The sequence below is a fragment of the Prionailurus bengalensis genome, chromosome C1 (genome assembly GCF_016509475.1).
Source record: "Prionailurus bengalensis isolate Pbe53 chromosome C1, Fcat_Pben_1.1_paternal_pri, whole genome shotgun sequence".
NCBI classification, from domain to species: Eukaryota; Metazoa; Chordata; class Mammalia; order Carnivora; family Felidae; genus Prionailurus; species Prionailurus bengalensis.
In genome coordinates this window covers 12,437,907-12,722,550 of record NC_057345.1, presented here as the reverse complement: position 1 = coordinate 12,722,550, position 284,644 = coordinate 12,437,907, and the positions used below count along the sequence as shown (strand labels likewise).

Below are 284,644 nucleotides of genomic sequence, written 5' to 3'. Positions count from 1 at the left end.
AAGTCCCTCGTGAACATAGATACAAAAGCATTCTCAGTGAAATGTTAGCAAACCCAGCAATATACAAAGAGGATAAGCCACCTCAGCTAAATGGGGTGTATCTCAGAAATGGAAGGCTGGCTCAATATTTTAAAGTCAACAGAATTCGACCTAGTAACAGATAAAGAAGAAAGACCACTTGACTATTTCATTGGCTAAAATCCAATGTGCATTCACAACAAAAAGTTTCAACAGCAAGGACTAGAAGCGAATTTCCTTAACCTGATAAGGGGCATCTACAAAGAACCGACAGATAATGGTGAAAGCCTGGAACTTTCCCCCCTAAGATCAGGAACAGTAAGGACATCACCTCTCACTGCTCCTAATCAACAATGAACCAGAAGTCCTACCCAGGTCAATAAGGCAAGAAAAAGAAAGAAAAGGCATAGAAATTGCAAAGGAAGAAAGAAAACTCTCCTATTTACTGAAGACATAATTATCTTTTTTTTTTAATTTTTTTAATGCTTACTTATTTTTGAGAGAGAGAGTCAGAGCGTGAGCAGAAGGGCAGAGAGAGAGGGAGACCCAGAATCCGAAGCAGGCTCCAGGCTCCGAGCCGTCAGCACAGAGCCTGATGCAGGACTCGAACTCATGGACCCTGAGACCCTGAGCTGAAGTTGGATGCTCAACCGACTGAGCTACCCAGGCACCCCAGAAGACATAATTATCTATGTAGGAAATCCCAAAGAACCTACAAAAAAAAAGATCCCACAACTAATAAATGAGCTTAGCCAAATCACATCACTCAAGTTCCATGTTTTAAAAATCATTCTATTTTATGTACTAGCAATGAACAGCTAGAAATCAAAATTTTAAAAACAGTGCCATTCATAATGTCATCAAAAACCGTAAAAGACTTTGGCATAAATCTAACAAAATGTGTCATGAAATATGCCGAAAACTACAAACACTGATGGAAGAAACCCAAGAAAACCTAAATAAATAGAGAGAGATACCGCGTAGTCCAGACTCCAACAAATACAGCCAGTGATTCGGACAAAGGTGACAGGTAGGACATTGCAGGGACGAAAGATGGTCTTTCCAACAAACAATGCTGGAAACAAATTAAACCTCTCTCTGGGGGAAAAAAAAAATAACCTCACCCATTCCTCATCTCTAACACAAAAAAAATTAACTTGAAATATATCATGCAAACTGCAATTACAAAACCCCAAACTATAAGGCTTGTAAAAGAAACCGTAAGAGAAAATCTCGTGACCTGATCTAGGAACATCCCGATGCCCTTAGATACCACACCACCAGTGCAACCCATAAAAGGAAAGATTTTAGATTTATCAAGATTTAAAAGCTCTGCTCTTTAAAAGACACGACTATGGGAATGAAAAACATTAGCCACAGGACTGGTGGACAATATCTGCAAATCACACTTCTGATGTAGGACTTATATCCAGAATATATAAAGAACTATCAAAAATCAGTAATTTAAAAAAATGAACGTTTTAAAAAGGGGCAAACATTCGGACACTTCATCACAGAAGCCGTATGGATGATATAGAAGCACACAAAAAGATGCCAAACATCGTAAGTCATTAGGGAATTGCAAAGTTAAACCACAATGATGCTACTATATACATTCTAGAAAGGCTAAATTTTTTTTAAAAAAGAACAATCCCAACTACTGGCAAGGATTTGAAGAACTGAAATTCTACGTACACTGCTGAAATTCTCATACACTGCTGGGGGGACTACAAAAAGATTCAATCAGGAAAATAGCTTGGAAGTTTTGGACAGAGTTAAACACCCATCTACCAGTCAACCCAGCAACCCTATTCTTTTTTTTTTTTTTTTTTAGTTTTTTTAAGTGTTTATTTATTATTTTGAGAGAGAGCAAGAGAGACAGAGTGTGAGCGGGGGAGAGGCAGAGAGAGAGGGAGACACAGAATCCGAAGCAGGCTCCAGGCTCTGAGCTGTCAACACAGAGCCTGACCTGGGGCTCGAACTCACAGACCTTGAGATCATGACCTGAGCCCGAGTCGGATGCTTAACCAACTGAGCCACCCAGGCGCCACTCCAGCAACCCTATTCTTAAGAGAAACCAAATTTTATGTTCACACAAAAGCCTTTACACCAGTGTAAATTACCCAAACCTGGAAACAACCTAAATGTTCTCCAACTGAGCTATGAATAATAAATGATAGGTCCATCCAACTGGTGAACCAGTGAGCGGTAAAAAGGAGAAACTATGGATACGTACAATAGTATGGATGGCTTCAAAAATCAGTGTGCAAAGTGCAAGAAGGCAGAATTTCTGGGTCCTGCAAAGAAATCTGTAAGTTTGAATTTCTAGGACATTCCGCAAAAAGGCAGAAACCATAAACACCGAGAACTGACCAGTGATCGCCCAGAGTGCAGGGCTGGTAGAAAGGGTTGACTACATAGGAGCCCGGACGAATTTGGTGGCGGGGGCGGTAGAATTGGATTATATCTTGGTTTACATGTCTGCATGCATCTGTCAAAATTTAGAAGCACCCATCAGAAAGGATAAACCTTAATGGCATGCAAATCTTTTAAGTGAATTTTTAAAAAGAACACTTTGGGAACTATTGGTGGTGATATTTGAATACGGGTTGTATCTTCAATGTTAAATTTCCTGCATTCAATCACTATATTGTGGTTTCGAAGGAGAATATCCTTGATTTTAAAGAGATACATGAAGAAGTATTTAAGGTAAAATGTCATGCAATTTACTTTCAAGTAGATGGGAGGAAAAAAAAAAAACAGCGTGTGTATATAGAAGCAGCCTCAAAGCAAATGTGGTCAGAAGATAATGGCTAGTGCATATAGGTGAAGGGTTTTTGAGAGTGCATTGAACTGTTCTTGCACCTTCTCGAAATATGAACGCTTCTTAAAATTAAAAGCTTTCAGGAAAAGAAAGGCTGGGAGAACAGAAATCAGAGACGGCAAGTATAGACGATTTTGATGAGTTCTGCTATGAAAGCAAGCAAAGAAATACAACAATAGATATGGAGGGATATGGGGCCCCAGGAGGCTTGGAGGGCTTTTTTTTTTTAATAGATGAGAAATAATATGTTAAGGTTTTGTGCTGATGGGAATAATCCAGTGGAGAAAAAAGTTGAACCAAATCAGAACAAACGGCAGTTAATTCTGGACTCTGTATTATGAAGCTTTTGCCTGCTTTTCCAATACTATATTCTACCCTCTCCCACAGAGCACAGGCCTCCAGCCTTTTTCTGGTCCTTCCGTCCCTGGGCCATAGCCTACGCTGTTCTCCCCAAGAGCCTTGGATTCCCTTCACCTTCCGTCTGAAACACCTGTGTCAGCTCTTCTGGAAACAGGTGCTTCTCGTCAGGCAAGTCTGAGCTCAAGGGTTGCCCCGTCGGAGAAGCCCTCCCCTGTCCACTCGCTCTGCTCCCAGCCGTCACCACAGCAGTGACCTTTACGAGTCCCGCAGCCCGTATCCAAGTACACACGTTGTATGTCTTCTGGCCTGTTCTGTCTTCCAAGTGCCACCAGAGTCCAGGCTCTAAGGCGGACAAGTTTTTGTCTTTTGCTTCCATGGTCCCACCAAATGGCTGGCATGTTTTTGTTAAATCAACTTGTGTTGAATGAATACCGTTCTTTTTTAATATTTATTTATTTATGGAAGCGTGCAAGCGGGGGAGGCACAGAGAGAGAGGAGGACAGAGGATCTGAAGTGGGCTCTGTGCTGACAGGCTGAGAGCAGCGAGCCCGATGTGGGGCTCGAACTCGTGAACCATGAGATCATGACCTGAGCCGAAGTGGGACGCTCAACCGACTGAGCCATCCAGGTGCCCCGAATGATTACAGTTTTTGAAACACATTGGCATGCTGGCAACATGATGGTTCCATGCGGACTCCGCTTCCGTATCCCTAAAACATTGGTTTCCTCCATTAGCCTCTGGTAACTTCCCTGGTCGAAACCCTCCACCAGCTCCCACTGCCGACAAGAGAGGGTGTGAACTCTGCTGGAAGGCACCAGTCTCTAGCCCCCTGGCTGGCCTCACCTCTCGCTCTCCTCCCCATCCGTGCACCTGGGGTGAGAGCCACGGGGTGATATCTGCTTCTTGAGAAGTTTACCCGTTTCACATCTCTTCTCTGTCTGAAATTCCCTTCCCTGAAACGTCTCCAGCCTTGAAGACCCAAAACCAAAGCTTTACTCCAGAAAGCTTCTAGCATCAGACAACTTTCACCGGGGAGCTCCCTCCTCCACGGACTACCACAACCCAGAACACCTGCTGGGGCTTACTATGTGCCAGGCACCGGGCAAGGCACTTCCCCCATATGATCTCATTTAACCTGCACAAGAAGCCAATGACAAGGGCATTGACCCGTCTCCAGTGTATGGATACAGTCTTTATAGTTGACAGACGTGAAGGAAGGCATCCAAGACACCCAGTCCACAGGGCGCTCGGGATTCAAATCCATGCCTGCGGTTTCCAGAGCCCAAGGTAAGCGCCGCCCTGACTAACCATGTGGCCTCAGGTTAACCAGTTCACTAAGCCTTCGTTTTCGGATGAGAACAAAACTACCTTTCACGGACGCTCCAAGGATGAGTGATATTGCCTCAAGGGCACGGCACAGAACCATCACACGTTAGCTCCCGTTAGTTGATGGAGCCTCTTACTGCTACCTGTCTACCTGGGGGTCTTCGCTCCCACGGGGTCTGCACGCTATGTGTGCACGAGAGCCCTCCAGGGTTTGTCCATCAAGGCTCCCCCTGGGGCCCATGCCCATTACTGCGTTTGGTTGGAAACATTTTGCAAGGAACTCGGCATCTTCATCCCCACTGTCACTGGCTCCTGAGGAACCTGGTGACGTGGGCAGCATCACCCCGGCTTTACACCCCCGCGTTCGGATACTGGCGCTTGACTGCCGCTCACCCTGAGCATATGTCCCAAGATCCCTGTGCCATGCGGGCGCTTCACTCCCTATCTCGTGAGCACAACCACCCTGTGGGCTGGCCACCAGCACTGTCCTCGGGTGTTTATCTAAGGAAACGGAGGCACAGGTAGAAAATCTACCAAGTTCCCACAGCCGTTGAGCACTGAACTAGGGCATGATCCCAGAGTCTCTGGCTGCAGAGTTCATGCCTCGAACCAGACAGCCACGCTGCTCTCAGCCTCCCGATGCTACCTACGGTCGGCACAGCACAAAGACGTCCCTGTCCCGCTCCCCCGACCTGCAGACATGTCAGCTTATGTGGCGAAGGGGCATTAAGGTTACAGGTGGGATTTGGGCTGCTCATCATCTGATCTGGGCGTGTACCCCGGATTATCCAGTCGAGCCTAAGGGAATCACAAGGGTCCTTTAAATGTGGAGGAGAGAGGAAGAAGGTCAGAGTCAGAGAAAGATCTGGAGAGGCAGCAACACTGCTGGGGAGCACGGGGCCGCGAGCCCGGGAGTGCAGGCGGCCTCTAGACGCTGGGAAAGGCAAGGAGATGGGTCTTTCCTCAGGGCCTCCACGAGGAACACAGACCTGCCAACAGCTTGATTTCAGCCCCTGAGACTCACTTCATGCTTCGGGCGTCCAGAACCGTAAGTTAATAAATCTGTCTTGTATTAAACATGAAGTTTGTGGTCATTTGTCATAGGAGCCATAAGGAACTCATACAGACGCAAAAGCAGCTCACGTTTCTTTCCTGTTTGTGGCTGACCAGGCCACGGGGGACCCATGGTAGGGCCCAGAGGCAGAGCGCCCACTCCAAGCACCCTGCCCTTGCCTCCCGTGGGGAGATCCACCTGCCAGGCAACCAGGTGAAACCAGACATTTCATCATGGGGCCAGACATGGCTCTCAGCTTCTCTGCAGATCAGAAACCAAGCTGGGGGACAGAAGCCGGGGACCGTCAATGGCTCCAGACTCCCCCTTCCAGGGGCAGGGAGCTGAGCAGACCCCGCCTCCCGGAGGCAGATGGGCTGAACCTCTTTAGAGGAAGTCCAAGGGCAGGGTAGAGCGGATCCTTCCAAGGAGTAGCTGGGTTCAGGGAGTCCCTTCACTGAGGCTGGGACAGGGGAGGCAGAATGGAGAGAGACAGAGACAGAGAGAGACATCAAATTTGCATGAGGAGAAGACAGGGTTTTAATTACTCCTTTTCTTAACTCCATTGTACCTTGAGGTATTCTAACATTACTCTCCCTGGCAGGGAGGATTGATTGATTGTCTCTTGGCATTCAGAAACCCTGATTAATGTAAAACTAACCAGTCGTTCTGAACTCTGGGGAATTAATCACTTAAATGTGGGAATTACTCAATAAACCATTCAAACATGCAATAAACCAAGCCATTAAAAATTAATCGCTCGACATCCTGGCCGTGTAAACAGGGCTAATAAGATCCTGGCAGCCTACGGTGAGAAGGTGGGGGGAAGCAACGCCTTTCCCCAGGTGCCCAGCTGCCCCCCCAGGATCAGAGCAGACACACCGATGTCCGGGCCACGTGTCACAGATCATTGGGGCAGGTGACCTCTCGTCCCTGGGGCCTCCTGCCCTGGTCCTCGGACAAGGCCGGCACGTGAGAGTGAAGCGCTCACTGGGCTGGTAGCAGGAGAGGGCGGGGTTAGAGCTACAACCTCTGACAAATTATCGAGCGCCTACTGTATACCAGGCACTGTGCGGGGCCCGGCAATGGAGCAGCGGACAAGAAAAGAAGGCCACGGAGCTGCCCTTGGTGTGTGCGTATGTGCCAGAGGGAGGCAGGAAACAGATTTGTTTTATAAAATATCGGCTACAAGGAAAAATAAAGCAAGGGACAAGGGGTAGGGATACGGGAAGAAATTCCTATTTTAAACAGGCTGATCAGAAAAAGCCTCTCCAAGGAGGAGCCACTTGACCAAGACCTGAGGACATGGGGACACAAAGCATGCCGGTATCTGGGGAAGAGAGGGGTAAAGGCCCCGAGGTGGGAGGGGATACAGCGTGGCTGGAAGGGAGTGACCCGGGCGTGTGGGGCAGTTTCCAGTGGGGAGGAGGACAGCAGTGGGGAGCACGGAGTGCAGAGCATGTAGGGCCTGGGCAGGAAACCATAAGGGAAGATGTTGCCCCTGAAGGTTTCTGAGCAGGATGAGAGGGGTCGTGCTCCCCACCCCCCACGTTAGGAGAACCCCACTGGCGCTAGACTAAGGATGGGGGGCGGGCACAGACGGAAGCAATGCCAGTTAGGAGGTGGCCACAATCAACAGGGGCAGCCACCGCGGCCTCACCCCATCCGGTCAACAGCCCCTGCACCTGGCTTCGGCTCCACCCTGTACTTAACCCTCAGCCCAGGGCTGTGTCCCAACCCCCTGACCACAGTGACTGGTTTAGGGAAGGACAAGTGACCCAATGTAAGCCAATGACGAGGAGACACTAACTCAGGGCTTCTGGGAAAGAAATTTTTTCTCTCATCGCAGAGGGCCGCCCCCACGAACCATTTTCTGCTGCTTTGCATGCACGTGTCAGATCCGCAACGCCCACGGTCCTTTACGCGACCGCCTGAGGATAAAGTGGGCCTGGGGAGAAGGGCAGAGCCGAGAACGTCCCAGAGAAATGGGGCCAGCGGGCAACGTCATACACTTCTGGATCAAACCGTTCCTGAAGCCAGGCTCCTTCTGGGGTTTTCAGTTCTCTGAGCCAATCAATGTCCTTGTTTTGTTTGAGCCAGTTTGGGTCGGTGAGATTCCTAACTGACACACAATTCCTATGCTGGGTGTATGACTTCACCTAGGCCTTACACATACCCTTTGAGGTCAGTATTATATGCAATTTTCCAACCTATAGGTAAGAAGACAGAAAAACTTCCCAATGGCATACCGCTGGAATTTGACAAAACTGGAATTTGAACACAAATCTCACGGGCTTTAAAATCCTTGCCTTGAACTACCTCTACAACCACAGGGGCCTTCAGCGGGACCGAATAGCTGAAATCAGGAACAGCCGCACAGCACGCAGTGTCGCCTGCTCACTCCCTCAGCACGCACCACGGCCAACAGGCATCACTAACCTTCTGACGAGCCCTTCCCGCAGGGACTCTCTCTCCCCCGCTTACAGCCACCTGGAGGCCCCACATGACACATTAACCGTACACAGTCCTGACAAGTTCAAGAATGAATGCTGGCTGCTGAGTCATGGCTCCCAAGCCAGCCCAGGCCCCTGCCGGGAACCCCAGGAGACTGACCTCCATGCCGAAATCCAGGAGAAGCCACCAGGAGCCGGCGGTGGCCGGGCCCCTGCAGAGAAACCGCAGTCCGGAGGACAAGACCGCGGCAGCACTCACAGGGGAAGCCAGGAAACCCCACCTGTGCCCCACACTGTCCTGGGCAGGTCACGAATTTGAAAACCAACAGAAATTCCCAGAAAAATATAAAACGCCAACATCGGTAAAAGAAGAAACAAAAAAGTTGAGCAGAATAAACCATTAAATAAATTGAAATGGTAATTAAAGATAAGCCCCCCCAGAGGGCTGTGGCCCCACGTAAGTGTAGAGGTGAGCACAGAGGTCAGCTCTACCGAATGGATTATCCCTCGGTTATAGAAAATAGGGAAAAAGCACCAAACTCATTTTATGAAGTTGGTACAAGGTGAATTTCACAACCGAGTAAGGATATGATAAGCAAAGAAAATCATAAGCCCATTCCACTCATGAACGTAAGTGAATGTAACTCCAACTTTAATATCAGCTAACCGGGAGTGCCTGGGTGGCTCAGTCGGTTAAGCGTCCGACTTTGGCTGGGGTCATGATCTCACAGTGCGTGAGTTTGAGCCCCACACCAGGCTCTGTGCTGACAGCTGAGAGCCTGGAGCCTGCTTTGGATTCTGTGTCTCCCTCTCTCTGTCTCTGTCTCTGTCTCTGTCTCTGTCTCTGTCTCTCTCTCTCTCAAAAGTAAAAAAATTTTAAAATAACATTAATTTTTTTTATTTTTTTAAATTTTTTTTAATGTTTTTATTTATTTTTGAGACAGAGAGACACAGAGCATGAGCAGGGGAGGGGCAGAGACAGAGGGAGACACAGAATCCAAAGCAGGTTCCAGGCTCCGAGCTGTCAGCACAGAGCCTGACACGGGGCTCGAACTCACAGACCGTGAGATCATGACCTGAGCTGAAGTCAGACGCTCAAAGGGCTGAGCCACCCAGGCGCCCCTAAAAAACTTTTTCAAAAGGATCAGCTAACCAGGGCAAGCATCAAGTTCAAGCAACTTGGTAGAGAGGCAGCATGGGTCAGATCAGGTCGGACAGCCTGGGTTCCAATGCCAACGACCCCTCCATTCCTCGCTAGCTGCCTAACTCCCCTGGATCCTGCCCTGGGCCCTGGGCTCCACCCCCAGTATGTGTGCACATGCAGACATGCACACACAACACAACACATGCATACGGGCACGCTTGTGCACACACATACACACACATATGCACACATGCACTCACTCACACGCACACCTACCCGCGTGCATGTGTGCATCCTCAGTCACTTGGCCACACGACCCAACCTCCACCCTGATGACTAACACCGTCCAGGCCCTAGAGAAGCACGTGCAGAAGCTCCTGTTCGACATCACAGAAACGAGAGGCCACCCAAGCGCAAAGGCCAGGGACCAGAAGGACCCAGCTTTGAGGGGTGACAGGCACTGAGCAGCAGAAGCACTTTGCTAAGAGGAAACACAAATTAACCAACATCCCAAACCTCCTCCCAGCCCCGCCCCCATGCAATAGATGCCCGCGGAACGAAGGACCGTTCCCTCCCTTCCTTCAGGCTCCCATCTGTGGGAGTAGAGGCACTCATGAATTAGCCGGACCACAGCACCATTCACAGCCGCCTCATGTGGCAGCTCAGGGACACTCGAAACACTGACCAATTTCTAGGACTCTTAAACATCCCAATGTGCCTGGATCTCAATGTACTAAGGGTCAAAGCATGATACTAATTATTTACATTGGCAACTGGATGGACATTGAGGGCCAGAACTATATATATATTAAAAATTTTTTTTAATAAATTTCATTTATTTTTGAGAGAGAGACAGTTTGTGTGTGTGTGTGTGTGGGTGTGTGTGTGAGCAGGGGAGGGTCAGAGAGGGAGACACAGAATTAAGAGCAGGCTCCAGGCTCCGAGCTGTCAGCACGGAGCCCGACGCGGGGCTCGAACCCACGAACCGTTGAGACCATGACCTGAGCCGAAGTCGGACGCTCCACCGACTGAGCCACCCAGGCGCCCCTGCTAGAACTATGTTTGTAAAGGGCAGATACATTCAAGCTTCAGATAATTTGGAATTTAAAAATTTTATTGATGTACACTTTGCCACATCATGTGCACAGCTGATTTTGGATTTCAGATCAAAAACTTCTAAAAGCTAAAGAAATTCTTTTTATTTGTTTACATTTAATTTATAGTTCATAAAAGTCTAATTCTGTATACTTTGTACGTAATGTTTTGGTTTTTTATCTTTTATCTCGCTGCTATCAAGAGAACACAAATCGTGTGAAAGCCTTGATTACAATAAAATGTAGTTATTGTACTGAATTGGAGGCCATGGAAGTAAGTTCTCTGGAACAAATAGGTAATGTATGAATTATGTGTGACTTCATCACTCATCCAGATATTTCTGACTTATTAATAGAATACTGAAATGTCTGGTAATAATTAAATTCGGTGATCTTGGTATCTTCTGGACTTGATCTTTATTAAGGTAGATTTCTCAGGCAGGAGGGCAGAATATATTTTATTTAACCGTTTGTTAACTCGTTTTATAACTTGATTTCTAAATTGAAACGAAATTTAAGTTATATATGAGTGGGTTTTTTTGTTTCAGGATAGTTTTCACGTTTTTTTATTGAAGACAGAGTTAATACACAGTGGTAGATTACTTTCAGGTGTACAATGCAGGGATTCCACAATTCTCTACACCACTCAGTGCCCTTTAATTCCTATCTCCTATTTCCCCCATCCCCCCCCCCCCACCTCCCCTCGGAAAACCACCGGCTTGCTCTCTACAGTTAAGACTCGGGTTTTTTATTTGGCTCTGTTTTTCTTTGTTCATTTGTTTTGTTTCTTCAATTGCACACACAAGTGAACTCATGTGGTGCTTGTCTTAGACTTATTTCACTTAACATTATACCCTCCAGCTCCATTCATGTTGCTGATTTCATTCTTTTCATGGTTCAGTAATACTCCATTGTATATATATTTAGAATTGATATATGACTATTCATATACACCCTTTCCCTGGCCCTACAAATGCTAACGTTGGGCCCAACAAGCTGTGCAACTTTGGGCAAGTTAATTAGCCTCACTGTACCGTCCTTTGCCCCATCTAAGAAAGGGATAAAAAAACAATGCCTTACTCAGACTTGTTAAAAGAACGGAGTTAACATTTATAAAGCTCGCGTAACCCAGTCCAGCACACCAAACTTTATAATTACTTTTATTTTTTTTATTTATTTATTTAAAAAAAAATTTTTTTTTCAACGTTTATTTATTTTTGGGACAGAGAGAGACAGAGCATGAACGGGGGAGGGGCAGAGAGAGAGGGAGACACAGAATCGGAAACAGGCTCCAGGCTCTGAGCCATCAGCCCAGAGCCTGACGCGGGGCTCGAACTCACGGACTGCGAGATTGCGACCTGGCTGAAGTCGGACGCTTAACCGACTGCGCCACCCAGGCGCCCTTATAATTACTTTTAGACATGGTAGGGTTTAGCACACAAGTGCGAGAATTATAACAAGAGATTGGCAAACACCTCTGGTCAAATTTGACATCTATGTTTACAAACTCAACAAGGAACTGAAGAGAATTTCCTTAACTGGATCGATGCTACATCATAAAACCTACAGCGAATGCCATCTTTAGCTGAGAATCTTAGCCCTGTTCCTTTTAAAACTTGGAATAAGGGGCGCCTGGGTGGCGCAGTCGGTTAAGCGTCCGACTTCAGCCAGGTCGCGATCTCGCGGTCCGTGAGTTCGAGCCCCACATCAGGCTCTGGGCTGACGGCTCGGAGCCTGGAGCCTGTTTCCGATTCTGTTTCTCCCTCTCTCTCTGCCCCTCCCCCGTTCATGCTCTGTCTCTCTCTGTCCCAAAAATAAATAAAAAACGTTGAAAAAAAAAAACTTGGCATAAGACAAGAAGCCTGCTCTGACTGCTACTACATTTTCGATATGGCACTGGAGGTGCTGGCCCATGCACTAGGACAAGAAGAAATAAAACATAAAATAATTGGAAGAAGAGAGAGAAAACTATCACTGTTCACATTTAAGATAAGAATGTCAGCACTGATAGAACAAAAGCCCAACAGGACTGAAACATGTTCAAAACAATGAACTTAAAAATGAACTGCATTCTTCTGCACTGGTAATAACCAATGAGACATGCTGCTCATGTTATCAATTAAAAGATAAAACCTAGTTTAGAACTCACCCAAATGCTCAGGACTTGTATAAGGAAAAGTCTTAACTTATCAAATGACAAAAAAAAAAAAAAGATATAAATGTCATGTGACCGTCATTAATACGTTAACTCCCCAAATCAATCCAGAAAGTTTAATGCAACTTCAATAAAAATTACAGCCAGTGTTTTACAGAATTTGACCAAGTTATTCTGTTTTAAAGTTTATTTATTTATTTAGAGAGAGAGCAAGTGGGGAAGGGGCAGAGAGAGAGGGAGAGAGAGAATCTCAAGCAGGTTCCGTGCAGAGCCTGATGCGGGGCTCAAACTCACAAACCGTGAGATCATGACCTGAGCTGAAATCAAGAGTGGGACGCTTAACCGACTGAGCCACCCACGTGCCCCTGTTCAAGATAATCTGGAAGAAGAAAGTTGCTGAATCTTGGAAGAGAAGAACGAAGTCTCTGGACTCTGAGGAATGAAGAGCTATCCCAGGGGAGTGATAATAAAAACAGCTGTAATACTCGTATGAAAACAGATGGATGGCAGAACAGCGGAGAGAACTCAGAAACAGGAGCCTCCCTCATGAGCCAAGTTGAGTCCTGATAACGGTGGTCCCTAAACTGGAGGAGAAAGCCTAAAATGCGGGCAGTGGGGGGTGGGGCATGGGACTGATTTATGGCACAAACTACAGTACAGAGAACACAGGACAGGATCCACATGGATCAAAGTCCTCAATTTAAAAAATAAAACCATGGGGCACCTGGGTGGCTCAGTCGGTTGAGCAGCTGACTTCAGTTCAGTCATGATCTCGTGGTCTGTGGGTTCGAGCCCCGCGTCAGGCTCTTTGCCGGCAGTTCAGATCTTGGAGCCTGCTTCCGATTCTGTGTCTCCCTCTCTCTCTGCCCCTCCCCTGCTTGCTCTCTGTCTCTCTCTCTCTGTCTGTCTCTCTCTCTCTCTCAAATAATAAACATTAAAAAAATTTTTTTAAGTAAAACTATAAAGCTAAGCGGAAAAATCATAGGAGAATCTTTTTGGCTTGGCGTAGAGGGAAGGGCTTTTTAAACACACACAATTTCTAAGGCCAAAAACAAAAACCGGGAGAGATGTAACAACATAAAAGTGATCGATTTCTATTCTGTGAAAGCACAGATGCGTTTAACAGACACGTATCACAATGAGAGAAGAACCCAGTGATGTCTAAAAGTGATAAGTAAGGAACTCTCACAAACCATCACAAGAAAAAGGACCAACGCATGGGGCAAAGGGGAAAGCATACGACTAGCCAGCTCGGGGACAGGCAATCCAGACAGCTGGTGTGCAGACAGAGGTGTTCACCCACACGTCGCTCAGCAACACCCCTGGTAAAACAATGAGATGTTCTATATGTACCAGATGAACTAAAAATCACCAACAGGTGCAGGGAGGATGCAGGGGGGTTGGTAAGGGAGGGCGGGAAAGAAACCTCCGAGCCCTACTGGTGGAAGAGAGCCCAGGAGGACCTTCTGGAAGGTCATCCAGGGCAACCCAGTGACTAGGCATTCCCACTCTTTGGTCTACACCCCCAGAGAAACAACCCCACCAGGCCTGTGACGGGGCTTTACAAGGACATTCCCTGAAGCCCTGTTTGCGGAGCAGGACCTGGATGGAGATGTCACCAACATGGGTGCCCCGTAAGGACAGACCAGAGTCCCGGGTGCATCCACGGATAGCTTGCTGGTCCCTGGACTTGCCAGCAACAGACGGAACTTTGAAACAGCTGCTGAGTCGAACCGGTTAACAAATGAAACGAGCTCATCAGGAGCACAATACCGGTGACATAAGTTAACACGAAAGCCTACATGTTTTATATGGCTGCACACGCATCAGGACGGACCAGAGGCACGAGTGTTCCCCTGGGGCGGGTATAGCGGCCAGGCTGGAAATGAAAGATCTGTAGAAAGTGAAACCAGAGAAGGGCCTTGACCAGACAAACGATAGAATGACATGAACTTGCCTTACCTGGGGGACAAAAATAGAAGATTTTTTTCGACATTAACCTAGTTTGGGCACGAGAAAAGCGTGTGAGGGATGAGCACGAGGCAATTATGCCAGATTCAATCATTCCTGGTAGAAATTAGGGCACGACTCAGACTAACAAATCGTGAAATCAGAGCTCCTAGTAAACTCTGTGGGCCTTTCAAATCTCAATCTCCGTCCAAGTCTTTCTCTCTCTTTTTCTCTCTTTCCCTCTTTTGCTGGCTTAATGTCCTTCCCGCCAGGTAAGCGGTTAGTGTTCCCCTGAGAGCCAGCGCTCCCTCCCCGCTCCAGAGGCCACCCAGTCCTGCCTCGCGGCATCAGAGGGTCCCCCTGCCCTCGCAGACCCCGCCCGGGCTGCCGGTCCCCACTGTGCGTGCGCTGCGCGGCTCCCCCGCCTGACCGTGAGCTCCGTGGGCACCGTGCCCTCCCCGGAGGTGGCATGGATGTGGGGGGGAAGGGAAGCCGCGTGCTACACCCTGAGGTACCAGCATCCGGTCTGTGTCGTTCACGACGTGACAGAAGACAGAGCCGTGGCCGATTAAGTCGGCTTAGTTCCCCTGCACACTTCACAGAATTACAAGCCAATACGACCTCTGCCTTCTAGGCAGAACCAGCCTAATTAGCTAATTCTTTGAGATCGGGAGAGAGAACTCAGGTGCCCCTAAAGCAAAGTCGTGGTGGGGGAGGAGCTGGACTGTGAATCCACCCCCCCCCACCCCGGGATTTGGCTACACAAAAGCCTTTATGGAGAGAGGAGAAATCCCCTCTACCCGCCCACCTCTGTCCTCTCCCCATTCAGATCTGGTAACTTTCCAGGTCTCCCCATTATTCCAGGTCCCACCTCGTCTCCGTGGAGCCAAGTCCTTGGCTTCTTGGACCCCCTCTGCCCCCTCTCACACCTCCCGTCTGCTGGTAATAAGGGTTACTGCTTCCTGGGCCCCCACTGTATGCCCGGCCCTGTGCAAACAGCTTCAACATCCCTGCCCCGGTGAGACACCCCTGGAAAGCAACATGCCCGGCAGCTTCCGCCCCGAGCAGAGCCAGCTGCCTGCTGGTCTCCTGCACTCACTAGCTCAGCTTTTAAAGGCCCCAGAGGGGCTCCTGGGGGCTCAGCCCTGGCAGGAAGCGGGCGTCAAGGGAATGAGAGACTCCCCAATGCTGCACCCCGTGCCAGTTTGCTTGGTGTGCAGCCTTGAAACTGCCCATGCTTGCCTTGGGGGGGAAAAGAGCGAGACAGGCCTGTGCAAGCTCTGAGCGCCTATAGGGAAGGCAATCACGGCCATGTTCAGGAACCGAAGGGCAGATGCCGTCCTTCCAAGCTCATTGGGTCCCCACCCCATGTCTACACATATCTAACCGCTAGTGATCAACATGGGACCCGGGCCCTGCTTCTTAGTTTCTGTTTTACAGCCTCACTGATTGCAGCCAAAGGGAATCTGTTACCCCAGCGCTCCGGGTGTGTGTGTGTGTGTGTGTGTGTGTGTGTGTTGCAATATTTTCTCTTTTTTTATTGCTCCTAAATCTTTCCAGTTGTAGCTAAAGCTTCCCTCTTCCTCCCAAGTAATGGAGGGAAGGGAGAACTAAAAATAGAAGGAAATTTACATTTGCACAACACCTGTTATATTTTACTATGTTCTTATTTAATCCTCTTAAGAGCCCTACAAGGTGGTTGGTGTGTTTATAGTGAAGGAAAGGGGCTCGGAGAAAGCCAGGTTTGCAGGGATGAACCCTCCCTGGAGGCTAGGCGTGGCTGTAAAACGGGTCAGTGGGGAGAAAGATGGGGGGGGGGGTTCTATCTGCAGCTTCTAGAAGTATCTTTAATGGGAGAAAGCAATGCCCTTCTTCGTCCTTCCTCCCTTCCTTCTGCTGGCTGAAATGCAGACATGTTGGCAAGTTCCAGTAACCATCTGGGAGCAGGAGGGGCTTGGGGAGTAGAAGCTATGGCATAGCAGAAATAAAGAAGAGGACTGGGTCCCCACACTGTGGGCCCCGTGCCAGGCCAGGATGGACCCCACCTCTACACTTTGCTTAGTCCTCTTCTTTGGCTTTTCTGCATCAACCTTAAGCTGATATGGGGACCTATGAGATAATCCTCCTTTTGCAGACCTTATCAGCGCATTGTCCTACTGCCTTAGCATTCAAAGGATTAAAGGGATTTTCTAGTATTGCTCACCCACTCCTTCCCATGAGAGTGGTTCAGTTTTCAAACACCCTTTTCTCTGAGGGGTAAGGACTAGGCACCATCTGGAAGAGCAGCTTTCTAGGATCTCTACACTGCCCTCAACTTCCCCTGTGATGGCAACATCAGTCTGCGACAACCAGGAGAATGTTATGTAACTTCATAGGGTAGGCAGTAAGACACAGCGACATGAAAAACATTACAGCAAAGGGAAAAGTAGAAAAAATGAGACCGGGAAGGTTTATATACCTGCAGCAATTTGACTGAGCTTCCTAGCAGCCAAAGCAAAGGGGGAAACACAACTCATGGTGACTGCTGGTTGCTCAATATCTGTTTCCCAGACTTTGAGGCCTGAAAGGCACTTCTCCTGTGGGACGTAGAAGTCAATGGATGACGCCAGCAACAGTCCTTGTGGCAAATGTAATAAAGCGTCTTAAGGTATAATGTATTTAATCCTTCCAACAACCCTGGGCGTTAATTGTCATCCATGTTTTACAGATGAGGAAACTAAGGCAAAGGAAGTTAAGTGAGTAACCCTGCCCAAGGCCACACAGCTAGGAAATGACCAAGCTAAGATTCAGGAACTTGGATCCCGGGCTTTTATGTGAGGGCCTTAAGGTGAGCCAGACCTGGGTTTAATTCTCATCCACTGCCTATCGCTGAGCAGCCTTGGACAAGGGACTGCACCTCTCTGAGCTTCTGTTTCCTCACCTGTGGTGGGAATAACCCCATAAACCAGAGTGGTTGTTACGACAAGAGAAATCTGCAGGTAACCAGTATGGGTGGGACTTTTCCTGGTGCCTTGGAATTACCCCTGAAGCCAAATGAAAGATAAGGAGCTAAGTACTCCCAGATTCTGGAAAGAGCTGACAAGGTACAGCCCAGAATTGAGGTCGGACTACCCCCTCCTGTCCCCTGCCAGGATTTACCAGGAGGAAGCAGAACCGGTCTTAAATGCCAACTCTCCCCACACGTGCTGTGCACAGAAGGGCAGCCTTACAGAGAGCAGGGTGTTGGCCATGGAGAGGTGGCCTTCCTTCCACCTCTCCCGAGGATCCTGGGGAAGCTCGGGGACTTTCGATAGGACATGACATCGGAGGTCCTAATACAGATCGGATGACGCTCTAATAACTGCCAGGGCCCAGAACATAGTGAACATTGTCAAAGACATTAAGGTCCAGGAAAGGAGAATTTGAAGAAACCCTATTAAGGGCAGGAAGTGGAAATGTCAAAATTGTTTCCCATTTTTACCCACAAGGTGCTAACACTCCACAGCCAGCAGGCTCCGTGGGCAGAGCCCTTGGCACAGGGCCTGTGCACATAGCAGGTGGTCACATGCGTCAGCTCCACGTCCACAGGGTCAGAGAGCCCCCGTCAGCCCTTGCAAACCCCTCCCCCAACAGGGACCCCACAAGGTCAGCCCTTCGCCAGGGAAGCTGCTGGACTTGAACATTCCCACAGCAGAATACACGGAGTCCTCCCAGGGGACCTGTGCCTTGGGTCCACCTCCTCCCTCACCCCGCTGACCTCTGTTTGGCTCTCCTTGACCTTGAGTCTGCCAGAGAACTGGGTGACTAGTGGTGGCAGGACGGGGTCCTCTGTCCTCTGTCCTCACCTTCTTGTTTCTTGGGTCTCCCGTCTTTATTGCTACTGGAGAAGGTCTTGGCAAAACCCCAGAGTCAAGCCCCGGGGAGGCCGCCTCCATGAGCAGGAAGGCAGACGCTGCTCAGCCGAGAGGCCCATGGACTCTGGGAAGAGACAGGAGCCACTGTCCCCGATGCGAGCCTAAAGGTGGGGGCAGGGCAAGCAAGGGAAGGGATGCGTAAGAAGGAGCTTCCCACCATTCACCTGAGCCCGAAGGGGGCAGAGAATAAACGTTGGACACAGACCCCGGGTCTCCACGTAGGTTTACATTCAATTCTGAGAAAGACTGGGCTCTTTGCCGTGCCCAGTGCAACAGAAAACCCTCCCAGGACATCTGAAGGCAAAGCCACGCGGTTGCACAACACTCGAGGAGTTTTCTTAAATGCTGGCTCTTCCCCACCGGTTGGATCCAACTGGCCCCAGGCCTGTGAAACCTACCTCTGAGCCTCAGTTCCCTCTCCGTCAAGGACAGTTGAAAACCCATCCCATCTGGGAAGATGGGGATAAGGTGGGTGAGGCCACCGGGCAGGGACATCCACCTACAGTAGGAGCCTAATAAGTGCTTGGGCAGCCCTTTCTTGCACTCAGACTGAGGCCGGGGTCCCGGCTTGGCTGAGCTACACGCTGCTCTGATGCAAAGGAGAGGGGGTGCCGGGGCGCCGAGGAGGCCCTGGCTGCAGCCCAGCAACGGAGGTGCGGGATCCAAGCCGAGGAAGCCGGAGTCACGCACTCGGCAGATGGCGGAGAGGAAGGTGCCGCGAACACGCGTCTCGGCTCTCCAGTTAGTTGGGATCAGCGTGGAGGGAGCTCTTTTTTCTCCCCCCCTCTCTCTTCCTTGTGTGATGTGTTTCTGACACTAATCAGGGATCCGTCCCCCTGGGAGCCAACAATAATGATTAATGGTGTTAAATATAGCCAGAGACTGCCGGGGCCAAATTAGGCGCCATGCATAAAACATCACTCGCCTCGTCAGGCAGGCAAATCAGCCGGGCGTTGAGGCCTGGTGCCCGTGGACCAGCGCCCACCGTCGGGAGGCCCGACCCAGCCACCTCCCCGCCACCGCCCATGGGGGAGTCTGCCGGGGACCCCGCCATATAGCGTGTGCCCATACGTGCCCCCCCTCCCCCACCAGGCCCCTGAGTTGACCCAGAACAGAGGAATTGCTATCGAAGGGTGGAAAGAAAAAGTGCTCGGGACCCAAACGGACGTGGGTTCAAGTCCCAGCGCTTCTACTTTGTGGCTGAGCGGCCTCAGGCAAGTCACGTCCCAAGGCTGAATCTCAGTTTACTTTTTGTAGCCGGTAAGGGGGTATCGAGGTGTAGGGAGACCGGCCCTTTATTTAGTGGGCACTCAGAAACTGTCGGCTCGCTTCCTCCCCGTCTCGGGCCCAAACAGCTGTGTGACTGTCAACAACTAACTTGCCCTCTCTGAATCCAAGTGTCTCAGCTGCGACATGAGGTCCCCTGCCGCGGGGCACGGGAAACACTTCGTACGTGCTAACAAACACATCCGTTCGTTATGCCATGGCTGTGTACGAGCACCAGCTCTGTGCCAAGCGCTGTGCTAGATGCTGGGTTACCCCAAAGACGGGGACATCCGGTGCCCGCTCTCACGGAGCATGCAGGCCAGTGGGGAGACAGGCGGTAAGTCAAACAGATGAAGTAACTACAAATTATAAGATCCTCTCTAAAGGACACAAAAAGGCTAAAAGAAAACGTGAGTGGGATTGGAAGGGGGCCGTGCCACGCAGGGGACAAGTGAGAAGGGGCGGGCCCTTCTAGAAGCGCGGGAGAAGTTACTCCCGTCTGGGCACCCGCTCTCCCTGGTCTGCCCCACCCCCGGGAGGGTCCCCCTCTTCTGTGACATGGGTCCCCTCACTCTTAGGGGTGGCTGGGGCGGCGGAAGTAGCCCATCGCCTAGGATCGACGGACTCCCAACTTCTGATTGGGCGCCGGACCCAATAAGCATTTGTTGACAGTGATAAACGCACACTCCTTCCTGACATCGTTCAACATACCTCAAAACACTCCTCGAGAGGAGGAAGTGAGGCTATAAGTGGGAATGGAGTTCTGATTCTGTCTCCCGTGTTCTGTGGCTCTCTGCACGTGGGATCCACGTAGCCCACGCTGGTGACCACAGCACAGAGGTGGCCCGTGGCACACCAGGAAGTAGCTGGCGGACGCACCGGCCGTCCCCTCCCGCCACAGATGCACCAGGAAGCGGGGGAAGGCCCCGTGCTCTCCTCCACCACACCCGCTCACGGGGCGCATCGACTCCGGGTCCTTCCCCAGCACGCCTCCCCGGCCCCCTGCAGCCATTCCTGTGGCCCAGGCGGGGACCCCTCCAGAGGACAACCCTCCTGCTGTTCCTTCCCCCTCAACACCCTGGTCCTCACCCGGCTAATTCAGCCATCATCCCCGAAGCATCAGCTAAGGCAGCCCCACAACATGGAACATAGAGAAAATGATGCTCGTAGGAGCTCAATGGATGAGGCTGCCCACAGCCGGCGGCCACCTTCCTGGGGATGTGGGCCACCCCGGGCCCCTCCTGTCTGTGCTGAGGGCCTTAGGCCTTGACGGTCCTGCACCCTATATCCTGACCGGGAGGCTCTGAGCTGAGGGAGAAGCCCCCTGACCGTGGCCGCCTGCTCTGTCACGCTGGTTGCAAATACCTATGTGACACTGAGCTCCTTGAGTGTGAGACTATTTACGCCACATCACGAGAGCTTGGCCCAGGGCCTGGCCCAGATGATATGCAGGACAAATGTCTGTTCGACTGAATTGTCATAAAAGTAAAGCAAACTTTGTGTGAGTGAGGAAGCCTTCTTTTTGTTTTTTAATGCTTTTTATTTATTTTTGAGAGAGAGAGAGAGAGACAGACAGAGCACAAGCAGGGGAGGGGGAGAGAGAGAGAGACACAGAATCTGAAGCGGGCTCCAGGCTCTGAGCTGTCAGCACAGAGCCCCACGCGGGGCTCGAACTCATAAACCGTGAGATCATGACCTGAGCCGAAGTCGGACGCTTAACCGACTGAGCCACCCAGGTGCCCCTGGGTGAGGAAGCCTTCTGAACCAACTCTGGAGACCCAGAAACCACAGAAGACAATGTGGGTGTTTCTAACCACGTATCGATTCAGAACCTCACGTGGCAAAAGGTACCATAAACACAGGTAACAGACAACTGAGCATCTCAGGCGAGAGAAGCACTCTGCCGAGGCCAGGAGAGGGTTAATACCTACACAACACGGAATGCCAACAGGTCCACGAGAAGGGGACAAATGACCCCACACACAAACGAGCAAAGGATCCGCAGAGGCAATTCACAGGCGAGGGCGTCCAAATAGCCAAACAGATAAAAAGCCACTCAGACCCACTGCTGGCCAGGGAAATGCAAATTAAAAGCAGTGATGAGCTTTCACTTTATGCCTCTTGACTTGGTCAAAACTAACAAGGCCAATAACGACTCTTGCTGGCGGGATCCAGGGAAAGGAGAACTCTCAAATTTCCGGGGTAAACGTGAAGCGTTAAACCTCTGCGGAAATCAGGCTGCGACGGCTGTTATAATTAAAAGCACACAAACCTCGTGGCCCGTCGCACGATTCGACTCCTGGAATTATACCCCAGAGAAAGATCTAAGGACACACCTAGGGATGTATGCGTGCACAGAGCTTTACCATCATGCTGCTTACTATGGTAACAAACAGAATACAAATGACAATCAACCGGGGAACCAAGCAGTCCAATGACAGTATATCTACACGCTGGAATATTACACGGTCGTTAAAAAGAATGTGTGGGAACTACAGCTCTCCGTGGAGAAGGGTTGCTACAGGGTCCAGGAATCAGAAACCATTACTATATGTCTGGGCGTGACTCTAAGAACATGGGAAAATATGAGAATATCTATACAAGATGGTCTCGGGGTGGGAGGGTTAGAGGATAAACAGACTGAAGAAAAATCACGCTAAAATGTATAACAGTTACGCATGTATATAAAACTGTCTGTAAAAAGGCATCGACACGCGTGTGCAAAGGGAACAGACGTACGCATTCCCCGCGCCCCTCGATCGCTCTCGTCCTCCCGCTCGCTTTCATCCCCGATTTTCTCCACTCTTCCTCATACGTCGCATAATTCAGGCACGAAAAAACAAACAGATTTCCAAATAAGCGGCTAAATGCCTTATTTATCTGGCGCCCTTAACTCTCCAGAACACAGCCCAGAACTACAAAGCAAAACAGAGATCTGATAGCCAAAACGGATTATACATTCTTCGCTCAGAGCGAAGTGCTTTGGGCTAATTACTCTTATTTTATATAATTTAAATAAGCTTATTAAGCTCAGGGTGGCAGACATGCCTGAAGGTGACCCCCGATGATCCACATCATTGAGTGTTCCCCTCCCCTTGCGTGGGGGTGGGGCTTGCTTCCAACCAACGGAACATCGCAAAGGGACTCCTAGGATGGCGTTTCATTCTGCATTCGCAGGCTGAAGGGAGGGGCTCTCCTGGGGGCCTTGAACGAGGCATCCACGGGGTCTCCGATGGAGAGCACCACGAGGCTGACGACGGCCAGGACCCCAGGGCAGTACCAGCCACCAGCCAGAAGAGGGCGTACGCCCTGGGTCATTTAACCACAAGGAAACCAATTCTGCCGACAGCCTGAATGAGTCTGGAGGAGATTCTTCCCCGATCGAGCTTCCCATGGAGCACACAGCCCGAGGAGACGTTCGACTGCAGCCCTATCAGATCCTGAGCAGAGGGCACGGCTCAACCGCGCCTGGGCCCCTGGCCCACAGAACACACGAGACGGTAAATGTGCGCTATTTTCTGCCTCTGCGTCTGTCGTCAAGTGGTTATGCAGCAAGAGAAAACTAACACACTCATCAAATTCAGAAATAAAAGGTTGAATCGAGGAAAACCTACCAGGAACTGTAAGACACGACTGTATAGCAGATACAAACCAGCTAAGAAGTGTCTGGGGGGACGCCTGGGGGTGCCCATCGGTTAAGCAACCGACCCTTGGTTTTGGCTCAGGTGGTGATCTCACAGTTTGTGAGATCGAGCCCCATGTCGGGCTCTGTGCTAACAGCAAGCAGCCTGCTTGGGATTTCTCTCCCTCTCTCTCTCTCTCTCTGTGCCCCGCCCCTACTCACACTCATGCTCTCTCTCTCCTTCTCTCTCAAAAACAAAGGAATAAACAAATGGGGCACCCAGGTGGCTCCGTCGGTTAAGTGTCCGACTTCAGCTCAGGTCATGATCTCACGGTTCATGGGTTCGAGCCCCGTGTTGGGCTCTGTGCTGATATCTCAGAGCCCGGAGCCTGTTCGGATTCTGTGTCTCCCTCTCTCCGCCCCTCCGCCACTCATGCTCTGTAAAAACAAGTGTTTGGGGCCATTGTGCGTCACGGTCGGGGACTGATAGCTAAGACCCTGAGGGACCAGAAGGGGGGGTGAGGAGATGGACATTTGAACTCTCAACAACCCTGGCAACAACCTATCAGATGGGTGCCTTCACCGCCCCCTGGAACAGAAGGGGTGAATCCAGATCCTGTCATCGTCCACCAGCAGCACCCTGCAGAACAAAACCCCTCTGGTGAGACTGCCCCGCACGTGTTTGCTGCACTCACTGAGCTCCTGGGGCGGGCGCTGCGCTGGAAGGGACAGACCCTCCGAATGGCGGGGATGACTCCCACCTCACAGGTGAAGAGAACAGAGAGGCTCAGCGGTCACCCAGCCAGCGAGCGGCCTGATGCCCACCGCCGGCCGGCCGCCACCCCCAGGCTGTGTCTCCTCTCACTCCGACTGCTCTTAATACACCGTGCGGCCTCCCTGGGCCTCAGTCTTCCCCATCCATAAAATGGGGCGAAGCACGGTGCTCATCTCACGGGGAATATAAATGGTTCACGGGTGTAGAGCATTCAGCAGAGTGCCTGGCGGGGTGGGGGTGGGGGGAGAGCCCGATCTCTTTCCTATTATTCTAGACTGCTCTCAAAAACGCAGATACAGGGGCGCCTGGGTGGCGCAGTCGGTTAAGCGTCCGACTTCAGCCAGGTCACGATCTCGCGGTCTGTGAGTTCGAGCCCCGCGTCGGGCTCTGTGCTGACTGCTCAGAGCCTGGAGCCTGTTTCCGATTCTGTGTCTCCCTCTCTCTCTCTGCCCCTACCCCGTTCATGCTCTGTCTGTCTCTGTCCCAAAAACAAATAAAAAACGTTGAAAAAAAAATTAAAAAAAAAAAACAACGCAGATACAAAGAGCAAAAGTTCGATCTCTGAATACTGACAACTCCTGGGGAAATGGGTTTTTAGAAATCATTCTTCCCGACAGGTGGTGTTTTTTCTTCCCCTGGAGGGGTCAGTGCCACCAGCCTTCCAAGGCTCCTCTGAGGCACGTAAGTGAGGGGCTATCGTCCCACATTAAACACAAGACCACAGGGTCTGACACAGTTGAGCGCTTGACCCATGTGCACAGTGAGAGGCAGGCAGGCTGGAGGACAGACCCCTGTTTAGACCTATAGGGGCGCCCGGGCCTGCCTCGGAAACCCCACGCTCCCGCCAACGGCCCGGAACATCTCTTTGGATCAGCTGGAGCCAAGAGCTTTGTCATTCCAGAATTCCAGGCCAACAGGGCCTGGGAGACACAGCCCCCAGAAAACAGAGCTTCCCTTAAAAGGGGGTGAACGCTTGTATGCCGAAAACCCCAGGAGACCACAGACACCCCCAGCACACGCTGTGCACCTCTGGGTCCCCCTCAGGCTCGCGAGAGACCAAGAGCTCACATCTAGGACATGCCCGAGGGCCACGGTTGCAGGGCCTGCAGAGGGCCAAGGAGGACACTTTTTCCTCAACTCCCAGCCAACTCAGTCTTAGGCACAGCGTGAAGTTGTGAATGTGGTTTTTTTTTTCAAGTTTATTTATTTAAGAGAGAGCAAAGTGCTCGCTTCGGCAGCACATATACTAAGAGAGAGCATGGAGGAGGGGAAGAGAAAGGGAGAGAGAGAATCCCAAGCAGGATCCGCACAGAGCCTGACACGGGCTCGATCCCACGAGCCACGAGATCGTGACTTGAGCTGAAAGCCAGAGTCGGACGCTTAACCAACTGAGCCACCCAGGCGCCCTAGGGAATGAAAGTCTTAAATGACCCCTTCACAGAGAGCTGGGCCCCTTCACGGGGACCCAGCGAGGATCCCAGAAAGCATGAGAACTGGTGCCTCGCCCTCCGCTCTAGGCGCCCCCGCGCCCCCCAACTCGCACCCCATGCCAAAGAACGGTTTCTGAGATGGGTGCCTCAGGAAGGTGCTCTGCGCCTTAGGATTTACGACACGCCTCCCCCTCCAGAAGCAGGGACCCAAAAGACGCTACAGGGATGTTCGCAACGCAATTGTTCATAAAGCAGGAAAGGCAACGGGGCGATGTGTCCAAAACCAGAAGACGGGTGACGTTATATGGAACGTCCAGACAGCAGACCCCCGTGCGGCCCATACGGATGCTTGAGGGGCGTTTCTTCGCACGAGAAGGTATTAAACATTTTGGGTTACAATGTGAGCTTCCCTATTATGTGTATTATCATCCCTTTGGTGTCAAATAAAATACAGAGAAAAGGGTTCGGAAGGTCACAGATCAAGGCAGTCACGGTGGCTGTCTGGGGAAGGAGATTAAAGGGATTTTCCTCCTTTTGCTTATCTGCATTTCCTCATTTTTCCCTACCACGAACAGATACTGCTTTGTACAGCTGAACAAAAAAAGAAAAAAAGACGAAGTAAGTACTTTAGCTTCTAGAACCGGGGAGCACTTTCACCCGCATTATCTCTTATAATCCTCAAACCATAAGCAGATACAGCAGCTACACCCCGGCCTCCTAAGTGCCGAATCCGACTCAGGCCCTCTGTGCCATCCACACCGTTTCGGGCTGTTTCCTCCCATTCTGTTCTACTGAAACTCTTCCGCTCTGGTGGGGGTGCTGAGCGGGGTCTCTGGGTTCCAGGGGTGGGCACACGCCCCCAGAGTTATACACCAGAGGTGGGAGTTCATATTGGACATTTTTCTGGGGAAGGATCTGGAAAACTTTGTATTCTTTTTTTTTGAAGTGTTTATTTATTTTTGAGAGAGAGAGAGAGACAGAGCATGAGCAGGGGAGGGGCAGAGAGAGAGGGAGACACATAATCCGAAACAGGCTCCAGGCTCTGAGCTGTCAGCACAGAGCCCGACGCGGGGCTCGAACCCACGAACCGTGGGACCGTGAGCTGAGCCGAGGTCGGATGCTTAACTAGATTGAGGCACCCTGGCACCCCTGGAAAATTTTATATTTTTAGAGATGCCTATGACTCCTGAGAGGTACGACCCACTGTCCTGGGCCCTCCAGCACAGCCCCTGCCCACCTCCTGTGTGTTCCAGCCAGCTCCATTGGTGACCCACTTTCCAGATCCCGGCTCCTTCCTGGGTTTCCTGTGACCTGTCCTCTGTCCTAACAGTCCCACCTGCCAGAGATGTGTCCTGCCAGAGTGCTGTCCTTTATCTTGTCCCTTATCTTTGGACAAATCAAAGCAAACTATGAGTCTTTCTAGAGGGAAACATACACAGTGAATTTTATTATGGATCTGGGTGATTTGCACCTCCTGAAGCCCACCCACCAACGGCCCCCTGCAGTTGGTTGAAAAGTGTCCCCTAAAAATTCATATCCACCCAGAACCTTAGAACGTGACCTGACTTGGAAAGAAGGTCTTTATAGATGTAATTACTTAAGGATCTCAAGATGAAATCATCCTGGATTTCGGTTGAGCCCTTCATCTAATGACTTCTAAGTTCTTGGGATCCTGAGAGAAGGAAAAGACTCAGAGCCACATGGGAACAGGGGACAGAGACAGAGGGTGAAGGGATGTGGCCACAAGCCAAGGAGCACCCAGGAGCCACCAGAAGCTGGAGGCAGCCAGGAACGATCCTCCCATAGAGCCTTTGGCGGGAGCATAGCCCTGCCCACGCCGTGAATTTCAGCACAGTGATCCAGATTTCAGACTCCTGGCCTCCAGAACTGTGAGAGAACACACTTCTGTTGTTCGAAGCCAAGTTTATGGTCGCTTATAATATCAGCCCTGGGAGATGGACACAGCCTCCAATCCCAGAGGGCCCGGAGGCTCCAGTTTAAACGAACCTCTTTGATACGAGCAATAGTCACCCGGTCTGCACATGCTCCCTGGACCCCTCCCTGTGGCTACCTCTTCACCCTTCAGCCTCAGGGCGCCCCCACCCCTGCTCTTCTCCAATGTGCCTGAGGCAAGACTGGTTGCATCAAGCCAGGCTCAGCAGCTAGAACCTTCCGCCACATCTCACACCCTTCCCTCCCCTCCCACGTCCTATTAATAAAACAAAGTAAAAATTAAATTACTTCTAACACACCCCCGGTCTGCTTTCAAGAGGGCTGGATGGTTTGAAATTCTAATTTGCTTTCCAAGGTCTTAAAATAATTTCACAAGAGCCCTGGCGAAGCCGCCCCCACCCCCGCCTGCATTACACAGCGGGATTAGACTGCGGGAGCCCAATCCACAGCATCGGGACCGGGAAGTTGGAAAGGACGGTGCCCGGACAACCGGACAAACAGGAGAACTGGGGTCCACTTCCGGCCCCCCTGCAGACTGCAGGTGCCATCTCAGGGGAGACCCCACCCCTCTCTGGACCTCCGTTCTGCCGTCTGCAATATTCCGCGGGAGGCATTCGGAGGCTAATGCCACATCTTGGCCACAGTCAGTCTCAAAACCAGGGGTTCTAATCCTTTTTGATTTATGGACTATGAGAGTCCCTGGTGCTCGGCCAGACCCAGGCCCCGCTCCCCAGCTCATGGAAGACTAACTTCCCGGCCCCAAGCAGGGCCGGCCTGTGAAGGGTGAGCAGTTCTGGCCTGTGAAGGGTGAGCAGAGGACATCAGTCCTGGGCAAAGGCATCTCAAAGGCACAGGGCCATCTCCACAGGCTGCCCCTTTAGCAGTGACCACAGAGGCCCCACGGAGAGATGTGGGAGCCACAGATCCGCCCTGGAGCTCTGAGTTGCAAGGCGGGAGAGTCCCCCAGATGATCTCGGACTTTGCACGAGCATAGAGCTCGTGCTCTAGGCTGGTTTGTTTGAAGCCACTGAGACTTCAAGGCGTGTTCATTAATGCAGCACAGCCCGGCCTAGCCTGACTAACATCAGTACTATTTCTTTTCAAGGATCCGATGATGAGAAACCAGGGCAGAAAGTAAAAGGGACTTTCCCGAATTCACAGACGGACGGCAGGTGCACGGCAGGGGAGGAGGGGTGGACTAACTCAAGCCAGGTGCGTGGCACCGGGCAGAGGTCGGAGACAGCTTTCTGAGGAGAGCCACCCACGCTGATGCTGAAGGGGAGGGACCGAGGAAGGAAAGGGAGACACAAGAGGGGTCAGCAGGTGCACATGCCCAGAAGAGAAATCCAACAGGAAGCTGCAAAGCGTTCAGCGTGGCTGGAATCTCAGGGTGTATTGGGGTTGGAGAGGCAGAGAAGCGACCACCGGGGACGCGGAGGCTCTTCCGTGAGTCTATCCCACCTCCAAGCAAAACCAGCCGTGGGGAGGCGGGGGCAGGGGGGGCGCCAGGGATGGGGCCGGAAACATGCCCAGCTTCTCCTGACCCTGAAGAGGCTGTGTCAGCAGTCCCTCTGTCATCTCCACACCAGCACTTCCTCTCCGGCAGCCCCCGCGAGCCCGCCCAAGGGAGCAGGAGTGCGCCAGCTAGCCCACCGCTAGCCTTCGACCCTCAGACACACCCCGCCCGAGGCTCATCAGACACAGGCTGGTGCCCAGAACGGCCCATTTCCACAGCTAGAGCAGAAAAGGCCTTAGACCTCTGGGCATACCTCTTTGCCCTACCGAGAAGAAACATGGGCCCAGAGTGGGGAAGCAACGTGCCTAAGGCCACACAGCAAATCCATGGCCCAGCTGTGGGACTAGAATATAGACTGGACCCTGAGCATGCTGCTCTTTCTTCTACCCCTCAGCTTCTTCTTTTTTAACGTTTATTTATTTTTGAGAGACAGAGAGAGACAGAGCACGAGCAGGGGAGGGGCAGAGAGAGAGAGAGGGAGACACAGAATCCGAAGCAGGCTCCAGGCTCCGAGCCATCAGCACAGAGCCCGACGCGGGGCTCGAACTCACGGACCGTGAGATCGTGACCTGAGCCGAAGTCGGACGCTTAACCGACTGAGCCACCCAGGAGCCTGTTTATTTTTTTTTTAATTTACATCCGAGTTAGCATGAAAAAGCAATTTCTTTTTTTTTTAATTTTTTTTTTACCATTTATTTATTTTCGAGACAGAGACAGAGCATGAACAGGGGAGGGTCAGAGAGAGGGAGACACAGAATCTGAAACAGGCTCCAGGCTCTGAGCTGTCAGCACAGAGCCCGACACGGGGCTCGAACCCACGAACCGCGAGATCATGACCTGAGCGGAAGTCGGACGCTTAACTGACTGAGCCACCCAGGCACCCCACTATGTGCTTTTAAAATAAAATCAATGTATGTTATTTTTTCAAATGATTATTTATTTTTGAGAGAGAGGGACAGACAGTGTGAGCGGAAGAGAGACAGAGAGAGACACAGAATCCAAAGCAGGCTCCAGGCCCTGAGCCGTCAGCACAGAGCCCGACGCGGGGCTCGAACCCACGAACCGCGAGATCATGACCCAAACTGAGGTCGGATGCTCAACCGACTGAGCCCCCCAGGCGCCCCTCTTCTCCCCCTCAGCTTCTTAAGATCCCAGGGCCCTGGGGATTTCTGTTTCACCAGAAACTGGACCTTCCCTGAACCAGCAGCTTCACACAAGAAAGCTTCAGCCAACCGGGTGTCACTTCTACTTTTCACGCGGGAAGGAAGGAAAGGATCCAGGGTCTCGGTGGGAACAGCTCCACTCAGGGTCTTTTGTAGGTTCTGGTGAGACCCAGGCCTGCACCCCTACCCCCCACCGCTCCCCACGAGCCTGAAAGGCATCCTGGGGAGCCACCCATGAAATGCTGCAGCCCTGCGGCCCCTCCGCCCCGTGAGACCCCTCCAAGGACAGAGCAAGCCCTCGGCACCACAGCTAGAAGAATCTCAAGGCTTGGTGCCTGGATAAACCCTCCCTGCTCACCCCAATCTCCCAGAGCTGCCTCAGCTCCCCTGTTGGCATAGGGAGCACACCCTGGCTTGTTGATGGTGAGGCACATGCCTTTGGATCAGCACATGTCTCGAGACAGAGCACTTTCTACACTGTTCCCCAGACCAGCTGGGACCACTGTGTCTCCCACCCGGCCCCCCAGGCAGCCACCGGGGACCACTACCCGCTCTGCCAGCTTGATGAGCGAGGAAAAGGCAAGAGGAGAGTCCCCCAGCCTCAGAAGGAACCTTCTAGCACATACACCACCGCTCGGCTCCCTCACTGTCACGGCAGACATCACAAATTGATCATCAGATTCTTTCCCGCCGAGCCCAATCGCAGCCTGGGATCTCCGCGCGCCCCGCTCCAGTTAGCAACGGCCATTTGTCAGAGCAGGTGCACCAGGTGAAACCACCTCCCCACACCCGCTATCGCCGGCCAAGGATCTCTGACACCGGGCTGCTTTCCACCCCTGGGCACGCATTTATCTGGTGGCGTGAGTGAAAGAATCAGGACACACGTGAGGAGCAGGAATGACGCACGCCTGGGGCCCTGGGGTAAGGAATTTCAAGAGGCACTCGACCAAGCAAGGGGTGCTGAACACGCAGAAGACGCTGGTGGGGAAGGTGGTGTTCCTGCGATGCGAACAACCCGTCAGCACTCTGGAGAGGCGGAGAGGTTCCTCAAGAAGCAGCACGTGGTATCTTAACGTTTCCTGGAGGTTCTGACCCAGCACAACGTGCACGTTGTTTGCATTTTTTAGGAGACGGGCTCGTTCCGCGTGGTTAGTTTCCCGCCTTAGGAACAGAAGACAAAGAAAAGGGACAAATGGGTCCCTCTGGAAGGAAAAGTGTAAAAAGAGAGGTCACCCCAGGGATTGGTGCTAGAACCAGTCTTATTTAAAACCCTCGCAAGTGAGCTGAGCAGAAGAACATATGTGAGATTGATGGCATTGACCGCCTGGGAGGGAATAGGAGGCCATGGGGGACACATGGCAGGGAGAAGGGGACAGAGTAGCATGGAGGGGAAGTCGAGTCTGCTCCGGAGAGACAGGCTCTGGGAGAACCCAGCTGCCCAGGCTCCTGGGGACGCTGCAGGGAGCCTCTCCCCCACCTCAGCGGCGGGGAGCAGACGGGCGCAGAACAGGAGGAAACAGAGTTCAGGACCCACACACAAGTCCTGGCTGCCCGCTCTGGGCACCGAGCAATCTGACTCATCGACCCAGAGAATCCTTGCTGTCTTCCAGGTCCGTGGCAGTGCCCGTCAGAGAGGACAGCTCTCACCAGAGCCCAGGGAAGGGGCAGGATGCAGGCTAGCTGGACGGGTCCTCTCCTGCCCAGGATCCGGGTGCTGCCCTCACCACGAGCTTCTGTCCACACCTCTAAAGCTTGCTATGACTCCCTGTGGCCCTTAGGGGCAGGACTCAAATGTTGGCTGGGGAGAAGCAGCTAAGGGGTGCCAATCCTGTCCTGTCATTTACAGGCTACGCGACCTGGGCCAGTGACCCACCCTTTGCACCCGGGCATCTCCACAGTGCAGACTATGACACCTGCTCCTAGAGTAACAGACAAGAGATGGCAGGTGACCAGCACCCTGTGGATACTCAAGGGGTGGCTGTTGGGTTATCAGTGTCCACAAGACCTTCAGTGAGTTTTCTGTGGAGCCTCCTCTCTGGCACGCCCCCCTCAGCCCTCAGAGATTAACAGCAGTCATATAGAACCCTCTGCAGTCTCTCGGGCATGCCGCACTCATATCTCCGTGCCCTTCTGCCTGCAGTGCCCTTCCCTCCACCCTGCCTTAGACTCCCACGTAACTGCTTCTCTGCCAGTCTTCTCTTTGAGTGACGCCTCCTCCAGGAAGCCCTTCCTGACTCTCCCACGTAGACCAGACCCTTCCCTCCACCGCCCTGGGAATCTCCTCTCCTAGCTCTAAGACCTCCCTTCCCCACCCTGGGTTCATCAGCCCTGGTCTGTCCACCCCACCAGCCTGAGGGCACCCATGGCAGGTGAGTGCCGGGAGGGAAGGGCAAAGAGGGACTTAAGGGAGAAGCCTCAAGGAGTTCCAAAAACAAAAGTTCTCAAACGCAAACAGGGACACGGAGTTGAGGCAGGCCAGAAGACGGAGAGCATACCTTTCGTGCTGAATCAGGATGAGGTCTAAAGCAGCTATCAGATTTAGCTCTCATTCGTGGCAGGTGGCTCTGGCCGGGGACAGCACACTCCCGATCCAGGTCTGCAGGTGTTTCCTTTTGGGTGTCACCCCTGGGTCCACCTGGGCTTTTAAGGCTGACGGCAGAGCCCTGGCTGGACATCCCGGCCTCTGGTACCTCCGTGTGGACTTCCCTCTAGAACCTCCCACCTCCCCAGTCCAGGGCTGGTAATGAACTTCAGGGTCACTCCCATCCTAAGAGCCAACTCTGTTTCCTCCACTGCCAGGTAGAGAGAACTCAGGCTCCAGGAGCCAGTCAGTAGGGTGGGGAGGGGCAGCCTCGGCAGGCTTCTCCCAAGACCCCCATTTCTGCCCCCGTCCACCTGGACCCCTTGGGCCCCAGACTTCCTGCCTGAGGTCAGTCCCGGGTCTCTCCTTTGCTGGGTGAACTCGGCCAAACCCTGCCCCTTCTGGCCTCAGTGTGCCCTCCTTTTGTTGAGAGTCAGACTTGATTCTGCTCCCACCTGACAAGTCCTCTCCAAGGAGACAGTAGGGCCACCCTCCTGGAACTCCTGGGGGAAGGCATTTCCCAGGAACCTCTAGGCCTCTCGCCTCACCCCCAGGCTCTCGGGCCAGGCTTCCTGCATACAACCAGGTAAAGGAGGAGGGCTAGAGGCCATGTCAAAGGAGAAGGCAATGCCTGACCTGGTAGAACATTCAAGTAGGTTTTGAGAGGGGACACCTATTGCCGGATACAGGACACGCATACTGGCAGCAAGCTTCCAAAGAGGGCATTCCTTGGCCTCCTTCCAGCTGCCTCCCTCCGGCCTGGAGTCTGGTGCCGTCAGCTGATGGCAGAGCAGGGGGCGCTCACGGCCCTCCGGGATCCCTAGCTCCCTTCTGTTCCTCAAACACTCCAGGCATGTGCCTACCTCAGGGCCTTTGCACTTGCTGTTACTTCTCCTGGAACACCCTTCCCCCCAGACAGCCTTGCTCCTTTACCACCTTAGGGTCTCTACTTGGATGGCACTTTGCAGTGGGCCTTCCTTGGTCCCTGGGGAGTTAAAATTGCAAACCTCCCTACACAGCCTCCAGTCTCCCTGTTCCCCAACCCCTGCTTTCTTTTTCCCCGTTACACTTATCACCAGCCGCAGACTGTAAGCTTCATACAGACCGGGGTGTTTGCTATTTACTGAACACCTGCTATGTGCCAGGCACCGTATCTGGCCCTGAGGACACAGCAGTGGACGGGACGGCCCAGCCCCTTACCCTCAGCTCTGCCGTGTGAGCTGGTGACAAGCCAAGACGCCGGGCAGGACTGAAGACGTGTGCCCCAAACAGCCCCTGCCTGCGAAAGGGAATGAAGAGACCCCCTGGGGTCACCGCGGGCACCAGAAGACCGCCACGACGATGCACAGAGACTACCCCGCCGCGCCCTCCAAACGGCCCTGCAGAGGCGGCACCACGCCCCCCACTTTATAAAGTAGAAAACAAACTCAGACATCCGGTTGACCCGACGAGAACCGGCCTCTGTGCGGCGCGGGCCAAGCAGGGTCCTACACGCTGTGCCGGGTTTCCCTCAATTGATCGTCTCCCTAACCCTAGGAGAGAGGCCCTCTTATCACCCCCATTGGACAGACAGGGAAACCGCAGCACAGAGAGGTCAAGAACAGTGCCAAAGCCACACAGCCGATGGGAGAGTGGAAATTTTGAGCCCCTGCGGTCCCATCTCTTCTCCAACCGGACGAGACTGCCCCCCACCCCAACACGCTGCGTTACTGCTAGACCGTAAAGCACAATAAATGCCTAAGTGGAGGCAGAGCCCAGTTCCCACCACACCTGTATTTGGCCATTTCCGACGCAGCCCGCATTCAACGCTTGCTACGTGCGAAGAAGGTGCTTCCCGGGGCCGTCGTTCCACTGGCATGCCTCGTGTCCTCTCATCTCATACAGGAGGGACCAGAGAGGTGAGGCACCTTCCCAAAGCTCACACAGCAAGGCGTGGTGAGAGGTGAGCCCCTGACCCCCAGCCCAGTGCTCCCCTGACTTCCTCAGCTGGTGGCCGGAAGCTGCCCGAACAGAGACATTCTCCGCTTCCCTTAAACACATAAAACAAGTCCCTAATCCTTGTTATTAATGTAAATAATATTCCGGCAAAGGAAGCAAGCTCCCTGCCTCCCCAAGGGGCTTCGGGGATTATGTCTACGGTGCCCGACGCAGCAAGGACAATAACCAATTGACTCTTATTAAAACTCCAATAATGCTAGTGTGATTGCGGCTTTGATAAGAGCCCTGCTGTGAGCGGGGGTCAACCACATTAGGAAAATGTAATTAGACTAATAAATTCCAGGCAATCCCTTTTCTTTTCTTTTTTTTTCCCCCCCTCTTTGCTCCAAGGAGGAGCCACTTATAAGACCTCATTACTCACATGGAGGCCCCATCGTCGGCTCTGCTGCAGAGGAAAGCAGCTTCTCAGACTGCCCGGGTCTGACCACGGAAAGACCCGTCGGCTCCCGCAGCGCCCGAGCCTTTGGGACTTACTGGCCACACGGGAGAAAGTTCAGGGAGCCGCAGAGGCATGGGCGGGATGGGGGTTATTACAGACCCCAGGGGGGGGGTCCCCTGAGATTCCAAAAGACCAGCTTCTGGGGGCCAGCGAGGGGCAGACTTTACCGGAGGGTCAGCCTCACCCGAGGCCCAGAGATCGTCCTAGCCCCGCACTGCAGAGGGCAAGGCCATCTTCCAGGGCGAGGCGAACCTTACGAGGAAGTCCCTATCTAGGAAAGGCCCGGCCACTCCTCCTAACTCCTGACCTTCCAAAGTGTAGTCAATTCTGCTGTCACGCGGGCTTTGAAAATGCAAACGTGCTCTGATGCGACCCGGATATCAGGGAACAATTGGAGCACTGCACGAATGTCTCGTTGGCTGATGCATCATTCCGTCCACCGGAAACACCGGGCAAACAGAAATCCACACCGGCTGAACGGAGCAGCCCGGGGACACACAAAACGCACACGCCTCCCAGGACGACGGCCCCGACCATCCACACCTGCGCTGATGATGTTCCACCCCATTTCCCATCACTTTTCCTTCTGCCGCGTCAGCAGCAACCTAACGCCCCCTCCCTGTTTCCGTCCCGGCCTGTTTTGTGGTTTCTTTTGCTCTGTCCACGCTTTTTCTCTCCTTACCTCTCCTGTCTTCCTCTTATACACAGGGTGACACGTGTGGGAACCGGGCGGGCAGCCGGCAGGTAGAGTGGAAAACTTCAGATCGTTTTCAAGATGAAGCACCACATTTATTTAGTGCGTGGGTGTTTCCTGACCCTACACGTGGATAGAATTCGGCTGCCTTTTCATTAGATTCCCGCCCTTTTGTGTGTGTCCCCGTCGCACAGAAGGGAATGTAAAGTCCAGAGTGGGTCCGGACCCACCAGTCTCCAAACAAACTCACGCTGGCCCCTTGGTCTCGGATGTTTATGTGTATCGTGTTATCTGCTCTGTGTCTGACGATAGGCTAAGCACTTTACAGTCGAGTTTCAAGGCAAGAGAACGGGGTGAGAACCCGCTTCGGGGTTACGATTCCTGAGTTCCAATCCCAGCTCTACAAGTTTAGCTCTGTGACCTCAAGCAAGGCACGTAACCTCTCTCTGCCTCAGTTTTCTCATCCGTGGAATGGGAAGAGCTCACAGGGAGGTGGTGAGGGTTATGAGATTTAAAAAAATGTAAGAGGGCATGTATGGTTTTACGCTGTGACCTGGGCCAGGGTCTGGGGCACAGGAACCACCCCAAAAGCGTTGGCTGCTCTCATGTTTAGGGCTTACACTGCACACCGTGAACTCCAGTGCCGGCCGAAAGGGGACGGGGGATGGGGACGTTGGGTCGAGGGGTGAGGCTCTTGCGGTCAGACCCAGCTGCAAAGCCCGACTCACCAACTTCCTCCTTTGTGGCCCCGGATAGGTGACCTGGGCTCTCAGTCTCAGTCTGCTCATCCCTAAAATGGGGTAGCGGTTACATGCCCCTCATGGGGGGGGGGGTTGTGAGGATTCGTGGGATTCCCCACGGAAGTCACTCGTGCAGAGGGCCCAGCACACGAAGCAGAGACGAGGAGGGAGGTACGACCCTGGGCCACCCCTGCCTGTGGGCACAGGCCCGTCTCAGCTGAATGCACCTGTTCTCCCCATTAGACTCCCCGGCGGTCCCTCCCCTAGGCCCCCGCGTGTCATGGCCGCACAGGTGCAGGAGGAGGATCCATGCTGGCTTTCTGGGCTGTCTGGAGGTCACCCTCAGGACCACAGACCCCCCCCCCCCCGCCCCGTGTAGATGTGTCTGTATCTCGGTGGAGAAGGTCCCTGGCTTGTGGGCCCAGACTCTGCCCTGACACCCATCCCTCCCCGAAGATGCCAGCATCCCAGGCCTGGGGGAGGAAGGCTCCCCGACATCAGACTGCTGGTGGACAGACCGCATCCCAGAGGACAGGCTCCTCCCTGACCCTCTCAGGCCACCCAGCAGTCCCGGACCAGAGGCCGGGACTGTGGGGGACACGAATGAGCACTGTTGGAAAACCTACCGTCCACCAGGTACCACACTAGGCGTTTTCCATACAGTAACAAATACTTTGTCAGGGAGATCCTGTACGTCCACTTTACGGATGGGGAAACAGAGGCTCAGAGAGGTTAAAGAAGCTTTCGACCCAGGAAACAGCAGAGCCGGGACTGGACCCAGATCCAGGACCACAGTCCATGTGCCTCAGCAGGCACGCCTCCCCACCTAGCGGGCAGGCCTCTCTGCCCGGACCAACCGGTTCAACGGGGACAATGCTGGCCCCGTACACATCACTGGATTGTTCCGGAAGCAAGAAGGTGGCAAGGGGCCTTGAGTATTAGGAAAGGGGACCATGGGAAACCAGGAAACAGGAACCATCTCCCCAACACCGTCCCCACTTGGCCAGAGCTGCAGGAACCCAGCTCAGACCCCACAGCCAGTGTCTGTTTTTCCCGTGAGCCAGCCTCCCCCCAGCAGCGTGTCGGGGGCTTCTGGCCTCTGCTGGAGCTCTTCTGGTGACAGGAGCTCACTGTGCCCAAGGCAGTCTGTTCCAACTGGCTGCTAGAGGCCTCAGAGCCAAAAAATTCATCTCCCTGTCAGTTCTGCCCACAAACAGCCGAAGATACCCCCGCTGGGATCCCATCTTCCCTGAGTGTAGTTAATATGCACCCTTAGCCCAAGTCATTTCTTTCTGGGCCAAATACTTTCCTGCCTCCAGTCCACCCTCCTAGGACGAAAAGAATAATGGCGAAGATAAAGGTAACATCAGTGACTGACGTCTAATGAACGCGAAATCGGCAGTATTCTACATCAGGGGTCAGCAAACCACGGCCCGGGGGCCAAATCCGGCTCGCTGCCTGCTTTCATACAGCCGCCGCAACACGGGTGGTTTTTGCACTTTTAAGCGGTTGGGAAAAAATCAGGACAAGAAGGCTCTTTCGCGACACGTGAGAAGTATATGAAATTCAAATTCCAGGATCTATGAATAAAGTTTTATTGGAACACAGCCACGTCCATCATTTACATATTGTCTATGGCTGCTCTCAAGTCACTACAGCAGACGTGAGGAGTCTGGCAAACGATACGGCCTACAAAGCCTAAAATGTCTCCTCTCTGGTCCTTTACGGAAAAGTTTGCTGACTTACGTTCTATGTGTTTTACACGTACCTTCTCAGTCCTTTCAGTAACCCGTGAAGAAGTTAGCGCGACGGTCTTCGTTTTGCAGACAAAGACGCAGAAGCTCAGAGATGTTCAGTAAGTTGCCCAAGGCCCCACAGCCTCACAGCGGTGGGGCCAGGATTCGAACTCGGGCAGTTGGACTCCAGCGTCTGTGCCTTACCCACTCCCCTCTTCTTCCTGGTCACTGCCTGGGACTGATAGTTATGGCACACCCCAGCCCCAGGGCAGCCACCTCCCTCCCCGGTCTCTGGGTCCTCATGGCTTCACCTGGGCATGGTGGGAATGACCAGAGCCCCTGCTCAGCTCATTGGCCACTCTGACCCCCATATCCTCTTCGAACCCCGCTGGCTTTTTTCAAGTCTTTCCCAAGCCCACCCTAAAAAGGACCAATAAACCCATTGATCTCTGGATACTATGGGATTGATCCACAGGCACTCTCCAACCTGGGAACGGTAGCCGACGTGATAAAGTCAATGGCTCTAAAGGGAGGTCTCGAAAAATTCCGGAGAGCCAATAAATCTCGCTCTTGGGCTGCCCGCAGGCTTCAAATAAACCTGTCCCGCCCATGATCTTGCAAAGGTACAAAGCAGAAGTCCCTGGGTCCGCCGTCCAGGTGAGGGAAATCTCAAGGCCACCCGCGCCACTTTTCTCTCTCTGAATATACAAATCTACGAGGGGAAGAAGGTAGCATGCTCTGTTGCCATAGAAACCAGGCTAGGCTGTGTCTGCACCAGGAAGGATTAAAGACAGACATAAGAGGCAGAAGTAACCCAGAGGGACAGAGAGGGACAGGCCCACGGATTCCTAATCTGTGATTAAAGTTTCTCAAAGAGGTCTCCGCCCCGTCATTATTTCTGAGCTTAGATGCCCGTGATAAACCTCAGGCTCATCAATAAATACAAATCAATACCTCTAGAAGGCAAATAGTTGATTTTTATTTATATGCATGTTAAGCGTAGCTGTAGCTCATCCAGCTGGAGGAAACCCGAATGACCCAGTCCTGGCTTTGGCAGCTGGTGACCCCACAGGCCAACTTCAGCCGTGAAGCTCCTTTTATGGGCCTCCGCAAATTTTTTCCCCCAAGATTTCTAAATAAGCTGCTGACATTTAAATTTTGAAATATTTTGGAGCGCAAGTCAGCTCCCTGGCTTTTCTTAAAATAATCCAAGGACCCGGCAATCGCTGTCCCACGCCAGCAATAACCGGTCGGCCCCGAGCAGGAGCTGCCCCGATGGGCAGGGCAGCTGCCCGCCGGACCACACATCCCCAGCACCGCTGGTCTCCCACACCTGGCCCATTTCACACCTTTGTCTTTCTTGGCCGGTGGAGGGCCCCCCATAGGCACTTGACTTTGCAACACCCCACCCTGAGGACCGGTCCCTCGCATGTTACCGGTAGAAACACTGAGGCCTATAGAGAAGAGGCATCTTGTCTAAAATGCGACAGTGAATTCGCGACAGGGCTGGTGTCCCAGTGTCCAGGGCAGGACTCGGCTCAGACCCGTCTAGAGGGAAAGTCTAGAGGTTGGGTTAGTATCTGTCAGCTACAAACGTGTCTGAGGTGAAAATTAGATTTTTTCTGCTGACTCCAGTTTTGACAGCTTTGTTCCAGCTCTCTGCAGGGGGAAGGGAGGGAGGAGAAAAAAAGGAGAAAGTCACCTCGGACCCGCCCCCAACCCGCCCCTGCATGCTCGATGGCGCCTAAGAATACGGAGGAAGGAACATGACTGGGGCAAAGGGCCAGAGCAGGTCAGCAGGCTGCCCAACTTCACAGCTGATGAGTCTGTAACCCGGACAAGGAGAGACCGTTAGCCGAGCCTGGGATCGAACCCCTTCTCGGCTACTTGCTGGCTGTGTGACCTTGACCAAGTCACTTAACCTCTCTGAGCCCCTGTCTCTTCCTCTGTGTAGTAGGGGTAAATAGCAGTAGCTATCGAATAAGACTGCTGTAAAGGTTAAGTAAGGCCACGACAAAGCGCTTAGCGGAGCGTAGGTACATAGTAGGTGCTCCCCAAAGCACTCCTCCCCCGCCCCCCGCTTCTGCCCCAGCCAGATGCCATCACCCTCCCCAGACTGGGGCTCGGTTGCATGCTCAGCCTGCAGCTCCAGCAGCACTCCCCACTCCCTGCCAGTGACTCAGCGGCTGCTCCCACCCCCACGAAAGCCAGGAGGCCTCCCTGACTTTGCCTGAGCAGTGAGCCCCACTCAGAGCACCCCTCCCCCTCGCTCTCAAGACCACCCAGCCCTCAAAGCCCAGCCAGACCCAGCGTTGCCACAACCTCCCCAGACCCGGGAACCTCTGTCCTCTCTGAACTCCACCCCACCATTCACTCGGAGGAATCCGACCCCCTTCTCGAACATTCCACCCGGGACAGGCTCTGCCCTTAGCATCCTGAAGGCGAGGACAGCTCACCCATCTCTGAGATCCTTGCCGGGGACCCTGGGCCTCTGTTAGCAGCCAAGCACCTGTCTGTCCCCTCTTCTTTGGATACCGGCACCCCCAAATGCCCTTCCAGGGCTGACCGCGCCTCCAAAATGCACTCCTGGCGGGACTATTGATCATGAGGCCCTGAACACAAACTAGGACTGGTCACGTGGCCAAAGCCCCGTCCGTTAGAGGCCCTCTCTTCCCCCCCAGACCTAGAATTCCAGCCTGTGGAATCATTCCGAGCTGACTGGGGCCACCCATCCCAGTGGGGTCTCAGAAGGCTTGTGGTTCCTGGTCTTTGCAAACTAGTCCTTCGGCCAAGCCTCCGATTCTGCGAGCTGAGTGGTCACTTCCTTTCCTGCTCATGTCAGCCAGAGCCTAGTCCTGTGGTTTGCCCCGAAGAGAGCTCCCACCTGACTCTCTAAACCTCACCTCACACACATGTATGCACCTGCCTCCCAGAACCAGACTTGCTAGAGGGACTTTGGCACAGGCAGACACGCTGAGACTTTTCCCGCTTTCAGGGAAAGGCCAAGCTGCCAACCGCTTCAGTAACACAACTGAACTCCCCCCTGTATCGGCCAACGGAATCCAAGCGAGCCAGGCTCGTCTTCCCTCCCTAGCTGTTTGAGCCCCCGCCCCCACCCTACATCTCCCCACTCAGCTTCCTGACATCACTTCCTACCACCCTCCTTGCAGGTCCTCAAACACACCTCGCACAGACCTACCACAGGGCCTTTGCACACACGGCTCCCTCTGCCTGGAATCTCTTCCGCGTGGTGTTCTCATGCTTCCTTCTGGTCTCTGCTTAGCCCGTCCCTGACCACACTGGCTAGTGTCCCCCTCCCAACACCCCGCATCTCCTTTCTACTCATTCTCCTCCATCGCTCTCCCAACCCAAATTCGTCATTTGTCTGGTTTTGTGATTTGTCTCCCCCAGCTGGAATGGAAGCTCAGGAGTAGAATGGAAGCTTGTACAGGACTGAATCCCTAATACCTAGAACAATGCTTGGTGTTAACAGGGACCCACAAACAAGGCTGGATGGATGAATGAATGAATGAATGAATGAATCAATGAATGAATGAATGAATCAATGAATCAATGAATGAATTCACAAGTGAACCAATGAGCAAATGGATTGATGAGGAAGAAGGAGGAGGAGGAGAAGAGGAGGAAACACTACATGTTCAGGAATGCTGACTTTCTGCCATTTGCACAGCAGGAGAGACCGGAGGTTGGAGCTGGAGACTGCTTCGGCTCCAGTCTGGGCTCTATCACCTCCTGGCTCCCTGGCCCTCAGGTCAGCACCCCCTCTCTGGGCTCCAGGTCCTGCATCTGCAAATTGGGAAGCATAACCGTGACGGGCTGTGGGAGGTTAAATGCGTTCCCGCTTACAAGGCGAGGTGAGCGGCCCGGTGAGCCGTCAGGGCCCAAGGTCATGATTTTTGTGCTCGTTATCGCTCTTCTCTAACGCACTTGAGCCCAGGTGGTAGAATCGTCCAAACATCCTCTCTAACAGGGCGTCTGAGCAGAAGGGATGGGAGGCAGCGAGCGAACCCAGGAGCCCCGGGTTCCAGCCAGGCCCTGCTGCTCCCACGCTGCACGGTTTCGGGGAATGCGGAACCCTCTGCCCAGCTGAGTCAGGGCCACGCACCGCCCCCGGTTCACGGGGCTGCCACGAGGCTCCAGATTGGACCAGGGATGTGAACACAGCCCCGAGGACACAGTGAATCAATGCATCCCACTCATTCATCATAATTGCATTTGAAGAGGCGCCAGAGTCAAAAAGCCAGGGTTCAAAGGTGACGCCTCTGACACACGCCGCGAATCACCAGCTCCCTTTGGAGATGTCAGCAGCGCCTGCGAAGCCGCAATTACCAGGGCAGGGAGTGTTCCTGCTTCTCCCATTTCGGTCACAATACCATCCAAGAGCGGAGGGTTACGCGGGGGAAATTATAGTAATTACTCTGCGGGAGGGCTGGCTGCGTGAACTGCGGCTGATCTAAACCTGGGCTGAGCTCGACCTCCCTGGGAGCTGGGGGAGAGAGCAAGCCAGGGAACGTCTGCCTCACCCCAGGGCCCCGGGCAATGATGCCGATGTCGCTTAATGAACTCACAACTGTCATCAGGCCACGCGGGCAGGAGAGCCTAGTGGCTGCAAACACGGGCGTCAGGTCGGGGCAGCTGGTCCACCACGAGCCAGACCTTAAAATCCAGGGCAGTGGAGACAGCACGTTTACACAAGCTGTGAAGGCAGCAAAGATAATGGGGGTGTGTAACTGTCCCGGGGCTCAGAGCACACCCCTCCGAGGAGGCGAAACCTGAACTGGAAGTGGAGGGGCAGCCATGAAGAGGGACTTCCCTGGGCCTCAGTTTCTTCATCTGCCAAATGGGTGTGATCCTCGTGCCTGTATCCCGGGGCCATCGGGAGCATCTGAGGAGTTAATGCACACAAGGCGTCCGGCACAGGGCCTGGTCCATAGCGCTCAAGCAGAGGTGGGGGCCAAAGGCAAGGAGGGGCTGTCCCGCCTTATGAAGTTCATTCCCACAAAAGTGGTGAGCCCCTCCCTCACACCAACCCCTGGCCTAGTCACTGGGAGACAGCGGTGACCTAAAGTGGTAAAAATCCCGGTCCCTGCGGACCAGGACCAGGACGGTAGGAAGTCACCAGCCATGCACTCTGCAGAGCCCCGGACTCACTGCCCTTTACCTACTGCTTTTCACGGATGGGGAAGCGTCCAGCACCCCCAGTCGGCCCCCTCCTCCCACCTTCCCTGGATCCCAACGGCACCCCTCCACCTACTCTCTGGCTGGAGCCCCCCAGCTGCTGCACAGCTGTCCACTGAGAGTTATGAGTCCCCAGTTCCTAAATCTAGGTCTCAGCCGTGATCCCCTGGGGAGCTTGTGACAAAGTACAGATGCCCAGACCCACCCCAGGTGGCTAATTCTTTGGTCCGAGCAAGGCCAGGACTTCACTCGGATGCTTGGGAACCACGGGCAGAGCCCCCTATCCATCACACTTGACCGTGAGCTCACCAAGGGCACAAATCTGCCCCCCCCACCGGGGCCTGGCACACAGTAGGTGTTCAGGGGAATATAAGTGCTTAGCAGAGTAAGTGAAGAAATAGTTGACCGGATCAAAGCCCCCCTTCCCCACCCCCAAGGCCACCAATGGCCCACTATGCTGCCACCAAGCAAGACATGGGGCTGACATGCCCAGAACCCGGCCACCTGGGATAAGTGGAAGAAGGGGGAGGAACTAGCGATCGGGGCACAGAAATGCCTGCTTCTGAGCCTCAGTTCCTGTAAGTGGGATCACTGGCGCCATCTCCAGTAAGGAGCGGGGAATTCAAGACTCAGGGGACCGTGATCCTGAAAGGTGGACGCCCCTGAGACACCTCTCAGTGTCATTTGCGAAGGGTCCCCTCCGTCTCCCTGAACGACGGCCATCAGCGCCTGCTTGCCAACTCCCAGCAGTGGGACGCTGAGCACATCCACTGGTCCACGGCTGGAAAATTCTCGCTTGGGAAGCCAGCCCTGCCCTTCGGCCCCACCGCACGAGGCTGGTCCTTGTGTCATCTGAAGACACGTCACAGAAATAGTATCACGTAAGGTCGTGGTGAGGACTGGATAAACAAGGCACGCGGGTGCCGAGCCCAGAGCCGGCAAATCTTAAGGGCTCAAGGCCTTCCGCTGCATCGACCAGAGGCCACAGGAGGGGAGGGGAGGACGTGGGCAGGTCACAGGGCCTTGAAAGCTGGGGTACAGACACTGGGTGTGTCCTCAGAACAGCCATGGAGGGCCTCCCGTCTCTCCAACCTTCTGTCATGGCAGAGCGGTTGGCCAGACAAGCCACGAATAAATGACCAGGCCCCGGAAGAGAGGGGCCCTCAGGGGACCCTCAGGAGGCTGAGCCGCTGAAAGACAGAGGGACGCCCCACAGCTGCCCACCGAGGGGAAGGACCCGCCAGAGGCTCGTGCACACATCAAGGCACCGGGACTTCCGTGAGCCCTGCCGCGGGCCTGCGGAGCCTCTCTCGGCTGCGCCCGTGTGGCTTTGTTTCCACCCACTGTCGTCTGGGTCTGGGGCACATCACCAAGAACCATGACGGGGAGTGTGGAGCACTCATGGCCTCATTTAACCCTGGTGACAGCACTGAGGTTACCATCCCCACTCGGCAATCAGGAAACTGAGGGCTCAGACTGACCATAGCTGGTGAGGCACGGAGCTCCGTCCCAAACCCGGGTTCCCTGGGCGGGGGGTGGGGGGGCCTCCCCACCCCTCCACACGCTCCAGCTTGTCAGCCCCAAGGCTCCCAGCCTCTCATTCTTGGCAGGGGGGCGACGGTCGGGGGGTGGGGAGGGACATTAAGGATCATTTTGCTCTAAGCCTTCTTGTGCCCAAGGCAGGCACGGGCACAAGCCCAGAAGCCCCGGGAACCCTCTCACAGAGAAGGGCTGTGGCTAACGAAGAACTGGGAAGAGGAAAATGTAACCAGCCCCTCACAACACTTCTCCACGCAGAGGAGCTGCGCTCCTCCTTTGGGGAGGAAAATCACCAGACTCTCCTCCCAGGCCGGAAGCAAGGGGTCCTGAGGGCGCCGGAGAGAGGCTGGGGTCTGTCCGGGGTCCAGCAACGGCCTCGAGCTCCCTGGGGCTCCCAATGCCCTGGCCAGGAGGAGGTGGGGCGCACAGGACCCAATCTTCCCCCAAGTTTGAGATGGGAGAACCGAGGGGTGGGTGCATACGGATGTGACCGTGAGAGAATCAGGGATGCCACCTGCTCAAGGGGTCCTTCTGATGACCCCAGCACCCAAGCACCCCCTCCCCACCCACCTGCAGACATCACAAAACCCAGGCAGGGCCGAAACCACCAAAATTCCCGCCGTCCTGGAGCCCACAGGCACCTTTTCCCGGTGCCCACCCCATCACAGGACTGGGGAGAGTTCCAGAGACTCGGCTCACTCCAGCCCCAAAAGCCTCCCCTCCGCAGAGGTCTCAGCCCCAGAGACAGGAGCCTGAAGCAAGGTTCGCACCTCCGGGCCCTTCTCCCAGCCTGACCAGAAGAGAAGAGCGAGGAGACAGCCACATGCTCGTTTCATTGTCCCCCGGACCCTATGACAAGCCCGTCTTATTATCCCCACTCACAGGGAGGGAAACTGAGTCCACACAAGGTCGGGGTCCTGCCCAGGTCACATAGCCAGAGGCACGGCCGGAAGCCAGGTTGTCCCCTCTGCAGCTGACAGAGTGACCAAGTCATCAGGGAGGACCCAGGGGCTGGGGACGCGCAGGGAGATGACCTCCTCGTGGGCACAACCAGGCCAGAGGCCTCAGCTTCTCACGCAACTCAGCTGCAAATCCGAACCCACAGCTCTGCTGGCCCCGCCCTCCTACCTCAGCCCCAGGCCTGTGGTTCCAGAATCAGACACCAGGGGACCCCGGGCCCAGGGCAAACCACCGCTAATCAGTCACACTGGAACCCCCCCGGCAGAGAGGAAGGAACCCAAGGAGAGTTCCCTGCCCAGAGCAGAGCCATGGCGGGAAGGACTGAACTCTGATGGCTCCTGGCCACACATGTGGGCTTTTCTACAGCCGACTCTGAGGAATCAAAGTGTGGCCGGCCGCGGGGGCCTAGGCATGTGCCTGTGGTTTTAAAGGGCCCAAGGGGCAGGGGGGGCTGGTTTGTGCTTGACGGACAGGTGGGCAGGGGAGGCAAGGAGGAACAGCCTGTCCATGAACAGACCCCTGGCCCAGCAGTCAGGGGACTGTGTGCCTTCAAGCATTTGAGGGTTTGGACCCTGCGAACCCCTCTCTCCGGGGGTTCTCAGTTACATTTGAGCCCCTTCCAGCAAAACCACCCACCCCACTGGCCCCCGTGCAGCCTCCTGAGCCCCAGGTGCCCCCAAAGTACAATCTTGTGTTAAGCATCACAAGACAAAGAAGGGGGTGGACTTCTAAAACTCTTTCCCCCCAAGAAAGCAGGAGCACCTGAGCCAGGTGGCCTCAGATGAGCCCCTCAGCACCCCAAACCCTCCTGCCCACAATGTCTCCTCCGCGCCGCCCCCCCCCCCCAGGTGCTGAGGGGTCAAAACAAGTCAAGCACTAGAGGAAAGCCATATATTAGCAGCAGAACGATGCTGGGCCCACATTCCCCAAAATCTCCCCGCCCAGTGTTCCTTTGGGATGGACACCTGCTAATTCATTGTCCCATTTTGAGGGCGAAGCTCGAGGCCCAGACCTTACGTGGAGCGGTCACACAGAGTCTGTGACAGCAACAACCCGGCCCCGAGAGACGCTGCTCTGTCCAGGAGCCTGGCTCAGGCCCCAGGGGGAAGAAGGAGGGAAGCAGGGAAAGCAGAAACGTGCATCCATTAAGCACCTGCAGTGTGCATCCATTAAGACCTGCCGGGCCTTTACTAGGCCCTCTGCATCCAGGGTCTTCCTCAATGCCACAACGACCCCCAAGATTCAAACACGGCGCCCCTCTTCTTCTTCCCTCTACAGAGAAGGACCCACCCCCACCAGCCCAACCCCCTCCGGCCCAGACAGCGATGGGGGTCTGGCTCACTCTGATAAGGACATCTGCAACCTTATTTAAAAGTCACTACTGCACATAATTAGAGGCACTTACCCCCTCAGATCCATCCTTCTCCTCCGATTGCTTTTATAGCCAGTAATAACTCTCGAAAATTCCTCAACAGATGGAAATTTTATTTGACTAATCATGGCTGTCTGACTAGCTGGGGTGCAGCAGCTCAGGGTTCAGCCTGGCAGGATGCCAGCTGAGGTAGCTGTCAGGGGGCTGGGCAAAGAGCCCAGAACCCAAGGCCACCTTGAGGGTCCACTCCTCAGAGGGAAGGCACAGGAGGGCGTCAGAAAGCGCCAGGCACTGGGCAGCCATGGCAGCCGTGTCCCAGCTTTCCCGGGTCCCGACAGGGCACCGAGACCCTTTCCCACTCCTCTAAGCCCTTGGTCTCTAGACACGTGACGGTCGGTGCCAGGGAGATACGGGGACATCCCAGCGTAAGCACCTAATAACAGCGGTATGTTGGCTGCTGCCCATTGTGTACCTACTCCATGCCAGCCCCGTGCCAAGCACCTGTGCGCGTTATCCCATTCGGTCCCGCCAACAATCCTATGGAGGCACGAGAACATTCCCATTTCACAGATTCACAAATAGACGATGGAGCAGAGCCACGTGCACAAGGTCACCAGGCTGGGCTGCCACCTGCATCTGGGGAGTTAAGAGTTGGTGCCTTTGCCCCCATTCACCCAAGGCCGAGAGATCCTTCTAGAACCCACGTCGAATTTTATCACCGATACAAAAAAAAAAAAAAAAAAAAAACAGACCCATGGGACACCTGGGTGGCTCAGTCAGTTGAGCGTCCCACTTCGGCTCAGGTTGTGATCTCATGGTTCGTGGGTTCACACCCCACATCGGGCTTTGCGCTTTCAGCCTGGAGCCTGCTTCGGATTCTCTCTCTCTGCCCCTCCCCCGCTCATTCTCTCTCCCTCTTGCTCTCTCAAAAATAAATAAACATTTTTAAAAATTTTTAAAAAACAGACCCACAAAGCTCCCGGTGACCCCGCAGCACCCTGTAGGCAAAATGAGCATTTATCCACGGGATAAAAACATGTGCACAGAAAGGCTGGTGCATTTGAGAATACGCATAGCAAATTATTCAGAACAGCCCCAAATTGGAAATACCAACGTGAAAATGCATGGACAAACAATGACTTATAACACACAGCGTGAGTCACTTTGCAACCAGTCAGGAGGGAGAATCCACCCAGTAATCTGAATGGGGAAAGTTCCGTATAAAGAATTATTGCCTAAACATACTAGAAGACCAGACAAACAAGGGACTGGCTAGAAAGAATTAGAGAGAACTCTAGAGAATAGTATCCAGGAAGAATCCCTCTAGGGCTGACACAGAACCCCTAAGAAGCAACAACCTCCCCCCCCAACCTGGGCTGAATAGAGCCCCCAAGGAGGCACTCGCTACCCCAGACTGAGAGGAGCCCCTCCCCCGGCCACAAGGTTGAGACAGAACCCCCCAAGGAAGTACACACACACACACACACACACACACACACACACCCTCCAGGGCTGCCAGCCAGACTCTGCGGACCAGACCATGGCTGTGGCCCACCACATGGCAAGCACTTGGCCTGGTGCCATGCTGGTGGAACTTGCTAGAAATCCACCCCGGGGGACTCACCAGAAATCTGCCCTGGAGGATACCACAAAAGCCGCCGCTGGTGACACACCCCACGTCAAAACTGCCAAAACTGCCTCCAAAGCGGTGCCGGGGGGGCCGCGGGCCGTGCACTGCAGGAGCCAGGAGCTGGGGAAGGCAGAAGCCCGGGAGCACCCAGAATCAGGAAGCAGGGCCCTGTGCGGCCACATGGGCCTCCCCAGCGCCCTCTACTGACCAGGCTGAGCCGGCTTGCAGGGAAGAAATTTAAAGGGCCCAGATCCATTTCCACCCGGCAGGCAAGAAGGATGGCTTCGGGGCAGCACAGGCAATCATGGACACACAGCACGTCCCGTCCCCTTGACTACTGAGCTTCCATAGGAACCCTGCTCACACCATTGAACTCCTGACAACACAACTCTGCATTCCCACCCAAGGAGACACAGCCATCATTCTTAACACTTCTCATAAAATGAAACCAACAGCCCTAGAAGTCACCACTGACTGTATTTATTACTCCTCAAACCCTGTCACAGTTCCCCAGGATAGTCTGTCACATAAAGACAAAATTGTAAAGTTAACTTCCCAAAACTCGCATATAAAATAAAAACGGAAAGGGGAGAGAATGGTGAGTCGCTAAGTCTGTCCATGTATTGTAATCATTCGTTCAGGAACTGGAGGAATGACCTTGGGGCAGGTCCCCGAGCCACCTGGACCCCTGTGTGTCAGCCACCACCTTCTATCACCTGACCACCATAAGCCCCCACATTGACCTCTGGGCCAGAGTGGCACCGTGGGTCCCCAAGAATCAGGGTTTATTCAGAACCAGTGCATAGCGATCCCTGACCCATCTGTGTATGTCCTTTTCCCCAGTACACAGCCACCCTGGTAAATGGCCCCAGGTCCCTTTGGGGGAGGTTTGGAGGAATATTTACAGTAAGTGCTTGCAGAAATGAGAAGGCTTCTTCCTCAAAGGGACCTGGCCTCCCAAGGGATTTTTCTGGGCTCAGGAACTGACTGAGGTATAGAAACTGGAGGAGAGGCAGAGACTCTCCGTCACGGCGGAGCATGCCCGGTTTTGGCTAACCAGACCCAGAACTTTTTATGTTATGTATCTATCAAGCTGCCATTTATTTCATTCCCGGGGACACTGTGATCCACTAGCCACCACCAAAGATCCCTGTGGGCGAAGGCGTTCCGATTGCCTGCACCTCCCTGCTGCCTTACGGTAGATGTGCCCACCTCGTCCTTGGCAGTGATGTCCTGCCCCTTGGTCTCTGCTATTCCAGGATGCCCTTATACCCGCTGCAACCAGGGGGCCAATCCCAGCGGAGGCAGCCTCTGAGGTCACACCCAGCCTACAAAAGAGAAGCCACGCAGCAATTCAAGAATGCTCCCCTCACTCGTGTATTTGTCAACGCCTCTGTCTCCCGCTCCCTCTCGTGGAACATTGTTGGAGGGGGTGCAGATCACACACAAAGTGCCCAGTCCAGCATTCCTGTCTCCCCACGCCTTTGGATTCCCTCTTCCGATCATGACGCTGCAGCGTCATTAACTGTAGGCCACCGTTGGGTCCAGATCTCAGCCAATCAACCAAGTAAGCTGTTTCAACCACCTCTAGCGCACATGCTAATAATCAAACCCAGAATCTCCAATGAGTGCATGCGTGACAATTCACCAACCCAGTGTTATCGCCTGCCCTCTTCGGTCTAAAACCCTTGGAATCCACTCCCACATGGGTTCCCCAGAATTCTGCTGATATGTGTTAACAAAGTCTTGCAATTCTTTGGGTGTGCTAGTGTGTCCCTGCCACGATGCTGAGATCTGGCCCTGGTTAGAGTCTAGTGACAACAGTAAGCAGTCTTTGTAAGCCTTCAGGAAAATGGGCATTCCTTATCAAGGTATCTGTCCCCACCAAGGGTATTACAGGGTGTTTGTTTGAGAAAAAGAGAGAGAGAGAGAGAGAGAGAGAGAGACTGTGTCTGCACCCAAGCAGGGAAGGGGCAGAGAGAGAGAGGAGAGAGAGAATCTTTTTTTAAAATTTTTTTAATGTTTTATTTATTTATTTTTGAGACAGAGAGAGACAGAGCATGAGCAGGGGAGGGGCAGAGACAAAGGGAGACACAGAATCCAAAGCAGGCTCCGAGCTCCAAGCTGTCAGCACAGAGCCCGATGCGGGGCTCAAACTCATGGACTGCGAGCTCATGACCCGAGCTGAAATCAAGAGTCGGACACTCAACCACCTGAGCCACCCAGGCACCTTGTCACAGGGTTTTTAAACAGAGGGGAAATAGCCTCAGACACAGGAGGGAAAGCCACCACCACCTACAAGGGAGGCTCAGAGCCACTGGGGTTTAAAGATCGTCCGTTTCATCTGGGCCCATCAGATAGATGTCCCCATTCCATGTTTCAGAACCCCTTTCCTTCCCCGTCAATGCCCTAATTTTCACATGAGCAATCTGTCAAGATGTGAATTCAATTGTGGTTGTAATTCAGCAACCGACACAACTAAATTTTCTGTTTGATTTTCAGCAATACCAGCCCTGCAGCTGTAAAGTAATAATAATAATAATAATAATAATAGCAGCTTCTCGAAAGGCTGTCATGAAGGCTTTCCAGTTCTCAGACCGTGACTTGAGCTGAGCCAATGGACCTGAGCTTCTCATCTTCTCTCTGTAAGCTCAAGAGCCCTCAAAAGAATCAATCCCACACCCCCACGGTCCTTATACTCGTCACCACTGCCATTAACGGCGAAGCACAGCATCACTCTGGCTCCCAAGGAACGTGCCTCGGTGGCACTTCATCTCAATCAACCACGGGTGATAGCTTGGTTAATTGCAGGGCCACTTCATGCCCTGGGTTACTAGCACCCCAGTTCCCACTGGCTCAGCACCACGTTCAAGCCCATGAGAAAACCAGTCTGGAAATCTCGTCTCTGCAGACCCACCCTCCCCCCGCCCCCCGTATCACTGCTGACACCAATTCTATACTGGTTTGGGTCTGATCAGGAAAAAGAAACCACACAGTAATTCCAACAGGGAAAGTTCCATATGAAGAATTATTCACTTCTAACAGGGGACCGAATGAACGGAGCATTGGCTAATAAAGAATAAAGAGAATTATAATTAATGTAAGGTTAGAAGCTAAAGGAATAGCCACGGCCCAAAGAGCTGAGACAGAGCCCCCGAGGAAGAGACCCCACCTGGAGCAGAGACAGAGCCCCTAAGAATGCCACCCCCCCCCCAGGAACACCCCCTGAGGGGCTTTGGTGAGAGCCTGGAGGATGAGTTTCCCCACCCTACAAAGGTGAAATAAAGTTCCCAAGGCCTGAGGTAGAGTTCCCAAGAAAGAACAACCCCCCCCCATGCAGGGGCTGAGACAGAGCCCCAAAAAGGAGCTTCCTCAGAAGAGATTCCCCCACACCAGGCTGAGGGAGAACCCACAAGGAGAATCCCCTACCCTGGGGTGACGTAGAGGCCCCAAGAGGAGCCCCCACCCTGGGATGATATTGAACACAGAGCCTCCCCAAAAAGAAACCCCCACCAGGCTGAGCTAGAACCTGAGCTCCCCCCAGAGCTGAGGAAAAGCCCCCAAGGAAGAGCCCCCACCCCCACCCAGGACTGATGATAGAGAGCCTCAGGGAGAACCCTAAGGCTGATACAGAGCCCCCAAAAAGAGACCCCCCATGAGGCTGAGATAGCTGCCCCCCCGCAAGGAGAAACTCACACCCCAGGCTGAGATAAGGCCCCCAAGGAAGAGTCCCCTCCTAAGGCTGAAAAATCTCCCCAAGGAAAAGCCCCTGAGCTGAGGAAATGTCCCCTAAAACACACACACCCCCTCCAGGGCTGCCAGCCAGACTCTGCGGACCAGACCATGGCTGTGGCCCACCACATGGCAAACACTTGGCCTGGTGCCATGCTGGTAGAACTTGCTAGAAATCCACCCCGGGGGACTCACCAGAAATCTGCCCTGGAGGATACCACAAAAGCCGCCGCTGGTGACACACCCCACGTCAAAACTGCCAAAACTGCCTCCAAAGCGGTGCCGGAGGGGCTGCGGGCCGTGCACTGCAGGAGCCAGGAGGTGGGGAAGGCAGAAGCCCGGGAGCACCCAGAATCAGGAAGCAGGGCCCTGTGCGGCCACATGGGCCTCCCCAGCGCCCTCTACTGACCAGGCTGAGCCGGCTTGCAGGGAAGAAATTTAAAGGGCCCAGATCCATTTCCACCCGGCAGGCAAGAAGGATGGCTTCGGGGCAGCACAGGCAATCAGTTATAATAAGCAGCGGAACAATGCCCAGCAATGAAAAAGATACGTGGCTTAATCTTAGAGCTATTAGGTTGAATGAGAGAAGCCAGACTCAAAGCCAGCGCCTTCTGTAAGGTCTCATTTACACCAAAGTCAGCAACAGGCAAACTGATTTACTGGGACAGAAAAGTGTTTAAAAACAGGGTGGAGAGGGAGGCGTTTTACTGGAAAGAGGCACACTGGGACTTTCTGGGGTGACGGACGTATTCTCCGTGGTGAGTGGGACGGTGGTAATACAGGTGTAAACATTTGTGAAAACCCTTCAAACTGAATATTTAAGGTCTGTGCATCTCGTGGCAGGTAAATTATACCTCAATTTTTAAAAATCAGCCCCCATGGGGTGCCTGGGTGGCTCAGTCGGTTAAGCATCCAACTTTGGCTCAGGTCATGATCTCACAGCTCATGAGTTCGAGTCCCGTGTCGGGTTCTGTGCTGACAGAGCCTGGAGCTTGCTTCGAATTCCATCTCTCTCTCTCTCTCTCTCCCTCTGCCCCTCCCCCACTCGTGTTCTGCCTTTCTCCCTCTCTCTCAAAAATAAATAAACATTAAAAAAATGTTTGTAATTAGCCCCTGAATTTTTGGTTTCAAATTCAGTCACTGTTGGGGGTGCCTGGTTGCCTCAGTCGGTTCAGCATCTGACTTTGGCTCAGGTCATGCTCTCATGGTCCATAAGTTCGAGCCCCGCACTGGGCTCTGTGCTGACAGCTCAGAGCCTGGAGCCTGCTTCTGATTCTGTGTCTCCCTCTCTCTCTCTCTCCCAAAAGTAAATAAACATTACATTTTTTTTTCACATCTGTGTACCATCTTCCACGCAGATATATTTACTCAAATATATTTGAGTAAATGAGTACAGGCGTGAATCACACGCTCTTTGCTTTCCTCCCATCAAACAACGTGACAAGACCCCCAAGTCACTAAGCTGCAGCAGTTCCCCCCCCCACCACCACCTTACCTGCAGCATCACTTTTGGTTCTAGTTACCCACAGTCAGGCCCGGTCCCGTGGCAGGTGATTTTCCGACGCACTCCCAGGAGGCCGGTAGCAGCCGCTACGTCACACGCCTACGTCATTCCCCTCCACTCCTCACGCGGCCATCTTATCATCTCACGTCGCCACAAGAAGGGTGATTACGGCACGTATCGGCTATTTTGAGAGACAGACCACATTCACAAAACTTTTATGACAGTCTATTGCTATGACTGCTCTATTTATTATTAGTTGTTCTTAACCTCTTATTGTGCCTAATTTATAAGCCTTATCGTATGTATGTACGGGATAATTTGGTACCATCCACAGTTTCAGGCACCCACTGGGTGCCTCGACCTTCCCCCCACCCCAGATAAGGGGGGACTACTATCCCGGCCTGCTTTTCTGCTTTTCCCATAGCTCTCTGCTTTGTGTTTAGTAGCAGCTCTTATTACGCTGACATTAGCTTCAGAGAGGCAAAAATAATAATAATAATAATAATAATACTCCCAGAGTGACCAGCCTGTCTTGAATGTTCTGTGCCTGACCCTGTTTTCAATACTCTAACGTTTGTAACAGCCTATGAAGTAATTACTTCTCTCATCCCCTTTTTGCAGAGGAGGAAACCGAGACCCAGTTTGTCTCAGCGTCTACACTCGTAACCACTCCGGAGTCAGACTGTCCTAGGTTCAGATCCCTGCTCTGCCGCTTGCTAAGTGCGGGTCTTCAGCAAGACGGCACGTCGCTCTGAGCCTTGCTCCACTCAGTCTTTGAAACAGGGCTGCTACTCTTTCCCCCTCATTGTCTGAGGTGCAAGCAGGTTTACCCACATGGAATGTTTAGCACGGGGTCCGTCCCAGAGCAAGGGCTCACCGCCATGAGTGAACAGTGGATGCCACCAGTTCTGAGAATCAAAACACACGTTTCCGCGTTTGAACACCCCTGACATCGGAATGTGCAACCAGTGACATCTCGCCATCTCCTGGGACGGTGCCAGTCCTGACACAGGGGTCAGAGCCGGGGCGAGAGCAACCCTGGTCAAAACCGTCCGTGCTGTTGTCACTTCCACATCCAGGGATCAAATAGCTTTCGATAAGAATAAGATAAAAATATGATGAGCTGAGAAAGCATCATGTCACCCTTTAGTTGGCAGCTGCTTTGCCTTCTTAGAGACACCTAAATTACTGGTGTGTTTTACAGTTGATGGTTTCTTGGATTTGATGAAATGCACCCCGGTGTTGTCATCCCAGTCTGTCTTCCCTGCTGCGGACAATTGGATTATCGTACCCCATTCTTCCTGCCTCCCTGTTAGACAGTCAGACGGCCATGCCTTCATCAGGTGCCCGTAGTGCCTCCCCCCAGGGTAGAGCTTGGCCACGCAGCTCACTTTGGCAGGTCAGCAGCAGGACAGTGCACTGGTTCCAAAACAAAGCCTCAGGAGACATCCTGTGTCTCTGCCCAGCCATGGGAAGCAGACCCTGCATTGCCACTAATACAAGGAGAGCAAGAGACACATGTGGTCCACCCGCAGCCTGAAGTAGAGCCACCCGGCTGCCCAACCACCCTGAGCAAGAGTAATTGCCTGTAAGCCCCTGAGATTTGGGGAGTGCTACTTGTTATGCAGCATTGACATCGTAGCAATAGCTAATTCATCCATTGAACTATGTGTGAGGGCCAGTCCTCTGTATCTCCAGTTTCTAAACTGACCCCTGGACATAGTGGGTGTAGAGGGCACTCAGAGAGACGCTCAGAGGTGGGGGGGGAAAGCAGGCTTGGGAATCACACAGACCTGGATTCAAATGTCAGCTCTTTGGGGCGCCTGGGTGGCTCAGTCGGTTAAGCGTCCGACTTTGGCTCAGGTCATGATCTCGCGGTCTGTGGGTTCGAGCCCCGTGTCGGGCTCTGTGTTGACAGCTCAGAGCCTGGAGCGTGTTTCGGATTCTGTGTCTCCCTCTTTCTCTGACCCTCCCCTGTTCATGCTCTCTCTCTCTCTCCCTCTCTCTCTCTCTGTCTCAAAAATAAATAAATGTTTAAAAAAAAATGTTAAAAAATGTCAGCTCTGCCCCTTCCTAAGCCTCAGTTCCCTCACCTGAGAAGTGGAGCTTCTAGATTACAGGAGCGATGGGAGGTGCAACAAAGGGGGGTTCACCCAGTGCCTTGTTCTACTGGGCACTCGGGGAACACATCACTTCCCCCTTCCTTAGTAGGTGCTTGTGAGTGAATGTATGACCGAGACCCCTGTAACCCGCTTCTGCACCCCAGGACCTGCCAGAAAACTCTCTTCCAGGTGTTGCTGGCACAGGGCAGGCAAGATAGGAGGTCTTAGCAGGAGCCAGGGGAGGCATTTGCCAAGCTGCTCCAGCGGTTCACCCCCCACCCCTCGCTGAAGCCCCTGCTACCCATTCTATTCCAACCTGCTTGGCATCCAGGTGCCCAACTGGTGCCAGGCTCAAGCTTGGCAGGCTTTGTGCTCCCCCAGGATTTCCTTCCCCAGTTACTCCCTGTGATAAAGGCAAGGGTGAGGAACACGAGGGGTGAAAGAGCTGCCCATCTGGTCCACACAGGGGGCGGGGGGCGGCCAGCTCTCCTAGCAGATCCCAGGCATAAGGGCCACGACCGCTATGGACCAACACATCCTAGGTCGCCCCACCACAGCCCCTGTTCTGGGCCAGCAAGGAGAGCTGGATTCCTGCCCAGACTCTGTCCCAGCCTGTTGGCGACCTGAGGCAGGTCCCTTAACCTCTCTGTTACCTCCATTTCTCTGGTCCATACCGTGAGTGTATCTGGAAAGTCTCCATGGTTCAGGTCACAGCCTCAGGTGAGAACCTGGTGCAGCCATGGATACCCTCCCAGGAACTGTGTAGAAACATCTACGGCTCAGGCCCTTGGAGCAGGTGACCCCACGGGAGCCATCCGTTGGGCACTAGGAGCCCTGTGCTTCCTGGAATACTGGGGCTGGAGAGTCAGGAGCTTGTCCCCCGCCCAGACCCTCTCTGGTATCACTCTACCAAAGAAGCCCCACAGGGCCAGGAAAATAAACCCAGTGGACCTTCCCCCTGAACTTCTCTTCTCGTGGCCTCAGAGATACCCAGGTTCCCGGCCTCCTCCCTCCCGGCTCATTAACCATCCCTTTGTTGCCATGGTGTTTCTGAGCCTTCCTCAGACAGCAAACCCAGAAATAAGCAGCAAATCAGATAAGTAGCCAATCTTGGGCTGAAGGGTCTACAGAGGTGACCTAACACACACACACACACACACACACACACACACACACACCCTGTACACACATATCCATGCACATAAATGCACATATCTGTACACGTGCATGCACACCTACAGGGGTGCCCCATGCGTGAATGCACGTGTGTGTGCAAATTTGCACACATGTGTACACATACCTGTGTACGTGTGCATACGTAACGTGCATGCACACACTGATCCTGTGCCTCAGCCCTGCACCACCCCACGCGTACCATGGCGGCTCCAGAAGCCCAGTGACTGTCACTGCCACCGTCACATTTTCTGCCCCTCCACCCTCTGACTCTGCTGTTTTCTTTCTGGCAAAGCCTTCAGTGCCCACCAAAGTCAGTAAGGCGTCAGGGGCACAAATAGTTAAAACTGGGCAGCTGGGAACCATAGGATCATCAACCTTGTCACACCCTTGCTGTGTGACCTGGGGGGGGGGGGGGGGTTGTCAATGATAATATTGCTCAGGTGGTCACTGCTTTGTCACATTTCATTCAGCTTTCAACATGTGTCAGGTACTACAGAGTGCTTACCTCAATTTCGTCCTCACAACAAACTTACAAGATAGACATTATTATCACTGTATGTTATTTATCCACTACTGGCTACCAAATTATTCCAAAACTTAGCAACTTAAAACGACAAACACTCGTTACCTTATGTAACTTCCAAGGGTCAGGAACCCAGGAGCAGCCTGGCCAGATGGCCCTGGGTCTCCAGCGAGGTTGCAGCAGGCTGTCGGGCAGGGCTGCTGTCCCATCATAAGGCCCGACTGGGGCTGGAGAATCCACTTCCAAACTCGTCCATGCGGCTGTTGGGAGGCCTCCGTTCCTCACCAGCTGGACCTCTCCATGGGCTGCCCGAGCAGTCCCACGACATGGCAGCTGGCTTCCCCTAGAGCTAGAGATCAGACAGAGGGAGAGAGAAGAAGAGAAGGAGAGGACCCAAGACAGGAACTGCAGAATCTATTCCAACCTAGTCTCTCAGCCTCACAAATGGACACCACCCCTTCTGCCGTATTCTGTTGGTCACAGACTCCAAGCCCGGTACAAGGTGAGGAGAGACCAATGAAGGGGGTAAACACCAGGAGATGGGGATCACTAGAGGCCATCGTGGAAACCGGCTATCACATCGCATTTTACTGATGAAGAAATTGAGACTCAGATGAAGTGACTTGCCTCAGGTCAAACGGCAAGTGACGGAGGGGACATTTGGAGGCAAAACTTTCCAACTCCAACATCTATACCCTTCACTCCAAACCTTCTCCTCCCTCTGACATCAAATGCTTTCCCGAATGTTAGAGGTGTTAGAAGAAGTCAGGCTGGATTATCTTTAAGGGCTCATCAATTTAGAAAGTTCAAAGGCTTAATTAGCAGAGCGGGACCTGAATCTATCTCCCGCCTTTCAACCACCAGGCTCTTGTCTATCTCAACATAGCAGCCCTCAACCCCAGTCTCCAACCATCTCTGGGTGTTGGTTGCCTCACCCCTGCACACTTGCTAGAACTTCACAACCCCCGCCCCGGGGGAAGGACACGCACAGCTGAGTCTGGGAAGTGTGCAAACTTCCAAGAGCAAGCACAGCCATCCAGAAGGGAAAATGGTCTTGTCCCCACTTTGCAGGTGAGGAAGCTGAGAGCTGGAAAATTTCCAGCCAATGGGAACAGAGCCAGAATAAAGGTCCTGATCCTCACCCTGGACGCTTCCCACTCCTGCCCCTTGGGCTGGAGATTCCACCCGATCCTGGGTGAAGAGAGGTCACAGCCTGGAAGTCTGGTCCTGTCGCCTCCTCCATCGAGCCTGGTGTGTGGCCTCCTCCATCAGTCTGCCTCCTGCTGCTCACATCCCCTCAGCCTCGCTGGGCTGTCAGCAGGCATATCAAAGGCAAGGAAGCCTGCCTGGTGAACACTGACCTTGTTCCAAATTACTCCGGGGGAAGGACACTCAGAATCAAGAGACAGCATTCGGCACAACAGCACGCAAACAGTTCAGAAAGAGGGGGAAAAACTAAGTCTTTGAAATAACATTAATCATGATAATGCTTTTGCTGGTTCCCTCCCTCGGTGTTTGTAGATGTTCTCTCTCGAGGCAGGCTTAACCCTGGAGGATCCGGGCTCTGCTAGAGTCCCCAGTGTCACATTCTCTCCCTCCCTCAGCCAAGAAGCTCTCCCAGTATTGTCTTTGCCCACCTTCCACCAGCCCTTCGGGGTCCAGGTGTCCCTCCAAGCAAGGTCAGAATGCACGGGTGAGGCAGGGAAAGTCACTGAAGGAAGCGGCTGTAATCAGGACTGGGGTTCCCCCGGCTCATCCCGGTTTGCCTCATTTTATGGCCGAAAGTCTGACATCCCAGTCACCACCTCTGTCCCAGGCAGACCACCCGGAGGAGCCACCCTCAGGCTGATTGCTAGCACGTGGTACCAGGGGTGCAACTGTACCCCCCCACCTCCATTCACATGCAAAAGCCCTAACCCCACCGTGACTGCGCTGAGAGACAGGGCTCTAAGGAGGTGAGTAAGGCTAAGCAAGGTCAGAGGTAGTGGGCCCTAATCGTGTAGGGCGGGGGGAGAGACACCAGGAGTGCGCATGCACCCAGGAAAGGCCACGTGACGACCCAGCGCGAAGGCGGCCGTCCGCAAGTTCGGGAGGGAGACCTCAGGAGAAACCAACCGTCCTGACACCTTGATCTCGGACTTCCAGCCTCCAGAATGGAGAGAAAAATCAGCCGTACTGTGTTAGGGCAGCCCCAACGCACCGACAGACACGGGGGGAAAATATAACAGTAGCGAAAACCAATACCGTAAGACCTTGGATCGCGAGGAACCTGTTCGAATGTTCCGCAAGACGAGCAGACATTTCCAATAAATTTTCACTTGACAAACGAGCGACGTCTTGCGACATGAGTCGTATGTGATGCCAAACGTCACGTGATCACAACTGAGCCGATGGTTCTCGAAAGTCTCTTTGGTACACGCGCGCTTTGGATGGCAAGCGTGTTTCCGGAGCGAATCTTGCTCGCAAACCAAGGTTTTACTGTACTTAAACACCCCTCACGGTGTTCCTGGCACCACTCTAAGTCCCTGCACGTGGTGACTTCATCTTCATTGTGACCCCATGAAGTAGGTGCTATTATCGTCCCCATTTTGTAGATAAGGACAGTGAAACACAGGGTTTCAGTAACTTTCTCCAAAGTCTCCAACTAGGAAAAGTCAGCGCTGGGATTTGAACGCCTTTGGACTTACTGCAGAGCTCGGCTCCTCCCGGCTATGCGAGGGAAATTGAAAAATTGCCTGATTTTCAAATGCCGGCTGCTAATTAAGGAAAAAATAATATTTATGGGCATGAACAAAAGTGTCTAACTCTCAGCTGCCAGCTTGTAATTGCTGCTCTCGGAGAATTTCAGCAAGTCAGAATTAAAATTTCGGCCACCGCCACCGCCGCAAGCTACCTCTGCCCTCCGGCGTGAGTGTGGATCTTACAACTGTGGGGTCGAGAGACGAGGAAAGCGGGGAATGCAAGGGGCCCACGGGGAATTTGGAGACTGTGGCATCTAAGCCCTCCTTTCACGACTGGCACCACCAGGCTCAGAGAGGTTAAATGGATCACCGAGGTCACACAGCAAGCCAACGATGGGGCCACAGAGGCCTGTTCACCGGTCACCCATCAAATCGAGGACAAAGGGGGTATTGTGTGGCCTCATTCTGCTACTTGGCTTTCTCTAGGTCTCTGAATATGGCTTTCTATCCATTCGTCTGTCTGTCTGTCCGTCCATCCATCCATGCATCCATCCGTTCATCCCATCAGCCAGCCAGTCGACCCGGTGTAAGGCCTGCCCTGCCTGTGGCCTCCTTGAAATCAGGGATTCTGCCTTACCTGTTTTTGTGTTCCCAACTGCCACACGGTGGTTGTCCTTCACACAGTCTCACCCGAGTTAACCCCTTCCCGGCTGTAATCCTTGGAAAAGGCACCTCGCATCTCCAAGCCTCAGTTTCTCCGTCTACAAACCTGAGGGCGTAACCGCACCTGTTCCACGGTATCATGAGGAAGAGGCAAAGTGGGCGTGTGGCAGGTGCACAGGAAGAGCCAGCTGTGACCACCGGCTGCCATGAGGGGCCGGCACCCACCCGGCTCCACACTGCTGGCCCTGTGCTCTCCGAGGGATGGGACAGGCAGCTGGGAAGCCTCGCTGCAGGACGGGGGAGGGGGGGGAGGGGCTATAGCGGATCATAGAGAAAGGAGCACAGGGCAAGGCTGCAGAGAGCGGACTGGAGATTCGGCACCGCAGGACGAAGAGGGCCAAGGGTAGGCCTGTCTGCAAGGGCCGCCGATCCGTCCGGGTCAGGGTCGACGCCCAGCCTCAGCGTCCTTGCTGGGACTGCACAGGCTCTGGGAGGGCCACTGAGCCAGCTTCCAGAACCACACAGACCTGCGCCGGCTTCCCCATCACCAGCTTCTGCGGAAAATCGACTGTGATAGGTTAACGTCTGCTCCGTTGCTGTTATCGGCTTTTAATTATACCTTTTTGTTGCTGTTGTTTAAAAACTCAGGGACCAAACTGGATCCAGCCACCTGAAATTAATCTTGGCGTCACATGGTGGTGTGGAAAAACGGGCCATCTGCTCTCGGGCTGCAGGGGAAAGAAAGGCAAGAAGAGGCCAGAGGGGAGGTGGGGACTTAAGGCCACCGCTCAGTGTTTCTGCCTCTGACACTCTCCATGGAGAGAGCCCTTCCTCGGGCGTCTTTGATAGCTTCCTTCTTCCTGCAACTGCTTAACAGCCCCTCCTGGGCACCGTGTTCCCGCTGGGCAGTCGAGCTACAGCTAAGAACCACCTGGTCCAGTTTCTCGTCCGAGACGTTTGCCATCTGACTCACTCACTGAGAATCTTAAGACATCTGACTTACTCACTGAGAATCGTAAGATTCTACAGGACGGGGTAGGGGCAGGGGTGGGAAATGGACCATTCATAGTCACGGTTTTCTCCAGACCTATCAGCCCGAGATGTAGTGCAAGATTATGTTAATGTCCCCAGTGACATTTTATCAAAGGAATAAAAGCCACTCTACAAGGCACTCTACAAGGATCATCTCATGGGAGCTTTAGAGGGCTAATACTACACCCATTTTACAGACGAGAAAACTGAGGCTCATATGGGACCAAAGTTGCCTCTGGGGAAGGAAGTGACAAAGCTGGGACTTGAACCGAGACCCGAATGATCCCCAAACCTGTTCTCATCACCACGAGGCTGCTCTACCTCTCACAGGAAACCGTGGCGCTCCGGGTCCCTTCCCGCGCCCGCATTGGACCTGAGCATGATCCCAGAATGCCGAGGACTGGGAAGGAGTGAGTGAGAGCCAAGGAGTGTGTTGGCGGTAGTAGGGTTCAGTGGGCACAAATCTGGCTTTGGCGGGGGCAGTGCCCCCCAACTCCAATGTAGGGATGCTCAGCTCACCCGGTGGCACTTTGTTTCCTCCTCTCTTCTCCATCCTGTCACTGCTGGGAAAGGACGTTTTGTCCTCCGTGGAACTGAGGCTGAAGAAAGCCGGTGTTTGGGGATTTGGGCTCCTGGCTCAGGGCACAGATGGCATTAGGATCTACAAGGGGAGTCAGGCTCCCTGCACCCCCCCCCCAGCCCCCCAGGGAGCATGGGAGCCTTGGGGGACCATGGGAGCCCTTTTCTTGACCGGACTTCTCTCTCCCTCTTTGTGCTCTCTTTTTTCCATTTTTTGATGTATTTTTGCTCAAGGGGAAGGGTGGGGGAGGGTAAGGAGCTCTTTCCCCGGTATTTAGGGTTTTTCTTAATGAACACTCTTTTTTAGTTTATTTATTTATTTTGAGAGAGAGAGAGAGAGAGAGAGAGAGACAGAGCATGAGCAAGGGAAGGGCAGAGAGAGAGGGAGACCCAGAATCCGAAGCAGGCTCCAGGCTCCGAGCCATCCGCACAGAGCCCGACGCAGGGCTCGAACCCACAGACCGCGAGATCATGACCTGAGCCAAGGTCAAACATGTAACTGACTGAGCCACCCAAGAGCTGGATGGTTAATTAGACTGTGCCACCCAGGCTCCCCGTAGGTTTTCTGGAAAGGGTGTTCCTGCTCCCCCAGAAGCAGGCAGATCAGCCCAGGTCCCAGTATCCTTATCTGCGAGAACCCCTTGGAGCAGCCAAAGAATCTGCATCCTGTGTGGCTCAGGATTCCTTCTCCCACTGCCAGGAAGACCACCATCAGGGCTGTGTGAGGGTCCCCACTGCACTGCTGGGCCAAGTTCTCCCTAGCGACCTCAGACCTCCCACTGGCCAGACAGAGCTGGCCTGGCTCCCCCCTCGGATCCCTTCCACCCACTGGCTCATCCTCCCTCGGCCTGGCCCACAGCACACACCGCCAAAGACCGCACGCGGTTGCCCAAGAAGGAACATTGGCAGAAAGAAAAGTCCGCGTGGTCCATTTCTTGTCTCCCTGGGTTCATCTGCCAGCGCCCATCTCCAGTTTTCTTTTCGGCACGAGTCAACTTGGGACTCAAAATATAACAAACTCAGTAAATATGTTCTGCACGAGATGACCTTTAAAGAGAATACAGCATTCAGGGACGCCTGGGAGGCTCAGTCGGTTGAGCGTCCGACTTCGGCCCAGGTCACGATCTCACGGTCCGTGACTTCGAGCCCCATGTCGGCTCTGTGCTGATAGCTCGGAGCCTGGAGCCCGCTTCGGATTCTGTGTCTCCCTCTCTCTCTGCCCCTCACCCACTCATGCTCTGTCTCTCAAAAAAATGAATAAACGATAAAAAAAATTTTTTTAAAAAGAGAATACAGCGTTAGGATAAAAATATATACAGACACTAAACTGTGAACAGTGGTTGTTTTTAAGAAGGAGGAAGGTTACCAACGACTTTCACCTTCTAATATATTATATATAAATATTCACTCTAAGTAAACATTACTTTCCTAATCAGGAAAATGAAATCGAGCTATTTCAAAAAGAGACAAGAACAAGAAACCCCTCGGTTTGACAACTGAGTGGTCTAGAAGAAAAGTCGGTAAACTATGGTGAGGGGGCCAAATCCGGCCCACCACCTATTTTTATAAATAAAGTTTTATTGGAACACAACTGCATCCATTCACTTACGGATTGTCAAAGGCCGCCTTAGCCCTACAGCCTTAGAGTTGACGAGCTGTGACAGAAATTGTATAGCCTGCAGAAACAAAAATAGTTACTGTTTGCTCCCTTCCAAAAATAAGTCTGCCCTGGTCCAGAAAAACAGAACTTTGTGAAGGAAAAATTAGTGTCCAGTGCCAAAGCGGGCGTCTAATGCATTTATAGGCTGACAATCCAGGCCTCACAGAAAACTGGATCCTTCAGGATTCAGGGTTCATCCTCTGCCTTCTTTCCCCATAGATGAGAGTCTCCTGTGCTCTGATCAATCACCTAGGGAGAACAATACCAGAATCACCCTCCGACAAGGTAAGTCCTTCCTTAAGTCTAACCTAAATCTTGCACGCACCTTCCCCCCCCCCCCAAATCCTCCTGCCTCAACAGCTCAGACCCTTGGCTCAACCCTGGGCACTTGACTGGGTCTCCCGTTGTTACTGGCTGAGTCTTGGATCTCGCTCAGTGCCCCATCAAGCCAGCAAGACCTCAGCTACCGGGAGGGAAGGTGGTGCTGTGGACAGCCGGCCTCGTCCCTTCCCTTCCGAGGCTCCAGGCCCTCGGGGATGTGCAGAGGCAGGGGCTGACCAGTGGGGTCCACCACACCAGCATTAAGAGAGCGCCGATGGCTCTGGAAGCAAGTGTCACCACTTCTGGAAGAACAATTACTTTAACGCTGCATAAACACCCATCCAGACCCGTTCCACGGGGGTAAATGAAAGCATGAGAGCATCTGGGCTGATTTATCTCAGCCAGAGGAAGCCAGAGAAATTCATTTCCCCCTCTAAACGATCTGCTCCGGGTCCTAAATATTCAATAATTTCCTAGCTGGGAAATGGATTTCCTCCCCTTCCCCATGGCAGGCGGTTTGCATTCTTATGCACGACATCATCGGGGTATTAGGGGGCACACTTTATAGCAGGCTCTGGGCCGCGGCCCCTAACCCTTTGCCAACTCAGGGAGACTTAGGAGCATATCAAGACCTCAGATCCCCTTTCCCACCCCACCCCCCACCCAGCGCCGTGTCAGGGCAGCCCCACCCGGTCCCTGAGCCAGGCCTACAGTGACTGCCCCAGCCCAGCCCGCCTAGCCCACCACCAGATCAGCTCAAGAAGAGGTCTGGCTGGCCAGACCTGGAATCTGGTGGGGGCTCAGTGCCCCTTAACTGTCCATTTGCTTGTCTGTCTTTCCCACGAGGGGGGTGACTCTGAGGGCAAGGATGGTCTCAAGTTCATTCCTGTATCCCCTGGTGTCTGTGCCACAGTGGGTGGGCAGTTGTTGTGGCATGAGTGAATGGAGAGATGAATGAATGACAAAAGAATAGAGAGGTAGATGGATGGCACTTTGAATGTTATTCACTTGAGTCCTTAAAGAAAGGACTGTGGTTTATTTATCTTCCTATCTCGGTGCCTGAAACATCATATGCTGCCCATAAATGTTCGGTGAACTAATGTAGATGAGCCAGCATCACTGCCCTAACCAGACTGGAGGGCTGGGCTTCCTGCCCCCACCAAGATCGGGAATCGGCTCAATGCAGACTCTGACCCTTGAGTAGCCCCTGCCCCCCGTCAGGCCCTGGCAGAGGGTAGAGGCAGGACCCTGCAGTCTGGTCTGCGTGCCCTGGCCAGGGAGGGGGTTTTGCATCCACTGGCAGAGGAAGGGAAACAAATGTGTTTGGGGCTTGGAATCTGTTCATCAAGGAAAGGGATGTGGCCAGAGAGGAGAGGTCTGATAGGGCGAGATGTTTCCCAGTGTCCTAACGGGGTCAGGGGTCTAACTGTGCCTGGAGAGATGGAGACAGGCAAGCAAGGAAGAAATGGAAAGAGAACCGCAGAAGGAAGGGGTCAAAAATAAGGAGCAGAGGCAGAGAGTTAAATAAAAAAGGGAAACAAAACCAAAAAAGGACCAGAATGGGGCACGCGTGAAACAGAAGGGGCTCCCAGACCCACCACCCAGGGACAGGCCCCAGGGAAGTCCTGTAGTCGTCTTTGCTGGGGGCAGAGGGATTCACTGGATGGCCCCGAGGTGCCGACAGTCTAGAAGCTGCACCAAGGTCTGCCAAGAGAAGCTGGAACCCAGGAAACAGCTTCACCTCCCCTCTGGGCTAGGTTTTGGAGAATCCACCCAGAGCGAGTGCCGGGAGCCTCCCCCACCGCCCCTGTGCCCAGCCCCGAGCCCACTACCTGGCCTGGCCCAGTCTTTATGTCCCATCACTTTGCCAGTTGTGCGCGTGAATAAAGAGACGCTCGGGTGCCCCGGGGCGGCTTTGGAGCACACTTCGCAACATCGGTGCTGTGAACTGGAACACGAGCTTCACGAAGGCAGGGGTCTCGGTCTGTTCCATCCACAACGGTATGTCCCAGGGTCTAAGCAGTGCTCACAGTAGGTGCCAAATACGTGTCTGTTGGATGTGGGTGGATGAATGAACAGACCCCGTAGCTAGGAGAAGCCAGCCCAGTAGCTCCAAGAGGAAGAAGGTCCCGGGGCTGCCTGGGCCCTGAGTCTGGGGAGGCCCCCGGTGGGAGCGGGGCCCAAGACTCTCCCCCAAAGCCCCAGATGTGTCTTTGTCTCCCCCCTCTCAGAACAGCTGTGGACGCAGGCTGCTGCTTACTCACCCCTCCCCGCATGCTCGGCTGAGATCAGCGGTTCTCAGCTCTCGACCGTATGCTGGAGCCCCATAGAGAAATTTTTCTATGCCCGGCCGCCTCCCAGATCAGTTAAGTCAGTTTCTCTGAGTGGGGCCCCGGACCTCGGCAGCAGTTTGAAATCTCCGTAGGTGATTCCAAGAGGCAGCCAGGGTCCAGGACCTAGCACCCAAATTCAGGGACAGGGGTGTTCACGCATGCAATCCGTGGATCGGGGAGAGCAGTGTCGCCCGGGAACTTGTCAGAAAGGTAAATTCTTGGGCCTTGCCCCAGACCTGCTGAGTCTGAAACTCCAGAGGGGGGCCCGGCTGTGTGCTCCAAGAAGCATTTCCGGTGATGACGCTGCAGCTCGGGTGGCAGGGTCGTGCTCTGGGAGTACGTCTCCAAAGCCCCTCCAGGGAGGAGGTGACTCACAGGGACCCCCGCCGGGCCTGGATGAGCTCCCAGGAAAGCCAGGTGGCTGAGAGCCTGGGGGTGTCAAAGGGCTATTCCTGGGGTGCCGACAATACAGGGAATTAATACTCTGGGAGCCTCAACGCTTCCCGAATAACGGTATTCTTAGATGACTAAGATGATCACAGTCCCCAGAGACTGGGGTTCCGGTGATCCTTAAATATCAGTATTCCCAGGACACTAACTTTCTGGGGTATCAATAATCCAGTATCCACAGGAGGCCAGCAGGATCGGAACAGGCACCTCCTGGGATGGGCTTCCAGTCCCCCGTCCGTATCAGGTCTGGCGACGCCCGTCGCTTACGTCCAGGATACTTCTCTCTACTTCCTGTAGAGATCCCATCAGACGATCCCATCAAAACACTGGCTTCGTGGTGTGGGGGCAGGGCGTCCATCCCGATGACCTCTCGAAGGATTCTCACATGAAGATCAAATAAAATAAGGAGCACAAACCCACATCACAGGGTCGTGATGGGCACTTACACAGACGGACCCCAGTTCTCTCCTCTCCATCACCTCATGACGTATATTCTGCTGTCGGTTCACAGAGGAGGACGTGGACTCAACGAAGTCAAATCCCTGGTCCACACACACGGGCTTTAAGTGGCAGAGCCGGGGTGCCACAAGGTCCGTCTGACTCTGGACTCCACGCTCCGGACTGCACCGAGCGACCCGCGTGGGCCTGAGCCCGTGTTAGCGTTTGGCTGCTTTTCTCCCTTTAGCATCAGGGCCAAGTGGGTTCCTTTCACAGTGGAAGGGGTCTCCCCCACCTCTCACCGCCGCAGACCCTGACGGCCACCACGGCAGGAGGGAACAGGAGCCAGCCACAGAGAGGATCCTGGGCGGTCCTGCTCTTCCCTTCGCTCACGTCCCGCACCAGGTCCACCACAGGCCCCGGTCTCTGCGGGCGGGAGCTCACAGTCTGGCAGTGGGCCTTGCCCCATCTCACAACCAGCACCCTACACACGGCCAGACGGAGTGCCATCCCTTCCGAGGCAACACGGTCAGTCCCTGCACTCGGGGACGGGGGACTGCACCCAATGACCCCTGCGGCCGATCCAGCCCTGAGATCTGAGACCAGCAACTCACCGGAGGTTTGTGAAGAGAAGGCCCAGGCTTGGGGGAAATCCCCGACAGTGGTCAGGCCCCGGCGGCGGCAGCTGGGGACAGAGCTGGGAAGCGGCCAGCGGGTGAGATCACTGTGCCCTCTCGTCTAGGAGGAAACACCTGAAGGCTGCCCGCAGCCTGATAAAGAAGGCTTCTCTCGCCCGGGGCCCAGAGGTGCCGTGGCCCCAGAGTTGGCTGGAGTACGATAAGGTTATTAATTAGCCACTTGAGCCTTATTCAGTGGTTCTTATCCTTAATTGCAATCAGGCGGGCAGGAGGCCGCATGAAGCAGAGCAGGGAGGAGACACCCACAGCACCCGAACTGGCCCCCGTGAAGCAGGCAGCACAGCACAGAGGGCTTTGAGGGTGTCCCCTGACCCTTAGTGGGTGTGGGGAGGGTAGGTGAGCTCGTGACCAAGCTGGGTCATGTCCCCATTATGCAAACGAAGCCACCATCAGATAAATGGGGTCCCAGTCCCAGCTCTGCCCCCCCTGGTCGAGCTGCCGCATCGGCCTAAGCTGCCATGCCTTCACCCAAAAGGGGGATCATGATAACCCCTCTCCGATGGTCATGGAGAGATTAAATGAGATAATCCATTGGACTCACCAAGCGCAGCTCTGCCCTGGGCCCAGGGTCAATAGGCGAGAGCCTGCCATATTTCTGAGTCAAGAACAAAATGAAGGGTGCTGTATTTTTAAATAACCACCTCCACAAAATGCCCATTTGATGGCTCTGAAGGGAGGCCGGTGCCTTTAAGACAGGAATCGATCCGGCCCTTGGCCAGGCCAAGAAAGAATATCAATCCTTGGGTGCATTAGGAGTGGGATTGATGGGGAGCTCAGAGGTGTGATGAACGGAGGCCAGAGGGACCCGGCCCTGACCCCGGCTGGGCCCCCAAGGACTATTCTCTGCAGGAGGCTCCGGAGAGAAACCTATGGGACCTGAACTATGACTCCTGGGCCTTTTCCCAAAGAAGCAGCTGGGATGCAACCCCCTTACACACACACACACCTGCACACTTACACACTCACACACCCATGCCCATGGACAGGTGCAGGCTGGGGGACAGCACCTCCCAAACCCAGTGGGGTTACATTAGTATTTACAGAGCACCTGCTGTGTGCCAGGCTCTGGAGCCACGGAGGTGAACGCACCCCCAGAGGCTCACCGTCCGGTCTGGGAGACAGGGAATAGAGAATCACTGCCCGGGCGACGAGAGCTCTGAGAGAAGCCAGTCCAGGGCCTGCAGGAGCCCAGAGGAGGGGCATGAACCCAGGCTAAGGCCAGGCTGAGCCCTGGAGGTGGGCATTAGGCAGGGAGGGAAGGAAACATTCCAAAGGGAGCGGCACGAGAAAGGGCCAGCAGGAAGGAACAGGGTGTGTGTGCAGGGACCAGCAGCCGCCCTTTAGGGACAAGAGGGACCCCCACCTCCCACCATGTTCTCCTGTGAACAGTCAGGAAGCGCTGAGGGTACTTTAAATCCGTTCTAGACCTTCTGTCTGGAATGGGTCCCAGAAGGGAGAGCAGGTAAGGTGGGCTCCAGGGCAACACTGATGAACGCCAGGTTCTCTGGGGCCCGGGGCCCAGCCCTCGGGAAGCCGCGTGACCTCTGCTGGAAACCCACAGTGCAGAGCACCACCCTGGACCCCCAACACTGTCTCCACAGCTGACCCTCGTCCACAGGGCTTGTGTATATGAAAGGGAGGCTCGGCAGAACCCGACTCCTACCCAGGGCAGCTGTGTGACCCAGAGGCTCCCTCTACCCCATGAGTCTTTTGCTCTCATCAGGTAAACCCCCCTCCCTTCGGCTTGACTTTGGCTACAGAAAGGAGGAAGGAGGGGGGAGGGAGAGAGTGAAGGAAATGGACTTACATCCACAAAGTGCCAACTACGGGCCAAGAGCCACGCTTCCTTTCTCTGTTGATTCCTAGCAATCTCATTGCCGAACTGGCCGCGTGACCTTGGACAAGTCACGTCCCCCATTGGGGAATCTATTTCCCCACTTTGCCCCACGTGGCCCCAACATTGCCATGGTTGGTACTGCTTGCCTTCAAGAGTTCACCCAGTGCTCGCAATTTGGGGAGTATAAGGCGCCCGCTTCCTGGCTCCTGGCTTCCTGGGCTCTGTGACCTCAGGCAAGTCCCCCAACCCCTCTGGGTTTCCCGTGCTTCTGCAGAAGGAGGACAGTAACTCTCCCCAGGCCGCAAGTGGTGGACGTGGAATGAGACAGCGGATGCAAAGCACCCAGCCGGTCCTGGGCACACAGAGGTCCCCCCACTCCCCACGACAGTACCTGCCGTTGCTTCTGCCCTGGCCGGGAGGGGGAGCCAAAGCTGCAGCAAAGAACGGGGCGGCAGAAACGCACCCAGGCGCCGGCTGTTTGTTCAGCCATTCCGTTTGGAATGAATCTCCTTTTATCCCTGCGAGTGAAGTCTCCAGCGCCGGGCCGCTCGTCCAAAGCGAGTGTCTACAGCGGCTCCGGCCCCCATTTATCACGCGGCGTTTGATGGAATATTCCTCCTCGAGGAATTGCGCTCCCGGACACTATGCACGCTCGGCCGGGGTCTTTGAAACTGAACAGCAGGTTCTTTAAAGGGACAGGAGAGGCGCGCTGCATCCCGATATGCGGCTTTTGAACACGTCAACATTAATAGAGGTCACTGTTCCAGGGGACGCGGGGCCCTTCCCGAGAGTAAATCAACAGCTGGTGCCGCCGGCCAATCGTCCCGTTTTGCTCACGTTTCCTCTTTGATCTTCGGCTGCTGCTGGAGGTTAGGGGGGTGGGGGAGGCAGGCATGTCTGCACCCGCTTTACTGGGCCTTGCGGGGAGAATCCTGTCTGAACGAGGCCCAGAGAGGTCATCCGTCACCCTGTCCCTTCCCCGGCTGCCAGGATCTCGGAGTTTCGACGCAGGATGGCAGTGAGCTTTCCAGGGTGGGGGTTTACCAGGAGTCGGGCGTCGGGCTCAGGGGTCTCTGTGCCTCAACTACCTACTACTGCTGGTCGGAAGGGCTTTGGGGTCAGAAATGCAATTCACTGGGAATTCCTGACCTGCAGACCCACTGGGTGCAGTCCCTCGTGGCCTCCTTTTATTTGAGGGAGGAGAGGCAGAAGGCTGGTCCGGCCTTCCGCCCTGGTCCAGCCTCCTCGAGAAAGGCTGCTACAGTATGAAGCCCAGAGGCAGCTTGGCTCCTGAAGTACCCCCTGGGCTTTGCAACCAGTCATGGTTCAAATCTCTGCTCTGCCATGTCCTAGCTGTGTGGCCTTGAGCAAGTGACTTGACCTCTCTGAGCCTCAGTATGAAAACGCAGCCCCTCCAGCAAGGCGTCTGCACAGTCGTGGGAAGGGGGCTAGCGTCTGTGTGACGGTCACCCCTCCCCTTGCCCCAGGACCCCCTGCCTCCTTTTCCCAACGCTTCACTGTCTGCGATAAGGCAGGCACAGAGCGGCTTGCCCCGGTGCTGGTCCTGCCACACTTAAAACACTTAACAAACGCTCAGATGTATGATGTTTTATGTTTCTGTCGTTTCTGGGTTACCGATTGCTTTATCAATACTGCTGCTCATGTGAGTTCCATGATTTATCTGGTTCTGCCCCCCACCTCCCTGTGTGGCCCTGGGTGAGCCATTCATCCTCCTGGGTCACAGCACACGGGAGCTGGAGGGAGGGACCTCAGAGGTCATCAATTCAGGCCTTTCACCGGATCCATAAGAATCGCAGGAATGACCCAAACCACCTCCGAGCCCGTGGTAGACCAGTGCACCCATGCCCCCCCCCCCCCAACACCATGGCTCTGCTTATTCCTGCCTCATTCCTATCCCTCCTGCACCAACCCCGGGTTAGGCCACGTGACTCCTTTTGGCCAGCGGGACGTGAACAAGCATGAGCAAGCCGAAACTCTCTCCATAGGTGCTGGCTCTTTGGGGCTTTTCTCTCGGGGCACCCCCTCTTGGAAGGCTACCTTGAGACCCCCAGGCTGAAAGGAAGCCCGGGCCATGGAGAAGAACCTAGAAACCCCAGCAGAGAACCCCAACTGAGCTCCCAGCCCCCCCGCCGGCACCCACTGCCAACCATGTGAGTGAAGCCATCCTGGGCGCCCCAGGTAGGACGTCAAGCCCACAGCCACCGGCCGCGGCTGCGTGAGTGATATGGGCAGCAGCACTGACCAGCTCATCTCAGCTCGCCCGGGACCTTCTGGGTTTCAGCGCAGAGAAGTCCCCCTCCCGGGAACACGTGCCCTGCCTCCCCCACCCTACCAGAAACAGATGGAAAAAAAAACCCAAAACGCACAGTGTCAAGAGACACAGCAAACAATTACTTTAACCTCTAAGTTGGGGTGTTTGGTAAAGTGGCAACAGACAACTGAAGCAGGGCCCTCGTGTGTGCCAGCCCCCCGAAGTGAGTTCAGTCTTTGATGTGAGTCCTAATCTTCACAAAAGCCCTTTTGAGATGGTCTCCTGGAAAGAATCTGAGGAACAGACAGGTCAAGTGCAGGTTCAAGATCAGGGGTTAAGAAAGCAGAGTAGTGAAGAATCCTGTGATGAATAACAATGCAAAGATTTTCAAAGGAAGGGGCTCGGAGAAAAGAGAGGGGATGGGAGGGGAGGAGAGGGAAGGGAAGAGAGAAGGAAGGGGAGGGGAGGGAAGGGGAAGGAAGGGAGGGGAGGGAAGAGCAAAGGGAGGGGAGGGGAGGGAAGGGAAGAGAAAAAGAGTAGGGGAGGGAGGGGAGAGAAGAGGGAGGGTAGAGAAGAGGAGGGGAGAGGAGGGAAGGGAAGAGGGAGGGGAGGGAAGGGGAGGGGAGAGGAGGGAAGGGAAGAGGGAGGGGAGGGAAGGGGAGGGGAGGGAAGGGGAGGGAAGAGAAAAGGGAGGGAAGGGGAGGGAAGAGAAAAGGGAGGGGAGGGGAGGGGAGGGAAGGGAAGAGAAAAAGAGTAGGGGAGGGAGGAGAGAAGAGAGGAGAGAGAAGAGGGAGGGGAGGGAAGGGAAGAAGGAGGGGATGGAAGGGGAGGGAAGAGAAAAGGGAGGGGAGGGGAGGGAAGGGAAGAGAAAAAGAGTAGGGGAGGGAGGGGAGAGAAGAGGGAGGGGAGGGAAGAGGAGCGGAGGGGAGGGAAGGGAAGAGGGAGGAAAGGGAAGGGGAAGGAAGGGGAGGGGAGGGGAGGGAAGAGAAAAGGGAGGGGAGGGAGGGGAGGGAGGAGGAAAAGAGTAGGGGAGGGAGGGGAGAGAAGGGGGAGGGGAGGGTAGTGAAGGGGAAGGGAGGGGAGGGAAGGGAAGGGGAAGGGAGGGGAGGGAAGGGAAGGGGAAGGGAGGGGAGGGAAGGGAAGGGAAGGGAAGAGGGAGGGGAGGGAAGGGGAAGGGAGGGGAGGGAAGGGAAGGGAAGAGAAGAGTGAGTGGAGGGAAGGGGAAGGGAGGGGAGGGGAGGGAAGAGAAAAAGAGTAGGGGAGGGAGGGGAGAGAAGAGGGAGGGGAGGGAAGAGGAGCGGAGGGGAGGGAAGGGAAGAGGGAGGAAAGGGAAGGGGAAGGAAGGGGAGGGGAGGGGAGGGAAGAGAAAAGGGAGGGGAGGGAGGGGAGGGAGGAGGAAAAGAGTAGGGGAGGGAGGGGAGAGAAGGGGGAGGGGAGGGTAGTGAAGGGGAAGGGAGGGGAGGGAAGGGAAGGGGAAGGGAGGGAAGGGAAGGGAAGAGGGAGGGGAGGGAAGGGGAAGGGAGGGGAGGGAAGGGAAGGGAAGGGAAGAGTGAGTGGAGGGAAGGGGAAGGGAGGGGAGGGGAGGGAAGGGAAGGGAAGGGAAGAGGGAGGGGAGGGAAAGGGAAGGGGGGAGGGGAGGGAGGGGAGGGAAAGGGAAGGGGAAGGGAGGGGAAGGGAGGGGAGGGAAGAGGGAGGAAAGGGAAGGGGAAGGGAGGGGAAGGGAGGGGAGGAGAGGGGAGGGGAGCTAGGGCTTAAACCTCAGTCTAAACCTAAACCTAAGTCCATCATCTCAGCCACAATTGTCCCCACAAAAGCCCTGATGTCTTTGCTGCCATCTAGCAAACAGGAATGCACAGTTCCGGAAGATGCGACTTCCCCAAAGCCACACAGCAAGCGGGTCCACAGGGCTACCTGTGACATTCTCGGTAAATCACACAAATACCTGCATCAATGACACCTAGTGCCACGATGCTGCTGCGTAACAAACCACCCCCAAACTCAGTGGCCTAAAACAAATGTTTATTGAGCTCATGAGTCTGTGGGACAGTCGAGAGGCTCTGGGCTGGGCCGGGCTCCCGTGTCTGGGGTTGGCTGGCTGCGGGCTGAGCCAGCGGGGCAGCTCAGCCCCTCTCCGTATGTCTCCCATCCTCGGGCAGCCTAGTCGGGGGGGTGGGGGCAGGGGCGAATGCTCTCGCGACAAAGGCAGAAGCGTGGGAGTAACGCACGAGACCTAGACTTGGGACAGGTGCGGTGTCGCCCCCATTCGGCCAAAGCGGATCCCCAAGCCAGACCAGGAACAAGGGAGGGGGTCCAGACTCTGCCCGTTGGGGCAGCTGCAAGGTCTCCTTGAAAAACACGTAGGTACAAGAGAGACTGAAAAATCAGAGTTGTTAATGCGATCGATTTATCACAACAGCCTTCACCATGTTTCAGGTGACGCGCGGAATATTTTACACTTATTTATTTCTTGAACCGTTCTGATCATTTAATCGGGCACGATTCTCAGCCCCCCTGATTCGGTTAGGGAAGCCAAGTCCTCCGAGGATGAAGCGGCTAGCCCGAGGCCACACGGCAAGTAAACGGTAGAGCCGGAACCCAGGGCCAGGTCTGCTTTGCTCCCCAACCCTTGCCCTTATCCGCTGAGCCACGCAAACACGCCAGCTGCCTGCAGCCGGCCCCAGCCGTGATTTTCCAGAGGACAAGAGGCTGGGGTCCCCGATGCCTCCCGTCGGGGCAGGAGCCAGTTTCTTCCCCGGCCAGAGGTTTCTGCCAGGGCCTCACGTCGCCTGGTCCTCACGTCTCCAAGGGAAAGTCAGGTCTTGGGGCATTTGGGGCCCGCTGAGCTATTTCCGTGTCTTTTCTTCAAGGAGATTCAGCCGAACACGGTGCTGATCAGCAAACCCCATTTATTACCTCCGCTGCTCCTGGAGCTCCGTTCTCGGAGACAGATAATGCCCCTTATCTCAGCCTGGAGAGCTGGGTGGGGGGAAGGCCCAGAATGACGATCCCTGCTTTAGCGATAAGGATTTGGAAGCGCCAGCCTCCGCAGCCTTGAGCAAACACAGCACCAGGGGCACGCGTGGCATTTGCATAGGGCATTTTACAGAGTGCAGCTGGGGGAGGCTCTGCGGGGGCCCCGGCAGCGTAGAGGGCGCAGAGGACACACAGCGCGGACGCCGTGCAGTCCAGGCCTTGCCTCAGCCTCTGCCTCCCCGGGTGACCTTGAGCAAGTCAGGTGCCTTCCTGGGCCTCCTTCCCCCCATCTGCTCAAGAAGGGTATGGTTGAGATTAGGGGTTTTCGAAGTGTATTCCTTGGGACCCCAAAGTTCCCTGGAATGGCATCACGGGCATTACTGAAGGGGGGGGGGAAGGGGGGAGAAGGGGGAGCCGTGACCCTGACCGCCAGCTGCCACCAGACCACTCGCTTTTGTCATCTGCTCGATGAGCTGGAGTCCATGGAGGATGTCATTTCAACAAAGGGCTTCACTCGTTCCAAGGAATCCGTTGAAAGCCTAGACTAGATGAGCCATGAAGCCCCTTCTAGGAGCCTAAGGGGCGAGAGCGGGGGACGGGGAGACGGGATTGAGGGCTGCATGACGGGGAGGGCGTGGGGACTAAGACAGGGTGTGGCCCCTCCCCCCCGGCAGCTTCTGATGTCCACCCACGTCTCCTCCTTCCAGCCCGGTGTCTCCCCCATGGCTTTCTCCCTCGAAACACCTAGCACCTGCCTGCCACTGAGCAGTCTGGCCCGGCCACGGGGAGGATGGGGACCGGGGAGGAAAGTGGACCCAGAAGGCTGAGCTGCAGGGACAGGGAGTGTGAGCCAGCCGATGGATGGAGGCAACAGCAAAGAGGTCCGGCTGCCAACCCTGCCCCCACTCTTCCCGGCTGTGTGATCTGGGGCACGTGCCTTCACCTCTCTCTCTAAGCCTCGGTTTCCTCCCCTGTAAAATTGGGGGGTGGTTTATAATGCCTCCCCCATGGAATTATGAGGACCAAATAAAACGCTCAAGCACTCAGTATGGAGCCTGGAACAGAACAGGTGCACATGAAGAGACACAAAACAATGGAAGCCCAGCTGTGGTCTTGGACTCCTGGCCATTGGCAGAGCAGAGCACCCCTGGGTGCCCCTGGGCCCGGTGAGGGGACAGGGGATGACAAGGCGGGGCAGAGACGGCAGTCCAGAACACCTCTGCAGGGCCTCTGCAGACCCTCCAAGGCCCCTACCCCCAGCTCTTCCAGCAGCTTCACGCAGGGGCCGCTTCACAGCACTGAGGACGCTGCCCTCTTCTCGCCCCTTCTCTGAGGCTATAGCAGGACTCACATGTCACAAGTGCGGGGGAGCTGACGCCCCTGGGAATAGAGTCTGGGAATAGAGTGCTCGACACGTGTTGGCTGTCCTCATTTGGGATTCTAACCGAGGTTCCCCCAGGTCACGCACCAGCACCTGCCCAAACCCCACATCTGGTCCAGGCGACTGTGCTAACTGCCTGGGCTTCTGACATAAGGCCGACGATGTGGAAGCAAGCGGGAGGGGGAAATGTGGGAGGGTCCCCACCCGAGACCAGCTGAGGAGTCTCTGAGCTAAGCACAAGAGTCAGGGAGGCAAGAAGACGCTTAGATTCCGCTGGATCCTCCATAAAAGTGTGGGGACCTGAGACAGAGAGGACCGGCTGCCACTCCCAAGGAGGCAAAGAGACTCCAGGTTTGCCACATGGACACAGAACGAGAGCAGGAGAGATGTCTGGCTGCAGGGTCCAGGCAGGAAGGCTGAGCTTACTGTCTACCGGTTCCCTCATCCCCGAGGGAGAATGTTCCCCACGCATCATGGCCACGGGGCTGGGAGAGCCTGTAGGATCAGGCATGGGGGTGGGGTGCGGAGGGGACAGGCAGTGACCAAATGGACCACGAACCAACCACGACACAAGGCCAAGGACACGCCAACGGGGGAAAGAGGCCTGAGCCAATAGACATTAGGCTTCTGCCCCTGGTCGGAAATAGAAACTTGAAATAGAAATTAAGCTCAGTTTTAGAACAATAGAGAGGGTTGCCTTTTTTGCACGCTGCCATTGGCATGCAAGGTGTCTACCAACAAAGACGGATAGGTATAAAAATTTGAGATTACGGTGTTACCGGGTCTCCCCTGCTGCCCGAAACCAGGCCGGGGACAACTTCCCGTATCGTGGTTGAAGGGTCCTGTCTCCCATCGAAAACTGCTGGAAGTCAAAACACGGACGCACTCTCTTCCAGAAAGCGCGTACCTGTCGCGACTCCGCCAGCCAGGGATAAACAGCCTGCCTCACTCCTCACTCCCCAGCTTCGAGGAGCATCATTTGGCCCACCTTTGCCAAGGCGATGGGCCAAAACCTAGTCTTGCTGTCTCCATTTGCACTCTTCGATTAGCAGAGTGAGGTGCTCCGGTGCGCTTGGGAAAGCCAGGGTGTTAGGGTAACGTGACCCTTGTTAAGCACGTGCGTGTGCACAGGGTTTTTGATGTAAGACACCCTGGGGACACTCCCTCCCCGGTCAGAGAGCGCCTTCCTGTAGCTTGGCCGCTCTGATCCTCAGTTTCTGCATCCATTAAATGGGGAGAATGATATCTGTCCTCTAGGAAGGAGTAGTGGGCATTTATTTGTCATTTGCTTCCTTGGCATTCTCTCTCCTCTCCCCTCTCCCACCCACTGCCTTAATTTCCTGGCCGCATGGTTTGGCCACAGGAAGTCTTGACTGACTTAGACCTATCTGTCTTTCATCTGATTGAAAAGGAGTGACTGATGCAGGAGTGGGCACGTGACCCAAGTGCCCGCAGGCCAAATTCTGGGATTTGGATTGAGCTGTAGGGGGATGTGGCCTCTCATTTACTCACAGGTGTGAAGGAGGAAGCCGCTGGTGGCCATCCCAGAGGCAGAAGGGAGGGGCCTGCTGTGAATGGTGCAACACCGAGGACATAGAACCGAGTGGAACATGCATTGGTCCTATGCCTACCAGAGTACCGAGGCTGGATCAACCCTTGCCTGAAGCAGGCCTTATCTCTTTTTTAGTTCTATAAGCCAGTGAGTTCGCTTTATTATTTAAGCTCCTTTGAGCCAGGTTTTCTGTCACCTGCAATGCAAATGACAGTACTGAAGATATGCTTCCCTGCAGGGACAGTGCCTGGGTTGGCACACAGAGGGCACTCAGGAGATCACAGCCTTGGGCACAGAAGCTGGCACCCAGACGCATAGAACAGACCCATGAGGTTTCAATCAGAGCTCCGCTTCCTCCGAGCTCCGCTGTGTGACCCAAGCAGCTTCACCCCTCTGAGGGTGATAACATCTGCCTTCTCAGGTTGTTGTGAGAATTCAAATAAAGTCCATGAACACACTTCACAGTTCCCAGCCCATCATTATTATTTGTTAGCGGTATTGCCATAAAGGAAATGTTTGTTCCTACCTGTCTCCCAGGCTTGACGCGAGCTCCTTGGGGATAAGGCCGAGTTTGGTAGGCGTCTTAGTTCGACAACACAACCCATCACTCAAGTGTTGATTACCTGCTGCATTTTGCCTCCTTGGGCCTGGTGGCGAGTTCCCTGCAAACAGGGGCTGGGACCCACCTCTGTGCTCCGCGGAGGGTGGACGGACGGGTAAGTCGCGTGTCCCAAATCCCTTGTTGGTGCATAAGTGAATCATGAGACCTGCCGTGTCGAAGGGTTACAACACCTACCAGGAGGTCCTGCCCGCGGTGCACTTTGGGCGGATGATAAACTGAGGCCCGTCGTGGTGATGGGGAGGCCGAAGGCTCCAGGGCGACAGTGGCAGTGGCAGAACCAGCATTTGAACTTGGATCTGTCCGACTCCTGAACCTGTAGTTGGTGAGACGCACCCTTGGGCCTGTGACACGCCCCGATGGGTAAAGTGGCAAAAGGCCCCCCCGGAGCAGACAGGACTATGGCGTAGAGGCAAACGGTAACACGGAATTCATCAAGGCTGCTCTCGGTGGCTCACGTATATAGTACTAGGTGGTTGTCGCAGCCCGAGGGAAAAACGGAGAAGGCAATGGCCAAGAGTGTTAGCGGGGAGGGGGCTCAGGCAGGCAAGACACAGGGAGCGAGGGCTCAAGGCCTCTTGGGCGGGGGCTCCGGGTCTCTGGCTCCTGGGGAGCAGGGCAGGAGGGTGAGGCCCCTGTGCCCGGGACCTCACTGCCCCCCTTCGAGGCAGCTCCTTCACCCTAACTCTTGGGCAGACACTGTGAAGATGCGGGGTGGGGAGGGGCTAGGAGGAGACCGAGGGGGACCTGGGAAGTTCCAGAAATGAGAGACTGGGGAGGTTCCCTACTGGGACACCAGGAAACAGGCGTCACAACAGCCCTGGCGGCCAAGCACCTACGTCAGAGAAACTGAGGTTCAGAGAGGTTGAACCCAGTCTGTCCCCGCCCCTGGTCCCTCCTGGAGGACCCCACTCTCTGCCATCCCCCTGCAAAGGGGAGACTGCAGGCACCTCCCCACAAGGCCTGAGTGTCTGACAAGGTGGTGGGGGCAGGGCGAGCTTCCCTAGATATGGAGGCACCAGAGAGGTGGGGGTGGAGGGGGGGAGTGAGGCCAGATATTCCCCTTCCTACAACCACCGGGGACACGGGGGACCATCCCCGCAGACACTCAGCGTCCCTAAAGGCCATTTGCCTTTACGCCCCTTCCCCTCTCAGGCTTCCTCCGCCTTGTCACAGCCATGGATCCACCCCAGTGCCCTCTGCTCTCCTGGGCAGGACGTCCACCTCTCAGAACGGCTCCCTCATCCGGAACCGCAGAGGACAAAGCGACACCCACAGGACCATTGCGGGGACGATTCCCAGCAACAACAACAACAACAACAACAAAGCGGCCAAAGGCTCAGGCTCCCCTCCACACAGCAAGCCTGTGAGTCCCTCCCCGTCCTCAAGGCGAGGCCCCAGGGACATCCTTGCTGCCCCTTGGCCTCCTGTCCCCCCTCGCCCCGCCACCCTCCCAGAACCCAGAGTCAGGGATGCCCCTTTCCTGGGCGGGGGGGGGGGGGGGGGTCAGGGCTCCAAACGCTCTGCTCAGGTGTCCACTGGGTTAAGAGCGGGACCCGGCCTGTTCGCAGATCTCGGAAGAGTTGTTGACTGACTGACTGACCAACCAGGAAAACCAGGGTCCAGGGAGTTGCTCCCCAGAACCCCCTCTCCCCGGAGGATTTCTCTGACCCTCCGCCCAGGCTGAGTTAAGGGCTCCTCACAGGAGCTCCCTCGAAGCCCGGAAACATCCAAGACACGAAAAGGTGTAGGTTCTGGGGTTCAAGCCTCGGCTCTCTGCACGGACTAGCTGTTTGCCTCCGGGCAAGTGACCTAACCTCTCCGCACTTCCCTGTCCTCACCCATAAAATGAGGGTAGCTGACGTGGAGAATGTTGGCGAGGCGTCACGAGGCAGGCAGCACACGCAGCACGGCACCCGGGAGGTCCCGAGCTCCCCCAGACCACCGCGAGGATCTCGCCATAATGTGTTGGTCACCGATCTTTCGCCACCTGCCTGTGAACTCATCAACACCCGTAGGGACGCCTGTCGGGCATTTTCCCAGAATCCCACAGGGACCTCCTACTGCTTCCTCGAACCCACCAACGTCCACACCCGCAGGTCTTACGCAGAGGTGGGGGGCCCCTTAGCCCACGTCTACAGGGAGCCGGGCTGTCCGGGAGTCCCCAACCCCAAGGCTGGCCCTTGGCCAGCGACAGACAGGCCCCCAGCAGGGCCAACTCTGAAGTTAACTTCTAGTCCAGAGCCCCCGTGGGATGCGGCTGAGGCCACTTTCTGTGGGATTTTGCTCGAAGTCATACCCCAGCGTGGCTGCACGCCCCCCCCCCCCGGGCCCTCCCTCAACCTGCCCTGCACCTGAATCCTCCTCTCCGGCAGCCGCAGTGGCAGATGTCACGCTTACCTCTACCCCCCACGCTTAGCACAGTGCCCAGACAGGGGCCACTTGGTCCGCATGGGTAACTGCTGAACGGAGTGACATCATCAAGAAAAGGATTTAGGGAGGGGCACCTGGGGTGGCTCAGTCGGCGAAGCGTCCAACTCTGGATCCGGCTCAGGTCACGATCTCACGGTTCCTGAGTTCGAGCCCGGGGTGGGGCTCTGAGCTGACAGCACAGAGCCTGCTTGGGATTCTCTCTCTCCCTCTCTCTGCCCCTCCCCTGCTCCTACGCACAGGTGCTCTGTCTCTGTCCTCCCTAAAAATATATAAAGAAACTTTCAAAAGGAAACAGAAAAAGACTTAGCCAAGGCACGACTTCTGACTGAGAGCCGGCAGGGCTCCCCCAGACCCCCCAGCTGCCTCCCTTCCCCACGCGGAGAGCCATTTGCAGCTATAAATGTTCAGTGGAACATGTGGTCTTTAACGCACGGGCTTGAGCTGCGCAAACAAGGTTATAAAATGTCAAGGCAAATCAAGCCGGGATCCCGAGGCGGCCACCCTGACGTCACAGCTGGGGGCGGGGCTTGCCCGGAACAGGCAGGAGGAGGCTCAGAGCGCATGATTGATTGCTTCGGTTGTTTTGTTGGTAATCCTTTGCTCTGACATGATCAAAGATGGGCAAGCAGGCCCACATCTAGAACGTACCACGGTCAAGGGGCGGGGCGGGGGGGTGTTTCCCCCTCTTTTCCTCCTCCTCTGTGCAGGTACACAAGGGACCCGGCACTCGAAGGTGCTCGATGAGACCCTTGCCCTCCTGGAGATTACATTCTAGAGGGAGAAAAAAAAAAAAAAAACAGTCATACATAGTATCTGTATGAGGGCGTGGCAGCGGCCCAGGGCTGGGGCTCCAGCAGCAGGCGGCCCCGGCCGTCTTCCCCTCCCCCCCTTCCCTCCACTGCAGACCAGGCAGCGTTTTGCAGACCACCGTCCTGCTGCCCAGCCTCAGCCGTGGGGATCCCTCACGGGATCCGGGCAAGGGGGTACAGGGAGCCCAGTGGGGCCGCACCACCTCATTCAAGACACGCCACAGAGGGGCTGTGCATGGCACCCAGGGTGTTCTGGGGTGTTCAGGCACGCCTGGTGGAAGTTACCACAATTTGTAAGATGAGGGAGAGGGAGAGGGGTCCGAATCCTGGCCTCGGCCACTTAGGGGCGGCGTCACAAAACTGGGCGCTCCCGAAACCTCAGTGGCACCATATGTAAAAGGGGGCCAAGCCTGGACTCCACCTCTCAGGGCGGCTGCAAGGGTTGGATGAGATCCTGGCACGAAGTCAGCCCTCGTTTCGTGGCAGTTGAAATTACAGTGAAGAGTCTCTGCTTTTAAGGTTCAGTGAACCCCTGGCTCGTCAGCTCTGTGAGAACGGGGATCTGGTCTGTTTGGTTCATGATTTTATCCCCAGTCACCTGGCACCCAGGGCCTGGCATATAGGTTAGCAATTTGTGTATGTGTGGAATTGTGCATGTGTGTGCATGTGTGTGTGTGTGTGTGTGTGTGTGTTGGATGAATGAGTGAATGAACGAATGAATGAATGGCCAGGCTGACCGCTCTGTCCAGTTGCCCGAACCAGAATCTAGGATGTGTCCCTGCCCCCCCAGGCATCCCGCCTCCTGACCAGCAGCTCTCGGTCAGCCCCCGAGCCCCTGCAGACAGCCCCTCGCTCACCTAGAGTGACAGCCTCTGAATGGGTTCCTCCTCCCCTCCCATCTCAAAAATCTCATTTCCAGAAAGAAAAGAAGTTCATTAACCAAACCCCGGGCATTCTGCCGCCGGGCTGACCCATCAACAGGCACAAAGGAAAGTCTTATCTTTAGTCACTTACAAAATTAACCACCAGGAACTTGGGCCCCACAGGCCACAGCACACCCTCCTTCCCAAGGAGCAGGGGGATGCACGGCGGGACCGGTGGTAGTCACCCACAGCCCTGGACTGTGGCGGAGCAGGAACCTCACAGCGGTCAGGTCACACTCGGACACCTCCTCCCCTCCTCACCCAGGACACTGTGAACCTGAGTCCAGCCACTCCTGCCTCATTAAGCAGCCGGCACAGGGCCCTGGGAAACGTCTTAATTAGGTGGCCACACCGGCTTGTGTAAATTAATTTGATAAAGATAATGAAGTTCAGCAGAGCAGAGCTGACCATGTTTCTGAGAGCAGCTGCCCTGAGGCCTGAGCTCTAGGAACCAGGATCTGGGGAGGGGTGGAGGGGTTTGCTGGGCGGCGCCTCCCGGGCTCGCTGCCCCTCCCCTGCCCTCCCACCCACACCCCCACACCCCTGCCCACGCAGTTCGGCCTCTGGAGGCTGAAGGACCCAGGCTGTGGAGGGGGTGGGGCGTTATCCTTCTCCACGTGCCACAAGAATCAAATCACCTGACCTCTGAGAGCCTCAGTTTTCTCAGCTGTAAAATGAGTATGACAATCCTGCCTCCTAGCGCTGATTAAATGAGATAAAATATGCAAAGCATTTGGCCCATGCCTGGAGTTTATGGTGGGTCCCCAGTAAATCGTAGCAGTTATTTATATTACCGAAATAAAATAATGGGAGCCGCCCCCCCTCCCTGTCCTTGTGTGTCCATGGGGAAAATGGTTCTTTTGGATAAATTGTTAACCCCTGATTTTCCTGAGCCCCTTCTCATTCTGGACTTCCTGCTCCCTTTGGGGTTCAGAGGGCTGAAGAATTTGGTCAAGGTCACACAGCCGGTAAGTGGTGGGTGCAAGATTCAAACCCCGTTTTCCTGGCCCCAAAGCAAAGGAAGGACAGCTGTGTAGACTTAGGAGTCTGCAGATAAGTGGGCTGGACCGGTGCCCGAATACATCCGATGCCTCTGTGTTCCCTCTGAGCCGTCTCTGCTTGCCAGTGTAGGCAGCTGCACAGGAGACTTAAACAACACTGAGCACACACTGGCCGTTGGTGGCGGGTGGAAGGACCTGGGGCTCAGGCACAGCTCTGCCAAACTATCTATGGCACCTTAGCCAAGTCACACCCCTTTGGAGACCCTTTCCCCATCAGTAAAGGAGAAGGAAAGTTTCTGACTCTGGACACTTTTCCAGCCCCAGTCATTCCCCGGATCCTCCCCTGAGTCACCTGCTGTTTGGTCTGAGGATGCCTGAAATTTCTCCCCACGCCTTCTGCCTCCTGGCAGAGTGCCACCTCACGGGGGGCTGAGCACACGGAACCACCTGCACCCCATCCCTCCCGAGAGCGGCAAGAAGGACTAAGTATGGACAGCAGGGTTCCCGGACTCTCCACAAGGAAGTATCACGGGGACACGGGATCCTGAACGCAGAAGTTCTCCTCGAGATGCAAAATCCCCAAGCTGGGCTACATGATAACCTCTGATCAGCAAAGAAGGACGATGACAGTGTGAAGGATTTTTTTTTTCCCTTGCTGTAAACGAGAGAGACGCATTGGGTGTCTAATTAGCAAAATATTAGGTAATTGGCGTAATCTGGGACTATTCCCTTTTTGACAGCTTCTACTGTGCCGGCCCATTTCAAGCCTGAGCTGCTGGTAACATCAGCTGATAATTGTAATACTGAAAATGAAAAATCAAATCAGAGTCATCGGAGGCTCCCATTAAATTGATTTAGGACTGGAAAAATTAATGGGATTTCCCCTGCCTCCCCCCACTCCCCCCCCCCCGCCTTGCCTCCTCCCTGCCTGGTCTCTGCCTCGCTCTGCCGCACAGAGAGAGAGAGAGGGAGAGAGGCTCGAGGATGGTTGGGGCTCTGCCACTCCGCCTCTCACCTGCTGTCTCCCTGCAAGATGGCCAGGAACCACCCCCCTGAAAGCCAGCTGTGGGAGGCCAGTAAGAGAATGGAGGGACGTGCGCAGCCTCAGACAGAGCAGGTACACTTTTCCTGCCCTTTCCCAGGAGCACCGAGCCCCTAAGATGAGGCACCGAGCAGCCTCTGCTATTTCTAAGTTTGATGAAGCAAGGAAATAGAGTCAGTCTGATGTGTGTCCCATCAGTTCCAGTGACAGAAATCAACCCAACCCAGCTTAAAGGGAAGAGAACACGCATTGGCTCATGAAACCGGGAAGTCCGGCGGGAGAGCTTGCCCGGAGACGCCGAGAACCCAAAGGTGTCGCCCCACCTCTTCTGTCCCTGCCTCCCCTCCTCCCCTCCCACTGCGGCTAGGATCGTTCCACACTGAGCTAGGGTAGGGATGGGTGTGCGGAACGCGGCCACAGACAGCTTCCAGGCATACGTTCTCCCGGGTTAGCAACCCCGGAAGAAACAGAGCTGTTCTCCCCCAGCATCCGTACATAAAGCCCAGGCAAGGGTCCCCATTGGTCTTTCTAGAGACATGCGCCCTTCTCTGCCCAATCACTGTTGCCCAGGGTGGGGAGGAGACATTATACTGACCAGACCTGGGTCCCAACCCACCCCTGTGACTGAAGGGACAAGGTCTGATCGTGACCTTGCACCCCACAGCGGGAGCAGGTGAGGCAGCATCCCCAAAAGCATGCTTTGACTACTGGAAGAGGAGGAGGTGTGTGGTCAGGAAACGAACCGCCCCCAAACTTAGCATCTTAAAGCTTTGCTACGATCTCTCATGATTCTGCGGGTCGCTGGGAGCGGGTGGTTCTCCTGTAGGACAAGACCGGGTCTGGATCTGTACCTACCTGGGGACTCGACCAGGCGGCGTGTCACAAGATGGATCCACGGCCTGCCTGGCGCCCCCGTGGCCAGGGCTCTCTCTCAGGCCCTGTCTCCACACATGTGTCCTGTGGTCTCTCCATCAGGGCAGCTGGACCGCTCCCATGGCAACCCAGGGGCTCCCAGAAGCAAAAAAGCAGATGCCATCAGGCTGACGGGCAGGGTCGCTTTCATCACATTCTCTCCTTAAAGCATAAAGGCCAACCGAGACTCAAGAGGAAGGTACATAAACTCCACTTCTCAATGGGGGAACGGACAAAGAGTCTTCACCGTCTTTTGTTGTTCTTTATTTTTTGAGGGGGGGAGGGGCAGAGAGAGAGGGAGACACAGAATCGGAAGCAGGCTCCAGGCTCCGAGCTGTCAGCACAGAGCCCGACGCGGGGCTCGAACTCACGAACCCTGAGATTCTGACCTGAGCCGAAGTCGGACGCTCAACTGACTGAGCCACCCAGGCACCCCTAGAAGCTTCACCATCTTTAACCACTCCCCCCGGGAGGGTGGGGCAAACAGTGGCAAAGGGGGGATACCCATCCCATCTGTGAATGAACTCAGGAAGCGCTCACGGGGACCCTGCTCGGTGTTCGGTCTATGCCAGGGGCTGAAGTTCCTTCCCTCAAAGGGAAACGCCCCACCACTCCGTCCCTGGGGACGGCTTGTGACGTGGCTGAGGCACAGGTGCCCTATGGCTTCCTCCTCAGGAGAAAGTCCACTGAAACACAGGAAAGAACGAGGAGAGGGCTTCTGTCTGGCAGAGAGAGAGAGAGATGCTCTTGGAGCTGCCAAAGGCTGGGTTCCTCGCTCTGCCTAACCAGGGCTGGAAGGCTCTGGAAATAAACTGGCCTGTATCTGAGTCTCGGACCTCCAAAGACCAATCATGTGGCCTTGAGGGGGTCACCTCGCCTCTCCACACTTCCATTTCCTTATGTCTAAGAAGGGCGGGATAACAACCCACCTCGTCAGGGTCTAAGGAGAAAATGGGCCAAACTGTGCAAAAAGTCTAGCACGGTGCCCGGCACAGAATAGGTCCTAAATGATGACAGGGCAGAGGGGTTTTCATCACTGCCCACTGTATGTACCTGTTCGAGGTGCTGCTCTGGGCGGTGGTGGACACTCCGTCCTTTGTACCCAGATGCCCGAAGTTCTCCTCCTCCACGTCAGTCCCGAGTATCCCTAGAGAGAGCTGGCGGGAGGCCCTCCCTGGTCGAACCATCTCCGGGAGACCGCCGGCCCTCTGAGCGCCTTCGTCCCAGCCTGTGGGCTTCAGGCCGGCTCGGGGGGAGTTGGGCTCAACATACGTATTTCATTTTACACGCGTTGAGCTCGGGCCCCTTGAATCTCACATCCGGAGAAACATGCAAATGAATGCAAATGATGCCCTGAGTTATGCAAAACAGCATGCAAATGCATGTCCCCGGATTCGCCACACAAGAGGACCCGGTCACCTAATTTAGCTGAAACAGCAGGGGAAGAAGATCGTGTCTGTCCATCGTGTCTTAGTTAGGTTCGGGCTGCAAAGAACTCAGGAGACCTTCTGGAATGGAGCTCAGGGGTCTCCGGCCACACCTGGGCCACCGGCACCCAATCTCTAGGACCAGGAGCCCTCGGGCCCAGCTCTGCCCGCAGACGCTGGCTTCGCAGTGTTTGTAAAGCTGGACCTTCCGACCCCCTGACCTTCTGAGGGGAGGGCACTCGTTTTAGGGGCAATCGCTGGGGCGGGGTGCTTGAAGGTCTTAGCTCTCTGACCTTCCGCAGCTCCCTCTGATCCAGGTAGAGGGACCGACATCGCCAGGCTACCGAGGGTAATTGCCACAGGGCAGTGGCTGGTATCGTGCAGGCCCAGCAATACCCGTGGCAAGGTGACTTTCTCCAGCCGCTCCTGAGCCCAGTGCTCCATGTAGGCCCCCAGGTGACACCACCCCGCTCCCCCTGCAGCAGAGGACCCTGAGTCTCCCTTCCCTCCAGGCGGGCCCTGAACAGGGCGCTCCCGGCCGCCCCCGCCCACATACAGCCACCTGCTCGCTGCTGGTCAGGCCCCACAGTGACATCCTCACACTGAGTGAGCAGGCCCCGGGGGCTGAGCACTGTATACACATTGGCTCCTTGACCCGGGACGTCCCGTGACCCTGGGACAAGGGCCTCCAAGAACCTCATCTTTTCAAACCTTTGTTGCCCGTTGGCCGTGAGGCTGGGGGCTCAGCCCCGGGAAGCCAGGGACCGCGTGGCCTCCTTGGCTGCCCAGGCGCCGGGCCCCGGCGGGAAACTGGCTCGTGGCGGCCAGCAGGAGACGCTTGCGGACGGGCTGAAATCTACTCCGAGGCCGTGCACGCTCAGGCTGAGGCCCGTTTTCTGCAAACGTACACGGTCTCTTTTCTGGACCCATCAAACAGCCCACGACAGGATGTCGACTTATCGGTATGGTGGTTACCGCTCTTTGCCATTGTTTGCCCAAAAAGCTCGATGAGTAGCTCCAGCATTGGGGCCCCCCAAGCCAGCAGAGCTGATAGAAGTTTCTGCACAAACTGCTGTGTTCTTCAAGCTGGCTGGAGCAGAGCTGTGCCTCTCTAAAGAAGGTACTGGAGGGGCCCAGCAGGCCCAGGCATTTACCACTCTAAGGAGGAGCATCTAGGATACAGACACCCGGCAGGGCTCCTGTGTGTGATGATAATGATCAAGTTGATGAGGGCTTCCTATGGGCCAGGAGCTGCTCTGAGTAGCCTACATAAATTAACTCATTTTATCCTCCAAACCGCCATGCACACAATGCTGTTAAAGTCCCCCACGTGCTAGAAAGAAAGACCAAGGCTAAGGGTTTGCAAACATTCCGTGGCTCGGATCAGCACTTGCGCCCCTGTTCTCATCCAGGGTCCTCAGGCGGCAGAGCAGAGGGGTGGGGCCAGGGAATGGGCCCCAATTTACCACCAAGGTTGGAGGGAGGGTAGGGCCGGGTCCAGGGTGTGGGCCTTAAGGCCGTAGCCCTGGGGTCCCCTCCTGTGCTGTGCGACCCTTGGCAAGTGACTTCACCTTCCCGAGCGGCTGTCTTCTCATCCGTAAAGCCGGTGGGGGGGGGGGGGGGGTTAAGGAAAGAAACCCTCTGGGAGTATTGGTGGTGATCCTTTGTGAGCGAGGGGACAATGCACTTGACATGGCGCCTGGACCCGGAAGAAAGTTTGGCACGCCTGGACTAGTATCGGGCAGGACTTGAGCGCCCAGAGGTGCAGGGACCCGGGAATCCCACGCAAACCAGCGACAGGGCCAAACCTCAAGCTGTGTCTTCCGACTCGAGGCCCGGAGCGCCCTCTCCGCCACGCACACCGACGCACCTGTCGGGCCTGGCTTACAGGTGCCCCGCGCACCTGTAAGAACCTGTTCCCCGCGGAGGGGGAGGCAGCTGTCGGCCTCGCTGCTCACCGGGAAAGGTTTGTGGTTTCTGTTGATATGAAGGGAAGACAAGAAATAGCTTGGGTAATTATATTAATTTTCCTCAATTTACACATTCTTGCTATTTGCCATTTCCCCAGGAATGTGCAAATGAGGAGTTTAAGTGGTTCAGCAGCGCCGTAATTGGGTCGGCATTGTTGAAAAAAAGTTTCTGTTGTGTGTCTCATCATTAGCCGTCTTCGCGGTTGAGGGTCCTGTCTCCCCTCTCGGACTGGGAGCGCTTGGAGCCTCCACCATCTGACCGGAGAACCTTCCGAGGACAGAAATGTATCTCCCCCGTCAGACGAGGGTCTCCTTCTGTGCAGAAACTCTATCTTTCCCAACAAACTGGCAGGTCCCTGAGGGTGGGGCTGGGTCTCCCCCTCAGACTAGCAGCTTCCTTATCAACCTAGGTGATAGGGGGCTTTGAGTCCTCCATCAGACTGGGAGTGCCCTGAGAACGAGGACCTCCCTCCCCCATCAGTGGCTCTGTCTCCCCCATCAGGCTAGTAGGGTCAGTGCCGTTAATGTCCCCACAGTGTGGGGCTGAAACTCTGATTCCACCCTTGTGTGACCACCGCCCACGTGAACACACATGCCCATGCTTTGCAATCCAAAGAAAGCACATATCGGGCCCCCAGGAGGCAGGTTTCAGAGGCTGTCGCCCCCACAGAACAAGGGGACAGTCCCTTCTCGTGTATGTGTGCGTATTGGGCTTCCACAGGGCTAGGGGCCCGGCAGGGGTCCACAAATCACGTCGGTGGCAGGAAGACTGGTCCCTCTTAGGGCAAGAAGCCTGTACCCAGGACATCGGTCTGGCCCCAGGGAGGGACAGCCGGGGTCTCCTCTGGCTTCTTTCCAAAGCCTGGACTCCAGAGGGACCCCTGTCCCACGACAGGGGCAATCTTATCTCCCCAGTGACTCTAGCCGAACGTCGAGCCAGCAAAGCTGGATGCCGTGGGGTGACCCGTTTGTGATAGAAACCTGGGGTTTATTTTCATCCTCTATAAATCTCCATGTGCTGATGGCTCCCTGGTCCCCACCCCACCGAACCGATGCCAGATAGCATGCGTGTGCATGCGTGTTACGGGCCGAATGTTCGTGCCCCGCCCCCGAGTTCATGTGTGGAAGCCCTAACCCGCGCTGTGATGGTATTCGGAAGTGAGGCCTTTGGGAGGTAATGAGGTCATGAGAGTGGGGCCCCAGGGTGGGATCAGCACCCCTGTAAGAACCGGAAGAGAGACCACAGCCTCCTGTCTGCATCATGTGAGGACACAGCAAGAGGGTAGATGTCTGCCAGCCAGGAGGAGGGCTCTCACCAGACACCACTTTGATCTTGGGACTCTCAGGCACCCAGAACCGGGAGAGACAGATTGTTTAGGCCACCCAGTCTGGGGTATTTCGTTACAGCACCTGGGGCTGACTGACACAGGGAGGCACAAGCTGAAATGGACAACTAACTTTGAGTTCCAACTCTGATACTTCTGTGTCCATAGCAAGACCATCCCCTCGAAAGCCTGGCTTCGCTGGGGAAGAAAACATTTAAAATCATAAAAGCCGCTTCTCCCATACGTTCCCTCTGGCAGTACACGCAGTCCTGGGGGTCTCGGGATTCTTTCTCTCTGGCTGGTCTGGAGCGCCAGGAACTAACGCCTCTGGCTGAAGCCTCAGCTCGGGACACCCTGATGGCAGTGGGGGGGACAGATGGTGGCCGGGGTGACTCTGAGGCTTGCTCTGTGCTGTCCCCAGAGCCCCCACTACAGCTCACCTGCTCAGTACCGCACCCTGTTCTGGCTCCCTTCCCTTCCCTGTCCCACACATGTCCCCTCCTGCTGGTCCTTGGCCTCACCTCCCTAATAAAGGATTCGAATCAAAATCCTCGTCTCAGGCTCTGCTTCTGGGGAAAACGCCAAAGCAAGAGCAAAGCTCTGGGAGCACAGAGATACCCACAGGCCACTGAGGCACTCTTCCCCGGCCAGAAATCCCATTTTAGGCAGCAAGTCAGAAACGGGACAGACTGGAGGGGAGAAGCTCGAGCTTGGCCCCACACCCGAGGCCTCACAAGTCCAGGAGGAAGTCAGGAAGTCTGAAGGGAGCCTGGGCACCACGGGCAGGGGACTGCGTCTCCAACGTGCCCACCAGGTGGGAGAGCGGCAGGGACAGCAGGACAGGGGAGGGTCCAGGCCTCCAAGTCCAAGATGGCCCAGCTGGTGAGAGTCCCGCGGATAGGGGTGCAGAAAGGTGGCAGGAGGGGGTGGCAGGCTGGGTTACCCACAGGTGGTGGGTGGTGGGTGGGGGGAGAAAGCGACCTGTCCTCAGCCTGAAATTCTCAACCAGCGGCTGCGCGGATCCCAGCTGGGAGGTGGGTCCGGTGCACCTGCCTCCTGACAACAGGCCCCCACCTGTGCCTGCTCGTCAGGGGTGAAGCAACAGCACTTCTCCTTCTAGGGCAAGGGCAGGGGACAAAGGCGTGCGGCCCACCTGGGCCCCAGACCCCACCCAGGCCCCCTGCTGCCCTCGTGCCCAGATCAGTCGGTTCTTTGCCTCCTGTTCCATCTTGAACCCACTGCCATCTGGCTGGTCCCCCACGGCTCGGCCCCCCTTCCTCTTGTCAAGGTCACCGGACGGCCCCTCTGGGCCTAAATGCAAGGTCACTTCTCTCCATGGCACTGGACACAGAAGATGGCTCCCTCTTCCTTCTGACACTCTGCACACAGCTTCCAGGGCGGCAAGCCTTCCTGGTTCTCCGCCTCCCCCGGCTCCCCGGCCCCTCCTGTCCACCTCTCAAGCCTCCAACCCTGGCCTCTTCCCCACGCTCAGGCCCCCACACCTCCCCACCCTCCTCTGCGCCCTGGAGATCTCCCCGCTCACCCCTGTCTCTCATGCAGACCTCTTCCTAGAGCTCCAAACTCCCAGTCGCCGTCCTGCCTGCCCAAGATGCTGGGCGACAACTCAGTGTAACGCCCCAAACCCCCTTCCCAGTCTTCCCGGGAAAAGCCCGCCCCTCCCACACCTCCTGGCAACTCTGTCTTTCGAGCGTCCCTGACGCCCCTTCTGTCCCCACCCACCCAGCTGCACACCACACAGGATCTGACACCTCCTCGTGCCTCCACCATGGCCACTGGGTCACCGCCACGGCCCCCTCGGTGTGTGCTCTCCGGACTCCCACACTTCTGCCCTTGCCCTCGACGGATCAGCCTCAACCTAGCAGCCAAAAGTGATCGTTTGAAAGCACATGACAGATGGTGTCACTCTTCTTCTCCAAACCCTCCCACGACCTCCTGTGTCACAGAGGAAAAGGCCAAGTCCCTCCGTGATCTGACCTGGTGACGCGTGACCATCCCCCCGCCCCCCCTGCCCTGCAGCCGCCCGCTCCCTCCACCCCAGCCACCAGCCACACTCCTGCCTCGGCCCCTGGCACTTGCTGTGCCCTCTGCCCAGAATGTTCTATGGCCTGATGTCTGCTGCTCCTTCAGGTCTTGGCCCAGATGTCACCTCCTCCGTGTGGCCTCCCCAGACAACCCCCCTCTGCAGCCTTTCTACCTCCCGGCATCTGTGTTCTCTGTCCAGAGCACAAACGCCACGTGACGTGTTGTCCTTACTTACTGTCAGTGCCCTCTGTGCCCATCAGCAAAGTGGGGGCCGGGCCGTGTGCAGAGTTCACCACACTCTACCCAAGTGCCTACCTGGATCCGGGTCCTGGCACACAGTAGGCTTTCCGTCAATGTGGGATGGCTGACAATTCAATTCCCCTGGCCTGGACTGTTCCTATCTCCTCTCTGAGGCACAGAGAGGTTAAGGTGCTCGCCTGACATCACACAGCTGGTGAGCGGGGAAAGCATCGTTGGAACTCTGGTCTGTCTCCAGTTTTATTCTTGGAGGCAGGGTGGTCTGGGGGCAGGAGTCCGGCCCTGATGCTGCCTTTGGGGAATTACTTCCTGAGCCTCGAGTCCCTCACCAGCGGAGCGGCCACGAGGACACGTGAGTGCTCCCAAAATACTACGGTTATTGTTACTCTGATCAGCCCCTTAAAGCGAGGGCCTCTCTCCCTCCCATGCCAGGCACGTCCTCGACGTGTTTCCACGTCTCTGGAGCCGCCAGACGCCCCCAGCCCACCCTCGCTCTGTTGTCAGAGACTCTGGAGAAGGGCTGTTGACTGATATGATAATTTCGCCGTGGAGCTAAGTCAGTCACTGAGGATCTCCCGGGTCCCCTTCAGCTGAGCGTTCTGTAGGGCTAGGATCTAACAGACCCGCAGAGCTCCCAGACGCCCACTCCTGCACAGAAGGGGGACTTCTTAATAAGACAGTCTGCCTCAAATCGTTTGGAACAAGGCAGGCTGCGGTGATGTAAGGGATAATCGCAACGCTGCTGTTGGAGGATGTCCCGGGTGCTTTCCACGGACTCGTTACCGCTTGTCCTCGGCAATTCCCTGAAGCGTCGTCGCCCCCGGTTTAGAGGTGAGGATTCTGAGGCCTGGAGGCGAAGGGACGGGCTAAAGGACACACGACAGGCCTTTCATGGAGCGGGACTGGAACACAGGCCTGCCAGATCCTAGCCCCCAGGCTTGGTCACCGGCCCAAGCGGCCGCAACTTACCGGTCAATCGCTGTCCTAGGAAACGTCTCAACCAGCATTTGACTAACGGGATCAAGGCCCCCCCATGGGAGCCCCACCGGGAGGGCATTCAGTAAGTAGCTCAGGCGCAGTGCACCTGATTTCCTCTCCCACCAGCAGGGGGCAGGACAGTGGTGAGTCTCCCTTGGATACTAAATGGGAAACTGAGGCTGAGAGAAGATGGGCTCGTCTGGAACGGAACGTCCGGCGTCCTGAATGGCCAGCGTCCACGGCCACGCTTCCTGCGGACACACGGCTCCCCTCTCCCCCTCCTGGGGACCCCCCACCCAACTGCGCACCGCCTGCGGGCGAAGGCGGCTGAGGCCTCGCTCACCTCCGCGGCCCCAGCAACTAACACGGTGCCCGAGGATCTGACAGGAGCTCAAGGGGTTTGCGGAAAGGGGTGAGTGAGTGAGTGGCTCCTCCAGTGGGCGAGAGCCCTCCAGGTGGTTAGGACCTGGCTGCCGTGGCCTCTCTGTGGTGGCTCTTGTCCCCCGGCTTCCCGGAGCGTCCGTGAAAGCCATCGAGCTACACAGCTGGGTCTGGTTGACAGGTCCGCCTCCCGCCCCCGCTGATCTCTGCTTCCCTCCTCCCCGCCGCCTGGTGCCTGGTGCCGCGAGGCCGGGAAGTGTGAAAGGGAGGACGCACAGGGGGGCGGGTGGTGGGTGGACAGACAGGTGGACAGATGCCAGTGAGGTGGTGGGTGGGGAGACGGAGAAAACACCTCCCTTTCGGGTGGGGGGGATTGGTTTTGTTGCCTTGCCTGCAGGCAGCTCCAGACATCTGAGGATGGAGACTGAGCCAGGAGAAGGAAGCCGGGGCCCCAGGCAGCCCCGCCCGCCAGTCGCACCCCACAGCCTGGGCTCTGCCACCAGCAGAACTCACCCCTTCCTCCCTCGGCCCCCTCCCTGCCTCGCCCCTGGCCCACGGCAATAGCCCCAGACCCCTATCCCGCACACGGTGAAGCCCTTCGCCTCCCTTCCTTCCTTCCCGGGTCGGCAGTGACAGGTGCCAAGGCCACCTGCCTCCATACCATTCCAGAGCAGGGACGGCAGCCTTGGCTTCAAAAACTGTTCGGAGGCACCTGGGTGGCTCAGCCGCTTAAGCGTCTGACTTCAGCTCAGGTCACGATCTCGCGGTTCGTGAGTTTGAGCCCCGCGTCGGGCTCTCTGCCGTCAGCACGGAACCCACGTCAGATCCTCTGCCCCCCCCCCCTGCCCCTCCCCCTGCTCGCTCGCTCTCGCTCAAAATAAATAAATAAACTTTAAAGAGAAACTATTCAGGAAAGAAGCTCCCAAGAGCCCCTTCTCGAGCAAAAGAGAACTTTCCGGGATGATGGAAACAGCTGGACCTGTAGTGCCCAGCGCGGGAGGCACACACCCCGTGGGGCTTCTCCAAGAAACGTGGCCATGGGACTCAGGACCTGGATTTGTGATTTCATTTCATTTTAATTAATTACACGAATAAAAAGCGACACGTGGCCAATGGCGAGTGCACGGGACGGCTCACTCTAGGGCCCGTGCCATGGCGGGGTCCCCCTGGTTCCGGAACAGCCCTACCTCCTGCCCTCGTGCCTCCGTCACACCTCAAAAAACAAAAAGTCAGTCCAAGCACTCACGTTCTTCTTGCCTTTTATTCCAGCATCTCCCAGAGCTCCAATATGTACAGACTTCATTTATACACATAATGTACACCATATATACGTATTTATATATATTCACACACCAGCCCACACGTTCTCATACACTCACACGCACACGCCCGTCCAGGAGAGGCGCGCGGCCCGTCTCTGAGCCCCGCTCGGCCCGGACAAGAGGTGCTGGGCTTGCCAGGCAGTTGTGAGGTTTTGTGTTTGTTTTTTGCTTTTAAAAAGAGGGCCATTTCCTCCAGAGGTATCCTCTCCCCGCACCCAAACCCCTGCCCCAAAACTCTGAAATATTTTCTTTCTTTCCTTCTTTCTTTCTTTCCTTTCTTTCTTCATTTTCTTTCTTTCTTTCTTTCTTTCTTTCTTTCTTTCTTTCCTTTCTTTTTTTTTTTTTTTAAAAGGAAGAGGTTCTCCTCTGCTCGGCCAAGGTAGTTCCGGGAGACCCAGGCCCATCCCCACGGTCCCTGGAAGGCGATCGGTGCTCCCGGGAGGACCCCGCATGACTGTCGGTCGCCACGCCCGCGGCGGTGCGCCCCCGGTGGGGGCTATAGCGTCAAGGGCACCTGCCAGATGAGGAGGGCGCTGTCCGTCTCCCCGCACGGGGCTGGCCTCCCGCTGCCGCCCGAGGCGCTGCCGAAGTTGCGGTAGCCTTGCCCCCCCGAGATGATGGCCACTGAGCAGATCTCCTTGCGGTGGGCGTCCCGGGCGCAGGGCCGGCTGCGCACCCAGACATCCGGGTCATCGGCCATCTCGTAGATGGATCCGTCCTCCTCACTGTGCTCCAGGGCCGAGCCATCGGCGGGCGCGGGCTCCCGCACGGACAGCAGCGGGCCCGGGAGGTGGGCCGTGGAGCGCAGGCGGTACTGAAGGAGGATGCCCTTCTTGCGGGTCAGCTCTCGGCCCACGCGGCTCGCGGGCGGGGGCTCGTGAGCCTGCCCGTCAGGCTTGTCCTCCTCCGCCCGCGGCCCTTCGGCCTCCTCCTGGTCGCTCCGCAGGATGTCGGGGGCCAAGATGCTGGTAGCCACGGCCAGGAAGGCCACAGGCCCGCAGTGACCGTTGAGCGACACCATGCCTTTCCCTGCAAGAGTGGGGCAGGGAGAAGGGGCCCAGAGGCCCAGCTTTGGAGGGGGCACCCAGACCTCTCTTGGAGAACGTTCTGGGTGGTGTTTTGGTTTCACTAACGGCAGTGGATGCTGGAGCCTCCGGGGGAGGGGCTCTCCCACACCCTAGGGCTATTTTCTGTGGAGGAGCGGGACAGGGGACAGCAGCGACCTTATCAACCACTTGGGCGGGGGGGGGGGGGGGGGGGGGGGGCATCAGTGTGAAAGCGCCAGCCACACGTCTCCGAGCTGTTGGCTCCGCCCAGAGAACCTTCCCCACCCACCTGCCGCTCCGCCCCATCCCCTAAAGCCCAGCTGGAGCCCCTCCTCCGCACCTCCTTCTTGACCCACCCACAGATCGCTGAGCGCCTGCGTCCCTGTGGCCCGCGGGCCCGGAACACCTGCCGGCATAGCACCCCCCCACCCCAGACCTCAGCTGCCTCCACCAGACTGTCAGCGCGGGGGGGCAGTGTCTCTGCCCCATACGTCCTGGCAAACCCAAGGACTGACACGGGGGGGGGGGGGGGGGAGCAAAATGATCTCTGTGATGGAAACAGGAGATCTTGGATTTAGGAAGAGACTCTTCCTTAGCAGGGAGGGCGGCTCAAGATCCGGCCGGGCTGGTCTACCCTCAGGGCTTCCCCCCTCCCCCTCCCCACCTCGGCCCTCCAGGGGCCCGGCCACTATTCAGGGGTCCCCAGAATCCTGAAGCCACAGGGGGAGAGGAGGACATAATTCCGCCGTGCCACAGCGCCACCTGTGGTGACAGAGGACATTGGAGAATGATGCCTAAACACCTGGGCACGAGACATGCCCTCCCCGGCCACCTGCAGCTGACTGTCCCAGGCCCTGCCCAGACGGGCTCCCAGAGCCTCACCTGTGATCTTGGGGATGCCTTCCAGCCGAGGCACAGGCAGCAGGACGATAACACCCTGGTCGGTGCCCACCCAGAGCAGACCCTGGCAGATCAGGAGGCTGGTGACACACAGGTGCTTTTGGCCTGCGGAGAGAGAAGCCAGCGTGAGCCGCACAGCCTCCCCCGGGGACAGCAGTGGGTTCTGGGGGCTTCGAGGTGAGGAAACGGCTCCTCCTGTGAGACCGGCAGGAAGCTGGATGGGGCTGTGGTCGGGACATGGGCTTGGGAGGCTGACCTGGCTGGATCCCCCAGCTGAGCGCCCCTCTACCCAGCCTGTTTCCACCCGGGGAAAGTGGGACTGCCCGAGGAGGCAAGGGGGTTGAGCCACTGGCCACGGAGCTGGCCCGTGGGGGCCCTCCGTGGCCGGGTGGGGAGCAAAGACAGGGTTTGAGGGCGACGCGGATGTTGGCGCACACGGGATGCCTGGGAAGGGAGCCGGCGTGGACGCAGAAGCGACGCGAGTCGGCAGTCTGCCGCAGTCCCTCGGTCTCCAGCCCAGGCCTGTCCTTCCGCCCACGCGGGCCCTTCCCCGGGAGAAGGCACAGCGCGCCTGCCCCTGGCCTGACGTGCCAGGAACCAGCATGTTACTGATGGCGGTCCAGATTAGCGCCTGACCGTCCCCCTGGTGCCGTCTCTTCGTTTCATCAAGAATGCGGTGGCAGGGACAGTGCGGGGGTCCCTCTGCCCTTTACAGGCAGGAAGCGCAGCATGAGCCACGCCCCACAGCGGCCCAGAGCGAGGTCTCCAAGGCCAGGCGCTGGGCTCAAACCCGGGCTCTGCCCCTTCCCAGCTACGTGACCCAGGCCGGTCCCTAAACCCCTCTGTGCCATGGCTCCCTCACCCGCAAGAGGGGACAATGACAATATTCCACAGCCTCGTCCTGAGGATGAAACAAGTCAACGACTGAGCAGAAATCACCTAACCCAGTGCCCGGCACACGGCACACACAGAAAGGTGCCTTCGGACGCTACTGCTGTTGCCCTGTTGACGACGACGGTCGCCGGAAAAGGGCACGAGGGACAGGCGGCACCGACGCCCCCCTGCCTTCCTAAAGGGCCGTCTTGCTTCTTGCCTGATTCCTCCCGCCCCCCTGAGCGGGGCCAGCTCTTCCCTAAAAGGAAATTCGAACTCATGCCATGTGCCATGGCGACAGCAATGCCACGTGGCGTGTGAAATGACGCTCGGAGCGCCGGTTCGTGGCCTGGGCATGTCTCAGCACCAACAGCAGGGCCAGGAGGCCCCCAACTGCATTCCTGGCGAGTACCCGGGTGCCACTGATGGGTGCTGGTCCAGGGACCGCACTCCGGAGTTTCTAAAGCACACAGAAACCCGGTCTGGTCGGATGTAAGCCTTGCAGCGGCCTGGGACACGTGTGAGACACCGATGTTAGGCCCGTTTTCCAGATGAGGACAGGAAGGCCCAACGAGGTCATCCAGCTGGCGAGTGCGGGGCAGGGGCAGGGCTCAGGTCTGCTGGTTACACTCTGTGCCTCTGTTGCCTCTCCGCTCTTGAGCACATTACTGGGGTTCCACGCGGGTAAGGGTACGAGCTTCCTGTGCACGGCAAACAGCCTCCGAGCCGAACGGGGTGGCTCCCCAGGGTTACCATGTCGGGGTTCACGCGGCACCGTCTATAACACAATGGACTCTATCATCACTGACCCACTCACTCGGCACTCCGGGACACCCCAAGCACCTACTACGCGCAGGACTCTGCACTCAGTGCTGGAGGCACAGTGGGAGCCGCACACGCAAAGTTCTGCTCTTGAGGAGCAAACACTCTAGGACTTTCTGTGATGATGCAAATGTTATGGATCACGCTGTTCGATGCGGCAGCCACTAGCCACAGGTGGCTCGTGGACACGGGCTATGTAGCTGGTGGGATTAAGGCACTGAATTTTTCATTTCATCCGGTTTTCATCGTCATAGCGGCTACCGTATTAGCACAGTCTAGAGACCGGAAAGAGGAAGTGAAGACATAAACCAGGAACATCAATACCAGGCAGAGGATTCAGATGGGAGCATGGGGCAGGGAGAGAGTGGGCAGGAAGGTTCCTGAGCTTCCTGACTTACCCCCACATTCTGGAAGGATAGGGAAGCAGGCGTGGGGACGTGAGTTTCGAAGGACAAGGAGGAGGCAGCCACCCCGAGCCCCGAGCGAAGGCCTGGGGCACAGCACATGCAAAGGCCCTGTGGCAAGAATAAGAGGGTGGCAGGAGCAGACTACAGCCAGCGCAGCTCGGGGATCGGGACGGGGGTGGAGCTCAAGACAAGCAGAGAGCAGGTAGGCCAGGGTAAGAGTGGTGACTGTTCGTTCTGAAGCTACATTCTAGAAGCTACTGGAAGGTCTGAGCAGGGGCGTGGGTGGCCTGGCTTGGAGGAGCGAGTGCTTTGGCCTCAGTGTGGTGGAGGGCAGGGAGGGAGCAAGCAGACCAGCCAGGCAGAGATGCGGTGGCGAGGCGCCGTGGTGGCCTGGAGGACGACAAGAAGCCAGCTCGTTCGAGATCCGGTCCGAAGTCGAATAGAGCGGGTTGGGAGAGCGGACAGGCGTCGAGGGCAACTCCGAGGTGTTTGGTCTCGAGCAGCCGGGCGCCTGGCAGTGCCTGGGACTCCGACGGGAGGGCGGGCCTGGGGTGGAAGGCCACGCTGCCTCCCGGATACGCGGACGCACGTGGTGGGCCTGGCCACGCGACGCGAACGGAGTCCCACTCACGGTGCTGATTCAACGTGGGAACGCACACCCCGGGAAGAAGAGCCGGGCCCGTCTCTGGACGACAAGGGCCGTTTCACGAACGGGTCTGGGTGCGTGCAAAGCTGGGGCTCCTCCCCACGCCCGCGTCAGCTCAAAACGCGCAGACGCCCACCAGGAGGACGGGCTCCCGGCCGGCGGCGGGTGCTCCCAGCCCCTCCTCACCACCTGGCCCCCGCTCGGCCCTGGTCAGGGTCTCCATCGCCCCATCTCGCTCTCTCTCGCTCTCTCTCTCTCTCTGTCGCCGCTTGCCTTCGCAGATGGAAGCCTCGTGAGGGCAGCAGCTCATCTGCACACTCAGAGTTGAGTTGATTCCCCAGCTCGCGGCTCAAGCGCCCTCGGCTCGTGAACAAATGTACGAGCGAGAGCAGAATAGCGAAAAAGGACACGGGTGTGGGCGTCACGCGCGGGGCGTGCGAATGGACAAGTCATTTTCTTTCCCTTCTCTATCCGTGAGTATTATAAACTTGCCTCGCTCAGTTTTATGATTATTGGAAATACACGTGTGTCTGTATAATACACACACACAGTTGGGCGCAGCTCTTAGCCCAGAGTGTACAATCAATAAAAGGAGGCCATTAGGATAACGTCTGTGATTATTAAAAGGACCTAGACTCATGGCTCAAAATCAGCTCCATCAGAGCCATAAACCCACAAAAATAATTAAGCCCAGAGAGCGAGCAGTGGCAAATTTTTCATCTCGCTGCCTCACCTCCTGTTCCAAGGAACCCTGGGGCCGTGAGCCCAGCAAGAGACGGCTCCCCGATGCCCCCGCATCATCCCGGCCCCCACTGGACAGCTGAGACCCAGCAGACGAGAGGAGGGCAGCAGGAAACCCAAAGAAGTGCCACCAGCATTGAGAAATGACTTCATCTGCAGACCTCATTCTAGGGCCCTTCCTCCTCCCCGTCTGCCTCGAGGAAAAGATCAAGACACTTCACAAACAGTCCGAAAGGAAAAAAAAAAAAAAATTCTAATGGTGGATAAATATTTTATCACAGAGACTTAATGCAGCAGTGTTCGACTCACCCAAGCCATCTATCTGGAGATATACAACTTTAAAAGGCTCAGGCTCTTGGAGAACATTTTATTAATGACCTGTCTAGTTAGGAGGAGGGGGGGAGTTTAGGTTCAAAAAATGCATTAATACCAGCCGGGTACACGAGAGGAAGAAAGGGGTCCAGGGAAGGAAGCGTGATAAATTTTTAACACGCCCTTAAAAAAGTCCACACTTAGAGGAGGAACAAATTTATTACTAATTATGCAATTATTTCATTTGGTGGTGTGGGGGAAGAAAAAAAATACTTAAAAGCCTTTTAAAAATATTTCTAATAAAGAATTTACGAATCCTGCTCTGTTGTTCTTCCGCCAGGGGCACAGTGTGAAACGGGTCTGAAGCCACCCTCTCCCTGGGGCAGCTCCGGCCCGGCTCTTCTGGGGTTTGGGGGGTCCTGGCCCCAGCCCCAGGCTCCACGGTGTCGCTGACTAGGAACGGTCAGGCCTGGCAGAGGAGGCCCAGGGCACTAACCCCTGGGGAAACTAAGCCTCCCCCACCGCCCAGATGTCCCAGGGCCCAGCCCCAGGGAGGTCTGGCCAGCGAGAGGTGGCTTCTGTCTGCTGGATGTAGCAGGTGCAGCCGGAAGGGCATGGGCTGGAGAGTGGGGACCGAGCAGGGAGGCACCCTGGGAGATGTGCAGCCCACAGGGCGGGTACGGCGAGGGGCAGGGATGGCCACGAAGATGAGAACAAAGATGATGCCAATGAATGACACCGCCGTGGACCAGGACTCACTCCAGCCAGAGACTATGGGGTGCTGTCCCTGCACCGCCTCAGGCAAGGCCCAACCTCCCTGGGAGGCAGGGACCAGGGATCCCAGGGGTTCCCCACCTGCCCCGGGTCACGGGGCTGGGCGGCAGCAGAGCCAGCCTGACTCCAGCTCTGGTCTGCCCTGTGCCCCACGGCCAGGCTCCGACTCAGATCTCGGCCCCTCCGTGTACAGATGGGGCAACTGAGGCCTGGGAATGGGGACGCTGCCCAGTAAGTCTCGGAGACGCTGCAGTTAGGGGCCTGGCTCCGGCCTCCTGGGCGTGTGACCTTCCAGGAGGTCATTTAGGCTCCGGGGCCTCCGTTGACCTGGCCCTGACATAATCATGAGATAGCGAACGCCCTTCCTTCTTCAAAGGGTAACTGCAGAGAACAAGTGAGCCAGTGGGTGTGCAGATGCATTTTGAGCTCACGTGGCAAAGTCACAGTTGTGCCCGAGGGGGCTGCGGCTGTCCACCTGCATCCGGGTCTGCCCACCAGTCCCGCCTCGGACGGCGTGACGGGCTGATTCTTTCTCTCCCCTCCTCTGCCCCCAGATGAAGCTGAGGAGATTTAAAAGGCCCACTTCTTTTGTTGTTCCACTAACTTGAAGTAATTTAGCTATCAGCATAAATGTGGAAATATTTTTGTGATAGAGAGAAATTTCTATCATAGGTAAAATAGATTTACCTTGTATAATGGCTAAATACTGTGAAATGCAATGAAACTGAAGAAGAAGGGAAGGAAGGGGAGGGAGGAAGGAAAGGGAGGGAGGGAGGGAGGGAGGGAGGGAGGGAGGGAGGAAGGAAGGAAGGAAGGAAGGAAGGAAGGAAGGAAGGAAATCAGGGATGAAGGAGGGAGGGAAGGAGGGAAGAACAGGCAAAGAGCCATAACCCAGGTCCCACAGAGCCCACACAGCACACCCTGGGAAGTGTATTATGGCCCTATTTATTCTCCTCACACACCTACCATGCTCCAAGCCCGTGCAAGGTGTCTTCCCATGCCTGAAGGCATTTATCCGGAGCCAGGAAGCCCTCTGTCTACTCCCACAGACGGACCACAGACCAGCAGGCAGAGAGACCTGCCCAAGCCCCACAGTGGCGGAGCCAGGGCTCTAGCCACCTCTGAAACCATGTCTTCCCTGTTATACACCGTGGGACTCTCCCATAGACTCCCGGCCCTGCCTCTGGCCTGCCGCGTGACCACGGACAAGCCACTTCATGGGGTTACGGTGAAACACGACCCTGTACGTAAAACACTTGGAACCCAGCTCACCGCAGGGTTTGTGGCAGGCTACTGCCACTGCTGAACGTGGAGCAAGCAACCACCACCCCCTGTCGCCACCAGGCCAGACTCAGGGACCATTGTTGTGCCTGGCCAGGAGGAAGCAGGATCTCTGGGGGTGATCTCTGGGTCCCCTGGCTGGAGTCAGGGTCCAGGCCTCTGTGGTAAAACAGAGGCCACCACGCGGCCCCTTAGGTTTTGGCTAACGTGCTTGTCCTTGGCCCAGCCTCACAGGACAGGGAGATCAGTCCCTCAGCTCAGCACACAGCCACTTCTGGCCTCCACACGGCCCATCTGCTGAGTCCTTGTAACAATTAGCTCCCCACCTGCCATGCCGGGCCCGTGTCCCTGGCCCCAGGGCCCCTCAGCTCTCCCAACTGCCAAACTTAGCCCAGTTTGGACAGGATGGAGCCTCTACATCCTCCCAGACCAGTCTATTTGTCTCCTGGGGCCTGGGCCAAGCTCTAAAGCCAGCCCGGGGGTAGGAACGGGCCCTGAGCAGGTGTCTGCCCTGGTTCCCTCCGGCATGGCCTGCAGGGTCTGGGCAGCACCTTGGACAGCAGACGGTAAGGGCGCTGCCTGGAGCCGATTCCACAGAGGCAGATGCGGGAGGAGCAGGGTATTAGGCGAACTCCAACCTTACTCCTCTCCACTGAGCATCACCAGTAGCTCTGCAGGAGGAAGCAGGGCCCCAAGGGGATGACGTCCAAGCCCTTCGCCCTCCCCCTGCCCCCAAAGCCCAACCAGCAAACTAAGAGAGACAGCCGCCTTTCTTAGAAAAACCTCTAAAGGAATAGACCCCTGTCGGCCTTCTCTCTTGCCCCTCACCTCATGTTCCAAACGTGATGGGAGGCAGAACTGGGTGTCTGGTCAACCTGAGGGGCGGCAGGTGTAGATGGGCCTGGGTTCCCACCCAGTATGGCTTTTTAGCAGCTTCCTGATCTGGAAGTCTGCTGAATTTGGAGCCTCATTTCCCACGAGGGGTGAGAGGGAAGAGCGACGACAGCAAGAGAGGCTTTGGAACGATGCCCTGAGTTCGAATCCTGACCCTGCTGTCTCCCCTCTCGAAGGCCCAGTTTTTGATGCCGGCCAAACACTCCTATGAGGGTTAACAACATGGGCTGACCAGGAGGCACCTCCGCCTGGCCATGGAAGATGCTGCACGGATATCAGCATCTTCCCCGCACAGGCCCAGGACAGCAGGGCGCGATGCCCAACAGCAGCCTCACCCGGAAGGAGGAAGGTGGTCCTGGTGGCGATGTTGATCTCCTGCAGATGCTCCAGTGTCTCAGTGTGGAAGAGGCGGATGGAGGAACCAGAGGAGAAGGCCATCCAGACGCCGCTACCCGCCTTCACCATGTGCGTCACACTCACGGCCTCGTCCTGATGCGCCTCGAAGCTTTGCTGCGGCACAGAGAGAAGGGTGTTGGTGCTGGGCTGGGCCTGCCAGCTGAGCCTCGGGAGGCCAAGCTAACTAACCCAGCCTCTGCCTGAACCAGACTCAGGGCTAGAAGGGACCCTCAGAAGCCTAGCAGTGAGTAGTGTGCTGGAAAGTGTGTAACTACTGGTGGAGAATCCTGGTTTGCCCTGTCTGCCGATTCCCATGGTGTAAATACTTCCAACATGGGCCATCTCAAGCTACCCACATGACATCAATGAACAAGGAACTAGGAAAGGGATAGCAGACCAAGCTCTAGCATGCCCCTGTGACACAAGGGAAAGTCAGGGCCAAAAGGCGACACAAGAGGAAGTGGCAGCTTATGAATATCATCTAGAGTTACAAAGGCAACAAACGGAACAATCGGGGAAGGGAGGTGGGTCGTGTGAGTCAAATCCTAATCCTTTACATCTCTGCATCCGAATCTTTGCATCTGTGGGGATGCAACACATAATGTCCAAAAATTGATGAGAAACAGCAGGGAGCGGGGTTCAAAATGGTGAAGCAGCAAGATCCTGACCTCACCTCCTCCCACGGACACAATTATCTACACATACTTATGGAATAATTCCCTCTGAAAGGAACCTGGAAACTGAATGAACTGGGCCTCCACAAGAAAATATAAAAGGATGGTGTCGAGACCAGATGAGAGGCAGAGACACCGACGCACCAGAGGAAAAAACCCAGCCGTGGCGAGTCACAATCAAGAGGGATATCAAAGGTAGAGAACTTCCCTGAGGAATGAGGAATTCAAGCTCTACATCAGGCACCCCAACCCTTGGACCCTGCACAGGAGAGATGAGCCCCCAAAACACCAGGCTTTGAAAATCAATGGGGATTATATTCAGAGACTCTAGAAAACCGGAAGGAACAGGAAACTTGCTCTTAAGGGGCTTGCACACACTCACTCAACCTGGAAACCAGTTGAAAACACCAATTTGAAAAAAAGCATACGCCACTGATAAAGAAGATCCATTTACTACAAACCTTGGAGGGTCTGCCAGAGTGGCAGAAAACAGCAGGGGCTCTGCCCATGCACTGAGACGCTGGTAGGAGCCCTTTTGTCCATCTCAGTCTATCTTACTAAGAATGGTACTGGTGGGCGCCATTTTGGAATTCTCCCTGTAACCTACTAGTGCCAGTGGGTGTACTCCACTGAGAACCTTGTCCACCAATGTGCCCCAGTAGACGTGGACATGCCCACAGCCAGGCCAGGAGCCAGCCCCACCTACCAATGTGTCACAGCCACAGTCCCACCACAACAGGAGGGCACACACAGCCCACAGAGGAGACAGTCCTTGAGCACCTGGCTCTGGAGACCAAGAAGTTCCCACTTCTGGGTCCCATACATCCTCCCCTACATAAGGCCATTCATTTGAGACCGGGAGAGGTCAGTGATTTACCTAAATACATACAGAAAAACACAGAGTAAGGCAAAATGAAGAGACAGACAGAGGAATATGTTCCAAATTAAAAAAAAAAAAGACAAAACCTTAAAGAAAGAACTAAATGAAACAGAGATAAGCAATCTACTTGATAAAGAGTTCAAAGTGATGGTCATAAAGATGCTCCCTAAATTCAGGAGAAGGATGGATGAATACAGGGAGAACTTCAACACAGAGAGAGAAAAATAAAAGAAAATACCAAAAGGAAATTATAACTGAACTGAAAAATACACGAGAGCGGTCCAACAGCAGACTGGACGAAATACAACAAATCAGCAAGCTGGAAAATAAAGCAATGAAAACACCCAGGCAGAGCAGCAAAAGGAAAAAAGAATTAAGTAAAGTGAAGACACCTGAAGCGACCTTTGGGACAACATCAAGTGGAATGACATTCACATTATGGGGATCCCAGAAGGCGAAGGGAGAGGGAAAGAGCCAGAAAAAAAGAAATAATGACTGAAAACTCCCCTAACCTGGGGAGGGAATCAGACATCTGGATCCAATAAACCCGAAGAGTTCTAAACCACATGAACTCGAAGAGAACCACACCAAGATACACTGTAATTAAGATGGTAAAAGTTAAAGGAAGAGTCCTGAAAGCAGCAAAGGAAAAACTTGTCAAGTACAAGGAAAACCCCACAAGGCTATCAGCAGATTTCTCAACAGAAACTTTCCAGGTCAGAAACGAGTGGCCTGACACATTTAAAGTGCTGAAAGGAAAAGTCTCCCAACCAAGAATTCTCTAACCCAACAAGGTTACCATTCAGAATTGAAGGAGACATTAAGAGCTTTTCAGATAAGCAAATGCTAAAGGAGTTCTTCACTACCAAACCAGTTCTACAAATACTGCTAAAGGGACTCCTTTAAGCTTAAAAGAAATGGCACTAATCGATAATAAGAAAACATACAAAAGTAAAAATCTCACTGGAATAGGTAAATGTAGAGCAAAGGTAATGAGCCAATCACTTCTACAGCAAGCATAAAGATGAAAAAATGTAGGGCCGCCTGAGTGGCTCAGTTGGTTAAGCGTCCAACTTCGGCTCAGGTCACGATCTCGTGGTCCGTGAGTTCGAGCCCCGCGTCGGGCTCTGGGCTGACAGCTCGGAGCCTGGAGCCTGCTTCCGATTCTGTGTCTCCCTCTCTCAGCCCCTCCCTTGCTCACGCTCTGTCTCTGTCTCTCAAAAATAAGTAAAAGTGTTTGAAAAAAAATTTTTTTAAAGATGAAAAGATGGAAGTACTAAAATTAACTAAAGTCACGATAATTCATTGAGGGAAAAGCATAAAACAAAAAAATATAAAATGTGTCATCAAACATAAAACATCAAGGGTGGGGAGTAAAAAGGGAAAGCTTTAGAATCTGTTTAAAATTACATTGTTATCAACTTAAAACAGACTGCTATTGCCATAGGAGATTTTACATGAACCTCAAGGTAAGCACAAGGAAAAACTTAGAGTAAATACCCAAAAGAAAATGAGAAAGGCACCTAAACATAACAGGAGAAAACCATCAAACCACAAGGGAAGAGAGCAAAAGAAGAAAGGGACAGAACGGGAACTACAACATCAGCCAGAACACAATTAACAAAATGGCAGTAAGTATACACTTATCAATAATTACTTCAAATGTAAATGGGCTGAAAGCTCCAATCAAAAGCCAGAGGGCGGCCGAATGGATACATAGCAAGACCCATCTCTACACTCCCTACGAAGGACTCACTTTGAAGTAAGGACACACACAGACTGAGAGCAAAAGGATGGAAACAGATATTCCGTGCACAGGGGGATGAAAAGAAAGCTGGGGTAGCGATACTTACACAAAGTACAGTTGCACACCAAGCCCGTAGTAGACGACAAAGAGGGGCACTACACAAATGCTAAAGAGGTCAGTCCCGAGGGAGATGTAATTTTTATTAACATATATGCATCCAACATGGAGCACCAAAATATAGAAAGCAAATCTTAACGGACCTAAACGGAGAAATTGACAGCAACCCAATAATAGTTGGAGACTTTACTGCTCCACTTTCCTCAGTGGACAGATCATCCAAACCAAACAAAAAAATCAATAAGGAAACATCGGCCTTAAATGACACATTAGACCAGATGGACTTAACAGGTATATAGAGAACTTTTCGCCCCAAAGCAGCAGAATACACATTCTTCTTCGCAAGGGCACGGGGAACATTTTCCAGGGTAGATCACATGCTGGGCACGAAAGAAGTCTCAGTAGATTCAAGAAAATTGACATTTTATCAAGCATCTTTTCTAGCCACAGTGGTATGAAACCACAAATTAATTATAAGAAGAAAATGAGAAAAACCACAAGTTAGGAAGACTAAAAAACTATGCTACTGAACGATCAACAGGTCAAAAAAGAAATCAAAGAGGAAATTTTAAAGAATACCTAGAACACTTTTCCAAAGAAGACACCCAGATGGCCAACAGACACATGAAATGATGCTCAACGTCGCTCATCATCAGGGAAATATAAACCAGAGCCACACTGAGATACCACCTCACACCAGTCAGAGTGGCTAAAATGAACAAATCAGGAAACTACAGATGCTGGCGAGGATACGGAGAAAGGGGAACCCTCTTGCACAGTTGGTGGGAATGCATACTGGTGCAGCCACTCTGGAAAACAGTGTGGAGGTTCCTCAAAAAATTAAAAATGGAACTACCCTACGAGCGAGCAATAGCACTGCTAGGAATTTACCCAAGGGATACAGGAGTGCTGATGCATAGGGGCACATGTACCCCTATGGCTTTTTTTCAATTTTTTTAATGTTTATTTATTTTTGAGAAAGAGAGACACAGAGCATGAGCAGGGGAGGGGCAGAGAGAGGTGGGGAGCAGACTCCAGGCTCTGAGCTGTCAGCACAGAGCCCGACGCGGGGCTTGAACCCACGAACCGCGAGATCATCATCTGAGCCGAAGTTGGTTGCCTCACCAACTGAGCCACCCAGGTGCCCCACTAGAAAGAAGATTTTAACAGCAATCAAAAACCTCCCAACAAACAAAAGTCCAGGACCAGGAGGCTTCCCTGGTGAGTTCTACCAACATTCAAAGAAGATTTAATACCTACCTTTCCCAAATTCCTCCAAACACTTAAAGGGAGGAAAGCATCCAAACATATTTGACAAGGTCAGCATCACCCCACCAGACATGGACACCACACAAAGAAAGAAAATTACAGGCCAATGCCCTTGATGAACGTAGATGCAAAAATCCTCAACAAAACATTAGCAAGCTGAATCCGACAGTACATTAAAAGGGTCATACACCATGACCAGGTAGAATTTACTCCAGGCATATAAGGATGTTCAACATCTGCCAATCAATTCATGTGATACAGTGCATTAGCAAAATGAAAGATCAAAATCATGTGATCATCTCAATAGATGCAGAAGAAGCATTTGGCAAAATGCAACATCCATTTATGATGTTGAAAAACTCTCAAAACAAGGTGGGTACAAGGGAATGTACCTCAACCTATATGTGACAGTCCTACAGCTGATAGCATCCTCAATGGAGACAAGCTAAAAGCTTTTCCTCTAAGAGCAGGAACAAGAGAAGGATGTCCACTCTCACCACTGTTATTCGACATAGTACTAGAAATCCTAGCCACAGCGATGAGGCAAGAAAAGAAATAAATGGCATCCAAATCAGAAAGGAAGAAGTAAAACTGTCACTGTTTGCAGATGACACGATATTGTATGTAGAAAGCCTTAAAGACTCCATCCAAAACCCATTACGCCTAATAAATGAATCTAGTAAAGTTGCAAGAATAAAAAATCAATATACAGACATCTGTGGCATTTCTGTACATGAATCACAGCTCATCAGAAAGAGAAGATAGGACAACAACCCCATTTCCAATTGTTACCAAAAAGAATAAAATACCTAGGGATAAATTTAGCCAAGGAGGGGAAAGACCCGTACATTGAAAACTCTAAGACATTAATTAAATAAACTGAAGAAGACACGAATAAATGGAAAGATACTCCATGCTCATGGATGGGAAGAATTAATATTATAAAAATGTCCATTCCAGGGTGCCTGGGTGGCTCGGTCAGTTAAGCATCTGACTCCTGGTTTCAGCTCAGGTCATGATCTCATGGTTTGTGGGTTCAAGCCCCACATCAGGCTCTGCATTGGCAGCACGGAGCCTGCTTGGAATTCTCTCTCCCTCTCTCTCTGTCCCTCCCCCACCGCCTCTCTGTCTAAATAAGCTTTCAAAAAATGTTTAATGTCCATGGAGGTATCATACTCTCTGATTTCAAACTATACTACAAAGCTATAATAATCAAAACAGTATTGTTTTTGCATTGGTACAAAAACAGACCCAGGTCAATGGGACAGAACGGAGAGCCTAGAAGTAAACCTGCATAAATAGAACCCATACAACTCAACAACAAAAGCCCCAAACAACCCAATTTAAAAATGGCAGAGGACCTGAATAGACAAGTCTCCAAAGAAGACTTACAGATGGCCAACAGACACATGGAGAAGATTCTCAAGGTCACCAATTATCAGGGAAACGCAAATCAAAACCACAATGAGGCCTCACCTCACACCCGTCAGAATGGCCCCCATCAAAAAACACAAGGAACAACAGTGTTGGTGAGGATGTTCAGACAAAAGAGCCCTCGTGCACTGTTGGTGGGAATGCACACTGGTGTCACCACCGCAGAAAACAGGATGGAGCTTCCTTGAAAAATTAAGAATAAAAATATCATATGACCTATTTCTGGGTATTTATCCAAAGAATACAAAAACACTAATTCAAAAAGATACTATGCTCACTATGCTCACTAAAGTTGTATTTACAATAGCCAAGAACATGGTAACAGCCTTAAGTGTCCATCGGGAGATGAATGGATAAAGAAGATGTGGTGTATTTACACAATGGACTATTTGCTACTCAGCCATCAAAAGAATGAAATATGCCATTTGCGACAACATGGATGGACCCAGAAGGTATTATGTTAAGTGAAATAAGTCAGACAGGGAAAGCCATCCTGCAGAATTCCACTCATATGTGGAATCTGAAAAACCAACACCAAAACAAATGAAATGAAACAAAACCAAACTCACAGATGCTGAGAACAGATGAGCGGTTACCAGAGGGAAAGGGGGGTCGGGGACGGGCAAAATGTGTGAGAGGTCAACCGTATGGTGACGGAGGGTGAGGCGACTTTGTAGCGCGCACAATGCCAAACTATAAAGCTGCGCTCCTGAAACTTACGGAATAAAAACAGTTATGGGATGTCAGGCACTTACTATGTTGAGGGTCTCTAACTCTGACTTTGGGTTTGAATTCAAGAAAAGGAAAAAGAAATCGCAGAGCAGACAGATTGGAGCCGGACGGAAGTTCCTGGCGATTTGAAACAGAACAGGTGCATTTTGTCCCAGGGAGCAGGGCCGGGGTGGGGAGTGGGGAGGCCCCTCAGGAATGAGTGTGCGTGTCAGGGTGCAGCCCGTGGTTAGATGGAGGGGAGAGGGGGGCAGGCGCCGGATCACCCAGGGGCCACCGCCATCCCGTTAGGTGCAGGAGGGGCTAGGCTGGGAAGTGACAGGGTCAGGTTTAGCCCCGAAGGACGTTTGCTTCACCAGTGAACGTGGTGCTAACACTGCTCGGTTTCTCTGGCCGCAGCCCGACTCCACCCGGCTCCGATCACCAAGACCTTGAAGCGTTTTCCCCGTTGAGATAAGGAAGCTAATGGTGGAGGGGAGCCAAGCCAGGGAGGGCAAGCCTGTGAGAAGGCCACCAAAATTGCTTTTCCGAGCCAGCCCCCGGCGGCTGAGCTCTGCACAGGGCTGAGGGAGGCCTAACAGGTTGGGGGGGTGGGTACAGGAAACTCCAGGGCCCCAGGTTAGGGGAGGAGAGAGGCAGAGCATCGTCCTCCTTTCCCCGTGTGCCAGGCTACCCTCGAGGGGCACGGTTCTATGGCACAGCTCGCCTCTGACTGGGGGCACCCGGAGAGCAGAAGCTGAAGAGGCAGTAGAAACTTCAGAGCCAGGCCCAGTCCACGCCGTGCAAGGGGAGAGGAGGATCTTTGATCCCTCTGGCCCTCACCCCCAAATGCTGGCTTTCAGTACTCCTTTTCTCCTTCAGAGAAACCCCGAGCAGCCTGCTGTCCTGAAGAGACAATGTTCCAGAAGGCCCAGCCCTGGACACAACACCAGGTTCAACAGGACACTTCCCAAGGGGCCTTGCTGGGAAGGGCCAGCCGAGGACTCACCGACCCCCATCACAGCCAAGCTGCTGAGGCTGGACCCGACTGCCCACAGTGCCCACCGCCAACGAGCAGACAGACGGACGGACGGGGCGGCGGGGTGGGAGGGGCCCCCTTTTTTCCAAAAACAGCACGCACCCATTTGCACACGAGCGCACACACACGCGCGTGCTGCACAGGAAAGCGTGGGCATGCTCGCCCCTGTGTGCAGCAGGGCTCCTGCCCAGCTCCTAAGAAAGGGCCAGAAGCGTTTCCTGCCTCCCAGAAAGCCAGGCTGCGCTGGAACCGAGAGGCCTAGGGCTGTGGAAAGCCATAGCTGAGTCTGCAGGCACTCAGCCCCGCATGCTGTTGTCAGAATCCAATTAAGAGAGAAGTCAGCAGTGGAAATCCGGGCTCATTTCTCCAGAGGCGTGACAAGTCTGCCCCCAGGCCCGAACGACTTTACACAAGGCCTGCGCCAACCCGCCAAGCCCAGCGGTCGGGCGGGTGGGGGAAAGGGCAGGATGTATGACCAACGACACAGAGGCCCAGCCCCTCACCCCTCGGTGATCTCCGGGCTCCCTGAGACCCCTCCCCACTCCAGGAGCCTGCCATGGAGCCAAGTCCTGGGAGTCCTGGCCGGGCCTCCTGGGCACACAGGCGGACTAGGTGGCATCCCGCAGCATGGGTCCCACTACCCCTGGGTGGGGGCAGGTGGCAGGGAGGCCCGGCCCTTGTTGCCCGTTGGGCTCGGTGCTGGCATCCCACTTGTCACCTCTGGACCCCTCCTCTATCCCTAGCTGGTCTCGGAGCCCAGGAGTTGGGGTGGGGGCACCTTCTCTCTAAGAGGACTCTATCCTCCTTGTCTTTGAAGAAGGCCCCCTGCCCAGCTGCCACGAGCACAGCCATGCCCCTGCCTCTGAGCTCTGGGAGGCTCCGTGCTTCCTGCCCACTTGACCCCCATGGTCCAGGCATGGCGATTTGCCAGCTGCTTATCCTGAACCAGGAACCGCTCCGTTGGGACGATAATTCTGGACCGGTGGTCTGCAAACAGTGGCCCTCAGACTATACCAGCCTGCCACCCGTTTGGGGAAATTAAGTTTTCTTGGAACATGGTCACAGCCACATAGAAAAGAATCCATTCCAGTGGCTTGGGAACTCAGCACTCTGACCATACACCCCAGGTCCTTAAGGACAAAAAGACCTGCAAAGAAATCCTGAACTTTACTCAGTAGGCTTGGCGTGGGTGGTGGGACAGGCAGAGCGATCCGGAAACTGTGGTGTGGCTGAAGCTCCCTGATGTTGGGGGGTGGAGGTCCGTCATCTGGGATCTGAATCGGAGCTGTCCGTATGAACCCTGGCCCTGTGCACCGGAAGGGTCTGGAGCAATGACCCCCAGCAGTGGAGGGCACACCAGGTCTCCATTTCCAGACACCGTTCCCCACCAAAGGGAACCAGCCTAGGCACCCCAGAGAAATGGCCGATCAGGGCAGGGGAGATAACAGGGGAGCTTAAAAGTCCCGATGCAGAAAAGCAAGGAAGTGCCCAACGAATGACAGGGAGGGTGCCCAAAGGACCCAGGAGCCAACACAAACAGCTCCTGGTGGCCACATCGGAGACAATTTGAGTATCAAAAATAATAATGATGGTCTTGGATTACAGTACACTGGGTTTAAAAAAGAATCTAGGGGCACGCGGGCGGCTCAGTCGGTTAGGCATCCGACTCTTGATCTCAGCTCAGGTCACGATCTCAAGGTTCATGAGATCAAATCCCGCATCGGGCTCTGTGCTGACATCGGAGAGCCTCGGCATTCTCTCTCTCTCTCTCTCTCTCTCTCTCTCTCTCTCTCTGCCCGTCCCGTGCTTATGCTCGTGCACAGTCTCTCTCAAAATAAATAAAAACTTTGAAAGTTAAATCAACATAAAAAAGAATCTATAAACATGTAGAGGTCGTACAGGAAGGGGGGAGGGCTGAGTCCAGATAAGGAAACCCCTCTTTAAATAAGGAAAGTTCAGGATGAAAGTTTGCTGAGGAACAGGATGTTCACACATTCTGGAAGAATCACCTGCAGGTGACCAAGGAATTAATTACACAGGGAAACCAGTCCCTTTAGGATGGGGACACCTGAAGGACCCGCCTTCACCGAGTGACAGAGGATGAGGACGGGCCAGCCTGCGTGTCCTGCCCCCTCGTGTGACGCAGCGAGCAGGATCTGGCCGAACACCCCAAGCCCATCTGGGGGAACACCAAGCAATTCCTGGGTGTGAATGTTTTATGAGACCCTGGCTTGGATTTCTCAAAAAAGTCAGGATCATGAAGACCCAAAAAATAAACAAATAAATATGGCAGAGAGATTATTCTAGATTAAAAGGAGACTAAAGAGGCCTGAAAAACAAAAGCAAGGTTCAATCCCAGCTGGAGGGGTCGGGAGAGAAGCTATGAAAGATACTTGGGCACAGCTGGGAAACGCCACTCTGCTGACGTTAAATTCCCGGGCACGATAACGCTGTAGAAGTTACGCAGGAGAGCCACGCCGCCCTTCGCTCTTGAGGGGTTAAGCCTCATGATGTCTGCAACGGACTTTTAAATGGTTTAGCCAAAAAAGGGAGCGTACGTATAAAGTGGGGAAAGAATTATAGCAAGATGATAACGGTTGGTTAACTAGCTAAAGAATATTTGCGTGGTTTTGTACTATTCTTTCAACTTTACTGTTGAAATTTTAAAAATAGAAAGTTTGGGGGGGGAGGAGGGGGCGACGCCTGGGTGGCTCAGGTGGTTAAGCACCGACTTCGACCCAGGGCATGATCTCACAGTTCGTGAGTTCGAGCCCTGCGTCGGGCTCTGTGCTGACAGCTTGGAGCCCAGAGCCTGCTTCATATTCTGTGTGTGTGTGTGTGTGTGTGTGTGTGTGTGTGTGTGTGTGTCTGCCCCTTTCCTTCTCATGCTCTGTTTTGGTCTCTCTCTCTCAAATATAAAAAATAAACATTAAAAATGTTAAAAATAAATAAAAAGTTTGGGGAGGGGGGAATTTATTTAAAAAAAAAAAAAAAAAAAAGCTGGCAGCCAGAGGGAAGGGCCCGGGTCGAAGCCCAGGCTTCTAGCTCATCTCCGTCCAGGTAACTGGCTCTCCTTGCACGCCTGTCAACGGGGCCTGGAGGAGAAGCCGCCGTTTGGGGTCCCGGAAGGCTCCACGGGGAGGGCAGGGCAGGCCTCCGTGAGGAGCTGGTCAGGGAGCTGGGAAGAAACCAGGCAGCCTCACCGGCCCACGGCGGCCCGCCTCCCCTCGCCCCGCGGCAGGGGTGCACACAGAGGGTTTCAGGTGACTGACACTGCTCCAAATAGTGCTGACACAGCCCAGCCTCCATCCTACAATATTTATGTGCCTCCAGGTGCCGTTTCTGTGCTTGGTTTCTATAAATCGCCAGGGTGAGCAGCTCAGCACTCAAAGTCATTAGAGCTGGGATGGTGGAGCACGAGGGTGGTCGGGGCTGGCCGGGGGGCTGCCGAGGAAATGGCAGAAGGCTGGCGCAGCTACGGCCCGTGGGCACCTACTGTGTGCCAGGCCCTTCCCGTGCTGTAGGACTGCATCCTTGCAGAGACCTTTACGAGAGAAGAGGGACCACACGGAAAGCAGACCATGAGCACAGGTGACCCCACGGGGCAGGGGCGGGGCAGAGGCGCAGCTGGACTCCAAGCTCGGGACTCACCCCCAGACATCTCTGACCGAACGACCCAGCAGAATGGAGGCATACGCGGGGCCCTCCTCCCCACCCCCTGCTTGGTCCCCAGGGTGGGCTGCCCGGCAGGCACAGTCATGGGCCCCTCCAGAGATCACCCACGGAGCACTCGCCAGCCCCTTGGCCAACCCTGCCTCCGCGTAACGCCCCAGCCACCTGGGATGAGGGCCCCTCCCTGCCATCCCCATCTAACAGGCAGGACACGGAGGCTTCGAGAAATCAATGGTGTGGGGTCACTCCACCAGCCTGGGGCCGGGCCGGGAACGGAGACGCAGGGGTCCCGCTCTGATCCGCTGCTCTGGGCAAGGCACCGTCTGTGGTTTAAAGGCAATCGGCATGACGACTCCTGTCCCTTTCTTTATCTGTCTTATTCTTATCAACGCGTCACAGCTGAGAAAACAGAGAGGCTGAATGACACTCACAAAGTCACGGCACAGGAAACGGGGGGGAGGTGGTGGCCAGGATTCCAGCTCAGGGTGACCAACCGCCCCGGTCTGCCTGGGGAGGCACCTCTGTAGCACCAGAAGTCCAACGCCCTGTCCTGGGCCAGCTGGGACGGTTGGTCACCCCAGAGGGACCCCACAGGCCACACCTGGTCTCCCGGCCACGCACAGACACCTTTGTGCCTCCACACACCTCCTCCAGAGTCCCACCGGCTCACGGCCAAGGGATCACGTGCCAGAAGCAGAGGGGTCCTTCCGGCGCATTTCTCAGGGGGGCCCAGGACGTGACACCCGCTTCCCCCTCTCACCAGCAAGTCGGTCAGCACCCCTGGGGCTCAGCCGACTCATCTCTAAACCGGGGGTGAGGTCGTGTCTGGCTAACAAGAGACCTGACCTGGTGCTGGGCTCTTCCAGCTCAGGGCCACCCCGGGAACCGAAAAGGGAGGGACGGACGGGTGGAGGTCCCCGCACAGCTCCAAGACTGCCAGCCTGTCCCGAACTTTCAACAACCCGTTTTGGAATCAACTGTGAAAGACTTGGCATCCCTGGTGCATTTTTTCCAGAAAGACGGTCAACTGCTTAGTCTGCAAACCACCTTTGCCCGTGCCTCTAAAAACTAAACTAAAATCCATTGGTGCAGCGGCTACTCTGGAGGGAGTGGAATATGAAAAGCACCTCCGAGCATGGGCCACCGAGAGTCCCCTCGTTAGTTCCTATTTAATTTCCTTCTGTTGTCCTGGGTTACGTGAGGCGGCAGGCGGTTCCTCTCCACCTGAGGGGGGACGCCGGGCTGAGGGCCACCCGGGGCCACCCAGCACCTTCAGAGGGAGTCTGGCCCTAGCACGTGCCCCAGCCCTGCCCTGCCCTGTGCAAGCAGTGCCCCGGCTGAGCCTGCGGTCTGCCTCTGCCCCAGCCACCGCGGGGGCCCCAGCAAGACAGGGCAGACACAGGACACGCACCTACAGCACCCACAGCACCCGAGCACGTCTGGGCCCCGCTCACCGCAGCTCAGCTCAGCTCACGGAGTCCCCGCAACCCCCTCCAAGGGGTAGGACCACTGAGCATCTGGGCAGTCCCCTGGGCAGACAGGGGAACTGAGGCTCGGAGGGGGCGTGACCTGCCCGGAAATAGCCGGGCTGAGCTCAGTGTGCCTGGCTCACCTTCTGTGTGACACTTCAATCAGCTGCTTCCTGCTCAGAAGAGGCAGTGAGGTCATGGGCTCCGGGCCAGACTGTCAGGGGCAGCTCCCCGACTTCCTGCCTCTACCTCCCCGACTTTGGGGTGATAAGGCGAATGCCACATAGGGCTGCTGTAAAGATTCCAGGAGTCCCGACTGGCAAAGGCCTTGGAACAGCCACTAGGAGAAGGGAGTTTCAATGAGCGTCCACCCCACGGCCCCACCCCCACCACCGCATCCACGCCAAAGGAGCGGGTGCACGACAGCAGGGTGGCCCAGCGCAGGGACCGAAGTGCCAGTCAGTGCCCAGCCCTGCGCCCGAGGGCTGCGAGAGGCGGGAAAGAGGCAGTTCTGGATCAGGTGTGATGGGGGCTTTGTTCGGGAAAGATCCTCCAGCAGCCCGGCCTCAGAAACAGTTCCAGGTGCCCGCTACGGTTGCTCTGCCTTCTCTGCTTTGCTTCCCTGCGGGCCCCACCTGACTGAGCCTGAGTGATGCCAATCCAGGCACGTCACCTCACCGGGTGTCCCGAGAGGTCCTGACCAAGCCCTTCCTGTCACCGTACAACAGCTGTGACACTTGGTGTTTCACATACATTGAGCCACAGGTCCTGGGCTCCGTTCTGTAATTATCCCCATCGGCGGAACCCAGGGCTGAAGCCAGCCAGCCCAGCTCCCCAGCCCACATGGCCCGCGATGCGAGCTCGCCCAGACACGGAAACAGGACGGCCTCCTTGGAGCTTCCAGCCCAGCACACCCTCCCCCAGCCGGCTGCCAGGCTTGAGATGACCATTTGAATGTGCGAGGCACTGGCCTGAACCCCTTCCTGTGTGATCTCACTCAATCTGTGATTACACCCGGAGTTTGGTTCTGGGCTTAGGCTCCCAGCCTCCACTGCATCAAGGCCCAGCCTGGGGCCCAGCATTCAGGGGTCCGTCCGTGGCTCTGTGTGTCTGGGGGTTCTGGGGGGCTGGGCAGCTGGTCCAGTGATGTCTGTCCTACAGGGCTCAGAGCGGAGGGTAACCGCAGAGGGGACGTGGGTGGCACATGGGAGAGCTAGATAGACCGGAGGACAGACTGACAGCCAGAGACACTGGGGGCGGGGGGGAGGGGCGGGGGGCAGGGGCTCAGAGACAGAGGACTGCCACCTGCCGCCATCGTCTGTCCCCTCCCTCACCCGCAGCCCCCATCTGTTCTCTCCGTAATAACCTCTTCTATCTGTCTTCCCCTCACCACCTCCCTCCTCTCTTCCATGGCTTCACAGAACCTGCTCCCTGAGCCGACAGGTTCTTGGGTTCAGCCAAACAACTTGTTTTTAAACCATGAAGTCCTTTACCAATCTAAATCTTCTAGGACAGGGGGAGACCAACCATGGGATACAAGAAAGATCTGAGCTCTTCCCGGTGAGGGGAGAGGGGGCCTGGAGCCCTGCCCCTCAACCATCCCCAGGCCCGTAGGACAACCCTGGACATCCCTCCTCGCAACCCCCCGATGCCCGGAGCAGGGTCAGCCCTGAGCTATGCCTGACACCTCGACGCATCCCCCAGGAGGGGGGGGGGCCCGCAGGATCCCCAAACCCACTCCCACCCCCTACCCTTCACAAGCTCCCTGAAAGGAAGTTCTTCTAAAAGTCTAACCTCCATTCTTCCTACTGTTGGGAAACGCTCGCTATCCTTGTTACTGTCTGAGCCTCCTGGGAAGTCTCTGGTCTTTAGAAAATCAGTGTCTCAAGTTTCACCAGCCAATTTTTAATTTAAAAAATAAATAACAGGCCGACAATAATAACGATGCGCGCACTTAAAAAACTAAGACAAAACCGTGGAACAGAGAGGACTCAATGCAGTGACCTGAGCCCTGCCCCGCACGCTCAGGGGGCCCCCAGCACCCCAAGGACTGGGTGAATCTTTCCGCCCTCATGCTAATTTGCATACCATTACCCAGGAAACCCTGCGCCTAGACTTCGCTTTTGCAAATTCCCACCCGTTTCGTGTCATAAATAAGACGGGAGACAGAAAACTAATACAGCCCCGGGATGCATTATTCATACCACATCACACTGTTATGATAGATTTACAACAGCTAATACATGCAAACTAAGTTTGGGCACTAAACGTGAAAATTAAGGGTGGGGAAGGTGGGTGTATGCGGGGGTGGGCAGGGGGACGGACATCTGGGGGCTGTCGGTGTCCAGGAATCCAGAGAAGTTTCTCCTCGGGCATGCTTGGCGACAAAAAGCTTCGGTGCCTGTATCGGAGGCCAGCGCCTGGGTGCCGGGGGGGCGTGGCAGCCGCAGGAAGTTCGGGAGCCAGTGCGAGGTGGGAAGCACCTTTCATGGGCTCGGTGCTGAGCTCTGAAGCAGGCTAACATCACACCCCCTGTTCCGCACATCCCCTGCCCAAATCTGCCCTCCTCGCTGAGCGGGCCTGCCACACTCCGAGCCCATTCCCTGAAGGGGCGTGCCCAAGGCCTTCACGGCCCTTCGCTGAGCACCTGCTATGCGTCAGCCTGGTCTCAGCACCAGCTCTGCAGTGGGAGCCAACCGGGCGTGCTCCTGCCCTCACTCAGCCTCGGTCTGGTTAATCTGGTAGCTGTCCCCAAAACATCAACACGCGGCCGTGGCCAGTGCTACGAAGGAGAATGGCCTGGTGTCACGGCAGCGGGTCACAGGGGTATGACCCAGTGCACGTGGAGGAGGGGAGGTGCTCCAGACAGGCTTCTCCGCGGGTGGGAATGGGGGAGCCAGGGTCTAACAAGAGCGATGCTGCCCCCATTAACCCTCTCAACAGCCCTGCGGGACAGGCGCCAGGCCCGGTCCCCAAACACGGACACAACCTGCCCCGTGTCCCAGCACTCTCCAGGCAACCCGTCCCCAGTAAGGTTTTTTTGTTGGTTTTTTTTTTTTTTTTTTTTTTTTTTTTTTAATTAAGATGCAACAATCATCCCACAGCCGGCTTCCCCTCCAGCGATCGGTTAAAATGAAGTCCATACGACTGGATTAGACTTTGAAGGTGCCGATCTAGATAATGAACAGGAGGACGCGGTGTTGACACAGGCCCTGGTGAGCTACATGATTATTTAACAGGCCTCGCTGCTGTTCCGCTGGGATCAAGGAGCTGAACAAGCAGTTGGTGGACGAGCGTCAAGCCGAGAGACAGACTGTGGGCACTGGCCCCGCGGGGGACAGGCTCAGTGAGGTCAGGGGCGGCTGACGGGGCACAAGCGGGCCTAAATGGAGACGGCTGCAGGGGGCGGGGGCGCAGCTCAGGGGCCTGGTCCCGGGGAGCCCTCCGAACTGTGTCTGCGCACCATCGGGCTGACTGCGGCCCGGCTCACGGTGCCTCCCCTGCTCCAGCATCATCCCCGCCTCCTCCCTTCCTGCCCTCATCACAGACACGCGCCTGCCCGGCCCGGCTCGGGGGTCCTGACCTCCAGGAACCTCGCCTGCTCCTGTCCCTCCTCTGGCTGCATCTGGCACCCCTCGTGGCTCCCTTGGGTTCCCGCTGGGCCTGGGCCTGCCCCCTCCCGGTCTCCCCACCCTGGGTTGACACTGACTACCCCAGGTCTGCTCCCCACACTGGACTCTGAGCTCCCCGCGAGCTGAGAGCAGGTGCTACTGGTGTCCGTCGATCCCTGCAGCACCCCACACAGAGGGCCTGGAAATCAGGACACCCCCCTGTCCGTCCTCCATGACTATTTACTCAGATCACTGCTATGTAAGCTGGACACCGGTGAAATGAAAATGAACAGGCAGCAATCCTTAGCCTGGGAGACGTGTTGGCAGAGAAAGCAAGTATATGAACGAACGACAGTTCCCAGGAGCTCCGTGTAACAGGACAGAAACTGCAGGGGACAAATGCAGCCCAAAGGAGACAGCCTCCCATCTACCCAGGCGGCCAACACAGAGGTCAAGAGCAGACTCCTGTGCTCAGAACCCAACTCCGCCTCCTTCTAGCTGTGTGACCTTGGGCAAGTCACTTAACCTCTCTGTGCCTCTGTTTCCTCATCCGTGAAGTGGGAGCAATAACAATGCTCATCTCATAGGGTGACTTGAGGGTCAAACAAGTTAATTCATGCAAAATACTTAAAACCCATACCTGATCCACACCAAGTACTCAAGATGTTTCGGTTATTATTATTTCCTGGGGGTGGGAGAAAACCAGGCAAAGCCTCTCAGAGTCGACGCGAGGCCGACGTTAACTCACTGTGTCTTCACATCTGGCCCAGAGCCCCGCTCACCACACCTGCAGCCACCAACGCACTCCGGGGCCTTCTGGCTTGGAGCACCGAGCAGTTGTAAGTATCTCAAATCCCCATTGAGGGTTTTCTCAGGCCTGGGGCAGAGGCGTGCGCCGGGCCCTAGGCGGCTGTGCGAGAGCACGGCAGCCCAGACGGCAGCCGGGTCTCCAGGCTGCTCCCCCAGGCCTGGCTCACCGTGTGCTGGGCACCAACGAGAGCCTCACTAGCCGCGGCCGGACGGAGCTTGCTTCCAGAGCCCCGGCGCTGAGGTGGGCAGGCTTCCTCTATTCCAAGCGGCAGCGGAGTGCAGCTTTATTAAAAACGCACGGCGATCACCTCATCGCTGGAGGGTTGTGGGGGCCGCATGGCACAGCGCGCGAGCTTTCCGGTCTCCCTGGCTGCAGAGGGGGCGTGTGCTTCCTCTGACCCGCCACCCCTTCTTCCGTCCAGCCTCCTGCACCCGACGCCCCCCGACACCCCCCGTGGCGTGCAAAGCAGGTGAAAGGCCATATTGATCCCCTTCTTGAGAGCAGCTGATCCAGAACTAATCTTGAATCATCACGGCCTTGAGCTGCAGCCGGTCGGGCCAGAGCGGGGCTCCTGGGCCTGGGTAGGACTGTGCTGCGGCTGGCGGGCGGCATGATCGGGTGAGAGATGGCCCGGGCCCGGCCTCACCCGTGTCCTGCCCTCCGTCCAACCGTCCCACCCTCCCAGGACCGCCGTCGGCAGGAGGCGAGGCCCCTGCCAGTGACCCAAGACGATGGCGCGCCCGGGGTGCGGACACGTGCAACACCGACCCAAAGGGAGCTGGATTCTCCAAATAAGCCGTAACGAGGATTTAGGTTAGGGACCTGATTACGGGGATGACTCATGCTCACTGAACACCTGCTGTGTGCCAGGCCCCGGGGTGAAATAACCGTTTTCCATAAATGTTCTCACTCGACCCTCTAGAAGTACTGTTAACATCTCACTTTACGGATGATGCGACTGAGGCCCAGGAAGGCTCGGTGCCTGGTCCAAGGGTGCACAGCTTGGCAGGACAGAGCAGGGCCACCCAGCTGGCCGGCCAGCTGCACACCTCCAAGGGCTTGGGACGCCCAGAGAACCCGGCGCGCGGGGCGGGGGGTGTGGCCAGGACAGAGATGGGGCCACTGCCTTTGGTGATGGCCCCCATTCCCTCTCCAGGAAGTCTCAGGGCCCGGGGGAGGGGGATGGAGAGGGGAGGGGAAGAGATACGTTCTGCTGTGCCGCTCAGGCCCCACTGCTCACACCTTCTCCCCAGCAACCAACAGCCACTGACCCCCCCCCCCCCAGGCCTGTGCTTTCTGGGTCCTCAGGACCCTTCCTCAGACAATTCTTCTTCTGAAACACCTCTTCGTTCACATCCTGCCTCCCAATGTCCTCAGCTGCCTTCTCTCTCCCACCCCTGCCCCATTTCCCCTGTTGGCATGAGGAGCAGGTCCTCTGGCCAACAGGGGACTCGAAGAGCCTACAGCTTCTCATCTCATCCTCTCTCTGCTCTTGGCTTCATATCTCTGGGCTCACTTTTCCCACGTAGAGAACAAGGTTGTGTCTCCCCCATCGGACTGGAGGCCCTCAAGGGCAGGGCTGGGCCTTCCCCCATCAGACTGGAGGCCCTCAAGGGAGGGGCTGTGTCTCCCCCATCAGTCTGGAGGCCACCGTGTGCAAGACTGGGACCCCTCCTCCCTTCCCCAGCTGCCCTCAACCAGGCCCCAGTGCTCAGCTGCCGGCCGAGGGCCCCTCACCACTCTCCTCCGAGAGTCAGAACCTGCACAGGGTTCGAGCAGGGGAGAGCAGAGGCGGCACCCGGGCCTGCTGTGAGGACAGTGCAGGGACACTGGGGGAGGGGCTGCAGGAGGTGAGCCAAAGGGTCCAAGACGGGCCTCATCCTTCCTCCTGCCCGGGGGCTTGAGTCCCAGGAGTTTAGGGGACCCCGAAGGCCCTGGGGAGCCACGTCTCCCTGCTCTCCTTCCTCTCAGAAGGGGGAGGAGGTGAGAGGCCCTTGGAGCAAGTGCAGACAAGCCCCCAGAGCAAATCAGGCGCTGGGAAGGGGGCCTGTGGCTACAATGGCTCAGGGCTCCCCTCCCCGCTCTGCTTTCCCCCCAGGAAAAGGAAAAAGAAGAACAAGAAATCCAGAGTGGGAGGTAGCAGACTCCTTCCTGCTCACACCTCCCTGGCCCCTCCCTGGAGTGTCCCTCCCCCTGCGTCCACCCTGCCCCTGGCCAGGCCCAGCTGCACCAGTGAGGTCACAGGCCCTCAGGCTCTGTCCCCAGAGCGGAGCCCAGGAGTCACCTTCAGCCCCCAACCCCCTTCTCCTCTAAAGGACAATTAGAACTCAAAGCCTCAACCCTCTGGTTCTATTCACCCACAGCTCCCTGGGCCTCAGTCTCCCCCCCTGACCCGGCTCCCATCGCCTGTGATCTTACGACGGCGAGACTCCCGTAGTGTTCTCGCCTACCTGTCGAGTAGCCAATTTACAGCCGGTCTGTAGAGATGACTGACCAGGCGAGCGAACGGCAATGGTCCCCCCTCACAGAAGCTCGCCCGGGGCATCGGTCTGTTCCGACCCTGAGCCTGAACCCAGACCTCTCTTCTGGGCCCGGTCATCAAGGCCTCATTCCACGCTGATAATCCAGACAAATCAAATGATGGCAAACGTCACCGAAATACCACTGGGGAGCCACACCCAAGTCTCACGCCTGCCACCCAGGATGGGCCCCGGGGTGTGGAGCGACGGGGTGGGCAATGCTGTTGGGCGGCGACAGGCACGGGCCCAGGCTGAGTCCAGACGGAGGCCCCGCGTGGAGGCCCTCATCCCAGGGGCCAAGGCGCAGGCCGTGCTCCGCCCGCAACGGAGCAGGGAGCACCCAGCAGCCTCCAGGTCCACACTGTTTAAAGAGCCCAGCCCCCAGGGCAGCTGCATCCACACTGGCCTCCCCTCAGCACAGCCAGGCCCCGGATACAGTGCAAGGCAAGGACCCCAGTTCCAGCCCCACAGGCAGCAGGAGATCACGGCTCAGCCCAGTGGTCATGACCCTTCCCCTCCAGGCAGCCCATCATCCAGGGATGATGCCGGGGCAGAGGGCAGAGCCCGGCAGTGATTTGGGGGCCCCTCTGCTTCTCAGCAAACCCTCGCTGATCCCTGAGACACAACTGGAACCATGCCCAGCAAGACGGCCCGCGGGCCGGCGGCCTCGAGCCACAGGTAGGGCCAGTACCTGAGTCTGCAAGCTAGTGGCATCTAACACAGTGACCCGAGGCCCACAGCTGGCCCACACGGCATCCTCCAGGCTCAGCAGGGTGCGGACAGGTCCTGGCCCCACAGTCAGGCACACGGGAGGGCTCTCCAGGTCCCAGGGGACACCACCTGCAGGGAGAGGAAAAAAGCAGGTCAGGAGGGGGGAGGGGCACTCCTCAACCCTTGGGAACGGATGGGAACCCTCCGCAGAGGGAGCACCTGCTCGACCCTCTCTGTGGCCCTTCTCCCTCCTCCAGAGGGTCGGGGCTGTTCGTACCTGCCTCCGTTGTGCCCCCCCCCTCTGGGGGCTGAACCCCCCAATTCGCCCTCCTGCTCCCCTCCTTTATCTTTCCCGCTTTCGTTGCCTCCCTCTCTCCCTTTCCCTCTCTCTTCTGTTCATCCCACGCCCACTTAGTGAGCGCCAACTCGGTGCCAGGCCACGTGCTGCGCCCTGGGAAGAGCGCAGACCCTGCCCTCAAAGAACCCCCCTGCTGGCTGGAGAAGCCAAGGGGCCGGTTGATCAGCAGTCCCCATACAAGGTGACAGGCACAAGTGACCGGGCAAGCACAGCGGACCTTGAGGACTTCGAGATAAAGGGGAAAATTCGGCACAGGGGAAATCCCAGGAGGTTTCCCAGGATCGGCAGCATCCGCACAGTCCTGCCAAGAAGGCCGCACAGCATGGTGGGAAGTGCCTTGACCCATCTCTCCCCACCTCTCAGGGCCTCAGTTTCCCTATCTGTAAAATGGGGCAACCACCAATGTGGTCTCCGAGGACTTTTTCTACATGTTTCTGGCTGACTCTTGCCATCTCTGAGACCTTGCTGTCTCCAGGACACTCTGTCACCTGTACCAAGAGCTCTGATGACCTTCCTCCTCCAGAGATGCCTCCACCTCCGGGTACAGAAGAGGAAGCCTGAGGGGGAATTAGTCCACAGTCCACCACCCCTGAAGACGGAACAGAACAAGAGACCTGACCCGGCTCTGGACACGATTCTCCCCTGCCCACCCCAGGGGTGCTCGGCCGACCCGAGAACATGCCTGGAATATCCCCGGGTGTGTGAGACAGGCGTTTCTCTGAGGTCACGCTCAAGGCCACACAGAAACCCCGGGGCCACCCTGTCTTGCCAGCATACCGGGTGAGAAGTGGGGGGCGTTGAGAGGGAATCTGGGGCACACTATGGGGACAGGCGGCAGTGGCTGGGGCCTGGGAAGAGGGCAGAGGCCGCTGCTGGCGTGCCAGTGCCCGGCCGCCCTCACAGCCCCCCCACCGGGTCCCTGTCATAGCCCTTCCCTCCGAGCCAGCTGCTGGGGGCCGGGGCGGGGCATGACGGGGCACAGCTGTCTGCAGGGCTGGGGGGGGCCACCGGGGCACCGGGTGGAAGTCACCACTCGGGTGCATCGGGAGGAGCCCTCGGAGGACAGACCAGATGCCCTACCGCCCCCGACCCCCAGCTTTCCCTCTTCCTCTACCCCTCCCCCACCCGTAAAACGGGGTCTCCTCTCGCCCTTCTGTCCCACTGACAGCTGGCAGACTCCCGGGTCAGCTAGGAGGTGGGGGATAGGGTCTTTCCAGCCCATGAACATGAACACACGGGGAGAAGGCTGGGCCAGAACCCTGGCCGCAGCCCCCAACCTTCTGCAAGACCTTGGACAGGGGACTTCACCTCTCGGAGCCTCATCTGCAAAATGGGCGTGACAGGCGCACCTGCACGTTGCAGAATCAGAGGACACACGCAGAACACTCGGCACGGGGGTGGCACCCAGTCAGGAACACTGACAGCTTTGACCTGCCAGGTCGGCACTGCCAGGCGCTCGGCTCGTGAGCCGTTTCCTGAACTCCTGGCCAGCCGGTGTGGAAGGCGCTATTCTTATCCCGGTTTTACGCCGAGGAAACAGACACAGAGAATTTAAATAACTGGCCCAAGCGACGCGGCCAGAAAGCCTGCAGTTGCCCGTTAGCTCTTGTCGGGTGTCATTTGCTACAAAACAGCAGTGTGCAGAAGCAGGTGTGGACTCCCCCTGACTGACGTGACAGCAGAGACCCAGACAGCTGAGAGGTTGTGCAAAGCCACCCGAAGGGTGACGGGCCAAGCGGGGCTTGAACTCCGCTCACTGACCCTGGCCTCCTTCCCCAACCCTGGCGCCCTCTCGGCTTCCCAGAGTTTCCGACGGGCTCTGGGATCAGGACTGGGGTCTAGGATGGTGAGTGACCACACGGTGGCCGGGCCTCCACAAGGGATGCTGACCCCCTGGCCCAGACACCAGAACCACAAACTGCAAGGCTTCTGGCGCCCCCCAGTGGCCAGAGGTGAGTAGTGCGTGTGTGTGCAGAACTATGGCTCGGGTGGGGCTGTGACCTCTTGGTGGGGGGGAGGGGTTGGTGAGCAGGCGGGGAGCAGCTGGGGATGCTGGGACCCCACGTGAAAACAAGGGAGTGGGGGCTCTGCCCCGTGGGCACACTGGTGAACTGTCTACCCTGTGCTTTTCTAGCACAGAGCACAGTCATGGCTGCCTGGGGGGGGGGGTGGGGTCTGAGCCCTGAGGACCACATCACTCTGACCCCTCCTCCAGAAACCCCCCAAGGCCTGACTCCAGGACAAAACGATAAACTGTGGCAAAATTTAATTCGATGTTTGTCTATCAAAAAGGGCACCGGACAGGCTCCAACAGGCCCTAACGAGCTGAGCCTCAGTTTCCCCAAGTGCACCACAAGAGGCCAGAGCTCAAGGGCTCCTCCCAGCCCTCCCGAGCCACAACCTTAGGATTTTAAATGCAGTCACTGTGAGCTCGGGGCAGGGCTGACCCCGGCCCCCTCCGTGCCCTGCAGCGGCTCTGGGTAAGCCCGCACACGCCCTGGCACACGCGTGCACACGCACATGCACACGCCAGTCCCGAGTGACAGCCTATCCGTCTGGGCCCAGGACCGGCTCTCACACCAGATGAAGGGAGATGTCTCAGCAAAGGCACCTTCAGGAGGCAGGAGCCCCTCCACCCCCGCTGGTCTCCCTCAGGGACGCTCACCCAGCTGGAGTCACGGGGCAGGACACAGAGGGAACGTCCTCGGGGCCGAGAAAGGTCCAAAGGGCAGCCTGAGCCCAGCAATAACGACAGTGACGACGATGGTGACAGGAGCTAACAGGCGCCCGTCCCGATACTTCCCGGGCTCCATCTGGGCACCTGACTCATCACATGGGGCCTTCACATCCACTCTGTGTGCGGCTGCCTTCACACCCATTTTATAGGTGGGGAAACCGCGGCTCAGAGAAGGGAGGCAATAGGCCCAACCTGTCACAGCTGGGACTCCATCCCAGGCAGCCTGACTCCTCAGTCCATCCCCTTACACATTCCATCATCTGCCTCCTCGAGGGGGTGGCCCTGGCCCTCGTCCCCAGCACCTAACCAGGGACAGCCCCATACCCATACCCCTCCTCTGCCTGCTCAGAGATGGGGTGACAGAGGGTACCTGGAGGTAGCTCTGCTCAAACACAGGACTGGGCAGGGACAGCAGCCACCTGAGTCATCTCTGGGTCCCAGTGCCCTGCTCAGGGCCTCGCACCTCATGAGCACTGAATACGTACTTGTTGAGTGAATGGAAGAACGAATGAATGAATGTGTGAGTGAATGAATGAATGAATGAATGAGTGAGTGAATGAATGCACGCAGGTATGCAGAGGCTCCCGGGGAGCAGCAGAATGACTGCCGTGACCACACTGCTCTTGGCCTTGGACTCCAAGGCCCCTCCAGCTCTGCCGTTACGGAACTCCGTGTGGCCTGGCGGCCTTGGAACCCTGTCATGTCTCAGCCGCTGCTTCCGCAGGTCCCAGGACTTGGGCCAGTCCCCCGTTGGCTCTGCACCTCCTCCTTAATATTTCTGGGCCTTCCCTTCTGCAATGAGCCAGATCAAGGGCCGGAAATCCCCGTTTTGCCAGGTCTCGGTCTCAGCCAAACCCAGGCAGGACGGTAAGCCTGACTACAAACACGAATATTCCGTCCGGCACTGGCTCCGAGCCCACGAAGGGTCTGTGTCCAAATTTCCCCTTTTTATAAAGACATCCTTGCACTGGGTCAGGAGCCCACTCTACTCTACTGTGATCTCATCCTAACTAATCACACCTGCAACAATCCTACTTCCCAGCAAGGTCACGGTCTCAGGTTCCAGGGACTAGGACTTGAGCCTCTGAATTTGGGGAGGATATAACTCAACCTATGCTAGAAGATGTGGGTCTAACTATTGGCTTTCAGCCCAGAGCTGAACCAGAAAGGCTCTACACCCGGGGCGCCTGGGTGGCTCAGTCGGTTAAGCGTCCAGCTTCGGCTCAGGTCGTGATCTCATAGTTGGTGAGTTCAAGCCCCACATCGGGCTCCATGCTGGCAGCTCGGAGCCTGGAGCCTCTTCGGATTCCATGTCTCCCTCTCTCTCTGCCCCTCCCCTGCTTGCTCTCTCTCTCTCTCTCTCTCTCTCTCTCTCAAAAATAAACCAACATTAAAACAATTAAAAAAAGAAAAAGAAAGGCTCCAAACCCTCATTTTTTCTAGGTGGGAAGGGACTTCCCAAAGGCCCATGGGTGAGCCAAGCATGAACCTAGGTGTCCTCAAGTGGATTATTCACAATTCCCAGACTCTCCAGGCCACCAGGTGCACCAGAGGGGGCTCCACCAGCACAGGGCTACAGAGATTGGCTCAGGAGCTCTGGGGCTGGGATGGGGTATAGGTATCTGAGGCCTCAGTGAGTCTGGAGGGGGCCCCAGAGCTAGGTCATGGGCGAGGATGATGATTCCAGACCCTGCCACATGCAGCCGAACTGAAAGGTCATGGGGGGGACCCTCCCCCACCCTACACCGTGAGGCAGGTCCTGAGAGCCCTTCCGCCCGCCCCCCACCTTCCTGCCTGGACCACCTCTGGAGGATAGCACAGAAAGAATGGGGGAAGGGGGAGGCCGGGCGAGACAAGGCCTCTCCCAGAGGCCTCCCTGGCCAAAGCCAAACCGAAGCCCCAGAGGGTGGGCTCCAGAGAGAAAGAGTGAGCCCAGGCCCACTTGGCCAGCCGGGTGTGACGGCCTCCCAGCCAGCCTCCCTGCCTCCTCTCCCGTCCGCCGGCCACAGGGCAGAGTGCTCAGCCTCTTCCAACATTCTATTTCCCATCGACTGAGACAAACCCAAGGCCCACCCTATCAGCCGTCTGCTCCCAGACCCTGCCCCCTGCCACTGCCCCCCTGGTTACTGCCCAGCTTCAGCATCCCGTGCCTCGGAGAGGCCTTTGCCCACCAGCCCACCCCATGCCCGGGGGTCAGGCCCTCACGTGCCACCCTGTTTCCCCCCAACGCCCCTCAGCGTGATGTATAACCATAAGCTCCCTACCTGTCCACTTGACTGATTCTGTCTCCCGCTACAGGCTATCTACATTCTCCAGGGCAGGGTCACACCTGTTTTGCCGGCCGCCATATCTATGGCACATAGCAGGTGCTCAGTAAATAGCTGGTGACAAGCGTCTGCAAGGCAGCAAAGCTGGGAGAGCGACTAGCGGGTCTCAGCCCCTCCTCCCGGCCTGATGGCCTCCAGCTCCGCTCGGGGAAGCCCAAACCCCCTTACGTCTGGAGAGGGCCCTGGCCCTCGCAAGAGGACTTGGGCTCAGGCTCACCCACGGCATTTTGGGAAGTCCCTTCCCACCTGGAAAATGAGGGCGTGGAGTCCAGTGGTCCCCAGTGGCCTTTCTGGTTCTGACAAAGCACCAGACTCTAACCCTGGGCTGAAAGCCAACGGTTAGACCCCAGGCCCCTGTTATGGGTGTTATGTCCCCCGCAAATTCGTAAATTCACGTCCTAAACCCCAGGACTTCAGAATGTGACCTTATTTAGAAGTAGGGGTGTCGTGGATATAACTGATTAAGATGAGGTCACACTGGAGTAAGGTGGGCCCCTAATCCAATAGGACACAGGGGAGGCAGCCATGGGAGGGCAGGTCCTGTGGCCAGAAGCCAAGAAAGCAACCGGAAGCTGGGACAGGGACCTGGAACAGACCCTTCCCTCCCGGCCCTCGGAAGGAGTCGACCCTGCCAGCACACTGGTCTTGGACTTCTGGCCCCCAGAGCAGGAGGTGGTACAGTTTGTGGTGTCTCATTACGGTGGCCCCAGTGATCTCACCCCCCCCACCTCCTCCCACCCCCATGCCCAAACTGGTAAGTCAGGAACCAGGAGGCAAAGGGCCAAGGGCAGCCCCTAGTGGGGACCCGGGCGGCCAGGGCAGGGCAGGGCTCGTGGGATTCAGCAGGAGCCACAGGGTACAGGTCCCCTTGGAACCCCCCGTTTAGATCTCCAAAAATCAGAGTCCACGTTTACACTCTCACACATGCAACGTCTGTCGGTAAGAGGGATTTTTTTCCCTCCCTCTTCCCCCTTTAATTAAAAACTATAAATGCCTTATCAAAAGCTAATTAAAAATACCAACACAGTGCCAAGTGGCAAAAAAATAGCTCAGTGCAAATATCCGTTTATATCCTTGCAACAGGCAGTGATGACGCAGCAATTAGAGGCTCTCTCAGGAGGGAGGGGAGGGAGGAGGAGAGAGGGAGGGGGAGAGAGAGAAGAGGAGGAGGAGAGGGGAGGGGGAGGGAAGAGAAGAGGGAGGGAGGGGAGGGGAGGAGAGAGGAAAGGGGAGGAGAGAGGGGAGGGAAGGGAGAGGAAGGGGAAGAGAGAGAGAGGAAGAGGGAGGGAGGGGAGAGGAGGAGGGGGAGAGGTCTATGACTGCTGAGCTTCAGACCCATCAGCCCTCTCTGGGCGCCCTGGGGGTGGCTGCCCTCCCACCCCCAGCACATATCTTGGAACCGGGAGCCGAACGAGCCACAAGGGCACAGGGGCCACGACCTTCCGTGTGGCTGTACACAACCCACACCCCCTCCCGGACTCCCAGGATCTGCAGTTCTAGAGGCTTGTCGGGAGAATTCAGGTGATGCGCACAAATCAAACACTCCTCCCGTTCCTGGTGCACAGCAGCTCAGACCTGTTAGCCTTGCCCTCCAGACACCATCTGTGCCATCCGTGGCTTGATAACGTGATAGGCGTTCAAATGCTTGACTCCATTTAAGCACTCCCCGTGCCAGGCCCTAGGCTTCGCCTTCGCCGGGTTGTTTAACCCGCCGGGACCCGTGCACAGCGGGTACAGACATAGGCCCATTTCACAGACGAGGAGACCCAGGTGCAAAGAGAAGCCGATCGCCAGCGGACACAGCCATCGACAGGGCAGTGAGGGGACCCCAGACCCCAGAGTCTTTGTGACCCAGAGTCCCTGCTCTTCCCAGAGCCTCCTGCTAACGGGGTGAGCTGCCTGCACGGTAGTGAGCGACCTATTCCCGCAGGGACCCCCGTGGAATCTCTAACTACCCCCAGACTCCCCGATTTGTGTCTGAGCTGCCTCCTTGGCCTGCCTCCCGCGGCCGCTCGCAGGCAGTGCCCAGGGCCGCCCCCCACTGCCCCCAGCACCGCCATCCTCACCACTGGCCCGAGGGTAGGCGGCGACGGTCCCATCCTGCAAACCAGCGAACAGGTGGAAGGGGCTATGCCGCAGGCAGAGCACAGGCTGCAGGCCTGGGCTCCTGCAGGTCGCCAGGCACTGAGTACCCGTGTCCACGCTGCCGTAAACCAGGATGCTGTGGGGAGAGGCCTGAGTGACTCACGGAGCCCCCCCCCCCCCACCGCCCCGCAGGCCCTCCCGCGGAGAGGGGTCTGGGGGCTCCCCAGCTCAGCCAGGCCTCCCTGCCATGGCAACAGGCCATTGTCCCACTCTTTGGGAGCCTGCACTTGGCCGTGGGTGGTTCTTTGGAGGACGGCACGCTCCCCACCCCTGGTGCCAGGGAGAGCTAGGTGGGAATCTCGAGAGGCGGCATGATCGAGGTGCCGAGAAGACTGTTTTCAGGGGGCACCTGGGTGGCTCAGTCGGTTGAGCGTCCGACTTTGGCTCAGGTCGTGATCTTACGGCTCGTGAGTTCGAGCCCCGCGTCGGGCTCTGTACTGACAGCTCAAGAGCCTGGAGCCTGCTTCCGATTCTGTGTCTCCCTCTCTCTCTGCCCCTCCCCCACTCACACCCTGTCTCTCTCTCTCTCTCTCTCTCTCTCTCTCTCTCTTTTTCAAAAATAAATAAACATTTTAAAAAATTTAAAAAAGAAAAAAAAAAGTGTTTTCAGGACCCCACAGACCCAAGTGGGAATCCAGACATGCCGCCTTCCAGCGGACTGACCCCAGGCTGTTGTGCCTGAGTTTCCCCCATGAAATGGGGCAATGATGCCGGCTTCACGGCCAAAAAGGCAACGAGGCCGTGACACGCGCCTCCTCCCCAGGCCCCTCACCTGCCATCCTGGAGCCCGAGGCAGATGGTCGGATGCACTGCAGCTGAGGGCTCAGCGGCCACGTGGCCCTCGTCTCCGCTCTCCCCCTCCTCCGGCTCGGGAATGTACTCCATGCAGAGCACAGGGGCTGCCAGCGGGAAGGACTTGACCGTGCGCGGCGAGGGCCGGTTCAAGGAGAAGATCTCAACCTGGCCCCCTGCACCTTCCTGCCCGCCCCCGACCTGTGGCAGAGACCCGGAGAGGCCGTCAGGCACAATCGCCAGAGCAGGGACAGAGCTGGGCCCCCGCCCTCCCAGCGACATGCTCCAAACTTCAACTGAGGTTAGGCATCGGGAGGAGCATTCCACCCCCCTCCTGCCCCCACACGTCCTGCTGTCACTGGAGGTCATGCTTCCCCAGTTGCCATAGCAACAAGTTAGTCCAAACGAAATCAGTTAAGGAGCTAAGGTAGACTAAACACCAAGTCAGCTCTATTTCCCCATCTTTAGGGTGAATTTCAACCAACAAATAGTGAACATACATGTGCTCCTTCAAAATGTTCTTCTCTGTCTTGTTTACCATTCTACTTCTGTGTCACGCACAGTAGGCACTTAATACACACTTGCTGAATGGATGGACAGATGAATAAACGGATGGAAGCAAGGGATAGAAAAGTGGGTAGATAGATGAGCAGATGGATGGATAACTGTATGGATGAGTGGGTGGATGGATGGATGATTACACAGATAAGTGGATGGATAGATGGGTGGATGAGTATATGGCTGGCTGGCTGGTTGGATAGTTAGATGGTTGGTTGGATGGATGGATGGACGGACGGATGGAGGGACGATTGGCTGGATGGTTGGATGGCTGGATGGTTGGCTGCATGGTTGGTTAGATGGATGGATGGATGGATGGATGGATGGATGGATGGTTGGTTGGATGGTTGGATGGTTGGATGGTTGGATGGATGGTTGGATGATTGGTTGGATGGTTGGATGGCTGGCTGGCTGGCTGGATGGATGGATGGATGGAAGGAAGGATGGAAAGATGGATGGATGGATGGATGGATGGATGGATGGATGGATGGTTGGATGTTGGTTGGATGGTTGGATGGTTGGATGGATGGTTGGATGATTGGTTGGATGGTTGGATGGCTGGCTGGCTGGCTGGATGGATGGATGGATGGATGGAAGGAAGGATGGAAAGATGGATGGATGGATGGATGGATGGATGGATGGATGGACGGATGGCTGGATGGTTGGATGAATATACCACATGCCAGAAACTGGGGAAACAGTGAGAAACAAATCACCCTCAGAGGACACTTGGGTTGGACTCTCAAGAGTGAGCCAGTGTTCCTGCCTGAGTGCCTAGATACAGGAATAAGCAGGAACTGGAAAGTGGCCAAAGGGGTGAGGAGGTGAAACCCCAGGCAGCCTATGGGAGAGCACAGGCTGCATCACAAGGAGCGTAAGGGGACCTATTTGAATTGAGAGAGGCTTTGCCAGGAATCCCAGGGGAAAAGAGGTGGGTGGGGATCTCTGCCAGAGATGAGCAATGTCCAGCCCTGCTTCCTGACCCCCAGGGTAAAAGACCCTGACACCCAGGTACTCGGCACAGCTTTGTTCGTTTCCTTCGTGGCACATGGCCATTTGCAACAGCCACACTCACTTCTTCGTCACTTGGTTTTCTGTCGTCCCTGGTGAAGTCGTATGTGCCAACTCTGAGCACGCAGCCCAGCACAGAGGTTCCCAGGAAGACCCTCCTGGCTGAAGATGGACCTAACGGGGGCCAGCAGGCAGGCAGCACCCTCCAGCACCCCCTTCCCGGTGCCACCCTCCCTGCTTCTGTCCTGAGGCCAGAATCCCTGGCTGGGTTCAGGAGTGACTTACCCAGAGGTAGCCCTGTGGAAGGGACGTGCTCACCGCCGAGAAACCCAGCAGGGGACAGCTGACAGGACTGTGGACCAGGGCCCCAAGCTGTGAAGACACACAAGGCACACACATCTGGCAGCAGAATCTCTGTCTGAACCACCACCTGTGGGGTTGTTAAGCCTGCAGATTCCCGGGCCCCATCAGGCCCCAAATGTGAATCCCTGAGGGGGATGGGGCCGGGAAAGCCCCATGGGATCTCCAGGCAGTTCCTATCCACTCACGTTTGACCAGCGCTCTTCTAGAACCTTCTGGCTAGGAGGCGCCCGAATGATGCTCTGGGCCAGCCATGGATTTCTCAGACTAAGCAACGTCCAGATAAGATTTGATGGAAACCACTGATGCCCGCCACCCTCCAATTTCACAGATGGGGAACTGAGGCCCACAGAGGACACATGATTGCCCTAGGCCACGAGAAGATGAGTGCCAGGGCCCGGCCTGCACCAGCCGCCCTCCTAGGTCTTCCTGAATCCTTCCAGAAAAGCACAGTGGAGGAGGGAAGGGGTGCTAGACATCTGGTACCGCCCCACTCAACGTCAGAACCCCTGTGCAGACGAGCTAGACCCAGCCAGTCCGTCTGTCCGGCCAGGGCAGCAGGGTGAGGAGATGGCCTGGCCCTGTGGTGGACGCTGCTGGAACCCGGGGCCAGCGGGAGGGGAAGGAGGCCAAGAAGGGACAGTTCAAGGGTCCCCACCTGCAACGCGGCCACCACGGGACCTTTGCTGGGCAAGTGCTGCCCTCTGCTGGTGGTGAAGGCCCCGGCCCGCCCCGGCCCTGTTGGGATGTTCGAACAAGATGTCCCACGGTTAAAGGTGAGGAAGCCCAAAGAGGTCGCCTCATCCAGTCCCCTCATTCAGAAGTCAGCACACTGAAGCTCAGGGGTGGGCATGGGAGGCACATGACTGGCTCAAGGTCACATAGCACGTTAGCAGCAGAGTCAGGGCTGGAATTCAGAGTTCCAGCTCCCTGCCCAATGCCCTTCCCGCTCTGGTTAATTCTACCCAGAGGCCAGGCCGCCCTACTGGAGGCCTGGGCAGTCGCCAGCTCCCACCTCTGCACAGCTGGGAGCTCTAGAGGCTTCCCTTGCCCCGGCCCCCGGGGCCCCGGGCCCCCTCAGGCCCCTGCTCCCCAGTCGTTTTGCTTCCTGGTAGGCCACACCCAGCTGAGGCCGCCCAGCACCCCCCTGCCAGGCTGCTGCTCCCGTCCTCACAGACGGGCACGGGGCAACCACAGCCCAGGCTCAGACGTTTCCATGGCAACTCCAGGGGGCCCGGAAGTCAGCCAAATAGAGTCCAGGTCCAAAGTGATGGCAAAAACTCAAACGGCTCGTTGGACGGACAAGGCCCCGGACCCAGAAGTCCCACCTGTGCCAAGAAGCCAGCTCTCCCAAACCACGGTGCCCCGCGCAGCACAGCAGAGAGCGGCTCGGGGCTGGGGAAGGAGACGGGCCGTGGAGGCAGCCAGCCTGGGCTCTGGTCCCAGCTCAGCCGCTACCAGCTGGTGACCCCACAGGCCAGTTCGTCACGCTCACGGAGGCCCTGACATCTCATCAGGATGGTCGTGGGGACTGGAGAGGCAGACAAAAAAGCAGCGGCCGCTGCTGCTTACCAACAACCTCCTGTGCATCACCTTACCTCACAGGCAGGCCCAGGCCAGGAGGGGAGGGCTGGGGCAGGGCTGGGAGGCAGGGGAGTCCTGGCTAACGATGGCCAGGACAGAGGCTCTCGGCCAGCACGCTGAGGCCTAAGCGAGCCTGGAACAGACCCTCTGCAGGTCGGGGCCGCAGCCCCGGCCCCCCTGAGAGGCTACATCCTAGAGCACCTCAGTGCAGGGGGGCACCCCCACCCCTCTCCCCAAGCCCCTGCCCCCAGGTAAGGCTGCAGCTAACGGTGGGGACACCTTTGCACTGAACCCTCCAGGGAGAGGCCCCCGGCCTGGATGGGTGCCGCCGGGGTGACCCCGCGGCCGTGACGCCTTCGGAAACCCTCCAGAACGGACACCCGTGGGGCCCTAAATGTGCTTGGATCTTTGCTTCCATCTCTTGAGCTCTGCACACACTCCCCGTGACAGGCCTGCCAGTGCTCGGCGTGAAGCACGCTGCCGGCCAAGGTGGCATTCCCAGCATCACTCGGCTGGAGCTCAGGCCCAGGGACGGCTGTGCCCCAATGATGTCCCCTCGAGGAAGGTCTTGGTGTGGCCCAGCCTGGGCCCCAGCCACCCGTCGGCACTGAGAGGAGAAACGCTCCTTCCTTCAGCCCCCATGTCCCTGCTCCTTTGACGGGGAGAACCCCACGCACGCCCTCATCCAGCTGGCAGGACATAGCACGGACCTCGTCCACGCTGGGAGGGGGCTGGGGCCAGCGAGCATTTTCCCGGAAGGCAGACTGAGTCCTGGGCTCCCAGGAGGCCAGCCACAGAGCCCGAATCCTGGAGAGAGGCGGCGGGCCAGGAGGCCCAGACAGCGGCCAATAGGCTCACATCTGTTGCCACGCGGGTTGGACAAGGCCCTGGCGCTCCGGGCCCCTAATTCATCTGGCCGCCTGCACAGAGCTGATGGGGCGCATCTGCCCGGTCCGGGGTGGGAGGCAGGTGCAGGCGGAGCGGGAGTGGTGTCTCGGGACCCAGCAGATGGGCACATGCAGATTCTGGTATGTCCCTCAGGAGCTCCACAGGCTCGCCGCCCCCGGAGATTCACTGGGGGTTCTCTTTGCTCCCGCAGGGGGCTCTTCAGGAGGTGGCAGGTGGGGGGCTTGGAGGGGGCTAAGGATGCTCCCCGGCCTACACACCCCCAGGCCCTGAGGGCTCCACATAAGGAGTATGAGGCGGATGATGGCTCCCCAGACAGGTGGGGGTTTCTTTCAGGGGGGCCCTGGGAGCTGCAGCTTGTCTCAGACTTTACTACCCATGAATAGCCTGAGCCCTGGCAGTTGGGGAAAGGGGAAGGGGGGTTGGAAGTCACCCCAGATCAGCCTTCTCCGGAGTCCTAGGACCAGATGAGCCACGGGCAGGGTGGACCCTGAACAGCCTGCCCTTCTACCCCACCCCTGCCTGGCCCGAAAGGTATGTGAGAACGCCCGCCATGCTGGGAAAGAGCTCACAAGACTCGGCAGGGCCTCCCCATGAATCAATAAATAATCAATCAATCAATAAAGGCCTACAAAGGCCGACTTCCCCAAGCCGTATAGAAATGAACAGCGTCTGTCCTTCCCCCCCCCGCCCCCCGCCAGAAATGTTTGGTGGGGGGACCGACGCCAGGGAGAACATCAGCCAAGGCCGTGAGAGGCAAGAAAAGCAGGATGGGGCACGAGTCAAGAGAACTCGCCTTGCCCGGTGGGCGTGGGCAAGCCCTGCCTCTGAGGGCAGCTGGGGGGACCAGAGTTAGCCGTGGAGAAGTGCCTCGAACAGAGCCGGGCACAGATGCCTCGCGAAAGGGCTTGCCACCATATTGTCGCTGCCGCTGTCCCGGCCGCTGCCCCCCCAGCAGCGCTGGGAAGCTCACCCGTCTCTCTCACTGCGCCCCTAAATCAGGCTGTGGCACGGGGAACACACCCCCATCTCCCGACACCACTTGCGGGTACACAAGCCCAAGACCCGTCACGTCCCTCCTGCCCCCGCGGCCGCCCTCTAAACCCTCATCAGATCAGCCAGCCCTATGCCGGCACACTCCCCAAATGTGTCCCCGTGTCCCCTGCCCACTGCCCCCTCTGGGACCAGGACAAGACGGGGGAGAGTGGGGCCGACACACTCCCACGTCGAAGGGAATATTATATATAACACAGTTTGGGGCAATAAAAATTAATGCCAAAAAACCCACGGTGAACAATCAGTGAGCCTGAAATAAAGACAGCAACGGTCTCTGCCCTGGCACGACTGTGCCTCACCCTAATCCCCGCCTGTCACTCACCCAATAAATGCAGCCAAGCCAAGGTCACAATTTGCTGATTTGACTTTGTAAGTATTACCTTGAGAATTAGGATCAGGTGAATTCTCGCTCCCCTTGCCCTAGTCCGGCCCTACCTCCACCTGTACCATGTCCTGCCACAGCTTGGCGGGACACCCCCCCCCCACCCCCGCCGGCCGCCAAGGTCCATATCGGTCTGTCTCTTGCCCCCTTCAGGAGCCACAGTTCACAACAGCCAGAGGAACCAGACGATCTTTCCAAAATGTACATCAGATCGTGCCGCTCCCCTGTGTGGAGCCATCCTTGGGGTTTCACTGTCCTGAGAACGAAAACCAAACCTGACGAGCCAGGGAAGCTGGCTGGCCCACTGTGCCCACATCAGACTTCATCGCCAGCCTCTCTGCCCGGCTCCCCGAGCTGCAGCTGCCCAGACTGTTCCTCTGGGCTGCCCTGTCTGTTTGGCATATCCTTCCCCTGGGCCCTCAAGGGACTGCAGCCTGCTTGCCATTCAGGTCTCAGTTTAAAAGCCACCTCCTCCATGAGACCCTCCCTGCCCCCTCGTCATGGGGCCCCACCTCTGTATCCATCACAGCTGACTTATTTCCTCTATAACACACATCACTCTTCTGCGTTTCCCTGTGTTAGCCGGGGAGCCGCTGTCTGTCTCCAGGTTAAAAGCCACAGGAGGGTGGGGCCCTTGTATGTGTTGGTCACCACCATATACCCAGCGTCCAGCACAGGGCCTGGCACACAGCAGGTGCTCAAAAATTATGTACAGAACAGACAAAAGAATGAATGAGTGAATGAATGAACGGACATCTCAAGGGCATGTATGCTTCGTGCCCCAGTCTACACCCCAACGAGCTTGTCTCTTGGGGCTTATGTATCTGGGCCTAGGTCCCAAGCCTGCTCCCGCCCCCCAAAGCTCACATGACCCCCTCACCCAGGGAAGAGGACGGGCAGGGATCACTCCAGATGGCCAGGACATCGGGGACGGAAGCCAGTGGAGCAAGCGTCCCGGTGGTTAAGAACACGGGGGCTGGAATCAGGCAAAGCGAGGTTCCAATTCCTGGACCCATCACTACTGGCTGTGTTTTTAGAAACTCACGCCGCCTATCTGTGCCTTAGTTTCCTAACCCATGAAACTAATCTAGAAACATCTATGCATGGGGATCTTATTAAAACAAGAGAGTGGAGGCAAAGCGGGGGCGGGGGGCGGAATACAGTAGGTGCTTGACAAATGGAGGCGTGGCGGCTGCAGCCAGAGACCAGCTCCCGGCTGGCGGCCTCATAAAGGGTCCAACCCACGGTCTGGCAGAGCCCCTTGGGCATATTCCGGCCTATCTTCCTAGCTGGAGTCGCACCATCAACTGATGAGATCACTGCTATTCGTTAGCTCAAAACCATGGAATTTTTCCATTCACTTGACCCACAGAAGGCGTCTATCCTCTTTGGTGGGAAAGCGGGCTCCTAGAGCAACAAAAGGTCTTGACCGACTCCGTCAGCGAGAGGTGGGGAAGCCGGGACTGCAGCCGGGCCCTCTCCAGCGGTGGGCACATCCTGGAAACTCTGGTTCCCCCAGGAGCCACCTTCGTGGTGGGCTCGGCGAGATCCGTTCCACACTCACCTGCAGGCTGAGGCCCCGGGGGGAGAAGGCAGGAATGCAGCAGGCCAGGATGGGGCACCAGAACGGGGCTCTGCTTTTCTTGTCCTCGTCCGGACACAGCCAGCCCGGCTGGTTCTCCTCCCCTACAGCAAGAGGAAGGAGGTGGGTCAAGCCGGTCAGAGCCCCGCAAAGCCCAGGGGGCCGCCCCCAGCCCCACGCCGGCCCAGCCAAGAGGAAAGGTGACCTCACTCCATGGTCATGGCTGTGGGTCCCGAGCAGCGAGTCGGGGAACCTAAGGCTTGGGTCCTGGAGACGAGAAAGGGTTTCAAAAAGCATGTGACGCTGAGCACAGTCCCCAGGCCCTGCTGCCTTCACTGAGAGCTTCCGGACATGCTTCTAGAGGTGGGAGATGGCCCCCCAAACAGGCTGAAAGATGATGCAGCCATGCCGCTCTCCACCTGACTCTGAGGATGACGGTCAAGAGGATGACTCCCTCCTGCTTCCTTTGAGACCTACCCTGAGTCCCGGGTGGTCATCTGCCTCCAAGTCCCCAGGCCAGCTGGACACTGAGGCCCCGACCCTGGACTCACATCCGGACACCACTGCACTCACATCTGCCAAACTACACCCTGCCACGTCTCCTCCCCATGGGTCAGGGCTCCCTCACACGGCACCACCTCCAAGAAGTCCTCCCTGACCACCCTGCCTACGATGGGCCCCTCTCTCGGAAACCGGTTCTAAAGACCACATCTTATTTCCCGCATCGCCTCACCTCAATCTAAAATCATTTTGTCTGTTTCCTGGTTTATGGTCTGCCTCCTTAGGTCTCTGGAATGTGACCTCGAGGCAGCAAGACCTGGTCTGTCTTGTTTGCCACGGTCTCCCTGGCACCCAGCGTGCTGGAATGCTCCGCGAGCACGGACGGATGGGGTGAATGAAAAGCGGGGGCGGTGGGGGGGGGGGCGTGAGCGAGCAGGTGGAACTCTCCCTGCACAGGAGCCCAGCCTTCTTTGCACCCCACGTGGGGACAGCAGGGGCACGGTGCTACAGACACGTTCCCAGGCCTCGCTTTCACAACAATCGAGCACAATCAGGATCACGATGTTCGCTTTAAGGGCAACGACGCCGAGACCGACCCTTGGGGATTAGGTAACGGGCTAGGTCACGTGCATGGCCTGGTGGCAGAGTCCAGGTGGGGACCTGGGTCTGTCCGACACAAATGCCATCTCCCAGCAACCAGCCCCCCGCTGAGGCCCGTGGGTATCACCGACCCTGGACAGCCAGCAGGTACCTCTGCCCTGGAGAGGGAGAGCCAGAGGCACAGGACAGGGTGCCCCAGGGGACAGGGGCCACTGAATGCAATGCCAGCAGGCTGAGCTTCGGGCCTGGGAGGAGAGGTCTTCCGCAGAAGGGTTGTGACGGCGGCCATCCCCACCCACGAGTCCACTCAGTGGCAAGGAGGAAGCTGGAACCCGGGCCCACCCTGGACCGGCCAAGCAAGGGTCAGCTCAGCCCCACAGGGCCCACCAGCCAGACGGGCTTCCCGTGCTCACTACTGTCCCCTACAGTTGTTCCCGCCCACGACAGCCAGAGCCATCCCACTGAACTTCCACTGGACCTTGCCATTCCCGCATCCATCGAGTCCCATCCACTTGGAGTAAAATCCAGCCCTTCCAGAACTGTGAGGACACTCCTTCCCTCCCAGCCTCCTCCCTCGGTCACAGGCTCCACTGCCCTAGGCTCTCCTCAGCAACTTAGGCCCAGGATGTTCCCTCCACCTGGAAAGCTGTCCTCTGCCCTCCAGGCCTGGCTCCTCCCCTCCTATCACCTTCTGGGAGCAGCCCTAAGTGACCATCACCGTCCCCTGCCCCTCCATCACCTGCCATCTCAGCCCCTGGTCTGTCGTGGCCCTTAACACAGTTTCTGGCGCTTTTACTGACTTGCCTCTTTTTTCCTCTGTGTGCATAAATGTGTGTGCATGCGTGCATGCACGTGTGTGTGTGCATGCGTGTGTGCACAAGTCTGTGTGCATGTGTGTGTACCTCCATAAGTGTGGGGGTGTGTGCGTGTGTGCATGCGTGTGTACCTACATAAGTGTGTGCGCGGGAGTGTGTGTGGGAGTGTGTGTGTGCATGCGTGTGTGTGCATGAGTGTGTGCACAAGTCTGTGTGCATGCGTGTATACCTCCGTAGGTGTGGGTGTGCGTGCATGTGTGAATGTACCTACATAAGTGTGTGTGCGGAAGTGTGTATAGGAGTGTGTGTGTGCATGAGTGTGTATGCGCGGGAGTGTGTGTGCGGGAGCATGTGCATGAGTGTGTGTGGGAGTGTGTGTGTGCACGAGTGTGTGCACAAGTCTGTGTGCATGCGTGTGTACCTGCGTAAGTGTAGGTGTGGGTGTGCGTGCGCGTGTGCATGCACATGTGTGCGTGGGTGTGTACCTACATAAGTGTGTGTGAGTGGGTGTGCGTGCATGAGTGTATGCGTGTTTGTGCACATGTGTGCCCACGGGCTCCCCAACTACGCCTGTGTTCTGTGTGAGGTATGTCAGTCGTACCTCAATAAAGTGGCTTTTAAAAATGCCACCGCCACCACAGAAAGGTGGCGTCTCCATGTGGGTCACGGCGAGAGCAGCTGGGACGAGGTGGCAGGTGACGATGCTCATCCAAGACATCCGTAAATGTCAGGCATCACCACGTGCACAACCTGCTTCGCCAGAGGCGCCAGCCCTCCGCCCCACTGGCTCCTGGAGGCAGAGTCCAACGAAGCCGGATCCCGTCACTAGGGAGACGAGGCCACCACAGAAAGGCCAACTACGGCACGGCCCAGGCACCCTCACAACAGTGCCAACGTGCACCACACGGCACGGATTACAAGGCTCTGCCCCGCATGAGGCTTCGTTTCGTCCTTAGGGCCGCCGGGACTGGTCGGTGATTGCGTCCCCCTCCTACCCCAGAGGGGACCGGAGGCCAGGAGGAGAAGCCCAACGCGGGGCCCAGGAGGCAGGGGACCGACCGGTGGGGGCACCCTGCCTGGGCCCGCAGCACGGGGTGTGACAGCCCAGACAGCCCGCCCTGCGGGGCAGCCGCCTCCGCCTCGGCAGGGGACATCACCACACGGCGTCCTGGACAAGCCCCCGGCCGGCGACAAACGAAGATAGATGGGACTCGAGTCCGCCCTGCTCTCAGGGAGCTTACGGTCACGCAGCCCCCCGCCCAGGCCCCATGAGAGCCCTGCAGGCCGCTCAAACCGACCGCCCCCCACCCCCCCGGAGCTCCAGCTCCTTCCGGGAGCCCAGCCTGTGAACATCAACCCTTCCCCCCACGCCCACGGCCCACCGAGTCCCGGCAATTTATTATTATATATTTTTTTAATGATCTGACCTTCTCCTTCCAGATGGTGCCTTCCCTGCCTGCGATCGCGAACGTTAAAAGAAAATGGAGTTGTTGCTCCCCATCTGCCACTGCCATTGTTCCTGTCACAAAACCAGAGCGGCTGAGACCAAATTAGAAGGCTGTTGCGGTCGAAAATTGAGAGCCCGCTCGGGATAAGTGACATTAAGAACTGGCAGCATCGGCAAGGCCTCGAGTTCCAACTGACATTAAGTGGGGGCTTATTTAGAGCCCAGCTCTGTTTGTCGGCACCCACCGAACACGAGAGCACCCCAGGGCGCAGCGGGGGCGGGGGGGAGCTCCGGGGCTGGAGGCCACGTCCCTTTCCACTCCCCCCACCTCACAACCTCACCCGCGGCCGGAGGCCGACTCTGCCAGGAAGCCCCTGGCAGATCCCCCAGCTACCTCCAGCTCGCTGTGCGACACAGAGCAGACACTTAACCTCTCTGAGTCTGTGGCCTCATCTGGAGGACGGGGGAAATGCCTCCAGCCATTCAGTGTCATCGTGAGCGCTGGGAAGAAAGGATTTGATGCCTGGCATGTGCCAGGCCCGCAGGAAATGAAGCGCACGGAGATCACCGTCCCCGAGGGAGGAGTCTACGGGTAGGTATGCTCGAGGGCGGCCACCCCGCCTCCACCATGCTGAGCCCCCGGCCCCGCCCTGCTTCTCTACCCCAACCTGCCCCCAAAGCCTTCCTGCACTCACTCCCAGCGCTGTGCCTATCCTGCCACCACTAGCCCCAGGGGGACAGGCCGGACCACCCTTCTCTACTTTCCAAATCCGAGGCTGCCCTCGAGGCCCTCTCATGCCCCCGGTGCCAGGGAGATGCCGCTGGCCGCAGTCACGGACGTGGGGGGCCGGTGGGACCTCGGCACCCCTCTTTTCCCAATACGCCCCATCGTGGAGACGGAGAGACACTGGTGCCCCGAGAGGCCAGGTGAATGGCCGTGGTCGGCCAGCTGGGCTAATACCCCTCCAGAGGGCAGACCCGAGGGCTGGGGCAGGTCCCGGCGCCCGCCTCTGCACTGGTTGAGGGTTAGTGGAGATGAGAGTTCAGCACGCGGCCTGGGCCACGCTCAGGATCCTTCACTGGCTCGCAGTCAGGTGGAACAGAGGCCGGGTAGAAACCAGATCGGGATGCTGTCCAGCTCTCACTGCCACGAGGAACAGCCGCCCGTCCCATCCAGAGTTTAAGTTCCACGCACCTGGCCCTGGTGTTCCGGAAATGCGGCCCGTTCTTCCACCTGCCTGCTTCTCTCCCCGTCACTCATCAGCTCTGGTCACCACAGGACCTTTGCACTTGCTCTTCTGAAGCCTAGACTGCTTCGGCTTCGGATGCCACCTCCTCAGAGGCCCTCCCTGATGGCAGCCCTGGCCCCCAGGCTCGGTGACCGTCATGCCGCCCAGCTGTGTCCCCTAAGCAGCACCGTCTCCCCCTGTTGATTTGCCCCTCGTGTAATATCTGTCTGCCCCTCATAAATTATAAGTTCTATCCGTGAGGACGAGGGCTGGAAAATTAACCAAGTCAGACACAGCGAGGAGTGGGGGCCCAGGCCGTGCCTTCGAGGATGTACCCTGAGAACCTGGCGGCAGCCGGCATCCTGCCCAGCCCGGGTCCTCTGGGAAGGGGAGAATAAGGACTGTGGTAGGAGAGGCCCCAGGGGTCCGTGGGGTGGAAAAGCCAGGAATACAGCACTTGGAGGGCTTCAGGTGAGGGGACATGGGAAGGTGGAACCAGAAGCCCTCAGCCACGCCTCTCCCTCCTCTGGGGGAAAGAGGTCCCAGCTCTTTTCTGGAGGCTTCATGAATAGGAAACTAATTGGCAGAGGGTGGGAAGGTGTCCCACCCCCGTTCTGTGCTGAATCGTATGCGACCTCAGCCCGGTCACTTCCCCGTCTAGGCGACGCAGGTGCCCCCCGTCCTCAGAGTTTCTTCCACGTGCCAGGTGCTGGCCTCCCTGAATATGCACAAGAGCCCCGTGAGGGCACTGGCTTTATCCCCCCTTTCTGGTGGAGACAGGCCTCTGAAGGCTCAATCATCAGCCCAGGATCGCAGAGCTGGTAAAGGGACAGAACTGGGAAATGAAAGCCAGGCAGTCCGGATCCATTTCACAAGGACCGAAGATCCCAAAATGTAAGCGGGGACAGGACCACGGGAGCTCTAGTCCAAGTTACCAGGAGGGAGCCTGCCTTTCCCCAGAGCGCACGGCACAGTGGGGGCCCCACTGGGATGTGAAACGGGTCCCCAGATGCCCCGGGCACCCTGGCCTTTCCTCCCAAGGGGCAGAACTGACCCCCCCCCCCGCCCACGCTGAATCCCAGGCGCCCCCATTCCGGACCTCTCCTTTCTCAACGTGGTAGTCAGGAAAAGAGGAAGACAGGGGGGAAAAAATTAAAGGAATCACATCCTTTGTGAACAAATGTTTTTAACGTATTCTATTACTAACAGGCTCGTATTATCCCCCACCCCACCCAACCAGGCACTGCAGATTAAAAAAAAAAAAAAAACTGGCAAAATAAAAGGAACAAATTATTCAAGCCCCAGGGGAACCCAGGCTTTCAAATAAGATTTCAAATGACTCTCCTTCCATTAAAACTTTTGCTGCAGTGAAACCGCGTGGAGATAAAGCGGCTGAGCGTCACAGGCAGCCGAGAAAGGAGAGGCTCACCCCGTTCAGCCCGTCTCCCTCCAACGCCAAAGCCCAAGCCCCACTCAGCAAAGCAGCAGGAGGCTGACCCGCCTTTAGAGCAGGTGTAAAATCGGCTCAGGCGCGCCCGAGACCAAAGTGCTCCCAAAGTGCTCCGCGGGCCTGCGGGGGAGTCACGTCAGCCTTCCTGGGGCGAGCGTTCCCACAGCGGGGCTGGCTGTGCTTGAAATCCTCTCTCCTCCCTCCGCAGCCCTCCTGGTCACCCAGAAACATCCAGCGGAGGCCTGTGCCGCATCAGCAACAGATCCAAGAAGGGACTGGCTCCCCCAGAGCAACCATCTCCTCCATTCCCTCCCGCCTCCACATGCCCTCTGGGCCCAGCAAGCAGAGTGATCCACTCAAGTGGAACCCAGTTCAGGGGGCTGTCCAGCTCTCACTGCCACGAGGAACAGCCGCCCGTTCCATCCAGAGTTTAAGTTCCACGCACCTGGCCCTGGTGTTCCGGAAATACGGCCCGTTCTTCCACCTGCCTGCTTCTCTCCCCATCACTCATCAGCTCTGGTCACCACAGGACCTTTGCACTTGCTCTTCTGAAGCCTAGACTGCTTCGGCTTCGGATGCCACCTCCTCAGAGGCCCTCCCTGACGGCAGCCCTGGCCCCCAGGCTTGGTGAGCGTCATGCCGCCCAGCTGTGTCCCCTAAACAGCACCGCCTCCCCCTGTTGATTTGCTCCTCGTGTAATATCTGTCTGCCCCTCATAAATTATAGTTTCCTTGACAGCAGAGATCTTTCAGTTTTCATCACCGCTCTTTCCCCCCAGGCCTAAACTCACAGTAAAGCCTCACTCAATATCTTTGAATTGATGAAAGCCAGTGACAAAGGTCCTAACCTCTTCCCAGAAATGTTTCAAAGCCTAGAAAAAGATCACTAGAAACGACAACCAACAATGAAAAAGCAAACAACAACAAAAATGTCCCTGCTACCGGCCGGAGGCAGCAAATAGGAATGCTAGTGCGTCACAGGATATGGCAGTGCTGAATGACAAGGACCCAGGCCTTTTGTCAATTCAAAACGAGGACAAAGAAAGTAATGACAACTTAACAGATGTGTTTTGCAGACAGAAACTCTCCAACGTGGGAAGGCAGAGAGACAACGGTCCAGACTGGGCTCTGGGGGCCGAGGGCCCAGGGTCTGAACCCCAGCTCGGCCCCCTCCTTCTAGGTGAGCTCGGGCAAGTCAATGGCCCTCTCTGGGCCTCAGAACCCTCTCCGCTAAAAGGGGGATCACGACAGACCTGCCTCCTAGGGTCATCGTCAGTGTGAAATGAAAGAGATGTGTGTAAAATGCGCAGAAAAATGCCCCAGAGGAAACGCTGTCCACACATGTCTGGTATTTACCTACGTGGTTAGATCACAAGGAGGTCCCGCTTGAGAATCAGTTTAATCTCACCCGCACCGTGTGGCGTTTCTCTTTTGGTAGCAGCTTTACTGAGACAGAAGGGGGTGACCACGAAACCGCCCTTCTCTCGCGTTGACGTCACTGGTTTCTAGCACGTTCAGAGTGGAGCGACCATCACCACTACCTACTTCTAGAACACTTTCGTCACCCCCCCTCCACCAAAAGAAACCCCCTCAGCAGCCACGCTCCAACCGCCCTCCCCCAGGTCATTTATGTGGTGAACTGCCATCACTTGATAGATGGGGAAACTGAGGCTCAGAGAGGAGCAGTGGCTTGTCCAGGGTTACGAGGCAAAGCCTCAGCGCTCAGAACTGGCTCCGGTATTTCTCCACCGCACGACCTCCTTCCAACTCAGAAGCCCCCCGCCCCCACGTGCACGCGTGCGCGCGCGCGCGCGCGCACACACACACACACACACACACACACACACACACACACACCCAGGCCTCCCGGCTCCGCATTCCTGTCTCCTGGGCCCTCTCCCCGGGCCTTTACTCACGGAGTCCAATCTTGGCCAGGTGCAACCTGTTGACCCAGGAGATCTTGCTCAGGGGGTTAGGGGTGATGAAGACCACCATGAAGCTGATGGGGCGGCCAGATCTGCGGCAAGAGGGTGACGAGCGTGAGCGAGTGTCCACAGCGAGCACCCAGCTCTTCCCTCGACCACGCGCACTCACAGTGGCAATGACTCTGCTCGGAGCACCGAAGGGTGGCCAGAAAGGCTGGCAGCCGGCAAAGCCGAGGTCTCCTGGGGGAGGGGTCCCTCCACCCACCGTGGCCCCAGAAGGGAGGTCCCTCCCCAAAGCGATCAGGCCGCGTTCCGCAGCCCAGCCTCCAGCACCTGCCCTGCCCGGGCTCCCCGGTCAGCTCTCCACGGGCCTGTCAGACACACGAGCACGTCCGACCGGGAGCCCGTGCAGGCAGGAAAGGGCCCTCTCGGACTCCCAGGACCGGGCACAGTGTGGGTATCCAGCAGACATCTGTGGAATGGACGCACGAGTGAATGAAGCCGGGAATGAATGAGGTTGTGCCCAGGCTTGGGCAGCTAGGGGCCGCTGTTGTCACAACACTGTCCCCTCACCTTGGAGCAGCGCCCTCAGAGTCCTCTGGGGCAGGCTCTCCGCCAGGAGCCATCCCGGGAGGCAGGCAAGGCTAGTGTCACCAACTCCGCACAGAGAAAGGGGTGCGGGGGCAGGAAGGGGCTGCGAGAGGCCACTCAGCAGGGGCGTGGCAGATTGGGATTACGGCTCAGGGCCCTGCCTCTCTGCCCCTGAGACCCTAGCCTGGAGCCTCGTCTCCTGGGCTCCTGGGCTGGTGGCCCTCTCTCGAATGACAGTGCTCCCTCTCCATGCAGCCAGTGTGCTTGGAACCCTCTGTCCCCCACCGTCCCCTCATCCTCGAGGTCAAACGCAGGCCGTGGACCCCTCATTGTGCCAGCCCAGGCTTCAGAGCCAGAGCCCGTCGGAGCCTGGCTCGACCGCCTACTCTGTGGCCACGGGGCGATCCGACAGCTCTTTGGGCCTCGCCACCCTCATCTGCAAAATGGGGCTCAGATACCTTTCCTCACCTCTGCTATATCTGTCATCAATTCCACAAACATCAGCAGAGGGTCTAGGGAGCCCCAGCGCCTGTGTGGGCATCCGGGGGGAGGCCGGAGACCCAGCCTCGGTCCAAGAGGAGACCCAGGGCCCGGTCCCGGGACTCTGCACAGTCTGAAGTGAGTGACAAGGTCACCGCACAAACAGAGCCAACCGACAGCAGAGGGTCTGAGTCCTCAGTCTCCTAGCAGAGGACGGGCCCAAGTATGAATCCGTCATTCATTCGTTTGTTCATGCATTCATTCCACAAGGAGCACCCACTCCGCGCCAAGTGCCGTGCTGGGCAGGGCCCACATTGTGCACACACCCGTCACCCGTCACCCGTCACCACCCTGATGAGCAGATCGGCTCCAGGTGCCGCCTCTCGGGAGCACCCCCCTTTCCGCGCTGTCCACTCCCCATCTCACTTGTCAGGTTTTCCAGGAAGCAGGAGCCTGAGACGGCACTTGTTGGCCGAGTGGATCTCCTCCTCCTTCACCCGCATTAGCCTCTGCAGGGCCAGGCACCAGTCTTGAGCCACGGTCATGTTCAGGTTCTAGGGTTGAGGAGGCCAGTGAGGTCACCACACAGCCGGCCGGCTCCCCAAAAGCCACACAGGACCCTCGGCACTCAGGGTGCCCAGAGGGACAGGAGCCGGGAGGTCCGAGAGCTCGACAGGGGCCACCCGCTCAGCCACAGCGGGTGACCGGCTCCCCGCTGCAGACCCCGAGTAAGCTCCCCCAGCCCGGGGCTCAGACCCCACCTGGCACCCCTCCTTTGAGAGGGACACAACCCCCCAGCCGGCTTCTTCTCCAGCCCGGGCTGAGGTCCAGGAAGGGGCTGCAAGATGGACTAGTCATCGTGCAGAGAAGAAAAACGTCACCACGCAGCCAGCCCCCACTCAATCCGAATCAGAACCTCTGCCCAAAGCAGAGGCCGCACACCAGACCTCCAGGGAGCCATGGGGAGCTTTGGCCGCTCATGCTGCCTGTGGGAATTCAGAAGCCAGGAGCATGCCTGGGGCCTGGGCTAAGACAGGAGCCCTCTCCCACTTTGCCTGCTGAGTCTGGGCGCTGCCCGGAGCCCAACGAAGCCGGGCCAGTGCTGTGTACCTGGTAGGTGCCGTGCAGCGTGCTGATGAGGAAGGTTATCTGCTCTACGACAGCCAGGTCCTTCTGCAGATCCTGCAGCTCCTGGAAGAGGCGCGGGGGGCCGAAATACACCTTATCTGGACGGAGAAGAGACCCAACTCAACTTCAGGGGTGGAGAAGGTGCCAACAAGGACCCAAGCGTCCACTCACCGCACAGGAGAAGACCTGTCGCGCCGGAGATATGGCGCTAGAGACACAGAAGGAAGCATTACCAGGCTCTTGCCCCGGTGGAGTCCCTAGTCTACTAGGGGGACAGATGTCATCACAGGTGGTTTAGCACCTAGGGTCCGGGCCACACTCAAAGGGTCACAGGAGGCCAGAAGATCGAGACCCAACTGTGCCTGCAAGCGGTGAGGAACCTTCACGGGGCTGGGGATGTAATGGGCACGGCCAGAAAGGAGAACGGCACGTACAAAGGCACTGTGGCTGGAGGAAACCCAGAAAGGGCAAGTTGTTCAAAGATGTGCCGGGGACCTACTGGGTCCCAGATTCTCTTGCAGGTGTCGGTGACGTAGCTGCAAAGCAGACAGATAGGGTCCCTGCTCTCGTGGAGCTTATGAACCAAGTGACGGGGGACAGGGGCAGCAGCCAATTAACAGCAATTAAGAACGATGATGGAAGGCACTAGGGAGAAAGACATCAGGGCGCTGGGACGGTGAGGGTGTCCAGACCTCTGGTGATCACACACACGTGGTAAGTACTGGGGCCACGTGGGGAAATCCTTGAATGCGGAGACAGGGAATGTGGGCTGTAGCCTCTAGGCCACGGTTCCTCAAGCTGAGGTCTTATGGAATCCCAGGGGAGGGCTTATCTGGGGGTTTAGATGACTATCTAGAAAACAGACGCACATCCATGGGGCGCCTGGGTGGCTCCGTCGGTTAAGCGGCCGACTTCGGCTCAGGTCATGATCTCGCGGTCCGTGAGTTCGAGACCCACGTCGGGCTCTATGCGGACAGCTCAGAGCCTGGAGCCTGTTTCAGATTCTGTGTCTCCCTCTCTCTCTGCCCCTCCCCGTTCATGCTCTGTCTCTCTCTGTCTCAAAAATAAATAAACGTTAAAAAAATTTTAAAAAAAAAAGAAAGAAAGAAAACAGATGCACATCCATGGGGCGCCTGGGTGGCTCAGTCGGTTAAGCGCCCGGCTCTTGCTTTCGGCCCAGGTCACGATCTCACGGTTCGCGGGTTCGAGCCCCACATCAGGCTCTGCGCTGACAGCATGGGGCCTGCTCGCTCGCTCTCTCTCTCCCACTCTCTCTCAAAATCAATAAATAAACACATTTTTTAAAAATTAAAAAAAAAAAAAAAAAAAAGACCAGATGCACATCCTGAGTCACTCGGATACCGTGACTTTCAAAACGCATTTTGCTGCGTGGGGTCAGGGCTCCTGTGGACTCTGGTAGTGAGTGGTCAGGCAGGGACAGAGCAGAAGCGAGGTGTGCAGGGGAGGGAGGTAACACACTCACGCCAAAAGAGAGGCAAGAACAGACTCGCCAGCGGCCTGGGCGGGTGAGCCGGTGGGGAGTGCGGGTCACCGTCTACGTGCCCTGGGGTGCGTGCAGGTGTGGACAAACCCAAAAGAACCTGGCCCAGAAGAGGGCCACGCCCACGGCGTGAGCGATTTGGTTCCAGCAAAACAACATCATCCATCACGTTCACGCTGTTAATTTGAATTTCATTGTTTTGAGGCTTCATTTTTATTCCATTTGTGATTTCGTTTTGGCTTTATGGTTGTTCAAGGGACATATGAGCATAAGGAGCTTATTAGAGCTAGCCTTATATGTGCACCTATTTGAATAGCAACGTAATAAAAAAAAATCAGTCGAGGCTGATGAGGCTTCAGCAAGAATTCTTTTTTTTTCCCCCTCTTTCAGGGAGTCTGGCCGTGGATGACTCTAGTTTGAGAAATGTGGCCACGGACAAGTCACGAAGCGGGGGCCCCAGAGCAGTAGAGGTAAGGCGGAGTCAAGCTGGGGTAAAGGCACCTCAGAGGAAGACAAATGGGGCCGATGAGCCCCTCGCCGGGGGCTTCTGTGAACCGCAAAACAGCCTTCCTGCTCACAAAACCCAGGGGAAGAGGCACAAATCTGGGAGCAGGCGCGACTCTGCAGCCCAGCCCTCCTAGGGCAAGAGCGCATGATGCAATCGCTCCCTCAAAGTTTCCAGAATTGCTGGCAGTCCAGTGAGGCCACCTCCGGGGTCAGGCACGGGACAGAGTCGGGCCGAGCAGCCTCCTGCCTGTGGAAGGTGCCTCAGGCACAGCTCCTCTCTGCCAGCCCTGCAGCAAGGCCCCCTTCACTCATTCGACAAACATGCCTTAACCCCCATCGCACACCAGGCTCTGGGGCGAGGGCTGCAGCAGAACCGTCACTAGTGATGGTGACCATAAAACCGGGCCCCGAGAGGGGCGCCTGGGCGGCTCAGTCGGCTCTGGTCATCATCTCACAGTTTGTGAGTTCGAGCCCCGCGTCAGGCTCTGTGCTGACAGCTCGGAGCCTGGAGCCCGCTTCGGACTCTGTCTCCCTCTCTCTCTGTTCCTCCCCACTCGCTCTCTCTCTCTCTCTCAAAAACAAATAAACATTTTAAAAAATTTAAAAAAAAAAATTAACAGGCCCTGGGAGCAGGGGACAAGGGGACCTGCCCATCCAAGGGAATCAGAAAAGGCTTCTCTGCAGAGGTGCTATCTGAGCTAAGAGGAGGAAGGGCAGACTAGGCCAAAATACAACGGCAGAAGATTCTGCAGGCAGAGCCTGGGAGAAGGCCCTGTGGCCGGAGGGGTCTCTGCCCCTCAGGAACCCAGAGGCCCGGTGTGGCTGGCCCAGGGAGGGCGGGGTGGACAGGCGCCCAAAGGAGGGGTGCACGGAGCCCGCGAGGACCTGGGACTTTACCCTGAGAGCAATGACAAGCCATGGGTGGGTTGGGAGCAGAGGGGGACACACACAGATCGGATCTGCATCGCAAGAGCCAGCTCCGGGGGTGGGTGGAGGACGGACAGGAAGGGCACAGAGGTGCAGGGAGGGACGGAAGCCACCATGGAGACGGCTGGGGGCGCGGGGCTGGGAGGCTGCCGGCCACACTCTGCGTTCTCGATCTCCTTGGGCCCCGAGCCTGTCCCTGAGGATGTAGGGGCCTCAGTGAGTGTCACCTGGGCCCTTCCCCGCACGGAGTGGCAAACTGAGGCACAAAGAGAAGGGACAGCCGCCGAGGTCCCGGAGGAGGCAGGCAGTGGCCAGGTAGTGGTGCAAGTCCCGCCGGGCACGGCACACGAGTGCTCGAATGGGCACAGACGTGCTGGAGGGGGTAGGGGCGGGGTGGGCGGGGGCGGGGACCAGCAGCCATCCCTCGCGCAGCAGGACGTGCCTGCAGGACGCGCGTGCTCAGGTGGGTCGTGGGTATGCAGCGTGCAAACCAGCAAGGGCCTCTTGGCCGAGTGGCCCATCGTTCTGGGGTCCCCAGACAGGGCCCCCAGGCCTGGGCGGCAGCGGGGCGGGTACTCACTCTGGGCCTGGCCTGCGGCAGAGGCCTTCTTGGTGCCTGCATGCTGGATGAGCACGTTGTCCTTGTCGTAGGAGCTGCCATCCTGGCCCACCTCCACCACCTGCACCTGGGGCAGTGCTGTGTTCCACTTGACCACGTACTTGGGCCCCAGGGGCACCAGGCTGCTGATCTCCAGCTGGCCCCTGCCAGGACACAGAGGAAGCCCTGCAGGGCCCGCGGCACCCCAGGCCCAGGGCCAGCCCAGGGCACACCAGCTCAGCCAGGCACCTCGCGACAAGCGTAAGACCTCAGGCCAGAACCAAGCGAGGCAGAGCAGGGACCCGCCGATGAGGCCAAAGCACCGGGGTGCCCAGGCCCCAGCCCAGATCCAGAATCACATGCCCCAAGGCCCCGAGCGCCCAAACCCCTACCTGTGGTTGGCAGGCCTGAGGAAAAAGACAAGACAGAAGGGAAGGTCATTACCGTTAGTGAGTGACTTCTAGGGGACTGAGACAGCGGGGCCGGGTGTGGGCATCGGGGATCACAGGGGGGCCTTCTCCCTGAGCTGGGCACCAGCCTCTAGTCACCCGTGATTGCCACAGTGGCCCTGCTGGAAGCTCGTATTATGCCAGACAAGGACACTGACGCTCAGAGAGGTCATGTGACTCACGCCGAATCCCCCCCACACGCTCCCTGCCACAGTGGGCCACCAGCATCCCCGTCACAGCTCATACCAGGCTAGTCCCTGAGCCACAGGAGGGCAGAGCAGGTGTTCATCGGCTATGGTGCCTTCAAAATCACAGGGCTTGAGTGAGTGAGGGAGAGCGGGAGGGAGGGAATGGATGAGGCAGCCGTAAGCACCACCCACACTGATCTAGAACAGAAGCTTCTCTGTCCAAGTCCGCTCTCCTCCAGTACCGGCTCTCCTCCAGACCCGTGAACTGGCATAAAGCAAGGACCCAGGAAGTATCTGATGGATTAACGGATGGATGGATGGGTGGCTGGAGGGTGATGGGAGTCCCAGGACAGCCCCACTTGCTCCCGTTCCAGGGCGCGTGAGCCCCAAGCATGGGGACCATCCCCAAATCCGCTCCGTGGCTGTGCCTGCACCAGGTACAGAGCCTACGTGAGTCCCCTCAGGCGTCCCCCACCCCACGTGCGCTCCACCGGGCGGGCAGTAAGAGAGTCGGGCAGGGATTCACATTGGAGTACAGGCGATTTCCCTCTGGACCTCAGTGATCGTTGCCATGCTGGTGTTGCCCTGATGTTGGTCAAAGTGTTATAAAATACTGAGAGCAAAGAGCCTCCTCTGCTTGAGTGGATAAGAGTCACAGCTGGACGGGTCACACAGCTGGAGCTCACTCCGTCACAATCCCTGACACGTACAGGGCCAGGCAGGGGACACAAGTGAGTAAAGTGGGCCAGGTGGAGACTCCTCCCCAGGAAGGGGGCCACGTGGCCCAGCTCCAGGCCCCAGTGGCCCAGGCAGTGTAGGCCCAGAATGCCGGAGCCTCAACTTTTCCAGAGAAGTCAAATGTCTCGGTCCTTGTGCGAACTCCCGGTGCGAGCCTAATAAGAAATTTCTGGAGGTCTAACGCAACCCACGGGGCACAATCGCCCTCACCCTGTCCAGGCTCTGATTCTTTCCGGCACAGTCTGGAAGCCCCGCTCTGGGCATTTCCACCACCTCTGACTCAGAACGAGGCAGCCAGGCTCTGTAGGGGAGACAATGCCCTGGGCAGCGGGGGGGGGGGGGGGGGGGGGGGGGGGGGGGAATTTCTTGAATTGCAACGTGGCTGAAACTCAGGAGGCTGTTCAGTTACCAACAGCAGAGTTCCAGAACAGACCAGTCCGTACAAATGGACAGCTGTTGGCCCAAAGGCCGGGGGTTGGCCCAGATGACCCCTCCATACGCTCCCCAGCTCCGGGGACCGGGGACAGAGCAGGCCGAGAGGGCTGGGAGAGGAAGCTGGAATGTCTGAGACCTAAGCCGAGCCCAGAGGGCACCCCATCACAGAGAGGCCGGTCCGGGAACTGGGACACAGCAGGAGGGGGTCCCTAGAGAGTGGCCACGGCCCAGACCCACTTACTTGAAGTTGATGTTGGCACAGACCAGCATGTCATTGAGTAGGAACACCCTACGCTCCTTGGACTTGATCAGCTGCCCACGGTCACCGTACACGGTCTCTGTCAGCGTCTCACATAGGAGCAGCTGCCGCTGACCCGAGGTCAGTAGCTGCGGGAGGGGGACAGAGCAAAGTCAACACCCACAACACACACCGGCTGCGACAGGGACGCCAATGCACCAGCGGGCCAGGGTCCCCTCGCTGTGCACAAAGGGGACCGGCGCGGGGGGCACCGGGGAGGAGGCCAGGGGACCACACGCTGGGTTCTCTGACCGCCCACCTTGCCCACAGCCAGCACCCCTTCTCGGGGGTGACCGGTCCTGGCAGCCTCCCCCCCACCCCACCCCCCCCCCCCCCCGCGGTGGCCACCAGCAGCAACACAGGCTCCAGAGGCGCAGACTTGCACTCCCGCCCTGGCTCCCCGCTCCCCAGCTACAAAGCCCTCTGGCAGGTCGCTTCACCTCCCCACACCCCGGCTTCCTCAGCCGTCAAGTGGGGCGCTGATCTACCGCTCAGATCACCAAGGTGACGCGTGACGGGGGCGGGGGGCAGCTATGTAAATTTGCAGAGCCCCGTGCGAGGTGATCACGCAGTCCCCACTCAGATGTTACTAAGAATTTCATGACAGTGACAGCAGAACATCAGGCTAAGCGTGGGGCCCTGTCACCGGTCACGCGCCCGAGAGGCTGGCCCTGCACGAGGGCACTCCACAGACTGGGGCACTGCCATCCCCGCGACCGTGCTGTGTGACAGTCTCCTCCTCCCTCCCCCCCCCCCCCCCCCCGTGAGGAGGTGTGGCCTCCCTCAGGGAAGACTCCCAGCCTGGAAGAGGTCTCAGCCCTGCACCCTGAACCGAACGGCCTGGGCCAGCCTTGCCTCACGAGGGGGTTGGCACAGATCTGTCGTCCAATGAGGCGACCCTCCGAGGAGGCCGGAGACCTTCGAGCCTCAAGCACCTCAGCAGGCCTTTGCCAATCTCAGGCTGGGCACCAAGAACCCCCTGCCCGCACCGGGACCACCGTCCTGCCCAGGGACCCACCGGGAAAACATCTTTTTACTGACAAGGATTTTTTTTTTTTTTCCCAGAGAGAAGGAGAGTATTCAGCAAAATTCATTCCCAAAACCCATGACTCCGATGACAAGAGTCATCCTCCCCTCCCTCCTCACCCCTGCTGGGAAAGGGCAGATCACCCAAAGCCTCCCCGCCCCCCCGGAGAGAACAGCCTGTCATTCTCCACAGAACCATGTTTTCCGATCAACGCCAAAGCCTGAACGGCACCAATGCCCTTTGCGTGTTGGGCACTGCACGTGGCCCTAAGTCTCCCACTTCCCGTTTCGCGGGCTCCGCAGCCCCTGAGGCCATCCCCGTCCCCAAAGGAGGAAGCCATCCCCAGCCTGGGCAGCGCTGGGTGCGACAGTGGGGAGGCCCCACCGCTCGCAACACAAAAGGGACTCAGGGGTCCCTCGGGAGTCCCCGCGTAACGGCTAAGGCTGGGCTCCCCTGTGTCACTACCTCCTCCATCAAGCTGCCGCCAGCACATGGAAACAAGACTGGAAGCCCGAGGACAGCAGGCCCCCCAGAAGGTTGCCAAGAGCGCCACGACCCGAACCTTGGAAGGAAAGTCCCCTGGGCTTCTGGAAACCACGCCCCTGCCCCTCAGGCAGATGAAAAGAAAAGAAGAGCGGATGTTGCACAAACCCCCCTGTGGAGGGTCCTGAGCAGGCACATTTTGAAACAGCCGGCAGGGTTCCGTTTGGGGCGCGCCCAGTTTCAATTCTGCTTTTCCCCAGGGGATGGACGGCAAGAGGAAAATCACCGGAGATTGTCCAAGGTGGGGCGGGGGGGGGGGGGGGGGGGCCCTAGCTCGAGGCAGGCGCAGTGCGTGGCCACCACACCGCCACCACGCCCCACACGTCTCAAAAATGCCCCCACTTGACAGGTACAGAAACTGAGGCTCAGAGCCTTCTGCTCCTTGTCCAACACCAAACAGGTCTTCCCGACCTCCAGCCAGTGACCCTGGCCCCTTACTGCCTGGGTCCCATCGGGGACAGAGCTGAAGAGAACAGTGATGCTGAAGAGAGGGATTTCCTCCTGCCCAGCCAGGTCTCCTCGCACCCCCCACCCCCGACAGGTGCACAGGTGTGCGAGCAAGAGAAAGCCCTTGGTTACAGACAAGGGGGCCAAAGGAGGGGACAGGAGAAGACCCCTCCCAAGTGCAGAGCAGGTGCCACGGCTGGCCTGAAGCCTGTTTTTCAAGAGACATCCTGAAACAGAAAGCTGGTGTGGGGCAGGTTAGGGAGGCCTGCCTGGAGGCGGGGATAGACTGGGGACTGCGGGGGCAGCCACTACTCAGGTGACCTTCCTGGCAGGAAGGCGGGCCAATGTGCCAGCTCTTCCAGCCCCTCAAGCAGACCTACAAGTCTGGACTTTCTGGGACATCCTTTCCATTTTTGAATGATGGCAACCGATTCCACCTTCTCGAAAATACTATGTGGGCCTAAAAGCATGTGTACGGCCTGAATTTGGCCTGAGGAGGGAGAGTCTTAAGAGGTGGGACCTCTGATGCCTAGAACTGCAAGGAACCCCACAGGCTACCTCGCCCGGGTTTCCAGGCTCATGGTGAAGATCAAAGACGACAGTGTAAGTTAGTATCATATACCGTAAAGGGCAGTCCGCCTGGAAAGGGCTGTTGGCCATCTGGCAAGAATTCCCGTGCTCTCAGAAAGTTCCACCCCATGTGGCTGAAATCTCACTGGCCTTAGTCACTAGCCTTACTTCTGCTTTCGGGGCCCACAGAGCCAGGAGGCTCCCAGTCTTGCCCCAAAAGATCTGAACACCTCCTATGATGACCTTATACAATGTCTCTGCCCCAAAGAACAGCCACTGTCCTTGCCTATGTCCCCTGACATGCGGGTCACCCCACTCTGAGCCATCCCCACCAACCTCTGCCCTCCAGTGGGAGAAAGAAGGTGGGGCCCAGGGGGCAGGGCCTCCCAGATCTAGGTGAGGCTTTGAGCCGCCCATGTCACGCGCACCAACAGGTGACTCTAGGGGACTCCAGTTTTTTGTGCTGGCTTTTTATGTTGAAAACAAGGTTCTCTACAGACTCATTTGAAAGTTTTCCAAGGTTTTGGGGGATTTTTTGTTTTGTTGTCTTTACTAGAATGTTCCTGAGTTTACAGTCCCAAACCATGGCCTGAATTTCTCATCTTTCTTCTTTAAAAATAACACCGGGGCGGAGCGCCTGGGTGGCTCAGTCAGTTGAGTGTCCCACTTTGGCTCAGGTCATGATCTCACGATACGTGGGTTCGAGTGCTGGTCAGGCTCTGTGCTGACAGCTCGGAGCCTGGAGCCTGCTTCGGATTCTGTGTCTCCCTCTCTCTCTGCCCCTCTCCTGCTCGCACTCTGTCTCTCTCTCTCTCAAAAATAAATGAACATTAAAAAAAAATTTTTTTTTTTTAATAATAACACTAGGAGCGCCTGGCTGGCTCAATTGGCTAAGTGTCCAACTCTTGATTTCGGCTCAGCTCACTATTCCAGGGTTATAGGATCAAGCCTGATGTCCCTGTTTGGGATTCTTTTTCTTTCCCCCTCTCTCTCTCTCTCTCTCACTCTCTGCCCCTCCTCCCCCTCTCTCAAATTAAATAAATAAACATATAAATAAATAAATAAATAAAACACTAATAATGACAACAGCCACCTTGTATTAAGAACTCTGGGTCTAAAAAAAATAAACAGAGTTGTAACACTTACTCAAAAAAAAAAAAAAAAAAAAGAACTCTGGGTCTGCTGCTTTGCCGACGCCTCCGTTTGCCTCACGGCAGCCCTGGGGTCAGGCCCCACTGAGTTCTCCTCGTTTCAGAGGGAGCAAGTGAGGTTCAGAGAGGTTGGGTGATTCCCCTGAGGCCACACAGTGAGCACCACTGGCAAAGTCTGGATTCAAAACCAGACTCTTGACTCCATAGCCTACTTGTGTCAAGCACGATGCTAGACTCTCATTTCTGGTGTCTTTCCTGGCAATGACACTGGTGGACAAAATCGGCTTTTATCCTAAAATAACGTGAATGGTAATGAATGGGGAGGAGGCGGTCAAGACCCCAATCCTCGGGGTTAGGTCTGCGGGGCTCAGAGGGGAGCCAGGAATCCCTCCCTCGGAGAACACTGCCATCTAGTGGGTGGCCGAGAGGAGGAGGCAGAGTGACAGGTGATAAAGGCTGCAGGGCAGGTAAAGGCGTGCAGGTGGGGGGGGGAGGGGGGGGCAGAGGGGGGACCCTGGCACTCACCTTGTTGAGGCTGCTGCGGTCACTGACGCTCTTGGTCAGCTGTTGGATCTCGGCCACCTGGTCGGCCAGCCGCTTCTGCTCGTTGAGCTTCTCGGCCAGCGTCTCCAGCTCCGTGAGGGCGAGCTGCAGGGACAGCCTGTCCGGGTGGCCCCTGGGGGTGTTCTTCAGCATGTCCTGCCAGGACCCCGAGAGAGCCGGGAATGAGAACCGCACGCCGGCAGACCCTCCTCCCCTGGCCTGGGGTCAAGGCCTCACCCTCCCACCTCCTGCAGAGACCCGATCTGAAGGTGCCCAGCTTTCGGCCAGGACAGATGGTATCGAACGTGGAGTAAGGACTCCAGAAATAGCTAATGAACGGAAAAAAAAAAATAAACCTCTGGATCCATCCCTAATTTACTGATCAGCAGTTTCCTGAGATGAGAGCTCCCTCCTTCAGCTGGAAGCTCTGAGGACAGAGAAGAAAGTGCTGGGGCGGCCCTCGGCCTGGTGACCCCCACCCCCCGCCAAGCCCAGCGGTGACGGCTCACCCCAACTAAGGGCCCTGGGCGATCAGGGAAGGGGTTCCGAGCTCCGGGAGCCCCGCGTGGGGACCAGCGCTCCCTCTGGAAGCCTGATGTGGCCAAAGCCAGCTGACTGAGCAACTCCCCACTGCCGGGACCCCTCAGGCCCTGGGAGGCCACAGGCTGTCACTCCCTTCCGGTCGCCTGGGCTCCTGCCCCCGCACCCTGCAGGTCCATGGCAGCCCGAACCCCGCACGGTACCTGAAGCAGGAGGATGAACTGTGGGAACCTCTGGATGGGCTTCACCATCAGCCCGTAGAGCGTGACGCGGTCAGGGCTGCACACCTGCCGACGCTGTTGGAGAAGGGGCGGAGCCGTCCGCTGACCTCCCGCGGCGAGGGCCCAGCCACAACCTGAAGCCCCACCCGAGCCAATCCCGAGGGAGGAGCACAGCCCCAAGAGGGCCAGGTCCCCCCCCAACGGACCCGCCCGTCACCTCGCCCATCCGAGAGAGGCCGCTGGCCTCCTGTTCCACCTGACAAAGCTCCAGATTCCCAGGCCGCTTACACATCTGTCCACCTTGTCATCACCCTCCTCTTGGGGGGCAAGAGGGACTGATCCTCTCCCCCCAGGACGGGGGATGTCCCAAAGGAAAGGGGGGGTGGCATCCAGGCCACAGCGATGATGTGACACCCGAAGCTGGGCCGCAGGGCCCTCTCCCTCCTGAGAAACCCGTGAGAGGGGCCCACCTTGAGGAACTCGAGGAAGGCAGGCTTGGTGAGACAGGCCTTCTTGATGATGGACATGGCATTGGTGAAGTTGTTCACATAGTCGCTGTAGACGTCTAGCACCATGGACTTGGAGAACTGGGATGGGCACGGGGGCAGGGAGGGAGGGTCACCGTGACGTGAGGGGAAGGGCGGGCGGCACCCCTGCCCTCGGTGCCAGGTACCCGGAGGCTCGCAACCAGCCCTGTGGTCAGGAGACCTGTCGCCCCGCTGAGGGGACGAACCCAGGCTCCGAGGGGTGGAGAGATGCCCACGGTCCAGGGAGGGAGGGGCGGTGCTAAGGAGAGACCAGGGACCCTCCTCCTCTCCCAGCAGGGTGACCCGGGAAGGCGAGGGGAGAAGGGACAGAGGTGGGGGCAGCCACGATGCCCCTTTTTGCATTTCCTCACCACCCCCAGGAAGTAAAATGCCCTGGGCCTCCAGCCCCGAGGACACCACTCCTGACCCCAGGTCCTTGTCCACACTGACCGGGATATCAGATCTATTGAATGCTGGTGTTTGCAAAACCACATATATTTTTTCCTTTTAGCAGAACCCCATGATCTAAAACAGATCCACTGACTTGATGCACCCACCCCCCACAAATCTCTTTGGGGTTCACAGACTGCAGTTTGAAAAACCAAGAGTCCCCCCTCAGATGGGGGGCCTGAGCCCCGAGAGAGCCCTGGAGCTGGCCAAGGTTACAAAACTGAGCTGGGACCCAGCCGGGCCTCCTGGAGAGCAAGCCAGTGCACCTGCCCCTTGCCCTGTAGCATAGAGTCCTCTGGGGGCCAAGGCCATGGGATGCGAAAGCATCTCATATGGTGAGCAACCTGCGGGTACTCGGACCAGCCCGGTGAGCACCCTGTGGGTACTCGGACCAGCAGGGTGAGCACCCTATGAGTACTCAGACCAGCCGCCCCAGCAGGGCCAGAACAGTGAGCTGGCTTCCCCAGCACCCTGCCCGCAGACATCTCCAAGGACCCACTAGAAGCTGTCACGTGCACCCCAGTTTGGGCCAGGCAGACTCAGGCCCTGCTTCCCCCTGACCCTGTCGGCTTGGACAGGTGACCAGGTGGAGGCAGGAGGCTGGCCCGGATGACATCCGGGTCAGGGCTGCGGTGTTCACCTTGGTGGGGCTGGGGAAAGAGAGTCTGGGATACCTACTGAAGCCACGAAGAGGTCCCCAATCTTCTCGGTGGAGTCCCACTCGGCCACCCGGGAGGACAGGGCTATCTGGAACATGGAGTGGCAGTGTAGGATCTCCTTCACGCGGAAGAACACCACCTGGCACTTACGGGCGCTCAGCACCTTGGGTTCCATCTCCATCAGGGGGTTGCGGTAATCCTGCGGGGCAGGGGGGGGGCGGGCAGCGGGGTGAGCACCCCAGGGCCAGGCCACAGCCCCTCCCACCCAGGTGCCCCGCCAATCAGAACTCAGCAGGCCATGTGTGGACCTTCCCGGAGGCAGGAGGTGGGAGGGCACATATCCCTCACTCCTCACTGTCCTTTGGGAAGGGTCTCCATGAATGTAACACTCCTGGCCCCTCTTTGCCCACCCACAACCCACCCCCGTGACTTAGGTGTCAAACTGGGCTGGGGGAAGAGGCCGCCTGCAAACAGCCCCGTGGAGGCAGGCCCCGAGGCCCAGGCCGGCCCTGGGCAGCTCTGCCCGTGACTGAGCCCGTGTGTCAAATGGAATGGTGGTGGCGATGCCCCTCTGGCAAGTCCCCTGGCCCCCAGCCCTAGAGCCACACCCCCAGCCATCAGGAACACGGTGATATTGTCATCTCTCCCTGCCTGCCACCCGGGCTGCCCTTGTGTGGCTCCGAACTCAGAAGGGGCAAGAGGACGGTGTCATCGACACCCCACGACCCCCAACAATTCCCTTCCCCGCTGGCCTGTCTTGGAGTCACAGCACCCCCAGAGGAGTCACCCCTTCGGGAGTGCAGACGACAGACCGGGGCGGCAGGGTTACTCCAGTCACATGAGCACTCACAGAGCACGAGGGGGTGCATCCACTCCAGCCTCGGGGGTGGGGGGGCCCAGGATGATCCCGGATGATGGGAGACGTGGCCCCTGGCCCGGGGCTCCCGGACTGGTGAGGAAAGCACGGTCCCTTCCAGGCCCAGAAGGGTCCGCACGCCCTCTACTCTAGAGGGCACACCTCACTTCACAGACCCGCGACTCTGGTTCAGAAATGCAGTCTTCCTGCCAACTCCCAGGCATCAGGAACGCTTGCTGTCCCCATAAAAGCGCTGGCCTGTGGCCCCTTCCCCCTAAAACTGCCCATAACCTCCCTACGAACCCTCCTTACAGTGTGTCCCTCTGGGGTCCTCCCTGCTGTCTCCCCAGAGGCCCCCGGAGTTGTACCTGGAGTACCCGCTTCAAAGACTCCACGTAGCTGCCTTCACTCTGCACGATGGAGCCCAGGATGTGCCTCCGGACCACCTGCCCGGGCCAGAAAACACAGTCAGTGGCCGCACCCACCATAGCACAGAGGGAGCACCCGATGTGTGCAGAGGCCCCGGGTGGCCGATAAGGAGTCCTGGTGCCGGAAGAGCTGAGGGGCTGCAGGACGGAAGGGACTCGTCCCTCCCAGAGCCCGCTCCTGGGACCACCGGGGCCCGCAGGCCAGCATTGCCCTCCAGAGCCCCGCCTACAGATGGGGGGTGTGGGGTGCTGGGCTCGAGGCCCCCACCAGGCCATTCCTCGCGTACATCCAGGCATAGGGAGTCACCACCCCTCCTCCAAGGGGTCAGGTGGCCTCCCACATCCTGGGACAAATGGGGGAGAAAATTCTTTCTTGGACGGAACAGAGATCTCAGCTCCCACCCCTCGTAGCTCCAACCCTTAACCAACCCCCCTCCCTCAGATGGGATCCCTCAGGGTACTCTCCACCCCACCAGGTGAGCTCCACCACAGGCCAAACAGCCCAGTCCCTCCCAGCCCCCCTCTCGCTGGCCCCTTCTCTCCTCGGCCCACATCAACACACCCCTCAGGTGCAGCCTGGCCGGCAAGAGGCTGGGAGCCCTCGCCTGGGCCCAGCAGCACAGAGGGGGCAGGTGCATAAGCAAACCCCGCTGCACAGTGGAATCACATGGGCGTCTTTAAAATGCTGTCACCTAGCTGCCTTCCCAGACATTCCGACTGAGTCGGTATAGGGCACTACCTGGGTATGGGCGGGGCGGGGGGGAGGGGGTGGTGAGAGCATCCCAGGTGATTCCACTGTGCCCCCACGGCCGTCCTGGGCATCGATCCAGCCACTACCATCTCCCCCTGCCCCTCTGGACACCTCCTTCCCGCCTAGCACACCTCTGTCAGCAATTCCCACAGCCCTGCCTGGGACCCAGGCCTGACTACGGCCCGCACAGCCCCAGGGCCGCAGGATGGGCCAGGCCCACTGTCCTTCAGGCCGCCCCACAGCCAGATGCACTGTCACGGTCACCGATCCCCAGGTGCCCAAGCCGTTCCCAGAGCAGAGTTCTCGACCACAGCACATAGACACTGGGGGCCGAGTGACTCTTGTGTGTCGGGGACTGTCCTGTGCACTGTAGGATATTCAGCAGCATCCCTGGCCCCCACCCACTAGATTCCAGGAGGACCTCCAGTTGCGACAACCACAAACATCACCAGACACGGCCAAATGCCCCTGGAGAGTAAAATCACCTCGGCTGAGAGCCACTGGCCCAAAGTAACTCATATTGCCTGACCGGGAAACACAAGAGGCTCCGGAGGAGAGAGACGCGGCCAATGCCAGCAGGAGCAGGCGGGACTGTGAGCCGGAAGCCTGGGCTCGCGCCTGGCTCTGACGGGGACTCGCCGCGCGCGGGCAGGGGGTCACCACCTCAGTGCTGGGGGCAGGGGGGTCCAGGCGGGTAACAGAAAAGAAGGAAGCAGGCGGACGGACTCACGTCCTGAGACGTGAGGTGTGGCCACCACATCTCCTCTCCCTGGTTTTCAAAAGAGGCCAAGCATCTCCTCTGCCAGCCAGAAGAGGGGCAAATCCTTTTTCGCACCTGCTGCCCCAACACGACTCACTCAGTGTCCCCACAACCGGGGGAAGGCAGGGGTCTCCCCCGCCGTTTCATGCCTCATGGCAAGAAGCCTGTGCCTGAGGCCCGGAGCAAAGCCCCCGGGTCCTGGTCCCGTGTGACACTTCGGGGGAGGGGAGGTATCGCCCAAAGACCCCCGGCGCCTGGGAGAAGCCGGGAGATGGAGGGTGGGCTGGCCCCTCCATAGTCTCCCAAGTTGGAATAGCTCAATGCTTTCCAACCCTCTGTCACTGTGGTCTTCCCTGCAAACGACATCTCCCGTGTGAAATGATTAAGCAGGAGCTGCTCTCGCCCTGGGGGTGGGAAGAAAAGGCTCTGAATGCTGCCCCCCCCCCCCGTCCCCACCCCGGGACAACGGCATGGGACCTATCGGGCCCAATCTGGAAGTCTGCGCAGCAGGTGAGGAGAGAACGAGCTGAGGCTCGGCCAGGAGGCCCCGCTCACCCCTTCCCCTTCAAGACCCAGACCCGCGGGGTCCCCAACCACCCCTTTTGCCCCCAAAGACCCCCGGCACCCCACTCTACCCACAGACCTGCTGAGGGCTCAGGCCATCTGGCATGGGGCCCAGCTCCGGGGCCGGGGGCTTGATGTCCGTAACACTGACCTCCAGGAGTCCCATGTCCTCCTCCTCCGAGTCACCTGCAAAGTCAGATGGGCTGGTGACACACGCAAGCGAGGATGACCTAGACTGTTCAGCCCCCCAGGAGTTGGGAACCACCCTGGGCCAGGGTCCTGGGGCCGCACAGGGTCAGAGCCCACAAGCTGCACTCACTGCTGTGCTCTGCTAGATCGGTCGGTCCGTAAATTAACGGGAACGAGCAAGGGGCCACAGAGCAGCGCGTCCGGGGCCTCCAGCTCGCCCGATCAGCTCTGCCAGAGTCCCTGTCCCTGCTCAGACCCGCCCACTCCTGGCGCGGAGTAAGCCAGGCCGCCCGTGTCTCCATCACTATGCACTAAAAATAGTTTTCTTCTGGATGCCCAAAAGGGGGAAGAAAGTAAGCCCCAAGAAGAATGGGGCTCTTTGGCTGTGCGTTTTCAAGTTTTCATCACAACTAATGCAGACAAACCCAAAGGGAAAAAGTTCAACTGGGCGATGCAGACCCGAGTGGAGGCAGCTCTCGGACAGAGAGCAGGAGACAGGCCAAGGATCAGGCAGAGAGAGAGAGAGAGAGAGAGAGAGGTCAGGCAGAGTGCAGGGACCTGGCCTTGGACGGTTCTGCCCCCACAAGAGAGACACAGGCACAGGGAGATGGGACCCTAGCTGCTCAGGACTCTGACACCCAGTGGGGGTGGCCGTGGGGAAGCTGAGCAGAAAGAAGGGGCAGCGACCCCTGAGCAGGGGGCCGAGGGAGCAGGGACACCCGGGCGGGCCCTTACCTGAACAGGAGACAGAAGAGGAGGAGGAGGAGGGACAGCGGACGACAGTGTGGGGGTGGGGGTGGTGAAGGCCCTCCTGCCTGGCCCACATGGTACCCCGGGCATCACTCCGCACCCACCCCAGCCGCCGGCCCCGCGGCTTCCTCTTCCCCCATGCGCCACCGGGCAACATTCTTGGCCAGTGATCCGAGCCCTGTCGTGGCTATTAATAACACCCGGGTGGGAGGGTCACTTTGGGGAAGGCTCTGGGCCGGCGGGCGGGGCGGGGGAGGGCCGAGGGAGAGCCCGCTGGCAGCCTGGCCAGTCTGGGGGTGGGGAGGGTGACCAGGGACCGCTCGCGGCCAACCGGCCTGTCACCCTGTCCACCCTCCAGGCCACCCCACCGAGTCTGAGAGGACCCCTCCGCCCATCCGCTCCCCGGTCGGGGACCGGGGTTCTCCCAAAGGTTCAGGGTTGTGCCAAGTTCACGCAGTGCTGGAGTAATAAGCCTATTTCACAGATGAGGAACCTGCCGCTCTGAGAGGGGCAGAAGCCTACGCAAGGTCTTGCAGCCAGGGGGCCGGGAAGCTGGGATCTGAAGCCAGACCAGAGAGCTGCACACAACTCCACTGAGTGACTGCCCACTGAGAATTACACCTGCCACACAGGAGCCAGGAGCCGTGCCAGGCTCTTTCCATGCACTGCCTCGCTCACTCTCACCCCGGCCCCTGAGGCAGATGCCGCAGCAGCCCCGTTGCACAGATGAGGAAACTGAGGCACAGAGAAGGTAAAGCACACAACTTTTCAAGAGGGCACAGAGTCTCGAAGGCCTCCCTGGCCTGAACGCCTGTGCTGACCTGGCCCCCGTCTCTCACTGGTCTCCCGGACCCTCACTCCAGCCACATGAAGCCTCTGCTTTATCCTTTCTGTCCCTGTGTGTCCCCAGGCAAGTCACTGAGCCACTCTGTGCCTGTTCGCTCGTCTCCAGATGGACACAGGACAGCCCTGCGTACCGTCCGGTGTTGATGAGGATTGAGCAAGGAACCACAAAGACCGTAAGAGACTGCCTCGCGCACAGTAAGTCCCCGATACATGTGGACGATCACGACAATCATTTCTCGAATGTCTCCTACTTCCCCACTCCCGGGGCTTTGCACACGCTGGCTCCTGTTCCCTGCCTCACCCCCCCCCACCCTGCTACCTAACTGACCCGCGTCCTCCTGCTCCCAGCCCTTCCCTGACCGCTCATTCACACTGCACTGCTCCCTGCTCCTGCCACGTTTCCCCACCACTGCTTGTCCGCCTCTGACCGTCACTTCCTGTTTATATTCCTGGAAGAAATGCTGCTTCGTTCATCTTGGTGGCCCTGCACCCGGCTAGGGGTGCGGCTCTCAGTGGGTGTTCAGTAAGTATCGGCTGCCGGGCCGATGAGTGACGGATAAAGGAAAGGGTGGGAGCGTCCAAAGATGAGGCCGGGTAAGCTGCACAGCATAAGAGGCGGGGGGCCCAGACGGCCAGGACAGAGACCAAGGGCAGGGCCGCTGGGCCCCAGACCAAGGGAGAGGCCCCAGGGCCCCCAAAACGAGGTAGACCATGCCTGCCAGAGGGTGGGAAACTGACTGGGACCAGCCAGAGAGGACTCCGACCACCGAAGGAGCCCAGAGCCCGAGTGACTTCGCCCACCGTCCCCGCTGTCACAGAGCCGAGTCCTGACCCTCCCGCCAGCCAGGCCCACGGCGCCTCACCGAGGACGTCCTTCCTGTGCAGAAAGGACACTTTGCGCATGACGGCCATCCTCGTCTTCTCCAGCCCGTCCCTGGTCCCACTCTTCGCAGCCTTCATGAGCTGGGTCATCTGAGCAAAGGCAGAGGGGCTCATCAGAGAAGCCGAAGGAGAGCCCGGGACGCCTGCCACCAAGGGCCACGCCGCCCCACGCAGGCCTCCCAGCCGGGGCCCGCGCACATCATGACCCCAGGGCCCGTTCACTCCCAGGGACGGGGCGGCAGAGGCCAAGGGGGACAGCCAGGCAACGCCGCCCAATGCATCCCAGGAAGGGGTGAGAAGGGGCATTTGTGCCCTGGAGATCACCCCGGAGGAACCCTGTTTACTGGCAAAAGGAGGTCTTAACCCGATGTCTCCCTTCGGGACAAAGTGCACGGGTAGGCGTCAAATGAAGGCAGTGGCATGACACAGGGGAAAGACCCGAGGCCTGGAGCGCCAGGCCTGGGTTCAAATCCCAGCCGCGCCTCTCGGGACAAGTCACTTAGCCTCACTGAGCCTCAGTTTCCTCACTGAGATGTGCCAGGGTCTATGAGGACTAACGGGGGCCAGGGAAGCACGCAGGACAGTAAGGTGATCCGCGCAAACGGCAGCGGTTACTTTGGGGGCAAGCGGAAGGAAGGGAGTTCACACCCCCACCCCATCTGCCAAACCCAAGTGAGGCCCCCGTCCCTTGCCCCCCAAAGCAGCCAAGTTTCTGACTGCGCCGAGGCCCGGGAAGGGGAGGGAAGGCCGGAGCTGCCACGGAGCCGAGCACAGCTTCCCCGGCGTGGGGACGGACCGCGGCCACCACACCTCGCGGCAGGCAAAGCAGGATGTGAGGCGGGAGAAGACCCGCGCCCAGGAGGGGAAAGCCGCGAGCTGAGCACTGGGGGAGCCCGGGGCCCGCAAACGGAGCCGCTGTCCCAGAAGTTATCTCTGCACTGCCCCTCCAGCCCCCAGCCCTGGCATCTTCCCCGACACACAGTCAGCCCTATCCCACAGAACTTTTCTCAGTGATGGAAATGCGGACTCTCGGTGTGCCCACAGGGGGTCCACCAGCCACCAGTTACTCCTGGGCCACCTGAAAAGTGGCTCTCATCACTAAGGACCTGAAGTCCCGGTTATATTTAATTGTAACTGATTTAAACGTAAAGAACCACATGACTATCATAATGGGCAGCGCAGTTCTAGAACACTCTTTCCTTCCTGAAACTCTCTGCTGAAGGCAGAGAGCACTCCCCTGGGGGACTCTGGTCCCTGCTATCACCTTCCTCCAAGCAAACCCCCTGGTCCCCAGTGGAAGGGCCCCGAGCAGCCGGCCTTGCCAAAAACCCATTGGGCGTGAGGCCTGGGGCACGGGGTGGTGGTGGCTTTTCAGGAACAATGCTGACTTCTGGAAACACCCCTCGCCCCCCCCCCCCACACACCCCGCAGGAGGAAAGGGAAGTCCCCTGGCGCCTCCCTGCATGGAAATGGTAAAATTCTTCCTTCAGTGGTGATTCTTGGCTTCTAGGAGTGGGGCTCGGGGGTCAGAAACACCTGTGATAATCTAAGGAGAAGCACGGATGTCCGACCCCAGAAACTACACAGAGATGCTCGTCCTCCTCTGGGGGTTGGGAGGGGTCACAAGCCCCAGATTGGAAACCTCTGCTCTGAGCCCAGTTCCTTCCCGGAAGAAAGCTGGGGCAGGTGGCTATCCTACAAACTCCCAAAGCGGTCTTCTCTTGCCGTTTTCCCGGGCAAAGAAGAGCAGCAAATGAACACCCCGGAAGGTGTCCCCACCATCAACCACGGTGCAGAGGCTGGACCAGGCGTCTGATTCCAGAGTCACAGCCAGGGCAAGAACAGTGGTCATAGAATCTTCCCTTCAAGGCTCCCTCTCCTCTCGGGGCCTTCGCCTTCTGAGAAGATAAACCTGCCCCCCTCAGGTCACAGGCCCCCCAAGGCGTGTGTATAGGAACTATAAAGTGCCTCCCCTCCCCCGCCGCCTCCTCCTCCTCCTCCCCCTCCCCTCCGGGGAGGCCTCGGGTTCTGATGAAACAGGACGTGGCACAGGATGGACAGCAGACCCCGGTTTGAATCCCGGCTCTGCCACTGACCAGCGCTGTGACCATCAGCCAGTTACTTCTCTCCAGCCTCACTGATGCTAAATGACAGCAGTAAGACAGCTGCCTACCCGGATGCCCTGGGGACAAAACAGTCAGGTGTGTAAGTAATAGTGGCCACCACCCACTGAGCTCTTAGGTCACACCAAGCACAGCACTGAGCACCTTATAGATCTGAGCTCACCTAATCTTTACATCTATCAGGGGGCTGGTACTGTTAATGCTCCCATTTCACAGGTGAGGAAACCGAGGCTCAGAGAGGTCAAGAGACCTGCCCGGGATCACAAAGAGAGGAAGTGGTGGGACGGGGATTCGGAGCCAGGCCTGCAGGCCTCCACAGCACATAGTAGGTGCTCAACTAAGAGAAGTTCCTGCTGTCGGTGTCATCGTTATCCAGAAGTCTGGGTCTCATCTAAGACCAAAGTGTTGTGATTTCTCCTACAGACTTCCTTACCCTGGATCTCTCTGAACGGCTCAGGGCGGGAGGAACGCTCAGCATCACTCACTAAGGCTCACATCTCTCCAGGCGTCACCCAAACCCACCGCCACAGTTACCAGATTTGCGGATTCCTGGGCCTCGGTCCAGACCTACAGAATCAGCATCTCTGGGGGTGCAGCCCAGGAATCTGCATTCTCCAAAGCACCCAGGTGATTCTGAGGACCCCAGAGTTTGCAGACCGCCCCAGCCCAGCCCAGCCCACCCTCCAGGAATTCTGGCACAGTGACAGTTTCACTCGGAGAGAGAGGCGAGAACGTGGAAAGGAGCAGGTGCCGGCACCACCGGTCCCGGCACAGGTGCGAGAGGCGGCCAGGCTCCGGCGTCGGGGCGGGCCCCTGCCAGGCCGCCGGGGGACAGACAGACAGTACCTTACAGTCGTACTTGTGCTTCAGCGCCTGCACGTCTCTCCCCCGGCTCTTAAAGCCAAGATGTCTCTCTTAGTCCTGGCGTATCTCTCCTTTAGCCTAGTCAGGTCTGGAGAAAGCTGGAGCCCCCAAGCAGCCAGGCAGAAGGAGAGCAGGTGCGAGGAGCAGGCGGGACGGGAGGACACAGACAGGACAACAGAGGAGAAAGGAGACCAGGTGAGGTGGGACGTGGGGCCTGGGGATGGCTCCCGCCGGGGATCGGCTCCAGCAGCGTCCCACCCCAACGCGCAGGCAGCGGGGGCTGGGAGTCCTGGCTGCTGGGGGGCCAGGGGCAGGGGACCAGCCGGCCCCGCTCAGAGAAGGGGAACGGTGCCTAGAGGACAAGGACTGTGTCTCAGGCATCCCCCCATGTGCCAGGGGCCAGCGAGGGGCTGGTGACACAGGAGGTCCTTGGCAAGTTTGGGAGATGGATGGATGGGCAGGTGCGTGGGCAATGCACAGGAAGACGGGTGAATGGACAGAGAGCTGGTTGGACAGACGGATGGACTATAAACAGAGGGATGAGTGGTTGGATGGACAGACAGAAAAATGGCTGGATGAGCAAATGGATAAACTTGGCTGGAGGACTGCAGATCTGGGTAAATGGACGGACAGATGAACAAGAAGATGGATAAAAACCCGGGGGGACCAGGGGATGGATGGAAGCAGTGCCGTGCCGGTAAATATTTAACACGCGCTTCTCCAGGAAATAGACCCCTGCTTTGTTGGCTTTCCATGATGTCACTACGCCACCGTGGCAAATTTCAAGCCACTAGTGTGACGTCGCTGAATGCAGAGTCAGAAAGAGCGTGCAATTGGTTCCTAGTTCTCGTGAGCTAGGAAGAGCGGACTCTGGCACGCCGCTGCAGGAAGGAGTGGGCAAACAGAGCAAGGGACGGACGGACGGACGGACGGACGGACGGATGGAGGGCAGGTGGGCGTCTGGATGGAAGGAGGGGTGGCTGACTAGCTTACACGCCACCTGGGAAGACGGATGGATGGAGAGACAAACACAGACATTCAAACGCGTGAGCAACACTGACATCTGGTGAAGCATTCAGAACCCCAAGAAGGTACTACTTCTGGAGTAGACCAGGAAGGGGACCACGAGCAGGAGCGCTGGAGGCAGGCGGGCCTGGGTTCAAGTCGCCACCCCCTGCTCACTACCTGGAATAGTGTCTTCACCTCTCGGAGGGACACCTTCCTCACTGGGAAAGCGGCCCGAATGATAACCACTTCACAGAGTTACTGAGAAGATGGAATGGGAAATACGTGTAGACCCCAAGACTTAGCAAGCACTCAAAACATGGAAGATAGTATTACACTATCTTTCAGATTATAAATGCTCAATATTTGTTGAATGGGTGGATAGTTGGTAGGATGGATGGATGGACGGACGGATGGATGGATGGATGGATGGATGGATAGATGGATGGAGAAATGCAGGGATGGATGGATGGATGGATGGATGGATGGAAGGGAGGGAGGGAGGGAGGGAAGGAGGGAGGATAGAAGGAAGGATGCTTGGATGGATGAATAGATGGGTGCATGGATGCATGGACAGAAGAACGATGTATGTTCTTTCAAATCTTGTGTGATGTTGAGTTGTATACCACTTACTGGCTGAATGACCCTAACCATATCATTTAGCCTCTCTACACTTCTGTGTTAGGGTCTCTGATCAATACCATGAGACTCTTAATCCAAATAACACCAACCACTTTAGGGTATCAGGAAAATCACAGGAAACCACTTTGTAAACTCTACCACACTACGCAGAGGCTCTCTATTGTCAATGCAAAGAAATCGCAGGACAGGGGGCACCTGGGTGGCTCAGTCGGTTAAGCGATCGACTCGGCTCAGGTCATGATCTCACGGTCCGTGAGTTCGAGCCCCGCGTCGGGCTCTGTGCTGACAGCTCAGAGCCTGGAGCCTGCTTCAGATTCTGTGTCTCCCTCTTTCTCTGCCCCTTCCCTGCTCATGCTCTGTCTCTCTCTGTCTCTCAAAAATAAATAAATGTTTAAAAAAATTTAAAGAACAAAAAGAAAGAAATCGCAGGACAGGGATCCTTCTGAGACTTACTCAGACTCCCCACAACTGGAGAGAGGCTGGGGTTTGTCCTGAGCCCTGGTTCACCTGTAAATTGACACAATAAAATCATAAAGCCCCTGGTTTTGCACTTCCCCTCTGCCTCTCTCAGGATTAGAAGAACCCGCATCAGAGATCAATCGCAGACTGGTCCGATCTGAGCAGGGGAGTGAGCAAGGCTGAGGTCAGAGGTCAGAGCTGGCATTTCTGCCCAGTGCCCTGGCCAGCTGGATCATGGTAACCTTAATTATGAAGAGGTCACAGTCAGGAAAAGGAAAAATCCAATGCAGCCCAATCCACAACTGGTTAGAAAAAAAAAAAAAAAATCCCAAGGACCATGGGTGGCCATCAGCAGGTACTTGTTAACATAATGGGATCAGGCCCCTGCTTACATATGGGTCAGGTGCTTCTGAGGGGGTCCCTCTGCAGACCCCTCGGTCACTTTCTTTGGCAAAAATCCACCCACTGAGGGCTGGCCTTCTAAGACACCTGAAGCAGGGACAGCTTGCAGCTGGACAGGAAGCTAGGCCCCGTGAGACTCCAAGGACAGGGCAAAACACCACCAGATCTCTGCAGCCCCATGCCCCACAGCACACACAAGACACGGCCAAGCAGCGGTGGCCCCAGAACGTTCAGCCACGGCGGTGCCAGGCACGAAAGCAGGTGGGCCCCAAGCGGCCCAGGAGGGCAGAGCGCAGCAGGCAAGGTGCCAAAGGAAAGGTCCCTCCACAACCCTCACCTCCCTGGGGGCCTGCTGTCTGGTGAACAGGCAGGCCGTGGCCCTCAGCCAGACAAAAAGTCCTCCTGGTTAGAAATTCCAAGAACTCTGTCACACTGTTTGTCTGCTGAGGAAGGGTCCAAAGCCCCTCGCCTGAGGGTCTGAGGGACAAACGCTAATGGTCGGCCGCCAGAGACTCCTCCCCTGGGGCCCGGCCATGGTGAGGGCCAGCCCAGGGAGGGGGCGCCTGGGTGGCTCGGTCAGCTGAGCGCAAGACTTCGGCTCAGGTCACGATCTCACAGTTTGTGGGTTCGAGTCCCACGTGGGGCTCTGTGCTGACGGCTTGGAGCCTGGAGCCTGCTTCGGATTCTGTGTCTCGCTCTCTCTCTCTGCCCCTCCCCTGCTTGCACTCTGTCTCTCTCTGTCTCTTTCTCTCTCTCTCTCTCTCTCTCTCTCTCTCTCTCTCAAAAAGTAAATAAACATTTTTTAAAAATTTAAAAAAATAATAAATAAATAAACTTGAAAAAAAAAAAAAGGTAAATTGCCAGGCTCCCACCCCCACCCCCAAACCATGAGCCGGAGTCCCTGGGAGTGAGGCCCTGGCATCTGTGATTTCAATCAGCTCCCCTCGTGGTCCTGATGCTTATATAAGACTGAGCACCAGCACTGGGAAGCCCAAACTCAGCATCTCCACACCTCCTGCCCTCTGAGAAATGTGTGGCAGGGGCCTGGGAAAGCGGCCCAGGGGGATCAGGAGGGACAGCCAGAGGCTGAGAACAAGGGCTGGCCCAGGCCTCGAGCTCCCCCTGCCCGCACCCTGAGAAACGACTGGGCACAGGGTAGGTATCATAGATGCTTAACTTCATCCTAGCGAGATACCAAGGCCATTTTCCGTGGCCCGGCCCACGGAGGCCCGGCCACAGGACCACATTCGAGAGAGACCTGCTCCGCCCCCAGGCTCCTCGAGGACTCGTAGGCGTGGGTGCCGCTCTGGCCGGCAGCCTTCCCCCAGAGGGGATCCTCAAATTCCGAAAGGGGCAGGATGCACTAGGAAAGACATGGGGTGCCATAACCCCAGCCTAGTCCTGGGGCCCCTGCCTTCTCCCTGCACCACCTTTGGGTGTCTGTCATGTGCGTCTTTTCACAAAGAGGCTGAGAGGGACCCAGTCACCTCTGGTCGGGCAGGGCCTGCCTGTAAGGAGTGGTTCCCATTAAACCCCAAATCTCAGCATGGGTAGAATCTGCTTTCTGCTGGCTTCTGTAGAACAAACGGGAGGAGCAGTCTGTCTCAGGAGGAAGCAGTCCGTCCTCCTCTCGGCTTCCGGCTCCTTCCACGAAGCCAGCAGAATGAACCGTGTTCCAGGCAGAAACCAACGCACGGATGGCATCTCAAAAGACCTCGGAGGGGCTCAGTAGGTTGAGTGTCTGGTCATGATCTCACGGTCGGGGGACTGAGCCCTGCGTGGGACTCCACACTGGGGCACAAACAGCAATACCGGGGGGTTGCTTCCTATGCTTGGGGTACCCGGGCCACCGCCCCTCTCACTGTACATTCCTGGGGGCGGGGGGGGGCTCCCTAACAGGATACGAGTCTGAGGCCAACCCTTCCCACCCTCCTCACCCCCTCCCCAGGGGGTCCCGGAGCCCTGGCCAGGGTGGGAGGTGCCCACCCCTTACCTTCGGCTGGAAGGACACTCGGTGCTTGGCAGGCTCGGCCTCTGGCTTGGCCTCCTCCCCCGAGTCCTCACTGTAGCTCTCAAACTCACTGGAGCTCCAGCCTAGGTCCTCGGGCTCCCTGGGCGCTCCGTCCCGATGCACATCCTCATAGAGCAGGCTCCTCTCCGCCCCTGCAGGCCAGGGAACAGGGCTGGTGAGGGGAGGCCCTGGCACCAAGGCCACCAGACCTGATTCCTGACCCAGGCAGGCAGGTGGGGCTCCGTCCCCACTTCCCGGTCCACAGAGCAGGGGTGAGGACCACACAACATCCACCTGGTAAGCGAGGAGGACACGAGAAAGACCGTAGAGGCACAAGAAACGAGTCGGGAACGCAACAGGCTCCTTAACCCCCTCCCCCCACGCCTCAGTATTGCTCTTCTGGGATCTGAGTGCTCATCCTGGACCTCGGGGCATGTTTCAGTGGGAAAGACAAGACCTAGAACCAAGTCCTGAATCGGGCCCTCGGCTCCAGCCCCAGCATCCTCGGGGGGATCAAAATGGAAATTGTTGGGAGCATTAAATTGGAGTTTCCCAAATCTGAGTTTCCCATGCAGGTCCAGAATGGCCCAGTAGGGGGCGCGCCAGGCCCAGCGTCCAGGAGTGTTCCCTTGTCTTCCAGAGCCCCACTGGAGAAGTGGGGGACAAAGAGCTGAGAGTCCACTGGCCAGGAGAAACAGGTCCCCTCAGGGGCCTGGGTACTCCCAGGGTCCCTGTCAAATCCGGAGTGAGATGCTCAGCTTTGAGGCTGAGGTGGGAGAGCTGCTGTCCAGGTAATCCCAGCTCTCCCATCCCGAGACCTTGGCCTTCGCTCCCACCCCTCTGGGCTGCACTTCCTGGACTGTCACCTGAGGGAGAACCAAACTGCAGGCCTCACCGAGGCCAGACCCCCAAAAAGCGCACCAATATGAAAATGCCTTTGTCAACGCACAAGAAATACAGCACTGGGAAGGGTTCTTTTAAAAAATCTGCTCAGAACAGGGAGCTTTGGTTATTGGAGACCTCTCTGCAAAAACGGCGACAACAATAAGCCAGAAAAGGTCGAGTAAATAAAATATGAACCAAAAGCTCTAGCAAAGAGTGTAGCACATGGCAGGTGCTCAGTAAAGAGCAGCTGATCCTTGCTTTGAGGTGGGGGGGGGGGGGAGTGTCTGCGTGGGCCCGGGAATCATCCCACTGACCCCAGAGCCCCTACCGGAAAGCTGGGGAGTGTGGCGTCTGGGAGACTGTCACCCAAAGAACAGACACACTGAGGCTTAGCTGGGGGCTCAGGTCTCAGGATGAGGAGGGAGCATGAGGTTATTTTTTAAGCAAAAGATAATAGTGACTAACGTCTCCAGGGACAGGAGCAGCTGGTAACCAGGCTATGACCTTTACAAGACTGGGTCGACTGTCTTATTACCGCAGCGGAGGCCCGATGACCGGGGAGTAAAGGGGCAGAGCCCAGTTCTTGGGGCTCCCTCTGAGGAAGAAGCCAGGCAGCATCTCGAATGCCCACCTGCCCACGCTTCCATGAGCCCCGGCCTCCCACCCGCCTACATCCTCAGTGACAGCCACCTCTCTTGCTGGATTCTCCCGCAACCCTAAGGTCGGCGGGGTACAAATAATCACCGCCTCATTAGAAACACAAGAAAACAGAGGCCTGGAGAAGACAGGTGGCTTGTCCAAGGTCAGACAGGGCAGAGAGAAGGAGCTGCAGACTCAGGCTCCCTCCACTCACCACGCTGCCTTCTATGAGGCCGGCTAACCTGACCACCTCCTGGGCTCATTTAGAAATATTCTCTCCAGTGGAGACAGTGCCACCAGAGTCCTGAGCCTAGGCCAAAGCCTCAGCCTTCAGGGGCCTCACAGGGATCCTGGCTCCCACCCTCCGCTTCCCGGGGCCTCGGGCTTCACGAACGGCTTCCCCCTGCAAAGCACAGACCACCACCGGCTCAGTGCTCTGTGTCAATTACCTCACGGCAAACTCACAAGCCCAGGATGCAGCTGTGACTGTCCCAAATTTACAGATGCATCAACTGAGGTCCAGAGATAGGAAGCGGTTCTCTGATGTGACACTCCCCAGAGCTTCAGAATGACAGTCCATGAGGTCAGGATGATATTCTGATGTCATATGAAGAAGCCGAGGCCCGAAGGCACGGAGCTCTGTGCCCTAATCAGCGGCAGAGCTGGGATTTGAACCAAGGGCTGCATGTGTGGCCTGCTGCTCAGCTGACAGCCTCCTCTCCCGTGCCCACTGAGCCCACATCGGTCCGTGAAGGTCAGTGCTGGGCCCTGGCAGACGTGGTAACGACAGCACCATCGTTTGTGCAGTGCACCTACTGAGGGCCAGCCCTGAGCTGACCACCCACTGAGGGCCAGCCACAGCCTCCTGGGACTCACCCTCCCGAAGCCGTGAGGGTGGGGGCCCTCGGATGGGTGTCACGGTCCCCCACTTGAAGGCTCAGGAGCTGACTCCCAGGCTGCCTGCTTGTAACTACCTCGGGGTCAAGTGCAGGATGGCATATCAGTGATCCCTGTTCAGTGAAGATTGGGGCCAAGTAATGTGCTGCTTGATTTGATTCAGGCGGAGGACAGCCCAACAGGGCTAAACAATGGACTGCAGCCACTCAGGACCTTCGGCAAGACCCCACTGCCGCCCAATACAGCGTGCCCTTCCCCCTCCTCTCCCTGGATTCCAAGGAGCAAGCAGCAGGGATGTTCCAAGCACCTCCGGGACTTGCTAAAGGGATGTGCATACCATCAGCCCACCTGTCCCTGCCCCTGGAACAGGAGTCGGGAGCATGGCTGTGGGCACCCTGGGGCCTTGTAGTGCTATCCGCGTGTCTCCCCCATTGGACTACGCACAGCCCAAGATGGTGCTGGCCACCCCTATCAGACCAGAAGCCCCTCAAACACGGGCTGTGTGATCTGGAGACGGTGTCTTAAGCTCTCAGATGCAACTGTCCCCGGGAGCCACTGGGCCTGCCTTGCTGACCTCAAGGGGTTGACAGATCGGTGGGAGCAGATGCGCGTCAGCGGTCATAAGATGCCACCCAAATCCTCCCAGGGCAGGGGACAGAGCAGCGGCCTTGGAGGCAGAATAACCAGGTTCAAATCCCAGCTCTGCCTGTAGTTTCCTCGTCTGTACACTGAGGCCACGATACCCCAAATCAAAGTTTCTAAGCAGATTCCAGGAAATCAAACACAAAGAGTCACTACCCCGATGTGTTTGGGCAAAGACGGCTCTGACCGTGAAGTTACTAACCATTCCTCCTCCCTGGATCTGAGTGATGCTCTCTCCTGCTGGGTGACTGACTCTATGCTGGGGGGCGGTTGGGGGGGGGGGGGCAGCTGGGGCAGACTTACCCCCACCCCACCCTGCTTCCTCTCTACAGCCACAATCCCCCCCCCCCCCCCCGCCCCCCGGCCTCCCTGGGCCCAGAGCAAGCAAGGCACAGGCTTTCTGGAGCCCTCTCTGCCTCAGCGGTCAGGTTTAACGAGCTGCCCTTCTCCCCAGCAGCCCTGGGAAGCCCGGACTATACCACCCCGTTCTCCCGAGGCAGGCTTGGGGAGGTGAAATGCCAGGTCCGCCCTCGCCGCCAGGGGGTCCCAGCAGCCAGCCCGGGGTCCCTGCCCCAGAAGCCCAACCCCGCCCAGCCCCGGCCTGGCCACGCCCCCAGCCGGCACCATCCTCTCCCAGGACTACCGGAGGTTGGTGAAAGCTGGAGGCAGCGGCCAGGGCCGGGTGGGGTGGGGAGCCAAATAGAAGACGACCCTCCCCAGGCCCCGCCCCCCGGCCCGTCCCCTAAGGTGGCACAGAAGCGCGGAAGAGGCATACCGGGTTGATGGGCATCCAGGTTCTCGCAGGGCACGTCGTCGTAAATCACATCTTCTTCCAGGGCGGGGAAAGTGAATCGGTCGACTGGGAGCGAAGGGAGAGGACAAGAGCGCTAGGGGCGGAGGCAGCTGCCGGGCTGCCAGCAGGACTGCGCCAGCCGGCGGCTCCCTCCCGCCGCCCCGCCGGCCCCTGGGGAGCCCCTGCCGGCTGCTCTCCTCTCGGAGGACACGCTTCCGCTGCTTCTCCCCGCCCTCCGCCCCAAGGCACCCTCCTGGCGAGCGGCAGACCCCCACTTGCCTCCCTGCCACCCACAGGCCTGCCCATCTGGCTGACGCCGCAGCTGCTCGCGGCACCTGCAGGGAGCATGAAGCCGACCCTGCGCCTGTGCCCTGGGGCCCGGGGGACATCTTCAGGGGCCCAGAAGCCCTCAAGGGACTTACCCAAAAGGAACTACCTCCCACCCAGAGGTGGCCGGGCAAAGCGGCCCTACTGAGGACAGGGAATGAGGGGAGGGGAGATGGATTTGGAGAGTGGGGTGAAGGAGAGGCCCCCCCCAAAACTCAGCCAGCAGGATCCTGACTGCTGAAGAATTCAGCAAACAAACACATCCCTCTGCCAGTATTTTGCTGGGCTGGAAGGGGGCAGGGCAGGCGCGCACTCTGCCCCTGTTAGCAGCTACCCGGATGGACACATTAAGGAAGTCTCCCCTCAGGGCGCCTGGGCGGCTCAGTCTGTTAAGGTTAAGCCCCTGACTTCAGCTCAGGTCAAGAGCCCCGCCTGGCGCTCTGTGCTGGCAGCTCAGAGCCCGGAGCCTGCTTCAGATTCTGTGTCTCCCTCTCTCTCTGCCCCTCCCCTGCTCGCACTGTGTCTCTCTCTGTCTCTCAAAAATAAACATTAAAAAAAAGGAGGTCTTCCCTCAAAACTGTGGGCCCAACCTCTGCCCTCTTTAGGGGTGTGCCCCCCTCCACAGAGCCAGGGTTTGGAAAACCAGTCCCCACCCTGATGGGAGCCTGTCTTCGCCCCATCGCCCTTCGCAGAAGACACAGGACCAGATGGGCTCTGAAATCCCCACGATCCTAACTTCAGTGCTTCTGGCTGTCCCGGGGCCCCCAGGGCCCCCAGAGCCTGGTCAAGCCTCACCCTCGACCCCCTCCTCCACCCCCATACGGACTCTGTTTCCCACATGGCTCTGAGACCTGCTCACCTCTCTTCAGGTCCCTAGTTCTGGCCATCAGCCTCCCCACTGGGCTGCAGGCTCCCCACCCTGTCTTATGGCTTTGCCCCCACCCCACAGCATCTCCGGAGCTGGGGACATGCAGCCTCACTTCGCCCCAATCACCCCTTGGATGCTACCCTCCGTCACACCAAGGCCGTTGCTTCCCAGGGTGCCAGATGTCCCCCCTCCACCCTGGGGCTGGGGGGGACTGGGGCTCCTGCACAGCTGGACCCTGCCTGGATGCTCTCTCCCTGAGCCCTGCTCCCGCCTCTCTGCCTTCAGGACTCTCAGGTTCTCCTCACTCCCGCCTCCCCCTCCTGGCACCTTGCCCTCTGCAAGGTGACCTCCTGCCTACCTGGTGGCTTCTGCTCCCGGGAGGGACCTCGTCTTGGGCAGCAGGGCACCCCACTGCCAGCCCATCCGCCCTGCTGTAGGAGCTTCTGGGTGTTCGGGGGAACAGATAAGCGGTCAAACACACGATCTACTCCTGGACCATGGCTCCCATCGGGCAGGAGATGGGGGCAACTCCCAGGCATGGGCAGCGGCCGGTCCCCCTCAGAGCTGCCACCAAGCCTGCGGCAGCCCACCCAGTGAGGACGCCCCTGTGGCACGGGGGAGCCCACATCAGCCCTCTGGGCCTGAGGAAGGGGCTCTGAGGTTATCACGGAACCACCTTCCTGAGCTAAGATGAGGTTTGGGGGGGGCGGTATGGGGGCACTTACTCCGGCGGGAGCTCTTCCGCTTCCAGCTGGAGCGCCGGACCCCGGAGAGAGCAGCACCCACAGCATCCCCGTTGCTCACCACCGGTGGCACCCTGCGGGCCAAGAAACAGAGTCAGGGAGCCAGCGGGGACAGGGACGGTGCCGCTGAGCAGGGAGGGACGGGCTTCTCGAAGCCTCTGGTAGCCCCTCACCAGGACGGCAGGGTGCATGAGGTGCAGGGGCGGGGGGCTGAAGCCCAGGAGCCCCTGGCCCCCAAAGCCGTGAGTCAGGAGAGCGGGGGAGGCCGCCGCTGGGTTCGCCGCCTCTCAGTTTCCCCATCTTTGGAAAGCACCCTAAGACCCCAGTGCTGAGGGTCAGGTGCCTGGATGCAAGGGCACCCGTCTCTCTTCCGGGGCAGACTCAGTGGGCTGGCCATCGCCAATTCTCCTCTGGGCAGGATGGGGGCTGGGGTCAGGGGACCCCTGCCTCTGTGGGAAATGAGGTCTTGGAAAGCTTCACAAAACCAGGCACGGGACTCAGATCTTCATCCCCCACGACGTGAGGATGGGCCGGACCCGGAGGCCAGCTTCCCGGCTGCACAGACTCAGAGGGACAACTAGCCAGGCAGCGAATGCCAGCTCAACCAAGAGGCTGAGTGAACATCTCCCGCGACATGACGCGTGACGCCGTGTACCCCGGCGGGATGCGACGAGAAGCCGTCTGTAACCCCACGCCCGTAGCCCCAGTCTGATCGCAGGAAGAGCGCCAGACAAACCCCGGCATTCTACAAACCCCTGGCCATGACTCCCCAACACTCCCAAGATCGTGAAAAGCAAGGGAAGAAAGACTACGAAACTGTCACAGACCGGGCTAAACATACAACAAGTACGTGCACAACGTGGGAGCCTGGACGGCATCCCGGAACAGAAAAGGGTGTGAGAAGAAAACCTGGCGAGACTCAGATAAAGCCTGGAGTTCAGTGAATGGTCGTGTGCCCGCACTGCCTTCTCACTTTCAAGGAATGTTCCGTGGTCGGGGAGGCTGGGTGGCTCCGTCGGTTAAGCGTCTGACTTCGGCTCAGGTCATGATCTCAGGGTTCATCAGTTCGAACCCCGCGTCGGGCTCTGTGCTGACAGCTCCGAGCCTGGAGCCTGCTTCGGATTCTGTGTCTCCCTCTTTTTTCTGACCCTCCCCCACTCACACCCTGTGTGTGTGTCTCTCTCTCAAAAATAAACAAATGTTAAGAAAAGGGAAGGGAAGGGAAGGGAAGGGAAGGGAAGGGAAGGGAAGGGAAGGGAAGGGAAGGGAAGGGAAAAGAAAAGAAAGAAAAGAAAAGAAAAGAAAAGAAAAGAAAAGAAAAGAAAAGAGAACGTTCCGTGGTCGTGTAAGATGTTAACCACAGGGAAAACGGGCTGTTGGGTATACCCAACTCTGTATGCTACCCTTGCAACTTTTCTACAAATCTAAAACTATTCCAGGAAGAATGTTGGGGTTTTTTTTATTTATTTATTTTTTAAGTCCAGCCTCAAAAAACTAAAGGCCACACCTGCCGATCCAGAGGGACCTGAAACGGTCCAAGACAGTAGCCACGGTTGCCAAGAATTGACTGGAATGTCCCCGCACAAGAGCCCTGGGAGGAGGGTGGGGGGCACACATCAGGAGAGTGCAGGAGGAGGGGAGGGAGGAGGCAGCAGAAGGGGTGGGGGGGATGAGAAGGAAGAGGGGGAGGGAGCACCTACCAGGAGCAGCCAAGAGGTGAATCCTGCATCCACCTGTGGGCGCTGGGCCCACGGGGGAACCTGGCCACGGTCACACTGCCCGAGTGGCAGAGCCAGACGTGGAGCCAGCTTGCCTGGCCCCGCGTGGGCTCCTACACCTGCGGCTCAGGTACAAGAGCATGGACGGCTGTGATGCTGTTAATGTTCTGTCCGTGCCGTCCGGCGAGCCACGCTGCCGGGTGCTTGGAATGTGATGAGTGGAACTTCATTACTGGAGCTAAGGGGACTAAAGGACTTCACTTTTAGTTCTGTTCCACGGCAAGTAATTTAATTTTAAACAGCCACCCGTGGCTGGTGGCCGCGTACAGGACAGTGCAGGTCTAGGTGACGGGCAGCCCTGGAGAAGCAAATCTTGGCTCACGTTTTACGGCCAGAAGTCAGCAGTGTCACCCCGGGGTGAGGAAGATGGCATATTTCAGTCCAGGGTAGCACTTTCCACGGGCCAGTGAGAGACAGGGCTGGGCTAGACCAGGACGGGGTGCTGGGCTGACGGGAGCCACCTTCCCTTCCCTGACACCTTCCCTTCCCTGCGCCCCCCACCTCCTCAACCCAGAGACATCTTGCAGATGCTCGGACGGCACCAAACCCGTTCCAGCCCCCATCCACGCCAGCTTGGCGATTTGGCTCAAAAGTGGCCCAACCACAGACTCTCTCTGCTTCGATACGTTGACCACGGCAGGCGGTGACCATTACAAAGCACCTGTTGCACGCTTCCCGGTTTGCTTTGTATTTTCCGATTTCACTTCGCAAGAACGCAGGCGAGGCAGGCTCTGTGATCCTCATTCCGCACGTGGAGACGCAGACTCACAAAGACTCCATTTCACTCGCCCAAAGTCGCTCAGTGCATCCGCTGGAGCTGGGATCTACAAGCCCGTCTGCCTACGAAGTTTTATCTTCTTTCAACCAGACCACTTGGAAGTAGACAAGCGGCATTTAGATATTCAACTACATCACATATTTGCTGTGTCATAACGCCACTGAGCCTGGCTTGAGTGTGCAGACTTTTTAAAAGGAAGGAGAGCGGGGCGCCTGGGTGGCTCAGTCGGTGGAGCGTCCGACTTCGGCTCAGGTCACGATCTCACGGTCCGCGGGTTCGAGCCCTGCGTCAGGCTCCGTGCTGACAGCTCGGAGCCCGGAGCCCGCTGCGGATTCTGTGTCTCCCTCTCTCTCTCTGCTCCTCCCCTGCTCATGCTCTGTCTCTCTCTGTCTCAAAAATAAATAAAAACATTTAAAAAAATGTTTAAAGGAAGGAGAGAAAGAGCACTGGGCCTATGCAAGTTCCAGTCTCTGTCCAAGAGAAATCCTAACAGCCAGCCCCAAGGCTACATTGCGATTCAGCCAGAGAACACCCGAGGAGGCCCTGGGTGAACTCTGAAGGTGACATCAAAAGGCAGTGGGTATTTTGGGTGAGGTCAGGCAGCTTTAGGAGGGCTCTGGAAATAATACATGACATACTAAAAGCCGGGAGTGGCTGAAATACGAGCCTCTGGGCTAAGCATCACCGAAACACAGCAAACTTAAGTTTTCATTTTATTTCATTCTACGTCATTTCATTCTAAATAGCCACACGTGGCTAATGGCCACTGTACAGGACAGTGCAGGTCTAAGCCACCTCCACTACCGGAGAAGCTAGTCTGTGCCCCTGGGCTTGGGAGTGGGGATCTTCCAGCAGAGAGAAATCACCTTCGTGCCCACCCCTGCTGCCGCCCCGGCTCAGGCAAGCAGAGCGACTGGGAGCCCCAAGGGAGGGAAAAGGCCAGGGCCTTTGGGTGTACGGGTCTTCCTAGGCTGGGCTGGAGATAATCACCCACCCCTGCCCTGCACTTGGCTGGTGCCTATGCCATACCCCATGCTGTGTTGAACGCTTGAGACCCCTTGAGCACAAGTGTATGTCTCATCACGACCATTTTATAGATGAGGAAACTGAGGTTCAGGATGAACCTCCCCCCAAGCCACCTGGTCAGCAAGGCTGAGCTGCAATCTGCCTGCAAAGCCTCGCAGGAGAAAGTACCTCCCGGGCAAGGGAAGCGGAGGACGTGGCAGGAAATGAGGCTGAGGGTACCCGCTCTGCAGTCACCCAGAGGACAGCCTCTCCCAGCTTCTGCCCGGCCACAATTCTCCGTGGGAGCAAACCCTCCCTTGGGGGCCTCCCCAATGCTTCAAGATAACCAAAGAGCCATAAAAGTCAACGAGAGGCCAACTATCTCACGCTTATCTGAGCTTCCGGCACTTTCGACGCCTCTCAGCTTGCACCTGAGAAACAGGCCGGCCGCTAACAGGACTCCAGTCTCACGAGGTGAGCCCACTGCCACCAGGATGCAGGGGGAAGGAGCCCGGTTTGCGGACAGGAGCGGAGAACAAGGAGCTCGATGGAAACGAGGGGGCAGGAGACAGAAGAAAGGACGCCTCCTTGGTCCCCCAACGCCGGTGTGCACTCTCCACCGGACTTAGGCCACCACGCAGCTCCAAGCAGCCTCTGTGCCCATCTCCTCGCTATCCAGGGAAAAGCCAGAGAGGAGAGGGAAGTGAGTGCCCCGGGACAGCAGGGACCTGCTCTGTCCTGGCCGCCCCATTCCGTCAGCCCCAGCACACAGGGGGCACGATCGATGCTGACGGGTGCCCTCCCCGGCCTGTTTTCGATCAAAGCTCCACTCCAGACGATGGCAGTGGCCTCACCCCTGCAGCTGCTGGTCTAGCCCCCCGTTTCTCAGTGAATCTCCAGGCACAGCTGATTCCACAGGGTCCCTTCCCCAGGGGCTACGCGGTGTGGAACACCACACAAACCCTAATGGCCCGAGGATTCCCGCAGGCTGGGTTTGTGCCCTGTGCACACACACATACATCCCACGTGCACACACGGGGCATTCCAGGGCCTTTTCCAGGGCAAAGTGTGAAAAACGCAAAGGAGGAAAGAATCCCCCCTTGGGGAATAGAAAGGACCGGAATACCGACTGCCTTATCGGGCCTTGACAAGAGGGCTTGCCCGGGACGGTCCTACTCAGGGCATCACGCCTCCATCCCTACATACCAAGAGACACAAAAGAATGACAAAAACATTAAGCCCAGATTAACCCTGCTACCAGATTTCTCTTCAGCGCTGGCCACTTTCCAGTTTATATAACACATTAAAGCTCAAAGGGCCTTAAAGATCATCTGGTCAGATGACTCACAGCAGTGGCCCTCGCAGTTGCCCGGGAAGCCCCCAGCAGGTACCGGCCAGGGCCCCGGCCCAGCAGTCCTGAGCTGGTGATCCGGAGGAGGCCAGGCATCGGCGTTTCTAAACTGCCCGCTGCTTCCCCTGGGCAGCCAGGGTCGGGAACCGGGCTCACGGGCTTCTCGGCGTGTCCTGGGCGGCCAGGACAGTCGCCGTGTCCCACAGCTACTGTGGAATGGGCCGAATAACGGTTTCTGCCTCCTGTAGCAAGGATTAACGAGACAACCTATCTGCGAGATGGGGCCAGGATACCTCCCCGGCAGGGTTCTGGTAAGGAGTAAACAAAGCGAGCACTTAAAACACTTAGCAGGGGGGCTGGCGCTTGATAAATCCTGCCAGTGTGCCACCTCCCTTCCCCACGTTCCCCTCCGTCCCTCCTCCAGTTACAGGGTCCTGGGCTGTGGGTCCCAGAGCAATGCCTCCAACCTGCAGGCACGTGCCTCTTTGCAGCCACAGCCAGGCCATCCCTCTCCTACAGAAGGGATCGGGGACCCAGTCTGTCTGTCCTCTGCCACCCCCTGAGAGGTGAGAAGACGCCAGGGGGAAGTCTGGGGGGAAAGAGAACCCCTGACTTGCTACCCATAGCACAGCTCTCGCTGGGGACAGAGTGCCAAGGCCCCCGGGGACACCCTCCACAGCCACGGATGCTGACACGGCCCCCCCCCCTTACGTTCCGTGCCGCACGCACCCCTCTGACATCTGGAGGGCCCTGGGCTCGGGGGTCAGATCACGGCAGGCACTGTACCCCCCAGCAATAACTTATCAAGAGCCATGTGGGGTGCTGAACAAGAATACAGGCTCTCACAGGAAAACGCTCACAATATGCAATTAGGACAAAGAATGAGCCATGAAACAGCATGTGCAATAAAACCACAGTTCTATAAAAAAAAAAATATTATGAATACTTGCATATCTGCGCAGCAAAGAAGCTGGACAGAAACACACGGTGGTGGAATTAAAGCTCGCTTTAGTCTGTCATTTTCTGTACTTTCTAATTTTTCTACAGTAAACATGTATGCCTATTATAAGAAAGCCAAAGAGGAAGGAGACGCATCTCTGGAAATGTTAAGCAGCCCGCTGGCCAGCACGGGTCCCTCATGCCCTGGGGTCAGCCCCAGACAGACCATCACCCTGTGGGGACAGTGACAAAGAGCCGGCTTGCTGGCCTGGCTGAGCATCCGATCCCTGCATCTCATTTCATCCCCGCCCCCACCACACACACACACACACACACACACACACACACACACACACGGCTCCAGCAGCCAGTCTATCTTCCCACTTTACAGACAGGAAGTGGAGGCTTAAGCAGATAAGGCAACCCACGGGTCCCGGGTCACGGAGCTCACGCGTAGGGCGGGCAGGATCCAAACCGGATCCGGGTGGGAGACCTCGGCAGGTTAAACCCCGGTTCTGGAAGCTGACTGGCCTCAGCTCTGGGCTGACATTAGGCTGACGCCATGTCCCCTCGGCATCTGGTTCCACATCCGTAAGATGGGGATTATAACAGTGCCCGCCTCCGAGGGGGTCATGAGGATTAATGAGATAAGGCAGGTAAAACTCTTAAAACAGAGCCTGGCATGTGAAAATAATACAGCCTGGCACAGAATGTCAGCGCCCCCTCCCCCCCGAGGGCAGGGACTGTCGGCCTGGGTCACTGCAGCGCCGGGCACATCACAGGCATGCCACAAAGACGTGCGAGCTGGAGGCATGGGGGTGAGGGGCAGGGGGCGCCCAGCCAGCCAGCCAGCCAGCAGAATACCGGCGACCTGCACCCCAGCACTGTCCTGCGCAGGCGGGGAGGGCTGCAGGGGGGAGGGGGGGGAAGCAAACAGAGCCCTGCCCTCCGGCTTGGAGCTCAGGGGCCAGCACCACCCCGGGGCCAGGAAGTGCACCCCTCTGGGTCTGCACAATGGGATCCATAATGATTCCCTTTTTCCAGGTGTGTTAGTCTCCTTATTGCTGCGGGACAAATGATCACAAACCTGGTCAACTTAAAACAACAGACGCATTATCTTACAGTTGTAGGTCAAACCTCTAACATGAGCCTCACTAAAGATAAAAAGCAAGGTGTTAGCAGGACTGTGCCCTCCTGGAGGCCCCGGGGGGGGGGGGGGGGGGGATCCGTTCCCTCGGCTTTTCCAGGCCTCTGGAAGCACAGTCTGTATCCCTTGGCCCGAGGCCCCTCCTCCATGTTCCACGCCAACAGCGTGGCATATTTTCTTTAAAAAAATTTTTTAATGTTTATTTATTTTTGAGAGAGGAAGACAGAGCATGAGCAGGGGACGGGCAGAGAGACAGGGAGACACAGAATCCGAAGCAGGCTCCAGGCTCCGAGCCGTCAGCACAGGGCCCGACGTGGGTCTTGAACTCATGAGCCACGAGATCATGACCTGAGCCGAAGTTGGACACTTAACCGACTGAGCCACCCGGGCGCCCCCAACATGGCATCTTTCAGTCTCTGACTGGGGTCCCTCCTGCCTGTCTCATAAGGACCCTTGTGGCTCCACAGGGCCCACCTGGATAATCCAGGAGGATCTGCCCCCTCTCAGATCCTTAACTTACACCTGCCAAGTCCCTCTGTCATAGACAGTAACATGCTCACGGGTGCTGGGGATTAGGACATGGCACTCTTCGTGGGGGGTGGGGGGGGGGGCATTATTCTGCCCGCCACAGCTAGGAGATGCATGGAACGGACCACATAAAGTCCGTGCACGCGGAAACTATTGGGGTTGCACCTTCTCTACGCCAGGCACCAGGGATGAGAGAGGAAGAAGACAGCGTCCTGTGGCTGCAGGGATCCAGGGATGGGCTTCACCAGATTCCCGAAAGGGGTACTCAGTGCAATGAATGCGGGTACGTGGGGACCTTTCTTCAGGAGAGACCGTGTGGCTCTTATGCTGGGTACTTTTGTGCCGGGATCCAAAGGCTATGGCTCCGGATGTGGAAACCCCTCGTAACCAGAGGTGGGGAGGAGGAAAAACAAAAACAAAAAACAATACAGCTTTTCCACTTCGGGACTGGCAAGGAGCCAGAGAGAGGTCTCTAATGGAAAAGGGGCCTGGTCCCCATAACCCTGTCACGAGGACATCTTCCTCTGAGGGGCAGTGACCTCTGCCAGGGCTCAGATTTCACACAGAGCCCTCGGAAGAGGACGCAGGAGGCTGAGAATGCCCCAGATTTGTAGAAACAGTGAGTTTGAGGGCAAGCCCGGGAGCATAAACAACCCCAGACTAGGGCTGCAGCCAGTCTATAAAGCCTTGAGTGATAAGCCGGTGACTGACTTCCGCCAGGGAGAAACTCCTCCGGGGCTGGGGGCACTCCAGCTTTGTCCAGCCGTCCCTCCCAAGACCCCCGTACTCCCCACATCCATGAGCCTCAGAAGCCACAGGCCGCCGCCAGGCCCTCCAGTGCCCTGGTTCCATCCATTCTGTTCAAATGCCGCTTCCCTGTGCCCGGCCGGATCCTCCCAGCACCGGAGGTGTCCAGGGAGGACGGGGCTCCCTGGCACCTCCGGGAATCCAGCTGCCCAACTGCTTCCCTGGCGTCCAGGCCCAGGTGAGAGCCTCTGACCAGTCCATCTTGTCTGGATACCCAGGAAGGGGCAGGACAGGTGCGTCCAGGGAGCCAGTAAGCATCCCTGCAGCCCGGACAGGAGCCAAAAGCCTGACCCAGCAGGAAATACTAAGGCTGCAGGGGGCCCTGTTGGGATGGCAGCAAAACCGGGCAGGAAAAGCAAACAACCCCAGAGGGGGCCGGTGCCCTCAGAGGTAAGAGGCCCGGGCCTGAGTCCAGGGAAAACACAGGAAGCCAGCGACCCACACGCCCCTGTTTCTAGCAGGCACTGGTGCTCCGGGCTGCTTCGTCAGCCAGACTCCCCCGGCGAGAGCTCGGGGTGCTTGAGTGCATGGGCCTCAAAGTCCACCAGGAAAGGCCAATCCCACAGGCTCCAACAACGGACAGCTAAGCCGCTTCAACTCTAGCCTCCGCTCCTCATCTAAAAAGTGGGCAAGATCAATCATCCCATCTCCCTCGGCTGCGGTGCTGGGAGAGATCAGTTGCAAGACGATGTTAGCTCGTGGTGTTAGCTCACCACCACCACCACCAGCATCAGTGGGACCAGCCACCCAGCCACGGAGAGCCTGCCTCCCACCGGCCTCCGTCAGTGCCAGAGTCGAAGCCCGGGCTCCAAATTCCCATTCTCGTCTTCATGGAGACACGGAAGGTTGCCTTTCAGACCCCACTGGTCCTTCTGTCCGCCCGCGCCCACCATTCACTCCACACGATGCCTTCAGGACTCCCCTAGGCCGGGCAGTGTGCTAAGCCAAGAGGACCCGACAGCAAATGCAATGCGTCCCTCCCCCGCCCAAACCACCAGCGCCCAAGGGAGCCAACGTGCAGGCGGGAAGACATGCCTCCACACCCTTCTACCAGAGGGGAGGGGGCCGCTGGTACTCTGCTCCCCTTTACAGGAAGGGACCTCAGCCAGAATCATGTACAGGCAGTGCCGAGGCCACCCTGCTTGGCCCCCCAAGAGCCGACCGCTCGCAAACTGCTCTCTAAGAACTCAGAGGCAAAGTTAAATCCCCTAGCAGGCAAAATCCTCACCCCAATTAAACACACGCACAATCGGCTCATCCACACGGAACTGGCCACAACCCCCACCATGACCCGAAGCCTGAGGTTCTGGGTCTGCACCTGGAGTCCCCAGCGCATCCCTGGAGGACAGCCTGGGGCCAATGCCCAGCCTCTGGTTGGAGAGGCCCAAGGTCCTAGTCTCCGGGCTGAATGAACACATACCATCTGCGCGTGACCCTGGCCGCCTAACTTCCCTGAGCCTCAGTTTCCCCACCTGTGCCATAGGTAAGGACAGGGTCTACTTCCTGCAGATGGGAGGCATCAGCGGGAGTGGGCACTTAGCTCAGTGTGCCTGGCACACAGTAAACACGATCATTATCACTGCCATTAACTTTGCCGCTGTTATTGTGGTTGTTTTCCAGCAATAGATATGTCTCGTGCCACGACCAGAAGTGTCACCAACGCTGAGCACTTCGAAGGTGGCTCTTGACCAGCAGCAAGGACGGATGAGACCCCGGTTGTTCTCACTCCTTGGGACTGTTGGGCAGGGTGGCCTGACCCTCAAATCACCCCAGGGGCCTCGGCACCGTGCGCCCAGAAACACCAGCAGCTCTGTTTACCCCGTAGACGCCTGGCTGCCCCCCCTGGCCAAGCCGGTGAAGGGACCAGGAAGTCCACAGGCCTCAAAGTCAGACACGGACCCAGTGCCCCCGCCAGGGTACCCGGACTGCCAGTCAGCCTCAGCCAGCCTCGCCACCGCCCACCCCGCAAGTACGATTCCCCTCCCCGCGCAGACTGGGAGAGCTGGGGTAGCTGGTTGCTGAGAGCCCAGTCAAACCCAGGTCGGTCTGACTCCCAGGGTACGGAGCCCAGCCGGCTCCCTCGACAACCAAATCTCAACCAGGACCCAGAATAACAACAGCAAACACATCCGGGGCGGCCGGCGCATGCCAGCCCGACTGAGCACGGGATCAAGGTTACATGCGCCTCGTGCAAGTCCTGCAAGAGAGTAGATTTATGATCCCCGTCTTACCCCTGGGAAGTGAGGTTCGGGACAGGAAGCCAGTTGCACAATGACGCACAGCTAAGCGCAGAGCAGGACTCGAGGCCAGCTCCGCGTGGCTCAGGGCCCAGGCTGCCGGGTGATTCGGGCCCCGGACGCCAGCCCTCACTTTACCCACCTCGCTCCTGCCTGGCAGCTGGCCGGCGGGGACGAGGACTGGCCCGCTTCCCTCCCCCGCTGGGGACGAGGGCCCGGATGGGAGTGCGATGGGTGGCTCTGAGGCTGCAGCAACTTCAGGACCTGGGCGGTGACCCCAACTCTGTTGTCAGGAGCCTCCCGTTGTCAGGAGCCTCCTGAGGCCAGGTAGGCAGAGGGACCATTTCCAGACCCGCAGGCAGGGGCCGTGGAGGTCCCTTTCACCAGTGAAAGGGTGAAAATGTCCTCCGCTCGGCCATCTGCTCTTTCAAAGCAGCCTCTGCTGAGAGACTACCGTTAGGAAAGTCTAAAAACAAAAAAAAAGGACAGCAAAACTTTTTTCCTCCTTCCCTTAGGTAAAAAGGAGGACAGTGATCTGAACGGATTCTTCTCCCAGAGGACTCCAAAGTAGAAAATCACCCCCCAGGCAGGGAGCTGGAAGTGAAGTAAACAGAGACCCGGAAGGGAGGGCTGCCACTGGGAGCAGGCAGAGAGCACTGGACGAGGAGTCCGAGGCTGCCGGAGTCTCACCGCATGACCTTGGACAAGTCCTGCCCCCCAATCTCTCCATCCGGGAAACTAAGGGCAGGAAGAGAGGCCCCTGAGGACTCCGGCCAGGACCGAGGCTCTGCAGAGGGCTTTGCCCAGTCAGGGAACTCAAAAGTGACATTTATTCAAGCCAAGTGTTGGCAAGACTCACCGGGCAGCCCAGGCCCAGCCCAAGAGGCTGAGGCACTGAGCGCACAGTCTCCGTCCCTCAGGCCCCATCACTGGGAACACCCAGACAGGAGGCGGAGTAGAAGCAAACACAAGGTGCATATTTAGTGCGTCCTTCCACCAGCCTCTCCTATTCCACGATGCTCCTAGATGGCTATTACTTCCGCCTTACAGATGGGGAAAGTGGGGCTCAGAGAGGTTCACGGGCGCCCAAAACCACCCATTTGGAGAAGAGCTGAGTGGGGATTTGAACCTTCGAGAGCTCACGCCCTGGCGCCACCAGGAGATGGTGTTCAAGGGGGCTAGGGCTGCTCCAGGGCGAGTCCCAGGACAGGTAAGGGTGCTGCAGAGGGGCGGGCGGCGGGTCAAGGCCGAGGCTGGGCCCCTGTGCCTGAAACACTCTCTGAGCTACCTGCCCAGTGGGGCTGATGGAAACAACATGGTAATTAATGGCAGCAGCTCTCAGGCCACTGGGTCCCCGCCTCGGCACGGCGCCAGCACTGGCCAGACATCCAATCCGGCCTCCAGGACCCACAGAGAGAAGGCGGGCAGGGACAGTCCCGAGTGGGCAACGGGGTTCTCCTGGAGGGTGGTCTGAGGGAAGCAAGAGCACCAGACCTTGAGGGTAGTGTTGCACTAGCTCATGGCCGGCTCCCCTTCCCACCCCCCCCTGCCTCGGCCAGTAGCTTCCTCCAGTAAACTCTCTTCCCCTCCCCTCCCCTCTCCCTGAGCTCTCCTCCTGGGCCCCCTCCCATCGGTGTCCCCAGTTCCCTGTGCATCCTTCTCTAGGCCGCTCTCCTGTGTCTGCATCCCCGACTAGACTGCCTTTCTGGCCAGCTTCCTTCCTGGCCCACCCTGGAGGGCTCTAACCCCTGGGAGAGCAGAACTCCCCGCGAGTGGGTGCAGGGCTGCTGATTCAGTTCAGATCCCCCGCCAGGGAGGAGAGGCCGGCCCATACCTCTGGCCCAGCAGAAACCCTCCCAGGGCCCACCCACTCCAGATGGCAAATGCAGGGACATTTACACTTGAATCCAGGGCTGCCTTGGCTCCCGGGGGCCCAAGGCGGCAAAATGCATCTCTGAGACAGCCAGCCTGGAGACACCTGCCTGAGCCTCAGTCCCCCTGGCTCCCCACACCAGGAAGACAAAAGGAGACTCAAGTACCCCTCCCCCCAACCAGGGTGGCCAGGATCTAAAGCCCCGGCCCCAGGCCCTCAATCCACCACTCAGAATTCCTTTAGAGGAGTGCTCTCTAAGGTCCCCGAAGCCAGGCAGCAAGCAGCAGTGAGCTAAACCCTGAGAACCCGCTGCTTGTAAGACTCCCAAGCCCCAAATGTGAAGCCCGCCCCAGAGTTGGCTGGGGAGGCCACAGAGGGGATGGCTGACGGATCTTGAATGCGTCCCTCCTTAGCCAAAGACCCATCCAAGCCCTCCTGGGCACAGCGCCACCCTCTCTCACACCTCCTGCCTGGTGTCTCTTCCTCCAACCGCCAAAGCAAAGGAACAAGGCTCACTTACTGTGTCTGGGGTGGTGAGGCTACCGGGTCTGGGTCTGGGTCTAGGTCTGGGTCTGGGTCTGGGTCTGGGGGAAGAGAGCAGAGGAGAGCCCGTCAGGCCCGAGGCTGGTCTCTACCGACTGGGCCCATCCCCGCCCCCTTTCCCGGGTGCCTGCTGGGCTCCTGCCTCCCCTCCCCCAGCCACTGCACCGGCTGTCATTAAGCTCCCCAACCTGTCCTACCTGCACCACCCCCACTCCCACCCCCATGGCCCACATCCCAACTCTGACCAGAACCAGCCGCCCTACCTGCACTGGGCCTGCCCTCCCCCCCCCGCCCCCCCAGCTCCTCAAGGAGCCTCTTGTCCCCAAGCCTGCAGGAGGTTCCTGCTAGTCCGGTCCCCAGTCTCTCCCAGATGACACAATACGAGAGCCCAGAAGCTGCCATTTAACATCAGGCTTATCAGGGCACTCCCACCCCTAGAGCCACCCTCCGGGACTTCTGGGAGCCTCCTTCTCTGGTTGGTGTGATTCCCTGGGAGCAGCTGCTGAGGAAGAGGGGCTCGGGAGACACAGCCCTGGGCACCCGCTGTGTCCAAAGCACAACCCCGGGGCCAAAACCACTTTCATTATGATGTGTCAAAGTGCACCAGATGCTGCAGGAATGCCTGGAATGTCCAGTCCCCAAGGGAAGCGGTGGAATGCAACTTCTTCTCAATGGTTTTTCCCTTCCTGCTTCTGGGGACCGTGGTGGGGCCTGGGAGGCATCACTGGGAGCCTGGATCTTCCACTGGCTCTCTGTAGCCCCAGCGGACTGGAAATGGGAGGCCCCAAGGCTCCCCCAAAACACCTTACCAGCGATGGGGGCGGAGTCCCAGTGGATCAGTGGGGCATCGATGTCCTTCTCGGGAGCAATGCCCGGGACGGCCAGGCCAGTGCTGGTGTCCTCGTCATCATCACTGTCGTCAAACTCGAAAGCCTCTCCAGGGTCGTCCTCCGCCTCAGGGGAGGGGCCAGGGCCTCCAGGAACCAGCTGATCTCCTGGAAGGGAGGAGGAGTCAGCGGCCACAGGGCCTGGGGTTTGGGCAAGGGGGGTATCTGCAGCGGGTGAGCAGCTGGGGTCTGAGCGAGGGCAGTTCCCAGAGGCTAGAGTAAACCCCTGCCCGGGGCCAGCCGGCCCTCCTGTGCACCAGAAGTGACCTGTGGTTCGGTGAGGGCTCGAAGCAGGTGGGCAGCGGACAGAGGGGAGGGAGAAAGCCTTCACGGAGAACGTGAGCACATCCACACTCGGACGCACGTCTTTGTGCCCTTGTTCCCTATTTCCCCATTTTGTAAGCAAGGGGGCCTTTTAAATGCATCTGCTCGCGTGTGGCTGGGTACGCACCTTCGTGCGTATCTCCACGTGTGTACCCACGTGCTTTTCATACGTGTGAGTGAGCACACACGCGCTTGGCCTGCACACCGCAGCGGCATAAAACACAGCCGGCCGCCTGCAAGTGTTTGGAGCCATGCCCCCTGCCATCCATCAAAGCTCCACCGAAGCCGAGCCCTGCCCCCACCACACCCCGTCCTCGACTCAGCCCTGTTTTCTCCATTCCTGTATGACCTGCAGTGATGTGACTTGTGCTCGTTTGTATTCCCAGACGGACCTCAGATCCCTGAGAGCCCCTTTTACGGTCCCCTTGAAGGGGACAGGTCCTGGCCTGGCCTGGGGTAGAAACCCAGAAACTTCTGTTAAACAAGAAAACGAACGGATCGTCTCTCCCAAAGAGCTGACCAGGCGCTCACCTCTCCACCTACATCACCGAGCTGAGGTTCTCAGTCTTCCTCCGAGGGCTCCCTTCTTAGAACCTGGGGCTGGACAGCGCCTCAGGCTTTCACTTGGCCCTCCCCTCCGGCCTCTTGCAAACCCGCTCCAAAACCGGAGGGCAGCGTGGCCTGGTGTTAAAAGTCTGCAAAGCTGACCACCCCTCCTCCGGCGGCCCTAAGCAGTCCCTCTGTATGCAGCTCACACCGTATGATTTAGAGCATGACCTTCGGTCCTGCCTGGGACCCTGACGTGCTGTGTGCTTCCGAGCAAGCCACCTCAGCTCTCGGAGCCCTGACGCCTCCCTCTGTAAACTGGGGAATAAAAACACCCCATGAGGCCAAGAACGTGAACTGAGAAGCAGGTCCGGGTCTGTCAGCCTCACTGCTACTGACTTTGGGGTCGCAGGGTCCTTGTGGTGGGGGCGCTGGAGGAGGACGTATGGCCGCAGCCCCGGCCTCCACCAATTAGAAGCAAGTACTGCCCTCCGGCTGTGACAGCCAGAAACGTCTGCAGACATTGCCCAACGTCCCCTGGGGAACAAAATCACCCCAGGTTGAGAACAGACAGGGTAGGTGGGGCACCAGGGCACCTGTTGTAGGTACGGCCCCTCCCAGCCTGAGATCCTTGAAGACAGGATCGCCTGGTCTGTGGACTCGGCCCCAACAGGTGCTAGGGGCGGGGAGGGATGAGTAAGAAGGCAGCGAGGTGCATGGAGCAGAGAGACAGCTGGATGGAACAGCAGACAGACTGATGGGCATATCCAATTCCAGCAGTCTGTTGGATTAGAAAACTCCAATCCTTCCCCCCGCGACCTGGGAGTTTGCAGAGCAGAACATTCCAGGTGCAAATGTACCAAATCCAAGAAGTCCCCTCGTCAGCTGCACTCCAGCTCATCCTCCCTCCCCCACCCCTAGCCGGAGACCACTGAGGCGGGGGCCCACCTCTCCTCCTGGGAGCTTAGGGGGCCCCTTGGGCCAAAGTCAGCAGGATGGACCCTTCCAGGCCATGGTGTGGCCAGGGGCACAAGCCGCTCCCCCAGGTCAGGGAACCAAACCCTGGTGGCGAGCCCAAAAATGCCCGTTCTGTGTTAGTTCCCATCCTACATGCTCCACTGAGCCCTGCTGCCCCCTTGGATGCTGGGTGGGCCCTGAGATGATGAACTGACATGAGAAATCCCGGCGCTGAGTCAGAAGCCAGGTTAGTAGCTTTCATGTTCTGGCTCTCAACCCACTGGTGAGTCACAAAATCAATTAGGGGATTCCCCGGGCAGCCTTTTGTTTCATTTTTGAAATGCTTATTTGAGATATTTTTAAATATTTTAGGTTTATAAAGTCACACTTGGGATTACTCTCGATATTGCTTTTGATAGTTCTGTTCCAGGGTATACACACACACACACACACACGCGCACGTACAGGTGGTCTAGAACCTTCTACTGCTCTCCCCTCGCTCGCCCCACACAGCCACACTGGTCTCCTTGCTACACCGTGAACGTGCCAGATGTGCTCCTGCCTCAGGACCTTTGCACTTTCAGTCCTGGGGTCCGGAATGTTCTTCCCCAGGCATCTTCTCCTGCTCTCACCTCCTTCAGGTGTTTACTACAGGTCACCTGCAGGTGAGGCTGCCGTGAGCGAAACTGCCCACAGAGACACCCTGGGACTCCCCATTTGACTCGCCTGCTTTACTTTGCCCTACGGCCCTCGTCAGCAACGAGGTTTGACGCTTTTATTTTACTGGGTCCTCACTAGAACGTACGTGAGCTCATGAGGAATTCTGGTCTGTTTTGTCCACTGTCACATATATCCCCAGCATCTGGTACAGTGCCAGCATACAGTAGGTGCACAACAAGCATCTGTTGAACACACACGCACACACATACGTGCACACACACACTCCTGTTGCCATGTCTATGGGTCGTGGTATTAAAAGTTTAAAAACACCACAGGGCGCCTGGGTGGCTCAGTCGGTTGAGCGTCCGACTTCGGCTCAGGTCATGATCTCACAGTTCGTGGGTTCGAGCCCCGCGTCGGGCTCTGGGCGGACAGCTCAGAGCCTGGAGCCTGTTTCAGATTCTGTGTCTCCCTCTCTCTCTGCCCCTCCCTGGCTTTCTCTCTCTCTCTCTCTCTCTCTCTCTCTCTCTCTCTCCCTCTTGTGCCCTTGGCCCCTGCCCACTCGAATCTGCCTGAGAGGTAGCAGGGATACTGTGTGCATGACCAGTGTCACAGGGTGACTAGGGTGCCACAGCCAGACCACTGGGCTCCAACCCCAGCTCTCCTAGATGCTGCCTGAGCATCAGGTCATTTTATCCCCACAGGCGGCGGCTTCCTGACCCATAAGGAGGACAGTGACAGTGAGTACCTCACAGGCGAGCAGAGGGGGCGGGGTGAGGACGGGAGGGCGGAATGAACTGATGCTTATAAAGCACCCGGTGTGAGGTACGTGCTCACTGACATTAGCTATTCTGATAACAATGGTCCCACTCATTGTCCTGTGTCATTGCATCCTTACCATTATCTTCGTTGTTGTTATTATTATTATTATTATTATTATTATTCAGTCAGAGCCCAGCCCCAGGCCCTCAGGGAGATGGGCAGGCCTTCCCAATCACAGGCCTGGCCCGCTGAGCCACCGGCCCACACGCTGTGTGCAGGGACATCCGTCAATACAGTCACGCCTGCATCCCAAGGACTGTTCCCAGCAGCCCCTGGGCCAGTAAGACGGGACCCCTCATGTCAAGGAGCTCACTGCAGGTGAGGCGGGCGGCAAATATGGCAAGAGATGGCCATAGCACACAAGGGACTGAGCCAGTGCCCAGCGACAGCAGAGGGGGGCTCAGGCTGGCCGGGGCTGCCCCTTCACAGGGCCTTGCAGGACGAGTGAAGGTCCGACAGGCTCGTATCGAGCTGGTGCTCCAGAGGCTGCGGCCACGGCCGGAGCGGGGAACGAACGGCCCGTGAGCCAGTGGGGGCGCAGACGTGAGCGAGGAGGAGGGCAGCGACGGGACACTGCAGAGGTGTTTCGGGGGATTTGAGTTTCATTTAGTAAGACAACAGGAAGTTCTCAGAGAATCCGCAAGTGGCAAAGAGCCTGTCTCCACCAGGTGGCACTGGCCCCAGTTTCAGATGCAGCCAGAACAAGGAAATGCCTGTCAAATGTTTGCTGAATGGGACCGAATGGGTTTAATCATAAAATCATTGTGTTCCTCATTGTTGCTGGGCAGGAGAAAGGGTGCAAAATGCCCACGGCAACAGGAGGCAGGGAAGGGGGCATCCTGGGATCAAAGCCACAGTGGGGCATCAGAAGATGCCCTGGTCCCCACAGCCCTGTTCCCATGCTCCTGAGACCCAAGGCAACCAGACGTGGCTCCTTATCAGAAGGGAAAATCAGAAGGCCCCTCCCTGGATAATGAGAGCTGAACTGAGCCCTTCCCACCCGTCCCGACAGGTGGCAGGACCAGAACCAGCCACATATGCCTTTGATGTTCCTGGACGCACTCCCGTCCTCGGGAGAGCCAACCCCGGCAAGGCCGGGGGAGGCAGGACGCCTGAGCAGCCACCCTGCACCGTGAAGGTGGGTTCACCGTGCTGGTCCCCACCCTTCAGAGAAGAACACGAGGGCTCAGGGAGGAAGGGACCTCTCCTTGGTCTCGGCCCGGGGTTCAGAGCCCGGCACACTTGGCCTTGTCCCGCAACACCCCATGGTGATAATAGCTTCTATTCATTGAGCGATTGATCACCACACACCCGGGCTTTACATATATTTAAACCTTGCAACAGCACAGGAGAGGGTGTCATTACCAACCCCATGTTTCCGGCTGATGAAACAGCCACGGAGTCACCAAGTCGTTCAGCCAAGCCCACGGTGTCAGTGGCAGGGCTGGGCTGGTGAAAAAAGCCCTCAGGCGGGACCTCTCTGCTATCTGCGTCCCCCAAAGGAGGATAAACGGACAGGAATCTGGGCCCAGTGGGAGAAGGGTGTCCAGCTCCTCCAGGATTCTGGATTCTGGATTCTGCCTACGGTGTCCGAGGCCCCACTGCCAGGCTTTGCCAGATAAACCACAGGACATCGAACTGAATCTCAGATTAACAACAAATAATTTGTTAGCATAAGCATGGATTTTTCTTCTTCTTTTCGATACCTCTGGTGACCCTGCCGCTGCTAGACGACCTGACCTCGGGACCTTGGCAGATGGAGGCGGGCGGCCCCAATGCCTTCCCCTCCAACCTGGGGTCGCTGCCCTCAACTCATAAGCCTCACTCCCCTCCACCCCCCACCAAGCACACGACACGGCTGCGGTCACGTCTAAGGGTTGTGGCCTTCAAAGTTTAAAGTCTCCGGGGCATCTTAGATAAAGACTCAAGCCTCGTCTGGAGCCTACTCTGTGTGACAAGGAAATTATGATTTCCCTGTTGCAGGCGAGGAAACTGAGGCACAGGGGTGAAGTCACTTGCCCAAGAGCTCACAGCCAACCACCAGCAGGGCAGGCTTCACGCCCAGGGCCGGTGGCCCTCGGCCAGCCCCGGGGCCCGTTCAGAGCGGGGTCGGGCGGGAAGCCTGGGGTACCTTACCTATGGCAGCCTGTGGAGGAGGGTTGGAGGAAGCCATCAGACAAGGTCCAGCTCAAACCAGCACCGTCCCAGCCGCTCGCCTGTGGGGAAAAAAAAAAGGCCAGAAATCTAATTAGCTGGCGTTTAAGGGCAAAGTTTCGTCAACAGAAAGGGGTCACTGGCTCACGGCCGGGTGCTCCAGCCCGCCAGCTCTCCGGCTCCTTCCCCAGCGGCTCCGGGAGCACAGGACAGCCCCAGAAAGGGCCCAGCCCCCACCCACCATAAATCATTAACCCAGAACACCAGCAGCTGCAGAGCCATAACCCCATCTTCCCAGAAAACCCTGGCCACCCCAGACCAGAGACCCGGGGCAGCCCAGTGGGTCCGGCTAGACAACCCCTCTCATCCCTTCTGGCTTGCAGGCAAACTCCAGCCCCAGAGGCCAGGACCACACTCAGGCCCCTGTGTTCCAGAAGCTGGATCATGCCTGCACGGTCATAGATGTGACTGGACACTTCCTCCTCCCGCTGCCCACTGACCACAGCTCCCTGGAGGCCGGCCCCTCGCACCAGCCCCGCCTGCAGCCCCACTGAAGGCCGTTCACTCTTTCTTTGTCTCTCCCCGTCCTGCCCCACAGGGTTGGCCAGCTGGCGAGGGGCCACTGGCCTTGGCACATGGGCGTAAGGGAAGTAAAAGGCTGCAGAGAGGCAGATGGCCAGAGACAGGGGTAGAATCCCAAATGCTTGGAGCCGGGAGCACAACCTCAAAGTGGGGGCTCTGCTGGGCTTCCCGGGCCCTGCAGCCAACCTTGCCAGAAGTCCCGCGGTGAGAGAGAGAGCTCTCCCCACTCCCCACCGGCACTCCCCCGATTCCGAGCTAAGGGCTGTCCTTCTAGACCTTTCTGTAGAGGCCAGAATCAGTCCTGGAGGGAAAGCACGAGCCCTCCAACCCAATCAGCCCCTGCCACAAACTGGCTGTGTGCCTGTTTTTTTCCTCTCCAGTCCTAAAGCCTTTATTTTCATTAACTGGCTTCCTAAATAAATATAGGACACATGTAAATAGCAATTAATTGATAACAGCAAACATTCCCATGGTGTCTGCTACGTCTCAGATGCTATTCTAAGCACTTTGCAAATATTAACATCTGTTAACCCAAACTATGAGAAAACGAAGCCCAGAGTGGTTAAGTAAGTTGCCCAGCATCACACAGGCACTAAGCGCCGGAGCCGGGTTTGAACCCAGGCCATAGACCCCCCCACCCCCAACCCGGTCCACACTCATTAAGTAGCCACCACACTCTAGTGCCTCTCGAAACCCAAGCAGTATAAAGGCTGCACAGCAAAAAGTAAGTCTCCCTTCCCCCAGCCACCCCGCCCCCCCCAAAGTGACCGCTGTCACTAGTCCTTAGGAGTCCCTCTAAATGTCCCATGTGTGGGCCAGCTTATACCTGTCCTGTATACACATCTTGTTTCACGCGGGAGGGAGCACGCCGCACCCACTGTGCTGTACCCGCCTTTTTTTAAAGCTTAAGAAGCTTGGGGGCACCTGGGTGGCTCAGTCGGTTAAGTGTCCGACTTCAGCTCAGGTCATGATCTCACGGTTCGTGGGTTCGAGCCCCGCGTCGGGCTCTGTGCGGACAGCTCGGAGCCTGGAGCCTGCTTCGGGTTCTGTGTCTCCCTCTCTCTCTGCCCCTCCCCTGCTCGTGCTCTGTCTCTCTCTCTCTCTCTCTCTCTCTCAAAAATAAATAAACATTAAAAAAATTTGTTTTTAATAAGTAAAAATAAATATAAAAAAGCTTAAGAAGCTTGGCAACCATTTCAGAACGGTACAGACATCAGTCTCCCTCTGCTTAATGGCCACAGAGTTTGGGGATTTTTTTTTTTTTTTTTTTTGGATAGATCATAATTGATGGGATCTCTATCGTTGGACACTGAGGTGTTCCCGGGGTTTGGGCATTATGAACAACACAGCCTCCATATGTAGGGGCTTGTGGAAATGGACGTGAACCCACAGGGCACCTGCCAGGTCGAGAAGAACGGCAGTTTCCATCCCGGTTGAACGCAAACTGCTCTCCACAAAGTGGGTAGCTGTGCCTTCTAACCACGCGCTCAAGACTGTCCGGACTAAAACTTTATCTTCAGCAAAGGGTTTGGGGAAAGGACCTCATATGTCTGCAAACTCCCTTGCGAGTCAAGAGATCAAACAACAGCCAGAGAACCCTCCTCATGCAGGTCCGTCCTTCCGGAGCAGGGAGACTGACGCCCATTTCACAGGAGGACAAAGGGAGGCTCTAACCCAGGCTCTCGTGCAAACTGCTGCTTAAATATGATTTTTTGATGTCACAGAAACCCAGGGTCATTTCCCTCCAGGCCAGAAAGCCCACTGTCCTCCCTTTCCCCTCACCCTCAGGGTTGATTCACACCCTGCCCTCCTCCCTGAGCCCAAGGCTTTCCCCAGGAAGGGAGGGAGACACCAGCATTTATGGAGCCTGAAGCTTCATCTGCATGATTGTGTTTACAGATGAGGAAACCAAGGCACAGAGAAGTGGGGATCTGCCTGAGGTCACAGAGGCAAGGGAACGGGTGACAACACTAGGGTTCAATGGGGGCCTTGGCCCCTAGCCGTCCTCTCCCTCCTCGAACCACAACCCCTCCCTGGACTTCGAGCCTGGAATCTGAGGGGGTGTCTGCTATAGGTTAATCTGACGGGGGTGGTGCCTGCTATAGGCTAATCTAGGGGAGCGCCTGCTATAGTCTAATTTGGAGGGCACCTGCTACAGGCTAATCTGGGGGGGGCATCTGCTACAGGCTAATCTGGGGGGGGGAACCTGCTACAGGCTAATCTGGGGGGATCACTTGCTATAAACTAATCTGGGGGCACCTGCTACAGGCTAATCTGGGGGGGCACTTGCTATAAACTAATCTGGGGCACCTGCTACAGGATAATCTGGGGGGGGCACTTGCTATAAACTAATCTGTGGGGCACCTGCTAGAGGATAACCTGGGGGGGGCATCTGCTACAAGCTAATCTGGGGGGGCACCTGCTACAGGGCTAATCTGGGGGGGGGCATCTGCTACAGGCTAATCTGGGGGGGGGAACCTGCTACAGGCTAATCTGGGGGGATCACTTGCTATAAACTAATCTGGGGGCACCTGCTACAGGCTAATCTGGGGGGGCACTTGCTATAAACTAATCTGGGGCACCTGCTACAGGATAATCTGGGGGGGGCACTTGCTATAAACTAATCTGTGGGGCACCTGCTAGAGGATAACCTGGGGGGGGCATCTGCTACAAGCTAATCTGGGGGGGCACCTGCTACAGGGCTAATCTGGGGGGGGCATCTGCTACAGGCTAATCTGGGGGGGCACTTGCTATAAACTAATCTGGGGCACCTGCTACAGGATAATCTGGGGGGGCACTTGCTATAAACTAATCTGTGGGGCACCTGCTAGAGGATAACCTGGGGGGGGCATCTGCTACAGGCTAATCTGGGGGGGCACCTGCTACAGGATAATCTGGGGGGCACTTGCTATAAACTAATCTGGGGGCACCTGCTACAGGCTAATCTGGGGGTGGGGCACCTGCTACAGGATAATCTGGGGGGCACTTGCTATAAATTAATCTGGGGGCTACAGATTAGTAATCTGGTACAGGATAATCTGGGGGGGGGCGTCTGCTACAGGCTAATCTGGGGGTGGGCACCTGCTACAGGCAAGGACCCGGACCCGCGGCCCCATGCACACCCATAGCCTGTGGCCGTTGGCACACATGCGCCCCTTGTCTCAGAAGGGTGCATGTGAAGGAGCAGCCATTGCCACCACTAGAGACCCTCATGGAGCAACAGTTAGGAAGAAGTTCAGGCTACCTGACTGGGTCCTGCCTCTCAGTAGCCATGACACGTTGGACGAGTTCCTTAGCCCCCATCTCAGGGCCTCATTTACTCACCTGCAAAATGGGGACTAAAAAATAGCCAGCTCACCAGGTTATTAAACGACAATTAAGAGTAAATTCGAGGGCACCTGGGTGGCTCAGTGGGTTAAGTGTCCGACTCTTGATCTCGGCTCAGGTCATGATCTCAGGGCTCGTGAGTTCAAGTCCCACATTGGGCTCTGCGTTGATGGCATAGAGCCTGCCCGGGATTCTGTCTCTCCTTCTCTCTGCCCCTCACCTGCTTACCTGCTTGAGCTCTCGCTCTCGCTCTCTCAAAATAAATAAATCAACTTTAAAAAAGAAAGAGTAACTTCATGTAAAGCTCTTGGAAGGGTCCCCCGGGGACACTGGTAGATGGCTCTCATGAACACACATAACAGGCTGTGGTGAGCACAGCTCTACCTTGGGAGCTGGGGACCCAGGCCAGAGTCTCATCTCCACTGGCAGGTGAGCTGAGCCTCAGTATCCTTATCTGTAAAATGGGGTCCCACTGCCTGCCCCACGGGACTCCCAGCAGCATACACGAGGTCAACCACAAAACCCTGGGAGGCTCAGTCGACACCAAGATGCCCGTCCTTGAAGCTGTCACCACCAAAAAGGGAGACAGCCAACGGGGCCCTGTGTCTGGATTCTATACCCCCGGAGTGTCAGGGCCCCTGGGGGAGGCCCACAGAAGGACTTCGCACTAGGGGAGTCTGGGGCAACTGGATCCACCTGCGGGCTGGGCTCGGGTCCCTCCTCAGCCTCTCGGAGCCTTGGGCTGCCCTTCTATAAAGTGGGCAAGACCGCCCCTATCCAGACTATCTCCCGGGCTCCTACGAGCAAGGAGCCAGGCTGTGGGAATGAACTTGCTAAGCAAACAGGTCGAGTGGCCTGGCTATTTCCTTTTCTTCTTCTTTTTTTTTCTTTTAAGTCTTCCTTGAGCTATGCCTGGTCTGGGAGCTCTCAAGGCGGGGGGAGCCTGAGCCAGAAGAAATATGTCGTGATGACCCCGACACGAGTCTCTCTCTGAAAAGGGCTCCAGAACCTTCTTGCCATGACAGTCTCTGGCAAAAGGGGCAGTCCAGCTGGTGGAAGAGAGCCGGGGGGGAACCGCAAGGGGACTGTGCCTGAAAAGTGCACGGAGGAAAAGGCCCACGAGGAAACCCAGGCAGGTAGTTAGGATGTTTTCGGTTCGGGTGAGCGTTAAAATAAGGAAAAACAAAAATGAACACTCCCGTTTCTAAAAAAAAAAAAAAAAAAAAAAAAAAGAAGAAGAAGAAGAAGATCAAGGCAAAAAAAATATCCTAGCAGGTCAGAACCAGAACCAGAAAGCACGGACACTGACCATGACCTTGCTCTGGCTTTTCAGATGTGGAAACCGCGTCACGGAGGGAAGGGGCCCTGTGCGGCCGCACTCCTGTGCCGCAGGGACAGAGACACAAGGGCCACGGTTAAAAGGGTGAGATCCGGTGTCAGCTCTGAGTTCCAGTTCCCCGGCTCTGCTGCTTCCCCGCAGCGCAGCTGACGCCTTCCTCACGAGGACCTGCCACGTACGGGTCCTGCATCAGTGAGACGAGACGCGCAGAGCAAGCTCTCTAGAAACACTGGTCGCTGCTATCCCTGTCGCGTTCACTGTGCTGAGCTCGGCAGGTGGGTCCTAGACTTCTTCCTCTTCGGGGCGGGGGGGGTCATCTCTTTGGAAACACCTGTCAAGACTGGACAGGCGGGCAGGCCCCCTCAACAGTGTCGTTTCCCGCTACAGGGTGCAGAATGCGACAGAGAGAAGCGCCGAGGAGGAAGCCCCAGCTCCTGGGCGGCAGGGGGACCCCGGCAGGGTGAGCCCATGACGGGGACCACCCAAGAGCAGCCAGCATGAGCACCTCCCTCCACCGGCAGCCGCCCTGCTCACCAGAGCAGGTACCTTCCGGGTCTCATTTAATCAAAGAGCTTATCACTTCCTCCTTCCCTCTAGAGTTCAAGGTCCATCCAGCCCTGAGGCCCGGTAGGAGACCGTCCTCCAGCCTGCACCCGCCTCCCCCTCATTAGCTCGTGAGGCTCACCCCAGTCGGAGCCACCTCCCACCCCCAATCCCTGAGCGGCCCCATCCCTCTTTCCTACAGGAGGCCTGGAGAAGACCCCTGGAGGGGCTCCGCAAAGTCAGGGAGGCTGCACAGGCTGGGCCAGGCGTTTGAGGACAGGGGAGGCCGGCCTCTGGGGAGAGAGGCCAGAGGACAGGGGAGGGGAGAGTGGGCAGGGGGTCCAGACAGGCAGGAAGTCAGTCCCAGAAGCTGGGGAAGCAGCAGATGCTGGCATAGCCGAGTCCGGCGGCCTTGCTCCACGATGGGGGCCCGCCACCCAGTTTTGCTTGGAGGGAAACAAGAAAAATGTTCTAGCCCCCCCAGCCATCTCAAACCTGGTCTCGGAGGCACCTGTGTCTGTCTCCTGGAAGCCAGGAGAAACGTGTGGGACAGGCCAGCAAGGCCAGGAGTTTGGGCCGGGCAGGACCAGGGATTCTCCACGCAACTGCACCCTTCCAGAGGTTTCTGTGACTTTTGGCCTTTTGTCAGACATACACTTGGCTGACCTGCCCCCGACCCTCGGCTGCCACAGTGACCAATTCCACAACACATACCCTCAGGCTCTTCCTTTCGCCTCCAGAATGAAGTCCAGGACCCAATCGAGGCCCTCAGGGACCCGCCCCTCGCCCTTCTCCATTGACCTCTCTCGGGCCTCAGCAGCTCCCATGCTCAGCCCTCATAAGGGTCGTCAGGCCCCTGCCCCTGCCAACCTGGTTTATATTTCTGGGCCTTTTGCTCGGGCTGTTTACGCCCTCCAGCTAGAACGCCCTCTCACAGCCAGCAAGCAAACTCCTACTTAACCTTCAAAACCCACTGATTTCATGACACGGTTCCCAAGGCTGGTTGTGAAACTTAAAAAAAAAAAAAAAAAAAATACATGTGTCCCAAGTCCATGATTCTGACAGCTCAGGGATGCAGCCAAGGAAAGTCTAGTCTATTTTCAAAGGGCACAAGTGATTCTGGGATACACACACACACACACACACACACCCTGTTATAACTGTCTCCCTCAGTGGACTGTGACTTCTTGTCATCTCAGTGTCTGGAACACTAGACAGCATGCTAGACAACAGCCACTCAACTGCACTGAATTAAGCCCAGGGGCTGCGAACCCGAGAGCCTGAGAACCTTTACCTGCCTGGGATCTCCTCACTGTGGACCCCGTACGGCCGGCGTGTCCCTGGGCCTGGGGCAGCTGTGGGTGTTGGGCTTCCTGCCAGATGGAAAGAAGGGCATGACCCAGGGGGGCACCTCAGACCCCTCGGGTATCCTCGGCCCTGTCCGGAAGGACCGGAGCCGGGAGGGAGAGGTGGGGATGCCGGCTGGGCCGTGGGGGGACCCGCAGCTACTGCGTGCGGGGAAGCAGGGCACCCACAGCTCTGCCCTCAGAGCAAGCAGCCACCTGCTGGGGGCTCTGGAGGGAGACATCATCTCCCAGAAAGCCTGGAGAGACACGGCGCCTCGTCCAAGAAGACGCCGGAGGAGCCACAGCAAGGGGCACACGTCCAGAACTCAGAGCCCCGGAAAGAGACCTACGGGAAGGAAGGACTCAGGTGCTAAAGCTGCTCCTCTCCGGCCGCCAGACCTCAGGAGGTTAATCCTCTGGTGCCTCCTGCCCTTGACTCTCAGACGCAGGTTGATCACGCCGGTGGGTTCGTAACGCGTGCTAGTTCCCTGCCTGGAGTCCCCGCTGCTCTCTGGGGATGGACAGCCGTCCCAAGGACAGACAGCCATCCCACTCTGCAGACTGCTCAACGAAGCCCAGACCGACTGCCCACCAGACTCCTGGCCCCGTCCTTTTTTATTCTTAAATTCTTTTTTAATGTGTATTTATTTTTGAGAGACAGAGAGAGACAGAGGAGGAGCAGGGGAGGGGCAAAGAGAAGGAGACACGGACTCTGAAGCGGGCTCCAGGCTCGGAGCTGTCAGCACAGAGCCCGACGCGGGGCGCGAACTCACGAGCAGTGAGACCATGACCTGAGCCGAGGTCAGTCGTTTAACAACTGCGCCACCCAGGCGTCCCTGACCCTGTCCTTTGTGACCCTCATCACTCTCGAGATCACAAAATGACAGCTGACACGGCTATGCACCAAGCTGCACGTTGGACACTTGAGTTAATCTCATTCCCCTGACAGACGAGGCGGATGAGGCTGAGGGATGTGTCCCAGGCCACACAATCCTGAGCAGGGAGTCCCCGGGCTGTGAGCGGGGAGAGCCAGGGCAGGCCCCTCAGGCTGGTTCTAAGCAAAATCCCCAGCAAGAAGCAGGAGGCCGGTAACAAGTGAGGGCACTGTGGGGGGGGGGGGGGGGTGCGCTTCCCTGCCCCTCACAAGCCTCCAAATGCCAGAGCAACAAGGAGGCCGGCTCTCTCACCCACTAGGTGCCAGGCCACTCAATGGGCTTCCCTCGAGGAATGGGGGAGGAAGGCTCTGAGAGGAGCTCCCTCCAGGCTGCGGGCAGGAGCGAGGCTTGGTCAATGGCTGAAGCCTCATACAATGGAGGCTCTGTCCCTGCCCAGAGTAGGCACCCCCAGCCCCCAGCCTTCCTCCCCCGGAGACTTCCTAGGCATGTCCCTGGTCAATGATCCCCAGGCAGGACAGGTGGAGAGGAGCCCCCAGGAGGAGGCCCCTGGGCAGAAGAGCCCATCCACTCAGCACCCCTCGGGGCAGGGGTTGGGAGGGGTGGGAATCCCTGGGAGCTGCCGCCTGGAAAATGAGAGCCAAACCAGCTGGGAGCAGCTAGTGGATCGTGTATATAAACAGGGCTGCCCCAGGCTGGTCCCCGGTGCCCCCCCTCCTCTCTCAGCCCCTAGCGCATTAACTCCTCTGTCTGCAGGAATCCAGCCCAGGCAAGAGGCTCCAGGCTGAAGGACCCGGGGAAAAGCCTCCTACTATGGGCTGAACCGTCCTGCCCTCATCTCCTGTCCTCATCCCTGGAGGGTCCAGGCCCTTGGCCACGTCCTGGGTGGGCTGTGTGATGGGGCCCCACGGCCCACAGTCTGGAGGCAGAACAGGGTAGCGTTGACTTTTTGCCTCCCCTTCACCCTTCTGAGCCTCAGTTTCCCCGGAAACACCACCCCACCCCCACCCCCCACCCCCCCCCCCCGCCAGGTAATGTTAGTGCCGGCGTGGCTTCAGTCGCTCAGTCTAGAGGCGGGGCATTTCCATGCCAGCACCAAACCTGAGAGGTGGGCTTCTTTCCCTCTCTTTGAGAGACGGGAAACTGAGGCTCAGATCGGCAAAGCCTTTGCCTGATGTCAGCGGGGAGCACGAGGCGGGACCAGGAAAGGAAGGTGTGCCTGACTCCACCCAAGTTGACAAAGCTGACGTAGGGGAAGGATGGACTGTCTGGGCTGCAGAAATAGCCCAGGCCTCCAGACAGGCTGGGGGAGCTGGGGCTTCCAGGGAAGGGCCCCTCCATGGGAAATGGGGTGAGCCCGCCGATGAAAGCGGGGGCGGGGGGCGGGGTCAGACTCACCTCCAGCAAATTTCCCAGTGACAGTGCCGGTGTTCGCCCATCCCCCACTCAACAAACATTTCACTGGTCACCTACTGCCTGCCAGGGAAGGGGGGGGCAGCTGGGGCCTGGGGACAAAGGAACAAAAGAGAGGCCCAAGTTCCCGTCCTCAGGCAGCAAACCACAGGAGGTCTGTACCTGCACCTGCAGGGCAGGAGTCTCCCTGAGCACGGAAGGGGGGTGCCGAGCCCGCATTTCCCCGCCAGGCAGTGATCCCACAGAAGCCCGGCGGATTCCGGGCCCACGTTTCATTCCAGATCAGAGCCTGGGGCAGGGGTTCTGGGGTCAGACTGATTGCAATCCTGGCTCCAGTATTTGCCAGAACTTGCTTAGCTGCGTATGCACTGCGGGGAGGGGGGCATCTCGGGTTAAGATGAGCCACGAACAAGGTAACGAACGTTGCAACGTGGCGTGGCGCGCACAGGAACTCGCCAGAAGGTGCGACTCGTTACCACACGACAGAGCCCCCAGGAGACTCGGCGCCCGGCTCCCCAAACACCACAGATGGGAGCCGGCCCACGGCTCCGGCCCCCTCCACACCGGCAGCCCCAACCTCCCAGCCCGAGGGGCTGGAGTTGAGGGCAGCGTCCTGGTTCCTGACCTGTACCCGGCGGGCATCCCCCCTCTGGTGCCCGGCATGCCGCCCCCCTCTCCCGGGATGCAGGGGACTGACTTCCCCAAGCAGGGAAGTCGGGGTTCGGTCAGGGAGATGGTTTCACACGGCTGGATTCCAGCAGGGCTCCAGACCGGCCGTGTGCCTCCTGCTTCCCGCCCTTCCGCGAGGAGGGCAGTGGCCCTTCCCCTGGCCTGTCCCACCCCGGGTGCTCACAGACCCACGGGCCTCCCGATGGGGGAACCCCGGCACCCTCCTCATGTCGACCCCGCTTAGACAACAAGACCCTGGACCCTGAGCTGATGTCAGAAGGGGAGGAACTTGGGGGCTGGGGGAGGGAGGGGGGGAGGGAGGGTTTGTGAGGAGGGAGGTGGTCCTTCTGGGGAGAAGATGACACAGCCAGGAGAACCTCAGCTCCTCTCTCCCGGGTCACGCCCCGCCACCATAAAGATGCTGCGTGACCGCCCTTCTTAAAAATTAAAACACGGGGGCGCCTGGGTGGCTCAGTCAGTTAAGCGTCCGACCCTTGATCTCGGCTCAGGTCATGATCTCACAGTTTGTGGGTCTGAACCCCACGTCGGGCTCCGTGCTTACAGGGAGGGGCCTGCTTGGGATTCCTCCTCCCCTGCCCCTCACCCTCTAAATAAACAAACAGGCACTAAGAGGGGCGCCCGGGTGGCTCTGTCCATTAAATGTCCAACTCTGGATTATGCCCAGGTCATGATCTCACGGGTTTGCTGAGTTCAAGCCCCGCATCGGCCTCTGTGCCGTCCGTGCGGAACCTGCTTAGAATTCTCCCGCGCGCTCCCTGTCTGCGCCTCCCTCGCTCGTTTGCTCTCTAAATAAATAAATAAATAAATAAATAAATAAATAAATAAAATAAAACAAACCTCCCTGATCTCCTCCACCCACCACCAGCTTCCCCTGCTCCCCTTGTGCAAGCATTACCTGCAACCCCTGTCCGGGACCCGCTCCCTTTCTCTGCGGAACCACGTGGGTGGGAGGAGGGGTATCTGCCCCCACTGCTGCGAGGTGCCCAAGCCAGTGGAGCCCATCTCTCCCTTCTTGCAACCCTCTCTCTGCTCTCCTCCCTCTCCGGGGCTCCTCTCCCAGCCCCCTTTCCTCCCACGGGACCACTGGGCTACCGCCAGGCTCATGACTCGGGCCTGACTCGAAGATGCCTCCCTGGGCGACCGCGCCTGTTTCTCGGTTTTGGAGACCGTTTCTGCGGTGACACCTCCAGCCTGACCTTCTCCCCACCGGCCTGCTCCGCGGACAGCGGCGCACCCTGAAGTTAACATCCGTCCCAGCTCCGGACGGCCACCCGACTCCTCCTCGGCCGCCCATCTCACCCGATGGCGGCGCCAGCTTGCGGGGGGCTGGAGCTCAAGCCTCCGCCTCGCCTTGCCACATCCCAACCCCTCAGCAAACCTTGTTGGCTCTGCCTCCTAAATGCACCCAGACTCCGATGACTTCTCGCCATCTCCTCTGCCGCCACGCTGGGCCAAACTGTCACCGCCTCTCACCTGGACCATTAAAACAGCCCCAGACCGGTCTCCTGTTTCCACTTTCACCCCCCTGCCCCACGCACTTTGTTCACGACACGGCAGCCCAGGCACACCGCTGCTCGAACCCTCCAGTGCCTTCCTACCTCGTTCAGAATGGAAGCCAGGGTCCCCACAAGGCCCTACCTGGTGTGCCCCCGACCCCAAACTGCAGCTCCTACCCTTCTCCACACAGCTTACTCTACCCCAGTCACAAGGACCGTCGTGCAGTTCCTCAGACGCCTCAAGCACGTTCCTACCTCAGGACCTTTGCACTTGCTGTTTCCTCTGCCTGGAACGCTCTTCCCCCAGACATACACATGGATGGCTCTGTCACCTGCTCCAGGGCTCTGCTCAAAGAGAGGCCCTCCCCATCCGTCCTCTTTAAAATAGTACACACACATCCCCCTCACGCCGCTGCCCTGCCTTCACAGCATTTAACACCTCTGGACATCTGCACGTTTCGGTTGCTTCTATCAGTTTTCTCCTACCGGGCCGTGCACTCGACAGAGGCAGGAGAATTAGCGTTTTGTTCACTGCTCCATCCACAGCCCCAGGGCAGTGCCTGGCCCCCAGCACGCCTCAACACACACCTGCTAAGTCAATGAAGGGATCCCTGGTCCCACGCCGGCCCCGGGGTCAGGCCCACCGTCACCATCAGGGGAGGGGAGACGGGGGCCAAGGCCCAAGGGACACCTGCTCCTAGGACTGTGCCTCCCTCTCTGAAGTCAGCACGTGGCCGGGACAGCCCCTCCCAGGAGAGCTTCCCAATCGAACCCGCTGCCAAGCTGTGCAAGAGGCGGTTCCCCAAAACCAGTGTGGAAAGAGGTCTGGGGCCAACGCCAGGGTGTGATCACAAGAGGGGTAGGGCAGGGCAGGAGGGAGGACTTGGACTATTTTTAAAAACTCGCTCCCAAAAAGACCACGTTCCTGTTCTGATGAGTCAGAGGCATGTGACCAGGAGAGGGGACAGGACCCCAGGGCGCCAAGGGCCGCCCCCCCCTCCCCTCAGCCACGCCGGCAGGCAGGTGGGAGACCCTGGAACGCATGTGGCTTTCCAAGGAAGGGGCAGGCAGCTTCCAGCGCGGCTGCAGGGGCACAGCCCAGAGCTGCGGCATAGGCTGGCGGGCCGTGGACAGTGGGGGAGGCCTCCCTTTCAAAGCCCACTAGAGTCCGCTCTGGCTCCAGCCCTTTCCCTCCAGGCCCAAGCTCTGCCTCTCTCGGGGAGCGGGCTGTCTGTTTTGTCCCACAAGAGAACTCTGGGCAGGAAAAAAAAAAAAAACCTTTGCAAACTCAGAGCTAAAAATACTCGGTCCACCCAACCAAGGCAGGGCGAGCTGGCCGGCAGCATCTGAAGCCTCCTGAAACACAAGCCCTACACGAGTCCCAAGGGATCCAGAGGCCTCGGTGACATGGCCCAGGATAGCTCTGGCTGAGCTCTCAAAGCAGCCAGCGCTTAGATCCAAACCACCCCCATGACAACTTGCCACCTTCCCCAAGCAGGATGCGCATTTCCCAGCGGCTCTCTGTTCTCCCCACCTGGGAGGGTGGGACAGAAATTCAGGTCTTCCTACCAGCCCCACAAGGGGGCAGACCATCCCACGAGTCGGTGGGATCGGCCCCATTTTCCAGACGAGGAAACTGAGGCTGAAGAGAGGGAGAGAGATTTGTCCAAGGTCCAGAAGCTCCAGGATTAGACTGAGGTGTGTCCGGATCTTTCCCCTGGGGCAGGCTGCCTCTCCCTCATCAGGCCAGGGGGTCCATCCCACCCCCTCGCAATTAACTTCACATTTTGGAGAAGGCACTGCCTGGGCCTGGGGGAAGGGGAACAGAGAGGCTGGGCTGGAAGGGGGGGGGGTGGTGGCAGGGAGACTGAGGGGTGATGTCAACCACAAAACGGCTTTGCCCTGAACCCCAGACCCAGGACACTGACCCACACAGGGAGCTGCTTCCAATCACCCGTCCTCCTTCATGGCCAAGTTTAACAAGGTCCTAACTGGTGCTCACCAACCCAGTAATGGGGCTCTCGGGAACAGGTAACTGATGCGGCCCACACCCAGGCCCTACAGAGAAGTCCCCAACTCCCTCCCCTCACTGCTTCTGCCCTTGGCACTGAAAACACACGGCGCGCCCTGAGCGGAGAGTTCACCCCTGCCCCCATCCCGCTCCCAGAGTGGTGGCCACTTGGCCCGTGGAAAATGGGGGGCCTGCTGCGCTCAGGGCTGCACCTGTTCTAAAGCGGTCTCTGGCCCCGTGGTGGTGGCCGGGGGTCCTCAGGTGCCCCTTTTTGCCACCATCATACCCCAGGTGTTGTTCTGAGGAGAGTAACCTCTGTGGCCAAACCTGGCTGGGTTTACCCTCTGTGACAGTAACGTTTATTCTACTGCTCTGTCCCTGGGCTCCTCTTCTGGAGGAGAACCACAAGAATCCCTTCCCCGTAGGTTATTTTAAGGATTAAATGAGATAATAGCACATAGAGTGCCTCACTGAGAGCCTGGAACACAATAGGAGCTCAAGAAATGTTTGCTGGGTGCCCGGGTGGCTCAGTCGGTCAAGCGTCCGACTCCTGATTTCGGCTCAGCTCGTGATCTCTGTGAGATCGAGCCCCGCGTCGGGCTCTGCGCGGACAGCACGGGGCCTGCTCAGGATCCTCTCTCTCCCACCCTCTCTCTCTGTTCCTCCCCTGTGCGCTCTCTATTTCTCTCTCAAAATAAATGAATACCACGTTTTTTAAAACGTGTTTGTTGAATGAATTAATGAACAACTAAGTGCCTCCTTCAACGTGGACCGGCAGTGTCCCAGGTCCCGCGGCTACGGGGGGGGGGGGGGGGTGGGGGGCGGCCTCTCCTGCGGTGTCTGACCATGCCACACCCCCACTGGGTGCCCAGTGCCGTGCTCCGGGGACCGCCAGCAGCTTGCCTGACCCTGAGGCTGACCCTCGGCTATACAAGCTCCCCAAAGCCTCCACCCATCTCGTGCCGTTTTCAAAGTGAAGGTTCCAGGAAAGGGGGTCACGGTCAGGAAAGGGGAGGATCCCAAAGCCAGACAGCAACGCTAAGTTCCCTTAGTTGGTGCGAAACACGGAAACGACCGAAGCTCAGCCCGTGGCGTCAGGGAGACATTGCGATTCCCTGAATTCGCGCAGTCAGGCAGAGGCAGGGCTGGGGAGCCGGCTGCAGATGTGGACCCCTCTCCGTAAAGCACCCAGGCTGGAGAATCGGCTCTGGGAAGAGCTGCGAGTTGCTCGATCTCAAATATACTCTGCTGAACTCGGGGACGGAAGTCCCCCCTCCAGGCCACAAAGTTACAGTGACCCCCGGCGTGCCCAGGGCCCTCACTGGACACAGCAGCAGGAGTATCCTCAAGTGACCTACGGACTGGAAGGATGGAGTCCGGGGCTCCGTTCCCTGCTCGCAGCCGGAACTCCAAGCAGGTGCTCCCTGCTGGTCAGAGGACGCATGCCCAGACACCTGGCCACTCCTTGCCAAGACCGAGCCTTTGACCAGGCTCATCCAAGGTCTGTGCTGCGGCCAGGGTGTTGGGCAGAGGACAAGGACCCCACCTCCTTCCAGATCCGGCTACAAACCAAGAAGCGAGTGATGGAGTTCACACACCTACGCGTATCCCATCTGTGTGAGAACCGAGCTCTCCGGGGCCTATTCCCTCCCTCCGGGAGACCAGACAGATCAAGACAGGAAAGCCAGGCTTCATCTCTCTGGATCCCCCGGCCATCCAAACACACCCCTGAATCATCCTACAGACATTTACTGCGCACTCTGTATACCAGGGACCATGGAAATTTCCGGAGATTTGCCGATGAGCAAGGCAGCCTTGATGCCTGCCCTCCCGAAGGCCGTGGTCCCGCAGGGAGATGTGTACTTACGGCACACAAATGCGTACATCCCTACGAACCACGGTACGCGCCATGAGGGCCGGGAGAAGGATCAGTGGACGGCCGCCCACTCTGGCTCTCCCAGGACCGACGCCCGTCCCGTGTACCCCATGGGGTCATTCGATGGCCTGCCCTACATCATGACCACACAGAGCAGGGCACACAAAAACCTGGCAACGGCCGGGTCACCTCTGCCGGGGGCTCCGCCTCCGGGTGGCCTGGGCCAAGGCACACAGCTGTCCGGCCACCGAGAGCCTTCCCACCTCCCAATGGATGTTTGCGCTTTGTGCCAAACCGGATGGCTTAGGCATCCAAGGAATACAGGATGTTGTGGGCTCTTTTTTCCCTCTTTCGCTTTTTTTTTTCTTTTAACGTGTCGGGGAGGCAGTATTGGATCTCAAAATTCCCATCCCACCTTGAATTAGGCAATTAGTTGCACCGATCCATCTAAGGCAATGGCTCCCAACTGGGGGTGGTTTTGTCCCCCCGCCCCCCACCCAGGGAGTTTGGGCAATGTCCGGAGACATTTTGGCTGTCACAACTTGGCGGGGGAGGGGGCTGCTACTGACATCTAGTGGGTAGAGGCCGGGACCCTGCTGAACACACCCAAGGACGGCCCAGGACGGCCCCTACGAGAGAATGACCCGGCCCAGGTGTCAACAGTGCTAAGGTGGAAGTCCCAGGGCATCTGGTCGAGTCCTCTGAGGATCTAGAACAGATACTGGCCTGTCAACGTGCCAGTCATTACTCACGGGGACACAAAGACCAGAGTTGTTGCCACCGGTCTCCATGGTAGATAATGCCAGGCTACGAGCCTAAAAGAAATCGCATTTCGCTGTGTTCACCCGCCTCTGTGGCTCTCCCACACCAGGCTGTGCTTCTCTGTGCGTCCCCACCACCTGGTCCGGCCTCTGGAACACAGAAGGCGGGAGGCAGGGAGGGGGCAGACTGTGACCTCTTGGGGCACAGGCCACACCTCGTGCCTCTCTCGGCACCATTCCGGCCCCGAGCAGCCGTCTTAGGTTGAGGAATAAACAAGCAGACTGTGAGCTCTCTGAGGCCAGGGGTTATGCCCCACTCCCCCGATGTGTCCCCAGGCCTAGCCTAGCGCATGGCTCAACACTAGGACCCATCTACTCATCGGTCCCTGCTCCTTGGAGCTCACAGTCTGGCAGGAGGAGACACCGACAGTGTTTCTGTGGGGGAGGTCTGGGGGGCTGTAGGAGCTCCTGAAGAGGGGCCTGAACCTAGATGGGGGTGGGGGGGCCCTATCCATCAGTTGATGCCCCTTAAACAATGAGCACAAGCACGGGACACACAGCAATGGGCCCAGGAGAGCAAGAGAGAGGGAGGGAAGAAGGTAGGAAGGGGGCATCCAATGGGAGTCAAGGGCATCGCTTCTCTCTCCCCGATGACCAGGCCCAGGCACTCATTCACTCAGGACAAGCAGGACTGCGCCCCGACACCGGGCACAGACAAGAGGCAACGGCTCCTTGGGTTGCCCCCCGCCACCGAGGAGTGCCCACATCAGGGTCGTAACACCTCACACTTATTCATTGGTTGCTAAGCGCCCAGGCTGATTCCAGGCCCTTTACTCATATAATTACTTAATCTTCACAACAACCCTCTGAGAGAGGGACCAGTATCATCCTCGTTTACAGATAAGGAAACAGAGGCACCGAAATGGCAAGAAAACTGCTCGAGGTTACGTGCTAGATGGGAGGGGTGGGATTCGAACCCAGACCATCTGGCAATGGGGCTGGGACAGCCAGCCACCGGCCAGCAGGGGGCCCTCCCGAGCTGCTTGGTTAGACACCCTGGTGAGCAGATGGGGCCACAAGGACCCGGGGGAGTGGGTGGCAGAGGGCTCCTGTAGGGCAGCATATCTGGAGGTCCTGGGGGACTAGCAGACCGTGCTCTGACCCAGGGCCCCTGGAGACGGTTCTAGCTGCCCTGCGCCCCCTCTCTCCGGGTGCCAGCCCCGGGTCCCCGGAGCAGCTGGATGTGAAGGCGTTAAGTCTCACTGGGCATTCTGGTCTGGAACCACCTGGGGGCTGAGGGCAGGGACATGTTCCGGTGAACAGCCGGGATTCGCCCAAAGACACCGGGACGGGGACAGCCTGTGCCGACCGGTATGGGCACGGCTACGTGCCCCCCGGCCCTGCACTGTGGCTGAGGACGCCCGTGATGTCAGACCACACCTAGAAGGACCCCGAGAACTGGCGGCATCGACTGCCCTCCTAATCTGGGTCCTTAAAAGAGCGCCCACTGGTCCAAGCAGGGGTTACCCACAGGGACCGACGGCACGAACCCACTATTGTTCCTCCATCGAGCATTCTGTATTTTCCCACCCTCCGCACTGTCAGAAGAGGGGTCTTTGGGAGGGTGAAATGCACAAGAATTCCCTCCTGAGGACCCTGCTCTAAAGACTCAGCACGAGCTCTGCAATCAGGCAGCCCAGGGGCTCATGGGTGGCTCGGCCGGTTGAGCCTCCGACTCTCGGTTTCAGCTCAGGTCCTGATGTCACATTCATGAGATGCAGCCCCAAGGAGGGCTCTGCGCTGACAGCGTGAAGACTGCTTGGGATTCTCTCTCTTTGCCCCACCCCTGCTCAGGCGCGCGCTCGCTCTCTCTCTCTCTCTCTCTCTCTCTCTGAAAATAAACATTTAAATTAAATAAATAAATAAATAAATAAATAAAATTAATAATTTAAATTAAATAAATAAATAAATAAGAAAAGAATCAGGCAGCCCAGACTCCAAACCCCGACCCAATGTGAGCAGTTACAGCAGCTGTATGACTTGACCTCTCTACACCTCAGCTTATTCATCTGCAAACTGGGTCTAATGACACTGCTGGGACCCAGCTAAATAATACACGAGTTCATTCACTCAACCCGTATTTCTAAGGCACCTCCATGAGCCAAGTATTGCTCCAGGTGTTTGGGATACATCAGTAGACAAAAAAGGAAAAGCCCCCCCACCCCCGGTCTCGCCCTGGTGGGGCTCACAGAGCCTAGCCCTGTGCCTGGCATGGAGTGGGTATTGCATAAGCACCTGTGCCTACCCTCAGCCTGAGTCACTGTCCCACATCACACTCCCCTATTTGGGTCCTCCCTCGCCCCACCCTGGAAGGGTCTAAAACCTGCACTCAGTCTGCCCTCTGGAGTGGCTCAGAAAAAGGCTCCTCCCTCCTACCTAGGACACCCTCCTGTGCCAGCTGTCCCTCCCTCCCCACATCAACCACACCCCCCACTAGGATGTGCTCCCGATGCCACCGCCCCACTTGTTAGTTGAACCAACGCCTCTCGGGTGCCCGCCACGTGTCGGGGGCAGGTGGGGGGGTGGACCGCCCTCGGACGCCACCCGGGTTGCGTTTCCTCCTTGCAAAGGTCGGGGCACACATGGGAACGCGGCAGCCTGGGCTGACAGCCGGGCACACTGGCTCACGTCAGCAGCGGACATAGAAAATCAACACCGTGTCTCTAGAAGCAGCCTCCCCGCCTGGCGGCTAGGAAGCGTGAAATCCCACGGCAGTCATTCACCTGAAGTCCCAGCCGGACCGCTCTCACCATCCTGGCATAGTTTCCATTCAAAAAAACGGAGCCCTGCGTGGTGGTTCACATGTGACTTGAGGAGATCCCCCAAGCGTCCCGGTACAGAGCCAGGCCCCCAGGCAAGTCTCCCACTCAATGCGGAGGCCTCAAGCCCCAGAGTCTGTTCACGGCTCTGCCTGAAACGTCCAGCGTCATACCTGGCATCTAACAGGCCTGAACGAACGCTGGTTGGATTGAATGAAGGAAACATGCTCAGAGAGGCAAAGGGACTTGCTCAAGATCACACAGCTGGAGAGCAGGCCAGCCAGGTCTGCGCGGCTCCAAAGCCTCTATCTGGCCTCCCCTTGAACTTTCCCACATTTGGGCCTTTGCAGCCCGGCAGCTGTGGCCGGAGCTGTGCTGGGACAGCCTTCCCCAGGCAAAGCCACAGCCTCTCCAGGCCTCAAGAGAGCTGAGACAGCCACATGAGACCTTATTAGGGAAAAGTAAAAGAAAGGAAAGCGAAAAGTCTCTTGGCAGAGGAAAGGCCAGTCTTGTGAATCGTGGGACACAGAATATTCTGTTCATAGCTGGCCCCGGGGCAGGCCAGGGAGGTCAGGGAGCCCCGCAGCCCCCAGGGACCTACCCCAGCCCGCTGAAAACACAGCATCAGGATCGGGTGGGCCTCGGGCTGAGGGTCAGCCCGGCTCTGTCACCAGCTCCCGCCAACGCTGGGCACGTCACTTCCCCTCCCGGGGTTCGGATTCTCCCTGACTGTGAAAACAGCCAAAGGCCACGCTAGGGCTGCCTCTGCCTACAGGGCTGGGGGCAGGGAGGGGGAGGTAGGACGTGAAAGCCAACGCGTCCCTCTCTCCCCAGCCGAGCTCAGCCCCACATCCCGCCCACCCCGTGGCAGAGCTGATGCCCCGTTCTGCCCTGTCGCCAGCTGCCCACAGAACCACCCATGCTGTTCCCGGCTGCTGGCGTCGTGGGGGAGGCAGCCTCCACTCACCCTGAAGACCTGCTGGTCACTGCCAGCCTTAGACGACTAGCACGTGAGGACCTTCCTGAGCACCTACTATGTGCCAGGGGCTCTGCAAATACCGTATCGCTTCATCCTCACGATGGCCCGAGGAAGCAGGAGCTGGAATTCCCATCTTCCCGAGGGAGCCACTGACGGAGGCCCTGCCCGAGATCACACAGCTAATCAGACACAGGATCCTGATCCAGGTCCTGAAGTCTCCGATCTGTGTCCTCACCCTTACTGGTGTGACAACTCCAGGAGGGCAGAAACGGTGGCTGGGCCCTGGCTGTCCCCGCAGTGCCTCGTGCATCGCCTTCAAGAGAAGGCTTATTTGGTTGGTAGTGAGGTTACGACTCCCAAGCCCCAGCCCAGGCCCCAGGAGAGCTTCGCATGCCGTGAGCGGAGAGAGCGCCCTGTGCTCCTGCCCGCAGCACCACGGCCCTCGGCTGTCCTGGGCTTGGTCCTGCCTGCCGGGGACCGCAAACAGCCTGTCCCCACTTTGCAAAGGGGGAGTCTGAGGCCTGGGTTCAGAGAAGCCAGAGAGCAAACCTACGAGACACCAGCATCCTAGCGTGCGTGGTCCTAACGGCAGCAAGGAGGGGAAAACCGGGGGCCGGGGGGAAGCACGGGCTTTGCAGGCAGACCCCTCCCCAGCTCCCACACCAGGCCCACCCCATTGGCTGTGTAAAGTAGCCTCAGTTTCCCCCTCACTATAAACCAGACATGGCAGCCCCTGACCACTGGACGGTAATGGCAATTGAAGGCAGCTACCTCGCTTAGGGCAGGTGCCTTTTCTTCCCCCAGGGGTGCCCACTTATCCCGGCCATCAGCTGGGGCGGAGGACTCAGACCCTGGTAGCCCCCCCAGGCAGCCAGCCCAAACGGGTTCACATTCAGATCTAGATTTACCTGCTTGAGACCCAGATCTTCCGGGGCCCCAGCATGACCGACCGAGTCGCTGGGCCCTGGGAATTCAAATCCAGCTAGAACGGGAGGTGGGAGAGCAGGGGTGCTGAGCCCCTGACAGGGATCAGAAACCCTGGTCTCCAGGGTGCCTGGGGGGGGCCCGGTCGATTAAGCATCCGACTTCGGCTCGCAAAGTTCAAGGTTAGTCGGTTCAAGCCCCGCATCTGGCTCTCTGCTGTCAGCATGGAGCCTACTTGGAATCCTCTGTCTCCCTCTCTCTCTGCCTCTCCCCTGCTCATGTACTCCCCCCGCCCTCTCTCTCTGTCTCGAAAAGAAATGAAATATTAAAAAGAAAAAAAGAAAAGAAACCACCCTGGTCTCTCCAGGGCACCCAGATCTAGCCTGGCTGGGGGAAGACAGTCCCTGCCCCCAGCGCCCCTGTGGACCACGTCCAACCCGCTGCCCCGTGTCACCCTCCTCTGAACACCCAGAGCCCCAGTCATGGAATGATCCATTTCCACAGGATCCCGGAAACCACAGAGGGCATACCAAGAGGAAGGCCACAGCCGAGAGGTGGCACAATAGAGCCAAGACTGACCCTCCAGAGCCTGTGGGCTGGGGAGGCCACTTGTCCACACCACCCTCACCAGGTGGAGCCTTCTCTTCTATCTGCCTAGATAGGTTTTCTGACCACAGCAATAGGCCCCACGCAGGAAACGGGCCGTTGGACTCCAGGCTCCTGCCAGCAGCCCCACGGGGCATCAATCCCTAGTTCACAGATGAGAAAAATCCAAGCTCAGAGCCTGAGTCAACTTGGCCAGGATCTCTGCAGGTAGTCGGGAGGTAGAGGTGGGATTCGAACCAGATCTTCTGGCTCCTAGAAGAATCCATATGCAGCCACCCAGCACAACTGTCTGCAAAGCTCCACCTTTCAGCTAACATTCATTAGTGTGCCAGGCACTGTCCTGAGCGCTTGACATGGGACAATTCTCTGAATCGGCCCAAGGACCAGGTTGGGAAACAACTGAACCGCAGGGAGACACAGGACACACAGAGAATAAGAGGCAGCAGTGGGGATCAAAACCAAAAGCCAAGGCTCCTAGCTGCCATCGCATCTACTTACGTCCCCACCCCCCCCCATCAACATTTTGCTGTCTTCTCACCACTACCCCCAACAGAAGCAGAGCCCTTGACCTACGGCAGAGACCCCACTGTTGGAAAGCAGTCATGGGCTCGCCAAGATTTCAGGAGCACCACGGCTCTGACTTGCACGAGGAGACAGCTGAAGGCTGAGGCCAAGGAAGGGTGGGAGCTGGGGAGGCCCCTCCATCCCCCCTCCCCATTCTCCCCTGCCCAGCAGAGGGAGCCCACGTGAGGGTGTCACTCCCCTGCCTGCACTCTGTCCAGAGCCCCAGAGCCATAAGCTCCTCAGCGCGCCGCATTCACCAAAGACCAATGTTTGCTGAGCACCTACTGTGGACCCAGCCTCGTGGGGAAACAAACAGGGAAAACAAAAGACAGCCTGAGCTCCAGGAGCAGAGGCTCCCCCTGCAGCTGCCCCAGCCACAGTGACCTGCCTTCCCAAGGGTAAGACCCTTCCTTGGCCCGGAAGCCATGTCACCTCATCTGCCTGGGACACTCTCACCTTCATTTTGAGCCTTAACACAAACCGACTTCAGGGAAATCTTCCACGGCGCCCACTGGGAGAGCTGGACACCTAAGGCTGGGCTAGAACCATTTGCTTTGTTTTCTGACTCCCCCACCAGAGTGTGAGTTCTTTGAGGGCAGAAACAATGCTTTTCATTTGTGTCCCTCCAGTACCCAGCATAGCATTCAGCATATGGTAAGAGATTCAAGAGATGTTGGATGGATGGGTGGGTGGGTGGGTAAGTGAATGAGTGAATGGCTGGGTGGATGAGTGGGTAGAAGGGAGGGTTAATGGGTAGATGGGTTAATGGGTGAGTTAATGAGTGGACAGTGGATGACGGATGGGTGGGTGGATGGATGGGTAGATGGAAGGATGGATGGATGGATGGAAGGATGGATGGATGGATGGATGAAAGGATGGATGGGCAGATGGGTAAATAAATAAAATGAGTAAGTGATGAGCAAATGACAGGAGTCCATAGGTAGTGACCAGAGGCCACTGGGCTTAGGGCTTCTACTTCAATCTGGAATTTACTGGAGTTCAGCTACCCAGGGATCCCAGCTTTGCCCCAGGTATTTAGTCCAACCCAACCATTTTCTAGACACATGTTCCCCTCTCCTGGCCGAGCACTCCTACGTCATCGCAGTCTAGCTCCTTCCCCAGGCTGCAGCATAAGTAACATAACGTCCAAGACTGTGTCTGGCTTAACAATCACGTCCTCGATGCCCTCCCTTGGGCCAGGCCACTGCGAGCCTTGACAGATATTTGTTGAATGAATGACAAACAAATGAACAAAAGACCTAGGGAGCTTTCTAAACATAGAGATCTCTGGGTCTCAGCTGAGATCTAACTTGTGTAGAATCTCCAAGGGTGAGACTCAAGAATTCGTATTTTGTTCAAAGGCTTCCTGGCAACTCCAGTAAGCAGCCAGGCTTGGGGAACACTAGCTGATGGGGAAGAGAGGTCACCGGCGACTGAAGGCTGTGACCACGGATGAGGCCATCTCTGAACAGAGCCAGACAGAGGCACCACCAATCCCAGCAGATCATTCTCTGAAGCATGTTTTCATTCAAAGAGAGTCTCACAGCCTTTTTCAAAGTGTGGCCCTTGAGCTACTGACTTCAGAACCACTTGCGAGAGGAGGGTTTTTTTTTTTATTTTTTAAGTAGGCTTCACATCCAGCGAGGAGCCCAACACAGGGCTCAGACTCACAACCGTGAGATCAAGACCTGAGCCGAGATCAAGAGTCAGACACTTAACCGACAGCCACCCAGGTGCCCTGAGTGAGGAGGCTTATTAAAAAAGGTCGATTCTAAGGTCCAACCCCAATCCACAAACTTAAGAGCCTCCTGGGGTGAGGCCCAAGAATCTGCATTCTTAGTCTGGGCGGGCCTACAATACACAGATGAACAAGAATTCCTGGCTCGTGGGGTCCCCGGGGCACTGAGACCACCTGATGTGCACCTGCGCACACACCTCGCCTCCGGGGAGGGTGACAACTTCAGTGACACCAAGAAACCCCACAAACGACAGGAAGAGGTCAGAGGTACCAAATGTGCCCATTCCTCAGAACATCAGCCTTGCAAGGAACCAACAGATCACCGAGCCAGGCCTCTCATCTTACAGATGAGGAAACTGAGGCCCAGAGAGGGCTGCGACTTGCCCCAGGTCAGACAAGAGTGAGGGCCAGAGCCAGGATAGAAGGCAGGTGGCGGGGTCCCAGGCTCACTCCATGGTCCCAGGCTGCCCGGGCCGGCGGAGGAGGCTCTGCTCCTCCCTGACATCTGCTCTCAGGTGAGCCAGGCATCCTGGGAAGCACCTTCAGCCGAGCACCCGGGCGGCCAGCCCTGGGCATCTCGGCCCGTCTCACTGCCCCAGGAAGACATGCCAGCTTCTTGAGTTTAAACGTTTAAAACGGTCCCGAGTAGGGGCACCCGGGTAGTTCAGTCGGTTCAGCGTCAGACTCTCGATTTCGGCTCAGGTCATGATTCCCCAGTTCGCGAGTTTGAGCCCTGTGTTGGGCTTCGCACTGACAGTGTGGAGCCTGCTTGGGGATTCTCTCTCCCCACCTCTCCCTCTCTGCCCCTCTGCCGCTCGCTCACTCGTGCACTCTCCCTAAATAAATAAACTTTAAAAAAAAAAAATAGTCCTGAGGAACCACCAACATCAGGGTTTCTCAGGCTGCATATTCAAGGGTACACTGATATCATCTGGAAATATGCTAATAGGGACTCACGGAAGAAAGAGGTGTTCAGTGGCCCAAAACTACAGAAGAACCAGAGTAGGACTCTCCCCCCTGGACATCAACAATACTCAACATGTTAAAGGCACTGAAAAGTCCTGCGATTTCAGAATCTGCTTAAATCATGGTACACACGAAGCAAGTTGTCAGTGATGAGGAGGAACGTGCCTTGCCCAAAGTCACAGGGCCCGGAGATGGGGGCAGTGGGACTTGAGCAAGACAGCCAGCCCCGAGTCCTTTCGGGCGACCATTCGCTGAGCATTCAGCGACATGATCCCCTTTGTTGATTACTATAGTGTCTGTGTTTATTCCAATGGGAAGGAGAGGGGGTGGGCAGGACCTGGCAGGAAGTCACGCCCACGAAAAGCAGCCAGGAGTTGAGGCTGGTGATCCAGCTTCCCGAATCTCCTTCCGTTCCGGGGTCTGCCCTCACTGGCTGTGCAACCTGAGGCAAGTCACAGCCCGTCTCCAGACTAAGACATCTCCGTGCATAAAGTCAGGAGCCCGGACTACGTGATCCCAGAAGGGCCTTCCAGTTCTAAACGAGTCTCTGACTCCCATCATCCCACCTTCGCTCCTGTTTCCCATTCCTCTCCCTGGTCCCAAGTCCCCTTCTCTGTAAACAGCCAAGACCACTCTCCGGCCGAGCTGCCAGGTGGGGCTGAGCTCTGCCCAGTGGTGGACGCAGCCCTGTCTTTGCTCTCCCTGCCGCTGTCGTTTCGCTGGGCTTCATGGTGACTCACAGAAGTTTCCCCACGGGCCCCTCATGGCCATTTCTCAAGCTTGGGGTGGATTTTCCCACCTGGGGCCCCAAAGAGAAGGTTTTGTAGAGAGCTCCGTGGGAGGGGACGTGGCGGAGGAAGCGTCTCGCACACAGGGAACTGTCACTGGACCCTCGGGAAAGTTCGCCAGTCTCTCTGCACCTCACTCCGCACATCCACAGCACAGCCAACGACACCCGGCTCTCTGCTGGGCGCACGGTGGCGCACAACCCACGCTCTATCATCAGCTGCTCTCCGTCGGGCTCTCACAGTTGTTTCTTCACTTTAGTCTCCCCTGGCTCCCCAGGGGACGAAGGCCGGGAAGCAGGGAAAGTGGCAAATGTCTGACTCATGGATTCCTAGGAACCTGGATCTTAGATTCATGGGTTACCACGACTGGTAGAGACTCCAGATTCTCAACCTGCCCATTTTGCAGAAGAGAACATCAAGGCTCCGAGCAGAGTCGGGGACGGGATGAGTTGGACTAGATCGGGAGCCCCAAAGTGGGGTGGACAGAACGCTGGGGTCCCCACAAGATTCCATCAGGTGATGTGCCAGGGAAGGGCCCGGCTGAACAGTCTGACGGGGACCGGAGGGGTTGCAAAGGAGGGCTCCAGAGTCAGGCGGATCAGGGGTCCAGTTCTGCCATTCGCCAGCTGTGTGGTTTGGGGCAAACTGCTTACCCTCTCTGTTCCTCAGCTGCTCCGTCTAGAACATGGAGATAATCACTACGTACGCCTCGCAAAACTGCCACCAAGAACAGAAAGATGAATACATAGTGCCTGGCGCCCTCTGGGCCCTCAGCAAACACTGGTTATTTTTTCAGTCCTTTGCAATCACATTTCATACTATCCCTGCTTCACAGATGAGGTCACCAAGACTCCAGGGAGGCAAGACACCTACCCGCCCAGAGTGTTAGGGCCCACAAGGGGCAGGGCTCTGCTCCCCATCTCTCCCGACCCTCCCCCCCACCCGAGGATGAGGCCTCTACCCCGCGCATGTGAAATACAGAGGCCCTCCCCAGCAGGGACGCCCTCCCTCGACGGCCACGCGTGACCTAGCCTAGCCCCAGAGGGTTTTCCACTCACTCACTGGGGAGGAAGCCAGTGCCCAGGAAACTGCTAATACAGCCCGTGGGGCTCTGGCTCCCAAGGCCAACTCCCAGTTCCCGGCAAGAGCCCAGCTCCTCCCTCCCACAGGCACCGCCCATTCTCTGCAAGAGAGCCCCGGGTGAGGGGTGAGGGGATGTTGCAAAAGGGCAACATCCAGAGGCACTAGGGACACTAGGGGATGACAACATTCAACTAAAGCCTCCAGTGGGCCCCTCCCAGGGGTTACTCACCACCGGCTTCTACCCTTGAGGCTCTGATTGTTTCCCTCAAGGCACCAGTCCCCCAGCCTGGATGCCCTGTTATGCTGGGTGACCGCAGGCAAGTTGCTCAAACTCTCTGAGCCTCAGGAACCTTTTTAGGAAAGGGAGATGAGCTGAGTTTGGGAAGCACTAAAGAAGCAGCAGGGTCGGGGCACCCGGCTGGCTCAGTCGGCCGTGCATGTGACACTCGATCTTGGGGTCGTGAGTTCGAGCCCCACGTAGGGCGAAGTTACTTACAAACAAAATCTTTGGGAAAAGAAAAAAAGGCAGCAGCAGGGTTCACAGAATGATCTAGGAATCAGAGAGCCTGTAATCTCTTCCAAAGGTCTCCCTGGTGTCTCCTGTCCCTTCCAACGCAGTCTCCACCCAGAACAAAATGTTCTGGTCATGGCCCTCCCTCGCCCCAAACACTTGAATGGCTCCCTCCAGTGCTCAAGATAAAGGGCGAGCGCCTAGTGAGACGTACAGAGCAACTTAGGGGCATCGGCCAGAGCTCCCTCCCTGGCGGGACAGGCCCTACTATGTGCTCATCCCCAGCCTTGGCACACACCCGGAAGCCTTTTCCCCTCCCCGAACCGCCTCTTGGCTGCTTGGCTCAGACTCTGCCCTGGGAAACCCCTGGGAGCCCCCACGCCCGGGTTGAGCGCTCTCCCATCATCCCATCGGCTACCTGTCCACCTTCCCCACCAGAAAGAGGATGAACCATACTTCATCCCACGAGCCCAGTGCCCGGCTCCCGGCAGGTGCTCCATAAACGTGGGACAGGAAGTCAGAAACGCCAAGGACAGACCAGTGAAAACACATTCACTGATCCGTTTTGGCGGCCTCCTCTGCGGAACAGGAATGTTGTAGGGGGAGCCGCGGGTGGCCTGGGTGTGGACCCGGGCTTGCAGGCAGGCGTCTCTCTCTCTCCTTCTGTGACAGGAGGGCAACGCGGGAACCTGTGTCGCCCTCGCTGGGGGACTCAATGAGCTCCTCCTCCCGAGTCCCCTCTTCCCTCCAACTGAGATGCCTTTCCTGGTCTCCCCTCACCTACCGAGCATCTCAAAAGCCAGCCACACGTGCTGGCATCTCGTCTGCCAATGCCACTTGGGACCCCAGCCCCATCACTCCCCCAAAGCTGCTCTTACAGAAGGTCCCAGCTGCCTGTGTGTTGCCAAAGCCAGCGGCCCCTTTCTGTGCCATCTCACGTGGACTGTCGGTGGCCTGCAGCCCCGTTGACCACGAGCTCTTTTCCGAAACGGTCCCCCGCGCTGGCTTCCCAGCCGCCCCACTCTCCCTCCTCCTCCCAGCTACCCTTCTCAGCCCCTCTCCTGGCTCCCCGCCATCCACAAGGTCCCACCTGCCCCCGATGACGCGCTAATGGCACCCCAGTCCGAACCTCAGCCCGGGGGCTCCCCACCAGGACTTCTGAGCAGCCTCTTCACAGAAACGTGACCTGGACCGGACTCTTGATTCTCGAAAATCCATGCTTCCCGCCCTCCCTTCACCACCTTGCTTCATGACACCGCCCACATACTCATAAGAAGATTCCAGGACACGTCGGATTCCTCTTCTTTCCCTCACCCGCTGTGAACCACCCACCAGCGATTCCAGCCGCTGTCTCTCTGACAGATAACCCGAATCCAGCTGTCCAACTGCGCTGCCACAATTCAAACGCGTTCCCTCAGCCGGTGAAGCGTCCGACTTCGGCTCAGGTCGTGATCTCACGGTCCGTGAGTTCGAGCCCCGCGTCAGGCTCTGTGCTGACAGCTCAGAGCCTGGAGCCTGCTTCGGATTCTAGGTCTCCCTCTCTCTCCGCCCCTCCCCCCATTCATGCTCTGTCTCTCTCGGTCTCAAAAATAAACGTTAAAAAAATTCAAATGCGTACCACCCACACCCTTTCTCCGGGCCCAGCCCGCCCCTGCCGGTGCGTCCGGTCCTCCCCCCCCCCCCCCCCCCCGCCGCCACCCTCGCACAGCCAGAGCATCCTGCCCAAAGCGGAGTCTACAAGGCTCCCGTGGGATGCGGTGGGTCGGAGAGCTGGAACGCAGGCCCCGTGGGCCACCGGCAGTCGAGGCCTCACCTTCCGGGTCTTTGTGACTGTCCCTCGGCCCACAGCGCCTACTCGAGTACCGCCAGGTAACAGGCACTCAGTAAATCATTTTTGAATAAATTCTCTGGGGGAAGGTAAATTTCCTAACAGAGCTATTGACAGCTGGAATCTTGGGGTTGTACTTCACTGATGAAGGTATGTATGTGAAATGAACGGAACAAACTTCCAAGGGCTTCCAGCTGCATCTAGATTAACCGTCCTAACTGCCCGCCTCGATCTGTTTTGTTGTCCACAGCCGCTTCCTGTACTGCCCTCTTCCCCTTGCCCGCTGCAGGCTCTAGACCGTCTGCTGCTTAAACAGGCCAAGATCATTCTGGCCTCAGGGCCTTTGCATTTGCTATACCCCTGCCTAGAATACTTTCCCCTCAGTTTGTTTTTTTTTGGGGGGGTGGGGGGCGGAGTGTGGCGCTCTTTCCTGTCATTTAGGTCTCCGTTTAAATGTCTCTCTTCAGAGAGGCCCCCCCTGGACCACCTCCAGCTAACAAACTCTGTACCACCCCCCCCCCAACTACCAACCTGACCCCCCACTCACCCCCATCACAGCAGATCCGGTGGTTCCTTTCACAGGACTTATCACATGACACGCAGTTACTTCATCAATTTGTTTGATGTGTTTGGGATTCGTCTCTTCCCCATCACGAAAGGCCCTCAAGGGCAAAGCTACTGCGCGGTCTCGAGCGTGACAGCCACCAGCACGGCTAAGCTCCTCAGGGACCGGGCGCTGTCCCCAGCCCCATTTTACAGATGAGGAAGTTGAAATAAAAAGGGACCCAGCGGGTCGCCCAACGTCTGGCATAGAAAGAGGGGCGGCAGGAGGAGCAAATCCGTCTACTCCCCCCCCACACGCACACACCCCTGCCGCGCTCAACACGGGCCTGACCCTTCAGAAACAGGGGCCCGCCAAACGAGCAAACCAGTCCCCGGATAAATGCCCCATGTGCCCCATGATGTGGAGAGAGGCCGTCTTCGGGTGATGGAATAAAGGGTGATTTTCATTTCCTTCCCTCTGTGTTTTCCAAGTTTTCTCCAATGGTCATGCAATATGGGCATAATTTAAAGTAAAATAAACCCGTGCTTCAAGAGAAACTCAAAGGTTCTGGGCCATGTCTGGGCTCAGGACTATTTTTCTTCAATATCCAGAGACTTTCATTCTTCCATTTCATTTAGACCATTGTTTTTCTAGGGAAATTGAATAAAAAGGCCGCATTTTTAAAGCTCCTTCCAAGTCTGCCCACTTCAAACAATGAAGACAGGGAAGGAATGGGAGCTGGTTCCCGCCTTGTGTGCTAATGGCCGGAGTTCAGGGACGCATACCAATCAGGCAGCCGCTGGAAGGGGGGTTCTCCCCAGAGGCCAGGCTCTCCAGGAGAAGGAGGGGGCCAGAGCCAGAAATGTCGCCTCGCCTAGGGTCCCACACACAGTCACCGGTAGGGGCCACCCCCACCACCCGCCCTGCCCTGGACTGGGGGTGCACCTGCAAACAAGTGGGGGGAGGGGGCTAGGTCAAGACCACCCTCTCGACAGAAAGGTCGGTGGGGAGATAAATCCCCTGGCGGCGGCGGGAGCTCAGCACCAGGCTCTAACGAAGAGGCGAAGAGGCGGGCACAACCCGCGCTTCCGGCCAAGTGGTCAGCTCCGCTCCCCTATTTCCCGCAGCGTGTGGGTACCACATCCAGGGGACATCAAAGGCACGGCCGGGCCAGGCCCGGACGCTGGGGTGGAGAGCTGGGGCTCCGGGACAAGCAGAATGAGGTTAACTAGTGCTGACCCTCAGGGAGGCGGGGCCCTGGGCCTCCACATCACTGGGAGCAAAAGGGACAGGACGACACAAGCTACCTCGCGGGATGGCCGGGGACCGAACGAGCTCCGGTGAGCCACATCCTGCCACTCCATAGATGCGAGAGTTATCGGTACCAGCTCTCTCCATAAACATAAGCCATTATCATTAGCCCCTCCCCGAGACCAGGCCCAGGGGGCCCATCGGGGCATGTGGTTCTGTTCTCAGCCTTGACCCCAAGCCACAAAGTGAGGAACCCAGCTACGTGGGTTAAAAAAACACACAAGTAACTTCAAACAAAGACTAGTAGAGTGTGTTGAGATTGCCGACCCGTGGTGAGTTCTCTCCCTCCCCTCCTCAAAGGGAAGCAGAAAACAGAAGAGAGGAGGAAATCGAGTGGAGAAGGATCTCAGGGCCTCCCTGGCTCGAGTGCTGCCACTTACAGACACAGCGTCCTTGGGAAAGCCGCACAACCTCTCTAAGACTCCGTTTCCTCGTCTGTAAGGTGGGATGGTAATACCTACCTGCAGGGTCAGGATGGGAATTGAACAAACATGCAAGAAAAGTGTCGGGCAGGTTTCGACGTAAAGTAAACACGGCTTGTCTTTAAACACATAAGCTCTCAACCGGCTGCCTATGTAAAGGGTAGGTATAGCAGAGGCAACCAAAAATACCGGGTCACTTAAATATCAGTTACTTTTATCTTTGGCTTTTCTGGTATTAGCGAGGGGTGGGGAGAGCCCCGCAGGTTCACCTTCTCCGTTCTGTTTTGTTTGGCCTGATATTAAAATGAAAATCTTTCTTTTCCTTTGAATTTTTTTTTTAATGTTTATTTAGCTTTGAGAGAGACACAGTGCGAGCAAGGGAGGAGCAGAGAGAGAGGGAGTCACAGAAACTGAAGCAGGCTCCAGGCTCCCAGCTGTCAGCACGGAGTCTGACGCGGGGCTCGAACTCACGGAGTGCGAGATCATGACCTGGGCCGAAGTCGGACGCTCAACCGACGGAGCCACCCAGGTGCCCCTGAAAATCTTTCTAAAGACTCCACCGGCCACACAGATAACCGGGCTGGAGCAGCAGCAGGGTGAGGGGATGACAAGAAGGTGCCAGAAACCTTAAAGCTCTGCAGGGGAGGGGGTGACCCACAGATCACAGCGCCCGTCATCTGAGCTGGTTCCCAGATGACGCAGAGCCTTCCGCCTTGAGACCTCGGCACTTGCCGCGCTCTGCCACAAGCCCTGCAGACTTCTGGTTCACCTGACACCTGATCCCCCAACAGCCCGCGCCTCTGAGCCTTTGCAGCTGCTATTCCTTCTATCCGGACCCTTTTCCTCTCCCCACCCCATTCTGCTGCACCCCCCTGCAGGTTAAGCGTGAGCGTGTCCATTTCCCGCCTGGGGCTCTCAGATTATCCAGGGGCCACATGCAGCCTGTCCACTCAATAGTCTGACTCTGTCTCTCATGCTGTCCCCGAACCCCTAGGGATGGGTCACGCCCGCCGTTGTCTAAGCCAGACCCAGACAGCTCTAGCCACCCGTGTCTTGGATGTCACATCTTCACCAGCCCCGAGCTGTCTGACTTGTCCACAGTCCTCAGGCCCCATCGCCACTTTGCCTCCCAAATGCCTGGGCCACCGTGAGTGGTTATTCAATCAACGGCAAAGCGGGCCCTCGATTAATTGCACCTTCTCATCCCATTTCCCCCTCCCTCAACCCACTGGGATAGAACAACTCCTTTCTGGACCGGAGAGCTCGTGTGAGGGCGACTTATGACCCCTAACGCGGCAGTGGGCCCAGCCCGGCGCCTGCCCCTCTCACTTTGAATCCATGAGGACTCTAAGCCAGCCCTAGGGAAGTGTCACACGAGAGTGCAAGCCTCAGGGAGGGGCAGAGCCCAAGGTGTTCACTGCCAGATCCCCGTGGTATGCTGGTAAATGTCTGACAACTAGCTCTTGGGGAGGGGGGACCTCTGATTCACAGTACGCTGATTTCTCCCTGTGGCCAATTTCAAGCTAGGGTGACATCGCCGAACAGAGAGCTGGGAAGGGGAGTGCTGGAGCACACCCGGGTGCTGGGAAGCAGGACCCCAAAGGAAGGTGGCTTTGAGGCCGTGCAGCAAGGCCAAGAAGCTGAGCTGGGGCCCAGGAGGCACAGCGGGACGGAAAGAGAACACGGGCCCACCCCGCTCCCCCGTTTATAACTCTGATTCTTGTGCCTGGACTTCAGACCCCTTGAGGGTAAGGACAGTGGCTCCTTCACCACTGTCAAGCCAGGTGACAAGAATTCAAAGGCACCAACGACAAGCTCACAGAAGAAAGCAAGGACTGGGCCGTCAAGGAGACTGAGGCTGGAGTCCTTCACTGACTATGACCTTAGGCAGTCGCTTAAATGCTACGCTTCACCTCTTCATCTGTAAAATGGGCGTGAACCCGTCCTCCCTGCCTAATTATCAGGGCTGTCTAGAAACAAAGAGATAGTGGATGCGAAAGAACAATACACTATTATCACAATTATATGCAATATGCATATATATTTATATACGAGACACTTATATTATACATTTATGTAACCTCACCTACTTTATTTTTTCAAAGTTGGTCCAAGAAGATTATATTCTTTCCACTCTGCTCTTTTCCACGGTTTAAGAGATCACATTGGCGAAGAACTAGCCCAACATCTATCTGGCACTTACCAGATACAAATATGTTAATTAATCTATAGTTTATCTAATTAACAATAGGCGTCCCCCTTACACTAACCTGGTACCCGGGCCCTGAGGAGTTCACTGGCTTTCCCTCCTCCCCAGACTCCTCCAAAGTGAAAACTTGAAACAGCAGAACTTCCGAACCATCAGTTACCGGACCCACTCAAGTGACAACGATTTAGAGACTACCTACTGTGTGTCAGGCACCGTTCTAGGCTGGCTGATCAAGGACGGACATGGTCCCTGCTCTCAAAGGCTTGCCGTCCTCGGGGGGAGTAGAAAACAAGCCGTCCCCACCAGAATGAGGGCCCTAAGAGCATCAAGGACCAGAATTCTCTCTTTTATTTTTAAAGCAGGCTCCACGCCCAACATAGGGCTTGAACTCATGACCCGGAGATCATGCCCCACCCCATGAATGAGAATTCTTCAGCCAACCTGGCTGACCAAAGAAGAGATTCCTGAACGAGGAATAAAGAAGTGAAGGATGGGGGCCAACTTAGCAGGGAGAGAGAGAAGAGTGAGTGGAAGGCTCTCTGGCAGAAAAGGAGGGGGGACAGGGGATGTCAGGAGGGTAAGTGTGATGGGGCAGAGTGAGCACCAAACAGGGGCACAAAGCGGGGCCCTCACAAGCCACGAGGAGGGCTCTGAGCTTCACCCTGAGACCTCAACGAAGGAGGAGAGCCCCCAACCCACAGTGACAGGGAGCCCCGAGATCTCCAGACTGTGCCACGTGCCTGAGGCCTGGACACCGTGGGGGGGCCGCGCCGGGCGGAAGGACGGATGGAGGCTGCACCTGATGGCCATTCGGGCAGGGCCGCAGGGAAAGGACTGAACATTTTAATGAGGGAGCACACAGCCTGTCTTCTCCCCCCCCCCGCCCCGCCCCCAGCATCTGTGGGGGAACAGATGGGGCTCCAGGCAGGCAGGGCATGTCTTTCCCCGGCTGAATCCCTCGGGAAGGCCAAGGACTTTGAGGTGATGTCTCAGCTCCAGAGCCAGTGGAAGAGTACAGCCCACCCCCCCACCCCCTCCCTGCTGTGGCTGGAGACAGGGTCGTCAGACTACTGAAGCTAAAAGAAGATTCCTGACCCCCACCCCAGGACCACTCCCCCCCTCCCCCAGGCACCCTAGTAGAGAGAGGAAGAACTGACCCCATACTCTCCCACATCAGGCCTGGGCTCCCCCTAGGAGACCACCCCTGGCTAGCCTTCACCCTCAGAGGGTGCACCCTGGCCACACTCCTCGGCCTCCAGGAGTGTCCAGGCCTGAGCAGGTTCCCCCTCGGCCATGGCCTTCCGGCCGACCAGGGCATCCTCTCCTCCCACACACACTCCCTCCTTTGTGAGGCTGCCCCTGTTCCGCCTCTGGGCAGGGGTCCAGGGTGGGAGAGGCCAGCCCGCAACCGAGGTGACAGGAGCATTCCCTGACTCCCCGCCACCCCAGGACCCCCCAAGAGCAGCACAGGGAGAAGTGGAACCCAGCGGTAGCAGGAGCTGAAGGCCCTGGGAATCCCCCGGAAAATGAGGCACAGGCTCTCTCTCTCTCTCTCTCTCTCTCGCTCTCTCTCTCTCTCTCTCGCTCTCTCTCTCTCTCTCTCACTGATGCACAAAGAGCAGTCAGGAGTCATGCAGAGGGATGGGACACCCAAGGGACACAGAGGCTGGGAAGGTGGGGGGGGGGGGTAGGGAGTACACACAGTCACAGGCAAGACGTACACACACACACACTCAAATGACACAAGGAGAGACCCACACACGGAGAGAAGACCCAGGCTCCGGGGCCTCTCACACACCCAGGGACACGGCCGCGCCACGCAGGCTCGGGGACGAACGGACAGAGAAGACGCCGCTCCTGGAGCGGGGGACACCCACTCCCACCAGGGCCACGGGGAAGGCCCAGGCTCCGGGCTCGCACACCCCGAGGCACAGCGGGACGCACTCGCAGCCACGCCCGGGACCCCGGAGCCGCCGGGGCCCCCAGAGACCCCCGCCGGCCAGCGGGGACGCGCGGACGGGCCCGGCCATCGCAGGCGGCGGGGACCGACCCCCCTCCCCCCCCCAACTCGGCCCCGCGGCGACGCCCGCTCGGGGCCACACGGCCGGCCCGCGACCCCCGCCCGGTCCCCCGTCCGCCCGACCACCCCCGCCCCGCGGGCCGCACTCACCGGCTCCGGCCGCCCGGCCGCGCCTTTGTTGTCCGCGCCGCTCACAAAGCGCCGGCGGCCGCTCCGCGCGTCAGCTGCCCCGGGGGCCGCGGGCGCCCAGGGCCGGGCGGCCCCAGCCCCGCGCCCCAGCCGCCGCCGCCGCCGCCGCCGCCGCCGCGCGCGCCGCCCGCGAGGTCGCGGCCCGGCCGGGAGTGCGCCCGCCGCCTCCGAGCGGCCTGGTCCCGCCGCCGCGCACGGCGCGACGCGGCGCCGCCCCCGCCCGCCCGGTCCCCGCTCGCCGCGGCTGAAGTCACCGCTTAACCCCTGGCGGCCGGGCCCGGCGCGGGGCGGCCCCGCCCGCCCGGGCCGCCCGCGGCGCAGGTGGGGAAACCGAGGCCCGCGGGGGGCGGGGCCTCGCCGCGCGCCCCTTCCGCCCGCGGCGGCCGCTCCCGCCTCGCCGGGTCCCGCCCGAGGCCGCCCCTCGCCGTCCCGCTTCCCCGGGGTCTCCCTCCGAAAGGTCGCGCGCGCACGCTGGCCGCTGGCTTCTCCTCTCTCGCTTCCAGGAGTTTACCAGGGCTTCCCTGGGGAGCGGGGGGCTGGGGGTGGGGGGTGAGGTCCCCGCCCAGTCCCAGCCGGCGCCCCTCGGTGACCTGGCCCCCTGGGCTCTGGTGACCCCAGCAGCTTGGGGCGGGGATGGGAGGCGGGGGAGGGGGGGAATTTGAGACCATCCCCCCCCCCCAACTGACTACTAGCCGCCCGCCCTGGAGCCCCACCTTCCTGATGAGACCACTGAGGCTCAGACCCGCAACCCACCAAAGCTCGCCGAGCAAGGAAGTGGCCGCACGGAGATCCCAGCCCTCCCCTCCCTTCCAGCCCCCCAAGCTGCCAAACACTAGTTGCTCCCTCCCAGAATCCCAGAGAGAGCCTCCGGATGTGATGCAATTAATTATAGTTATCAGGTCATTAATTAAGATTATCCCTGTTGTCATTAAACAGTGCCCTGCAACCTCTCTATTTGCAACGCAACTCACACTCGGCTTATCAGCAATTACTCCTGGGTTGATAATAATGAGTTCTGCAGCCTCCAAAGGGCACAGGTGTATGTATACGGGCATCTTTGTCAGCCTGTGTCGGTTCATGCAACACAGCCAGAGAAAATGTTTTTCTGAACTACTCCCTCTCTGCCAGGCACCAGCCTTAGGGGCTGGGAATGAAACGAGGAGCCAGAGAGACCCCAGCCCTGCCCCCTTGGCTCTCGCAGGCTAGGAGGAGACACAAATAGACAGGCCTCTACAGTGCCGTGAGACAAACCACACTCAGGCCCCGCTCTCTGAAATCATCTTATTCGTTGATTTGCTTGCTTGTTTATTGTCTGTCTCCACACAAGGACGTACGCTCCATAGAGCCTGTCCTAAGAGTCGTTCATAGAGCCCCACTTAGGCACATTGGTCCTTTTTAAAATTTTTTTTAACGTGTATTTATTTTTGAGAGAGAGAGAGAGAGACAGAGCATGAGCAGGGGAGGGGCAGAGAGAGAGGGAGACACAGATCTGAAACAGGCTCCAGGCTCCGAGCTGTCAGCACAGAGCCCAACGCGGGGCTCGAACTCACGGACCGGGAGATCATGACCTGAGCCAAGGTCGGACGCTTAACCCACTGAGCCACCCAGGCGCCCCACCACCAACTTAACTTTTCTCTGTCCTGTCAATTCCTCACGGTCTTTGTTTGTTTTTGTTTTGTTTGTCTCTTTACCTGAGAAGTGGTAAAAGTGCCTGCATTAGACATTTTTTAGGTCTCAATTTCATTATTGAGCCTCTGTGTGCACGTAAGAAAACTTAAGGTTTGGGGCACCTGGCTGGTGACCCTTGATGTCGGGGCCAGAAGTTCGAGCCCCGTGTTGAGCAGAAAGACCACTTAAAAAAAAATTTTTTTTTAACTTTGGGTGTTTTCCTCCTGTTAATCTGTCTCATGTAAATTTAATTCTTAGTCCAGGAGGAAACACAGCAGAAGAATGTCTCCTTCCCTGCACCAGCAAAGCGGCTAGAACGTCTTCAGATGTCCGGTGAGTGACATAACATGAAGCCTTGGGCCAGAATGTAGATGCTTGGGTCCTGCTGGCATATGCAGAGGCAAGTACAAGTTCCTGGACCTGCATTTATAGCTTTTCAGATCTGTTCCAACCTCCCTCCTTGGCTATTTTATTTCCTTCCTGGGCCTCAGCCCCCCAGAGTCGTCCAGTCTGGAATGTCTGCCCCGTCTTTGGCTGCACTAAGGTTTACCTTCCCTCCCAGAACCATCAGAAGGCCCAGAATGCCTGGGAAACCTCCCCACGTGGCCCCTATTCCCTGACCACCCCTCCTCTGAGCTCTACGGCACTTTGGGCTTTGGCTGGTTCCTCTTGTTAGAGCCTTTGTTGGTTTTGTTAGCTCTGGACACGTATACTAATTAGCACTGTCTTCAGCTTGATGGACGCTGTGATTGATCCAGGCTTGAGGGCAGGGGCCATACCCCAGGGCCCTTATCAGACCCCCAGAGCCCAGCACAGGGTAGGGGTGCACTCAACATCAGACGATCATAACAGATTCTGAGTGGACACCCTCAAACGTTCATCACATAGACCCTCTGGGTCCCAGGTGACAAGCCACCAGCTCATAGAACCAGTGGAGTCTACAGAACCATTGCGTTTGGCCCCCAGTGGTGGCTCATGGGTCACCAACATTTAACACTCGGGAGATTTTGCAGTAAAAAAACAGACTGTTGGCTTCTCAGCAAACCTGAAGATCTGGTAATGCCGGGCCCTCCTCTCCCCTCCACCCCCACCCCAGGGACCACACATCCTCCTAAATTGTTGCTCTCTCCACCATCTTGCATCCTGACGACACACACACACCCCTCGCCTCTCGCCTCCCCCGGGGTCACATTCTAAGCTCCACAGCACAATTCAATGTCAAAGGCGCTTTATTGGCCTTTGCCCATTCATTACTGCTCCTTCTGCCTGGAACGCCATTACCACTCCATCCTCCTGCCCAGGCACGTTGGCTAATGCCTCCTGAGGCTCTCAACAGAGAACACCTTCTCAAGGTCAAGGATCCCTTCTCCAGGGCCCCCACACTGGACTCTGGGCCTCCCACAGTGTCCTATGGTCCCCTCAGGCCATCCATCCTACCGAGTTGTGTGGTGTACATTGACCCTTAAAAAACACAGGTTTAGGGGCGCCCGGGTGGCTCAGTCGGTTGAGCGTCCAACTTCGGCAAAGGTCATGACCTCATGGTTCGTGGGTTCGAGCCCCGCGTCGGGCTCTGGGCTGACAGCTCAGAGCCTGGAGCCTGCTTCGGATTCTGTGTGTGTGTCTTTCTCTCTGCCCCTCCCCTGTCTGCACTCTGTCTCTCTCTCTCCCTTTCTCTCAAAAATAAATATTAAAAAATTAAAAAAAAAAAAACAGGTTTGAATTGGGCAGGTTTCTACGTGGATTTTTTTCAATAAAAATGTATTTTCTCTTCCTTACGATTTTCTTAATACTATTTTCTTTTCTCGAGCTTATGCAATTATAAGAATACATTATATAATACATATGATATACAGAAGACATTAATTGACTGTTTACGTTATTGGTAAAGGCTTCTTCGTGGTCAACAGTAGACTATCAGCAATCACATTTTGGGGGAGTCAAAAGCTGTACTGCGTAAGGGGTTGGTGCCCCTAGCCCCTGCGGTGTTCAAGGGCCCCCTGCGTTTGCTCACGTCTCCTCCCGGGCTGTGAGCCCTTGCGGGCTGGGCCTCCGCTGTCTCATTCACAGCGCCTCGCCGCCACCTGGGACGGAGCCCGGTAGAGCACAGGCACGAGACAAATATTTGCTAAATAGATGAATGAATGGTTTTCAATGACCACAAAAGGAACACAAAGGATTTCTGGGGATGTTTCCATGTCCCAGAACATTCAATTAACCAGAATTTTCCACCCACTGAACACGCTGGTGAGTGCAGGGTTTACTGTGGGTGCATAACCATCAAGGGTACATCTGGATGGGAAAAGGGTTCTGTTCTCCCTGGTCTCCACCGCTGACCTGGAGAAGAGGGAGGCAGGGAGGACAGGGGTGGCATTTTTCCACTGGCCAGTGAGGCGAAGTGACTTGCCCATGTTGCCTAGCAAGCTGGCGGCAAAGTCAGGATGGGAACCCAGGGCTCCTGCCTCTGCCTTCCAGCCCAGTCTCCCTTCCGCTGGCCGAACCACATAGTGGGTCAAAAAGGAAGTGGGTGGCTGGGAAAGTGGACCCTGTGGCCCAGATACCACGCTCACACGGGCAGTGTGAACGGAGAGCAAGCAGGAAGCAGTCAGGCCCTGAAATTTACTATACCATTAAACCAACCGTGACCAGGCTATTTATTACCTAAGAGAGGCTGGATGGCATTTTGATGACGAAAGAAGACGATATGACACTCTCTTCCCATAACACTCCTGCCTCTGTTTCGTAGGACAGGCATTTTGAGGAGGGCTGCGATACTCTGAGCAACCACCCCTGCTTCGAGCCTTCCAGATGCCCCCCCAACCCAAGACCTGCATTTGTGGGGAAGCAAGCTGAGCTCAAGGGCACAGCCACAGGCAGAGGGGGTCCTGGGAGCTCAGGTGAAGAAGGAAACTTGACTTCTCTGAGCTATCACTTTATGGACCTGGGTGTCAGGGACAGACCGGTCTGAGCAGCTCCTTCCTTGTCTTGGGGATGTGGTCTCAAAGTTCACCCAAAACACCCACAAGGAGGGAGGGGGTGGACACTCATGTCCAGTGGGACAAGGACACGACACAGGGCTCTGCTACCCCACGATCTCTGTAGCACCCTGAAAACAGCCCTCAACCTCTTTTACTCTGTCTCACTGCCTGTCAAGTGGGAACAATACTCCTGTTGCCCTCTTCTCTCTTCACAGAAGGTCGCAGGATCAAGTTAATGTAGCCTAACAGAGATTTCCCCACTTCCCACTGACAAAATTAGATCGATATGCTACTTGGTGCTGTATTATCATAAATATTCTAACTGTTGTTAGTGAGAGGCAACCTAGTATAGCAGTGGTCAACAGCTTGAACTCTTGGGATTCTCCCTGTTGGAGAAGGGAATTACAGATACGGAAAGGAAGAAAAGTAGAATGATCTCCCAGGGTGTTGGGCTGGAATCAGAAGCAATGGTGTGAGCTCCTAGCTCTGTCCATCGCGAGGGCCTGGGAACAGGGACACCCAATAGCAGTGAGCACACTTAGCAGCCGGATCGTGGTTCCCCAATACCCTTCTCTACTCAAGGGATCCAGAGGTCCCTGGAGAAACGGCTGATTCCAGAGGAAGGACAATTTGAGCCTATAATATAGTGCTGGGCCACAAACTGATAAACTGCTCAAGAAGTGATAAAGTTGCTCTGTGTCATAGCAAAAGGACATAGAAACCAGCTCAGAGAGGCTCCCACTAATCAAACTGAGGGCAATCTGACATCAGAATAAATCATGATTGGATTTATATCCCACTGAATACAATAAGAAACCAAGAGTCCGTTCTGATAAGTAAATAAGCAAATGAGTACATTGAAGGCCAGGAAATGACTGTTTACACAGTCTCAAAGCACCGCCCCATAAAATACTTCTTAACCAGAAAGGGGAAGAGAGCAACTTCACAGACAGCTCTCCACCCAAGTGGTCAAACCGGGGACGTGACCAGCAGGGGGACATTTGGACACCCCAAGGGTCCCGATGGGATGCTCGGAGAAGGTCCCGGCCATACCTCACCATGTTCCCGCCAAAGATGCACAGCTCCCATGATCCTGAGCAGACATCACACAAACCTGAACTGAGAGTCTTCCAAAACGCCAAGGTCACAAAAGTCAAAGAGAGACCGGGGAACTTTTTCAGATTGAAGGAAACCAGAGACTGGACAACTAAATGCCACGTGTGATCCTCACTTGATCCCTTTCCATACAAAGGCCACTACTGGGACATCTGGTAAGACTGAAGAGGGGCGGCGGCTGAGATGGTGGGAATGCATCACGTGCATTTCCGGCTTTTGATGGTTGTACTATGATGGCAAAGGAACGGGTCCGTGTTTCCCGCTAACACATACTAAACATCCAGAGAAAAGGATCGAGTCAACGGTTTCACGGTTTCCTCTCGAAATGCCCCAGAGGGAAATGCTGTGGACTCGCAGCTTTGCCGTCAGTTTAAAGACGTTTCTAGGGGCGCCTGGGTGGCTCCGTCGGTTGAGCATCCGACTCTTGATTTCAGCTCGGGTCACCATGCCAGGGTCATGGAATTGAGACCCGTGTCAGGCTCTGCCCGGAGCGTGGAGCCTGCTTGGGATTCTCTCTCTCTCTCTCTCTCTCTCTCTCTCTCTCTCTCTCTGCCTCTGCCCCTTTCTCTCTCTAAAAAAAAAAGGGGGGGGCGCCTGGGTGGCGCAGTCGGTTAAGCGTCCGACTTCAGCCAGGTCACGATCTCGCGGTCCGTGAGTTCGAGCCCCGTGTCAGGCTCTGGGCTGATGGCTCAGAGCCTGGAGCCTGTTTCCGATTCTGTGTCTCCCTCTCTCTCTGCCCCTCCCCCGTTCATGCTCTGTCTCTCTCTGTCCCAAAAAAATAAATGTTGAAAAAAAAATTTTTTTTTAATTTTAATTAAAAAAATAAAGTTGTGTCTAAAGTCGGATGGCCTGTGCTAATCTCTAGCACATCATGTAATTCTTCGAGCTGTCTGTGTCGTAGGGGTGGAAGTGATGATTCCTACCTCACGGTTGTTTAGAGAAATAAATGAGATCATAGTTGTGGATATTTGGCACAAAACTGGGTTCATACACATATTCCAAAATGTTGAATAGCTAGCCAATTCTTCTTTGCGCAATTCCCATTTCCAGGCTGTAGAGTGAGGTGGCGAGGTAGGGGGTGACAGTGGAAGAAGCAGGCTGGGTGCGCCCGGACAACGATGACCAAGTTCCAAGAGTGGGGACACCACGGGGAAAGGTCGGGGGGGGGGGTCCCTCAGGGCCTGGAAAGCACATGGCCCCCCCGTTGGAGCAGATGCTATGCGTCTACGCTCGATATCCCCAGCGCTTTCTTTCTTTTCCCCCAAGAGAAGCCAGAAGTCCAGCGTTCTCTATGAAATCCCCCGATTTTTAAAACTGACAACGAGCCAGAGAGGCTCCAAGCGTCGGCAGGCAGCCGCAGTTCTGAAAGCTTGTCCTGATCACTTGGAAGCACCCCTGGGAACGCCCCCTGGGGGTTGGCAGAAAAAAAAGCGCCAAGCCACTGTGGGCAGAACAGGCTGGGGTTGACATGCCGGGATGTGCCTCCCTACACCCTCCCGCCCGTGGGCGGGGCAGCCCGCTCCTCGCCAGCGCAGCTGATTGGGGGAGAGGGTGAACATCTGACGGCAAGCTGGCCAATCAGCTCGTTTCTCCCAGGAATTTGGACCCGGGGAGGTGAGAGACCGAGTCAAGTGACCGTGGACCCCAAGCCAGCCTTCACGCCGCCACACACCGGCCACGTTCCAACCGATCCTTCCAGCAACCTTACAAAGCAGGTACTTTCCCTCCCGTTTTCGGGAGGAGGAAACTGAGGCACGAAGACGTTCTGTGCTAGCCTGGAATGTCCGTCGGAGCGGCCTGTTGGGTTCCTCCAGATCCCCCTCACGTGCACGTGCCCGAACAGATTTTTTTATTCCTTGAAAGCCCAGAAGCCTCGGAGGGATTGCTAACCAGGCAGCGCCCGCTGCCCATGGCTGCTGTCTCGCCGCAGGGTGAAGGGATTCTGGGGCCAGTTAGGGCACAAGGGATCCCCAACATGCTGCTCTGGCCTTATTGTACCTCCCAAAGTAGAAAAGGTGAGCGGGGAGGGGGAGTCACAGTCTGGGCTGAACGGCCAGGGGCATCCACAGCAGGTGTGACCGCACCCGGGTCTCCTCCCCACGGGCCCTGCCTACGGTAGGACGCTAGCCTCACCCATTCCTGCAGCCCCTACCCGGGATAAACAGACAGAAAGCTTGGGCCTGCCTGCCGAGCCAAGGGGAGGTTGGATTTCTCCGTCTGGGGCCTGGCCAAGGAGCCAGAAAGGACAAGGAGACAAGGTCTCAGCTTCCTGGCATCAGGTTACTGCCCTTACCCAAGGCTCGAGTGCCAGGCAAGGCCTCCAGGCCTGAAGTTGCTAGTCAGCTGACAGTGAACGCAGGGCCCAAGGCCTGTTCTGGAAGGATCTTCGTCCATAAGGATGAAAAAGATACAGCACTGGCTGCCGAGGAAGGGGGAGCAGGGAGGGAACCCCGGGGGACACAGTGAGCCTCCGGCCTTTTGCCAAGCAGACCTGGCCGGGCTGGACAGAGGATCTCCAGGAGGGAAGGTCCCGGGCCTGGGGAAAGGGAGGCCCTGCTGTGCAGCCCCCGCCAGCTACCCTGGCTGTAGGGAGAGGGCCTGGCCGTGGCCACCGCCTGGCACCAGCCCCAGAAACCTCCAGCGTCCTCCAGTTCCCCCGCCCAGGGCTGGGAGGTCCCATCAGTTCCCTGGTCTCCCAGATGAAAGACGCTTTCTAAGAGTCATAAAACCGTCCCCGCTCAGAACAATGGGCCCTTATCCCACTGTGTCCTTCACATAAACTCCCATTAGCAACGCACCAGAAGCTGCAGGCAGGAGTTTTATAGACTGGATTTTTGGACCAGCCCCAGCGTTCATTAACATCTACTGGGATTTAAATCTGAAGTCCGTGTTCCTTCCCCCTACTGAATAGCCCCCAGTTACGATCACTCAAGCCCCGGCCCCATGGAACTTAAGAGGTTAAGCCAAATGGTTTCCCTGGGTTTTCTCCTGGAAACAAGCACCTTCTGAGACCCACCCACGTGTCAGCAGAGACACAGTGCAGTGGGTCACTTCCAAGGGAAGCCCCGGCGTCTCAGAAGGGGGGACCAGGGCCCCTTCCCTTGGTGAGGATAGCTCCCCTTTCCTGAACACGTATAACATGCCAGGCCCCAAGCTCTTCATGCACAATCCCATTTACTCTCGCAAGAACTCTATAGAACAGCTGCTTTCAAGATCCCCTTTTGGACAGGTGGAACAGAGGAGGCGCAGCGAGGGAGTAGCTTACCTAAGGTCACACAGCAAGTAAGCAATAGATTCCGGGTCTATCTGACTCTATCCCGTCACCCCTCCCCCAAACTTCAAATGTGGGGGTTCAGCAGATACTCTGTCCGCACCAGCCCAATCCCCCAGTCCTGGCTCGAAACTCTGGGTGTCACCCCAGAAACATGGATGATGACAGCAGAGTCGCTTTTTACTTCACCATCTCCCATCTACACAATAGTCCTCAGTATCGACCACAATTCCTATTTTGCAGATGAGGAAACTGAGGCTCAGAAAGGGCAAGTGTCTTATCCACGGTCCCCCAGAGCTGGTAGGTGGTGGGGTCAGGCTATGAACGCTTCTCCCTCTGGTTCCAGAACCACTGTTTCTCCCAGGTGAGCCAGCCTGATAGTTACATCAGACCATCCCAGTGGAGCCTCAGCACCCGTTCAACAAACACTCCGAGATACTCCCCGGAGAAGTGTCTGAGATGTGCCTGGCACTGTTCTAGGAGCTAGAGGCACGGTGGCAAGGGATATGGACATGCCCCCGCCCCGATCAGCCCCAGGGACCAGGGACCCCCTCGCCACTTTTGGCTGCTCCCCCAGAGCTCCAGCTCCAGCCGTCTCCCCCGAGCCCCCAGCACAGAGGCTCGTCCCCAACTCTGCTGCCTTCCTTCACTTCTGGCAGCTTCCAGACAGCCTACCCCAGCCCCTGCAAAGGCAGTCTACAGCCCTGGTGTCATGGCTTATTCTGCCCTGAGAAGATTCACAACCAAATCCTAACTGGCTAAACCAGCCAGGCAGCTATGTTGGCTCCGGCTCCCCCAAGAAGCCCTCAGACCCTGCCTCCAGATGGCACATCCAGCACACATGCCCCATCCTGAGAAGCTGGCACGGGGCCTGCCCTCACCGTTCCCCTATTACCTTCTGCTGCTGTTGAGAAAGCCTGTCTGCCCACTACAGCTCGGGGACACGTATGGTTGCTTGGTTAGTGCCAGGCGCTGATTTAGATGACCGTAAACTTCATCATCATCTTCATCATGATCATGGTCCTCATTCTCATCATAGCTCAAATTCATTGAGCACTTACTACATGCCAGGGATGGGGCCAACACTTTACCTTTACTGTCTCGTCAAATCTTCACCATAATCCTGTGTAATAGGTACTGCCATCATCCCATGCAACACATAAGAAAACCGATAAACAGAGGCGATAAGTCTGGAGCACAAAGTACTGTTTTTCTTACTAAATTTTCTGTTCCTCCTGCTGTCCTCTAATCTGCCTGAGGGCAGCCTCATGTCTGTTGTGCACAGAGCTGTTACCTCCAGGATACAGTGCCTGGCACATAGTGGACACTCAATAAACAGTGTATAGGTAGATGGATGGATATGTGGGTGGAAGACTGGATGGACAGAAAAATGGATGGATGGATTGTTGGATGATAGATGGATGGATGATGGATAGATGGATGGATGGATCTTTGGATGATGGATGGATGGATGGATGGACACATGAATAAATGGATAGACACATGAATAGATGAGGGATGGATGGATCATTGAATGATGAATGGATGGATGATGGATAGATGGATGGATGGATCATTGGATGATGGATGGATGGATGGATGGATGGACACATGAATAAATGGATAGACACATGAATAGATGAGGGATGGATGGATGGATCATTGAATGATGAATGGATGGATGATGGATAGATAGATGAATGGATCATTGGATGATGGATGGATGGATGATGGATGGATGGATGGATGGACACATGAATAAATGGATAGACACATGAATAGATGAAGGATGGATGGATGGATCATTGAATGATGAATGGATGGATGATGGATAGATAGATGAATGGATCATTGGATGATGGATGGATGGATGATGGATGGATGGATGGATGGACACATGAATAAATGGATAGACACATGAATAGATGAAGGATGGATGGATGGATGGATCATTGGATGATGGATGGATGGATGGATGATGGATAGATGGATGGATGGATCATTGGATGATGGATGGATGGATGGATGGATGGACACACGAATAAATGGACAGACACATGGATAGATGAAGGATGGATGGATGGATCATTGGATGATGAATGGATGGATGATGGATAGATGGATGGATGGATGGATGGATGGACACACGAATAAATGGACAGACACATGGATAGATGAAGGATGGATGGATGGATCATTGGATGATGAATGGATGGATGATGGATAGATGGATGGATGGATGGATGGATGGACACACGAATAAATGGACAGACACATGGATAGATGAAGGATGGATGGATCATTGGATGATGAATGGATGGATGATGGATAGATGGATGGATGGATCATTGGATGATGGATGGATGGATGGATGGACACACGAATAAATGGACAGACACATGGATAGATGAAGGATGGATGGATGGATGGATGGATCACTGGATGATGAGTGGATGGATGATGGATAGATGGATGGATGGATGGGTCACTGGATGATGGATGGATAGATGGATGGATGGATAGACACATGGACAGATGAATGATGGATGGATGGATGAATACAATTGAAAACCAAGCGAAAGGAGACTAGAGGACAATACTTCTCCCACTCAGTGAAGCAGAAGGAAGCTGGATGCAGATTCTCTGCTAAGTGCAAACTCCCCTGGTCAGGATTCCAGGGAAAGCAGGGAACAGTATCCTGATTTTTAGGGGAGGGAATAAAGAAGTACCATGTGGCTGATGAGCTTTGAGGTAACTTAATAAAAGCAACAGCATGTAGGCTGATCAAGTCTGTTCTCTCTTCCCAGAAATCACCACTTTACAGGGAATTTCATGTGCTCTATCCCAAACCACAGGTCTCTGAATTGGAGCCAACCACAGAATATACCCAGTGTGGTAAACTCCCTGACCAGTGGCTCCAGGACTGGGCCTAGGGACACAGCTGTGCCTGAGCCTGGTGTCTGGTCAGAGTCGACCCCAACCTATTCCCTGGGTGCTGTCTCAGAGTTCTGGAGCAACTGCCAGGAGCCTTGAGCTTTAGGGGTCTTACTCTGCAGTTAATTTGAGAGATCTCATGCTGACCCGCCAAATCCCATACTTTGTGAATTCTGATCAGTGGCTAGAGCCAGCCAGCTGGATTCTAGGGAAAGATCTGTGGGAAGCAGGCTCCTCTCCTCCCCGCTACTCTTCGGCCAGAGCATAGGGTTTCCCATTTCCTGTGGGCTCAGCAAGACTCAGGGATGAAGAACCCAGAAGTCTCAAGAGAGCGGCCACTGAGGCATGTGGCCCAGTTTTGTAATTTCCAGAGAAATTGTGAGAAAGAGGAAAAGACACTAAAGCATGGTATCATCCCTAGCACACTTGGACACATCTGCTCATCTGCGTTAAGGTTCTGGGCAGCACAATGAGGTGTCCTGCCATCCTGGACCCTTATTTGTTTGCTGGGAATGGGAGGTTGGGATGGCACTGGGGCCAGGGACATGCCCTTCTTTTTACTGAGCACTTACTATGCACCAGGTCAAGCACTCTGCCTGGGATAACACATAACCTGCACAGCACTTCAGCAAGTTCAGTATTATCGTCTGCCATTTCAGATACGGAACCTACAAGTTCACACACGAGAAGGGACAGAGCTGAGCTTTGAACTCAGTGCCACCCTGAAGTCCGTACTTCTTCCCCCCAACAACAAGGTGGAGGGCTCTCCCTGCAGCTGGGCAAACGTGGGCATCCTGGATATATTCCAGAATTGGCCAGACTGAACAGGAACAGGTTTTTATGGTGGTCACTCCAGTCCTTGCCAGTCTGCCATGCATCAGAAGCAAACTCAAGCCTCCCCGCATTCCTGTGCTCCCGGGGCCTGGTGGTCATGTGGGAGGAGGGATGGCTGGCGAAGAGCCCAGAGGGCACCTTGGGGCTTTCCCTTTGAGCATTTCAGAGACTTTCAGAGCTTGAAAGGGCCCTTAGGAATGATCCGAGCCAACCCCTTCCATCCACAGAGGGGATAACTGAGGCCCTCAGAGGACAAGGGCTTTGCTTAAGGTCACACAGGGCATGAAGAATGGAACAAGAGCAGAGGCAGCCTCCTGGCTCCGGCCCAAGGTCCCCTCCTCACCCTCTGCCTGTCTGGAACCATGACATTGGAGGCCTTTATATCAGATAGAATGAATGGTCGTCAGATTTAATCACGACAATGTTCCGAAGAACCAGGGGATAGGGTGCGATGGGGAAGAAGGAAGGGGGCAGGGCTGCTCCCCAGCCCCGTTGCCTCCCCTCCCTCTGCTGGGGCATCAGAAGTCTCTGTGCAGTGGCTGAGCTGGGTCTGGCTGGTCCAGCAGGCGGGGTCAGGGGTCAAGGTTACCTACAGAACAGGTCCCAACACCCAAGAGAGCTCCCTATTTTCCTGGTCCCCTTGGAACAAGAGGTGCCTCTGTCCTTGAGACAAGCAATGATGGGGGAGGAGGCTCGCTCTCATTCTGCTGGAAGGCAAAGTGGGAGGAGGCTTGGACAGGGAAGCTAGGAATTCACTTCATAGCAGCACCATCTCACCTACCTCGGACCCACCTGCTAAGCTCCTGGGGACCTGCTCCCATGAGTCACCGGGAACTCTCTTGCTGCCCTGGGGCTAGAAACCCTGAGCCCCCCGCCCCCATCCCCAGGGAGCTGTCTCCCATGAGGGCTGGTGGGGAGGGGGGGCGCTCACTTCTGGGCACACACACCGGCTGGGTTCGAATCCCCGCCTCCCCACCTCCTAGCCCTGTGACCTTGAGCGAGTTGCGAGTTGCTCCTCTGCTGAGCCCCAGCTTTCTCTGGCTGTGGAGCTCGGCACCAATTCCTTCATCCCCAGTAATTGTGGGGATTAAACGTCAAGGCTGTCCCAGGCACAGAGGGGACCGGAGACGCTGCTTGGGTAATTACTCTCTTCACGCCGGTTCCCTCCCTGCACACCGTGTCAAGGTTTTACAGGCATCCCCAGCCGTGACTGTAATTCACAGCCCCTGGTTAGATCACAGGGAAGAAATTATCAGCCCCTCCACCCAGATGGGGTGACCCAGGCCCCAGGAGGGTGAGGGGCATGTCCAGAGTCCCATAGTATTTTAGAAGCAGAGCAACCAGAACCCACGGTTCTCGAGTCCCAGTGCCACCCAGCCCAGCCCAGTGGCGCAGAGAGGGAAGAGCTTAAAAGCCGGAAGCAACCAAGCCAGTCGCCGCTCTTGGCTGCACCAGGAACTCAGCACATGACTTTGGATGGTGACTTTGGGTGATGTGAGCTTTCGACTTTCTGAGTGATGGTTTCAGTGCCACGGGCCAGCCGTGTGACTCTGGGCCAATGACTTCACCCCTCGGTGCCTCAGCTTTCTCATCTGTGACATCTGGACTGGCAGGAGGGTTAGATGAGCTATGGCATCAGGACACCTGACCTAGAGCTGAGCACGGGGTGAGTGCCCGATAAATGGCACAGTAGTCATGGTGGCAATGCCAGTAGTCAACCTCGCTATTATTATTATTGTTGTTGTTGTTGTTGTTTTGTTGATCACTAGGAAGAGAAGGAGGAGGGGACAGAAGAGAATCAGCCTGGGGACTTCTCACCCATAAGACTGTTTTTGAGAGGAAGCCCTGGATGAACATATCAGGGATCCTTCTCGCCTTCTAGGTGGTAGGGATGTGAAGGGGCCGGACCAGTCACCCCCCCCGAAGACCCCAAAGTCCCGCTAACAGAGGACGCCCAGCGGGAAAGTCTGCGGCCATTGCTCCCAGAGGAGCTCAGCCCTCGAAGGGACAGAGGAGAGTTGGTGGCCGGTCCCCAGCCAAGCCTCAGGAGACCCGGATTCGTTGGCCAAAAGCCGGGGAGGCAGCCTCGCCTTTAGAAACTTCTGGATCCTCCAGAGGAAAATCTGAGAGGAGAGGCCCGCTTAATGGCAGCACACGCTGTTAGGAGCCAGGAGAGAGAACCTAATGCTCTGCTATCTCTTAGCTGTGTGACCTCAGGCAGGTCACCTCACCTCTCTGAGCCTCTGTCCCTCAATTACAGGGATCTTCATTCCTGCCCTGCCCAGCACCCCAGGCTGGCGTGAGACCCATCGGGGACAACAGACGTGGCCCAGCTTTGTAAACGGTCGAGCACCTGAGGGTGAGGCGCTGCCCTTGTTAACCAGCAAAGGACCCTTCGTGGACAGACCAAGGCAGGTGTAGCATCGTGGAGGCCGCTCTGGAAGGTCATTGCCATTTGTGCTGGACTCTGCAGCTCGGGCGCCACGTGAGACAGAGCGTGAGCTGCCACGAAGCCCAAGCGGGGGAGGGAGAAAAGCTTCAGCAGTAACACTTGTTTTCCTCGGACGCGGGGAGGCCAGAGAAACGCGCGATCCATCTAAACGCCCCTAACAAGCCCAGCCTGGCCGTGCCCCGCCAGCCCCCCACCCTGCTACGCCTCATCGACTCGTGGCAGCAGAAAGGGAGGGGGCGGAGGGCTCCGTCAGGCCCCAGAACCAGACCTGTCTGGCCTCCCATCTCAGCTCCCCTTTTCCAAGCTGCGAAACCTTAAGTAAGTTACTCAACCTCTCTGGGTCCGTTTCCTCGGCTGTGAACGAGAACAGCGACAACACCACTGGCCTCACAGGGGTGTTGGGAGGACTGAGGTGCCGGGCACGAAGTAAGCGCCCCGCAGGCCCTGTGTCCTCACCGCCGGCCACCAGCCACGCAGACGCAAGAGGCTGCCTCCAAAAGCAGCGAGCTCACCGCCACCGGAGAGATTCGAGCTGTGGCTAAACAGCCACCTGTCGGGGACTCACAGCCAGGACCCAGGGTGACCGCAGGGAGGCGGCAGCCGGATCCGGCTTCCAGGCCCGGCTCTGGCGCTAAGTCACCGCATGACCTTGAGATACTCCCTGTCCTCCCGAGCCTCCGTTTTCCCAGCTCTGAAATGATGCCGTTGACCTAGGTGTCCCGTAAGGGCCATATCAGGCTCCAACCATCAAACTCTGTGACCCCGAGAAGGGAATCAGGGAAAGTTCCCGAGGCACCCACGCCTCTGCCGGGCTCCCTCTGCATTCCTCGCCCCCACGTTGCCCTGAACTGCCCCCACAGGTGGCCACCAGGGTCAGGGCCACGTCCCCCGAGGCTCCCAGCAGAGTCCTCCTTGTAGAGCCTGGTACAAGGCGTCCCCAAGCCCCATCACCGACTGGGAGGGAGCAGGGTGTCCCTGGGCTGGGTGCCCAAGGGTGTCAACGACGGCAGAAAGCCCACACACGCCCCGTGACCTCCAAGGGACCCTCCTCCAACTCGGCGAGGGACAGAGATGTTTACAAGCCCCAAAGCTGACCTGGATTCCGTGCAGTCCAATTCTGGCCCTTGGGGAAACGGGTGCGGGTGGCACAGGGTCAGGCGCCACCGGCGGGGAAGGGTCCTGTCCGTCACAGCCGCTGGCAGGGCAGGCAGGAGCCCAGGGGTCAGGCGCACTGGCTCCCCACGCTTCGTGTGCAGAGGACCAGGAATGTGAGTCATTCACCTGCCAGACCTGCCAGGCGGGCAGGCAGGAGCGCAGGAGGCGGCCCCTAGCAGCCCACAAGGAAGGGCTAGACTGGGTCAGGCCCATGGGCAGGGCCGGGCCGGGCCGGGCCAGGCAATCTGTCATCAGTCGGCCTGGGAGGACCAGGAAGTAGCCGGGGTGGGGGAAGGGAGGAGCAGCGTGAACACAAAGGTGGGGGCCTCTAAGGGGGGCGAAGGCAGAAGGTTTAACCACTGACAGCTGCCCCCAGGCCCAGAAAGAAGCATAGGACATGGGCACAAGGGAGGGCTCGAGGTTCATCGTCCTGATATGACAGAGTTCTCGTGAAGATTAAATGAGACCATAGGGAAAGGGCTCTGGAGTCCAGCTCCCGGGGGATAGAAAATAATGATGGCTCTGATTACAAGGACACCTTTTTTTCTTTTTTTTTTTTTGGAGAATGACAGAGAGAGAGTGCAAGCTCCAGAATGAAGGAGGGGCAGACAGAGAGAGAGAATCCCAGGCAGTCTCCATGCCCACCGAGGATCCCGACGTGGGGCTCGATCTCATGACCGTGAGATCATGACCTGAGCCGAAATGGTGGCCAGAAAGTCATTTACCCACAAATACTCGCTCTGCCCTCGCCATGTGCCCCTGAGAACCCAGGATGGGGTCTCAAAGGTAGATCCTCCCCTGCCCTCAAAACACTCAGATGGTTGTTTGCACGTGGACACTTGCATTTCACATCAAACCTGGCCCAGGCCCTGTTCTGCTTTTTGCTACCGGGCAATGGGAGTCAAGCCTCAGGCCTTAGATCCGGGCATCAGCAAACCATAGCCCTCAGGCCAAATCGGGCCCATCCCCTGTGTTTGTAAATAAAGTTTTATTGAAACACAGCCACACCCATTTGCTTACTGTCCGTGGCCACTTTGAAGAGACGATAGAACTTAATACCGACAGACTGTAGGGGCTACAAAGCCTAAAAGATTTGCCGTCTGGTCTCATAGCGAAAGTTTGCTGACCCCTGATGATGATGATGATGATGATGATGGAGACGATCCCGGGTTTGGGCTCACACGTGTTTTATCCACTAAAAACTCTCCCCTTCATCTGAGCGTCACAACAAGGTTTCCCCCCGTTTTGCAAAGAGGGAAACAGGTTTCTGAGAAAGAAGTAAGTTGCCCGAGGTCACGCCGAGGGCGTACAAAATTGTGGCTATTTTGAGTTCGGGGCTGAAGGAAACCAAAGCCTCTGGTTCCACTAGTTACCCAAGCGAGCCCGGGGCGCAAAGGGTTCAGCAAGCCCTGGTGGGACCGAAGGTTCTGCACCACCGGAGAGAATCAACATACGCCTGACTCACTGGATTCCCTCCTGGGAGGCTGGAGGCCAAGAGCCAGCTGGGAGGTGCACAGCAGTGCGAGAGAATTAAATGAGATGGAAAGCACCAGAACAGCACCACTGACGCTGGCAGGAAGCCCTTGTCATCGTTAGAGCTTCGTTGGCTTTATTATTTGGGGCTTAAGGTATGAGTGAAGAGGCAGGTGGAGACGTGGCCCCTCCACCTGTGGACGTAGCGACGGGGAGAGCTCTTCCTTTAAGAGGCCCTGGCCAGAGTCAGGAAGGCGGGTTCCTGGTTCTGGGGGCCCTGCGAGGAGAAAAGCTGTCCACTACGGCTGCCCTCGCCTTCCTTCCAGCACCTTCCCTCAGTCCTGGTCAGGGGACAGGCTGCAGTCTCGTTCCCTTTGCCCGATGGCAGAGGGCCACCGTCTTTCCCGCCTCACCCACCCAGAAGGCCTGGCCCGGGCTCTCTGCTCCCAGAGAAAGCTGCCCCCCAAGGTCAGGGAAGGAGCACACCAGAGGCCAGAATCTTCCTCCATGTTTCTCTTTGGCAACCCGAACCTGCCCCCACCCCCACCCCCGGCCCCCATCCTCTGAAGGGTATAAAGGCCTCTGGAATTTCCTCTCCTGCTCTCTAGAGTCTTGTCTTTCCTGCCCCCCCTTCCCCCACCCACCCCCAAAGCCCAGGTGGCAGAGGGGGCAAATACTCCCTGAGCAGAAGCCATGAGTTCAGAAAAACCTCGATAAACCCGCCTCCGCTCCTTTCTCCCCAAACCACCGGTCACTCTGGGAGGCCAGGGTAGCCTGTTTCTCCCCCATCCACTCGATAACCGGCCGCCTGAGCCACACTCTGTTGGGTGACTTTCTGCCAGCATTCTGGAAGCACCTGTCGGCCAACAGAGGCTGTTCACAAAGAGCCCCCACGCATCACACTTTGCCAGCGGAGTCTGTAGGGCATGACCACGGCCACGTGCCGGGCTTTCCACCAGCTGAAGCCACGCTTTGATGTAGAAACGGTATGGAAGTGTCCACCATACGCCAGACCCTCTGCCGTAGGACTGGGTCCTTTCCGCCTTGTGTCCCTACCAACCCCCTGCCGTTCCCCGCAGGCAGCGCCGAACGATGCCCAGGAAAGACGCGCAGAAGGAATGATTCTCCCAGGCTGCCCCGGACCAGCCTATCTCCCCTCGGTGCTACTGACACTCTGGACCAGACCACCCTGGTGGTGGGGGCGTCCTGGGCCCTGCAGCCCATGTGGCAGCATCCCTGGCCCGTGCCCTCTAATGTCAGCAGCACCGACCCTTCCCAGCTGGGTGAACCAAAAATGGCTCCAGACATTGCCACTTGTCCCTCTTTGGTGGGGGGGGGGGGGGGGGGGGCAAGCGGCCCCCGGTTGAGAATCCCTGCTCTGCGGTCATCAGCTTCACGTGGCCTCCTCGCCAACGTACCAAAGAAAGCACGGTGCGTGTTAGCAGCCATTTTGCCAGTAAGAAACTGAGCCTGGGTAACATCAAGAGACAGAAGTTGGAAAAGAACAAGTGAGGGCGCCGGGGCAGAGGCGGGGCTGGACCGGGCCCCCCGGGTCCCGAGGGTCTGAGGCAGCCTCTGGCTGACTGGCCCCCAGAGCAAACAGGCCCCCCCGCACCAGGGCAAGACGGCGGCCTAACCAGGGCCCGACTCGTAGAGGCCCCCCACTTCCACCCGCCACCCTGTAGGCCAGAAGGCACAAAGCACACAGATATGTTGAAATTAAAATAGCATCTTTCTGGGGGAAGGGGGTGGGGGGGGAAACGGGCCAACTGGGCGAAGGAGAGAAGGAGGTACAGGTTTCCAGTCACGGAATGAGTAAGTCACAAGAATAAAGGCACAGCACAGGGGACACAGTCAACGGCACCGTGATAGCGTCGTATGGTGACAGATGGCGGCTACACGCGGTGGGCACAGCACAATGCACAGAGAAGCCGAATCACTATGTTGTACGCACGAAACTCACATACGAAAACATTTTTTTTAATTTTTTTTAACGTTTTTTATTTATTTTTGAGACAGAGAGAGACAGAGCATGAACGGGGGAGGGGCAGAGAGAGAGGGAGACACAGAATCGGAAACAGGCTCCAGGCTCTGAGCCATCAGCCCAGAGCCCAACACGGGGCTCGAACTCACGGACCGCGAGATCGTGACCTGAGCCGAAGTCAGACGCTCAACTGACAGAGCCACCCAGGCGCCCCGCAAAAACATTTTTAATAAAGATGTAAAATTCAATAAAAGCCTCTTTCTGAGTCTCCTAACCGACACATTCCAAAGAGGTCCATCGGAATGAAAATATTTCCATCTAGGGATGACCCAGCTTGGTTTCTTACGTAGGGACAGGCTTCTCAATCGCCAACGACTCCCATTTCCTTTCTGAGAATCACCCCCTCACCTCCCAAGAGCGGGTCGCGGCCGCCATGTTGTCGATACCCATGTGGCCCAGGGCCAACGTGTGCACACAGGACGGTCACCGTCTCTGCCTCAGAAGTTTGGAACCGGGACTCGGCTGACGGTTGGAACTGAGTGCTTGCAACTCAAAAGCCGCAGGGTGACCACCCTCGGCCGCATGCCCAGAGACGGGCGAGTGGACCAACAAGACGTGGCACAACCACACCGTGGCGCTCGGCCTGAAGAAGGAACGACAGCAGGGGCGCCTGGGTGGCTCAGTCGGTGAGCATCTGACTTCGGCTCAGGTCATGATCTCACAGTCCGTGAGTTCGAGCCCCGCGTCGGGCTCTGTGCTGACAGCTCAGAGCCCGGAGCCTGTTTCAGATTCTGTGTCTCCCTCTCTCTCTGACCCTCCCCTGCTCATGCTCTGTCTCTCTCTCTGTCTCAAAAATAAATAAATGTTTAAAAAAAAATTAAAACAAAAAAAAAAACGAAAATCAGAGAAAGAACATTCGTGGGTCCTACTTTGTTTTGCAGGCTCTTTCCATCAGTTGGGGGAGGTGCAGACACCCCGAGTTCCTGGAAGAATAGGGTTTGGCTTTATGCTCATCGACCCTCACTATATGATCATCCGGGAACTGGGGGAAACACTGTAATGTATCATCTTATTTATCCTCCAGGATCGGAGAAGCAGATTTGATCACGCCCGTCTGGAACGTGAGGCCACTGAGGCTCAGAGAAGTAAGCAACTTGCCAAAAGTCACACCGCTCGAAGGTGGGAAAGCTGGAATTTGTGTCCAGGCCTTTTAATTTCTAGAGCCCGGGCTCTCACCCACGAGGAGACTAGGACTGTGGTACCGGGGCAGGAAGTCTAGATTCTGAGCGCGGGGCTCCCGACCTCCTAAGCCACCTGCCTGCAGCCCTGAAAGTGGGAACAGTCAAGGCCATGAGACATGCTGGCCCTCAGGTGCTACGTGGAGACAGAGGTGGGGACCCCATCCACACCCCATCGCCTTCTTTTAGCTTTGGCATTAGCTCCTCCAGCCCCGGGTCTCCTGGACCCCACCCTCCACCCCCTCTTCCAGCTCAGATGGGGGGGGCCTCATTCCCAGGGGGTCCCCCCCAGCCCTCCAGCCACCGGCTTTAGGAACTCCCTGCCCAGCAGGAGCCCGGCCACGAGGCTCGGACAAGGTCTGTAATTACAGCAGGCAGGGATCAAACAAACCCAAGCTCAAATCTGGCTTCATTAGCGAGCTACGTGACCTCGGGCAAGTCACTTGACCCCCTGACCTCTGTGTGCTCCTCTGTAAGATGGAGATAATGACACTCGGCCACGCCACGAGGACTTCTGTAAAGAGCGAAAGAGCTCATTTCCATGAGGCGCTCATGGACATATTACAGTCTTAGCAGGCCCTTGCCAGTGTCCGGTTATTTTCATTATGGGATCCTAGAAAAACCTTACATTCCACGGGCTTGGCTGAAACTTACCTTATTATCCCTGAAGCTTTAATAAGCAAATGAGTTTGTTTCCTCCAAAGCATTTAGGCAATTTGTAATTGTGTAATCTCTCCGCGTGTTTACTGGGATTTCGTCTGTGCCCGCAAGTGTGCCTAAACTCCAGCAACGGAGCAACCTGCCTGCCTGATTCACCCGCCTCCTCCGGACTTAACCCAGTGCCCGGCACATAGTACGCTTTTCACTAACATTTACTGAACGAATAAATAAACGTAAAAAAATTTAAGAAAACAAAGCCCCTGGGTGGCTCAGTAGGTTGAACGTCCGATGCTTGATTTCAGCTCAGGGCATGATCCCAGGGTCGTGCGATCGAGTCCCACATCAGGCTCGGCACTGAGCAGGGCATCTGCCTAGGATTCTCCCTCCCTCTGCCCTTCTCCCCTACTCGTAGGCACGTACTCTCTCTCTCTCTCTCTCTCTCTCTCTAAAATAAAAAATAGGGGCGCCTGGGTGGCTCAGTTGGTTAAGCCTCCGACTTTCGCTCAGGTCATGATCTCATGGCTTCGAGCCCCGCGTCAGGCTCTGTGCTGACAGACAGCTCGGAGCCCGGAGCCTGCTTCCGATTCTGTGTCTCCCTCTCTCTGCCCCTCCCCAGCTCACGCTCTGTCTCTCTCTCAAAAATAAATAAACATTAAAAAAAGAAGAAGAAGAAGGATTTGAGAGGCAGAGGCAGAGCTGGGATTTGGAGCTTCTGTCTTGTTTTAGTGTGGGGCCCTTTTGGGCAAATGTCAGCCCATCAGAGGTCCATCCCAGGCTGGGGTGCCAACAGCCGTATCCGGGTGGAGGCGTTAGTCAGTGTTAGGGGCTGGTGGCACTGGGACTTGGGGCCATCTGTCAGCTGCCTGGACCCAGGAAGGAGGATCCAGCCCCTCTCTGCTATAAGAGACGACCAGGGAATCGAGGCCTAGCCCAGAGAAGCTAAGGCAGGCACTCAGGTACACTGGACAGTTAAGGCAAGGGGGGCCTGGAGGTTCCTTCCTCCGGGTCATTGAAAGACAGAGGCTGCCAACCCCTGCACGGGCCAGACCAGCACTGACAGGCCACCAGCTGCGGCTGCCACAGCGCACAATTTAAGGGCCGCCCCCCACGTGTAACCTGTCTGCAGGGTGCCCCTGGGGTCATGCAGCGCCTGGCCCACGTACCCAAACGTGGTGGCCCTGACATCAGGCACCCTGGCTGCACCAAAGGCAAGGCTCGCCGGCATCCTGGAAAGCCTAGAGGCTGATTCACCGAAACAGAAGTCCTGCTCCCCGAGGCCCCCACTCTCCCCTCACCCCTGCCCTCTGAACCCTGTGTGTCCCGATGGCCGCGGCAAGCTGTGCCTTCAACAGGTAATGTTGCTTCTCCAAAGACTTCCAGTCAGGCCCCAGGATCACAGATCAAGCCTGAGAGGAAGGAATGTTCAAGAAGGAGAAGTGATTTCTATTGCCAAGAAAGTTCCTTGGTCGGGGCCCCGGGACATTCTACCCACCCCCCACCACCCTCTAGACAAATCCCAGCCGGTCATTGAGGCCACCTCCACGTTCCTGGGGGCCGCGCCCACCGTGATGTGGCAGTGAGGAGGCTGAGGCACAGTGGAAGGAGAGAGGAGGGTGAGTAAGGCTGGCCTGGCGGGGTCCCCGCTGGGGCATGGGGAGGGAAGTGAGGGGGCAAGGCAGGCGTTGTCACAGCTCCTGTGTGGCCAAGCAGTGAGGAGCAGAGAGGACAACGGGAAAGGCCGTGTAACCCCAATTTTCCTCCTTCCGAGACCAGATGGCAGTGCCCCTCCCACATGGACACAATTACGATCCAACATGGCGCCCACACAGCAAACAGGGAGCCTCGGGCAGAGGCCTCAGTCGAGTGGGGCGTCTCGTAACGACAAGGGGGGTTTTCAGAAACCTCACGTCGTAGCCACAGGAGGACAGTCCCGGGAGGCCTGTTCTGGGGACTGCATCCAGCAGCTGTGATGGGTTGCCCTCAACCACCCACACTCTCCCCAAGCCCCCAGGAGACCCCAGGGGACAAGCTCCCCCGGCTCAGGGAGCACCCGCAGCAAAGCAAGCGGCTGTGGCTGACCACCTACTAAGGTGCCAGGTGCTTGGCAACGCCCAAAGACGCCCCGACACAGACACTGTCGGCGTCCCCACTTTCCGGATGAGAGACTGAGGCCCCGCGTGGCAAAGTGCCTCGCCCGGAGTCAAGAAGGCACAGCCTGCCCTCAAGGAGCTTGCAGTCAGCCTTGGGAGGTGGGGTTTCCACCTGAGAAGAAATTCAGTGGCGTTCTGGAAACTAGGGGATCCTGTGGTCCAGCCCCCTTGCTCTCGTGTCTGGGAAACCCGAAGTCCAGGCGGGGATTTGCTCGGTCTCACAATCCAGCCGGCCACAAAACCAGCGCCGGACCCCCTGCCCACGGTGCTCCCCGAGGGGTTGCTGAAGGGCTGGCACAGCTGGTGGAGAGCCGGAAAGCCATCAACAGGGTGTCGCGGAGACTGCGGGGCGGGAGCGACGCGGTGTGGACACAGCTGGGGCCCCCTCCAGGGCTCCTCGCTGGGCGACTCTGTCCAGAGAGGCTATCTCCGGGTCGTCCTCCCTCGTCCCCTCGTAACCCACCGAGGACAAGGGCATTGGGCGCCCCCTGCTGGCCACCAGGGGCGTGTTCTCCAGAACGAGGACAGGAAGCTCGCAGGACCACAGACACCCCGAGTTTGGCCACGAGGTGGTGATGGGACGCTGGGGGTCAGGGCTCATCAGAGCCTCCAGCCCAAGCCCATTGGAGCTCCACGTTCTCCGTCCCAGCTTTTCATGGCCCTCGGGGCTGGCCTTGATGGTTTGTAACCACGTCCACAAATTCTGGCTCTCTGGTCATGGAGGGACAGGGTCCAGGCCTGAATCTGGGCAGGCTGGTGGCTGGTTCGAAGCCAACAGGATGCCGTGGCACCAGCGATGCCGGGTCAGAACAGGCCGCCTGACCTCCACCTTGTCAGCTGGGACACTCACCTGTGGAGCCACGACGTGAGGCACCGCCGACCCCGAGGCCACGAGGGCCACGAGAAGGGGTCGTGTGCCAACGCTCTGGTCAACAGCCCGACCGAGTCTGGCACCCACTGCCGGACAGGGAAGGAGGGAACGGCTGTTGAGTCACCCCCAGCTTTTACTCTTTCAGCCTCTGGGGCCCCGGATGTGACAGAGCAGAGACGAGCCGCCCCGTTGTACCCGGTCCGATTCCGGAGTCTATTCTTAGCCCCACAAAATGGTTGTCTCCTGCCATGAAGTTTCGGGGCGGTTCGTTACACAGCAACAGCTGATCGGAACACCACCGTCCACACCGCGTTCTCCCCGAGCCCCCAGGTGTGGAAAGGGCACTGTTCTCGAAACCAGGCGATCAGTCCTACAACCCTGAACGTGTCCCTAGGCTTCAGATCCCACACTTGGAGAGTTGGAGTAGGAAGTCCAACCTGCCCATCTCTCAGGGGGTGGTGTTGGGGTGTGTGTGTGTGTGTGTGTGCGCGCGCACATGTGTGTTTCGGGGAAGCTCCGACAAGCCCCAGGATGTGAAAGCCCTTTATAGCACAGAGGTTAACAGTGAACACCCCGGGCCAGGCTGCCCGTCCCGGTTCTTTCACCAGCCGCGTGACCTTGGATGGGACACTGAGCTTCTCTGTGCACCTGGGGATGATGACAGAGGGCTGCGGAGAGGTTTCCGTAAGAAATGCTCACACAGCTCTAGGGTATGTGGGTGCATTCACTCTACTGAGAGTGCAGGCGATGGTGGTGAGGGTTGCAAATGGCTTTGCAGGGGCGCCTGGGTGGCTCAGTCGGTTGAGCGACCGACTCCGGCTCAGGCCGTGATCTCACACTTTATGAGTTCGAGCCCCGCATCGGGTTCCGTGGTGACAGCTCAGAGCCTGGAGCCCGCTTCGGGTTCTGTGTCTCCCTCTCTCTCTGCCCCTCGCCCGCTCACACTCTGTGGCTCCCTCAAAAACAAACATTAAAAAAATCTTAATTAAAAAGAAAGGAAATCGAGGCTCGGCGAGGGTGAGCAATTTGACCATGATCATTGAACTATAAATGGCTGTCTCAACAAATGCTTGCCGCATAATAAAAGAAAAAAACTTAATGGCTGAAGATGATAACCCTCTACCGTAGCTCACGGTCAGCCGTGCGGTTCCTCTGGCCGGGACTACGCAGAGTCGATCTCGGCTGGACTTGGCTTGCTCACAAGGCTGCCGTCTGCTGGTTTCGGAAGCGCGTGCTCGGGATCCTGTCCTCCACGCGGTCCTCATGGGCCACAGGCTTGTGTCACGTGACGGTCACAAGGGTCCGAGAAGGAACGTGGGAGCGGGCAGAACCTCCTGACCCCCTGACTTAGAAGTCACTTGTCCTTCTGTCTACCATGTTCTTTCGGTCAAAGCAAGGAGTAGAAAAACTGACTCCACGACGCCGGGAGAAACGGAGCGTGGTGGGTGTTTTGGTCACTTATACGGTGGTTGGGCCAGGATTTGAACGCAGGCCTGTCGCTTCACTATTACTGCCTCCTACTCTCTCGCCCGCCCCCCGCCCCCTGAATCATCCACACTTGCTCAGTATTCAACTTGAGCCTCTGTCTTTTCCAGCTCAGGCCTCTAAGGTGGAGGTGCCTCACCGAGAACCCTAGAGGCACAGCTTATTTCCGTTGATTTTCCCGGCCACCCACGGATGTGTTAGATTCCTACTGGCCCTGCCTTCTGCCAAGCTCAGGGTCATCCTGAGAATTAAATTCACAGCCCAAACAGCTGGGGTGCACCCAAGACATGGCAGAAACAGAAAGCAAGTTGGAGGGGGTGCTGAAGCCAATGGCTTGGAGGGGGGCCCGCTTCCCAAGAGGCCAGTGATGAGCATAATTGGTCATTACCAGCCGCAGTGCTGTCCCCACAGAACTGTCCTCACAGGGATCGGTAGTCAGAGGCAGCTGTGGCTCCGCTGGGGGCCAGGGAGCAGCAGGAGGGTTCTGCAATGCGCACGGTGCCCCCTGGCGTTGTGCACTGAGCAGTACACCAGGATGGCGGTCAGGGTCAAGGGCGAGACTTGGTTTCTATTCTTGTGCCCCCTTCTCCACCCCGGAGGCAGCTGCCGAACCCCCTGGTCTTACAGATGTGGCTCTTGTGCAAGTCATTCCACCTCCTGGGGCCTCAGTCTTCTTCCCTACAAATGGGCATGATGATGCTACCTCTCACTGTTGCTATGTGGCATTGCCAAAGTCACAACCGTAAAGGGCCAGTGTTCTGAGCGGCTTCCCCTTCGTCCCGAGGGCAGTAGCCCCACCTCTCGACTCAGAGACAGGAGCACGTGAAGCTCGGGGTCAGGCCCGCAGCTCGTGGCGAGAACCTACACGGGATCCTTGAACAACATGGGTTTGAACTGCACGGATTTGGAACGTCCACGTGGATTTCTTTTCTCAATAGATACAGTACAGCACTATAAATGTATCCTTTCCTCTGTCGGGGAGCAAGAACTCCCGTCCCCCTTCCGGAGTCCTTCCGGCTGGACCAAGAATCAAATTGACTTGAGACAGATTAATGGGAGAAGATAAAATTTAATAGAGTGAGTACGGGGAATCCACACAGACACGGAGATTCCAGAGACAGTCGGGCACGATGAGATACGCACATCGTTCTGAGCTAAAGAGAAGGGGACTTCGGAGGAAAGGAATGCACCTCACAGGGCGATAAGAGGAGATGTTTGGTAATTAGATGTCTCTCCTGCCATATAGATGGGTCACTCAGATAAAATGTGTCTCCGATAATAGCCCTGCTTCTGGGCTACAATTTACAAGCTTCTATGTAGTTAAGGGAGGGACAAATATTTCTCTCGAGGCCTCAGGGTCTCAATTGCCATCGGCTCAAAATAACCTTCTTGCCAGGGGCGCCTGGCTGGCTCAGTCCGTTAAGTGTCCGACTCTTGATTTCGGCTCAGGTCCTGATCTCAACGGTTTGTAGGTTCAAGCCCCACATCGGGCTCTACAGCACAGAGCCTGCTTAGGATTCTCTCTCTCCCTCTCTGCCCCTCCCCTGCTCGCTCTGTCTCTCAAAATAAATAAACTTAAAAAAAAATTTTTTAAATAATCTTCATGCCAAAGTGGACCATCTTGGGGCGGTCTGCCCTCGGCCCTCCACACTCCCATTTGATTTAACATTTTCTTTTCTCTGGCTTGCTTTATCGTAAGAATACAAGCGTATAATACATACAACACACAAAATATGTGTTAATCGACAGCTTGTATTATCAGTAAGGCTTCTGGTTAACAGGAGGCTAGAAAGAGTTAAAGTTTGGAGGGATCAAAAGTTGTACGCAGATTTTCCACCGTGCGGGGTGTCTGTGCCCCTAACCCCCACGTTGTTCAAGGGTCAACTCTAATCTTGTGTTGTTTAACTGAAGACAACACAGAATCTCGAAAGCAACGGCAAAACACACACCTACAACATGTGTTTCACGTTTTTGACCCTTCCTGCATCACTATGAGGAAACTGAGGTTCAGAGAGGTTCATTCGCGTGCCCGATATCACACAGCCGGTAGGAAGTAAAGTCAGGGTTCAAAGCCAGACCTTCAGGCTCCAAAATGTGGACTTTTGTCCTTGATGGAGATGTTGCTCTACCAACCTGCCCGGAGAGGGAAAGAGAAGACAAGGATTTATTTATTTATTTTTTTTTTTTTTGGTCTCGTTTAGGTAGATGGAGGCAGCATACAGTTCAGCCCGCCCCCATCCCCCAGTTTGGCTGGAAGGCTGACCTGGCCCCCAGCCTCCCTGCTGCCCGCTGCCTCCCCCTCCCAACCCCGGGAGCAGGGCTCATCCGGGGATCAGGGCAGTCTCGTTTCAGGGTGGGGTAGGCATGGGGGCATCCCGGGGGCCCCCCAGGCTCCCGCTCCCGCCGCGAGCTGCAGCCTGACTCAGGGGAGCCAAGTTTCCAGACGCACTGGCACCCCAGCTCAGGCCAAAAGCCTCGACCGACCCTTCCCAGGAGAAGCTGGGACACAGACCATGACCCCACCAGGAGCATTAGGTCTGGGGGAGCAGGGAGAGCGTAGGAAGACAGGGAGGAGCTGCCTTTCCTCTGGAGCCACAATCAACTGGAATGTGAACCTGGACCTTGAGTATGATCATCGTCACCGGGTAATAATAACAATAAAGGGAAATTATAATATAGCACAACCACATGCCCCACACTGTTCTTGGGTGTTTTACATGTATCGTCTCAATTTTCACAACTGCCCTATGGAAGGGGTGGTTAAAATTATCCCCATACCACAGATGAGAAAACTGAGGCACAGAGAGGTGACGTCACGAGTTCATGGTCACCGAGCTAGTCGGTGGCGGACTCACAAATCCTGAGCCAGACGGGGCTAAGGGTTTCACATGATCATTTTGTTAAATACAAAATCCTTAGGGGCGTTATTATAGCCAATTTGTAGAAGAGAAAAATTGAGGGTGTGAGGGGCAAATCACCAGGCCCAAGATCACACAGTTAGGAATGTATGGGCCAAGTCCTGGGCTCTTAACCACAGATGACCTGGTTTCCAAACAGCAAGGGAAGCCCCTCTCCTTTGTCCAGATGCCTCCTGAGGGCAGGGGTGGAATCGTGGAGCTGAGGCGCCCTCTGCTGGCCTCGGCGAAAAGGACACCAAGAGGACTAGGGATGCTGAGCCCATTAAGGGCTTGATCCCTTCCCTGATGGGCGCCGCAGTCCCCTCACGGGAAATGGACCGTTTACGAGAGGGGTAAGCACAGGACTCGGGAGCAATACCCGACCAAGACTGGGTGGTCTGGAAAGGCTTCCTGGAGGAGGTGTCCTACATTGAGAGATGGGTAGCCTGATTCAGAAATGCAGTTCACTGAGGCCAAAACCGTTTAGGTTCGAGCAGCCAGAGCCACCGGCAAGGGCCACCCTGAAAAGCTGGACTCCTGGTTTCAGCTCAGGTCATGGTCTCAAGGTTCGTGAGTTCCAGCCCTTCATCAGGCTCCTTGAGCCTGAGGACGGAAGAGGAAATCCCGGTCGGGTGGGGGAGGTGGAGGAAGGCGCTGCACGGGCTGAGCAGGCAGAAACGGGAACCACAAGTTGGAGGGAGCCTCAGTCAGCAAAGGCAGAGGAAGAGAGTAGGAGCTGGGCCGCGAGCTCGGCTGATGGCTGGCGGCACCTGGCCGCCTGGGAACTTGTTGGAAACGCAGATGATCGACCCCCAGATGCAGCTCAGAGGACCACCGCTCTGAGCCATCCCTGAGAGTCCTGCTCCGATCCGGACTCCCCCAAACCAATTCCCTGCTAGTTCCCTTCACAAACCAGGTGAGGGGCGCCTGGGTGACTCAGTCGGTTAAGCGTCTGACTTGATTTCGGCTCGGGCCACGGTCTCACAGTTTGTGAGTTCGAGCCCCGCGTTGGGCTCTGCGCTGACAGTGCGGAGCCTGCTGGGGATTCTCCCTCTCCCTCTGTCTGTGCCCCCTCCCCCCCCCACCACCAAAATAAGTAAATAAACTTAAAAAAAAAAAGCAGTTGAGCTCGCAAGCACACAGGCTGGCCTACATTCTGAGAACCGTGTGGCCCTATATCACGATTTTGTGGGTTCCTAGTAACATGCTGACATTCGCTGCAGGGTCGCCCCGCTGGACCATTCCCCATCCTCCCACAAAGCACCGGCGGTGGCGCACCTGCACCCCAGACCCGGAGATAGGGACTCGCCGAGCTGGAGGAACTTGGCCCAGGCTCCCAGAGCAAGGACTCAGCCCGGCAGCAGCAGGTTCTGGAACACAGGTGTCCCCACTCCTTCCCACTGCCTGGCCCTGAGCTGGACCCACTGCATGGGGGTGACGAGCTCTTCTCTCCCCCCCACCCTTGGTTTCCTCGTCCTTGCAACGATGGGATGCCAAAAAGATCGTAAGCTCATTTCCCGTTCTAAAACTAGCGGAAGTCCTACTGCCGGGGACCCAGCAGTCATGCCTTCCTTCTGGCCACAACCGTGCAGAGCGGGAGACAGGCTCCTGCGGGTTAGGAGGAAGTACAGAATGTGCCAGTAAGTGCTGGGGAGAGAGAGACAGCAGAGAAGGGGACAGGCGTGGGTGGCACTTTTGTTTCGGCTGCCTGGAGGAGGTGACATCTGAGCGGAGACCGAGGGCGATGAGGGCTTGGAGGAACTCAGGGGTATGTGGGAGCAGCACATTCCAGCCAGATGGGACAGCAAGGGCATAATCTCTGAGGCAGAAGCTTAGCCTGTCCAAGGGGCAGGAGGAGGTCGGGCAGCTGGACCAGAGAGAGCAGGGGTAAAGCGAAGCGGAAGACGATAAGGAGTGTAGGGAAAAATCACAAAAGACCGAAATGTCATGAGAGTCTCGACTGGCTGCCTGCCTACCCGTTTCTGGCCTCTAAGGTAACTTGGGACTCTACCCGATAGTGATGCACATCTCGTGCATTAAAATGTAAATTGTGTCCCGGGCATGCCATTGATTTAAAGGTTCACCTGCATGGAGATTGGGTAGGTTGCACTGAACTAGTTGGGGGCAGGAAGGGTTTGCCTGGATAATACCATTGGATGGATGGACAGAAGGAAAGGAGGGAGATGGGAGGGAAGGAGGGAGAGGAGGAAAGAGGGAGGGAGGGAGGGAGGGAAGAAAGGGAGGGAAGGAAGGAAGGAGGGAGGGGAGGAAGAAAGGGAGGGAGGGAGGGAGGGAGGGAAGGAAGGAAGGAAGGAAGAGGGGAGGGAGGAGGGAAGGAAGGGTTTGGCTTTTCAGCTCTTCAAATCCAGGAGCTTTCAGAACAAACTAGAACCTTGGGCCCTTTATCAGAACCCAAAGGAGAAGAGGCCTCACACAGACCAGTCCTGGGGGCTAATTATTTGATGTGTCTGGCTCACGTCTCTCAATCCATACGAGTCAAGTTGCGGTCTAACCTGTTCTCTCTCTGCTGCTTGTTCAAAGCAACGTGCGCTCTTCCTACGGCCATGGTGCGACCTGCAGACGCCCCCACCCCCACCCCCACCCCCGAGAGTGGTGTTTTAGGGGTTTGCGGGGGCCCCGGGGGCACAACGCACTGTAAGTAACGAAGGCAGAATTGAGCAGACGAGCCTCTTCCTTCGCAGCCACCGCGCGTGCGTTCATGCTCGCTCGTGCGCGTGCTTCTTTAATCTTCCCCAGACATTTGCAAGAAAACGTCAAACTTCGGAGGAACACTGGCGCGGGTCCGGCACCAAGCAAGAAGTCAACAGAGGACGTCTCCGGATCCCAGCCCTTTATTCCTTCCTCCTTCCTGGCTCCCAGTGCTGCCCGCACAGCATAACCACCCGACGTGAATTCGCCCTCACACCTGCGTGGGGGGAACAACCTTGACGTTTGGTTTTGTCTCTGCAGAGTTCAACATCATGAGGCCATTAGGCGGCCAGGCTCGGCATCGCCGTTCGGAGCTAAAACGGAGAGTTAGCCTCTACGGGGCCAGCCGACGACGGGCCACACGCGCGCTGCCTTCTGGGCACCTCCCATCCCTGGGTGCCTCGGAAACTCAGGGCTCAGAGAGGCTAACGGCGAGCTGGAGGTCACACGGCCATCTTCTGCCGGGCCAGGATCGGACGCCAGACTCGCCCTCCTTCCCCTTCCCTGGGGAGATTTGGATCCGTGTTCATCAACCGCGACATCGCTTTCTGGTCAACGGTATAGGGGGAGCCAGGTAAGTCTCTCGGGGCCCCCCGTCCCCCACTGAGAGTTTATAACAGTGAAAAAAAAAAAGCTGTCTCTGGAAAAAAAAAAAACCCTCTAGATAGGAAACACGTGCCCATAAAGTGGGTTTCAGGGTAGCGATCAAAGCTACACATCTGGTTCTGGTCACCTCCCCCATCGGGGCCCCACTCCAGCCCCCCCTTCCTGCTGCCACAGATGAAAATAATCCCGAACAGTAACTCCGTGGTGCTCAGCTGGGGGCGGGGGGGGGGGGAGGCGATCGTGCTCCCAGGGAACATCTGGCAGGTGTCTGGAGACGTTTGGGGGTCAGGTGGGAGAGGCAGATGTTACCGGCACCTAGCGGGTGGGGGCCAGGGAGGCTGTGCCACGTAGCACGATGTGGCCCCCACGAAGAAGACCCACCCGGCCCCCAATGTCAGGAGGGCCTGAACACTCTGCACTGCGAGGGCTATTTGCACACCCAGGGGCCGTTTTCAGGAGCTAAGTGGGGAGGAAGGATCCTCGGCGAAGGGAACGGTTCCGAGTGAAGACAAGTTTCTCCGGGTTTATCCACAACGAGAGGCAAAGATCCCCACCCTCGCGCCCATTTCTTGGCCCTCAGCTCGGAGAAGACCACTGGAAGTCTCCTTCACCTCCGGCCTTAGATGTGTCATCCCAAAGTCAAGACTGCGGGGCATGAGATCCCACCGGTCAGGGCCACCCGCCCGCCGCCTTCCAAACCCTCCCGCGTCACTCACGCGTCCCCGGTGCCGGGCTCGTCCTGGCACCGTTGACAGAAACGGCAAAGCATGTGGGTCCCACCCCCAAAGAGGTTACTTCTTCCCTCAAGGAGAGACATTACCCCCTACAAGGCGGTTTCTCCTGTAAAAGAAAAAAAATTAGTCATGGCACTTGTCAAAGGGCAGCAAGGCAGGCTTGACTCGGGGGCACTACGGCCGTGAACGGAGGGTTCCGTTGCAGGGGACTCTGCAGGAGGGGACAGAGACTGGGCTCAAGCAAGGGGCCCAGCGAGGGAAGGCGGGCAGGCAAAGACAAAGAGCAGGGTAGGTGTGGATGGATGGAGAGTTTCCAAGAGGAAATATCGGGAGTGGGGGGGGCGGGGGGCGGCAGGGGCGGGGGGGGGCGGGATTCTGGCGTAAGCAACAATGAAGGAAGAGGGCACACTTGTCTTCCTTCCGAACACTTCTGGGCTCGGGGCACCAAACGTGTGGGAGACACCAGCCACGCGTCCTGCGATGTACCTCGTTCCGACGCTATCTACCTGGATGGCATCAGATCCCAGCCGGGCAGGGCTCCGTCCTAAAAGACTGCCCCCGCTTCAGAAGCCAACCGCGAGCCGGGTTGTCACCTGCACCCCCGGCCCGGCTGGCTGCAGGTTGGAGGTTCCCCACCCCCTCCTCGGGTTGGGTTAATTCGCTCACAGAACTCACAGAACGTGACGTACTCGATCGCTGAGTTATCACAGGATGTGGCTTGGGAAGAGCAGGATAGGAGGGAGGGGACACGGGGTAGGGTGCACGGGAAGGGGAGGAGCTTCTGAGCCCGCCCCCCCCCCAGGGGCTATCCCCCCCCCCAGCACCTCCACACCCACCAACCCAGAAGCTCTCTGAATCTTGGGACCCTGAGCCCTGTCCTTTGGGGGTTTAATGGAGGCTTCATTACATTGGGATGGATGAAAACATTGGCCATAGGTGATTGAACGCCTTCTCCAGCCCCTCTCCCCACCCCGAGGTCCTGGGGGCAGGGCTGAACGTCGGAAGCTTCCAAGCTTGTTAGTTTCTCCCAGCACCCAGCCCCCATCTCAGGGCCTTTCCAAAACTGACCTCAGTAACATAAACTCAGGGGTGGCTGAAAGGCACCTGTCACAGGTAACAGAAGACCAAGCCATTTCAGGAACTGAGGACAGAAGTAAATATCACAACAAAAGATGCCCCTGCCGATGGCTCTTCTATAGGAAATTGCGAGGGTTTCAGGGTCTCTGGGCCAGAACCGGAGGAAGACCAAATGCATTTCTTATTCTAAATTGCCCTATCACACACCCACCTAGTTGGAGTCCCACTGAAGGCAGGCCAGGGTGACCAGACGTCCCCAGGGCGGTGGCGGGGCGTGAGGAACCCCATCAGACATGGGGGGTGATCAGACGTGGCGAATGAGGGCTCCTGGCTGAGCCGGTTCAGCGGGGTTCTTGCAGAGGACGCAGGGACAGTGCAGGGACGCTGGAACGTGGAGACCCAGAGGTCAGCACCTCACGGGGAAGGATTCAGAGGAAGCTGAGCAGGATCTGGGCAAGGAGAGGCTCGCTGTCACCGCCAGCTGCTGACCCCTGGGCGATGGGACACAAAGTGGCAAAGACCCGGAGCCCGGAGTCTGGTGACATGGGCAGAAGACAAATGAAGGTCCAGGTGACGCAGGCTTGAGAGAATGGCTTCCTGGAGGAGGCGGCATAGATGGGACTGGGGAGCAAGGAGCAGAAGTCCTAATGCCCTCGACGGCCACGTGGCGGGGGGAGGCCATCCCCGCTCTCTGGCGACCTCATGGTCAGATGACAAAGGGTTAGAGCCCCGTGAGCCTCACTCATCACGAAAAGGCACTAAGAGGGGCGCCTGGGTGGCTCAGTCGGTTAAGCGTCCTACTCTTGATTTCAGCTCAGGTCACGATCTTGCGGTTCGTGGGATCGAGCCCCACCTCGGGCTCCATGCTGACAGTGTGGAGCCTGCTTGGGATTCTCTCTCTCCCGCTCTCTCTGCCCCTCCCCTGCTCTCTCTTTCGAAAATAAGGAAATAAACATTTAAAGGGAAAAAAAAGGCACCCAGAAGCTGGATGCAGGAAAGGACGCCGACCTTGGCAACCGGGGAATCAAAGTCTTATTCCTAATTTTGCCGTCAGCTGGCTGTGCAACCTTGGACCAGAAACCTCCCCTCTCTGGACCTCACTTTTTCTCCTGTGAAACGTGAGCCCTGAGCTGGCGAAGCTGCGAGCAGCTGTCTAGATACCATCTGAGCGGCTGTTCCCTCGGAGACCCTATGTGGTTTCGAGGCTCTAATGATGCGCCTGCGCTGAAGCGAACGACTCACGTGACTCCGCGTCCAGGCCAGACCTCTTCCCAACTCCGCGCTCGGGGCCAGCGGCCTGCTCCCGTCTCCACGTGGACGTCCCGTGGCATCGCAGGTCAACGTGTCCCAAACTGAGCTCCCCAGGGGTCCCCTCTTCTCATCCGCTGCCCTCCCCCACCGCTCCAACCTGCTTCTACCCCCTGGGTCTCCCCTCTCCTCTGATGACAGTGACTCCGTGCTTAGGCTGAAAATTACGGTCACCTTTGTGTTTTGCTCCCGCACCCCGCAATCAGTGAATCCAGCGGCCCCACCTTCAGAACACAGCTGAAAACAACCATTTCTTGCCATGCTCGTGGCTCACTTGGATTGTCACACGGGAATCCTAACTGATGTCCCTGCTGTGTCTCTTGGCTCCTTCTCGACACAGAGAGAGCAAAGTAGTCCATTTTTAAAAAGAAGAATCATGTCCCCCATCTACTCAGTGCCCTCAGGTCTCCAGCTGAGACCCTGTATGACCTCCCCTAAACCCCTGACCCCTCCCACCTCATTTCCTGACCTCTCTCCCTCCACTCTGGCCACACCAGCCTCCTTGCCCACAGATCCTGGATACAGTCGGCATTTACCTACCTCAGGGCCTTTGCACCTGCTTTTCTCGCTGCCCAGTGTTTCCCCTGCCCCCTGTCCCCCCCGGTAGCCTCCTGTCTCCCAGCTAGCTCCCTCGCCAGAATGCCTCCTTCCCAGTGAAAGCTCCCCTGCCCACCCCGTCTAGAAGTGTAAATTTTCCAACTGGCACACTCTCTCCCCTTCCCTGCTCTATGGGACCCTCCTCTTTTAACAGACATCACAATTCACCTCCTTGCCTTGCTGGATGTCTGTCTCCCTTCGATCGAACAGAAGCCCCAGAAGGGCAGGGTCTTTGTCTGCAACTGGTCCCTGCTCTATCCCCAGTGGCAGGAATGGTGACGGTTCAGTCAGTGCTCAGAAAATATTGGGAAAAGGAAAACTTCAAAGGGTAGCTCTTTGGAAGGATGGAATGCTAGGGCAAGCGTCTAAAGGAAAGCAAGATCAAATTAATGCAGAGACAGTCACCTTCACCCTGAATAACAACCTTTGGATTTTGCCCTTCTCCTTGCCCCTACCCCCCATCGTTGCCTCCCGGCCTGCCGCCAAAAAACTAATTTACAAATGGGGTCACCCTGTCCCCTGAAAACGTGCTAGGTCTGTCTCCCCGATCTGGCTCTCGGGCAAATACATGCCCTGAGTAAATCAGGGAAGCCTCCCCCTCCTGGCAGGGGCGCTGATAAAGAAACGCTCTTCAGGGGGCACCTGGGTGGCTCAGACGGTTGAGCATCTGACTTCGGCTCAGGCCATGATCTCACGGTTCGTGAGTTCGAGCCCCGCGTCGGGCTCTGGGCTGACAGCTCAGAGCCTGGAGCCCGCTTCGGATTCTGTGTCTCCCTCTCCCTCTGCCCTCCCCTGCTCACACTCTCTCTCTCTGTCTTAAAAATGAATAAAACACTTAAAAAAATGTTTTTAAACACTGTTCGGGCCCCTCGATCTGCTTCTTGGCTGTGGGGCCGCAGCTGCCTGTGGGGTATTCAGAGCTCGCTCTCATGTCTCTGTATTATTGTAAGAGTCCCTGGCCGCCGTCATCTCAGATCACAAGTGTCCGGTGTTATTTTTGCCTCTTCAGCAGCGCACATTGTCGCAGTTGGGCTTTGCAAACACAGACACACACGGACACACACACTCCCGAAGAGCCAGGCTCGGGTCCTCCTCGACCGCATCTCCCATCGCTGGAAAGGCCCCCCGCTGGCCACTCCCATCTTTCACGGGGTCCCCACCCTGAGAAACGACCTATTCTCTCACTGCTCCGCTCTTACCCAGCTGACGCTATGGAGGCCAAGAGGGGGTGTCCCTCTTCCCCAGGGTCCCCGGAGACACAGGTGCCTAACTAACCCAAGGGCCAGGCACTGAGCTGCGGGGCTGCTGCGATTTAGCTCAGACTTTCATTGTATGCAAATTATACCTCAATGAAAAGAGAAGTCTTAAGGAAAAACAGATGGTGGGGGGGGGGCTCAGGGACAAAGGAAAGATTCCATTTTATTATTATGGTTTTAATGTTTATTTATTTTTGAGAGAGAGAGAGAGCGAGAAGAGGAGGGGCAGAGAGAGAGAGAGAGACATACACACACACACACACACACACACAGCATCCGAAGCAGGCTCCAGGCTGCGAGCTGTCAGCACAGAGCCCGAGGCGGGGGCTCAGACTCACCAACTGTGAGATCACGCCCTGAGCCGAAGTCGGAGGCTTAACTGACTGAGCCACCCAGGCGCCCATTTTAAAAAGAGGGATGCGTAGAGCAAAGGGTTAACTTCACAGCCAGCCTGGAAGGTACAAAAAGCTGTTTCCAAAAAAAAAGGAGCTAAAACTTCTCTTAATGAGAAAGCAGACATAAAATTCGCATATGGGGGCCTGTGTTTTCACCAGTCCCGAGCAGAGATTGTGGCCAAACTTGCAAATGCCTGTGAACTAAACGCACACAGTCTCTCAGATTCTGCCAAAGATAACGTGTCACCCGGGAAAGGGGGGGGAGGGGGGAGGGGCGGGGGCCGGTGCCACTCTCATTTCTCGGGAGAGGTGGCATGGTCTGCGGGGATAGCAGACAAACCCCACAGGCCCTCTGTCCCAGCCCCTGCCTGCGACCTGATGGGATCATTTCAAACCCCGGCTCCCAAGTCTGCCCGTAAAGCAATTGCTAACGTCGTCCACGGACGCGGTGGCTGTGAATCAGTAAGCCAGTCAGAGGTCAGGGGGCAGGGTGGGCTGAAGGTTAACGATGGGTGGTGTGGAAGACCCCGGTTCGAGTCCTGGCTCCCCCACGGTCTAGGTAGCCTGCTGTGAGAGACTGTTCCTCAGTTTGGTCACCTGAAAGATGGACAGATGATGATAAAAATAGCCACCTCATAGCGCTCTAAGGAGGATTTCATAAAATTATAGACAGAGTACATGAATCTTTGCCCGCACCTAGTAAGTGCTCAATGCATGCTAGCTATAATAATAGTAACAATAGTAGTTATAAATTGGCATTATCTAGGCTTTCCCGCAGATCAACTGTGTGAGCTGAAGCTAATCCACTCACCTCTGAGCTTCCCTCGGCGGGAAGGAACAAGGCCTGCTCCCAAGAAGGAATAAAATAACGTGTGTGAGGGGCGCCTGGGTGACCCAGTCGGTTAAGTGTCCGACCTTGGCTCAGGTCACGATCTCGCGGTCCGAGAGTTCGAGCCCCGCGTCGGGCTCTGTGCTGACCGCTCGGAGCCTGGAACCGGCTTCAAGTTCTGTGTCTCCTTCTCTCTCTGCCCCTCCCCTGCTCAGGCTCTGTCTCTCTGTCTCTCTTAAAAACAAATAAACATTAAAAAAAAGTCTTAAAAAAAATGAATGTGTGTTAAGTACCCAATTGTCCCTAGAAAAGAACCATGAGCAATGGTAGCTCTAATTATGATGACTTCTCAAAGCTGGTCTTTGTTTGCCAGTTCTCTTCTGGGGCAAAAAAAAAAAAAAAAAAAAAAAAAAACCCAAAAAAACCGGCCTGTGATTAGCATTTAGATTCCTTGGGGGCAGGAATTCAATTGTTTCCCAGACCCAGCGCTCTGGCCCCTTAGGCATAGCCGCTGCTCCTTGATCCCTGAAGATATAACCCCCCTCCCCCCCCAAAAAAAAAACCCCAGAATCCACCAAAATGGTAGCTGGTTGTGTTAAAAATAAATAAATAAAGGCCATCAGAGGAAAAACAAAACTACCTGGCTGATTGCTGGCTGACGAGGCCAGGGAAGGCAGGGCAGAGGAGAAACACGCCCATGGGTTCCCAAGGGCAGAGTCAGCGGCCTTCTGTGTTGGAAAGGGATTCGCCAAGTTGCGCCCACGGCCCCTGGAAACCAGGCTCTGGGAGCCGCGCGGGGAGGCCCCAGGTCTGTACTCGGCTGGTTAACACAAGGCCCACTGTTCACTGGTCAGGAAATGCCTTCACTTAGGTCTAGTTAGCGTCAGGGTCCTGGCCGGCCAGGTTCCTGATGACCTTTTATCAGCTTCTCTCGCTGGAGCCCCTGGGGGCGAAACACAGCAGCTGGCTTGGATGGTTCCCAAAAGCTCTGCTATAAATGAGGGAAAAAAAGACATTTTATTTTATTTTATCTATCTATCGATTTATTTATTTATTTTACAAAGTCGTGGGTCATCGGCTGGCCTTTCCCCTCCTTTCCTGTACTTTCCTACTTTTCCTTCCCGATGCTCCGTATTGTTTTAATATCTAAAAAAAGACGTTCAAGACACATCACCACGGGGCGTCTGGGTGGCTCAGTCCGTTGAGCGTGCGACTTCGGCTCAGGTCATGATCTCGCGGTTCGAGAGTTCGAGCGCCGCGTCGGGCTCTGTGCTGACAGCTCGGAGCCTGGAGCCTGCTTCGGATTCCGTGTGTGTGTGTCTCTCTCTCTGCCCCTCCCCTGCTCATGCTCTCTCTCTGTCTTAAAAATGAATAAACATAAAAAAAAAAAACTGGTTTAAGTGGTATATTTTATGTTAGGCGTATTTTCCCACAATTCAAAAATTTTACTTTTTTTGTTGTTGTTGTTTATTTAAGCAATCTCTACATCCAACGTGGAGCTCGAACTCGGGGCCCTGAGATCAAGAGGCACATGCTCCTCTGAGCCAGCCAGGTGGCCCTAAGTCTTTTCTTAAAGAGTTTATTTACATATTTATTTTTAAAGTTTCATTTGTATTTATTTTGTGAGAAAGAGAGAGAGAGAGAGAGAGACATTGAGCAACGGGGGAGGGGCAGAGAGAGAGGTCGAGAGAGAATGCCGAGCAGGTTCCCGGTATGGGCACAGAGCCCGACACGGGGCTCGAACCCACGAACCGTGAGATCGTGACCTGAGCTGAAATCAAGAGTCGGGTGCTTAACAGACAGAGACACCCAGGCACCCTGGCCCTAAAAACTTTTAATAAAAAAAAGAAAAGAAAAGAAAAGAAAATTAAAGAAAAGAAAATTAAAGAAAAGAAAAGAAAAGAAAAGAAAAGAAAAGAAAAGAAAAGAAAAGGGTGTGCCCGGGTGCCTCAGTCGGTTAAGCATCCGACTTCAGCTCAGATCATGATCCCACTGCTCGTGGGTTCGAGCCCCGCATCGGGCTCTGGGCTGACAGTTCACAACTCAGAGCCCAGAGCCGGCTTCAGATTGTCTCCATCCCTCTGGCCCTCCCCCACTCAAGAGTGCGCTCTCTCTCTCTCTGTCTCTCTAAATATAAACTAACGTGAAAAACAATTAAAGAAGACGAAGGAGAAGAAGCATCGGCCAGCAAGGTGTGTAGCTGAGTACCTAGGACGACTGTATAAGCCCCCATCGTGAACAACCGTAAAATTGGACAGAATACCCTAAGCCATGGTTTTCAGACATTGAACCACAAGCAGCAGAAGCCTGTGGTCCCCAAGACCCAGGGAGAGACCGGGACAGGGTGAGTCCGCCCTTTGCCACCGCCCACCTTTTTCCTGGGGACAGCCCCCCAAATGCCAGCAAAGCCCTGAGGTCCTGCTGAGCGGAGGTCAGCCTTCGGGGGCGGCAGAAACGGCTGGCGGCGGCGTGGCAGGGGGCCACAGAGGCCACAGAGGCACTCCCCCCCCCCCCCCCCCGACCCAGCCTCTCCTCGCCCGGGCCTCAGTTTCCTCATCTGTAGAGGGGGATAACCACACTACCCACCTCATAGCATCATTACGGGAGTTCAAGAGGTTAAAATACGCAAAGCATCAAAACCTTTATACGGCGCATGCTGAGAGCCACGTATCTTCCGTTCGGGTCAGTAAAGACGTGCCGAGCGTAGTTAGACGCTGGGTGTTTGGTGTTAGGGGCCCGGAATGCATCTGCCAAAGCCAGGACCTGGGTAGGGTCGTGCTGTGCATGCTCCCGGCGGGGTCCACGGCGCCTTCACTCTTCCGGTGCGGTGTGCACCCGCAGCCTTAAAGCGGTCCTGCCCTTTGCCTCGGTAATTCTGCTAATGGCAAAATAGCCTGAACAAAATACTCCTAAATACAAAAAGTTCTTTGATTGGTTTAGTCATTGATACAGAAATTTGGGGGTTTTTTAAAAATTTTTTTAATGTTTTATTTATTTTTGAGAGAGAGAGGGAGACAGAGTGTGAGTGGGGGAGGGTCAGAGAGAGAGGGAGACCCAGAATCTGAAGCAGGCCCCGGGCTCTGAGCCATCAGCACAGAGCCCGACGCGGGGCTCGAACTCACGAGCTCCAAGACCACGACCTGAGCCGAAGTCGGAGGCTTAACCGACTGGGCCACCCAGGCGCCCCAGAAACTGTTCTTAACACATGAGTGAAATGGTTTGGAAAGGAGCCACTCTCTTACGCAAGGCGTAGCAAGGATTCAGGGCCAGACTGAAGGAGGTGGGCTCTTCACGTTGTGGTTCGTGGTTGCAAGATGAACACCGGGACAGAGAGATTTTCCAGCCTCTCTGAGCAGAGCGGCTGGCCGGAAGAAGAGCTCTCGTGTCCCCACCCCCTGGTGCACGCCTGTCGCTTGCCACGTGAAGGAGCCTGGGAAGCCCGGCTCTCTCGTGCAGGGGTTCTGCCTGAAGCACCCTGCTCGGTCCTTGGCATGGCCAGGCTGGCAGCTGGAAAGCTGGGGCCGCCCACTGAGGGTCACGCCAGGCAAAGCAGGTTTGAACTTGGTGCCTCTCCAAAGGCCCTTCCCTTTGACTCTCAAGCCGTGGCCCACGGCCCGCACAACTCTCAGGGGCCGGCACCCACAGGTCCTGGGCCGAGCTGGGCGGGAGGGAGGGAGGTGGGGCTCCCGGAAAGCTGACCGGCTGCAGAGGACGCGGTAACCCCAGAAGCCACCTTGCGGATGGTGGGGGACTCCAGGAAGCACGTTACACTGGAGGACTCTCCCGGGGAGGTCCCCAGAAGAAGCTGCGACATGAAGCGGGGAGGACACGGGCCTCTGGGATCTTGCAAGTCTGGGTTGACCCGGCTCTGCCGTCTACGTGATCCGAGAATTTTGCTCCCCTCTCTGAGCACCAAAGACGTTGCGATGGCGACAGTGAAAACACCTGCCCCTCGGATTGCTGTGAGGATTGCGTGACACGTAATTTGTGAAGCGTCTGGTAGGGATTTGAAACTTTCAACCACAAGGGCAGGAAAGGACCCATTCTTACTCTGGACGCAGCAGAGTGTGGGGCCGAGATTGCAGACTGTGAAGTCAGGGGCAACCGAGCTCCAATACGGCCTCACTAGCTGTTCAACCTCGGGCTGCTTACTTCGCCTCTCTGGGCTTTAGCTTCCTCATCTGTCAGCTGAGGTCGGTAACAAGAGCCCCTGCTCAAAAGGGCTGTCGTGCGGATTAAATGCAAAGATACATGGCAGAGGGGCGCCCGGGGGGGCTCAGTCGTAAGCGTCTGACTCCTGATCTCAGCTCAGGTCTTGATCTCGGGGTCACGCGTTTAAGCCCTGCGTCGGGCTCTGTGCTGGGCAGAAAGCCTACTTTAAAAAAAAAAAAAAAAAGACGCAGAAAACACAGGGTCTGCTTCATCACAGCCTCCACCACCGTCATCATCGGTATACCAGAGAATGCTTTGGGGAAGAGGTGACCTTGGAAAGGGCCTTGAAGGCTGAAGAGGAGTTTGAAGGACTCAGCGTGACGCTGGGCCCAGGGCAGGCACCTAAGGAGTATTTGCGGTTGCAAAACAGAGCAGAGCAAGTTCTGCAGGACGGGGTGGGGGTGGGGGTTGCCTTCTAGAGACCCCCAGGTGTCGGGGAGAGAGGCTGGGTTTGGGTGGTGGTCAGCCCTGGGTGAGAGTCTATACGAGGTTCTCCAGGGAGACAGGAGCCCGAGGCTATACTGAGATATATGTACTGAGGTACGTCTGTTCATATGAGCAGATACAGAAAGAGATCTATTGTGAAGGGCTGGCTCACAGGATCACGGAGGCTGAGAAGCACCATGAGGCACCGTCTGCGTGCTAGAAACGCTGACGGCACGGTGCCAGTCCAAACCCAAAGGCCGAGAACTCCGGGACCAGCCGTGTGAGTCCTGGTCCGGGTCCGAAGCCCGAGAACCAGGAGCGCTGATGCCCCAGGATGCGGGATGCGTGTCCCAGCTCAGACAGAGAACAATCCGCCCTTCCTCTGCCTTTCACTCCATGCAGACCCTCTGGGGTCTGGATGATGCCCGCCGAACTGGGGAGGGTCCATCTGGCTCACTCAGCCGCCCTATTCAGATGCTGATCTCGCCCAGAACTCTCTCACTGCACGGCCAGCATTAGCATTAACGTCTTACCGGCTCTCTGGGCATCCCTCGCCCAGGTCACGCTGACGCGTGAAATTAACCATCACTGAGCCCCAGCTCTGCCCCCTACTGGCTGAGAGAACCTCCCTGGCCTCGGGTTTCTTCATAGGAAAGCAGGATGGGAAGGACGCTTACATTGCCTGTCTGGTGTCCCTGCTAAGCCCCCCCCCCCCCCCCCGGCGCGTGATGGGTGCTTTGTAAATGGCAGTCATTGTTTCGGGTCTCTGGGAACGTAGCAGCCTCCTCTCGGCCACACCAGCCTCCTCTGCCCGGGGACACAGAGATCTGTCACCCACGTCCTTACTGTTTCATCTGGGTGCCCTGTCATCACCCCCAACCTTTGCAGTAGAGCTCAAACTTCCCTCCCTCTAGCGCTGGGGTCGGCCAAGCTTCCTCTGTAAAGGCCCAGACAGCAAATATCTCAGGCCCTGGGAGCCAAGAGGCACCTTAGCAGGTGACCTGGGGCTACTTACATAACAAGGATAAAATGAACGTTCCCAAATGCCTCCTTACTTGTGATCAAATCCCAAAATTATAATCCGGGAGAATTTTTTTGTAACACGGGCCGACCAGCGAGCAGAATGAAATTCTTTCGGGGAGAGGAAGACAGTTTGTTTAATGAGGTTCACATGGAAAAACTGTTCTTTTTTTTTTTTAAGTTTATTTATTTATTTAGAGAGAGAGAGTGTGTGTGTGTGTGTGTGTGTGTGTGGAGGAGGGGCAGAGAGAGAGGGAGAGAGAGAGAATCTCGAGCCGGCTCCGTACTGTCAGCACAGAGCCCAGTGCGGGGCTCGAACCCACGAACCGTGAGAACTTGACCTGATTCGAAGTGAAGAGTCGGAGGCTTAACCGACTGAGCCACCCACGCGGCCCCCGTAAGAGCCATTCTTCACTCACGGGCTGGATGTGACCTCTCGGTGCCTCTCACTTTTCGGAAGGTCTCGGACCGTTCCCCTGTCGTTTGTTGTTATTTGCTGGATCTCATTGCGAGAACTGACCCACCGGGCCTGTTCGCCTAAGCCCCCCTACAAGTTGCTGCGCTCACGTGCAGAGTATTTACTGGGTTAGGAAGCTATTCGTAGAGCTGGGAGTGAGGCAGTAAACAAGCAAGCCATCCCTCTAAGCGTCCAGCCTAGTGGAGGGAGACGGAAAAGTGAAAAGACAAGCCCCTTGACCTTCCTGAGCCCCAGGCTTCCCTGCTATAATGTGGGCACAATCATCTGTGACCGCAGCTTCAGCAGGTGGTCAGGAGGCCCGAGGAAGCAGACAGCACGCTTCGCTAACCTAAAGCACCCTACTGACGTGAGCCCGGCACCTGAGGCACGCTGCTATTTTTAGCTGGTTACTTCTTGTCTCAAACCAGAGATTTTGACAAGCGACCTTCAGGTCTCATGGCAGTTGGGAGGGATGGCAGAGAGAAGAGAGAGACATCGCTTCATCGAGGAGACGGGGCCGTTGCCAGCGCGAGATGAATCCTGGTGCAGGTGCGTGTTGGGGGTGGGGGGTGCGGGGTCCGGTGGGGGGGGGGGAGGCGCGTTCCTCGTGCCCTTGAGCCCTCTGCGGCTCCTCCCAGGGCATCTGGGGGAATTCTCTCCCGGCATCCCATGGCGGTGGGTAGAAGGGAGCATCTCAATTTGCATCGTGGAGCCACCCTTCCAAGTCCTCAGAGCGGGTCTCGCCTGGTGCATTCTCTCCCCCCCACCCCCACCCCCGGCACGTCCACCCCCTCGTCCACGTGGCCAGCTCATCATTGCTCCTCACAAGGGGGCTGCCTGCCTCCCCGCAGGCTCATGCACCTGCCCAGGGGTGTCCTCTGTCCCACTAATGAGCCTCCCATGAAAGGAAGGCTCCTTTCTATGCTGAGAGGCCCCATCTGAGAAGGAGGGCCCAGATGGTAAGAGGGGGCCCAGGAGGGGCCCGCTGCTGAGGCGGGAACCCAGGAGTCCCTTGTCTGGGGGACTTTGAAGCCAGCCGCTGAGCTCCATGCGTCACCCCAGCGCTTGGAGCTAGTAAGATATGAGAGCCAGGAGAACGTCCGCATCATCTCGTTCAACAGTTTTCAAACTATTTTAGCGGCGACATT

At 56.8% G+C, this 284,644-nt stretch overlaps 1 protein-coding gene and 1 long non-coding RNA gene across 2 annotated transcripts; one reads left to right on the top strand and one right to left on the bottom strand.

Moving 5' to 3' along the window:
- Window positions 1-96,152: 96,152 nt before the first annotated feature.
- ARHGEF10L (Rho guanine nucleotide exchange factor 10 like) lies at window positions 96,153-238,790 on the bottom strand. Its single transcript, XM_043573887.1, is given in 30 exon segments — window positions 96,153-97,261; window positions 98,161-98,283; window positions 105,264-105,438; window positions 125,966-126,114; window positions 133,474-133,628; window positions 134,325-134,545; window positions 136,199-136,285; window positions 141,766-141,887; window positions 149,741-149,841; window positions 151,247-151,374; window positions 151,931-152,046; window positions 155,464-155,645; window positions 155,874-155,888; window positions 157,533-157,678; window positions 161,853-162,026; window positions 162,614-162,706; window positions 163,102-163,218; window positions 164,287-164,466; window positions 165,492-165,569; window positions 167,706-167,812; window positions 170,275-170,383; window positions 173,263-173,300; window positions 173,303-173,378; window positions 177,782-177,951; window positions 181,638-181,721; window positions 183,576-183,667; window positions 196,557-196,620; window positions 197,389-197,574; window positions 202,912-202,991; window positions 238,669-238,790. Coding segments are annotated over 29 exon segments (3,858 nt in total). The 5' UTR covers window positions 202,949-202,991; window positions 238,669-238,790; the 3' UTR covers window positions 96,153-96,728.
- Window positions 172,060-173,719, top strand: LOC122480002. The gene is made up of 3 exons (XR_006296498.1): window positions 172,060-172,494; window positions 172,840-173,043; window positions 173,358-173,719. It is a non-coding gene; the product is annotated as an uncharacterized LOC122480002 (long non-coding RNA).
- Window positions 238,791-284,644: the final 45,854 nt, after the last annotated feature.